Here is a 288,358-nt window from a genome sequence, read left to right as displayed (position 1 = left end):
AAAATCGTACTTATCCAGTCTTTTAAACACACTAATTTTGAGAGACTGACTCGATTACGTCATTCACGATGCTTCATGGGTTTGGGTTGTTTCGGGTGAGCTCTTTCAACCTAATGTAATTTTCTGGCTAGTGAGTCTTTCTCTTCAGGATTCATTCTTCACCTAGACTTTGGCCATTAAATGCAATGTTTTAAAATAATAATTTGAACAGAACTGAAGCATATACAACAATACGCCAATTTAGATTTCATGTTAACAATCCAGTTGAAAAGAATCATTATGTGTTTGCATGTGTTTTCATGTATGTGTGTGCAAATGAATGTATTAGCATGTATGTCTGTGCATGTGTTCTCTCGTGTGCGGGCAGTGTTTGTAATCGAGGCTGATTCAGGTTGGGGAGGGTGGAGCATCCAGCTCTGCTGCTAACAAGGGGATTCAGACTTATTGAGGCCCCACTGATGCCGCGCCATCGCTTTGAAGGGATTATTAACACATTTTGATTACTGTGGTCCAGTTGTCACAGAAAATATAACCTCCATCAGACTATGAAACAGACAGCCTTTCTGCCCTCTTTTTTCATCTCTTACCTACTCTCAGCCCAGCCTGGCCCACTCAAAGCAATTCACTAATTACCACAGCAGCCATCTTAAAACCACACTAATGCTGTATTAGCTTGATGGAGAAGCTAGTTAGCCCCTCTCGTGAAAAAGCCACAGTTATTTTCACACACAGGATCAAATCAATGATATTGTTCACGGACCGCTGCACAAAGAGATGGAAATAATGACTTCACTATTTTCCATTTTTAATAATCTAGAAACTAATCAGGAGTAATGCAGAGACGTTTTTACACATCACATATGTATATAATGACTGCATTATAACTCAACAAGCTTCAAAAGATTCCATCAGAATCAAATCACTTTATAAGATTGCACAAGCATCAGTGAGATTACCCCCTATAAGATGACTCTACCAGCTTCATAATGGCTCCATAAGATGACTCCCTAAAGCAGGGGACACACTTAACGACTAGCTGAAACATTCTAAGACTGAACTGAACACACTTACAGACTTTTCAACGAGTGGAGCAGATTTTAAACACCGACTGAACGCAACTGTCTCTGACTCGGCGCGTTTGAGCATGATCAGTCGTAAGTATCAAATTACATTCATAATCGGCCTTACAGTCATTAAGTGTGTCCCCGGCTTAAGATGACTCCCTAAGATGACTCCACGTGCATAAAATTACTTCACAAAACGACTCAATATAAGATAGCTCACCAAGTTGACTCATTAAAATGACACTCTAATAGATATCCACAAGCTTCAAATGACTCCATAACAAATACAAGATGGCTCATCGAGTTTACTCATCAAAATGACTCCCTAAGATGCCTCCACAAGCTTTAAATTACTCCATATAAGACAACTCACCAAGTTGACTTGAGCTTCATTACTCCATAAGATGACTCCATATTAGTCGACTCAACAAAATGATTCCCTAAGATGACTCCACAAGCTTCACAGGATAAGTTAAAAAATATTCCATATTTTTAAATCCATATATGATTATTTACCTTAATGGCTCACCTAAATGACTCCACAAGCTTCAAATGGCTCAATAAGATGGCTGTATATAAGATGACACCCTTAGATGACTCCCTATAGGATTCCACAAACTCCAGGTTCACAAAGTAACTACAAGGGCTTCAAATTACTCCATAAGAATGTTCTGTGACTTTATATGACATGAAGAAAGGCTACGAGTGCTTAGTAAATTGAGCAATGAGACTCTCTCCATGTAAAGAGAACAGCATGAACTGAACCATTACAAGGCTGATAGGATACATGAGTAATCAACAAAGCAATGTATGATACTTTTCATTTGGATCACTAACAGTTAATGTTAAGACTGAAAGTCTATGGATATTTCCAGATAAAAGACAAATCAGCTGTTTGATACCTTTCACATAATGGAGAAGCAGCAGATTATTTTATTATTCATAACATCCTTTAAAAAATACGCTTTACTATGCAGTTGCAGTTTTTCAAAAGTAAAACAGATGGTATGCTTATGTACCAATGCACCATCTTTTCATGTGACATCCTTTAAAAAACTCTTCCTAATCAAACAATGTTAAAAGAACGCAACACCCTAGACAGTCTCAGTCATAAGAATAATGATAATCAGAGCAACATAAAACAAAATCTAAGTAAAAGTGACTTATCTGAATGCACTGTATTGTGTCTAATATAAGTGAAAAAGAATTGCAAGTGTGACTGTTCACTAAATATCTGTTTGTGAAACATATCCCTGTAAACATAAGAGGATGTGAGAGAAACAGAGTGTGTGAAGTGTGCAGATGATCTGTGGCTGGCTAAGTAGCACAAATCAAAGGGCAGGATGGGCCGGAGTTAAGTAGGACAGGGCAGGAGCGCTGGGAGGGAGGGAGGGAGGAAGTTAAAGGAGGGTGAGCGAGATAGAGACAGACTGGGAGAGTGGGAGAGAGGAAGAGAGATGGACATAAACGTGGTGATCAGGTGTGAGTTCTGAAGAGGTAGCTTCTGTTCACTGTACTCCTCCAGGACAGGCAGGGCCCAGACGGACAGAGCAGTGTTTGGCCCAAATATATCCAGGTGGCCCAGGATGCTAAAGCCACTTCAGATAGATCACATTATCTCTACGTCTCTCTTTCCATCCTCTCATTTTAAGACAGGATTTAGCCAAACATATTGCACTAAAAAGCATTTAGTCTAGTGTGCATTTGAAGAAGTAATAAGAATCTTGGGAATATTTTGAAATGATTTTATGATACAACACATACACGCACTACTTTAATTTATCTGTCATTTTGCAGTCTCAAGACTCTTTCCTGACTATTTTTATCTGAGTCGATCATGAAAAGAAGCTGACAATCTCTGGCAGGCTGAGGACTTGGATTGCGTTTTTTCATGTGTAATCGAAATGAGTATGCAGCAGCAGATGGCACTGGGTGTTTCGTGTGAGATTTTTCAGAAATCACCTCACCATGGTCAATGTGGTTATGCATGGCAACTCAGCCTTATGGGTTTTTGTTGATGAAAAGAAGTTAGCTGAACACTGGGAAAAAATCTATACCATGAAAACAACCTTAAAATGCCTCACAGAATCTCACAACCTAAATAAAAATATAAAAAGAAATGTTTCGAGATCAGTATAAAAAAATAAAGAAACATTTATATATGCATGAAAATAAACTTCTTTATTCAAAAAATATTAATTAATTGGAAATTAAAAAGAAATTAACTCTAGAAATGCATATCTATATCTATATATAATATTTTCATTATAATTGAAATCTTTTCATACACAGTATATATATAACAGTAATAATTATATAATAATATACAATTATAATAAAATACAAAACAATATAATATATTTTCAATCTTTCATTAAGAGTTCATTAAGGAAAGACACTTCAGGCAAATCATTGTTTTGTTTTTTTCATGCACTGGGCAATTTTTTGTTTTTGGGCTCTTTGGCTTTTCATAATGTGTTGTTTCAGACTAGTGGAAAGAAAAAAAATCCAAAATACACATTTAAGTGTTTATTTTATTACACTTTATCTTTTTGTGTCTGAGTTTTTTTCTGAAAAAAATTAAAGAATTGTGAACCTGCTTTGTCTGAAAAATAGTTTTGTAAACGAGTGCATATTTAATTAGATAATGCCTCATTTACATATTTAAACATTCCATTTCAGAAAACTTGTAATACAAAAAAGGTTTGCAATTCTTAATGTAATCAATCAACTGGGTTAAGTATGGTGATATCTAATATCTTTTTCTTTTTTTTTTCTATTCACCTGGGCAGTCTTGCATTAAAAGTGTGTACAAAATCAGCGCATCTCTAGTAGTAGATATTGCACTTGTGCATTATAGATTTATTTTAAAGACTGGAATGGATCTAACTACTAAATAAACCATCAGACCAAAAAAAAATTAAAATTAAAAATTAGGTAAATAACTATGAAGACTCCTGACACGTATAGCAAAGGGTGAAGGAATAATAACAAAGTAAGAAAATTCATCCATCTCTAATTTAAAGATGTAAAGAGTTTCATAAAGATGAAGCAAAAAATATTAGGATGTCATTTTTCAGCTGCTATGAAATACTTTCCTTCAATAATAGACCATACCTACATTTATTAGATCAACTTAAATTCAACATGTATTCATAAGCATTTCAATTAGAATTCAAAGCTTAACAAAGAACTTGAACGAACTATATTAAATGATACTTAAAAATTACTAAAAGATTCCTACACACAAAAAAAAAATATTTCCCTTGATCCTATTTTCAATATGATTATGACTTAGAGTCAAGGCATCAAACCACTTAAGCATTTGCTCACAGGCAAAGACTCAAAGTAAATTAACCTTGACTATGTTGTATCATCCTATTTAAAAGAATTCAGTATCAAATATGGACACAGTGACAAAAAAAAGAGGGTGGAGATATTTACAAACGAATGTGAAACTTTCCAAAGAGTATCAACATCTTGTTAAATTCAAATTGACATCATAGGTGATGTGACAAATCCAGTCGTGTCTTTTTAAGGGGTGAATAATAATAGCTGAAATATCATGCTGCTGATGTTCAGTATCGCCCCTACACACAGATCTGAAAATACTGATGCTCTCAGCAGGGATTCAGCACTGCACACAAACACACTCGTTCTTGCTTGCTCTCTGTCTCAAACACACACACACACACACACACACACACACACACACACACACACACACACACACAAAAACACAAAAACACTGTGCTAAATAAATAAAACTCAAATGAGCTCCTAGAGTTGTGAGCAAAGCTTTTCTTTTCAGGAACTTTCAGCACCAGGAGAAACATCCAAAGACTCGAGCAGAGAGAGCTGAGTGGTGGAGGCCTCTTGTCCCCCAGTGTGGAGACGGTTCTTTCAGCTCGTCCTTTTTACGGTGGCTCAAGGGCGCAGCCTATCTGCCAAACTGTAGACTGCAGCCTACACTCTCCTGCCTTTTATCATATTTATCAAATTCCAGATTCATTTATGTGACAGGCAAACTGCACAAGTCACAGCAACATCAACAAAAAAAGTTTTTAGGTGCAATATTGACCTACATATTTTAAAAAGAAACATAATTGTTATAATACGTACAAAATGAAATAATCAGATGGTGTGTGCAGTAATTAAATACACTGAGCACCCTAGGTGGCAGCGATATTGCCCCTTAAAAAGAGTCTGCTTCAATAAAAGTCTTGCAAACTATTATTAAATATGTCAGGACGATGGCAGCAGGATTTCCTCCACAACGCAAAATGGGGTATGCGGCAGCCCCCCCGTTGTATTTGCCCGGCTCCCTCCCCAGACAAAAGTGAAACTGTCCCACTGACTGACAGATGGAGCCCCCAGCTGACAGATCGGGCGATGCGTTTCATGTTCAGTGGGCGTCCTGAGCCCGCGGCCGCACCGGCCCAGGGCGCGGCCCGCCGAGGAGGAAGCCACTTTGAGGGACGGTGTGACACAAGCAGCCGCAGAGGGACAGACGGACAGCGCTAATGATGGCCTTTTTTATACGCACTGCAAACTGTGAGGTGGTCAGCGTTGAGATGCGCTAAGCGCACATTGAGCACATTGAACCATATTTAATCTGAAAACAAATAAGATTATCTGTGCTGGGTTAACTATCCAAAACAAAGCAGGTCCAGCAGCTGTTCAAACTTATGATAATGAAGCCAGTATTGTTATTAACAGCTATTAAGTTGTTAATAAAAAGTATAGACTGACTGTTTTAAGACTGGCAGAAAAATACACTGTTGCTCAATATGAAAAAGGTGTTTGATCAAAAAGGTTTTTTTTTTCTTTCCACTGCTGAAAAATAAAATAATTCTGACAATAATTATAATAAAATAATACTTTAAAATTAAAATAAAAACATATTTCAACTTTAAGTCAGACTGTTGCTATAAATATTTGATTGCCACAACAGAATGCAGGACTTTTTCTATTGTTTCCACTGCTCAAAAATAAAAGAAACAATAAATTATATTTCAAATTATATTTACATATGAATTATACTTAATCAATTATATTAATATAATAATTACGCTTTTAATAAATACAAATATAAATTATATAAAAATCTAATAAATGAAATAATATTATTATAGTGAAATCAAAATAATTTAGAAATATAATAAACCTAAATTTTGACTTTCAAATCTTAACGCACTTTTTAAAAAATCCATATTGCTCAGTAAAAGCCAACCAGTTTTTTTTTTTTTTAAGTCTCTAATGTGAGTTTTTGACTTCTAAACAAAACTGCATCTAAACAAAACTTTTACATTTTTACCATAATGACTAAAATCCAAATGCTTAGCATAGTTAGAATAATTTATCAGGGTTAGAAGAAATATCCACAAAATTAAAACATGTTTTTAATAAAAAAGCAGTACTCTGAGTAGGTCTGTGAGTAGGACTGTTTCTGGTCCGATGCACTGAGAGACATAAATAAAGCGAGAACAAACAAAACTGGAAGCACAAGTGAAGCCTAAAACGCTGCCCTTATGTACCCACTCTGCCTGTGTTTTCAGAGCTCAGTCTGACTAGTTTCCTCTCTTAATCTCAGCCACCCAACTCTCTGCGACTCCTTAGTGAATTACGCTCGCTTTTCAACTGCCATCAATCTGCTGTCATCAGCGTGTCACTCCCATCACACAATTACCGTTTATGATCCTCATTCCACAGTGACAAGGTACTGCCACTCTCTCTTCCCCCCTCTCCACTTTTCCTTTTACTTCATTTCACTTTTTCTCTCTGCTTTTTGATATTGCGGCGCCTCAGATGTGCCAGCTCTTTAAAGCGGCCGATGAGGAAGCGCCCATGGGGGTCCTGGGTATTCGCTTTTGTCTTCCATTTCCTTCCAAAACAGTTTTATTTAACGCCATCCAGCTCGAGTGCCCTCTTTCACTCTCTCTCCGTCAACCAAAGGTCAATGAAAGACTGTTTGTGTGTGTCTGATATAAATAGACACATATGATCTGAAATTAAAATGTTTTTTTCTCTCTCTCTCTCTCTCGCTTTCTTCCTTTCTGACAAGTTACTTCAAATACATTTTGCGGCATTAATGATACAAAAAAAATAATAATTATGAAACAATAAAAAGAGACATTAATAAAATAAGACGGGTCACATTTTACATCACAGTGCTCAGTCCACTTCAGTAGTGAATAGTAAATACAGCAATGTACTTAATCTGAGAATAATAATAATAATAATAATAATAATGATGATGAGATAAAATAGTTATGACCTGTAATTGCCCCTTTACATTTTTTTTTTTTCCTTTTTACACATTTATACGTGTTTCACTCTTTCATGTGTTTCAATCCAACAAATTAAACTTAAGTTTGAACTCAATCCTGAGGATACTGTGGATTTTGATGCATTTAGCTGGTGGCAAGTGTTGCTGGAGAGTCTTTTTCATAATATGCAAGTGGAAAGCTTGCCTCTCGTTCTGTCACTCAATAGTTTATCTAGATAAACGGATCTGCTCCCCATCACCCAATGGAAAAAACCTCTCAAAACACGTTAGGTGACTCAACAGTCAATGATCGCAACTTAACATGAGCAAATATCATAACACCGATTGGAATATATCAACAAGTCGACACCTGCACTCTCTATCGGCAATCCCGGAGACAGATAGATGCGAACACAAACACACTGGCTATAGTCAAGTTTGTTGGTTCAGCTCTTGCATTAAGAGCCTGGCTTTGCCATTGTGAAAGTTCGGCCCTTTGTCTAGACGTGCTGAAATCAGTGAGTGCACCTCGGCCACCGCAATTCAAGCGTAAACACTTTTGTGTGTCTCCATATAATACTGTTGCTCACAGACCCCAAAATCCTTGGAACAGCTGAGTCTTTCGGTGTCAAAGATAATGGCGATTTATTGCAATGTGAGGCTTTTTTTTTCAGCCCCCCCCAAACAACCCCTCCCTCCTCCCTCGCTCAAACCGATTAAAATTAAGCCGTAAACATGTGAGGACAGAATTAGCACATTTAGCGAGCCTCCTCTCCCACATCCCATTTTCGCTCCGGAGCGGCTGATCCCTGCAGCCGAACGCGGGTGCAATTTTAATGACGGGGACCGTTTTTGAAGTCCAGATGAAAAAAGCGCCGCTTGCCGTTTGTGGCGGCGCTAGATACGGCGAGGCCGGGTCCGGCGTGATTGGGGGGGAGCGACACAAACTTGGACTCTGGGCTCTTCGATAGTATCGGTGTCATTTTCCTCTCCACGATAAGACGCCTCGCTGACAAGGCCCGATTAGGAGAGAAAAAAAAATCATTATTACATCGCCTTTCATCCGCCGGGGGGTTTCGCGATAAACAGCTCACCCGTAGGTAGATTTACAGAGTCGAAAACCTTATATTGCACTCACACACCCCATCACTTATATACATATTTCTTTGAATCAATGTTTAACAAGAGGTTTACATTGTGTATTCATATTTAATAAGCTCTAACATAAGTTCACACTTCTAAAGTACAGGCCTAAGTTGTAGCCCAAAAACCATACATTTTCGATGAGAAAATGCCCTCATTACAACACAAAAACCCACCATTGTCTTTAGAAAACCCACTCTAGCTAAGTTCTCCTTTCTGCATATCTGCAAACTCTGCTATTGAAATATTTAACTCTTGTGGCTCTGCTCCATGAATCAAACAATTATCAAATAACGGCATATTCTTTTTGAAACACAATACGGCATTCAGATTTCAGCAAACTACAAAAACCCAAGTTATTTGGTATGCTATACCTCGAGGAAATCCACTTCACCAAATTGTCCTCATTAAAGAGAGAACAGTAGCAATGTGCTGAAACTTTAAACACGACTATACAATGATGGAAATCAAGTGGAACAGCCACGCTGAGATAAATAATGAAAGGCAATGAAACAATTACTTATAGAGGAAATATTACTTGTACAGCAAATGAAATATAGTTTGATTAAAATCTTATTTGGAATTTACCCAGCATAAAACTGCTCTAAATTAATTTCATTATTATTATTATTATATAACTTTGTATAATATAACTAAATATTCTAAATATATTATTTTATATTAAAAGATTATTCAAAAGATTATTTAACAATAACAGTAACTTTTCAGTACATTACTGAACGCAGTCAATTTCATTTAGACTTTTTTCATTCATTTACCTAAATTTACCCAGCATAAAACAGCTCTAAATGAATTTATTATTGTTATTATTATTATACACATTTATAATACTACATATTCTAAATATATTTTTTTAGATTATTCAACATATTTAACAATAACATAATATTTTCAGTACAATATTAAACACATACAATTTTTCCAGTCATTTGCTATCATTATTATTAAAACATAATTTTGTGTTATATAACTAAATATTATATTATTTTAGAGAATATTTAAAATATTATTTAAAATTAAAACAATTTTTCAGTAAATAACCAAATCCATTCAATTCCATGTTGACATTTTACATTAATTTAGACATTTTAAATGCATTGGTGGAATAGTTATTATTGTTATAGTTATTACTATTATAATTGATACTTAATAACAACTAATTAAAAATGTCTAAATGAAGTGTTTGAGAAGAAAAGGTCATGGCAACACAAAGAAAAAAAGGAAATTCCATTCAAAGTTATCAGTTTCATAAAATGGCAGAAAACAACCAGAAAGTCTGGAGGAGAGGGATGAAGGAAAGAAAATGAAAGAATGACGATAACATGGAGGAGAAAGAAAAAGAGCTAGAGAGAGTGAAACGGAGAGACGGAGACAATCACGCGTGTGTTACTGGGACACTCTAACACCCATGGACTGACACAGCATGTCTTAAAGCCGTGCTCACACTCAAAAGGAGCAGCGTTGCTTCATGTTTACAAAACATATTTATTTATTTCTTCATTCGATCATTTATTTCATTATTTATTTCTATCGGCGGCACGCTCGGCTTCTCCGCAAAGCCTTCGATGACAATGACGACTCTCCCACCTCGTATGCTCTTTTAATACCACTGCAGAAAAAAAAAAAATTATCAAACCGCTCTCAAACAAATTGATGTACTCTTTAATACAGTCGTCACATCATCACAGGGTCTTTGCGTCGTCTGTCTTGGTGACAACTGCAGGGTTGCTTAGCTTAGCCGCCATGGCTACTGCTTTGTTGGTCGCTTCAATGATTTATCACAAAAAAAAAAGAAAAAGAGAGGAAAAAAAGGAAGGAGAGAGAGAAAGAAAAGAAGGGCCTCTCGATTGAGTCATTGGCACCTTTGATTGACAAGGCCTAATCAGCTTATCTGGGTGCTAATAAAGATGATGGCCTGCAGAGACACTCTCTACCTGGCTCTGCGTGAACTTTGGGCCCTGGTGAGGGCCCCAGGGGCCAGGCCCCGACCCACTCTGCTTATCTAAACACTGCTGAAATCAATCCCTAATGAGCTGGTTTCATTTTGCCCCATCGATCCGCCGCCGCAGCGGCTGCTGCGTATTCAAGGGCCACCGCTCTGCTCCTTACGGACACTGTTTCTCTCGGCTTGTTTGTTTATATCGGACACTCTAACTAAAATTCATTATGATTAATTAATAGATTTTGAGGTCATTCCATAAACTGCCTGTGATTAAATTGTTTTCTTAGGGGGGGGAAAATGTGACTAAATATTCTGAAATCCTTTAAACAATCCCAAATGTGAGTGCAAACAACAAAATTACACCCCTAGGTATTTTATTTTCCACCATACAAAAACTCTTTTGCCCACTTCCTTGGCTTTTATAAACAGCCGGGCACTTCTTTGATTAGGGTTTATTTAATGCTCATGGGCTCTGGGACATCTCTGATTTAAATGCCTTTAAATTGGCTGCTTTGCTCCCTCCTACTGTACTCCAGGCTCTCTTCAGGCCGGCGTGCCTCTGGTTCAGGCAGCTTTAAAGTGGGTGCCCTCTCCTAATGAAGACCCATACTTTATTTATGAGACAAACAGTTTGGTAAAAAGCTCTGCATGTCCAGAGAGCACTCTCAATATCTCTCAGAGGGCCTGGAGTGCTCCTGACACGCTGCTGCTGCTGGACTGAACGCATCACACACTAAATCACCCTTAAAAATCACACAAACACAGTCTCCTTACTGACAAGGTCCAAAAAATCTGATTCCAATTACATACAAAAATACACGATGTGGAGGATATGCAGTATTTTACTAAAATCCCAGTAGATTTTTGCAAAAAAAAAAAAAAAAAAAAAAAAATCTAAGAATTCAGTCTACGACAAATTTGACAAATCATCATTGATGAAAAATAAATAATTTGGTTAATACGAAATGCAGGTTTGAAATATATTCTTCTAGTGAAATTTTTAAATATGAATTACAAATGAACAGAAATTACAAATCAAAGATAAAACAATTTAATCTAAGCAATATTTCGTATTATTGGCACAAAGCAGATGGATTAAACTAGTAGTGATAAAATTATTAAAGTAAATTTGACCGTAACTGTAGAGTAAATAATATAGTAATTTGCAATATATATACCATTTGCAAACATACTGATATAATTTTTACTATGCTATTTTATATATACACACGTATGTTCAAATGTATTGTGTGTGTATTAAATATAAATATCTATATCTATCTATATATATATATATATATATATATATATATATATATATATCTCTATCTATCTATCTATCTATCTATATATATATAGTGTAGAAAGTATACACAAAGTATACACAGACAATACATTATAGTAAAAGCACAAAAACATTTTTAACTAAAACAAATCTAAACTAACAATCTAAAATATTTTATAAAATATTTAATTATATTACTATTTTATAAAATAGAAAACCTATAAAAAATACCATTTTATTATTAGCAATTATATAATAATTTATTTTCTATAATATTTAGAATTTTTATTTTGTTTTGTTACAGAATAGCAGATACCCGTAGGCGCTCGATAGCCAGCGCTGTGGCAGGTGTGGTTTGCCGCTCGAGTGAATTTTAACACACGGTTTATAAACTGGCTGATCTGCCTCAGTGTGACACAGGGAGCGAGGGTCACCGCCGCAACCCAAACAAAGCGCATCTATCCCTGTAGCTCCTCAACAGCCACCGAAGCAGGTCTGTGTTTACCGCGACTCCGTGCATTTCCCGCACAGTTGCTGTGCCCAAATCCCAAAAGTATAAGGTTTGTCCTTCTTGGGCCACTTCAGTTTAGGACTACCTGCCGCTACGCTTTTAAGATGCAGGTGTGTGTGTACGCGAGTGTTGGGGTGGTCGGTGGGGTACGGGGGTCAGGGATTAGGATCACAGGAGTGAGAGCACAGGCCGAGTTGCGCTTTAACGCGGTTAGAGAAAGGCTGAGTAAACAGACATTGTTCTGCGCTTGCGGCTCCCACACTGAGCGGTGGGGCATTGTAACGGATCTCAGAGGCAGAAGCCGTCCTTGATGGGGGAAAAACTCCTCTCACAGGGAGTCTGATCCCACCGTTGGAGTGTATGGGCTTCTGCTTTGGTTCCTACTAGAAAGCAGGCAATTGAATTGGGCAGACACTAGTAAAAAAAGTTGTCTGAATAGCAGAAAAACAAAAGGCCTTCAAATCGATGAAATGAAAATATATATAAAAAATTATGCAGGAAAAGAAAATACCAAGCACGGGCTTGAGAGGATCCAAAATAAATGAAACTAAATTTTTCAGCAGAGGATGCAGATTGCATTTATGAATTTGTGAGTTGTTCTTGCGAGACATCAAAAGCCAGTGGTCTGCGCAACCCTTTCTTGATTTGAATTATTAACTGTGTCGACGTGGCGCACGAACCACCCTACCATTATAGTGTAAATTAACAAACTTTTCAAAACTAAGGCAGAAGCCAAAGAAAGCCAGTAGCTTCTTGAAGAACGAGCTTTGATATGTCTCTGAGGAATACACTCTGCTTCAACAACACGTTGACAGTCAGGCTAAAAAAAAAAAAAAAAAAAGATGCCTGCTGATTTAATCTATTTCAGATCTAAATTAGTTCATTTTCTTGTATTTAAAGATGAAAACTATTCTTCAGACAGGTGTGAATCGGGTGACGTTGAGGGTGCTTTATTTAGAAATCAGTTTATTAAAAGATCTGTCTTTATTTAGCTCTAAGAATTGCAGGACGGTGGAGGCAGGTTGTTGTTTATTCTAGTCGACACGCCATCATTTGGTACCCATATTAAAAACTCTCTCTCACACACACACACACACACACACAGGTAGGTGAATGGAAATAAGGCAGTGTGTTTTGTGTGAGTCTAACAGCACTGCGGCTGCTGCTCTACACCTTTCTCTCCCTTGCTTCTCTTTGATGTGCTCCTGAAAATGTCACCAGTCGTCAAGGCGTTTTTTTTTGTTTTTTTTTAGCTCTCTCTCTTTTTAGCACGCATACGAGCGAGACAATTTACTGTCGCTCACCCCCCTACCCAGAATGCCTACCGGTTTCTACTGCTATCTGGTAGCCAGCTTCCAGCCTCCGAGATGACCTTTCCAGCCTCTCTGTGTTGTCCAACAGATGTGCTCTCTGAAAACAAACCACAGACAGAAAGAAAACAATGGGAGTGATTGAGAAGAATAGGACATTATTTACAGAGACATTTTTCAACATAATAATAGGCACACTAAGACAAAAGGGAATAGACTAATATACTAGAATAAATTTAACCTATACATTGATTCAAGAACGTCTAATTACGAGTTGCGTTTTTCATAACAAATTGGACTGATCTTCGTGCAAATTCTAAAGCAAAAAAGGACGGAGCTCCAATCTAACACCTTTCCTTTCTTTTTAATTGAGACTTCCTTTTCGCAGTGGATTTGTTCTGAAGGTGTTGCCAGATCTCATTAGCTCATATTTAGAACCAGGGCAAAGATTAGCATGGGAGGGATGGCTAATTGAGCTGCAATATATTTTCAAATGCTGCTTCAGATTACACAGTATCTGTTAGTCTGATAAGTTCAGGATGCCACCATGAACCTCTTTATACTAAGTTTTTTTATTTGTTATGCATGCTGACGACACTTGATGGTTTCTCTAAAGTGCAGTTTGGATGTTTTAGGGGTCACTCTAAATAATGCAAACCAATGAGGCATGTAAACTTTTTTTAAAGGTTGGTATGCCTTGTGTTGAGTTGCAGATGTAAAGTCAGAAGTCAATAAACGTAAGATGAAAATAGACACCATGGCCAAGAGATAGACGCAATAAATATTGCACAACATAAACAGCATTTATACGTCCTTCGAATGTAGTGGTCTCAGATTTGTTATCTCTTGATAACATAAAATAGCATAGTATTAAAATACAGTAAAATAGTAATAGTGTGAAATACGATTACAGTTTAAAATAAACATTTTCTATTTTATATATAGTAAATATTAAATAAATAATATATTTTTAGGTTTAATTTATTCCTGTGACAGCAAAGCTGAATTTTCAGCATCATTACTCCAGTCTTCATTGTCAAATGATCCTTATCATTCTAATATGCTAATTTCTTAATATTATCACAGTTGAAAACAGTTGTGCTGCTTAATATTTTTTTGTGAAAAGTGTGATACATTTTTTACAGTATTCTTTGATGAATATCAATTTCAAAAGAACAGCATTTATTTGAAATGGAAATCTTTTTAACATTATAAATGCCTTTACCGTCACTTTTGATCAATTTAATGCTCCCTGCTGAATAAAAGTCATAAAAAAATTAAATACTGTCGAAAAACGTAAAAATCTTACTGACCCCAAACTTTGAACTGTAGTATATGCGCGCACCCACACACACACACAATACATCACTAGAAATTCTATTTTATGTAGAAAGAAATCTCATACATATATAAATATACAAGTGCTAAAAATAACCTACAGTGGGGTCCAGAAGTTCACTTGTGAAAATGCTTTTATTTTGCATTTTCCTAACTTAATTTAAGGTTTGTCATTACTAATTCATTTTCAGAATATCTGTTTTTGGTTTGTTCCCTTTTTTCCTAAAACCTGACGATCATGTGATCCAGCATAATTTGAGAATGATCCAAAGTAGGGGTGTGCCATATCATACCGTCCACGATAATATCGGTATAAATTTTTACATGATAAAAAAGTGTCATATCACGATATCACTGATTTAGCGACGCAATGACGTATGGCACATTACGTTCCCTAGCACGCACAACAACAACACCTGTCTGAGCGTGAGAGCAGCAAGTCAGCCTCCAATGACGATCAAATCAATAATTTTAAAACTTTCTCCAAGACGCAATTTTACCAACCACGTGAGTGTTCAGCGGTGCCGCGTCTTCTCTCTCTCGCTCTCAAAATGGGTTGCACAAGTCAAGCGTCGATACCCCAACTCTTGTGTTTAGCAGTCAGGACATGACGGAATTGTCTTTTGTCACTTGCATCGTAACTAAAGTTTATCATTTTCACTTCTTTTTAAGTCTTATCAGTTTAAACATTTGCGAATTTAAACTATTCAGTACTCTCGCGCGCTCTGTTTACTCTGCGTGCATACATACAGTAAAGCCGTCTCACAAACAGCTTGCGAGTAACCAAAGTCCTTTTTCGCGGATTATATCGCTTTAACGGGGGAAAAAACATGCAAAATTGTGTAAAAATTCCGGTCATGGTTAGTATATTCATAAACAGTCGGTTACGTCTGAAATAAGCACTAAACGCGTGTGACAGTGTGACCGACAGTATAATGAAAACAGTAATGGATCCGGGCACTAGCTCTAAAAGTGACAGCAGCCATATGTGTCTGTCATTAATGTTGTCGTCAAAACAACAAAAGATAGCTTTCATTGTAAGGAATCAGAATTAATAGCCTATGTATTTAATTTAGTCAGGACTCAGGACTATCAGTGTTATTTTACATTTGATTACCTTGTTCAGTTTCTGTAGCATTTCTGAATACTAGTGTTAGACCTACCCAAAAACGTTTCTCTTTATTTGTATCTTTATTATTTTGTATATATTTTTTGCTACTTTTTTCAATTTAATTCAAAGATTGAAATCAAGCTTCCTTGTGTTGTGTAAACTCTTAAAAACAAAATTACCCAATTGTAAAAACCCAATGAGTGAGCAAACATTTAGGTGAGATAAATGTAATAAAAAAAATTGTCTACATTTTTTTTTCTATATCGTCATAAATATCATTATCGCAAATATTCTTGAAATATCGTGATATAATTTTGAGGCTATATCGCCCACCCCTAGATCCAAAGAGCATATTGTGCTTCAATAGAAGAACATCAACCATCAGTACAAAGAAGTTCATTGTCACAAATCTATACTTATTTCATTACTGACTTAAAAATTGTTTAGAATTTGCAATATTTCAAATTCATTTCATACCAAATCTTTGTTTAAAAGTTGGCGCATTCAGCTTTCTTAAAACTTTGAAGTCTCAACTCAAACTTTTGAACCCCACTGTAGACAGTGAAAACAGGGCTAAGAATTCCCATTTTCTGATAAGCCATATAATTTATGACTATGAACACTAAATTAGACCACTGCATTTCCATTTTTAAATACATAACAGAGAGAGGTAACTATATTTCAAAAGGATGGTAACCTTTATTCCCATTTACATGCACAGAAAGAATAAAGGCAGAGGGAAAAAAAGAGAGAAACGAGTTTCCAGTTCTAGTTAAGCTGTCAAAATATGTAGCTGCTAATCACTCCAAGGAAATGAAATGAAAAATAGACGACATTCCACTTTTCAAAGTTTGACAATCACAGAGAAGGGAGAAAAAAAAAAAAAAAGAGTCTGAACTTTTTTTTTCTTCACCTCCTCTCAGTTGACAGATGTCATTTAAAATAGCTGAAATACTTTTTAATAGTTTAAGGGAGGGGGTGTTAGTGTGAGATAGAGAGAGAGAGAGAGAGAGAGAGAGAGAGAGAGAGAGAGAGAGAGAGAGAGAGAGAGAAGAGGAGAGAACGGGGGTGGGAGTGCGTATGGGGAAAAGGGAGCCATCTCTGCCTAATGAGCCCCTCTGGATCAGCTGAGATGGAGGGGACGTATTGACATGCACCGCTTAAACTAATACACCTAGACCAGGGATGTGCCTGTGTGCCTGGAAGCACAAGGCAGCCGGGGATACTGACAGAGTAGCTCGCTCCCCCGTCTTCAAAGAGCTCAAGTGATTAGTATGTTATCATTACCATTCGAAACGTGATTTCCTATTCCCTCTCGGCAAAGGTGACACGTCTCGGGGAGACGGCCAGCAGACTCGCGCGCCGGAAAGCCACTTCAAAGCTTTTTCTTGAATTTGTCTCCCTCGCTCATTCTCACTCTCTCAGTCAGTCTATATTTCCGAGGGGTGAGGTGTGGGTGTGGGGGGGTGTTGATGTCTATTGTGCATGAGGGTGACACACACCGGGGTAACAACGAAGGTGGCCACGTAGGTGCAGGGATGACAACAACGTGACAACGACGACTTCCTGAAAAGGTAAATGAATCACCTATCAAAACGAATTACCTCTCTCTGCGAATTTGTTTTGGATAAAGGGTCGACATATGGATCCAAAATGCATCCGCAAGGAGATCTTTATGAGTAACAAAGCACCTTAGACATAGCATATCAGTTCAGATATTTAAAACAAAAAGCCCTGGATGCAGATCACTCACTCTCATAGACCAAACTGACCTGAATAAAAGAAACCCGAAATAATTCATTTATTCACTATTAGAGCAGCATGACTGTCAAAATTGTCTCTCTTATTTGGTCTTATGGAGTTCAACAGAAGCTTCTTTTAAAGAGGGCATGATAAATATTGGTGCGCCAGCGACCGCCTCTGCGCGCGCCCCTTCTCATTTGTGCCAAAGCATGTATGCCTTTTTATCTGACACCTACTTTTTCAACAAAGACGTTCTTAGATACTATAAACGAGGTTTTTTTTTTTGTTGCATTTTTTTAGTTTTTTTTTCTTTCTTCATTTTTTTTTCCCTTTCGTGAAGAACCGCACTTCAGTTGTAAGTTATTAACGTGGAACCCAGGAACAATGCAAATGCGACTCAAAAGAATTGTCTTCCCTTCTCTCTCCCCTTTTTTCAATATCAAACACGAGCGCTTACAATCGCAATTTTCAAAAGTTTTGATGATTCCTTATTATTTCAAATGGGGAGGGGGGGGGGGGGGAGTCAAAGTGAATAATGATGACAGCTATGATTCAGACTGACTATGTGATCTTCTCCACCGTTTGTTTGGGACTTGTAAGAAAAGGAATTACAAGTGTCAAACAGCTGTGAATAAGGGTGCTAAATATTTAAACATGTTTTCCAGCTGAGGAAAAGTACAGTTTTAAAAAGCAGGCTAAGTGTGTATAAGCTACACAGGCTTTGATTTAAATTCAGTAAAATGGGAGAACGAAAAAATGTGATTTAAAAGCTACGCATTTTTGGGTAAAAACAAGGGCGGTTGAACCCACCAAAGGTATCTTCTGACCCAAGGCTGAAAAAATGCTATACTCCCATTTTGTCTGGTCATGTGGGAAAAAACAATAACAAAAAAAAGGAGAAACACACAAGTCAAGGTAGAACTGTGAGGGGCTGTAAATTATAAATGCAGGGTGGTGGTGTGGCTCTACAGATGGGATTATTCAGCAATAGGAAGTGAAGAAATCTAAACAATATACTGATGTTCAGACAAACACAGACACAGGAGTCTATAGAAAGATCCTCCAAACCAGAGGCACTGCTGAATTTCTTCTCTTATGTGAGCTAAGAGGATTTTCTAGCATGACACTGCCTGCTCTGGATTGTTTACTTAAATGTTTCTGGTAAAGCTTCAAGATGGGGAAGAGTAAAGAGAATTATCAGCTACTTTAGATCATTATTCTTGAATTTGTGTTTGGTTTTTTACAGTACATAACAGGATGACACATACTTACAGTAGTAATGAATTAGTAAAATGATGCAAGTGTCATTTTATTTTCGTAAGATGACAGAAGAGAAGATAAGGTTTTTCATTTTTCCCATCCATAAATATTTAATGCATCTTTACAATTTCTTCCAGATAGAAAGGATTAGAAATTTGCATTGTAAACAGCGTTATCTTCAAAGATAAGCAATAATTTACTAAACAACATCTTTACAAAGGCAGGCAGAAGCATGATGCAGTGCTATCCAGTCCTCCACTGAGAGGAGGCTTCCTTTATGAATGAAGATCTTCAGATATTGCAGTCTGTGTGTGTCTGCATGTGTCTATGAATAGGGGAATCCCAAGTCCAAACAACAAAACACACACACACACACACACACACACACAACCCTAGACAGGAGATGAAGATACCAGCAAGCAAATACACACACACACACACACACACACACATCGAGACGACAGCCTTTTTGCCGTAATCCACATACATGCTCACTTCCAAGTCAGATGAATGCTACAAATACAAAAAGACATTACAAATTGTCCCCTTATCTCAAACTAAAAGGCAGGCTATTGTATTCTCATCCGCTGAGTGGGGGAAACGTCTTTGGGCTGCTTCCTAACGTTGCACAAAGAGAACTCCGCAGTTGGCTGTAAATTCACAATTCTGTTATATTTAGAGCCATGTGTGCTAATAACATACCAGCAGAAGCCAAAAAGAAAAAGTGATAAAGACTAAAATATAGGCTAGTTCATTTTATATGTGGTAAATGAAACAATTTAGAAGTTAAAAGAAGAGTTAAACAGGTAAATAAGATTCGGTATGCCTGCTGTATACTACTTAAGTGAACAAATTACTACTTATTTTCAATATTGATACGTTGGTGAATGATTAGTTGACTAATCAGTCTTAAGATGCTCTACAAAACAAAGGTGATCTAAATTTACAAATAAGGATAAATTAGCATATAGTATATCGTTCTAAAGTTTGGGGTCAGTAAGATTTTAATATTTTTTTAAATAAGTATCTTATGCTGAGCAAGACTTCATTTATTTGATCAAAAATAAAGTAGAATTAGTAATATTGTGAATATAGCTGTTTTCTATTTTAAAATGTAATTTATTCCTGCAATGGCAATGCTGAATTTTTTAATTTGCTGAATATTCTTTAGTGTCAAATGATACTTCAGAAACCGTTCATCTTAATTTGGTGCTCAACTAACATTTTTTTATTATTATCAATATTAAAAACTCTTATGCTGCTTAATTTTTGTTTCAGGATTCTTTGGTTAAATCTTATAGCACTTTAAATCACTTTTGATCAATTTAATGCATCCTTGCTGATAAAAGTATAAATTTCTTTAAAAATATATATTTTTAGTGTTTTATTTAAAAAAAAACTTAGAATTTAATATTGGCCACAAGATGCATCTTTGTGTTCAAAAACAGTGCAATGAAACAGTGAAAAATTATACTTTTTAACGTGACATTTAAAATAAATCAGTGTTTATGATATGAGGTGAAACATCAGTAACAGCAAAATAATTATTTTACAAAATATCTCAGCATTCTAATGAAAACGCTGCTACTAAAAATATCAAAGTTTACAAAATAAAATTTAAATTAGTAATCAACTAATGTTGAACTAATAGTTGACCATCACTAAAAGAGAATAAAAGCTTATCCCGGTCTCCCCCTCCCTTTTTATTAAAACAGCATTCTCGTTGCATGTTCATATTAGGTGAATGTTTTGACAAGCTGATAAAATCTTTTAAGGTTTGGTGTGAAACAGCTTTGATTCAGTTCCTTATAGAGCAGCATGTAAAAATGAGCCTCATTTTGAGCTCAATCAAAAGAGACTCAAAAATCTGATTACGCCTTCTTTATTCTGACGAAGCGGGAAAATGAATGGAGGATCCGCTGGAAAAAGAGGGAACCAAAACGGGAAGGAAGAGCAGCACTTACCTCTTCACGTAACTTTATCAGCTGCCACATGAAGGCACAAAATAGAGGGACGGAGAGGGAGGGAGAAAAAGAGTGAGAGAGATAGATAAAAAGCCGAGACATGGCAGGAAGCAGATCAGTCATGCGGCTGGGTACAGAATTAACCTTGACGATTTATCTGTTTGCATGTTTAGCATTTAGAAATCACAGACAAACACATTAAAAGAAGCTAAACACGAGACTCATGCCGACTTATTTGAACAAACAAAGATCAAGTTCTCGTGCTGTCACATTAAACAAAGAGACTGGGAATGGATTTCTCAACTCACGACGTCTAAACTATCATCATCAAGGAAGAGGGGGAAAGAAACAGTCACATCACAGCACTTGATATGGCATAAGGGGGGAAAAACACTAGCGTTTCAGTCGGTACAGTAGGATAATACAGATTGCGTACAGTAAGAATGGAAGCTTTGAGGATTTAGGCTCAACAACAACTCTGCAGGATTCCTTTTTATTATTACAGGATGTGCCTATCACTTCTGACTCGCTATCAATGTCAAGTGCATTATGCATTCGGCCCAGGAGGGATGAATGTATATACATAAACAAAGCCAAGATGTTGCATATCATTTATGGCAACAACCCATTATGGAACAAAAAAAGAAAATCATGGGTAATTTATTTTTGATAAAAGGGAATCTCATATTAAAACTAGTAAAACAGAGAATGCGTGTCTTGCCATGCACTTAGTGGCCCTTGAATTTAAACATAAGTACATTAAGCATTTAAAGCAGCTCTTCATTACAGCCTCTTTATTTAACACAAGCATTCTCTGCAAAAGGTGAGTTGCTTATCAGCCTATATTCAGAAGACGAGGGGAAGGACAAGTTTCTTAATTTGTCAGCCGTTGCAGGTGATTTTTTAATCTCCATTTCTTGCCAGAGATTAAAGGTTAGCAGATCTAAGGGGAAGCTCTGGGCCATTATTAAAGGCCTCTCATCTCTTTTTGTGTGCGCTGGTCATTTTGAATTTCGCAATTTTTAAATCATTCGCTATCATTTCAGAAAAGAGACAGAACTTGGATCATAAATTATAAACCTAATGCCTGACTCAAAAGGCTGAATCTATGGGCGTGATGTTAAACTGTGGTGGTGATGGTGGCCGCTGTAGCTTGCAGCGAAGCTATGCTTGCAGCTCAATGTGAAGAACGTCAGTAAATCTAGGATGAAAGGTTTCTGATATAACAAAGCACCTTTTGCGACAAACAAACATGTGGGGACAATGAGGACTTAACTCAATGTGGTGTGAATAAGAATTTAACTTAATTGTACACCAACTAAAAATAATTCACTTGTATTTTATTGTATGCAATTGTATGTTGTATTGTACAGCACTTTGGTCTGCAAAAGTGCAGTTGTAAAGTGCTTTATAAATAAATGAAAATTAAATTAGGTTAAATATTTGTAAACTGAGGTAATTTTATTTAACTTAAATTAAATTACCTCAGTTTAAAAATAAAAACTGGTATAAACATGTAAGAAATAAAATATAATAACATATTAAAAAATAAAATATATAAATATGAGATACAAAATTATTATATTACAAAATTATTAAATAATTGGGGTTTTGTGCCAAAAGAATAAAAGTTGTATTACAGACATCCTAACAAGACCATTAGCATGCTATATTAAAAATCAAAAGATTAAAAAAAAGAAAATTCTAAGGTGATTAAATAAAAATTGTGAAAGTGATGAATCTACAATATTTAGTCGAAAAAATTTAAGTTCAGAATCACAAAGTATATACAACCAGACACGAAAAATAAGTAGGGCCAAATTGCAGCTCCGAGCTGGTGATTTTCGAGGTAGCTTCCTTACGTCGCCTGCATTATTCAAAAGGCCAAAGTTTGTGAATACACTATAGAAGTGGCTATTTGGGTTTGCTGTGAGCCCACCCGAGCTAAACACAACCCTGCAGACCGTCTCAATGAACACCAAACAAACCTTGTTCTATCATATTTGTGCTGCTTGGACGATTGCGAGCCCTCGCCGAGGATTTACCAAGAGAATCAGGAAGATTTTAAGCTTGCTGTTGTTCTTTCAAGCCACGTTTTTTCCTCTTTAAACCAAACCGGACAACCAGTCTTTTGTTGCTTTACCTGAACTCGCAAGCATTTTTTCGAGGAAACGTCGATGAAAAGCTGAAAGAAATTTTCCGAAATTGTTTAATTATGTTGTGATGAGTTCATTCCTTCGTTTTTTTTTTCATGTGGTTGTTATTCAAAACTGCACTGCTGCAATTTTTCTGTTATGATAATCAGCGGATTTTCAAACAAAGATTTTTTTTTTCCAATACGGAACTCGATACAAGTGGTAATCTGCTTCCTTTGTAGCCTGTAAAATCTGGTCCACGCCGGCTCAAACCTGCCCAATCTCTCGTGGCCATGCCTTCTGCTGTGTCTGAAATCGAAACTATTCCGCAGAGTATTCGTGTGCGAAAAAATGTGTGTGCGCTCTCACAAGTACGTGTGTGGTAAAAATGTGTGCGTTTCGGGTGGAAAGGGTAGGGGGAGGGATGTTGAAGAAAAAAGTGCAACGGTAGACCACCACATTATTAAAAAAAAGAGCGATAGCGCCAATTCGGTCTCTGTCCGCATACAGATAACGAATAAATGCCGAACTCTATTAAACCGTCCTTTAGCTATTATCGCAGGGCCAACACGCTATTTTCAGAACTTATGACGGCTCCCTATTTACTTAGCTATAAATCCTCGCCATGTAACGAACAGATTTGTGACTGGTAATGATCTGCTCAGCCAGGGCTATATGAAATGAGCCTGACCTCTTTTAGATCGTAAGGAATTAAATTGACCGACTCACCCCAGTCCCCCACCCCACATCTCTTCCCCTCCGCTCTATCGGTCCTGTCTCGCTCGATAAAAAAAACCCTGAAGTTCCGACCACTCCACTCACAGCAAGTCTTGTGTTAGGATCCCGAGTTTAATTCAGTATTTTTTTTTTAAATGGAAATTAAGTTCAACACCTGAGGTCTGATCGGAAAGAGAAAACTGGTTCTTCTTCTCCCGTTAAGGAAATGTTTATGCATATTTAAAATGCATGTGTAAAACTGATACAGAACAAAAATGACTATGGAGATCATATTTTCCTATTTCATGGAAAATGGGATAAAACATTTATGCATATTACTCTACTAGAAGTTTTTTTGCAAAATTAGAAAATGGATGTTTTTAAAAATGTGTTATATATATATATATATATATATGTGTGTGTGTGTGTGTGTGTGTGTGTACAACAAATTACAAATGTATTCAAATATTTATATATACATAGTGCATTGCTCATCCTCATGCCCTCTTGTGCTTATTGTTTGTGTCTTTGTGTGAAAAGAGGATTTTGATAGTGTAGGTGACAGAGAGTGGGAAGCTTGAATGTGTCTAAGGCAATAAATATAACAACATCCCAAAGCACTTCATCCATTTACCAGATCAATGGCTGCAATCTAACATAAACGTATCTGTTGTTATTGTCTCTAATGTCTTGTTATTAGGCAAATTATCTTTAAGTGTTTTGAGAATTGCTAATATGAAAAGGAATAAGCAACTTCAGGAACTGAAATATAATCCTTTTAAACTATTGTCCTATTGTTCAAACACCACAAAAGTGAATAAAGTATGAAAGCCCGCATCTTAAAAATCCATATCAAATGAGCTATTGTGCCTTCCATGACAATTCATAATTATTTTTGATAAAAGGAGCTGTCATTGAATGCAGCTTGAAAAACAACTCAAGTAATATGGTTTGTCATAAACTGATTTTACAAAAGCAAGAAGGGAGTCAAAAAAGCAAAAAAAAGCAAACGCGAGTTATAATTTTCTTTCCTTTGGCAAGAATTTGATAAAACCATCAATGTCTAGCTGTGGGTTTGACAGCTCGAGGGACACTTCTACTACTAACTTCGTATGAAGTGTCACACTCATTTTTGTGTCCCACTAATTTGGTGAGAATATGCATATCAATTACCCATCACGGCTAGAGCTACATATGTTTGTAAGATGTGTGGTGCAAAGTTCATCTGTGAAATGCTAATAAGGGGGAAATGACAAAAAAAAAAAAAAAAAACGTTAACAGTTACAGATGATGAATGTCTGTACGCTTGTGGATTGGTGTCTGTGTTGACATGTGGCACATTCGATAAATATAGCAAGAAGATAATTAAATGCAGTAATTATTCAAAGGATCTTATTGTGGGGTCCTATTTTAAAAAAGGTGATAATACTGTATCCTAAATGTTAAATGCTCACTCTAGAGTATACACACAAACAAATAAAACAGGAAGAAAAAAAAAAAACACACATACATATACATATATATACATACATATATATATATATATATATATATATATATATATATATATATATATATATATATATATATATATATATATATATATATATATATACACATATACATAGATACATACATACATATATACATACATACATACATATGTATATATATATATATATATATATATATATATATATATATATATATATATATATATATACATACACATACATACATACATACATATATATATATATATATAAAAAATATTTAACATATATAAATATATATATATTTTTTATATATATATATATTTTAGGGCTGTGAAACGATTAATCGCGATTAATCGCATCCAAAATAAAAGTGTGTGTTCACATAATATATGTGTGTGTACTGTGCATAATTATTTTGTATATATAAATACACACACATGCATGTAAATATTTAAGAAAAATGTGTTATTTATATATAAAATATTTATATTTATTTATAAAACAAATTATATATAATATATATACAGTATATTTAAGCAAATATTTCTTAAATATATACATGCATGTGTGTGTATTTATATATACAAAATAATTATGCACAGTACACACATATATTATGTGAACACAAACTTTTATTTTGGATGCGATTTATCACAATTAATCGTTTCACAGCCCTAATATATATATATATATATATATATATATATATATATATATATATATATATATATATATATATATATATATACACACACACACACACATATATCTCTGATATCTGAGGATAAATATATCCATTTTAACAAATAACTTTTTTATATCCTTACACTTATGTGAAATAATACCAACCATCATTCCTTTTTTTATTATTTACATCGTTTTCCCACAGTGACACCCTCTGTTTAAGCATCTTTTTTTGGGGGTTGGATGGGGGGGGGTTCGTTTTTAGAAGAATAAGTGCTTGTGCGGATGGTGAACAGCTGGGAGCGGGAATTTACCCCAATCTGGTACTGCCCAGACGCTGGTTAGTGCCTGAAGCCCATTCAGCACTGGGCAGCTTTGCATTAAACAGTGTTGCTTCTGCATGACTGGGTGCCAATGCCTGCCTCTCTCTGCCCCTCATGGCCCTGACCCGTCCTCACCCCGAGCAGCCACCCACACTGGAAAAGCACAGCCCCTGATTAACACCCTACCTGACTCTCCGAGGAGCTTGCATCATCCCCCAGGAGCTCGTTCCGCACCTCATCACTGTAGGCAATACGTGACCTTTTCTGCAATGGAAACAGGTTGAGAGAGGAAAAAGAGAGAAAGTGAAGAGACAGAGAAGGAAAAAGAAGTGGGGCAAGGGGAGAAAGACAGAAAAAACAAGCTTTAGTTCATTTGACATGAAAAGAAAAAAAAAATCACACATTTCTAAAGCACGAGAGCCCCCTGTTGGATCAACAAATGAAACAAAAATACAGGTGATATACTGGAGCGAGTGTGTGTGTGTACGCGTGCATGTTGAGGAGAGAGAAGAAGCGAGTGTGTGTGTGTGTGTGTGTGTGTAATCTAGTTTGTGTAGACACTGTATCTGAGGGCTGTGGTTCACTCAAGCCACAATGGCAAAAGCCCCCCTTTCACTTAAATAAATAAAAAGTGTAGAATAGCAGACCATAGTACAAGACAGAGGCAGGGAGCGTATTAGGAAAGTATCAGTTGTCAGAGGGAAATGTGTTCTGGGGGCTGTCACTGCTGTCAGTCCTGTTCTCTGGCTAACCCTGTGATAATACCAAGCCAGGGAGCTAGACAGAGAATAATTCATCACCCAGGTCGACGCGATTGGCGTGCCATCAGATTTGGGCTCGTTCCCCCGTCTCTCCTCCGCTACGCAGTTGGGAGAAAGAACGCCGTGTCCAAAAAAGAAAACACGCACACACACACTCAACACTTCAGAGCGTGCCACCTCCGATTCAGCAAGCGCAGAAGCAGAGTATGGCATGTTTACAAACACACCCGACCTCTTCAAATACCCTCCAAACTAAACACACACTGGTGGTGCGGCGGAGAAAAAAAACACACTGAGATGGCGTTTACCAAGAGCCCTTTGCTTCCCTCTGTTCGCTCTTCCTGCAGGCTGGCACTCTTCGGGAGGATGAGAGCAGGGAAAGGTGCAGGCGATCCACGGGGAAACTAAACAGCAAAATAACTGCTATCCAAGAACTGCTATCATTTTGTGATGCAATGCTGTGTCACAATTTCTTGCAGAGGAAGCGGTCAAATCCTGGAGGATATGACATGAAAATGCATTAAAAAATAAAAAGTGGAGTTTGTTTAGCGAGTTTTTATCAGACTCAACAATTTCTGAACATTTTAACTTTTGAAAATGTTTAGTAATGAATCTGCACCATGCTAAATCTTTTTAAAAACTGAATGCAACATTCGTGATATTTTGATCACTAGACCATAAACAAAAGTAGACAATATAAAGCGTAAATGTAGCAAACTGGGATATCTAGAAAGGAAGCGAGGAAAGTGAAGCTGACAGATCTTTCGGTTCTAAAAGTGGGGTTTGTTTAGTGGGTTTTATCAGTGTCTAAAATTTCTGATCATTTTAAATTCTGAAAATGTATAGTAATGAATGTGCACCATGCTAAATTTTGCACTCGTAATATTTTGATCACAAACAAAAGTAGTTAATATAAAGCAAAAAGGAAGCAAGGGAAAGGAAACTGACAGATCTTTTGGTTTCAAAATAAATACGTGTCGTGTCATATCTCGTGTCACTTCTGATTTAACCGATAAGCAATCGTTTGCATTTGTGTGCACATTATTTCACAAACGAGCACCACAAACAGAGCGCGTCTTCTGACGGAAAAAAAAAAAAAAAAAAAAAAACACCCACATGTTCCATCTTAGTCGAGTTTCATCTTAAAGAACAGCAGAGGAACTTTGGGGAATGTCGGCATGTTCATAATTGAAAACGGAAGCCTTGGAGATGCCTTCATTTGAATGCACACACTATCGTCTTCAAACCCTATTTTTGTTTCATTCTTCTTCTTCTAAATAGCTGTTTGTTGTAGCTGAGAGCATCAACCACTTTCACGATGTAACCTTTGAGTGCTTCTCGCACAAAAAGAATGGCAAATGCAGCCTTAAGTCTTCGAAGGGGAAAACTAGTCATAGAAACAAAGCGAGACGCCTCTCCCAGCCCGTTTACACCATTTTGCAACTCCCCCTGCAGTAAAACAAGCCTCACACTGATTATTCTCCCTTCATCTGCTGCTATAGCACAGCAGCTGGGCAATATTGACTGCTTAACCCTAGGAAATACTTTGATTGGTACTTTGCATTGGATCTGAGCCGAGTTATAGGTTATTAGAATTATTTATTTTCCCACTTATCTCCTACATACTCATCTCCTATATGCCATGTATTAATAAAGTGGAGCTATTTATTTAGATCATTGGGGTATTGCATATTTAATCATGACCCATGATGACCTAAAATGGATTAGAATGATGTGAATGAAAGTTACAAAATAAAATTAAGTTCTTGCTTTTTAGAAAATAAAAAAGAAGAAATAATCAATGGATGTTAATGTTCATACATAGTTCAGCTAGAGCACTCAAATATAAAACCTGCACTAAAACATAAAAACCCAGAGAGAAGGCTTTGTAATCGTAAGAATGAAGATGGCTTATTGCTACTGAAAAAAAAGCTTTCTCTTGTCACTTGTTTTAATCTTGGGTGAGAATTTGCTTCAATTCCCAGAAGCATAGGGAAAAGGTACAAAGATCCGTCTTAACTTTATGCAAAGTGGTCTGACTGCCTTTTAGAACAGACATGTCTCATCAAACCAGAGACGAGGGTTTTAGTGTCCTGTCAAAAATGTGTGTTATAAGATTGTTGACATGATGCACAATGCAAAAAAATATAATTGCATATGCATCATGCATGCTAAATATTTATATCAGCCATGCAAATTATCATATAGTGTCTGTGAAATGAGAATAATATGAACAAAACTACAGCAGATGTCACATAAATTTATTTTATATAAATAGAAAACATCTTATTTAAACCATCCATAAAACTGGTTTCTGTAGTAACATTATGATTAATGTAAAGGGCAGGAAAAAGTAAGAGAATGAAAAATATTTCAAAATGTTAGAAATAATTACCCTAAAATATCTTATTATAAATCAACCACTATCTCTTATTGTTCATCATTAATATTGCATTATTTTTTTTCACCACACTGCACACTGACAGCAAACGGCAACACAAGGACGCAAATAATAATGGAACCTGAACTGCAGCAAAAGTAAACAGTTCATTAGATAGGCATTAAAAGGCATAAAAATACCCAGGGGCAGAGTTTAATGAGAGGCCCTGAAGTGACACTGCCAAAGCTTTTTCCTCCACTTTTCCACTCGGAAACCACACGGCTGGTGGCAAACCGTGAAGAGTAATTAATGATATTTAATTTATAAAGTGTGTTTCATTAAGTATTTCTCACCAGTGGGAAAATGTCTGGCCAGTTATGATTTCGAATTAATGGGACTTTAGTCAAACACAATGTGGCTGCCTCAAATTGCCATTTAACCTTTTTCTTTCTGGAGCTAATAATCTGCTGAAAATGTTTAAGGGGAATTGACGATTGAAGTGTGTGTGTGGGGGGGGGGCTAAGAAAGAAGAAAAATATTCACCTCATACTGGTGATTTGTGTAAAAAAAAAATCACATCTATAAAGCAGATAAGAAAAAGACTATGACTAACAATGAATGGCATTTAATACATAGCAATATTTAATATGATTGTTATTAAGGCATTGTGTGCATGTATCGTGTGTTTTGTGTGGTTAAGCTGTGTTCTGCAACAGCGGTCAAAGCGTCATGTGTTTTTATGAGTGCATCTGGTCTAGAGTAAAGTGCTGTATTGGTTGAAGAAAGCAAGACCTTTTCAAGCAGGCTCCAGTATCACAACAGTCTTAAATAATGCATCTCATCCTAGCAGGGGTCTAACACCATCCGCAAGCAGAAAGAATACTATTCACACATGCACAGGAAGCTACACATCCATCCGCACACACATAATCTTGCTGTTCTCTTTTAACATCTAGAAAATAAATTGTAGGAGGTTGTGCAATTAAGTGAGCACTTTTTTTTGTGCACTTGATATGATATCAGATAAAGGCACAAAGTAATGACGGTCGCAGGAGGGTCTTTATGCCTCTGTGATACATTTTTTAGCCTTTGGTAACATCAAATCAGGCGTACGGCTGATAGATGGACAGATGCGTTTGGTTTTGCGTGCGTCAGTGTGACATTTATGTTAGTCGCTTGTGGTAAAAAAAAAATCGCAGGAGCTGTGCACAACACATGGACTGATATCAGCATGGTGTCTCTCATTAGCACACAGGTTACTGGTGTGTGCCTTTAATTCACTGAGCACTGTGTATGAAATAAAAACAAATAAACCATGAAGGAAAATTCAGGAACAAATGGAGGCCACGGAGATAACAATCACATGAATATGGTATTGTGATATACAAATGTAGAGTGAAATATTGCTCTTTGTACATATTAAAAAAAAAAAAAAAAAAAAAATCTGACTTTTAAATAATATTTATGATTATAATTTATTATTTATAATATAACAATTATAAATATAAAATTAATATTTATATTTATAATGTAAAATTTAACAAAATATTTACAATTACAATCATCACATGAATATGCTATTTTGATATACTAACGCAAAGTGAAATGTTGCTCTGTGCTTATATTTTATAAAAAAGAAAATAATTAGACTTAAATAATATTTATAATTGATAATATTGTAATTATAGATGTTATCAATTATAAAAATGATTTAAGTCTAATTATTTTCTTTTTTATAAAATGTAAGCACAGAGCAACATTTCACTCTGCGTATGTCACAATAGCATATTCATGTGATTGTAATTGTAAATATTTTGTATTTTGTATATTTTGTAAATATTACATTAACATTATTAATTTTATAATTAAAATGAATTAAATGTATAATTAAGTAAATAATATTAACTTATTTTATATATTAACATTATTGTCATTATAAATTTTTATTATTATTGTTATTATTATTATTACTATTATTATTATGTATTATAAATTTAGATTTATAATATTTAGAAAATTTGTAAAATATTATATTACAAATGAGTGTACTTTTTAAAAAAAAATATATAAAATGACAAATTCAAAAAATGATTTAAAAAAAAACGAATTTGTGAGGGAAAATCTCTTATATATAAACATAAGGGAAAAAAGAGAGGCCGATATAATAAAATATAATTTAAAAATATATAAAAAATGGCATGAAAAAGTTTCTACATAATATAAATATGCTGTATCCAATACAGCCTTGGATATTTCTGTCAATGTCATGTTCGAAACACCAAGTGCAGTCAATAAACCTAACGACTCTGCCCACATACAGAGAGCGAGGGAAAAAACGATTGCAAGTGAACTCTCAACAAAAGAGCAAATTCAAGCTGCTTTGATTGAAGAAACGGCATATACTTCTTGAAGGCCGGGGAGTCGCTGCGAATGGTTATTTCTTTAAGGCATAAGCGCCGATTAAACCCAATATTAAAATATGGAAGCAGTTCTAATGAAAAATCAAAGCCCGTTTCTCTGGCAGCCGAGCTTTTTCTCACATTAATGCTGGGTTGGGAGCAGGGCCGGTGCGGGCACTAGCAGAGCAGACCCCGGCTAGGCAAGAGTGGAGAAATCAATAGAGAAGAGCCGGTGGGGAGGGAGACTGCCAGAGCTGGCAGGGCCAGGCCGGCTCCCATCACAGCACTCTCCTCTGGCGTGCAGTGGGGAATGAAACGGGCCTCCCTGGGTCAGCACCAGAGAAAAGGTGAGATTAGAGGAAATGGAGGAGGGATTTCTGAGGCACAGGATACCTGGCGAGCCGGGGACCAATCGCCCATTAGCCTGTGGCTACCTACATATGGTTCACTGAACCCTGCACAGAAAATAACTATTTTTTTTCTTGTCTTTCTTCACCTCCCCCGATCCATCTTTCTCACTCCATCTAACTCTCTCCTTCTGGAAAAAAAAAAAGTGATGTGTTTTTTTTTTTTTTTTATTCTGACCCAAGTTCATGCCATATTTAGCATCTGATGTCTGTTGTGAGCGTTTCTTCTAAGAACACTCCGATGCAACCAGTCATAAAGAAAAAAGCTGAGCTTATATGCTATTATTGTGTGCGAATACACACGGGAATGAATGGCTACACGGTGAATAACGCCTCGCTCGGTCTCTCCCTCTTCTCCTCGCAACGCGACTATTGTCTGGGATGAATGCTCAAATCATTAGCATAAAAATACCCAAACACACAGCAGCTTAACCACATCATTAATTCTATACATGAATGTATATTTGTCACTGCCCTATGTGCACCAAATTCAAATGGAGATTTAAACAAAGGCCTCATCCACAGTCATAATGAAGTGCAGTCCTGTGAAATCAACTGCAACCATTCATTACAATAGAGCTCAAGACGGAAGTTCAAGACAAGATATTTATCCCGTGGCCTCTGCTAATCCTTTCTGTATATATATCTCTGTCGGAAAAGAGATGATCTCTAAACTCAGTTACACATTATTTTTATTGTGTGCGTGTGGTAATTGATAAATATATTTAAATATAATTATATGACTGACTAATTTAACAAAGTAATAATATTATAATTATATAATAGATTGAATTAAATTAAATAGTAAAAATATATCTAGCTGATATAATTGCTTAATGCATTTCAAGTAAATATGTTTTAAAATAGAATCAACTTAACAAAATAACACTGAATAATATTATAATAAAATACGATTTAAACAATAATTTAAAATAAAAGTACAATTAAATAAATAAATTACTCCTACAAATAACTTTAAGAAATAAAAATAAATCTTAGAGCAGAACAAGTTTACCCTGCATTATGTAGGAAGAAATTCATTTCAAATGCGAATATCAAAAATATAAGCTTGGACAAAAATCTAAAATTATTTAATCAAACATTTAAATGCAAGGAAAAAGCAAAGACTTAAAAATGGTTTGCTACCTAGACCTACTCTCTCTTTAAGCTCTATGTTTTAAAAAGTGTGATGGATGTGACGTTATATTTCAGATTTGCCTCATTTTAATCAATCACAAAAAGCTAATTTCTACCACAGGCTTTCACCATAGTTTTCAACCACTATAATTCCAGCCAAAATGCTCCCTTAAAAAAAAAAGAAAAAAAAAAAGAACTCTCTCATCCTCATTACGGAGAAAAACCTAGCAATAATTTACAGATTTCATATATGCACTGTAAATATATCACTCCATTAAAAGGGAGGACGAATTGATGTCTATGGAGTCTGAGATGTCAAAGTTTTCTCTCTCTCTCTTTGGTGCGTGCGTTTAAAAAGGGGGGGGGGGGGGACCAAGGCAATGATTCATAATACATTTCATAAATACTTCATGATTTTTCATACTTAAGCTGGCCTGGCAAATCAAAAAAATGTTGTCACCCCTTTTCGTCCCTCATGTCAGTTCATCATTTTCTGGGGGTGTCACATGTCACTTTCACTTTACAGGAGCGATAGGAACGGGCCGAGAGAGGAGACAGCTCTGCTGTGTCTGATTTTCCAGCCACTCTCATACAGACACACAGACACATGGAGTAGTTTGTCTTGAATTGAAAAACTACCTGATCTGTGTCACGGGTAACTATGAAGACAAATAGATAATCATTAACTCAGTTCAAATAAACAATACACAACCAAAAACCACAAAATCATCAACACATTACACAAATATTCATACTTGTATGAAGATTTGTAGCTAAATTTTATCCCCAAAATGCTGCAATTACCACAAAAAATAAAAGTATTTAAAAAGAAATTTAGAAATTAAATTGTAATACTATTTTTATGTTATCCTGAATGCAGTCATGGGCCTAAATAGTTTTCGTATTATTCTATAATTAAAAGAATATTAATTCATAAATCATCTAAAAATGTCCAAATATAATGCTGTAAAATTAGGCTTTAATATACACTCGGCCAGATCTAGTTTTCTAGCTTGAGAGAAAACCTCCACTTCTTATTAAGAACATGGGCTCTTCATTCCCAGCCATGGAGGCTTGATTTTCTCCCTCGAGTGACACAGTCCTTCACCTCATCACCGTCCCATCACTGCGATTAGAGCACGCGCCACAGCGCTGATCTCTGCAAAGCCACACAATCCCATCTCAGAGTACCAACCAATCCGCAAGACGCCCTGCGTAAAACAACTCCATAATAAAAGACACGTTCAAAAGATTGATTTAGTCCCTTCTTAAATCGGTACCATCTCAGAAAAAGAATCCCATCAATCCGTGAGATTTCCATAATAAACACAGAAGGTTTGTAATCAGGCTGGCTATACTCAAATGACACAACTGTTCTAATCTGCATTACCTTCTTAGTGCCGTGAAACAATCAGACAACAATCAAGAGTTTTTCAGAGTGCATATTCAGCTCTAATTTAAGGCGATTAAAAGTGTCGAACATCCGGGTCAAGTATGTCTGTCATGCTTCTCTTTTGTGGAAGCTGCTGTAATTGATGACTTGGTTGGTTTGACAAGAACTCTAAGAAACAAGTTTTCTGTTTTGATTCGGAGAGATTCAAAAGGCTTATTTGGAAAGCATGTGTGTGTAAAACTTGATATAGCGCACTAAAGGCTGCAACAAGTCTACAGATGAGAAGAGCTTGACGATTAAAAGTTAACTTGGGGAAGTGCAGCAAAGTTTTTTTGAAGTCAGTGGATTTCATCAAGATGATTGACAAACCTGTTTTCAGTTAACTTATCCGACAAACCCCTGAAGGGATTTAACAAACTCCAACAAAGTTTTGCCGAATCTGTGACCTGAACCTTGACCAGTAATTTTGTCATTTAAAATTGCCAGTTGACAAATCGCTAAAAAAGACTTTTCGCTAAATGTCACAAATCATTCAAAGACATCCATTTACCCTTGTGAGACAATTTAAAAAATAAACAAATAACAAAGCTGCCCACAATCTGACATTTTTAACAACTAGGGCAAATTTACCATTGGAAAACTAGATCACATTGTACAATTTCACATGTAAACTTATCAGACTTCTTAAGCTTAATAATGCCTTCAATAAACGTGATTAAACTCACGGTAATGTTCATGTTTTTGAGTTATTGGTCATAGTATAAATCCCTAAACCTTACAAAATACTTTTATGGTCAGCCAAAAAGAGAAAAATTATTAAATAGATAAAATTATGCAGAATTATTAAATACATGAAATGTCGGAGGCTTCAATTTCACTAAAAGATGTTCAATACAATTCACTATTTCATTATTAACCTTAATATTCATTTTATTTCTTTAAGATCATCTGTGCTTTCTTCACAATACAACTATAAAAATAATCTTCGGAACTGATTCAAGGCCAAATCATGATAATCAAACATCTCATAATTATGTCATTACTAATTAATTCCAAAAATTATTTAAAAAAAACATACCATTTATATCGAATCATCCATAGGCTAATAAATCATGGGTTTAACAACCATTGTCCATAAAAATCTGAATGATTTTAGACTCACATTTTCTCTATATCTAGAAAATACAAATGCAAAAAGCATTGTATGAAATAAAGCCTAGCAAAATGTTATGATATACAAATGTAGGCACAACCTTATTACTATTAAACTCAAACATAAAAAATAGCTAAATAGCTAAAAGGAATAATAATCATCATTTGTCATCACATTTTTTTATAAAATATCTAAAATAACAGCACATTCATAAATTATTATGCAAATGTGATGCCAGCTGCTAAAAAAAACTATTAGTCTCAGAAGTCAGTTCATTAAAAGAGCACAGTTCATAAAGATTAAAACACTATAGTATAGTGCTGAGAGCAAAGCAGAACGCTTGAGCTGGAGTCCTGTGAAAGGTGTAGAAAGGTGGAAGAGAACCGTACTCAAGCAAGACCCCATCTTGCCCTTTAAATGAGCAAACAAGTACCCCCCCATCACCCAGGATATTCACAGTGTTTAATCTCAGAGTTCCTCAAAGGAAAGAAGTCAAAAAGAAACCGATGGTCTACCTATATCTAGGAAAACGGCTTTGATTAGCAATTGCCTAAAAGCGGTGATGAGCAACGATCTCTTCCTGATACCTTGAACAATGTCGCCATCTATCTTTCATAGAAGGAAATGAGCCAGAACCAGGAATTGAGCCTGATAATGCAGTTTAGCTAGTTTATCATCTCTTTATTGATCAATGAGACAACTAATTTTTCTATATTAAAATACATCTAGCTTTGTATAAACAGGAATGTTATGTAAGCCCATCACCCATAATTCCTTTATTCAATATTTTCAATATATACAGTGTTGAATAAAAGTGGGGGGAATCAATGTAGATAAGAAATCAATTATTACTTTTTTAAAATAAAATATTTAATACTTATTGTTTGATACAAATAAAACAACAAAAAATAAATGTGGAACTCGTAATGCCTTATATAAGTAAAAGAGAGCAGACTGATATATCAAGCAATAGAAATCAAAATTTTCCACTTGCTTTGAAGAGATTTTTTTTCCTTTATTAATTACACCTCCATTACTTTTTGACCAAACAAAAGCATCGCTAAGAGGCACTGACATTTACTTTTGGCTTTTACGGCCCCTGACTGACTTTCGGCCTAACACAAATAAGCTTTAACTTATTGTTTTGTGAGCATTTAGCACTTTTGCCTTTTTGCTAATATAAGGCCTCTGCGGGGGTTCTCGGCTTTAAGACCCTGCGCCCCCATTATCAAAATGAAGCCATCATGAAGCGAGCATACCTTCGGGATGTCCTTCTGATATCTGCCTACTTTCTCTTAAAAAAAATGGCAGGGTTAAGAGGTCGGCCGGTCCCCGTCTGCCGCCGAACAGGAGGCTTAGTCTGGCGAGTGGGATGGAGCGAAGACTTCAAACCGCGGGGTGAACGGGTGAGTGCGAGCGGGGGTAAAGAGAGAGAAGCTCCAGGGAGGCCAGAAGAGGGGAAGGGCAAGACAAGGCCTTGATTTCCCGTGGAAGCACAACAAAGCCTCTGCTTTTTTAGAGAGAGCAGCGATGGCCCTCTCCCTGACACCTCTTAGAAGTGTGCGTGTGTGCTCACGTTGCGTGGCAGAGAGGATAAGCCATCCACGCTAAAGCATTTGGCACTTCTGAGGAGCCAGCTGAATCTCCCAGCTTTAGGACAAGTTTCTGGGGTTTGCTATCTCCGGCGGCTTCAGGGGGATCTGTTCTTCAAATGCACATAAACTCAAAGAACCAAGGAGAAAATGGCTTTCAATCAGGACAATTATATCATTCATATATAAATAGACTAAACCAGAGGTTTAGGACATACATTACTTACTGTTTTCATTAATATAACATTCTCCATTTCATTACAATTACTATTGAGCCCAATGAATTTTAATTTCTTAAATTATATACAAAAAGTAAAATATTTGATCTTTTAGTTTCCAAATTACTGAGTTTGGAAAGCATAAAACACAAACGACGGCTTAAAATGTTAACAGCAACCAACATCTTGCATATCCATGATTAGTTAGCATAGAAATGTATCTAAAAAAAAAAAAAAAAAAATGAGGTGAAAGGCAAAGGAATGCAACCATGAACGTTGCACTAAACCCTTTCACAGCGGGTGTTAATTGCATGATAATTAAGCACGGCAACAGTCAAGAGGGAGAAGCTAAAGATTAATCATCGGCCAATTAAATGCCCACGGTGAGGAACGTGAGGCCCCTTGGAGACGAGAGATCTCCACTGTGATCTGAGCTATCAGCACAGCGGCACAACATCAGATCACTGGCAAAAGATCCTTTTCAAAACTCTCCTCATTTATGTCAGCCTTTCTGGAATCGTTGTGGATGCCGTAGCCATCTGGTAATTGATATCAAGAGCACCTTGAGTTAGGTGCAGGTGCTGAGTTTGAAAGAAATGATGAAGTGAATTCGCTGCGTGCTGAGACTTCATATGGTGGCATAAGCGAATGGAGTGGATTGCAAAGAGAACAAGGCTAGAGGTACTGAAATGCCATAAAACAGTTTAATACCATTGTGATATTTAAAAAAACATACATACATACATACATACATACATATATATATATATATATATATATACTGTATATATAGTAGCCTATATTTACTTAAATATTTATAAAAAAATATATAGCCTATTATCTTCATGTGGAAGGATAACAATGATTGTGCTAGCATTTTAAAAGAGACGAATAATATATGTATATGTGTCTGTGTGTGTCTGTGTGTGCCTGTGTGTGCCTGTGTGTGTGTGTGTGCGTGTGTGTGTGACCCTGGACCACAAAACCAGGTACTTTTTTTTTTTAAATTGAGATTTATATATCATCTGAAAGCTGAATAAATAAGCCTTCCATTGATGTATGGTTTGTTAGGATAGGAGACAACTATTTGAAAATCTGGAATTGAGGGTGCAAAAAAATCTAAACATTGAGAAAATGGCCTTTAAAGTTGTCCATTTATGTTCGCGATTGTGCTGCATTCACTCACAAAAATAAATGTTTTATATATTTGTGGTAGGAAATTGACAAAATATCTTCATGGAACATGATCTTTACTTAATATCCTCATGATTTTTGGCATAAAAGAAAAATCGATAATTTTGACCCATACAATGTAGGCTATTGTTGGCTATTGCCACAAATATAACCGTGCTACTTATGACTGGTTTTGTGATCCAGGGTCACATATAGTCTCTATTAAAATGTTAGCACAATCATTGTTATCCTTCCACATGAAGATAATATATATTTATAATATAAATATTTATTTTATAAATATTTAAGTAAATATACAAGTATATATAACAATTCAAAATAACTGTTTTCTATTTTTAATATATTTTAAAATGTAATGTATTCCTGTGATGCAAAGCTGAATTTTCAGCATCATTACTCCAGTCTTCAGTGTCACGGTCCTTCAGAAAGCATTCTAATATGCTGATTTGCTGCTCAAGAAACGTTTATTATTAGAGCCCGACCGATATGGATTTTTGGGCGCCGATGCCGATACCGATAAAAAAAAGCCAGATACCGATATATCGGCCGATATTATTTGTGTGTATATTATAATACAGTAGCAATATTATTTATGTGTATTATAGTACAGTAAGTTTGGACACACTTTCCAATTGGTGTGTACAAACTTTTGATGGGTACTGTATATATAGAATACACAGTATAAACAGAATAAATATATAAACGTTTTGCAATGATCACTCAAATGTGGTGATCAAACACTTGTGTGACAAAGATATGCAATGGAGGCAGGGTGAATGATAGAATGAGAATTTGAGCTGTAACCAAACTAGTTTGCATTGCATTTTATATTATATTATATTCTAAATACTCTTCTATTTTTAATCTTAATTTAGTGGAGGAAGAACTCAGATCTTTTTAGTAAAGTAAAATTAATAATATCATAATGAAAACGTTTATAATTACATATGTACAGTAGTTTTATACTATTTTAAATAAGTAGTAAGCAAAATGTACTAAACGTGAAACTAGGCTACAGGGCTGGACCCGAATATTCGTTCGGTGGGTTAGTATTCGATTTGAAAATTTGACATTCGAATATTTGTTGTTGTTTTTTTTTTCACATCTGGGATCCCCCGCGAAACGGTTCTCATTCGCGCTTGAATAAGGCCGGCGACACACTGACTGCGTGGCATGGCCGTTTTTATTTCGGCTCCCATGTTAACAGGTTGGAGTTTGCACACTGCCTGCGTGAGACACGCGTCTCTCAGGCGCGGCTCGAGCCACGCGGAAAACGCGTGCATGCCAGAAATAGAACCGACGCGCAAGTCTTCTCTGGCAAGAGCGCAGAACAGCGGAGTTTGTATGGACCAAAGTGCATGCCTGAGCTTGTGTTTTGGATTAAGCTGTGTTGCTTTGACATTGTGGAAAATAGAATAATAGAAACAAAATGTATTAGACTTTTTACCCGTTATTATCAATCTAAATTAATCTCGTTTTTTAATTTAACTTAATTTCGTTTTTCTTTATTTAAATTTCGTTTAATTTCTTTATTTAAATTTCGTTTAATTTCTTTATTTAAATTTCGTTTTTCTTTATTTTAATTTCGTTTAATTTCTTTATTTAAATTTCGTTTAATTTCTTTATTTAAATTTCGTTTAATTTCTTTATTTAAATTTCGTTTTTCTTTATTTAAATTTCGTTTAATTTATTTAAATTTCGTTTAATTTCTTTATTTAAATTTCGTTTAATTTCTTTATTTAAATTTCATTTTTCTTTATTTAAATTTAGTTTTTCTTTATTTAAATCTACCCTTTACTGTGTCAGTAATTTTGTTAGTCAGAAAAATATTAGACTACCTTAAAAGTATTGCTTAATTTAACAGACATGTGTGTGCGTTTTATATCACTAACAGTGTCCGTTCTCGGACGCGTTCTCTGCCCGCGTGAGGTGCGCGCTTCCTGCTCGCGCTGTTCTGTAGTTTACTAAAAGTGTATTAATTCTGAACGTGTCGCGTCTCCATCTGGCTACTTTTAATGCAAAATGGCCCTATATAAAGTGTTATAATTACATAAATTATTGGAATATTGCTTTATGTTGTAACGTAGCAGAATGAGCTTTAACACTGTGTCTACACCAGACGCGGCCGTTATTTTTTTGCCACTTTTGCCAGTTCTTTGTAACAGCTTTTAGGTGCTTTATTGGCAGCGCCATTCTTACATAAATCACTGCACACTGCATTTTTTTAAATATTAATTTATCGGCCGTTATAAATGCCGATACCGATAGTTAGGAAAATGCCTAATATCGGCCGATAATATCGGCCTGCCGATATATCGGTCGGGCTCTATTTATTATTATTATTATCAATGTTGAAAACAGTTATACAATTTTATTTCAGGATTCTTTGATGAATAGAAAGTTTAAAAAAAAAAAAAAAAAAAAACAGCATTTATCTGAAATAGAAAGCTTTTGTAACATTATGCACTACACAAAAGTTTGAGGTCAGTAAGAATTTTTTTTTGGGGGGGGGATAAAAGAAATCAATACTTTTATTCAGCAAGGATGCATTAAATTGATCAAAAGTTACAGTAAAGACATTTATAATGTTACAAAAGATTCTATTTCAAAACAATGAAAAAAGAAATTGTACACAACTGTTTTCAACATTGATAATAATAATGAATGTTTTTTAGCATCAAATCAGCATATTAGAATGATTTCTGAAGGATCATATGACACTGAAGACTGGAGTAATGATGCTGAAAATTCAGCTTTGCATCACAGGAATAAATTGTATTTTAAAATATATTCAAATAGAAAACAGTTATTTTAAATTGTCATAATATTTACAAATATTACTGGGGTTTTTTTATCAAATAAATGCAGCCTTGGTGAGATTAAGAGACTTCTTTTAAAAACATAAAAAATCTTACTGATCCCAAAATTTTTAAAGGCAGTGTATATATATATATATCATGTAAATATAGGTAATATTTTATGTTAAGGTGACATAGTTACATGCACAATTAAAAGTAACTAAGCCTAATCCAAATCCTAATCTTAACCCTATAGTAAGTGCATGTAGCTAACTAATATTGCATAGTACTTATTTGTGTAATTACACTGTAACAACATCACCTTAAAATAAAATGTAACCTAAATATGTATTTATATTATCACTGAAACTCAAAAAGATTTACCAGAAACAGGGAATGTAGGGAATAATAACTCTTGCAAGAGAAAAAGGCAAGGGCGGCACCTCATATTACAAACATTAAAGGATCAATGTCTGTTTAGTGTGTTCAGTATATCCTCTCCTAACAGTATGAAGTAAATGTGACCACCTCAGAGAAACCAAAAAGAAGTGTTTTTGGATAAGACTATCATAGTATGGGGGTATTTATTTATTTTTAACGCCATGTCAGCAGCAAGGCTATATTCATTGTATGGGGGTAAGAAAGACAAGCATTGTGATGTAAAACAAACAAAGGAAAAATTTGGCTTCAGAGTAAAAGCACCTCACTAAGGTTTGATGTGTGTGGGGAAGATTCTTCATGGTCAGGTAGAGTTATGAATAACTAAACAAGGACATCTGGAGAAAAATACAGCTCTGCTCTCCATGGCTCAAGTGGTAGTTGCAAAAAATACACTTTGAATTAACCACAGTGGAAATGCCGATAACCTTCAGTGGTTTTAAAGTTGAAGGACTAAGCTTCCAACCATGCGTATGTTTGTGTGCTTATGTGAAGAAGAACACGGCCATTGAAAGTATTCACGCAAAAAGCATGATGTTTTTTGTTTTTTGTTTAAAGATGTTTTTAATACTCACAAAATCTTTCTCAAGCTTCTCCATCTCTTGCTTGTAGCTCTTCAGACGGCTGTTGTACATGCCTCGGCTCTGAATCGGGATCTCTCGAACCTCAAGGTCCATCTGCTCGAGCTAGAAACACCAATTCAATTCAGTGTAAACAAGCAAACCATTTCACATATAATTTCGATACTAAAACAATTAAACTGTCTCGCTAGTTTACTGTCAACCAGAGGTAGTGCAGAGGCATCGATTCAGGCACCCGGCAAATCAAGTCATGTTAGGAGGTGCCGCTTCATTAAAACCTCTGGCGCGGTTGAGCTCTGACAACTACGACATGTGTCCGTGTCACATGTGAGCAAACCGGCGTGCACAAAAGGGCCCCGCTGATTTACACTGTCCAATCAACATGACATGATGGGACAATTTACATGTGACACACATCCCTTCTTTCGGCACCTGCCACGGCGCCTTCCCCCAATAATGGCGTGAAATGTGTCGCGCGGTGTCACTTAAAAGAGCATTATGTGGATGTGATCACACCGTTAGCATCGAGCAGCCTTCAGCCAGATGAAGAGTGTCTCATGTCACCGGCGACATTGCAGGTGTTGTTTATGCAGGGGGGAAATTTTTCCAAATTCATTATTTAGAAAACGAGTGAGTGAAAATTACTGATCAAAGACCCACCAACTCTCTGACTTCTTCAAGCTGTTTGTCGACATTTAGAACCAGCTGTGTCTTCTCCTCTGAAAGAGAAAAAGAGGAAAACATATTGATCAGTGGATGGAGGAGCTGTGCTTCATGACAACAGCCCGACTCCCCCGCAACAACAAGAGAGCAAATAAAAACAAGCCTGCATTTGAAGATATATTTACACATTCTCCACGCACAAAGATCCATATTTGATGTGTCTTATTTTTCCATGTGTAAACGCCTTTGTTAGTTTGTGAAGGAGCGCAGAGACGCCTCTTGGCAACTCAAAAGAGGAGAGAGATGTCAGCTCCGCCAAACTCTGCCATTCTGCCACCCACTCAGAATGACTACAATGAGGTTGCATTGGTTTTTATCCACTGGTACGAGCCAGGCCAAAATATAGAGCATGACTGAATTTCCCTTTCGTAATTTGGAAAATGAAATACATACACTGTATCTAACTCTCCACGCTTTTTCTAAAATAAGAGACAATCTTGTGGGTTTTCCGGTGTTATTAGGAAGGAAGGAACCACAGGAAATGTTATCAATGATGACAATATTATAGCCTAAATCTATACTACTTTGTAGTGTAGCGATGCTCCATTTTCATATCGTCCTCTCGTCAGACTGTGAGATCGGCGATACACGATATTATCGTGAGGGGGGCGGGGCTTACTTATTTGATTATTAATTTGCTTATTTACTCATTAATTTGCTTGTTTTATATATGAGAATCTTTTTCTATTTTGCTAGCAAAGGTGGAGTGTTTATTAATAGGCTAAATCAGGTTATTTCCCGGTATAGTGTGGTAAAAAAAGATCCTAATCATTCTTGAATCTGAGTATTTCAACATGTCAGCGGGACCTTTACAGACACACATTATCTTCTCACGCCGTTACAGATGCAGCATTATGACTGTACTTCTGCACGAGATGAGAACACGTTTTAATAATTTCTTGGGTCAAGAATAGGGCTGGGGCGGTTACCGCATTACCGCAATACCGCGGTCACATGATGCCTACCGCGGGTCTGAGCTCGTCACCGTCATCACCGCAAAAAAAAAAGAAAAAAAAGCATTGGCTTGCACATGTGTGCACGTTGTGTCTAATTACATTGATTCTAATGACATTGTGTCTTACATAAGTTTTGTTTAGAAAACCTTGAATCCATCAAAAGATGGAGCACATCCGACCTTTCGCGAGTTGGGGAGCGCAATGTTCCATGACACATAATAACATTCCATTCGTATTGACTATTAGCCCTATATGCGAGAGTACCTACAGACATCCCAAGTCTCCCAGAAGTTCCGGGAGTCTCCCGCATATTAATAGCGGCTCCATGATGCCCGCAAATTAGTTAAAATCTCCCGGAATCTAGAGCGAGCGAGCAAGAGTGCGCATGCGAGACAGAGGCTGTGTTCCAAACCGTGTAGCGCGCGCACGGCAGAGAGGGAGAGGGAGAGGGAGCGGGAGCGAGAGAGAGCATCCTGATTGGCCCGTTTCGGTAAGTCAACCAATCAGTTGTCAGTGTGGGTGGGCTTTTATCTCTTCTTCTCTGACTGCGCGCGCGCCTCCCCAAGTGGACGAGGCGGCATTTTATGCTTGACGCGCTCGCCGTATACTATTCATTAGCCTACTATAATATTGAAGGTAAAAATGAACTGATTTATATACAAACACTTAAAATACACTTTTATTTATTTTTATAATAATAAAGTTATATGAAATTATATAAAAATTTAAATGGTGGCTGTCATAAAAAAAACTTTCCAGATTTATTCAAACATGCATTAAATATTTAAGAACATTAAAAATTATAATGAATATGTAATATGGTGCATATATTTAATAAAATGCTCCTCTCTAGAGTTAATTTTTCTAGCTGACTAATGAGTTTATGGTCACTGGATATGTTTTTTCTGAGGTAAATGTGACGTTACATGACATTGTTTATGTAAAAACACGCCAAAAACACTGATTGAGCGATTCCATGTGACATGATACGGACTTCGATAAGTTGTACTCTATCTTTTAACACACTTTCAGATGCTCATTCATGTTTATTTCGCGCTGTAACTGGTGTTATTAAGGCGGAAGAGAAGGTAATGTCCGCTCCGCGCTGCTGCTTCTCGAGCTGAGCTGAGCCAGAGCGATCTCACGCCACAGCGCCAAAACGGTATTTATGTTTTTGAATTTCGTAAGAAAATGGACGTAATTTGAAATCTGAGACTTTGTTTCATATCAATAATAACAAAGCACAAAGATTATTGCGATTTATTGAATGGGATGTGCGTTACAATGTTCCAGTCATTCATCAACTGAAAACAGAATGACTAATCGATTCTTGGGATTTAAGAATCGATATCGTTTCATAAAAATGAGAATCGATTCAAATCGAGAAATCAATATTTTTTACCCAGCCCTAATATATATATATATGTTTTGTTAATCTGCTATGGAAACAAAATACTGACGAACAACGATGCCGTTTTCATCTTGGATCTAAATGATGCGTCTGTTAAAGAAAGCACTCTTGACAATTTGTGAATGGATCACTTTGCAATTCAATTTTGATGTGGGATGTAGTTTTTTAGTCTTTTAAAAACATTTTCTTAGAGGAGTCCTCATACGCGCGTGTCGGTGATGTCGCAAATGTTAGGCTATGTGGTGATGTCGTTATGAATTTAGGCAAGGCAAATTAATTGTAGTTCCTAATATTAATTTTATAACAATACTAGCTTTATAATAATAATAATATTAATTTAATACATTAATGGTAAAACGATCCAATTATCATACTGATATCGTCAAAGCCATCAGCAATATCTCTGACTATCGTCGATACACGATACTATCGTCTAGCGGCACAACTCTACTACTTTGTTAAAAATACATAAATGAAACACACCAAAACCTATATAAACCACTTTTATGCTACAAGCAATTTTAGGCACCACAACAATGTCCATAATTTAATTGAAAACAATAATAAAAAAATATTTTAAAATATATATAAAAAAAAAAAAACAGTTGACAGTAAACATTTACAATTTTACAATTTCAATTAAACTTTCTATTTATCAAAGAATAGCCTAAAATAAAAGACACCTAATAAAAGACACCAAAATTAAAGAATTAACTGAACCATTTTTGAATAAAAATCACAATTAATATAATCATTATGTGACAAACTTTTGCATAAAAATATAGTCCCTATTAGTACATCATGTTGTTTAGTACAGCTGTCTTGACCAGTTAGAATCCAGAACCAAAACAATCCTTTCATTATATGAATTTTGTAATGACAGAAGCACGCTATAAATAAATAATATCACAACATCTACTGATCAAACAAGACCAGTGAAGCACATCAAACCATGTCAAGCAATAGCACTAATCATGAAGAAAAACATCAAGCGATATCAAAACGAAAATCTGTCAATAAGCTGCAAACTAAAGTGAACTTCTGTTTTGCCCTTTGGCTTTCCAATGTCGTTTGGTGGTCATCAATCCATTTTTAAAATCTGTGTGCAACCTCACAGCCCACACAGTGTAAACAGCCAGGGGCGATTCTCTACAAGGTGAGCAAACACTAGGGCCTGTATTCACCCCTGGCATAGGGCAGGTTGAAATATATCTCACTATTGCAGGTGCATGGGGCAATACCACAAGGTCAGGTGCTCTTTGGGCAAAGCGATGCACTGAGAAAGGTTCGACCTGTAGATGCATCTTTGCATCTTCACTCAATTATTCATTGCGTGATTGACAGCTCATTCTCTTTGTGCAAATCTACCTAAAAAAACAAAACAAAAAAAAACACGCATTTATGTTTAATGGAGCAAGGCCTTGCATTATTTTCAAATTCATGTTTCACAACTACAAGTTTTGCACTGTTCAACAAAACAAAAATTCTTGGGAGATTCTCAAGTGAATAAATGCAGTCGGCTTGAGCAAAACAAAAATGGCCAAGGGCATTATATCCGTCAACTGGTCTTTATCAATGTTTCTACACATGTGATACTGTACAATGAGAACAACAGCATAAGCCACTTTGTTGATGGCTGCCATTGTTGGTCACAAACAAATTTGTGTACCTATAGGAAAGAGAAAAGTGTTTTTTATTGGCATAATTGAGATTTGAATTCAAGAGCCTAACTCCTCTGGCAACAGTGAGGAAGGTTTGGCGATCACTAATGAGCATGCATTGTTTATGGCTTTGTTCATATTCAGTGGACTTATTTAAATATATTTAGCAGCTGGTGGTGGGCCGGTCTGATGACACAGTGTTTGTGTCTGCCAAGCTCTGAAGAAGCAATTTAAGCTTCAACAATTCACCACATTACACATTCTCATTCTCATTCTTTTCAATATGCTTAAATAATGCAAAGAAAAGCCAATTGCGTCTGCAATTGTTTGACAGTGCTCACCGAAAGGAGCGCTGCTGTATGATTCTGAATAAGTGATTAATCCTTCATACCTTTTGTTCACGTACAATAGAAGCACTGAGGGACTGCATCAGGTTATTATGAGACAGACCTCTGAGGTTTAACAGTGACTAAAAGCAATCATTTACATTAAAAGTCACCGGAGGGTATTAAAGTAACCTTTCATTGCACTGACTTTTAGTTTCAATCCAGCAAAGTCAGAACAAGATCTTGTAGAATTAATTTTATTTATGTACTGAAACTGAATGCATTTCTGAAGTTCACAATGTGGGAAAAACAAAAAGTTATATCAACATCAAAAGCATCCTGAGTATTTCCAGAAGATAGACCATATCTAGCAATACCACTCTTTGGCTGCAAAATTTTGTTCAAAATTAACAAAAGTCAATACATCATCAATCCTTCATCCAAAACATGTTTTTATCTTACCCTGATTCACTAATGGTAAGCCTATTGTAAGTGTTTATATTTTAGACCTATAGTGGGATGGCTTTCGCAGGAAATTGAGTACATAACTCGCCTGTGCATGTCTTATTTCCATAAGTTGCTCAGGTTACTTTGATGTGTGTATGTTGTGGGAGTGGCATAGGTTAGTTGTCACAACAAGTGAGAAAGGTTGACATGGAGCAGCAAAATCTTGAGCCTCCGGAGAATCAGCCGTCTTAAAAAACTGCCAAACAGAGGAGAGTCTCCTGGCACAAAAAGAACGTGACAGAGTTCATAATAGACCTTATTCACAGCAGTGCCATCTTTGATTTTTAATGGGAATGAAAGCGAGGCTGTGAGGGACAGACATGCATCTCTTCAATGGGCTGTACGGTTATTAATGTGTTTTTGAATTGTTCTGCTCATGAAACACTGGAAAAATATCTTTCCAAGAAATTTCAACTGACAAAAAACTCTCGACAATATAAGCTGTGGTAAATTGTAAGTAGCCTAATCTAGGAGCTTTATACAGCTTTTTACAGCGGATGCCATTGGAAACACGGCAAGTATATCCCTCACAGCCTCACTTTCAATACCTGTCATGGCGCTGCTATAAATAAGGTCTATGGTGACCTCTAGTCATTTGTAATCATTTTAGAGATTGTCTGTGATCTTAATCCCGTGCGAATCGGCCATGTCTGTAATTTGTAAAGTAAAAATCCCCCCGCAAATGACCTACCATATTTCGGCGAACACAGAGGTCCTGTCATAATATTAGTCCCGTGCGAATCGGCATCTCTGTGATCTGGGGGGGTCGTATATCATCTTTTCAAGGTTTTTGTTTCCTGTGCGCCTTTTAGTCCATCTTTCGCAAAGAATGGAGGCTGCGTTGGAGTGTTTTGATAGTATTTTAGGTGCTGTGTCATATCGCTATAGATCTCAGTTCAATATTTCATCATGTCCCGTAATTATTTCTGAGGTAAAAAAAATTGTGTAAGTAAAGTTACATTATACAATTAATATACATTATCCCTTAAATGTCACCAATAATAGTCTTGTTTGAACCTGTTCGTTCGTCTTGCTACGAACTTTTCTTCGCGGAGGCTTTGCGTTAGTTACAACTTAAATGTAAAATATTTCTACTCAAAACAATATTTTGTGTCCAATTATTTCCCAAACGCATTTTGCTATTGAGGTAACTTAAAGGGTAACGTAATGTAACGTTTACTTGCGTTTGATATACAAGAGGGAGGTGGTCACGAAGATGATTCGAAGTGTTTCCTCTTTTGCAGCGACATGTTCTGCAGACTGGGTGACCATCCTCTGAAAAGTTTCCCTCGGGACTTTTGTAAAAGACTTAATATGACCACACCTCTAGAAGGCTGAAACATCTCCCGAACTCTTTCACTGCCTTCCGCCATTTCTTCTCGAACAAAAAACAACGTTTCATGCGCGCGCCTGTGTCAGACCAGAGCCGTTAACGGCTCTGTGTCAGACTTGCCTGGACATGATGATTTACCGCGAGTTTTCAAAATCACGATAATCAAACTTTAATTAAATTTTAAACGATAATACTAACCGTCAGGATATTTTATATTGGTTTAGCGTGAAAAAGGTAATCGTTTTATCCCTAGCTTATAGTGAAGTAGTTTTATGAGCAGTAGGACAATCTCTCTCTCTTTATAGTTATGAGAAAGAGCCATATTCATCTACACAGTCACGCAGACCCAAACACACAAAAAACAGACAAAAAAAAGACAATGTTACAAAATATGTTACATTTGAATCATGAAAAAAAAACAGACTGGCCTGAAAAAAAGAGGCGGTTTCTTTGTCAACAAATGTTTTAAACAAGCAAGAATGTGTCTCAAGAACAAGGAAACAAGAATAATGAATTTGGAAATATCAAAGAAAGAATATAGCAAAGTCATATTCATGGCAATATTTGTGTTGACTATATGAGAATTAGAGTCCTTTATTTAAGGACTGGGGGGGGGGGGGGGGAGATAAAAAAAAAGAGTATGAAACATTTTCCTTCCCTTATACAGACATGTTTGATGCTATTTTAAGGTTATTTTTAGATCATCTGAGCTTTCTCTCACCTATCCAACATCACATTCATCTCATAGCATTGTTTCCATGGAAACACATTTGTCTGATTTGAGAAATTAAAAGCACAAAGACAGGTAAAGTGGCAGTAGACTTATGACAACTCACAATCCTAAAGGGTCCCAGATAAAGTCAATTTTAACATATATGTGATGAAACAGCCCATGTTTAGTATAGAAAACTTGACATAAACCTAGACCTAGTCTGTGACTTCTAGGGGCTCCATGGTGGTACTGTAGGGGGACCGCCAATTATTGTTTGGTTATAGAACTGAGTTTAAGTTTTTCAAATTAAACAAGTTTGGAATAATTTATATATTTTATATATATATATATGTATTTGAAAGACATCTCAAAATACTCTGCATTAATTGGATTAAAGAAATACTGTAAAAACACACAAAGAACTGGTTTCTATTTTAACATATTTTAAAATGTAATTTATTCCTGTGATGGCAAAGCTGAATTTTCAGCATCATTACTCCAGTCTTCAGTGTCACATGATCTTTCAGAAATCAGTATGATATGCTGATTTGCTGCTCAAGAAACATTTCTTACCAATGTGAAAATGTGTTTTTGCTGCTTAATATTTTTGTGGAAACCATAATACACTACCATTCAAAAGTTTGCGGTCCAGTAAGTGACTGTATAATGGTTGAAAAAAATCTATTTCAAACAAATGCTGTCAATTGAACTTTCTATTAATCAAAAAATCCACAAAAATATAAATAACAAAAACAGTGCCAAAACAGCATATTATAATCATTAAGTTAAGATAAATGTTTAATTGTTCCTCCCACATTAAAATGTATTAAGTACAATTAAAATGTAATGCAAAAGAATATGACTGAATTTACATTTCTAATTAAAGTATATGCAAAATGCAAAAAGTAAATAGGTTTGTAGATTAAATTTGATATTAAAAGGCGTGTGAGAAAGCCAGGATTAAAATCCAACACTCCATCTCTCAATCTTTAGCCTAAAAAAGACTATTGGAAACTAGTGTTTCCAAGTTTTTAGGTCTGACAAAACTTGTTGTTGTTGTTGTGTGACGTTCATCACAGCAGCTCGGGAATAATGGCATTTTTATGTTTAGTCTATTTTACAATACAAAATGATTACCAACCCAACAAAATGAGAGCTGTCTGCCTGTCAGTCTCAATCATAATGCTGTCAACAACACAAACAGGGTGTCAAAGTAGGAACTTCCATCTCTGTCTCACTGTAGACTGTGTACTTCATAATGCAGAAACTAGGATTCTTCACTACTTTAGCCAAAAATGTCAACTCTTTAACTCCAACAAACATGTTCTAAGATCTGTTCTAACATGTTAAGATCCTTGTCACCCAAATCCTGAATCTTTAGGCATCACTGAAGATTCATCTGACACTAGATATCTGACACCATGACCCTCATGAAACCATAGCTCATTGACAATCGATATGGGACGTTTCTAAATAATATACCAACCTGACACAACAGCATCGAGAATTAATCACTGAATGAGTTGTTTATGTCGTTTTGTGACATGAATGTCTTGCTATAGCTAATTTAACAGCCACTTACCACCGGCTAGCTTAGGTATTCGTCCAACTTTGTTAGTTATTTCCGCGGTGAGGGTGCCAAAGTCCTGCTCGTACGCTTCAAAATCCGAAGACATGTTGTATTTTTGTTTTAAAAAGATTAAAAGATGGATGAACTGTGCTGCGCTACACACTGTTGCTTGCGTCTGCTTCTTATTGACGTCTGCGTCACTTCCGGGTGGTGTCACGGGAATTTGTTCACGATCTCTTCCTGTAAATGGTTCCGTTGTGGTGTCAATCGCGCGTGTACCTGTATTATCTTCCTCGCTGAATTATGTTTTAATTATTTTAAAAACGATTCGATCTCTAACACTGTTACAGGCGTTAAATAGCAAGTTCACTGATTCATTTGCAGCGTGAATGCCGGTTTTTCTTGGACAATGATCGCACAAGGAAATGTCGAGGTATGAGTTCACGATTCATTTTTCATTTTCAAAACAATCTGTTCAGTAATCAAAGATTTAAAAATACATATTGTTGCCGTCATAATGAAACATATCACACATCATCTATGTCTCTATTAGTAACCATGGCCTTTTTCAAAGTATATGTCATTGATTAAGGTCTGATATCTGTTTTTGGCAATAAAGCTAATTTCTACATTTAGACGATCTTTTCTAACGTATATATTTGTCTATATTTTACTGCAATATAATGAATTTAATTGAATGGACTCAGATTGACTCAGATCAGAATCAGATTGACTTTTAACGGGATATTAAGTAATCGATCTCCACCGATTCAGTTTACTCAGTCTGACACTCAGTAACTGGATGAAGTTTCTTCTGGTGTTGGGAAGTTAAAATCTTTTTCGGTAATACAGTGTCATTATTACGTTACATGTAGTAACTATAGTAATAACTTTAAATTATGCGTAATTACATGCAACTAACCCTAAACCAAACCCTTATCTAAACCCTATAGCAGGGATAGGCAACTCCGGTCCTGGAGGGCCACTGTCCTGCAGAGTTTAGCTCCAACCCTAATTAAACACACCTGAACAAGGCAATCAGTGTTTTCAGGATTACTAGATAGATACAGGCAGGTGAGTTTTTATCAGGGCTGAATCTAAACTCTGCAGGACAGTGGCCCTCCAGGACCGGAGTTGCCTATCCCTGCCCTATAGTAAGTAACCCTATATGTAGTTAGTTACTCAAGATATGTATATGTATAATTACAGTATAACAAAGATGCCTTAAAATAAAGCATAACCTCTTTTTCTTTTATTTGTTTGCTTGTTTAACCACAATCTATAGTGAAAAGTCAGAGGCCGTAAGTTTAACCTTAATGATGTAATACAGACAGTATTACAGTAGCATAGAAGCAAAGCTTTGGGTGTGACATGGGAAAACAAGGTGTGAAGCCCTTGAAGCACAATAACTGACATGATGTAACATTAACCATTGTATTCTCTTTATAGTCCTGATTTCTTTTTACAAAAGATTTCAGTGACAAAGTAGGCACAGTGTTGTCATTAAAATGTTGTTTAAGTTGTAGAATATCATAAGCATATTTTAAGATCGATAGATAGATAGATAGATAGATAGACTATCAGATAGATAGATAGATAGATAGATAGATAGATAGATAGATAGATAGATAGATAGATAGATTAGGGTGACCATACGTCCTGTTTAACCAGGACATGTTTGGCCAGGATTTCGAGATCGCCCAAAATGCCCGGGATTCGGCTTTTGCTTTCTACAGTCACCATTCATTATGTTTACATTATTACATTATTTGACACTGACACGTACGTGCCAGCTTTGCAGGTCATGCATTCTGCTTCACACGGATCCCGATTGAGACGAAAACACAGGAATTTTCTTAGCAATGCTAAAACGCACATCAACCGATCACTTGTTTAGCGTTCATGTAAACACTACATTCAGATTCACCAATCGGAATTAATTCAGTCCTACTGAATCAAAAGGTGTGCATGTAAACAAAATGAATGGCGACGATAAAGCAAAAGCCGTATCCCGGATATTTTGGCCGATCTCGAAACCCCGGCTGGACATGTCCTGGAATATGGTCAGTCACCCTAAGATAGATAGATAGATAGATAGATAGATAGATAGATAGATAGACAGGTAGGTAGATAGATAGATAGATAGATAGATAGATAGATAGATAGATAGATAGATAGATAGATAATCAGATAGATAGATAGATAGATAGACAATCAGGTAGATAGATAGATAGATAGATAGATAGATAGATAGATAGATAGACAATCAGGTAGATAGATAGATAGATAGATAGATAGATAGATAGATAGATAGATAGATAGATAGATAGATAGATAGATCGACAGACAGATAGAGATAGATAGATAGATAGATAGACTATCAGATAGATAGATAGATAGATAGATAGATAGATAGATAGATAGATAGATAGATAGATAGATTAGGGTGACCATACGTCCTGTTTAACCAGGACATGTTTGGCCAGGATTTCGAGATCGCCCAAAATGCCCGGGATTCGGCTTTTGCTTTCTACAGTCACCATTCATTATGTTTACATTATTACATTATTTGACACTGACACGTACGTGCCAGCTTTGCAGGTCATGCATTCTGCTTCACACGGATCCCGATCGAGACGAAAACACAGGAATTTTCTTAGCAATGCTAAAACGCACATCAACCGATCACTTGTTTAGCGTTCATGAAAACACTACATTCAGATTCACCAATCGGAATTAATTCAGTCCTACTGAATCAAAAGGTGTGCATGTAAACAAAATGAATGGCGACGATAAAGCAAAAGCCGTATCCCGGATATTTTGGCCGATCTCGAAACCCCGGCTGGACATGTCCTGGAATATGGTCACCCTAAGATAGATAGATAGATAGATAGATAGATAGATAGACAATCAGGTAGATAGATAGAGACAGACAGGTAGGTAGATAGATAGATAGATAGATAGATAGATAGATAGATAGATAGATAGATAGATAGATAGATAGACAATCAGGTAGATAGATAGATAGATAGATAGATAGATAGATAGATAGATAGATAGATAGATAGATAGATAGATAGATAGACAATCAGATAGATAGATAGACAATCAGGTAGATAGATAGGTAGGTAGGTAGGTAGATAGATAGATAGATAGATAGATAGATAGATAGATAGATAGATAGATAGATAGATAGATAGATAGATAGATAGATAGATAGATAGACAATCAGGTAGATAGATAGACAATCAGGTAGATAGATAGGTAGGTAGGTAGGTAGATAGATAGATAGATAGATAGATAGATAGATAGATAGATAGATAGATAGATAGATAGATAGATAGATAGATAGATAGATAGATAGATAGATAGATAGATAGATAGATAGATAGATTTAGTGTAAGGTGAGTCTTCCTCTTCCATAATTAATTTCTTCACCTGCCTTCTCTTCAGATGGATGACTTGGCTTTAGCTCAAGGATAGGGTGATCAGGGGATTAGTACGGAAGGATGCCACACGCTGACCGAGTCTGGAACTCTAGGAAACGGCTGGTGACAGGTGACATAGCCGATCAATGGTTGTTTCGGAGGAGACAGAAAAGATGCCCTTTGACCTCTTTAAATCACTGCAGTAAACCAAGACAGCACGCCTGACTACTTCACAGCTGTTAAATTGAGGACCTTAAAGACACTAAAATCCAACAAAAAAATGAATATTCTGTCTGCTATAATTGTGTTTGAGAACCTCCATGAGGTCAAAAGGCTTTTCCACTGGGGTCCGATCATCGCTCTGACGGTCATTGGCATGTGCTCCACCATGGCCATACTAGACTCCATAATCTGGTACTGGCCTCTGGACACCACTGGAGGCAGCATTAACTTCATCATGCTCATTAACTGGACTGTCCTCATTCTGTACAACTACTTTAATGCCATGTTTGTCGGCCCTGGTTACATTCCTCTGGGGTGGAAACCGGTAAGTCTATTTTGGGGTGTTTTCAGAAGATTACATTTTTTTACTGTCTCTTATGCTCACAAATGCATAATCAAATGTATTTGATTAAAAAATACATAAGTAAACAGTAATATTGTGAAATATTATTACAATTTAAAATAAACTGTTCCTATATTAATATATTTTAAAATGTCAAAATAGCTGAATATTTTGCATCATTACTCCAGTCTTCTTCAGTGTCACATAATACTTCAGAAATCAGTATAATAAGCTAATTTTGGTGCTCAAGAACCATTTCTTATTATTATTATCAATGTTAAAAACGGTTGTGCTACTTAATATTTTTTTGGAAAATTGAATGTGTTCTTGATGATCTTTCATCAAGATGGGGTCTCTCTGACCCCAAACTTTTTAAAGGGTTAGTTCACCCAAAAATGAAAATTCTGTCAGTAATTACTCACCCTCATGTTGTTCCAACCCCGTAAGACTTTCATTCATCTTCAGAACACAAATTAAGATATTTTTGATGAAATCTGAGAACTGTCTCACTTCTTCATAGGCTGCTAGGTAAATTTCATTCTGCCGGCCCAGAAAAGTTAGTAAAGACAACGTTAAAATAGTCCAAGTGACTACAGTGGCTCAACCTTAAGTTTATCAAGCGACGAGAATACTTTTTGTGTGCAAAAAAAACAAAAATAACAACTTTATTCAGCTATTCATTTTCTTAAGTGTGGGCGTCTGATGTGAGTTCACGAGAGCGCCACGACGCATGCGCGAGAACTGAGAAGATGACGCAGATGGGTCTCGATGTAGTGTTTAAAATGGTTCTAAAGTGTGCATTTCCTGGATGTCCGAATGGTGAGAAACCAACGAGAAAATGTAAAAGTGCCTTACCAAAGCCGCAAAATGAATGGCTTACCTTTCACACTTTCCCATCAAATGATTGTGAGCATCATCTTCTCAGTTCTCGCGCATGCGTAGTGGCGCTCTCGTGAACTCGCGGCCCACACAGAAGAAAATGAATAATGAATAAAGTCGTTATTTTTATTTTTTTTGCGCACAAAAAATATTCTCGTCGCTTGATAAACTTAAGGTTGAGCCACTGTCACTTGGACTATTTTAACGATGTCTTTACTAACTTTTCTGGGCCAGCAGAATGAAATTACATAGAAGCCTATGGAGGAGTGAGACAGCTCTCAGATTTCATCAAAAAATCTTAAAGGGATACTCCGCTTTTTTTGGAAATAGGCTCATTTTACAACTCCCCCGGAGTTAAACAGTTGAGTTTTACCGTTTTCGAATCCATTCAGCCGATCTCTGGGTCTGGCGGTACCACTTTTAGCATAGCTTAGCATAGATCATTGAATCGGACCATTAGCATCTCTCTCCAAAAAATGACCAAAGAGTTTCAATATTTTTCCTATTTAAAACTTGACTCTTCTGTAGTTACATCGTGTACAAGACCGACGGAAAATGTAAAGTTGCGATTTTCTAGGCTGATATGGCTAGGAACTATACTCTCATTCCTGCGTAATAATCAAGAAACTTTGCTGCAACTTTTCGCCTGAAAATAGGTCTAATAGGTTAGACAAACTTAGTCCCGGTCACGTTGGAAGTTACGGAGCTGGGGACTATTTTCAGGCGCTGCGTTATATCATTACGCCTGCTGGACTCATGGTACGGCAGCAAAGTTTCTTGATTATTACGCAGGAATGAGAGTATAGTTCCTAGCCATATCAGCCTAGAAAATCGTAACTTTACATTTTCCGTCGGTCTTAGTACACGATGTAACTACAGAAGAGTCAAGTTTTAAATAGGAAAAATATCGAAACTCTTTGGTCATTTTTTTGAGAGAGATGCTAATGGTCCTGTCCGATTCAATGATCTATGCTAAGCTATGCTAAAAGTGGTACCGCCAGACCCGGAGATCGGCTGAATGGATTCGAAAACGGTAAAACTCAACTGTGGAGTTGTAAAATTAGCCTATTTCCCAAAAAAGTGGAGTATCCCTTTAATTTGTGTTCCTAAGATGAACGAAAGTCTTACTGGGTTGGAACAACATGAGGGTGAGTAACTACTGACAGAATTTTCATTTTTGGGTGAACTAACCCTTTAACAATAGTGTATGCAAAGATTTTAAAGCATGTGCTTGTATGATATGGTCTTGTTTTCTGAAGGTTTCTGAAATCAGCATGTCTAATATGACTTATGTTGTTGTCTGTGTTTTCTAACAGGAAAATCAACAAGAAATAATGTACTTACAGTTCTGTAAATTGTGCCAAGGCTATAAAGCCCCAAGGTCACATCACTGTCGCAAGTGTAACAGGTAGATTTGTCAAAAAATACTGACTGGTTTCTTTTAATATGGATGTATTTTAAAGTTGAAGTGTGTCATATGTATTATATGTATTTTAAACCAATGGCTCAATCAATGGTGTGAGTTTGTGGCTTGAGGGACTAATAGTTGTCGAGGGGGGTGTATTTGAGAAACATGTTTAAAAACAATTATTGTTTTTTCATTTTCTTTTTTCTGACATAAATTACATACTTCAGCTTTAAAGGGACAGTTCACCTAAAAATGTAAAGTTCTGTCATCATTTACTCACCCTCATGTTGCATGACTTTCTTCTGTTGTTGTTGTTGTTGGTCCATACAATGAAAGTCAATTGTGTCCAATGTTGTTTGGACCCTAACATTCTCGAAAATATTCATACAGGTTTGGAACATCATGAGGCTGAGTAAATGATGACTGTTTATGTGACTGAAATTTCATTTTTGGGTGAACTATCCCTTGAAAGACTCATTTATGTTGTGCATCTTTGACCAAATGAAATTTGTGCTTTATTCAAATTCATATTTAACATAAAAATGGCTCCTTCCCTCAGGTGTGTGATGAAGATGGATCATCATTGTCCCTGGATCAACAACTGCTGTGGTCAATTGAATCATGCGTACTTCACCAGTTTCCTCTTGCTCGCTCCGCTTGGCTGCATGCATGCCGCACTAATATTTATCATGACTACATACACTCAACTTTATGATCGGGTAAGAGTTTTTTCACATTGTTCTTCTTATTTTTGATGTAATTCATTCTATTAAAAATCAATAGCTGTAGCATGGACACAACAGATGTAAATACATTACCTAGGCTAAGCTAAGATGAGCTTCTGCTGAAATGTTCATACATTTTATGACTAAAGGCCCATTCACACTAAGAACGATAGCCATGAAGATAACTATAACGATAAATATATTAGCGTATATTAGCGTCGTCTGTTGCATTAAATGCTCGGGATCTTTAAAGCAGGATGGATTCTGATTGGTTGTCAGTGTTTTTATGCTTAAATGTCTGGAAAAAAGTAATTCTAACAATATTGTTCCTCTGTGCCATTATTGTTATAGTTGTGGTATAGATTCTGCTATTCTTTTATTTTTTGAACTAGGCTATATCTTAAGCTTTATTGTTATAGTTGTCATTCTCAGTGTGAATGGGCCTTAAAGGAATGGTTAACTTAAATTTTTTAATTCTGTCATCATTTACTCACCCTCAAGTTGATATTTTGAAGATATTTTGAAGATTGTCGTTAACCAGACAGTTGATGGACACCATTGACTTCCATAGTAGGAAAAAAAATACTATAGAAGTCAATGGGGTCCATCAACTGTTTGGTTACCGACATTCTTCAAAATATCTTCCTTTGTGTTCAGCAGAAGAAAGAAATTCATACAGGTTTGAAACAAATTGAGAGTGAGTAAATTTTGACAGAATTGTCATTTTCACTATTCCTTTAAAACTCGGACTGAGTATTTTTTTACATGTGATTGTTGTGGCCCATTTTCTTGGATTTAGATCTCATTTGGTTGGAGCTCAGTGAAGATAGACATGAGCGCTGCTCGGCACATCCACCATCCCATCATGCCTTTCAGCATTGCGGCATTTGCAGCCACTCTTTTTGCACTGGGACTGGCGCTGGGTACCACTATTGCTGTTGGGATGTTGTTTTTTATTCAGGTAGGTAACAATTTTTATGGATATATTGAATGGGCTGCACGTCCTTCCCTCACATTCTTATTTTCTTTCCCACCAAATTAACAAAGGTCTATTTAATCCATGGTTTCCTTGTGAGGATGTTTCTCATATAAGTTCAGTTTGATCAACAGTTTTCTCTTTTTCTTTTAGATGAAGGTGATTCTTCGAAACAAAACCTCAATAGAAGCATGGATTGAGGAGAAAGTAAGCTTGAATATAGAATGCTTATCTGCTAAATGAGGTGAACTAATCCAATATCCCTCGTCTAATCCAACACTCTTTCAGTAGTTCTCTTTTAAAGACTTCCCTGAACTATGAGCGCTTGGTGTCATCAACATCTACTCAATGACAAAGAGGTGCTGATAGTCTTTGACCAGAATCTAGACCGCTGGAAAGCAATATACACTTCTGTTCAATATAGACTACTGGTCTGAATTTTTGACAGCCTGTCACATGATCCTTCAGAAATCGAATATGCTGATTTGGTGCTCAAGAAACATTTTTTATTATTATCAATGTTTAAAAAAGTTGTGCTGCTTAATATTTTTGTGGAAACCATGATACATTTTTTTGAGTAAGGTTCAAAGGAACCACATTTGAAATATTTCAAATTCTTGATTTTTTTCATGCATCTTTGCTGAATAAAAGTATATTTCTTTTAAGAAAAAAAAAAAGAAAGAAAATCTTACAGACCACACTTTTGAACGGTAGTGTAGTTTTTTAAATCATTCAGAGATTGTGTTTAAATAATTGTCTATGTAAATTCATGACTTTCTAAAAACATTCAGGTAATAAAATGTTCAAACAAACTCTTTATTAAAAAATCACCGGACTACTTAAAAAGAACTACATAAAAATTCTGAAATGTACTTGAAATGAAAAATATATGCTGTATTTCTTTAGGTTTTGGGAATATATATATTTGATCCTGTAATTTTTACCTTTTCCCGCAATTTTAATCTCCTTTCATCGTTTTTTCAGTTCACTTAAATTGTCCTGCAGTGTGAGAAATTAATTTAAAAATTAAGATTTTAGATTTAAATTCATAAGGTAATAATAATTACAAAATAATAAAATAAAATAGCCTAATGCTAAACATAGTTTTTAGTTGAGTTTAGCATGTAGCACACAAATATTTCATGTTGACTTCTCAAATGCACATGTAGGAACATTCAAACTGTGTATTAATTGGTTGTTTGTGACTATATGATACCTTATGGAGGTATAGGACATAAGATTAGTAAGTCCATAGTGTTACCACCTCTGAATTCAGCAGGTCCTGTGGGTTTATTACATTAAAGCAAGAATATCTGTGTTCCCAGGCCAAAGACAGAATCCAATACTACCAAACAGGTGAAGAATTCATCTTCCCCTATGACCTGGGCAGCCGATGGGAGAACTTCAAGCAGGTGTTCACATGGTCTGGTACCCCAATGGGAGATGGAATCGAATGGCCTGTGCATGAGAAGTGTAACCAGTATACTCTAACCGTATGTGCTCAACATAATAGATAATTCTTTAGGTATTAATACAATCAAATACAGCACTATAGCTCAGTTTGTAATGATAATTCTGTTTCTTCTTTATTCAGATTGAGCAGCTGAAGCAAAAACATGATAAACGTCAGAGGAGCGTGAGTATTGCCGTAATCACTTTCAAACACAAGAGGGCAGCATTTACTAAAGGACTGACTCAATGATGACTCTGATTTGCAGGTTGAGTACAGAGTGGTGGAGGACTACAATGGAGCTTGTTGCCCTTTGGGAAAGGGACTAAACACTTTCTTTAGGACACCTTGTACAGAGGAACCCAGAATCAAACTCATAAAGGGGGAGACCATCTTTGCTACAAGAGGAACCAAGTGAGCCATCATTTATAGTTATTTTAATGGTCCATATCTTCCAGTGGGGACAGTTGAAATATATATGTTAAAGGGATAGTTCACCCAAAAATTGAATTACTCACCCTCATGTCGTTCCAAACCTGTAAGACTTTCATTCATCTTCGGAACACAAAGGAAGATATTTTTGATGAAATCTGAGAGCTTTCTGTCCCTCCCTAGACAACTAAGCAGCTAACACTTTGATACTTCAAAAAGTTCATAAAGAGATCATAAAACTAATCCATATGAATTGAGTGGATAAGTCCAAATTATCTGAACAGACTCGGTTTCTTTATATAATGAACAGATTTAAAGCTCAAGCATATTCGCTTTGACGTGCGAGAACCAATGAGGTTCACTCTCGTGTGTTACGTAGCAACCAATGAGATTTGTTCTCACGCATCAAGCAGGTTAGGTTGATCTTCTGTTTATGTTTGCTGATTGATGTTTATATGTAAATTAAAAACCTAAATTCAATCTGTTCTTCATATGAAGCGATCGTGTCTCTTCAGAAAATTTGGACTAAACCACTCAATTCAAATGGATTAGCTTTATGATGTCTTTATGAACTTTTTGAAGTGTCAAAGTTGTAGTTGCGTAGCTGTCAACGGAGGGACAGAAAGCTTTCCGATTTCCAAAAATATCTTCATTTGTGTTCGGAAGATGAACGAAAGTCTTACAGGTTTGGAATGGTGTAAGTGTGAGTAATCAATGACAGAACTTTCATTTTTGGGTGAACTAACCCTTTAACTGTTTATCACACATACTATTAGACCAGCATGTTATAATATATTTTCTGGCAGTTTTTAATTACATTTTTATAATATAATATAATATTATTCAGCATGGATGCATTTTATTGATCTAAAGTGACAGTAAAGACATTTGTAATGTAAAAAAAGTATATTTCAAATAAATGTTATTTATCAAAAAATCTTGGAAAATCATGGTTTCCACCAAAATATATAGCAGCATGACTGTTTTCAACTTTGATCGTTTTCTAAATGTTTCTTGAGCAGCAAATCAGCATATTAGATTGATTTCTGAAAGATCATGTGACACTGGAGGCTGCTGAAAATTCAGCTTTGCATCACAGGAATAAATAACATTTTACAATATATTTTAAATTGAGAAAAAAATCACAATACTTAAAATTCACAACACTTAACATACATTTGTCGCAGTTTTTATTAATCTTTGTTAACGTAGTTAATAACAATGCAGCTGTTCATTATTAGTTTGTGTAAACTTGGGTCCATTAAATAATATTAACAGATTTGGCATTTGATTTTAATAATTTATTAGTAAATGTTGGGATTAACATGAACTAAAGATTAATAAATGCTTTAGAAGTATTTTTCATTGTTAGTTCATGTTAACTAAAGTAGTTAACAAATGAATCCTTTTTGTAAAGTGTTATTGAGACTTTTTACAAAAACATTCACAAACTGTACAGTATATTGATAGATATGCTGTTTTTAATCAACAGGTGGTGGATGTATGGGGACAAAGTTCTGAATGAGGAACAGGCTAAAGGTAAATTTTCAAAATGTTTCCAAAATTTTGTTACATGATCAGTAATTAAATGTGATTCATAAGTTTCATGTGTGAAATGACATCTCTCCCTGTAGCTGGAGATCGCATTAGAGGGTGGTTTCCGCGCCGATGTGTCGAGAAGTGTCTCTATGACTCGGCGAATAATTTGACAAGTGAAGAAAAGAAAGAGCAATGATACATAATTGTTCATTTCGCTGCTCGCTTTGGACCTAATATTAGGGCCTAAACCCTGCTGAGATGCAAATATCTTTCTGATTCTTTTGTAAAGCTGTTCAATGTCACCAGCGCTAAGTGTTGAAGCAAATTAATACTGAGACCCCAAAGTTTTTAACTCGTGTAACTTAACATTTCATTTCAAAAGAACAGCTGAGAAAGAAATGAGAAAGAAATGAGAGTTGTTTTTTTATGGAATTGGGGCATATGGCAGCATTTTCTTTAAAGGGGGTTATTAAGATGTTTACTTGAGACTTATTTCTTCTTGCCTTTCTCTTTCGCTTGCTCTTGTACGTTGATGCTCGCACTGATTATGCAAAGCCTTTTTTCCAGCTGTAACAAGGTCTCTGTCATGCAAATTATCCAAGTTGTTTATATAGTTAAAATAATTTTATTTTTATTTTTGATGGCTTTTTTTGTATGTCAACCTCGCTGCAGTTTTCAGAAACAAATAAACAACCATGATCTGTACAATAATTTCTTCATTTTATTTCCTTCGTATTTTTAATGGAAAACAACAACAAAATTAGTTTCTACTCCACAAAGCACCTATATGTAAAAATAATTGTTTGTTTGTTTCATTGACATATATTAATGTTTTCACATTTTCTACATTGGTAAAAAATAAATTAACATTCTTTGATATTCATTAAATCTTGTAAAGCTGTTTGTACATTTGTTTTATAATAATATATCCAGACAAAGCATGTATTTCTTTTTGACAGACAATGAAAGTATCACGAGCACATATTATAGAGAAGGTTGATGCAGTGCAATGCTAATAAAATATTTGAATCTTTGAGCAAGTATAAAAACATAACACAAACAGCACTCATAAATATGTGAACCCGAGTTACACCGCAGGATATCCCCAGCTTTTTTTAGTGCATGTTAGCATAAAGACTCTCAATCTGAACTTTGAAGAATTTAATGAGATCTGCCCGTTTGGCTTTCAGTGTTGGAGTGAGAAGACCGTTTTCTATAGTGAACATGTCGGGATGCAGGTACAGGTCTTTTACCTTGAAGAAAAGAGAACAAACCTATATTAGCCATGTGGTTTTCTTTTAATTTAATGGGGAAAAATGCATAAAAAGACATTCCACAGTCTATTTTCTACGATAATTTTATGCTATATCCATGTACTGCATATGGCCTATATACATAAAAGTGTCTTAACATTGATAGTTGCTAATAATAGCCTAATGAATCATAAAAGTGCTTACTTGTTCAAAAGACTTCAGCCCAGCTCCACGTCCCAGCTTGTTGAGGTCAGAGATGATTGCTTTCTTGAGTTCCTATAAAAAGATGAAATGTATTGCTGTATGTACATGTTTAAACATATAATGTAAATATTTTGGAAGTGTTGCACAAGTAAGCTAGCAAAAGGTTTTCATTTTCAAAAGGTAAAGTATGTAACTTCACAAAGCATACCTGGTTTTTACATAGCTCCTCTAGTGAACCTTTCACTCCCAGTTTTTCTGCAAAACCTGGCAATATTTCAGGGTCTGGCACCACTATGGCCACCAAAGAGGACTGGACACATTAAATTAATGATATTAGGCTACATAATACAAAAAAATTAAAGACCAGCCATTTTTATCATCAGAAAAAGCAAGGAATTGATATTAATGTTACCTGTAAACTGTCACCATGCACAAACACTTGGGCGACTGGAGCACTGCGAATGTAAACGTTTTCAATTTTTTCCGGTGCAATGTATTCGCCTTGGGCCAGTTTGAAGATATTCTTCTTCCTGTCAATTATCTTCAGCACTCCACTCTGGTAAGGTGAACACAAAAAAAATAAGTTCCACATTAAAATGACATCTTTTTACTCTTTCTTACAAACACACTACCATTCAAAGGTTAGGAATCAGTAAGATTTCTTAAGGTTTTTGAAAGAAGTCTCTTATTCTCAACAAGCCTGCATTTATTTGATTAAAAAAAAAAAAAAAAGTAATATTGTGAAATATTAATACAATTTAAAATAACTTACTTCAGTATTCAGTCACATTAACCCTTCAGAAATCATTCTAATGTGCTGATTTAGTGCACAAAAACATTTCTTATTATTATCATCAATGTTGAAAACAGTTGTGTTGCTTAATGTTTTGTGGAAACTGTTACATTTTTCATGGATTATTTTATAAGAAGAATGTTTAAACAAACAACATTAATTTGAAATTGAAATCTTTTGTAACATTATGAATTTCTTCACTGTCACTTCTGATCAATTTAATGCATAATTGCTGAATAAAATTGCTTACTTAAGATTAAGACTCTTAAGCCTTTACATATTAGATATGTTAACCTGACTAATGAAGTAGAGGGACTAGTGGTCATAAGGGCTATTTGATAGCATGAAGCTAAAGATTACGTACATATTGTATTCAGCTTTGCATTTTGTGATTTTGGCTACCTGCTGATATCATAACATAATAGGTCTATACATTCCCGTCCTTAAGTTGCATTATTTAAAGGGGTCATGACATGAGAAATCAAATTTGCCTTGATCTTTTAGCACATAAGAGGTCTTTGTACCATTAAAACATTCTGCAAGTTTCATAGCTTAAAATGTCCTCCTCATTATAAACAAAGCATTTAATTGAGCTCTTCAAGGAACATATTAAAATAATTTTAAAAATCCATGTCATGACCCCCTTAAGAAAGAGAATCCTAAAAAGTAACAATATAAAAGATAAATATAGCTGCAAGCAGCAATTATCGGGGCCAAGCAGAATAAGACGACAAGACGTGTCAGACCAACTGCAACAATGAGCAATTAAAAACATTTAAAGAGGATTTTAGTCGAAATGGCTGAAAAATCTGATAAACAGTAATACAAAATATGATTTAATTGTTTATCACTTTCGACCAATAGTTGGCGCAGTTAAAAAACTGATGTGATGTGGTCAGAGTGAAGTGACAATGACATACAAAGTTTGGTGTCAATATGTCAAGGCATTGCAGAGATAAAGCCTAAATAGTGCTTTTGGCATCATGCCTCAACTTTGCTGCTGCGCTATACGAACACAGTTTTGTCTATCGACACGAAATCCACAACTTTTAGTCGGCACGGTCTGGAGATGATACGATTCGATTTTGGTGAAAATCGGACAAACACTCTAGGAGGAGTTCGAAAAAGTAGGTTTTGAATGAAAATCAAGATGGCGGACAGAAAGTTCGGCCAAATAAGGTAAACTTGGTATCTATGTTCTCGGCTTGACCCAAGGAATCTATTAAGACCAGTGGCATTTCAATAGCCAGATTTATTCAAAAGTTATTAGCCTTTTTGGAAACATTGTATAACTTTTGACCACTAGGTGGCGCTGTCTCGAAATATTTTGGGTACCTTCAGGGGATGGTGCTGATGGCACATTCTGAGTTTCATAATATTACACCAATGCATTTGTTAAGTATAGCATTTTATTTCACAAAACTGTATTGAAGTCAATGGGAATTTCATGTTTTGTTCTATTATAGCGCCACCAAGAGGCTCAGTCCGACCATTTTTTTTATGTGTCCTCAGAGTGAGCCCATACATGTGTGTGTCAATTTTGGTGAAAATATCTCAATTTGCTTCAGAGTTATAGACATTTATGTGAAAAAACACGTAAAAAATGACTGACACATGACTTTGATTGGATTTTACTACCCCTTACTATCAATATTTTCGCATTTGGGCAATGATGTTTAACAATCGACCTATGTTTCCAAACTTCTGACGGTGGTTTCGTCTCTATCAGAGTAGCGGTTTCGAAGATATAGCAAAATGTTTTTTAAGCGCTAAATCACAACGCTACACAAACCGTAAGGCGAAACCTAGCATGTTTGGTATCGTAGGATTCGGCAAGGATTCAGGAGTCTAATTAGATGAGTCTCGTGAAAATAAGTCGACCACACCCAAAGTTATAAGCATTTGGGGGGAAAAAATCACCACTAGGTGGCGCTGTTTCGAAACTTCTCACGCTCCTTCAGGACATTGTGCTGATGACCCATACCAAGTTGCGTAACAATCCGTTAATGCGTTCTTAAAATACAGCATTTTAGCACAAAATTCAAAATGGCTTATGATTTTTGGACAAACTGTTCAGAAGTTATAAATGCAGCATGTAGCCTCAGGTCATGCTTGTGATGAGATGTACCAAGATTGGTCTGAATCCGATAAAGCGTTGCGGAGATACAGCCTTACGTCTGTTTTCGCAAGCGCTACGTAAAATTTGTTCGTGGGTTTATCGAAAACGGTTAACCAAATCAAATTTAATTCCATAACTTTTTGTCAGCATGGTCTGTAGATGATCTGGTTAAATTTTCATGCAAATCGGACAAACCGTCTAGGACGAGTTCGAAAAAGTAGGTTTTTATGAAAATTCAAAATAGCTGCCATATTTTTATGACGGAAAATGACGTCATAGGGTGCAATCGAATCACCATGAGATTTTTGTTGATTGGCCTTACGGTTCAAAAGTTCAAAAATATTAGTGGACAGGTGGACAGGTGGTGGCGCTAGAGGGAATGATTTAGACACACCAAAATTGGTGTATTTAATGTTGGGACTGTCCTCTATCAGAATGTCAAACCAAAACAACTTTCCCGCAATGGGTTCTATGGGCTGCCATAGACTCCCAGAGCGGAAACGGAAGAATAATAATAATAAGAACGGGAACAGATACAATAGGTGCCTCCGCACCTTCGGTGCTTGGCCCCTAAATATCATCATATCTCCTTCTAAAAGAGGGATCTCACGGGCAGCCATTTGCCGATATCTCCAGTGTGCAGCCATCCATCGCTGTCCAAAGCCTCTGCTGTCTTTTCTGGGTCATTGAGATATCCGAGGAACACATTCTTCCCTTTGACGCAAACCTGAAACGAAATACCAAAGCTATGAGAGGTTTTAATTACATATTGGTTTATGATTTATAAAATGGTGTTCCATTACCTCTCCTTCACCGTTGGATGTGAAGTAATTCATTTCCTCAACGTCAACCAGTTTGACAATATTACATGGAATAGGAACTCCAACATGCCCTGAAATCAATCGTATGAAATCGAAATCAGTGCTCAAGGATGTTTGATGAAAAAAATAAAATAAATCAGTCACAGGAACCCACCAGTATTCCAATCTCCTGGTACGGTGAAAGAGCAGGCCGCAGTGCATTCAGTCTGGCCGTATGCCTCAAATATCTGGAAGCAGGCCAGGAATAAAGGGGTCAGAACTGGGTCACTGTGACACCAGATCAATACACACATACACCCTTCTTTGACAGTGCCCATGTTTGGTACGTACAAGGTAAAGCACAACTGCATCATATTCTCTTTTATTACCATAGAGAATTCAAGCTAAAACAGAAGTCATATATTCATTTGCTTTTGGTGTCATACTCTCATTTCTTCCTTTCTTACCTGGCACCCGAGGCTTGCCCGAAGAAAAGTGAGAACAGATGGAGAAATGGGAGCGGCCCCCGTCACCATCACCCTCACGCGGCCCCCTAGAGACTCCTGCAGAAAATATGTCAGAGGTTTTCAGAACCATTCCTCACAGGAGCACCACTCTTCCTCAATACATTCAAAAACCCTCCCAACTAGTCTGTGGGGATACCTGCACTTTGTGAAAGATGAGTTTGTCCCATATGCTGTCATTCCTGATAATGCCCTGCTTGACCTCTGCACATTTCCTCTCAATGGCAAAGTTCAGAAGCCATTTCTTAAATGGAGTCTTGGCCTCACTCTGAACCTGAGAAGGCAGCAGAAAGTGAACAATGAAAGACTTTTAGAGAATTTTATTAAAAAGCATATACCCCAAACTTTTAAGTGTTAAACCTTGGTGGGTAACGCATCCAACATGTTTGCGCTACGTAGGTTAATGAAACCTCAAATTGTGTGACAGTAAAAACTATCTCTTTAATATAAGTGTGAGTTTAAGACAATGCAATAAATGATAAGCAACAGAACATTTTGTTGATTGGCTGGTTTATTTTACTGCTGTGTCCACACACTTCTTTTATTAGTCCATAATCTGAGTACTGCAAGGTTTGACCTTAAATTATAATAAATGAGACATCAGCATTTAGTAACACATACATATATTTAGTTAGTTATTCAATACCTTAAATTAGAATAAAAAGAAGTTAATATTGAATAACATTTTAGACTAAATATGCTCAATTACTATTTCAGCACTTTCAACCAAAATACTTTCTTTTTTTTTAAGTCACAGCAGAATCAACCGTCAAGCATCTCAGAGCAACGTATGTAGTGGTGTCTCGTCCCTGAATAAATTATTATTTTTGAATGAATTGGATAAAGAATCTCACTCATAAAGAATATAATAGTTTCATTCCTGGATTAATCAGTGTTTTCAATGATAAAGTTACTTTTCACCATCTACTGGTATAATGTAACCTGCAAAAAGAGCCACTAAAAAAACTCTTGTCTAAGTCTTATCTTCATCATTACATACACACGATTGAGTGTATGGATTGGGGCCCATCTATAAAACATTATACCAGGCCATGTAAATTTGGCAATGTAGCTTTATGTAGCTTCAAACCTTGTCATAAACACGATTCAGAAGACGTGGAACCACTGGGAATACAGTGGGCTGCAGAGCTTTCATGTCGTCTGGTAGAAGTCTGATATCACCTTGGAAAAACCCAACTCTTCCCCCTACACTGTACAGCACTGTCTGATACACATAGACAAGAACAAGCAAGCATAACTTCAGTGTTCTTCTTCTGCAAAAGAAATCCATCTATGTGATTTATAAAAGATTCTAGTACATGACATAGAAAATGTGAAAGTTCTTCAACAATGCTTCATCAAAGATGACTGTCAGAGTCAGATATGAAAGATCGGCTTACCTGTACAACTCTTTCAAACATGTGCGCCAGCGGCAAAAACGAGATGGACACGTCGGATGGAACGGGAACAAAAACGCTCTGAAGAAACATGGGTATGGCATCCAACATTAAAAATCTACACTCCCATAAAGACTAAAAATCATGTAGCCACCACTGTATACAGCACCTCAAAGGTCCTAACCACGCCGGCTGCATCTGATACCACATTTTCATGGGTCAGCATGGCTCCCTTTGGATCCCCTGAAGCAGAGAATGCATAATTAAAGCTCATACACATAGAACTCACCACAATATTTACTAGTGGTGGAACAACACTGACTTCACAGACATAAATGTGGCCTGTTGTGTTTTGTGGTCATGAAGAAGAATAGAAGTGATTGCATCACACTTACCTGTGGTTCCACTGGTAAAGCAAATTATACTTAGGTCTTCTGGCTTTGGTGGCTTGAAAAAAAATTCAAAGCACACTGAGTTTGTCAAATACATTAATAAATACTATTTACTAAGTTCATAATTAACCCATTACTCACAACAGGCCTGCAATGGTTGTTCTTTCCCAAGGCCTAAAAAAGCACAAATGGTTTTAAAAATATATTGTGTTCTGGGACATTGAAAGATAGCAGAGCCTTTAATATTTTGTTTTATTGTTTTATTATTTATACTGATCAGAGAGCGCTGTCAGTGTACCTCTACATCTTTCAGAGACAGGATGTCCACACCACTCTTAGAGCCTCTATCAATCAATGCGGCATCATAGGGGTCCAAGAGGATGATGGTTTTCAAAACATCTGTGAGGTTTTTCTCACAGTTTTCTAGCAGCGTTTCTGCTTTATCCTGCTTATCGCATATCACTGTGGATATCTTTGCTGCAGAGAGAAAGAGATTACTTATCAAGGTCCAATGTAGCACACAATTACTGTGGCATTAAATACAAAACAATACCTGAAATTAAACATGTTAAATGAGGAAGTTATAGGTATAAAGGTAAAGATATTACACTACCGTTCAAAAGTTTGGGTTCAGTAAGTTCAGATGTTGTTAAGAAATTAATACTTTTGTTCAGCAAAGATGGATTTATTTGATCAAAAGTGACAGGAAATTAATCTATAATGTTACAAAAAGATTTGCTCTTCTTTTGTTTTCAACACTGATAATGCTGAAATGTTTCTTGAGCGCAAAATCAGGATATTAGAATGATTTCAGAAGGATCATGTGACACTGAAGGCTGCTGAAAATCTTTGCCATCACAGGAATAAATATATTAAAACAAAAATACATGATATTACTGTCACGTGTGGATGCAATAATCGCATGACAATGAAGTATAAACTAGGGCTGTCAAAAGATTAATCGCGATTAATCACATCCAAAATAAAAGTTTGTGTTTAAATAATATATGTGTGTGTACTGTGTATAATTATTTTGTATATATAAATATACACACATGCATGTATATATTTAAGAAATATTTGCATACATATACTGTATATATTTATATATAATTTATATTATATATAAATATAATTTTTTTATATATAATTAACAATTGTATTTCTAGATACAAATTTAATTATACACAGTACACTCACATATATTATTTAAACACAAACTTTTATTTTGGATGTGATTAATCGCGATTAATCTTTTGACAGCCCTAGTATAAACAAAAGCAGTCTTTGATAAATGCAACTAGGAACACGGAGGAGAATACAAGGTATCAAAATCATAGAAAATACAACCATATAAAAACATAGACGACACTGAACAAAGAGCTCGGAGAATACACAGGTTTAGATAATCAACATAACATGAAACAGGTGCGTAACTTAATCAGTAACCATGGGAACACAGGAAAACAGTAACAGAACAAAACCAAACCAAGGTGTGTACATGACAATGATGTACTGAAAACTGATTTTTTTTCACGTACAGACAACAACGTTGTTAAAACGATCCCCATTCAAACGGATCAGTTGAAATGACTAAAACCGCTGTATTATCCATGCCAGGCCAGTAGTTGGCGACAAATTAGCATTTTTGTTGTTTACACAGAGAAGATAATGGTCTCATTTTCAAAAACTTGCACTTTAAAACCTGTTTTCAAAAGTTCGCGTTTTCAGGCCCCCAAACTGCCGTTGTTGTGTAAATTAATGGCAAAAATGCATAAAAAGTTTTCCATTTTTTGTTGAAAATGGTGTTGTGTAAACGGCCCATAAACACAGATAAACTGAACATAACTAAAATATAATTCTGACAATTACTGATTTTATTGTACTTTTAATCAAATTAATGCAACCTTGGTGAGCATAAGAGACTTCATACCCACCTCAAATTGTGGAACGGTACTGTATTTGTAGCAACACTATAGCAATATTCTTATTTAATGATAAATTTAAGGATAACAATTGTAATTTGCAACTGGCACCAAACAGAACGACAAAGGTTTTCAAGCAGGTTTCCCCCAAACTGTTGACATGTTGATATTGTCACGTTGTCAGATTATTGAAACAAACACAGCAAAGTTATAATCGCTCTGCTCCACAGTGCCACAGAATTTTCAAGAAATCAACCTACAAAACGCTTACATTTGTCTCTGCTTATGAAACTTTCTATTTCATTAGAGAAATAGAAAACAAGTTATATAATTATGTAAAGGTAAACAAAGCAGCTTGAACTCTGGGTAGAAAAAGCAAGGTCACTAAGTTCATTAAAAAAAGTCTTCTTCTGAAAGATTAGAAATCAGCGGTTCAGCAGGTGTGATCCTTAAAGCTGCTTTGACCAACACCTCTAATGAAGCCTGCAAGCAAGCAGGCTTAAGTACCTCTATTAATGATGAACACAAGAGCCTCAGGTCCCAAGGTGTCGTAAAGAGGCACTGCCACCATGGAATAGGTATAGCAGGCCAGCTCTGAGATAATCCACTGAAAAGAAAGAGGGAAGAGAGGTTAGTATATGTACAGTACACTGGGAGTGTCACTAGTGCATTAGCATATACAGTGTATAGCCTTGTTTTACTGACTGTTATTTTGCCACGTTTTATGTTGTTTATTGCATAAATGAAAATAAACAAACCTTATCTTATGCAGTTTTACCTTTTAGTTGAATTTATCTTGTTTTAAGAGGGTTAGATATTTTTTAAGTGAAAATAAGACAATAATACTGATGTCTTGCAGTATGATATATTGCAAATTTTGATTGATATTTAGACTCATTATGTCACCTCTGGCCGGTTCTGGGCGAAGATGCCAATAAATGATTCTTGTGATGGCTTTTGGCCACGGTGGAGAAGTCCAGACCCCAAGAACTCAGCTCTGTCTGAAACCTGAGACAATCAGAGGCAAGGATTGGAACAAAGACCTGAGTTGTCCTCCCTCGTTAATTGTGAGCAAATAGATTCTGTTTGTGGCTGGTACAAATACCTGTTTGTATTTAAGCCACTGATAAGGTTGCCCCTTCTTTCTGTACCCCAAGCATGGTCCATTTCCTACATGGTAAAGATGAAATGTCACACAGGCCATGTTAACAGAACACAGATCATGTTAAAGTGAGTGGATGTCCGATTAGATGCACCAGGGATGTGAACTATAACATGTATAGCTATCTTGAACGTAGCACTTAATTTCATTTCTAAAGAAAGAATATCAATATTCTGTGATGCTGTAAATTTTTACCCTAATGACCTCTTACCTGAGACACGTAGTCCTCTTTGAAAAACCTCATATAGAGTTTTGGCATCCTCATACAAGAACGAGATCAAGTTGTCATCTTTCAAAAGTGCTGTTTTTCTAGCACCATTCTATAAATAAAAATTGGCAGATATCAAACCATTGAAACGCTACTATAAAAGACATATAGGATGTGCTTATACGACAACGATGTACTAAAAACAGACGACAACGTTGTCAAAATGATCCCCCTTCACACTGATCTGTGAAAATGACTAAAAAGGCTGCATTATGCATGCCAGGCCAGTAGTAGGCGATGTCACTTTGTCAAGAAACACCCCGCGAACACATAATACACATACATGAACATGTAATAGGCATGTGCATGACGTCCCTGTTTTCACAAATGCACATTTTTGTTGTTTACATGGAGACAGTAAAGCCGTCATTTCAAAACATTGGACTTTGAAACCGTTTTCAAAAGCTTCCGGTTTCAGGTCGACTGAGTTCCTGGGCTCTGATAGGCCCATCCAGGGTGAGTGTTGCTTATCCTACAGTCCTTAAGAGATAACACTCAAATTTCCAATTCCAAACCCAACAATATTGCTTCAAAACTGCATATTAACGTTCAACTGACAAATGAATGCACTCACCGCTACGCCCACAGTCTGCTGGTTGAGGTCTATAGGTGGCTGCAGTGGTTTCGGCCTGGTGTTGAGATGGACCAGGGCTACAGCTGCGAGGCTGAACAGAAACACCAGTCCTGAAGTGGACAGCGGGGTAAAAAGGAACTCCAACAAGAACTGCATAATGTACTGGGTCTGTTGGAGCAGCTGAAAAAAATACAACAGTTTTGAAAATGATCTATGGAGGAATAATATGGAGGGGCTGTTTCACACATAACACATAATTTACTTCTATGTGATCATATTTACAGTAGTGGAATTTACAGGAAATTCAAGGTCCCTGTTATCACATTAGCATTGTTTTGATGCTGTGCTGATTAGAAGATATTGATGAAGGCAAATCTGTTTGTTCAAAGGTTGAAGAGCACGGTACAGTCCAATTGACAAAACTACTAAAGTGTCTGGCTGTTAAAGAAAATTATGACAAATGCTTTTTTTGAAAAGCAGTGGAATTCCTTCTTAACATCCCCCAGGTGCTGTTTCTCTAGTATTCGACATGGCCTCCAGTATTACACACATGGCTATTATAATAATGCTATTAATGGATTTAGTACATTATCTACCTAGCCATGCATTTATGGAGGCCAAAGTCTAGCAATGGTTATATAATCGTTTCCAGTCTCAAGAGCATCAACTATCCTTTGTAAAAGGTACAAAGAAATTTTATTTTATAGATATATCCACCCTTCTTATTAAGAGTATGCTCTGAGATTGCAACAATCAAAGTCTGGTTTTGGTTTTTGAGCATGGCCCGTAAACTCAAACCTATGTTAAGAGTCATTTTATTCATCAGAACTCTGACTCAAATCACCTCTGCATTTTCCTCTATGGTTACAAAACCTACTTATATGTTAAATATAAAAACATCCCTATTAGTTTTAAACATGCATTACAATAAATGCACATTTATATCAGTACACCAAAAACAAAAACATGTTATAATATGTTTACACGTATTGGTATATGGATATAAAATTCAACAAATAAAGACGGAAGCTCAGGCTTTTTAGAAGCAAGTACCTGGGCAACCTGCAGGAGTCCGGTGTGTCCGTCAGGTGATGGAACTGGAGGAAAAAGTCCTGAGAGACAGTCCCTTGCACAGGTTTGCTAAAGCTACAAGAAGACTGAGGAGAAAGGCATGGTCTCAGGTCCAATAAAACAAGCGCATGTGTGACCTTTGAACCAATTGCTGCTATCTGTTCCCTGATAATAGGCTACAAATGACTGAACAAAAACAGAATCGTGGCTATACAATAAAATCCTGTGAAGAAAATGTGCGTTGCACAAGATTCACAATGTCTGCATGCTGAGAAGCACATGCAAATATGAAACTACACAGTGCTAGAATGAAAGGTGGACTATGACATTTGCCTTTGCTGGTCAGTGTGACATTGAATTGCATGCAGTGGAAAAGGTGCAAACTTCAGGTAGACATATTGTTGCTAAGATCCATTTGCCATTCACCAGATTTTCAGTGGAATAAATATTTGTCTCTGGTAGTTTGCTGTTACATTTTGCTGACTCAACCCATCATTTACAACTTTGCAGGTTAACTTGACCATCAGGGTAAAGTTGCCAATAAATTCACAAATATATAGGCTATTTTATTTTAAGTTGTAGGCTATATACAATTGTAAATTTATGATTTTTTTTATGATTTTTATGAAAAATATCCAATAACTTCACTGTAATTCACTGTATTGTTGCCAAATTCAGTTCACACATCACTGCTGTCCTGATGGTTATACTACTTTGCAGACGGTCCCTTCGGATCGGTCTCTCTGCCGTCTGCGCATAGAGATCTATGTATTTTGTCCACTGCGAGGGAAAGCTCGTTTCGAGGAAAATTACGTTGTAGCTGTTTGTCTACATTACTACGATTAAAAAGAGGTGTTATTTGTGTAGTAAAAACAACGTTTAGCTCACGAGTTATTGACACGGGAAGTTCGAATCTGTGAATTTATTGCTAACTTTACTCAACTCAGGGAGTTCACTTGGACCCTTAAACCCTTGTTAGCAATTGGGTTTACCCATGTCACACTCATTAACACCTTTCAGCCTCAGTAAAGCATGACACAACATGACCTTATGAACACACACTGTTTTCTTACCTCATTTCATTTGCCTCAGCATCATTATCACCGCAGTTTAGGAAGAACGTACCAGCTGAACTTTGACATTCGACTGTAATGACAGATCATGCGAGCACCTTTGGATTTTGTAATCTGTTCTGATAATAGACAATGGAATGAAATAAATAAAAGCCGCCAAGGCCTCTGCGGATTTGAGCCTTGCCGATTGAAGTATAATTTAGGTCAAAGTTGAAGGAAAATTAACAGATCTGTATGCATAGGCTACCTCTCTCCGCTTTCCATATTCAGTATAGGCCTATATGACCTCTTACTCGTCATACGTAAACATTAAGGACTGCATTTTTAAAACCTGTTAAAAAATATTTAATTAGGCTACCTTTTGCTTTAATGGCAGTCATACTAGTGAAAATTGGCTGAGAACTTGCACTATAGGTGATAAGTGCTCTTTCTCCAGAGAAACCCTTGACTAGAATTAATTTCCCCAGGGAAGACAGAGTCCGTTTAAATCTCCCTGTATGTCTGAAAGCCGATCAATTTGACTGAGTTTTACGCAGGTAGGATGTCAGATGTAAGTGGAACCACGCAATGGTGGGCGCTGATTTTTGTTTCTTTTTCAGCTATTACAAACTCTGTTATTTGCAACAAAGCAACCCAGTATAAGCTTACGGTTGGGCTCCAAGCTCCTCGGAACATTTCCTACCCTTTCAGTTTGCTTAGGTTGGGGTCTGCCATGCAGATAGCCATAGACAAGATCAACGCAAATCCCTCTCTCAGTGGAAATTTCACCTTTGACTTCGTATACATGGACACAGACTGTAACGCAAAAATTTCACTTCGGGCTTTCATCGATCAAGTAATGGAACAAAATGTCTCAGCGCTATTTGGCCCACCCTGTCCTGAGGAGGCTGAAGTAAGTGTCTTCATTATTTTGGCATTTGGAAATATTAATTCATTTTATTATTAAAGTGTGATTATTATTATTAGTAGCCTATTAGTAGTAGTAGTATTTTTAGCTATTATTATTATTATTATTATAAAGTTTTTTTTAATCAGGTTTAAGACCCCCCCACACCCTCCAAGTATATTTTTTCATACAAATGTTTGTGTTTTCAAACGTTAGTGCTAAATGTTAGATTAAATTAGTTGGTTTTCACCTATCTCCAAATACGTTCATGAACAGTCACGTTCCCCAGAGAAGGTGATTTCACCAAGTACAACATGTTCCTGGATTAACATCTTCTTTGATCCTGGAATAACATTCCAATCAACCATCAGATTTGAGGGACAAGTTTACAGTTTATGTCAAGTTTAGGCACTTCTACATCAGTCTAATTCAGTGTATCAACATCAGTGTAAATCATTTCCTTCTTATTTAAGAGATAAGTTATGGGTAGGGTTAGTTTTAGGGACTGGTGTTGTGCCCCCTGCCAAATTATAACCCCCCCTCCTTGAAGTCAGTACCTGATTGCCTAATCCTAACCCCACCCCGAATCCTAACCCCTCCCCCACAACTAATCCTAAACCTACCAATGCTAGGGGGGTAATAATTTGGTTGGAACTACATTTTTGAACAAAACTACAGAGCCCATTAGGGGACATGTTAATGGAAAAAATGAGATGAGAGAAAAAAAAAAGATATGCTTTTGCATTCACTAGTTTTGCGTTCTTCAGAAACTATGTAGCCTAAGCTCTCCACCACAGAATAAAAAGTTAAAAAGGTAATTGACTTTTTATCTCACAATTCTGACTTTTTTTCTTGCAATTGCGAGTTTATATCTCACAATTCTGACTTTTTTCTCAGAATTGCAAGATATAAACTCGCAATTGCAGGTTATAGTTAGAATTGCGTGATATAAATTCACAATTGCGTGTCACAAAGTCAGAATTGCGAGGTTTTTTTCTTCTTTATAACACGCAATTGCGACTTTATATCATGCAATTGTGAGGAAAAAAGTCAGAATTGCGAGATAAACATTTTTAAATAAAAACTTTTAAATTGTTTTATTCCATGGCAGAAACAAGCTTCTATACGAAACACTTTACTTTCACTCGAAAAACCTTTGCGTTTGCTCAAAAACTTTTGTGAAGTTGACTTTGTAAAGTTAATGTCCAACACGCAGTTCGTCAAGGTTAAAAAAACAAACATATTTAGCCACAAAAACATATTTCTACATTAAAAGTTTTCTACAATAAATGTCCGTAAAGTTGCTTTGAACCATACACAGATTAATTGATTTGAACCAGACTTTTAAAATTCCTTAAAACAGCAGAAATTCCTAATTGTCCCAATCCCTTAGAATTATACAATATGCATGTAAACATATAAATATATGTAGGCCTTTAAAAAGACAAAATGTTATATTTTTAATGTAAAGGTAGGAAAGGCTAGCAATAGCAGCTTTGAAATCGTAAGATCCCACCCTCTCTTCACAGCGCTTCCCAAAGCCACGCCCCCTCCAAAACACATGAATGCGCATAGCCAGAGCAGAGTCTGCAAAGCATCACGAGAGACGGCATTAAATTACCCCATGGCTCAAATCACATAACATTACAATTATAATGAACGTAAACAACTTACAGAGCTCCGACTTGTACTTGACTACTGCAGATTTATTTCAGCACTAATAGTGTTGCCATATAAACGCGTAAATCCGAGTCTGAGAACCTCCGGGTAGAACGTCACAGGTTGCCATCTTGTTATTACAGTTACGGCATGGCGTGAACGCAGAATAAGCTCGATGTTTTGGTTCAGGATGAACTGTAAAAGGTGTTGTTTGTTTGCGGCGCTCAGTGAATGTCTGACTACAGCTCTGCAAGCCTCATGGAACATGCTGATGACGTGTGATGTCTTCGCGATCAGGTGCGCGGAGGTATGGAAATGCAGGCAGGTTGGACATGAATGCAATGATTGGATGATATTTTTCTGGTCTTGAGACTTCCACAGAAGATATATGTAGTTTTTTAATATTTAGACAATTTATATTATTGATTGCTATCAGGATGTGCAGAGAGTTTCAACCAGTAACAAAAAGTGTTTATGAAAAATATAACCCATACCTTTCATATAACGATTTTGCTTATGTCCTCTAGGTCACTGGGCTCATAGCATCCACATGGAACATTCCCATGTTCGGCTTTGTTGGCCAGACACCAAAAATGGATAACCTTCAGGTGTATGATACCTATATAAAAATTGTACCTCCCCTTAAAAGGATTGGAGAAATCCTGCTTAAAACACTGGAATTTTTTGGATGGAAGCATGTTGGTATGATTGGGGGTTCTGCGGATACAAACACATGGGACAGTGTTGATGCTCTTTGGAAGTCTGTGGAAAAGCAACTCAAGGCCAAAGTAACAGTGACAGCTGGCATCAAGTTTGATACCAGTGACCCAGAACTTTCACAGAGAAACCTGCAAATCATCTCCAAGATTGCAAGAGGTAAGTCAATAGTAATCCTTATCTTTCAGCTCTTACAATATCTGGGTGGAGTTTACACAGTCAACACGTGTAAGATCACAACATATATTGCCCTTATGCCCTCATGGCTTGTTAAAGCTATTAGTTGGCATAAGATGAGTGATATCAACCTGCAGTTTAACTGTTATAATATCAAAGTCCTTGATAAATGTGCATTGTTCTCAAGCCCCATGTCCTATTGTGCAGGATATGTTGGGCATCCCTTTGATTTCAAGATCTGTTGTGTGATTATAATGTACAGCTTCTGCATGTGCATAACGGCACTGAAAGTAAGGCTTTAAGAATAAATAATGTTTCTATGAGGTTACTGTGATTCTGTTCATTCTAGTGGTGGTTGTGCTCGCCAATGCTGAAGACTCCACGTCTCTAATGCTAGAAGCTCAGAAACAAGACCTGATGAATGGAGAGTATGTTTTCCTTCTCGTTCAACAGTTTGAGGTCAGTGGCAAAGTGGTGAGTAATTGGTTATTCGCTGAATAATGTATAATAATGCTTAAATCATGGAAAAAAGGTTGAAGGTAAAAAAAACTTTAGCTAACGTTCTGGCAAGGTTCTCTCAAAGTTATGAACAAACATTCTTCCTGTAACGTTAATAAAACGTTTTTTCAAAGTTATCTTTAATAATGTTCTCAAAACATTAGCACAAAAACATTATCTAAACATCCTTCATGGAAAGTTCTTTTTTTTTTTTTTTTAAACGTACATCTAACTTTTTTTTTTTAAATGTTAGACCTACTCATTGTTTCAGAATGTTCAGAGAACGTTCAAAAGTAACGTTCCCATAACGTTTTTCAAAATGGAATGTCTCCTTAACATTCACATAACCAAGAAAAAATTTATTTAAAAAAAATTGATGTTTTTAACATTCAGAGAACATTAAGAACTAACGTTTTCGTAACTTAGTGGCAACGTTAGCAAAAGTTCTTTTTTTGGCTGGGTCTTTTGGCAGTTCATCACTAAAGGTCAATGAACTGAATATTTATTTCTGGTGTGTTTTGGCCGACAAGGTATGTATTGATACTGAAACTGAATTTCAAAAATGAATATCTTGATAAATATTCACTGGAGTAAAATAAACAAACGATTAGATCTGTACCTGTAGAGAGTATTTTGATGTCACTAAAATGAATAAAATACAGTATGTAATTCAGACATATATATCTAAACACAAAACATTTCTATACCTAAACAGTGTTCATTTGTCCATTTGAAACTTTTTGTTGGTGTTAATTCATATGAAAGTCATAGGGCCCTATTTTAACGATTAAAGCGCACAGTGCAAGTGCACTTAGGGCTTGTCTGAATCCGCTTTTGAGTTTAACGACAGGAAAAATGGTCAGTGCCTGGCGCATGATCTAAAAGGGTTGTCTCTATTCTCTGAGTAATGGGTGTGTTTTGGGCATAACATACTATAAACCAATCAGAGGCTCATATCCCATTCCCTTTAAAAGCCAGTTGCACTCGCATCATGGTGGATTCGCTATTTACATGGCGGAATTTGCAAGCGGAAAAAACGAACGCTTCTCTAGCGAGGAAACGGATCTGCTCGTGTGCGAGGTTAAAGCGCACAAACGTGAAAATGATTACTGCGTCGGGCTGAAACTAGCAAAAATGTGGTGCCACATTGCACCAGATGTATGATAGGGCCCTTAAACTACTGTAAGTCATTTGAATCTGAATCAGATTGTGACAGTTCTCCTAAACCTACCCTCACCTACTCTCACTTTTTCCCCCATTAGGACAACCTGTGGAAGTCTGCCTTTGGTGGCAGAAATAAAACAATGCTGAAGGCTTTTGACATGGTGTTTGTACTCGCTCAGAAATCCTATGAAGGGTATGACTACTATGACTTTTTCGAGCAGGCTTTTGAGAGATTGAAACGGGCTCCTTTTTATAGCAACCTATCCTCAGAAAAAGAGGTGAGAATATTTTATGAAAAAAAAAAAAAATTCACCCATAATTTAATCACATTTTAATTAATTTGTTCTGTATTTCATTTAGGTAAGCTCATATGCTGCCTATTTACATGACGCTGTACTACTTTATGCCATGGGCCTTAAAGAAGCCTTTAAAAGTGGTAAAGATATCCGTCATGGACGAGAGATTCTCCAGAGTCTCAGGGACAAGACCACCATTAGGTTTTATGGTAATTCTGTCACACATGCAAGTTCGTACAGCCTCTTATTTTTCATATATTAATTGTAAATAACCAAAATAACTTTTTTTTTTTTTTTTTTTTTCAACAGGGGCTTCAGGTCTGGTTCATTTTGATGAATTTGGAGAGAGGAACCTTGACTATTCAGTATATGACCTGCAACAAACAGAAAATATCATAAAATTTGTTTCTGTTTTGGACTTTGACAGTCAAACAAAAACGATCAAGTAAGACCAAAATATTCCAAATGATAGCATTACTGATGCTCAACACTGAACATTTGACTCTATGGAAAATGTTTTGCAGACCCACATCAAGGTTTTCTAACATAGTTTGGAAAAATGGAAAACCTCCACCAGATAATCCAGTCTGTGGTTTCAATAATGAGCTCTGTGAATGGTTAGAAAATGGTAAATAGGCATTGCTAGATTTCTATGCACATAAGTAGTCTTTTTATGTATTTGAAATGAAATCATTAATGTTGTCACTCGATTCCAGAGGTATCTCTTCTGATTCTGCTGGTGGCTTTGCCTGTGCTAGGAGTGGCAGCAGTGGCTTTCATCACTTTGTTGACTCTACAGAAGATTCGTCTACAATCCCGCCTGGTAGAGTCCAACTGGTGGCTTATCGACTACAGCGAAATAACTATACTTAGAGAACCCAAAGTAAGCAGACATAACTTGTCATTTCAGTTTATTTATTTTTTTTGGTTCTCTCTTCTTTTTTTTTTTCTTTTTTTACTTTTTACTGCATTTAAGTTTTTATTTTAAAGGTGCAGTAAGCAATTTCTGTGAATTGTGAATCAGACCAATCATCACAACACTCTTGTAGCCAATCAGCAATAGTCATAATCATAAACTCATAATGGCTCATCAGCAATCACGCCACCGGCCTCGCGCTGTTCTCTCACTTTTGGTCATTTCTATTTTATTTTAGTTCGTTTTACAATGAAAATGTTTTTCAGTTTAAAAAGTTTTTTTTATTCTGTTTATTTCAGTTAAGGAAAGTGTTTTAATTTTTTTTTTTTTTTTTTTTACAATAATAGGCTAATATTGCATCCATCTACACTAGCACCAAACCAACTAGCAATTTTAACCATCAATGTAGGTAAAATCTGAATGTGGCATAAACCAGCCTTGACCAGCATACTGGTCTAACCAGCTCTAAGCTGGTGGTTTTTTATTTTTTTATGCCTATCCACATGCAAATATACTGTACAAACAGTAAACTAAATGAATACCATTCATTATTAATGAATGATCATTAACACAATAAAAAGTACTATTGTGGGTTTTACAGGGAATACAATCATTGTCTGTAAATACAACACCAAGCAAATGTGGAAGTGGTGGCTCTCAGTCCATTCACTCTTCATACAGCTATAGTGCTAAAGAAACCATCTACACAACTATTGGACTCTTTCAGGTACAAATTCTGAATCACATATTAAAGCATAATTTAACAGGCCAAATTATTACATCTTACACACTCTCTTTGTTTATGGTGCAGGGAAACGAGGTGGGCATAAAGTATTTGACGAATCAAATCCTTACTGATGTCAAGAAACCATCTGTCATCGCAGAGTTCAATATGGTAAAATATTTTCAGAGATTCCGTTTTATCCCAACAGGTCACAGGCACTTTGCTAATACTCTAATACTTGTGTTTATTCCTGCTGTAGCTGAAAGAAATGAAACACGAGAACCTGGTACAGTTCTTTGGTGTGTGTATTGAGCCACCAAATGTCTGTATCGTCATGCAGTACTGCAAGAAAGGAAGTTTGAAGGTGTGTATACAGTAGGGGTTATTCGTTATTCTTTATTCGGATCCCCATTAGCTTCCACAGAGTGGGAACTGTTCCATTAAAAACAATTATAGGAACCAGTTCTAGCATGTCTATTCCTCTGCCACTGTGGGTGATTGCCCCGCTTGACCAGGGATCCGAAACATTGTACTAAAATACTCAGATCAGATACTTGTTAGTGAATTGAAAACACAACTCTACCAGTTTAAAACAACTCCCGAACAAATCACTCCTATCACTGCACATACTGTGCAATTCCATACAAACAATTCCTACGAGTTGGTTCTTTTTAGTAATTCAAACATATACAGCTTATAGCTAACTGTGAAACTTAATTACTGATTGTTCATACTAATATGCACATTATATTACTACATTTATTGTTTAGTTGCCACGGATGTGTCATGTACTTGAATCCAAAAGGAGATTTGTGACACAGAATGATCAATAAAACAAGGAACTTTAATAAACACAGACCAATCAAACATTACACACACGTCATAACCTTTAATGACAAACACAGAACTGAGGAAACTGAGGGCTTAAATACATTGAGAATGATAATGGAATTAATGGAAACAAGGAACAAGAGTGCACTAATGTGAAACCAAAGTAACAAACAAGGGCTCTGGCAAAGACAGTGACAAAGAAAACAATGAACTAAACTAAATAACACATGAACGAGAAAATAAAACTTGCATTTACAGGTATAAGGGCAGCACGGTGGCTCACTGTTGCCTCACAGCAAGGAGGTCCACGGTTCAAACCCTGGCTGAGCCAGGAGTCCTTTCTGTGTAGAGTTTGCATGTTGTCAGTGTGGGTTTCCCCCACACAGTTCAAAGACATGCAGGTTAGGTGGATTGGATATGTCAAATTGGCCGTAGGAATGTGTGAGGTGCCTCAGTTCTGGGTTGCGTCAGGAAGGGGTCCGGCGTAAAACCTGTGCCATTGTGTGTGCGGATAGTCGCAAATGAGCGGGACTATATATTGTATTGCATTTATGCTGCCTCTAAAATAGAAATATCATTGTTTATCACCAGTTTACATGACTAATTAGAATTAAGTTTGAAACATATATAACATGTCCACATCATCAGACTCTTAGTATATCTGTCATTCTGCTTTTGAAACATCAGGATGTTCTTTGGAACAGTGAAATTGAGTTGGACTGGATGTTCAAATTGTCCTTTGCCTATGACATTGTTAATGTGAGTATGTTGTTTCAATGTAATGTCCTTCATTGCATTATATTATTTAGATTTCTATTTTATTTATAACAACAATATGCATATCCACTAGGAAAGTTGATTTGGAACAAGACTGGTCTGCTTTTCTATTACTGTGAGACCTTTTATTGTTGTATGTTCTCTACAGGGCATGGAGTACATACATAAGAGCAGTCTGAAGTCGCATGGAAATCTGAGGCCCAGTACGTGCTTGGTGGACAGCAGGTTGCAGATTAAACTCTCTGGCTTTGGCCTGTGGGAGTTCAAACATGGCAGCAAACAAAGACTGATCTCACTGGAAAATCCAAAGTATGAAGAGATGTACTGGACTGCTCCTGAGTTTTTGAGAGAAGTCTACTACCCTTTCAACGGCAGCCAGAAAGGAGATGTCTTTAGCTTTGCCATAATCATGCGAGAGCTGATGTACAGTTCAGAGGTGGGCCCATACCATGACGTTCACCTGGAACCAAAAGGTAATGCTTGCGTTGCACAGTATTTCTTATCCCTATAATGTGAAATCTTTAAATCATCATTGTATCGCATTTCGCCCCCACAAAATTAAAACAACAGAGCTATGATCATAAAACTAAGTATTTAAATATCATCTTACTAAGACATATTATTGGGAGATATAGAGTGACATCTGATATTTACAGTAGCCTATATGAATTTTATTGAAGTAGTCTGCTATACTGTTATAAAGATCTCATTGATTTATATTACAAACTGTAAGAATTTCAGCTTACTTTTGGCCATACAAATATCAGCAAATGCATATTTTTGCTCAATTTGAGCCTCTGAATTAAATTTCAGTGTTTTGTCCTTCTCGAGTATGAGCTCCAGTACGGAGAAACTGAGTACCTCCAGTATCATACCATAATTCTTTAGATTTTTAAAAAATATTGTTTTCTAAAGGTTCAGGTCCATTTCAAAATGCTTTGATTTTTCTGATTATTATTTCATATAATTACAGGGCCAACTGAATTAAGTTTGGCTTCTCAGTTTGTGTGTTGTATTACATTCATTAGAGATTATCAAGCAGTTAAGGACCCCTATGAGCGAGGAGCCCCTTCGACCAACCTTGTCTGCTGACATCTGTGATGAACGTCTCATTCCCTTGTTAAAAGCCTGCTGGAGTGAGAACCCAGACCACAGACCCACATTCACCAGTGTCAGGAGACAACTGCGTGAGGCATGTCCTGAAAGGTGAACGTCTTATGTAGCTGTCTGCCCAATGATCCTGACACTCCTAAATGTATTTAGTGTTATTTATTCTAAGCTGTTTTATTAATTTCCAGCCATACCAATATCCTGGACAACATGGTGAGCAAACTCGAGAAATATGCAAATCACCTGGAGGAAGTAGTGGAGGAGAGAACCAATCAGCTCACAGCAGAGAAAAGCAGAGCTGATAAGCTTCTATCTAGCATGCTGCCAAAGTAAACAAACTGTTATAGAATCATTGGGACAGTGACATTTTGCTAATGTGTTTTTCATTACTCTTTCTATCAGCTAGCAAAAATTGCCACCAAAGCAGAGTTACATACTAGATGGTTATATTTTATATGGGTAGACATGAAAACATTTTAAAATGGTATAATTATGTATTCTTAAAATAAAGTATTATTTTTATTCATATAATATAAAATCTTACACTGTTAAAAAAATAGTGTGAAATTACAGTATAGTCCAGGTTAATAATTACATTACTTTCACAGTAATTTCGCAGTACAACTTCTCTTGTATCTAACTGCACTCTTACGTGGTTGCGTTATATTATTACACCTGAGATCTCCTGCGTGTTCCTGTAGAATTTTGTTATTAAAAACTGTTTATTTATTCTCCTTCGTCGTGCGATCATTACAATATGAATCATTTAAATATGAATAAGATCCCAAGCAAATGGAACACTAATCACCTTTAAGTTGATTTCAAAACAATCACAGTTGTAAACAATATTTTTTTTTACAGTGGTGTGGTTAAAGACAGATTTATAATGTGAATTCACAGTAAAGCAAGAACAGTGAATTACTGTGATGTTTGCTGTTGATTCAAAGTAATTTGTAAGAAAATGACCCAGCATGCATTGATTTCACAGTAAATTTCTGACTACAGTCATTTATTGTAAAATAATACTCTTTAATCCTGTAAATTCCTGGTGAGTTTTTAGTTATTTACAGCTATTATTAATTGGGAGACCCTATGAAAGTTTTATACTTTTAAAAAATGATCACACCACAGAACCATTTAAAATGTTCCTCCCATCCCATATTTTTTTTTCCATCACCATGTCCCCTTAAGGGCTCTGTACACTTTCTCCTATACATTCATATACATTTTGACCTCAAATCTCAGTGTTGATAAAAACTCATTGACATGTTATGTGTAATACTTGTATTTTCAATGATGGCAGTCTGTTCTTACAGGTATATTGCTGATCAGCTAATGGCTGGGAAATCAGTGGAGCCTAGAGCTTATGACATGGTGACCATCTTTTTCTCTGACATTGTGGGTTTCACCACCATGTGCTCCATTAGCTCAGCTCTGGAGGTGGTCACCCTCCTCAATGACCTCTACAGTCTTTTTGATGAGATCATCAAGCTTTATGATGTCTACAAGGTAAGTGAAGCAAACTCACCTTGGAATGCAGCAACTGTGCCCGTTCATGCCCTACACAGGCGCTGGTATGGCTGTCAGAATCTTCAGACTGAATGCAGAATTCTGTCAATATTTTGCCCCTCATTATTTATAATTTTCATGAGTTTCAGATGTGCCGTGTAAATAAATATAACCAGATTTACAGTATAATGTGATGTAAATGGATGAAGGACTTAATGAATGCTATTGATTCATGATAAATTAATGAGCAATTGTCTGTTTTTCAATTTCAATTTTCTGGTAGGTGGAGACCATAGGGGATGCATATATGGTGGCCAGTGGGCTGCCTATCAGTAACGGTAATCTTCATGCTGAGGAAATCTCTACTATGGCACTCCACTTCCTCTTTGCCCTGAAAAGGTTCAAAATTAGGCATCTACCTAATGAGAAACTGGCCCTACGAATTGGGATCAATTCTGGTATGCAAGTATACTGTTCTATAAGTGTATTGTGGGCTATACATGTTGTAAGAGATGATAAATGATACTAAAAAAAATCTTCTGTCCCTTGCACATACAGGCCCAGTGGTTGCTGGAGTTGTGGGTAATACAATGCCTCGCTACTGTTTATTTGGAGATACAGTAAACACGGCTTCTAGGATGGAGAGCAACAGTCTTCGTAAGGACTTTTCTTAATATTATTTTTAGCAACTATTGTCGTGGAAAAGTATTCTCTGCTTTGCAAGAAATCACTCGAGTCACAGAGTTCCAGATGCCAAAGCTTAGATTTTATTGGTGGAGACAACAAAGCCGAGATGCCAGCAGAACATCTAACCATCTCACGCAATCTCCTAATCATTGTAGCATTTGGTGATTGGTACAGTCTGCTAGTTGTTTTGCTCAGAGCTACTGAAGTGAGAAACACAGTGCACTCTATAACCTGAGGCCTTTTCTTAGGCCTTCTGAGTGTTGCATTGTGTTTAATAAAAATATGCTTTAAGAAATATACTAAACTCAGTTACCTAGCTAACAAAAATATGGTCCAAAAACATTTAGCTAACATTTATGTTCTAAAAAAATTAGGTTCTCTGGACGTTCAAAACGTACATGTTTTTTGTTCATGCGAACGTTAAATGAACATTCCATTTTATCATTCGCTGAACATTCTGAAACAATTAGTAACCTTAAAAAATGTTAGACGAACATCCAACTAAACGTCTCAGATTAACGTTCACTAAACATTCTATTAATGTTACTGGAAGAACATTTGTTCATAACTTTGAGAGAACCTTACCAGAACATTAGCCAAAGTTCTGAGAATGTTCTCTGTTTACTGGTTATAGACTATATTTAACCTATTTAATTAGTCTGCATTTATATTTTTCTGTAAAACAAATATTTTGAAATACTTTGTTTAATTTAATTATGCAAGGTCAGTTCTTGCTTTTTTCCTTTACAGCACTGAGAATCCACACCTCTCAAAGCACTGCTGATATTCTCCTCAAGAATGGAAGTTTTGAACTGGAGGAGAGGGGCGATATTGAAATAAAGGTTTGTAAAATGCCACTCTTTATACAGTCCAAAAGTCTGAGATCACACTAAAATCTGCTATATTTTTTTCCATTTATACCTGCATGATGTAGGGTTGTGAACAATGCAAAAAAAAAAAAAAAAAAAAAAAGTCACGTTAAGACATAAATTGATATTAATATAAATTCTAATTAAAATATTAAATAAAAAATAGAAACATTTTCACTGGTGGTCTCAGACTTATAAACAGTGTCTACTGTCATGCCATATCTGTGCATGTAATCAAATCTCTGATGTGTTTTCTAGGGAAAGGGAACACAGAAAACCTTCTGGTTGACAGGCAAATCTGGATTCAGGTTTCCAGACGTTGGCCAGGACTATGATGCAAGTCCTAAATCCGGAACAGATGTAAGTATCAAGCCACTTATGGTTATTTTATTTACAGTGTTAGGTGTTTGGTCATGACACAAAGTGAAAGGAAGTGCTATATGGAGACCTGACACACTGTATATGGACAGTCTTGCACTGTCATGTCTAAACAGGAGAAACCCAAAACAACTTCAGCAAATGATGGAGATTTTAAAGACAGAAGAGCAATCCAGCGGACCCCAGCCATGGCTAAAACGACAGAAATGCACACACTTACTGTACCCGATATTTAATTTGACTCTGATTTTGTATTTTCTTGGATATTAGGACATTACAACAAATATTGTTGAAACTTTTAAATTTTTATTTGAAAAGTTTTCTTTTTAAGTTATCAATGTCAAGACAACATCTTTTAAAAGAATTTAATTACTAAAAATATTTGTTCACATATAATGCAGGATAAAAACAAGAATGTTTCAACGTCTGTTACACTAAAGATTACCAACTGATAGTACCTCCTTCAGATATTGTTTTCTTGTTCTATCAATATTCATGTAAGGAAAAAACAAGTAAAAACTGTAAAAAAAACAAAAAACTGCGAGTGAACATTTAAAGGAATGTGTCGATACACTCCCTGAGACACGTATGGTATGTGGGTGCATGCATGTCTATATTTAAGTATTTGTATGTAATTGTATAAGTGCAAAGGCATGTTTCATTGCATTTGAGTGACCCACATTTGGCCTCTTTACAAACTGAAGTATCCTAAAAATTCATTCAGTAGAAATATGGACAGCAGACACAGAATTGGGCCTGTAAAACAGCAAGGTAAGAAAAGGGAGATCTTTAGCGTTATAACGTTAAAAGTGACATGTTTTATAAGATCATTTAAAAATCTGATTTTTTAATGAGTTTAAATGCAGGTGTAAAACTGTGGTGTACCTTAAAACAAAATATGCATATATGAGAATCATTCATGTGTCTGCACTGCACTGATTGACTTACCTGCAAGATGGACAAAACTGGAAGAGTGTTGTGCTGTACACAGAGAGTTATGTGGTTTTAAAACAAATGTTCTTGAATATCAAACTTGAAACGTGCAGAAGAAAAAATGTTAAATACCTCTGACTTGAAACTCCATGGTCAGGATCCCTCCATTTGGATCAGGTTCAAATTCAGTGCTTCTTGATGTACATGGAGTCTTGGATAGTTAAGAAGAATCTTAGTGGAGCTGGTAATCTATTTAAAACTACAATAGCATTAAATTGACACTGATACTCACCGGCTGACAGAACAGCTTCTCTCCGTCACATACTTGGACTTCACAGTGGAGCCACACGGTGGACACTTTCTCTAGCCGCTGGAAGCGGAACGAATTGAACTTGAACATGGACCGACTGTCTTTGGCATTTTCAAATATGGTGACTGTGTTGTCTAAGGAGCAACTGTTAACCAGGAGCATATATATTACCCTGTGAGCAGTATTGAATCACACTGACACACATTCTACCTAATATGTTTGAATTGACAATAAAATCTTACCTGTTCTGAATTAAAGTCCACCTTTTCCTGTCTGTTGAATATGGAGTAGGTGTTGCCCAGCAATTTGTTATTACTACTTTGAATCTATAAACATTAAAGAGAGAATCTTTTTAACTGACTACGTGAATCTGTGTATTTGATCAAATGTAGACTGACTTCTTTTGAGCAACTCGCCTGTTACTCAGTCCTTTTGCTTCAATGCCAATGAACACCTCTGATCCAATCTCGGATGTGTCAATCACATACGGTGCATCTTTTGCATAGAGGAACTTCGAGTTCTACAAACCACAAAATTCACCCAAAGTAAAATCAAAATTATACACAGTTAACATTTGGGAGAAAAAAAAAAATATATATATATATATATTAATGTATTATATATATTATGACTCCACTATATATATTATTATTACTGAAAAATCCATCTTATTTTTTTTTTTATTTTTTTTTTCACTACACAAACAAACCAACAAATTTGACCTTTATACAAAATGTCAAATCAAATGGTGAGGAAATTTCCCATTTGTAGCCTACTTTCTTCATCACTGGACACTTTTGAGAAAAGCTGAAGTACTCACTGTGAAGACGTTCATAGACAACTGAGACTTAAAAGAACCTAAACTCCCGTTGTTGACATAAACTGTTGCCACTCTGGAAGAAGCAGAGGGTTTAGTAAAGACGCTGCAAGTCAAGGGTCAGAATGCACAGGCTCCATGAAATCTACACCTGCTGGACTTGACATCAGTGTAACGGGGTCTACCTTTGGCTAAACACGGCATTGTTGACCAGATAAGCCGCTTTATAAGTGCAACTGAACGTGTAGTTGACAGGCTGGTTCCGGACAGTGAGAGAGGAGTCGTTGGATACAATTGAGTTGTAGAATATGTACCGTGGGTCTTTGCCTCCTACATACTAAAAGGAAGGTAGATCAATTTTAGTGCTATTTTGAATGAAATAACAATTCGAATTTATCAAACCAATCAAACATCTCACCTCAGACAGGGTGCCGCAGTATGAGTGATTCTTAGGAGTGAGGTCTGGGATGGTAAAACGATAGAAGCCCGGAGTGTTAATTCCAGTGTAGCACACGCCGCCCAGGGACAGCTGACTAATCTCCCATCCATATGGACATTCTGGCACATTTGCAATGATGGCATTGGGAAAACATGACACCATCACGTAATCTGAAACAGATGACAAATTGGTCTGCCAGGCTTATCTAGCCGATTAAATCATGCTAACCACAAACACACGGCCCTTTGATCCACACTGAGAGGAAATGTTTAAAATTTGATGGTTATTTTTCATTTACCAGCTTTCTGAGGTGCACAGGCCCACGTCATGGGGAGGAGAATCAAGAGAACACCAACAGCTGCCATTTCCTAACGCTGAACAAAGAGAATTGCACTGTTACATTTACATAAAATATCTTTAGACATGATACAAGTTCACTCATGACCTGAATTGTCTATCTGTACATCATTTTCTGATTATTTTCAAAGCAAAGGCACCATAATATTTGAATTATACTTAATATTTGTACCATACCAATGCAGAGTCCAGAAGAAGTGTTGGCTCAGGTCTCTAGCAGAAGGTTTGCATGGTTCCTGTGTGGTTCTTCTGCAGTTAAATGATGATAAATCCTAAAAGCAGAGTTCATTGAAGACAGCACAAAAGCTGCTTTATAGGTCCACAGGTAGACAGTAACCCCCCTTGCTTCTTTGGTCAGCCAGTCTGGTGAGGCCTTTTGGTGATAGCATTGTGAAGCAAAGCACAAAAGCTCTCTGTCCTGGCCAGACATTGACTTTTAAATGATCAACGTCTCAAGGGGAAGACCATGTTCTCAGCCATCTCCCAGTAATGTTTCAGCCCTTTACATGCATTACTGATATAAACTTGGTGGTCTCATGGTTTCATTCTCACCTGCAACTTTTGGGTTCTACTCAAAAATCTAATAGAAATGGGCATCTTTTTAGGGAGTTTGAAAAGCTTCCAATTTAGACTCCAGGTTATGCAATACTTAGTGGATTGCCATTAGTAGTTATCTAACGCACCCAGTCGTGCCAGACGCCTCTTAATGAAACACAGTGTCATTAAGGTCAGTCTCATTGTGCTAAGCCAAAACAGATCCAAAAGTAATACAGCTGTGCACAATCTTCATGCTCTTTATCTTGAGGGAAAGGACTCACTAAAGGAATCATTAACCCTTAAATGCATGAATGTTTTGGTAATCATTATTACATATTCGGGTCTTTAGCGACCCGGATCTATATCTAACATGGATGGATCTCTACCTGTCGCGATAATATAAAACTCTCCTGATATTAGAGTAATAATTACAGAATAACTTAATTAAACCTTTTTGAGCTTGGAAAGGTTCAGTTTGAGCAGATGTTTTATACCATCATTACTCGTCAGAGATCATTTCCCAATGCATTCTGCATCTGGCTCATATTTGTGATCTTTCTTGAAACTATCATTTTCAACATCTTCAAAATCAATATTTTGATCGCTGACAGCTTTTTCACCAGATCCACCATCAAGTGACAGTGACACTAATATTTGATTGCGTTCAGTACTCGGTCTGCAGTAAATCACTGAGCCGTTTCAAGTTTTGCTGATGATACTTCCTATTCTTTTGTTTTTGGCCTGCGGTGACAATGAGTGAAACGTCACTTCATCATTGTCTATCAGACATTGTCATCTTGTGGAATAAAGGTAAATTGCACTTATTCAGTCATCAAAGATTAAATTATTGTTGTGCAGAAAAAATATACTTACACTGTTACACACCTCGGGTCGTTAACTTGGCGACCCTATACAATTTTTACAAAAAAATGAATGGGAAAACAAGAATTATATATTTATTTATTTTTATTTTTTTCTTGTTATATTTAATGAATTGATTTAGGAATACTAAGAAGGTTGATGTCTAACTTTAAAAAATGAACGAGGAGGGGTAGTGAATGACGTCCCGGGTCACTAAAGACCTGAGGTATGCATTTCAGGGTTAAGATTCCAAGAAAGTTCCAAATGTCAAGAACGGAACATTTTCATTTTGTAGAGTGCAAAATAGAAGCAAAATGTCATAACAACAACGAAACTTTGTAGTATAGACAGCCCCCAACCCTTTTCAGGAAGTTACAATGCAGTCTAGGTCAGGAAACAAGCTTTTTCCGGAACCACATGAGTCAGATGGTGGCTTAGATTCGCGATATACCACCCAAGTTGTCACCTATATGAACTGGTACTGTCACACTCCACGAAAACATCACACTGGGGAACAAGCACACAAAGGGCCTTTAAGATTTCCGTGATCAAACATACGAGAAAGAATGTATGGATGGGGCCCATATAGATCAAGATGGCCTCTGGATAAGGTAAGAAGCCTGAAGGCAAGCACACAAAATCTGATAGTCAAAGGATGTGCCATTCACAGAGATTGTGTTTCAGCCTCTAAGGAAAGCAGGGCACTTAGAGAAGCAGCATTTATCCACAGACAGTGTGTCTCCTTCAATTTTAGGACAGGAGAGTATCCCCGTTTAGCCTTTCTTCATATGTATGAATCACGATTCTCACGGATACAGGGTCAGCCAGTTTAGCTTGGTCGCAGTGATGTCAAAAGGTTTAACACAATTAAAACTTAATCTCTGTGTGGCTGACAGATGTGTTTCAAACCCCATGAGACACAGTGTTTAATTATAAAGAACAAAATTATGGCTCATTGTGCTCTGCTCTCAGTAGTATTTTAATGTTAATAATAGTTGTATTATTTTATAAAATGACCAAAACAATAAAAAAACACACACAAAATAAATCAACATAATGAGTCATAATCAAATCTCTGACTTGTTTTGAACTAAAAATTCTAATTCAAACAACAATTTATATGTATCTGTTAAGCAAAGTAGTAAAAAATATTATGAATTGCTCTGAGAGAATATATTTAGAATATTTGACTTAAGGATGTTTAGAAAAATGTAAACATTCTTATAACAGCACTATGTAAAATAATAAGAATTATATGGAATACTATAGTGAATATATCTTATATTTTTTCTTGCCAACTTATTTATTTATTTTTACTTTTCACTAATTATCTTACATAGTTATTGTTATTAAGGTTATTAATTTCATTTATCTTGTTTTTTTACTGAAAAAGAGCATATTAGCCCATTTTTTTTAATCAATAACTGTTTTTATAAGATCAAAACATACACAGAGACAAAATTAGCAAATTACAACTGCTAATGTAAAACGATCAGATGCAGATAGCAAAGGAACAGATATCCCACATGATAAAATTATAGAACAGGCTACTTTCACTTGTGGTCATTACCATGAGAATGAAAGCGACCATTGGGATACATTAGAGTGCAATGCCTGAGAGGAAACTATGGCAGATGCAAATCAACTCTGAGGCCCAGAGCCCAGGGACAGCTAGCGTTACAGCTGACTATGAAGAGCCTTCCAGGTGTTCAAGCTGTTCAGGTATCCCGAGACTTCATTGTATTACGTAATATCGGGTGAAGCAATGTTAAATATTTGTGCTATCTTTCATTCATTGTGAGGCTTCAAGAGACGATCACCTGCAAGGCACTCATTCTTTATGGCCTTTCATCATGGCCTTTAGAGCAATGCAAATTGCTGTAGCCCCATTTGCAGAGGCACTTTCATCTATTCGCTGTCCCAAGAACTACTTCACTTAAAAATACAAAACATTTTTTTTTACCAGAAACAAAAGTAGTGTTTGCTATTGGTCATAGGGTTAGGGATTCGAATAAACTATTAAACTTTGGTGCTTAATTATTTATATGCTATTATACTCCATATGACTCCATGTAAAAGCCAGAAACTAAGCTTTTTTTTGCACAGGCCTATCTAAAGGGTTAATGGTGCCACCTGGTTATCAACAGTAAAAATGACAAATTTTACCTCTTCCCAACAGGGAAAACCACCAACAATCAAAAATGCATGATTATATGGTGTCATGGCTTTGCAATCATAAAATGTGGTTATAATGGAAGTCAATGGGGCAAAAACAGCCACGAACAGTAAATGAGGGAGAAAAAGTTAAAATCTGATGCTGCACAAAAACTAACAATGCATCAAAACCAATGTTGTTTCTAATATTTGACATGTCCAAGACTGTGATAAAAGGTAAAAAAAAATCCAGTCCACATTCACATTTTATATTGAAAATAAGTCATTTTGTGGGTTTTTTTTCCCCAAATCAGTGACATCATTTATGAATTTGGCAATTAAAGAGTTAAAATCCTGATTTTTAAAAAAAAAACATTTAGTAGTTTTGATCAGGACTGAGGTTGATTAATAGATTTATGCAAAAAAATAGTAAAAAAAATATTTATCTGATACATTTTTACAGCAGTTTAAAGTAGTGGCTGTTTTCAGCCACGAACATAACGAAAGGGTAGTGAATTTGAACAATGCACAAGGGTTAACCAGGAAGCCCACCAGGTGGCATCAGTAAACTATCACGAAGGCTTTAAGATGACTTTAAACAGGCTTTAAGATGACAGTACACCCAAAAAATAAAATTCTTTCATAATTTACTCACCTTCAAATTGTTCCAAACCTGTATGAGTCCTTTGTTATGTCCTTTGTTGAGTGTGGGTAACCAAACAGTTGCTGGTCCCCATTGACTTCCATTAAAATAAATTCTATGGAAGTTAGTGGAGACCGGAAACGGTTACCAACATTCTTCAAAATATCCTTTGTGTTCAACAGAACAAACACTCATACTTGAGGGTGAGTAAATAATGACAGAATGTTTATTTTGGGGTAAACTATCCCTTTAAAATGAAACAAGCATTAAAAAAAAAACTGTAAGGAAGCCTAGTGTGATTTCTAGACCTGGAAAAGTCACGTATAAATAATTATAACTCCATGCATGGGCATTTATATAATACAAATAATAATACAAATATTTGATTGGGTAGGAATTGTGAGTAAAAAATATTTGTAAAAATCCTTTTTTTAAAAAGAAGTGCTTGACAGTACAAAACTCCTGTCCTAGGATTCTTCACTGTCAAAAGTCAAAAGAGGCTAGATAAATATCTATATTCTGGTTGCTAGATATGACTTGGACCTCTTTAAGTCAATGGGATTTTAATTTGATAAAAGTCCTGGGTATTTGTAAGAGAGACTTCCACATGGGATATTTATTGTCCAGTGACAAGAAGTTTATGTCCTTGAAACCCAAACTCTTTTCCAAAGAATAAGTGTTGGTATACACACTAGCATAATTAAAGAGGAACGTGTCCAGAATATATATCCAAATGTTCTTGTTCCTTTGTGAATGCACAATTAAGACCCTGCAGGATGTCTGGACAAGACTTAAAAAGACTACGAGACATCAACACTGAATTCAGATTAGTAAGGTGAATTTCATGCAAATAGTTTTCTTTAGAAGTTCTACCATGGAGCTTAATCGTTATCTAAAGATCAAGTGTAGGCTTAAGGTTTAATTTAATGTGCAGCAATCATCTGCTAGATGTAATAATCCACACTAAAGCATTGTTTTTTAAAGGGGAACTATTATGCCCCTTTTTACAAGTCTCAGGCATCCCAAAAATGTGTCTTTGAAGTTTCAGCTCAACAGATCATTTATTATACCATGTTGTAAATGCACATTTTGAGTGGAAGGAAAAACCTGCCGTTTTCATGCATGCATCTTTGAAGGTGCTCTAAGCGATGTCACACGTTTTTTAGGCCAAAACATTTTTTTGTCACGATCAGCAAACATCTCCTCACTATCTGCTAGCTGCCTGTCCCCTGAACACACTGTAAAAAAACACGGTCTCTGTAGACAGCCCAGCCTTGGCCATGAAACATAACAAACAGTGTTCCAGCCAATAACTGTCAAGAATGATTTGGGGGTGGAGGTTAGTGTGCATGCACATGAAGGGGGGTGTGGGGAGTGGAGGAGAGAGAAGCATGAAGAGGGAAGTTAGCTAGAGGAGAGATGTCCTAACAACGACTAACGTTAAAATTGAATATTCTTGAGAATTTTGATATGGCCGGCACATGACCAAAGAGACGACGTTCCGATGAACAAATAACAAAGAATAGGGAAAAGGAGAAGGAACGCGAAGTCCCGAATTTACAATGGAAAAGCGTTCAAAAGGTAGAGAGAACTCCGCCGCAGTAGGGCTTCCAATCTGACATTCAGGTGGCTCTGTTTTTGCTGGATACGTAACAGACTGGTAAATCCAGTTTGTTTTTTCTAAATGGTTCATGACTGTTTCAAGAAGAACGGAAGGGAGGGGGAGGGGACGGGATGAAAAGGAGGGAGGGTCGAGCTAGCCTCCGTTTTGTTTGACAATACTTCGAACATCAACAAGAAGTGAAGTCACCCAAAATCGCTTAGAGCACCTTTAAATGCAAATGAGCTGCTGCTCCTCACCCCACTTTCCAGAAGAGGGCGGAGCCTGTACAGCTTGTGCCTCCCATACTCTGCCAAAAACTAAAAACATCTGTTTAGTTTTGACTATCATCATCTCTATTGCGATCACGCTCATGTGACTTTCCAGTTCTTCGTCATCATGAAAGTTTATTATCTGCATGTGTTTTAAAGCCATATCAGTCTAAACTTCTGATTGTTTTCTGAGCGCACACATCCGAATCACGCGCACAGAGAGCTGGATGTCAGACGGCGCATCCCATGAGTATTAAACTAAGATCTTATTACGCTTAAACAGTCGTGGGCGGGGCCTAAGCATTTTGTGACGTCACATATGGTAGAATCAAGGCAAACGGCTTGTTCTGAGACACTGCTTGCTTATGATTTATGGGGATTAAAAAAGAGGTGTGGGTGGATTTTTACCATTATAGAGTGGTTGTGTACACCAGTGGCGTAGGTTTGATTTTGAAATTGGTGGGGACGGGGACATCAATATAAATATATTTTAAGTTTTGATCGAAATTATTGCTAAGGATATATCAGTGTCACTGGATATTGGTAGGGACACGTCCCTAGCGTCCCTACTAAATTCTACGCCCCTGGTGTACACACACTGCTGACACACATTCGTTCAAAACACTGATCTACATAATGACTGGATAGCTCATGACATCATAAACAGTGAAGCCACAAGCCGCCATATTGGTATTCCCTAGTGAGCTCATGCGTTCTATTGGCCCTGTCCCAAATCGCACACTTCATATCCGTGAGACCGTAGGGTGTCCCATTTGTCATTTTAGGCCTCAGAAGGGCACTGATGCGGGCTCCGCAGCAGACTACTTCCCGACAGTCAAAGCGGCATGGCGTCACGAAAGTGTGGACTCGTAGGAAGACCACGAGTGCTTAGGGTACCATTTGGGACAGGGCCATTGAATCAATAGGAAATTTTATGATTTGACTGAGAAAACATTGCCTAACGAGACACCGTTTATAAATCTAAAGTCTCCCTGTACATTCTTGCAACACAAACATCCTAAGCATTTAAATGGGTATTTGACATTTTTCCTGCTTATTAAAAATTGCCATTTAACAGTCATTTTCAGTGGTTCAAACACCATGTACAAGTGTATTTTGCAAAATAGGTCACCTTTAAAAAAAATAATGATGTGCACAGATAAATAATTTATAATAAACACCGCAATATTCCATAAAAACATATCCATATCGATTTTGATTTCATGGTGATTTAAAAAAAAAAAATAGTATCACAACCTCGTTAGCTGTGTCTTAACTTTTCAAACATTCTATCTAACTGCGACCCTTAGCGGCTCTATGAAGAATGACACCACTGCCATGACAGTGTAGGGCAGGCGGAATAAACTCAGCTGTCATGATCTCAGTGTAGTGCTGCCTGCCGGTTGGTAGTGGGCAGTTTCAAGGACGACAGCAGGTTCACGGTACGCTTAAGAGGGCAATTTCAACAGTGATGGCGCATCAAAGGCATATTCTTGAGGTACAACTTTCCTCTTTACATACCACGCTTTGTCTTTGGATTTCGCTCAGTTTAATGCTCAATGAATGAGGGTGGGCGCAGGGGTAACGTTAGTTAGCAAGCTAGCATAAGGGAAAGGGGTTGCTCACTGAGTAACGTTAAACCGATGCAGCGAACACCGGCAAAACCACATAACTTTAAATCCAGATGAAAATATATGATGATTTGGTGTTGGTCGCATACGTAACAGAAAGCATTGCGTATCTTGAATAAATTTCACATAAAAAGCCCCAACAACTGCTTTAATTAAAGCACACTGTTAACCGATGCAGTGTTTGGATATGCAGAGTGCACTGCTTTCAGGACGAAACGCCCTGACGGTGCAGCACGCGCTCAAGCGATCAGATTATTGTTGGCAATTTGCTCGAGCTCAATGTGGTTGAGTTGACAAAGACTCTGTCAAAGATGGTCAGGCTAGCATGCAGCTACAGTGGCGCGAGCCTTGACCGCAGGATCGGAGGCGCGCGCATTCCTTTTAAAGGTGCGAATAGGGTTTAAAACAGGCCCTGAAACTCTTACAAATGAATTATTTTTTTAAACATGATAATCGAAAGTCGCTTAACCTTCAGAAGTTGTTATTGGTCAACCTCAGGAGGTCAAACTAAATAATATATTGAGCTGTTTTGTTTATTTATTTTGAATAGGGTTTGCCATTTTATGTTTAAAATTATATGCATTTATATGTCGATAAAATGCATACAACTGAAAAATTAATTAAAAAATAAATAAAATCAAAATGGTAGCAAAGCTTAAATTAAAGTGCTTAGACTAATGAAACCTGAACAAAATGATCTGTAGTTAGTGGGTCAGGTAAAAATCACAATTTAGATTGCTAATAGTATATTAATATTATTATTAGTAGTAATAGTAATATCTAAAAATTATTATTATAATAATATAATAATAATTATTATAATTATTAATAATTATAATTGCTAATAGTATATTCATATTATTATTAGTATTAGTATGAGATTTCACAACATCATGACATTGTCCCTTTTATGTCACCAGACTCCAAGGTCTTGCATATTGACACTGGACCGTTATATTGACATTTGGTCTTCCCAGTCTTTTAATTGATTACTTTTTTATGGGCTGGTACAAGACTATAAATACAGTTTATTTCCTCCATGGAGCATTCATTTGAAATGTGCTGTGTAAAGTCCCTCCCATGAAAGGATTCAGGACACGTATAACTAAAAAAGCTAAATAACAATTTAGTGCCATATTATGTAAGTATGTTTATTGTTTACTAATTTAAATAAATTACATTTATTTAAGTTGTATTATTATGAAGCTTAGCCTATTTTTAAAAATGATGTTATATTTTATTTATTTTGATTTTATTTTATTGTTTTGACTTGAGGGTTAAACTATTGGAGATAATTTTCTTCCTTAAAGGAATAGTTCACAAATTCTGTCATCATTTACTCAACCAGACAGTTGATGGACCCCATTGACTTCCATAGTATATATATTTTTTGCTACTATGGAAGTCAATGGGATACATCAACTGTCTAGTTACCGACATTCTTCATTATCTGCTTTTGTGTTCAGCAGAAGAAAGAAATCCATACAGGTTTGAAACAACTTGTGGGTGAGTAAATGATGACAGAATTTAAATTTTTAAGTGAACTAATCCTTTAAATTGATATATTATTTTGTTTAACTTCAAGACGGCATGAAATAAATTCACCCATTTGTTTTATAAATGCATGATATGGGTCTTATTGTGAACAATCCATGCAAATGCTTAATTTTTTTTTATTATTATTTTTTTACCTCATAATGTTAAATCAGTCATGACTGTTTAAAAGTCATAATCCTCTGGTAAAAACACCAGACTTCTCTCTGTTGACTTACGGAACAATAAGGAAGGTATTCGTTATTCTGTAATAGCTGATCCTTCCTGCTTGTTATTAAATTCTAGTCTTTTTGACTACAGATTGACAGATTAATACTTGGTAAACTTCTGAATTATATAGGTTTTCACGGGGGATGTTGTTATGATTCAAATGATTTCAATACAATGTTTGATTATCATTGCCTCGTTCAGACGAACAGATTGCGAGACAGATTAACCCACTGGCCCGCATTGCTGGTGGATTTACTCATTACTAGATTCGATTATGTTTGAAAGCTAGTGGCAGCTACTCTGGCTTACAGCACCATTGACATGGAGAGTCTGTGTATGTTGACAGTTAGGTGCCCATTTTTTACTCCGGCACCAAACTATAAGAAAATGCTCTAATCCATATGGAAAACAAGCTGCATTGCTCAAATTTGCCACATAGTATTAGTAGACGACCTTAGATGTTGTGAAGCCAGTAAGGACTGCTTTAAAAATTTAGTAGATCATACAGGATTTTTCCAGACAGGGCCCATTCAGCAACTTTTTTAAGTTTCGCAGCCAATCGAGGGCTATTTTTCACTTTGTGTCTCTGAACAGGTCTCCTTTCTGCAAGCTTTGACATCTTGCCAGATTCTCTTAGAAAAACGCGGTCTTCTCTTCTCCTTTCTCATCAGTGTTCTGGTCGCCTATTGGTGTGTGGTTCACATCAGACAATGCAGGCAGGGCTTCCAGGGTTCAATGAACTCTCGTTTAGCAGCTGCGGTGTGGCTCGCTGTGCACCTCTCTCTCGCTCTCTCTCTCTCTCTCTCTCTCTGTCTCTCTCTCTCTCTCTCTTTTCTCCCCAGGCCCGTTCAGCATGTGCTCTGCGTCTTGCTTGGGGTTGTTATTCATTGTGAAAGAGAGATTATCCCATCTTTCCCCCCTTTCTTCTTACCAGCTTGGTTTGCTCCAGTCATTCATTCAAAGACCCACTCATCTGATGACCCACTTCTACCCTAATGAGAGCATGTGATTGAGTGATGTTAATTACATTACAGTCAGTGAAGAACTGGGCAAATGTGATTAATGTATACTATGATTTGCCTTTTTAACACTTACTTAGTTTTAAGCAGTTCGGAACCAATTTTGTGGTTCATTCACATGTTTTAGAGGGGGATATCTTTAAGGGACAGTTATGAGATGAGATGCACAATATATACATTTCATATTGGTTACTGATTGATGTTAAGTTTATTGGTAACAGTCTATATTGGATATTTAATTGTGCATGGCATGTAAATTTGCACCATTTTTACATTCAGATTACTTTGCCGTCATCTAATTCTCACTTAAAATGAATCTTCAAAAACACTAGTAATTTACTAAAGCTGTTAAACGGTATCTTTAGCAAATCTCAAAATGAAAATCAATTTTTCATTTAGTAGACATTACAATGTTGTGATGCCTAAATTCCCTCGTTTCACTTAAAACAATTTATTAATTTTTAGTGTTTTATTTTTAATTTAATATTAACCATTTATAGATTATCAGCTATAACATTAAAATAATTGACATACTGATATCTGTCAGAATTTTTGCTATTGGGATGGGCTCTTTTGATTTGGGCCAAGCAAACATGCAGCTAAAAAAAAAAAACATCTAGAAACAAGCTAAAAACATCTAGAAACCATATGGCAAATACGCATAGGTGCATTGCAACTGCAAGTTTTATGACGTGTAATGAAATGTGAAAATTTTGTTGGAAATTTTATCCAATACCTCATTGAGATCTGCATATATTCATAATGAGCATGCATAGCATTGCTATTGTAGCCATTGCATTACAACAATAATCAAAACAAAACAAATCCTTAATCCCATTCTTTACGCATGACGCACAAGACAATCAAGAAAAACATGCCAGCGCCTCTGTGTGTTCGACCAATGGACTAAACGGTCCCGCTGTGGCTTCTGTAATGCCCTTGTGAGCTGCTGATGGGTGTTTTTGAAGAAGTGCAGTCACAGGGGAAATAAGAAGAGCCCATAATAATAGAGACAACTGTAAACTGTGTGGAGGAAGTGAAACTCAGCACCTTTGAAGATCATGCCATTTTTTGACGATTGATGCACTTCCTCCACATGCCAGTACCAAATGTTAATTACAAAGATTACCATATGAGAGGTTCAAATAGTTTTTAGTCCATTTGTTAGGAGTGAGATGTTTCTTGATGCACTGAACATGTGCAGATATCTCATGTGGTTTTTTAAAGGGTACATTCTGCACCCGCAAGTTGGCACAAGCTTTTTTTTTCCACAGCTCGTCTTCCATAAATAAGCACCGTTCCAGTTTACCTCTGACCTGGACAGCTGCTATATTGTATGCTTCAACAGCCCAATTTTTTATTACCTGTTTTTCCACAGGCGGGAGGCCGTAGCCCTTTAACATGCCACTGGAAAGTGGACTCTCTTATCCACTGGTTAACAAATCAACCGATAAGAACAGATGTATATAGCAGCGGGTCACCCAGGACGTTATGATAGAGATGCAGAGGTAATAAGAGTGGCTGTGTCCTCATCGCACGTGTGCTCTCTGTTTGGCAACCATGAGGTTATTTCAGCTGAGGTGTCTCATGTGCTTTGAGCTGTTGTCAACACTGTCGGTTTTCTTTACCCCTGGGCGGTGAAGCATGAAGGCTGAGCCATGATGAATTTGTCAGCAATCAAACTTTGCTTGTCTTGCTGTTCTTCCTCAAATCTTTGTCAAAATGATCAGCTCACCTGAAACCACCTCAGCAGGTTTGGTGAGCCTTATTTGTTCGCTGTGATTGGGTGGAAAGGATCATTCGACATTCCTGTTATTCAACTGCAGCTTAGCTGGAGGTTCCGTGCAGAATAGATGGCACAATGGTCTCGCATTCTGTCTTTCTGTGGAATATTTTGCCGGCTGCTGGAATCTATTGTGAAAAGCTGTAATCAGAGCTCGTCTGTGCTTTGACCTACAGCACAGAGGGCGGCAATGGACTGCCTCTCATTCTCTGTTTTTCTTTCCCTCCTACAGTTTTGTTGTTGATGTTTGGCTTGAAGAGACGGGATGGATGTCCGCATGGTTCTGGGGGGTCCAGATAACATTCTACTGGCCAATAATCCCGACGCAGGAAGTGGCTGTCTGAAGCATCCCTGTGAGGACCAGGTAAGCATGGAGAAAACTAGCGCATACTAAGGCAAGAATTACTAGCCATGTTTCCATTCAAAAGTTTAAGGGTTGCGAAATCCAAATAGAAAAAGGTGGAAGGGAATATAGCTGTAGTGTTATTTCTTTTATGTATATATTCTTGCAGCGTTTATTAATCTAGCTTTGTTTATATCTGCTTTTATGAATAAATGGTTTTATGTTGTATAAATTAGCATTAGTTAATGTATTATGAACTAACATGAATCAACAATGAACAATGGTATATTTATAAATGAACGTTAATCTATTATAGAGAGAATAAATGCTGTAAAATAATCCTGGTCAGTTCATAATGCTAATGCACCTAATGCATTAACTAATGTAAACAAATTAAACCTTATTGTAAAGCATTACCATTTACTAAGAGTAACTTCTAGTTGTACCACTGATCTTATGTAACATTAACACTGTATTTCTCATGTAGGACAGAAGCTCCAGCCCGTCTTTCCTTCATTCTGTGTCCACCACGTGGAAGGAGGGTCTGCTGAACAGAAAGAGACCATTTGTTGGAAGATGCTGTCACTCGTGCACACCCCAGAGTCAGGTTAGCTTGTTGAAGCTTTTGGCATATTGACCGAATGCACATTTACATTCTGCATGTTGACTTACTACATTTATGTGTTGCAGGAGAGGCTGTTCAATCCCAGCATTCCTTCTCTAGGGCTCCGTAATGTGATTTACATTAATGAAACGCACACAAGGTAAACATCAACCACTGTTTGCCATAGGCCTGATGGCTCTGAATGTTAGAGATGAGTGCATGAGTGCGATTGCAATTTTCTTGGCCGATTCCTATGTACGATTTTTTGTTGTAAGTGTGACCTGCCGATACCGATTTTTGCCAATTCCGATTTTCTTTCAAAGAACTATAATTGACAGCATTTACAAACAAAAAACGACTTTTTGCCAATGCTAAATTTTATTTTCATTGATAACAAGTGACAAGGAAATATTGTTGCGCTCAGATGAAGGCTAGTTGTAAGTCCAGGTGCGTGAAAACCAATAAAATGGAGAAGAGACTGTAGATGGTTCGCACTCTGAAAAACTAGACAAAGTCTTTAACAAAAAGAATCAATTATTTTAATAGAGCAAGAGCAGACGTTTCAGCCATCCAGCTATTCTCAATGCTCAATGATGAGCATTGAGAATAGCTGGATGGCTGAAACGTCTGCTCTTGCTCTATTAAAATAATTGATTCTTTTTGTTAAAGACTTTGTCTAGTTTTTCAGAGTGCGAACCATCTACAGTCTCTTCTCCATTGATAACAAGTAAAAAGACAGTAGTAAAATAAGAACAAATACATTCAAACAACAGCACAAATAAATGCAATAGAATAAAGAGAGATATGAAATAAACACGGCTTTTAAGTTTTTCAGGTGGTGATGGTATATTCAGGTAAGAAATACTACAGAAATTAAAGTAATCAAATGTAAAATAACTCTGGATAGTCTTCATTGTACAAATTAAATACAGATTAATGCTTACAATTAGTTATACAAGTTATTCAGTCAAGAGCAGAGAGTGATTTTGTCTTTTGTTCTTTTATTAACATGACAGAGAGAAGCAGGAATATTAGGCTGCTGTCACTTTAAGAATTTATGCACGGATCCAATACCGTTACACAACTTGCGTTATCTTTCTCAACTAATTAGGTTGCAAAACTGACTGCGCGAAACCTGCAGGAATTAGTCAAACCGGAGTGAATGAGACAAGTGAGTGAAAAGGCGGGTGTGCGTCACTTCGCCGTCTGAATCGGAAAGACCGTGAGACTGACCGGCTGGTCACCGGTCCGGGTCGATCATGCAGAAAATCGTCCAATTCCGGTCCCTGACCGGTCGATCGGTGCATCTCTACTGAATACATGACCACTTCCCTCCTTGATCATTGGAATACACACTGCACATTGCTTAGTTATACACCTATCTGTTTAGTATAATTCATTAACATAGTTTAGTTTATGATGCGTCATTAATACCATAGTTGGTCAGATGTAGTTTTCCAGCAAACAAACCCGCCCTGTGTTTACATTCAAGCGTCAAATGGGAGGTTGTAGGTCTCTGAGGAGTGGAAAGTCAGGAAATAAATTATTAACACTGTTTGTCAGGCGATATTTTGTACCTAGATCACATGACAGGGACCAAACGTGGTCTGAGCTGGTACTGCCAATCAGGGGAGGAAATGGACAGTCCGTAATACTGCAGGAATAATTTAATGTTGTCTATCAGCAGTTATTGAAATTAAATGAATGGTTCTCCCAAACAGCTCAAATATTACACAAAAAAAAATTCAAAAAGAACTGCTAAAAAAGGACTGTATGATTCTTTAAAGGATCTATTTTCATGTTCTACAGAAGGAACGACAATTTTTGTGTGAACTATTCTTTTATTGACCATGTCAATGATGAAGTCTATTAGATTCTTCAAGGCCTTAATACTCTTATCCATAGACTACTATTTTGTATTTGTATAATGCAGGCACAGAGGTTGGCTTGCACGGAGGCTGAGTTATGTGCTGTTTGTCTTGGAGAGAGACGTCCGGAAGGACATGTTTGCTCGCAACGTGGTGGAGAACGTGCTTAACAACAGCAGGTACCAAGTGTTTATTAAAAAGCGAGGAGCAAATGCAATGAAAAGGGCTGTTTCTAAGCAGCCGAAATGCATCTTATCATCCAGATTCACTGTAAGTGTAATTGCTATAGGCTGGAATGTGCTATCGTGGAGGTAGCGTCCGAGGGTGATGTCGATGCAGAGTCTGAAGTGGATCCCAAAGCTGTCAGTAAAGTTAAACGGAAGGCCAGAGGATTCCTGCAGGAAATGGTTGCCAACATCTCACCTGCCTTCATCAGGTGCAGCTTTCACATAATGTTTAATGAGTGATGATGCTAAATGCAAATGTACTGTTTTTTTAAATAACAATTTTATTAATGTTATAATGGAATTTAATATAATGTAATCAAATACCATTCAAAATATTAAATGTTTTTGAAAGAAGTCTCTTATGTCTTATCCAAGGCTACACTTTATTTGATAAAAAATGTAGGAAAAACAGTCACATTGTGAAATATTATTAATATAACTGTTTTCTGTTTTAATATATTTTCCAGTATCCTTCAGAAATCATCCAGATCTTCTCTCTTTCCTCTGTCTCTTTTAGATTAACAGGATGGGTGTTGTTGAAACTGTTTAATGGATTCTTCTGGAGCATTCAGATTCATAAAGGTCAGCTGGAGATGGTGAAGAAAGCATCATCTGAGGTCAGACATCAGCACAAACTTTTCCCGCTCAGCATAGGCATTTCTTCTTATCTGCACTACCACACATACAGTATCAACTCCCAAAACAGCCACAGATAAAACCATCAGTTGACAAATTTGCATATTACATCAAGATATACAGTTCAGTAGCAAAAAGCAAGTCTATCCACCTCCTTTTTATGTATATTTAATATATTATAATGGCTGGACAATTACAAATGGAGATTTATAATAGTTGTCTTGAAGTATAACCAACATTTTACTCTGTGTCTTCTAGTACAACGCTCCCCTGGTCTTCCTCCCCGTTCACAAGTCCCACATCGACTACCTGCTCATCACCTTCATTCTGTTCTGTCACAACATCAAAGCCCCTCACATCGCTGCTGGCAACAACCTCAGCATCCCCATTTTAAGGTACTAAGTCATAATGATCTTCTTTTTCTTTTTCATAAAAGTTTTTCAACAATAGACAGTTAAACTGAAATGTGAATATGACGTGTGTATGGATTGTACTCCCTCAGCACTCTAATACGCAAACTTGGAGGATTCTTTATTCGTCGCAAACTGGATGAAACTTTAGACGGAAAGAAGGATGTGTTATACAGATCACTGTTACATGCAGTAAGTTCTCAGAAACGTCAAATCATCTTATTCGCATGTTGGTGTTAAGACCGTTGTTTCAAAGCAGATTCATAGAAAATTGTCCCTAAATGTCTTAACGCCCACAGGGAAAAGCCATTGCTGGCAATGGAAATCACCGAAGATTTTAGGTAGTGAAGGGGAAAAAACCTTGAGAGATTGTCTCTCAGAGATTTAGAGAAATGCACATACAGTATGTTTAGATTCAGTAAGATATTTTTTTTATTTATTATTTTAAATAAACTCTGTTTAACTCTTTAACTTTTCTATTCATCAAAGAATCCTGAAAAACTTAAATGTATCACGGTTTCCACAAAAATATGACATTGGCTCATATCAGCACCAAATCAGCAAATTAGACTGATTTCTGAAGCATCATGTGACACTGAAGACTGAAGTAATGATGCTGAAAATTAAGCTTTGCCATTAATAAAAATTGCCATTATTAAAATAAGCAAATGGTATAATATTTTACAATAGTACCGTTTTTGTATTTTTTAATCAAATTAATGCAGCCATGGTTCGCATAAGAGACAATTTAAATTGTTACTAACCCTAAAAAAAATAAAAAGCCTAGGGAAAAAGCCTATACTGTATATATCATATATAACCCAGTACTTATTTACTGAATATTAATCTCTGGTACTTTCTAAGAGAAAATTCCTTAGTGTCTCGGTTTGTCTTTTAAAAAAAGCAGTTGTCTGCGTGTGGTTCTTATTTGTAAAAAGCTGTAGGATTTTATCTTGTGAGCGATGGGAAACCGGAGCAGCTGTAAAAAGGTCTGCTCCAGTGCTTAAGTTAAAATGACACAGGGATTGTCATTGCAGTGACTGTGGAGAGGCTTGTGATTTCGAGGTGACTGTCACAGGATGCTGATGGATTACTCATGCATTATTCATGCTGTCTCCTGTTGTGCACCACGTTACCACAATGGACTGCTTTAATTACAGGGAATTTGGAAAGAAAGGGTCATGAATCTTAGAGAGTGTAATAGTCTTTGGAGATATTTAATGCATCAACATTTATTGTTGTGTGGATCATTCTTCTGTTTCCCACTCATTTTCAGTACACTGAGGAATTGTTGCGGCAGCAGCAGTTTCTGGAGGTGTATTTAGAGGGCACGCGCTCTCGCAGCGGGAAGCCGTCTCCAGCACGTGCCGGCATGCTCTCCATCGTGGTTGACACACTCTGTGTCAGCAGCATCCCTGATGTTCTGATTGTGCCTGTTGGTATCTCATATGACCGCATTATTGAGGGAAACTACAACAGCGAGCAGCTGGTAGGGATCACTGTAGTTAAATTCACCTTTTAAGTTAACAAATATTGTGTTTTTTTTGTACCATCAACACCTTCCTCTCTTTGTTTTATAGAATGTATAGAATGTACCAACTACTGTACATTTAAGACTATATGTAAATGTAATTTAAAAAGTAACTTGTGTCGTATTTGAATTATGGCAGAGGCTAAGATTTTCAGTGAATGTTGTCTTTTTATTTAAAAAATCTGTTAGTCTATCCATCTAACAAATGGTTGTTGTTATTAAAATTTGTAAAATACAAAGGGGGGGGAGCATATGTAAAAATATATAATTTTTTTTTTATAATTTCCTATTTTTAGGATTATTTTTAATTTAGTGTTCAAAGTTGAAGCTGCAGTCCGTAATTTTTTTGGGTTAAAAATGATCCAAAATAAATTGAGCAAGTACATAACCAGCCAGTGTTCAAAACTATCTGCTTGCCTTAGCTTGATACAAAATAGTAAGCTTGGAATAATGTTTTTAATTCTAGAGGTACTGGTGGATTTCTGCGGGAAATTCAAGCATGTCTTTGCATCATTATGTCACATCTGTACACATAAAGAAGGAGTCTCGGCTAGTAAAGCTATATTGTGTGTGAGGATGTTGGAGGTGGAGGTTTATAGCCTTTTCTCACAGCACTTGATATAATTAAACTTATCAATTCGATGGCGGATCCAGAAAGGTTCAAACGACAATCACCAGTGACAACTGGAGATTCACCCGTAGTAAAATGCAAAAGACTTCGGACTTCAGAGTGGCTACAGAAAAAAAGAGACTGCAACCGGGCCCATGCGAAAACAAGGATGACTATCGGAAGAGCATTAAATGTAGTCACGCAATGCTGATGTTGTTAACATTAACAATTTAATAACAAAGTGTAATTTGCGTGGTTTGACGTGATATGATAAGGGATCGTTCGATTTAATCAGCGCGATTTACTGCAATGCTTTTTTTTCCCTTAGTTGGTCAGAACAAAAGTGGATGTTACTTCTTCAGTTACATTTTACATTTTCCGGTGAAAATTCTTGTTGGTCATGCTTCCAAAAAGTAGAATCTGTGATTCCGAATGACAGTATCCACACCGGCGCGGTGACTGACAGACGCACATTCTCCTCAAAACATTGCATTCATCTGCGCTGTGCCGTGCCGAGGCACAACCCACGTAAAGTTGATAATTCCACGAATAACTGCAATTGCAGATTTCGAACAGAGATGGCGACAAAGAGGAAAAACTACGGACTGCAGCTTTAAATATTCCAAAACTGTTATAATCTCAATATATTGTGCAACCCTAGTCTACATAATACTACACTAAAATATTTTTTGTACTTAACTCTTTTTTTGAACTACCCTCACTTCAGGGCAAACCTAAGAAGAATGAGAGTCTGTGGGGTGTGGCCTGCGGAGTGTTCAGAATGCTCCGGAAGAACTACGGCTGTGTGCGTGTGGATTTCACTCAGCCCTTCTCACTGAAGGTTAGAGCAGCTCATCTGCTTCTTATTTCTCTGTTTGGCCGAATACATTGCAGATCTCTCCCCTAATGTCTGGATCTTGCTTCTCTGCCGCTTTAGGAGTACCTGGACACGCAGCGCAGTCGGCATCTCCAGGCCTCTCTCACGCTGGAGCAGATCCTTCTCCCCACCATCATCGCTGCACAGTACGGCCTTTACACTGCTAGCCACCAACATAATCATGTGGACTGCTGTTTATTATTGGTATGTAGAAAGATGTGTGTGGCTAATGGGATTGTGTTCAATTATATTTTTCTGTGCAGACCTGATCAGGCTGTTTTTAATGGAGAAGATGAGGATCATCTGAATTCTAGAGACATGTCAGATGAACCCTGGAGGAGGCAGGTCATCAATAACCTGGCCAAGCACGTTCTCTTCAGTAAGGGCAATCTAAAGACCATGATGCATAAACAGTTTCTTGGGCAGGGGGGAATTTTTCAAGCACTGAGGGTGGCGGATTGGGCAAAATTGATGTTTATGTGGGATTTATGTTTATGTCAGCAGATTTATAATGAAAAATAGCAGTACTGCTCATCTATCAATTGCCTGGAAAACCTGCTTCTATATCATGGTCTACAGAATCACTGACATTCAAAATCTGAAAACATGGGCTCATTGTTCAGAACAAGAAGCTACAAAAATCTTTTTCTAATGTAATTGGCAAAGAATACCAACACTATATATAGCTCTGGAAAAAAATTAATAGACCACTGCAAAATTAGAAGTTTCTCTGGATTTATTATTTATATGTATCTGTTTGAGTAATTTTTTTTCCATAGTGTTGGCGCAATGAGCACATCTACCACCTCTATAATTCCCATAGACTTGTTGAGAAAGCCAGTTTGTCTGTGTGGGTTCCTGGTACATAGAACTAACCACCATATCTCTAATATTTCTGCTTCTTTTAAAACAGAAACGAGGTTTAGCAGAAGACAAATGATTAAGATTGGGGTCACATTCCAGGACTCTCCAGTGTCTATTTATGATCTTTTTAACCTGTCTCGAAGCAATAGAGTATTCTGACACAAAAGTAAAAAAAAAAAAAGAATTATTCTAAACCTCATTTCTGTTTTAAAAGAAGCAGAAATACTAGAGATATGGTGGTTAGTTCTATGTACCAGGAACCCACACAGACAAACACAGGCTTTCTCAACAAGTCTATGGGAATTATAGATGTGGTAGATGTGCTCATTGCGCCAACACTATAGACACTAAAACATTCAGTCACCCACATTCCGGACGAAAATATAACATCAAAGAATTTATAAATTGTCTATCGACCCATGTCATTTATGTGCATTTATGTGCCCTTGTGGCCTTATGTATGTTGGGCAAACAAAACGAAACCTTAAGCTGAGAATTGCAGAACATGAGGCTGCTCTCAGAAACAATAACCTTGACTATGCCTTTGCTAAACATTATACAGAGAAGAACCATAGTTCTGCTGCCTCGCTTAGGTTTATTGGTATTGAGAGGGTATTGCCAAACCCTAGAGGAGGTAACATAATTAAACAGCTCTTGAGAAGAGAAGCTTTTTGGATAAATGAACTGTCTTCTGTTGAACCCTATGGTATGAACGAATCACAGGATTTTAGCTGTTTTTTATAAATATGGGTTATAGGGTATTGACTATTAGCTTCATTGCAGTGCATGTATCTGTAACATTGTGGACATATTGATAATGTATATCTGTAATGTGTATATATATTTTTCTACAAAACGTTTTGCTCTTGTTGGGCTTTTGATGACGATAACTATGTATGAAGAGTTCAGATGCAAAAGTGCCATCTGAAATTTTCTTGTAGAATGATCATTTTTATCAAGCTTGTATATTTAAGTTCAGTAATTTCACTTAACTGACATTTAAGTGAAATTACTGAACTTAAATATACAAGTTTGATAAAAAAATGTATTTTTAAATTTCAGATGGCACTTAGAGGCTTTTGCATCTGAACTCTTCGTATATAGTTGATGGTGATTTATTTGAGGAGGTGAACTACATTTTCTTAACTGGGTATTTATGGGAATGTGTTGGATATTGGCATTTAAATACTATGACTTTAAGAACAACTGATCATGTGACTCAAGGTAATTAAGAGACACCTATGATATATGATATACATGATATATTTATATATATTTATATATAAATATAAATATATATATATATATATATATATATATATATATATATATATATATATATATATATATATATATATATATATATGACAAAAATAAGACCAATCTTATATTATTATTATTTATATATATAATTATATTTATTTAGATTTATTATTTAGATTTTTGGGTGAAATATGGCCTGGACACATTGTGAATACAGCACCTGACAGTTTTTGTAGGTTACTGCTGGTCAGTCCTCACCATGGTGGCATGTTGTTCTTGGCCAATCACATTCCTCTGTGTTTTAACGCCCCCTGTTGGTGCTGTGTTTTTTTTTTTTTTGAGGACAGGACACCAGAGTATCGGCACTCTGAGGTGGAATTGCAGCTTGCTTTTGAATGTTTAATATAGACTGTCATGAACCCAGTTTTCTGCTCTAAAGTCCCACTGTTTTTCCCTTGTACAGCATTTCTCAGGGACCTTCAAATTTTTTTCAGCACACGGACAATGTCATGGAGTTTGTAGATCATGCAGTTATGAATTTAAATAGTGTCCCTTCATCAGAGCATTTAAAGGTGAAGTCGAGCGTGTAATTTCTGTGGAAATGACTTGCATGTGGACTGTTTTGCCACAGTGTTTACCGACACTTTTCTGGAATGTTAACCTATGAATAGATATAGTTATGTCTCTACATATTAAGCATGGATTTTAACATTAAACAAAAATGACACTTCACCCTTAAGGGTCAGTCTCTGATTGATCGGCATCTCTTCCAGTTTGTTTCAGTGAAAGCACTTTCACTGTCAATCATTTTGATCGCTGCCTTCTATGTTTCCCACAGCCGCCTGCAAGTCCTCAGCAATCATGTCCACTCACATCGTGGCCTGTCTCCTCCTGTATCGGCACAGACAGGTATGTACCGTCCTCACTTCCTAAACAGCACGCACAATGGCAACCTTTCCTTCTTTGGCTTGGTTTTACTGGTTCATAACCATTGTAACAAACGGTTGCATTGGGCAGGGTGTACTGCTGTCCAAACTGGTGGAGGATTTCTTCAATATGAAGGAAGAGATCTTGTCACGGGACTTCGACCTGGGTTTTTCTGGGAACTCGGAGGACGTGGTCATGCACGCGCTCAGCCTTCTGGGAAACTGTGTGAACGTCACCAGCACCAACAGAAACACAGAGTTCATCATCGCCCCTAACTACACTGTGCCCGCACTCTTTGAGCTCAATTTCTACAGCAACGGCCTCTTCCATGTCTTCATTGCAGATGCCATTATAGGTAAAAGATCTGAGACGCCACATGTCATAATTAATTTGCCACTCTAGGGTCTGTTTTTGATTCTGTCTGCAGATATTGTGAAGTTTTACTGGTATTTGTATCAGCTACTGAGGTTTTGGTATTATGATGACCCTAATACAAATATTGTGCACACACACACTTTGGATGCATACCGAATTTTACAAAGACTGATGATACTTGGCTAAGGATGTCAAAACAGATGTAGCAATGATCAAAACTGTTTGTATGTGTGCTAGCTTGCAGCGCGCTGGCCCTGCTGAGAGAGCAATCTGCAACTTCACTGAATGAGCAGAATTCTTCATCCACGCTGCTCAGTCAGGAGAGACTGATCCGCAGAGCTGCAGGCCTCTCCCACTTTCTGTCCAATGAGGTGGCAGTAGCGCTGGTATGCACTCACATCACTGTTACATAAGTTGCACCACCATCTAGTGGTTGAATATGGATATAGCATCAACATTTTTTTTAAATGCTGACTCGAAACTTTAGACTACATAAATCAATGTTAAAAATGTACAATTTAAGTGAAATTCATTACAAAAAAAATGATTTTATTTTCATGATTTAATGAAAATAATTATTTTCACTATTGACTAAAATAGCTTATTGTACTGTATAGGCTAGTGTATCACACTTTAACAAGGGATTTGCTTGAGTTAAGTTTTTGGTACTTTCAAGTCCTTGATCTGTGCTATGTTATGTTACAGGGATGTTCTTAATTGCGTTGTTCAAATTAAAGGGTTAATTCACCCAAAAAATGAGTCATTAATTACTCACTTTAATGTTGTTCCATCCAAACCCATAAGACCTTCATTCATATTCGTTATTACATTATTTTGATAATTGGCCAAAAAATAAATCTGTTAAATCTGATTCTGTTGCATAGAGCTGAATGAAGAATAATATATTGATATATAAATGAAAATATTGACACTTCAAAAAGTTCATAAAGAGATCGTAAAACTAATCCATATGAATTTAGTGGTTTATTAAAATTTTTTCCAAAAAGACACGATCGCTTTATATGATGAACAGATTTAATTTAGCCTTTTATTCACATATAAACATTGATCCGCGAACTTAAACAGAACCTCAACCGAAACTTCTTGACCCACAAGAACAAACCTTAAGCTCATTGGTTCTTGTGGAAGCTCAAACATGATGTATAACACACGAGAATGAACTTCATGCTTGAGCTTCCGTTTACCATATCTGATGTGTGCGTTGATAAATGTTTGAATGTGAATAAAAGCCTAAATTAAATCTGTTCGTCATATAAAGCGATCGTGTCTTTTTGGAAAATTTGGAATAAACCACTCAATTCATATGGATTAGTTTTACAATCTCTTTATGAATTTTTTTCAGTTTCAGTTGTGTAGCTGTCTATGGAGGCACAGAAAGTTCTCAGAGTTCATCAAAAATACCTTCATTTGTGTTCATAAGATGACCGAAAGTAATGACATGAGCAATTTGACATTTTAATTTTTGGGTGAACCTTTACCAACATTGATAGCTCTGGGACAGCCCCTTAAAAGTGTACACACGTGACCTTGGTTACTAGCCCACATTTTATATATAACTAAGCTGAGAAGAAGTTTGATCTCTAAAGAAAAACAGAGTGGTATTCTTCTACACGGAGAATATCACAAAACCCTTTCGAGAAATGGAAATTTGACCCCAAAACCAAAGGGGAGGGAAAATTAAATTTAAATTTTATTTTGCATAAAGAAAATATAATCCACTAAGACCGCTTCACCTAATGGTTCTATGTATCACTACACAACACCCCAAGCAACCACTATTAGCAACTTAAACATATGTTTGATCTCACTGATATTGTTCATTGAAGCTTATAGAGTAGAGTATTGTGAGAGATCGAGTAAGCGAGTTCACCTGCATTTATAGTAGATATAGCATTTTCCTTCAGGTCAGTCCTATATTCATAAAAAAAGAATCCGTTTGAATGTCTGCTGCGATATCTTGTCTTTTTAACAGTTAATGGGTTTTCCCATGGCCTAGTCATTTGTCAGTTGCGTCTTGCTTTTCATTGTTCACAAGTTTGAGTCCTTTCAATGTAAAAGTCTTCATTACTGACTGACTCACTCATAAAGACTCCCGCTTCACGTCGTGCTCTTCAGCCGTGACTTATTCACGATACAGCACAGCCTGTCGTACCTTATTGCTTATATATTGCTTTTAGATTCTTTCACTAAATTCTAGACGACAGTATCATTGGTTGCAGTTTGTTCACAAATGTATTTTTTCAAACTATCCAGCCGATCTGAAACAATACTTGATTCCATATCAAACCTCTTACAGCCTAAGAGACACTGTCCATCTTTTTTTTTTAGTACCAAATATATCCAAAGAAAGTGGAAGGAGAGCCTTTAAATTTAAAGTCCCTTCTGATTGGAATGGTTTACCTAGGTCTTTTAGATCAATCTCCTCTTTTCACCAGTTTAAAATGTCTCTTTTTAATTATTTGCATACAAGCTACAACTGTTTTCTTCATGCTTGATGTAATTGTCTATATGAATGACCTTAAATGTTTATTGACTAATATCTAATAGTTGGATTTGGGAAGATATGGGTGATTTTGGTGTGATGGAGAGCATTTGTCTTTGTTTTGTTAGTATGTATGTATGTATGTATGTATGTGAAGTATGTTTTCCTGAGGTCCCCTCGAAAACGAGATGTCACATCTCAAGGGGTTTTCCTCTTAACAATAAATTCAATAAAATTCTATATATATATATATATATATATATATATATATATATATATATATATATATGTGTGTATGTATGTTATTAAACATTAAACATATAAATGTTTTACTTGTATTCAGATGTATATAGTTTTTATTCACATTCCAGTAATGTAAATTGTGGGGTTTATATATATATATACACACAATCTTACTTATTCATGTTTAAGAAATACAAATGTTATTCATTGAAGTGTATTTATGTTGTCTTTACTTTCTATAGCCTTGTCAGACTTTGTACCAGGTCTTCCATGATGCAATCACCAGGTTAATTCAGTATGGTGTGCTTACTGTAGCTGAGGTGAGCTTTGTCAACTCCTATTTCTTGTTGCTTATTTATCTTTTCTTTTCTTTTTTTATTTAAAGCTACAGTACTTAATGGGAAAATGCCATCACAGACCATATAATGTTTGAATGATGCTGTGAGATTTCTGTAAATTCCTTGAGTATCCACTTTGATGGACACTCAGGCTTATTTCTAACCTTTTTTTCTGTTTAATTTGAGACTTAATATTTTGCTATTGGCTTATTCTAATTACCAATTCATCATTGACTTTATCAATCAGTGAAAGTACATGTACCAGCTAGGTTTTCTTTTTTGGGAAATACAACACATCCAATAATATTAGTTCATAATATTAATAGTATTTGTGAGTCAATCATTAATTAACAATAATAATTCAATAATTGACTGAAATTCATCTTTGTGTTCAGGAGGACCAGGAGGAGTTGAGCCCGTCTGAGGAGCCTTGGCCCAAGAAGTTTCCAGAGACTCTTTCTTGGCGAAGTGATGAAGAAGATGAAGACAGTGACTTTGGAGATGAACAGAGAGACCGTTACCTAAAGGTAAATATAATACTGCAGGGGCCTAAACATTGTTAGAAATAACATGCGTAACACCCAGAATAAGAAGAGTGAAATGAAAGTTAATTGTTTGGCTAGAGTAACATCACTCACAGAAAACAAAACCATGAAAACCATGATCTGAAGTTTGCTAAAAAAATAAATAAAAAAATCAACTCCTTAATTCCTTTTAAATAAATAAATAATAAAAATCTCACGCAAATCAAGAGATTAGTAGTTTAAGGGGAAATTTCTAACCTGGAAGAGTTGCTTAAAGGCACAGTGTGTAAGTTTCGCCGCTAGAGGTCGCTTATTCAAAACAATAATGAAGGTGTAGCTTGATTACTTAAATTCACATTGGACTGAAACAGCCACAAGTGCTTAATTACTACTTATACAGGTCGCTTTATTTGACAAATTAAAATTGTGGGGTAATGCAGCGCTGTTTTACTTGGCCAAACAATCATAGTAAAAATACATTAGAGTGTGTTGAATGCAAGCGGCAACCTCCCTGTCTCTCTCTTGAAACCAACACGGAAGTGAATTCAACGGCAATTCATCGACTGACCACTTGAGGCTGGATGCAGAAGTGAGTCAAATCTGTATCTCCCCCATGTTAAAATACCCAACTTTACAGCAGAAAAAAACACGTTTACAGCCTGGTGCAAAAAGTGGCTTTGGTCTATATAGCTTATTTTTCCCTTCATGACAACTGTGAGGGGGGTGAATTTTTTTATAACTCATCCGTTTACATTATATTAAGCTCTGCATAATTAATGGTGTCCACGTTTGAGTGACAGGTGGATTCCCGCTGCTGTGGTCATTAGTCATCATTAGCCGTTTGTCTGCTGTCTGTTAGCCGTCACGTTACCTCAGCTAATTGTCTGACTGTAAAAATAACTAAATTCGGGAGTGACGCGCTCCCAAGATGGCGACGGTCGGCCACGCCCACTTTAGGCTTCAAAAACGGTCTTCAGAAACCTACGGGTGACGTCACAGACACTATGTCCATATTTTTTTACAGTCTATGGTTGAAAGTTATGTTATAATGTTACTCTGTGCTTTCGCTCTGTGGCTGGTATGAGACATTTGTTGCAATCTAGATCGAATTAGAATATTATCTTAATAAAAGCTGGATGACTTGTGTTGCTAAATGGCATGTAGTTCATTTTAAAATGTATTGTATGGTGGAGAAAATGCTGTATTACCATTGCTACAAATAAAACTTTTTGATTATGCTTTGCTAGCCAGTTGACAGCATGGTATAAGCATGTTACTCGCGGTAAATCAAGAAAATGAGATTCAAACAATAAGACTAAACGTGTTGGGCTATATAAGAATGATTAGTTTTCTGTCGATAAAGATATCCTAACAGTTGCTCACCTGTCTAATAAAACGCATAATATATTAAAGCGTCTTTAGTGTTAAATTAAACCAGAAATCAGAGTAAGGCGGATATGACATCAGACATGCGCCACTGTGACACGGGTCGTTACACTAGTTAAAACAGCTGATTTCTCTGGATTTAAACATTGTAAACATTTGTGATAATATCAATGCACAAGTCAACAAAATAACACTGTTCTTGTGTTTTTGGGATATTTGAATCCAAAAATCTTGCAAATTGTGCCTTTAAGACAAATAGAACAAAAGCTTTTTGACCTCTTTATTTAGCCTATTGCAGCAAAGAATGAGATCATTCTCCACATTGAAGATACCAAAGTATGACGATTTATGAAAGTGTATATATTTCAGCTATTTAAAAAATTTCCCCTGTAGAACAGTGCACCACTATAAAAAAAAGTTGATGCATGGTTTCGTAACTTTTTTGAAATCCCCTCATTAAACATTTTAGAAGAAATATATGCCATTACATATAATTAAACCCCACTGTGCTGTTTTTTTATTTTATGTTAGGTGAGCCCATCAGCTGAGCACCAGGAATTTTATACTTTTCTGCAGAGGATTCTCACTCCAGTGCTGGAGGCCTACAGTTGTGCAGCTATCTTTGTACACAACCTGAGTTCGCCCATGTCAGAGAGAGAGTACACATATCAGCTTTTCAAGTATCTGCTAACGCGCACAGAGAGAGGAGTGGCTGCATATGGTAAGCCACTTTCAGTTCCAATGTGCTCTACTACGTAAGCTTGTTTCTCCACTTCCACAGTAGAGGAAATTCAAGACCCCCCCTAAATATTTCCGTGCCTTGCCATCAATCATTTTTATAAATGCTATTTTTAAAACATTTTCTCGTCATTCTCTTTTCTTTGATCATGGTTTCAGTCTGATTGTTTAAGCTCTTTGTGCTGGAATCTTGTATGAAGGGTGCTCTATAAAATGAATGTATTAATATTGATGACATTGATGGGAATTTACTTGTTTGTTTGTTTGTATGTTTTCAGGAGAGAGTGCCACACACTGCCTCGTAAAGAACACAGTGAGAACATTTAAAGAGCTGGGGGTGAGAGAGCCGTCCTCTAGCATTTACTGCTTACTCACAGATCTAAACCACCGACATGCAAAATATTAGATCTGGACTCAATGTGCCATGTTGACGCTCTTATTGCATGTCTATTTAATGCATTTGAATGGTAGATTATCAGTGAATAACACAAAGCTATCGTATGACTAGACTATTAACTACTTTTATCATACTTTGTGGTTTTTGAAGAGTAACATGATGCATACATCTTTTGTGTTCCATGGATGAAAAAAATCATGCTATGCAACTAATCATGCTATTTGTGATTCACAGGTGCTTAAAGAAAGACGAGAAGGTGGTGTGTGCAGTCTGGAGCTGAGCAGTTCTTTCTTACCTCAGGCCAACAGGAACAAACTCCTGCAGTACATTCTGGGTTTCAGTCTGCTGTGACATCAACGCAGCTGTGCTGCTCTCCACCCCACTCAAGGGCTTTTTACTGGCTTATCATGACTGTCAAAGGTGCTACTCTAAGGAAAGCTTTACCTGGAAGTGCCTTCACCAAACGCCTCATACTAGACTTATAAGTTTGTCTTCCCTTCACTCTAAAACCACTTATGCAGTCTTCAGTACACTAGTTCTGTCAGCCCTCTCGTTTACTAGAAGCTTCCACACCCACACACACAATACTGTACCAGTTCTGCCAGTGAAAGCCCTTGTTTTTGAGCTAAATCAGGGCTCTTTATAGCTCTGAATGTTAATATGGACTCAGACAGTTTGGTTTTAGTTTTTAACTTTGATCAGTACATGAATGTCACCTTCAGTTTTAGCAAATTTCCATCATCGGGATGACGGCTAGTGTATGGAAATCTTTAAAAAAGGGCATTTAATTTTTCTTTTTAACCACTTGTTCTGTCAGAGCATGTAAAGAAATTGTCATTCTCTGTACTTTATCTTAAGGCAGAGAACAGAAACTGTATGTATATTATCTGTTAATAGCAACCAAAAGGAAATAGTGACTCATTCTGCAAATCGTGCAGCAAACTTCTAAATAGTTACTGAGAAATCTGAGCCATGAAATCGTGTCGGTTAGGTCATGTTTACTCACAATTGGATGTCCATGACAGATAGTTAGTTACAGCTATAATATTGTGTAATACAACAAACAGTAGATTCATGTAATGGTTTTAGCAGGCCTGGAGGATCTTGAGGCCATCGACTAGGCGGGAAACGGTACTGGAAACAGAGCTTGAATGCTTCTACTTGGCTGACCATCACTAGATCTAATTTGTAATATTTGGAGGAGGTTCTGTTGCTGCCAAGAATTTTTATTCCCTCCTCAGTTACTGGTATAGTTTATTTTGGAGTTAAGATCCTCGGCAGCAAGTCTACTGTAGCGTGTGTGCATGTGTGCAATATGTCTGTAGTATGTGAATTAAACTGTATTTATGCCACAGATCTGTCTCAAAGCACAAAATAACCATAATTCAGATAAAGGCATGTTGCCTTAGTAACCACTTACTCAACAGGTGCAATATTTTGTTGGCTGTAGTTTGAATCAAAAGGTAAACGTTGAGGATACCCTGTACGGTCCCAAAACTACAATTGTAATACAGTCTTTATTAGCTGCCGTTTCAAAAACCTTTTCTGCTGATTTATCATTTCCAGCTTAGTTTGTCATGTGTTTTGCATTATCCCGAATATGATCGCATGCTTGTTTTGACAAGAGAACTTCTTTGTGCGTCAGCCTGTAGATGTTGCTACGCAATGGAACTGTTTTTACTGTGAAGGAATGTAGTTGGCAGACATACACGCATTACGTAGGCTACTGGGAGACTTTGAAATAAGATTCGGGGTTCCCATGCTCATGGAAAAATCTGGAAGTGTCAAGGTATTTCAAGGTTGTGAGTTCCAGGCCTAGGAAAATCATAGAATTTTACATCATATAAATTAATTAAATTAAATGTAAACGCTCGATTGTAACATGTAAAAATCCTTATCCAGTAATCCTCAACCACAGGAAAAGTCAGGGAAATTGGTCAAAAGTTGTGAAAATCCTGATAACAGAATAATAGAATATAAAAGCTAATGTGTCACGTGAGAACTGCTCAAAATGCTGAATATATAATGGGTTTGAAGCGATATTGAAAATGTTTTTGAGATAATTGAATAAAAGCTGTGAAGGTTAGTTACATTTTAAAATGAAAAAGCATATTGTTTATTATACACAAGGCATTTTTGGATAAAATAGTTGCTCTGTCTGTCAGTATGGCCTCAAACAATAAGGTTAAAATGGCAATACAACGGCTCTTCTGAATGGAATAATAGCTTACTACTTATTAAATATTGCGCAGTATATATTGGATACTAACTACCTATTAATCATTTGGATTTATTCCACATTTTAAAACTGACCATCAGATTGCATAATAAATGTAAAAAATATTTTCAATTTTTAATCATTGTAAAGGCAGTCTAATCAAATAAATCCAGAAATGTAAAAAAATCACAGCTGATATTATTTACCATTCATTTGAAACGTATTGTAAATGCATTGCATTATGAGATGTAGTGCTCCACGCCATAAGCTCTCCTATATGATGCTCAATAGGTCATCTGGCTATTCTATGCATACTATAGTGCAGCAATAGTAGGCCTAACAGTAGTAGTAGGCCTAACAGTGCTATTCTGAATATAGCCAATGTTTTTGAGACAAGGGAGGCAGAATAGATCAAGTATGTGATTCCTAACTCTTCTCTACAGTGTGTGAATGTGTTCAATTAGCACTGAAGATTGTATTTTTGAAATTGAAATGACTATAAACAGCCACATGCATTAATCTCTCCCAGACAGCAATAAGACATTTATCACAAGTCCCCGTCCATTAACGCTGTTGTCATATTACTCTCAGTCTCAACCCAACTGGATTGTTGGTGATTGCTCAATTTATCAAGAGATCCCATTTGTGCTGTGAACAATATAGATTTGAGGTGTTATTTTAAACCAGTCCCAGTCACATTTAATGTTCTGATATCAAATAATGTGTTTGTTTTCCTCAACATTTTTAAATCAGCTTTGTATATAATTTAGTTTCTATCCCACAGTTGTCTTTTGGGATGGGTGAGTTTACTAAATCAAACTCTGTTTGGTTGTCTTTTGGTTAACCTCTGGCGATTCTTAACAAAACGCTGTAAATCTGCAGACAGAATGCTGTTTATGAATGCCTTTATTCTGTTCAACAGTTTTGTAATTTGGCATGTTTTTTGAGTGATGTGTCATTTAGTGCAAGGTTTCCCAAACGGGGGTTTATGAGTTGTCCAAAAGCTAATGAAATCATATAAATGTAAAAATAATAATAAAAGAAATCATTTAAAAATAAGAACAGAATTTAAAATAAAAAAAATAAAATGTTTGGGAATCACTGTTTTAGTGCATAATGTTGGAGGGGAACAATAACATTGAGGTCATGCTCATTTTTCTGTGAAGCATTTTCATGCACTGTTATGCACTATGAAATAAATGAATGTTAACAAATAGAAAACTTAATTTTCTGTGTCTGAGTAAAGTTACTTTGGATGACTTCACCATAACTAAATGTTGTGATCACACAATACTGTGCGGTGTAGATGCCATTGTTTTTCTTAACATCTGACAGAAATTTCACATCTAAAGACCCGGGTATTCTTCATTTTCAGCGTTCCACTCCGTCTCGCGCACAGTTGAGTGCGCTTCAAAGTATACTCTTTTGTCCGTGAGTGCGGAAAGACGCATTCGGCGCGTGTGCACTGTCTAGTGGATTTTGTTTTCAAGCGCCCAAGTCGCTCGCACATGCGCTGTTCTGACTAGCACATCGTCCTCGCGTACACAAAAAAATGGGCTGCACGCGGACCCAACCTGATAACGAAAATTACATCACGCGGACCAACGTGAAACGCGGATGGCCAAACTATACTTTGGGATTTATTGTCAAATATTATTAGTCCAAAACCACAATATCCATACAATAATACCATTTATAGTCCTCATACTTCAATTATTGTCATTATTTTATCCCAGTCTCGCTAGTTTCTCAATGTCAGTGGTGCGTAATAAAAAGGTTTAATAAATAGGGTTTAATAAATTGATATGCTGGATTTAGTGGTCTCGTTGGCTATCAAGTCTCTGACGAGCTGGTAAACTCCTAAAAACCCTCCAAAGTCCGAGACCAGCAAAGACCTGCAAGCTAATTTAAGATTTTTTTTTCTTCCAGCAATGAAAGATAAACACATGTAACGTTAGGCATCTTTAAGGGAGGGCATTAAGGAGAGATAGACGAGAACTCTCTGCCCCCCATGATGACAACAATTTAAGGAGACCACTAAAGAAGAGGACCTCGTAGAGAGCAATGAAGAACCAAAGCAGAGGTCTGATTGTTATTCTGCCAAATAACACGAACTAAACATGACTGTTGGGATGAGTGTGTGAAAATGCCCAGACTGACAGACTGGTAAACCCCTAAAAAACCCTCTAAAATCAGCAAGGCTAGGAGACCAGCTAAGAAATGCAAGCTAGTTTAAGATTCTTCTTTTTTTCTTTTCCCCAGCAATGAATATAAACATGCAGACTCCTTTATATAAAAGGGAGGGCATTAAGGAGAGATACGAGAACTGCCCACGACGACAACAATTTAAGAGACCATTAATGAAGAGGACCTTGTAGAGAGCACATCCACAATGAAGAACCAAAGCAGACGTCTGAGTGTTATTCTGCCAAATAACACAAAACTAAACATGACTGTTGGGGTGAGTGTGTGAAAATGTTTTTATACTTTATCAAAGAGATATTGAGATGAACATTGAGTGTCGATTTAAGAGTTGCAGCCTTTTGTGTTTGTTAGAAAGTTATATTTTTGCATGTGTCATTTATGTTGGATCTTGTTTAGCTTTTTCCATAAAACTGCACATGTTGTCTTTGTAATGAACATTAATTCAGATTTCAGTTATTCAAGTTACAGGCCTGCTTAAAAAACTTTTTTTGTGGTTAATTTATGCTAGCCTAATTTTTGCTAGCATATAGTATGTCTTATTTTTTAGCATGTCTGTATTACAGCTTAAGGACAGAGGCCAAGACGTGATCAACCAGCTGTCTGAGCTACTCGTGGTCTCAGATCTTCATCTCTTTGGTCTGAGTGTTGTAAAGGGTATGTGGTTTCTTTCTGTTTGTTTGTGTACATGTGAAACTGCCAACTGATCCTTTTTTTGTTTGAATGATTTGACTAAATGCTGAGCTAGACAAAAATCAAGGATGAAGGGAGTGACAGTTCTGTTTGTCTAAACCATATTGGCTCATAATTTTCTTTCCGTTGTACCAGACAATCAACCGCTTTTCCTAGATCTGGAGCAAAAATTGTCCTTATACCTCCCAAAGTCCTGGAGAAAAAATACATCAAAGGTAATCAAGCACAAATAAATACTTTAATGCATTCTTCATTGTCATATGATCCTTCAGAAATAATTTCTTTGAAATTCACCACTGAGTGTTACAACACATGCGGGGTAAATACTGAAATGACTAGGTCTATAATTACAAACCCAAGGAGAGAATGTTCAGCTCGTGAGTGGGTGGGAATTTTCTGGCTTGGGTGACATCACCCAGTGTTGTGTTGTGGCTTGATTTCGCTGTGTTGTGAACTTATGTTTGCTTTTTAAATTTCGTTGCGTTGTGCACTACTGGGCCACCGTACACTAGAGATGTTACATGCATCCTTGTGCAGATTTTTATTCATTCATGTATTTACTTTCATAGGAGGAAGTAGTTCTCTCACTGAAAGTGCAGTACTTTGTAGAAAATGCTCAACTAATTGTGTAAGTACTTTTCTTTTTCTGCCATTGATGTGAGATGTTTGTTTTCCTTATCCATCATTTTGCCCTTCTACTTCTAGGATATTGTTTCCAGTGATATGTAATGTCACCTTACTTTGTGTCACTTTGTGTTAATACATTTCTCAAAACATTAGCCCAAAAATGTTATTTTTTTGTAAACTTTTTTTTTATTTTTCTGAAATGTTTTAGTTGGATGTTTTAAATTGTAGAGATTGTTACAGAATGTTCAAGGAATGTTCAAAAGTAACGTTCCCATATGTTTGCAGAATGATAAAATGGAATTAACTTTAATTTCTTCAATTTCTTTTAACTTTAATGTTTGCATAACCAAGAACAAAAAAGTTTTTAAAGCATTTAAAAAACTGGCCAGTAAGTGTTCATCCTGAAATATTACATAAAAGTTATTCTCATGTTTACCTTATAAAAATAATTAACGATTTTACTGCAAAAAAGCATGTTCCACGACCTGAAGTTTTTTTTTGTTTTTTTTAAATTATAATACTAAAAGGCCGTTTACTTGCTAAAAAAAGTATAAACTATCAATTAGACGACAGAAAACGTGCTAGATTGTGTAAAACAGGTTTTTCAGTTCTGATCATGTTGATAATTAGAAGCCTTAGACATTTGCGTATCAAAAATGATGCAGTAGGCTTTATAGGGTTAATATCCCACTAATTAAGCAGCTACTCGCCAAATAAATGAATAATAATAATAATACATGCATGCATACATAAATACATGTACATGAAGTACTGGTTTCACTTTACAATAAAAAAAATTCTTGGTTAATGTTAATTTCTACATGTACAACGTACATTTTAACTTTTCAAAATGTACAAATTAAAATTTAATTCTTAACATTAACATCAGTTAATGTATTATGAGCAAAGATGAATAAACAATACTATCTCTATCAACCAGCATTAATGCTGTAAATGTTGATTTATGATACCTATGCATTAACCACTGTTTAACTGTGTAAAACTGTTTTAAGTGTCTGTTTTAAACTGCTTGTTTCATTCTCAAAGAAACAATGAAGCCCGTCAGCTGTATTATGCCGAACTTAAAGGGAGGGTTTTGAGATCTGAGTGCTTTGAGCAAGAAGGATTATACTTTCAGCTGGCTGCATACGCCCTGCAAGCTGACCTGGGAGACTACGAAGAGCCAAACTTTGCATACTTCAGCCCACAGGCCTTTTTCCCTTTTTGGGTGAGGGTGTTTAAATTTGCTGGTTTAAATTTGTGGGGCTGAAAAAAACTTGCTCACCCATTCTTTTTGTGCACAAACTGTTGTTAAAACTAATGATGTTTTCATTGTGACACTGACAGATCGTACAGAAGCGTGGGAATGATTATATCCTGAAGCACATCCCAACCCTACATAGGGAGCTGAAGGGAATGGCATCCAGCGAGGCTGCCTTACTTTTCATGCAAGAAGCGTTGACCTTGAGTGATGTGCCCATCACCACCTATAGAATGTTCAAAGTTAGTGACTTTTTTTAACACAAGTCCACTGTTCAAGTCAAGTCACCTTTATTTATATAGCGCTTTTTACAATACAGATTGTATCAAAGCAGCTTCACAGTGATAACTTAAAAATAATACAACAAAAATTGTGTCATTGTCCATCTTAAGTAAGGCAGATCAATAATATTGTTGAATATTAAATGTCCCCAACTAAGCAAGCCAAAAGCCAAGGCAGCAGTGGCAAGGAACCAAAACTCCATCAGGTGACAGAATGGAGAAAAAAACCTTGGGAGAACCCAGGCTCAGTCGGGGCCAGTTCTCCTCTGGCCAGCGAGCGAACAGTGTATGATTATGATCCAGGCAGCATTACAGGTCAGAAGTCAGATTGGTCGTGTCGATGAGGCCTTCACAGGGCTGATGAGGCTGGCACTTCAGGGATGCATCATGGATGGGTCCAGGTGCAGGTCCACCATCTGATCTGGATACGGCCGGGATCCAGCTGACTTTAGTAAACAGGGAGGGACTGGTTGACACTTCAGGATTGCGTTGTCATCATTTCCAGGCGCAGGTCCTTCATCAGATCTGGATACGGCCTGTGTCCGGTGGATTGCGGTAAACATCGGATAAACAGAGAGACTAATATTAGCGTAGACGCCATCCATATTATGATGTAACAAGTATATCAGGATTTATGGGGAGTGTTCCTGGTTCCGGCTGACCTACTGTAAACTATGCAGCCTAACACTGAATTATAAAAGTCTATAATGTGTTATGTGTATGCAAGGTCAAAGAGATGTGTTTGTAGTCTAGATTTGAACTGACAGAGTGTGTCTGCTTCCCGGACAATGTTAGGAAGATTGTTCCAAAGTTTTGGGGCTAAATAGGAAAAGGATCTACCGCCAGCAGTCGATTTTTGATATTCTAGGTATTATCAACTGGCCAGAATTTTGAGATCGCAATAGACGTGAAGGATTTAATGCGTTAAGAGCTCGCTCATGTACTGTGGAGCTAAACCATTCAGTGCTTTGTAAGTGATCAGCAATATTTTAAAATGTATAAAAGTTCAGAAGTGTTGTAATAATCGAGGCCAGACTGGAGTCTTGAGTCCAAGACCACATTTTCAAGTGCACTCGGACTTGACTATTCATAGAAAATATGGTCTTGGAATCAGACTTGACAGTTTTGTCTGAACTTACTGCAACTCTGGTATTCAGTCAAACTAGAGTTGTGCGCCACTCAGAACTGAACTGAAAATGCTTATCAAGTTTGAATGTAATTTCTGAATTGAGGTATGCAAACAGAAAACAGAATTGAAATTAAGGAAATAGTATTAAACTGATTTGATCTGAATTCAAAGGAATTTAAACACAAAATATATTTTATATTATATTTTAAATATATTGAATAATATCATAATATTTAATAAATCAACTTTTACTGACCAAAGTGGACGAACACTTAGTTTGGTCACTCAGATTAGGGTCCAATTATCACTATAACTATTAACTACAACTTTAGCCTCAATAAACTCCTAATTACTGCTTATTAATAGTTAGTAAGGTAGTTGATAAGTTTAAGTATTGGGTAGGATTAAGGGATGTAGAATATGATCATGCAGAATAAGGCATTACTAATAAACAATTCAGAACTGTAGGATTGGATGCTTTTGTTACTACACTAAATGTCACTACAGACATTTTGTGGGCGCAAACGTCATCACACAGATAAACTACTGTTCTCACAAGTCTGCTTTTACAACCTCATTGGGCCTCATTCACCAACCGTTCTTACAAAGAAATGTGTTCTTTAACCCCACTTACGCACTTTTTACGAAGATTCTGACATTCACCTATGTTTTGGATTTGTTCTAAGAACAAAATCTACGCACACTCAAGAGCACTCTTACGCACATTTGAGTGATGACAGTTTGCTCCAAATAATTGGTTACTGCATTTTATTTAATTCTACAGTCGTTTACAATAATAGTATTTTACTGTAATGTATTTCTGATCATTTGTTGGAGAAAAAAAAAAAATCATAGTATGCACACTGCAATTTACATCAGCAATTAAGCTGATTAAATCAAATATTATGCCTCGTTTGGCATTTACCTGTTGCAGTAGAATTTCTATTTCAGAATTACAGAAGTTCTTTTTTCGTTTGGTGATCGGTGACCACCATTCTCCAACTTTTCTTGCACACGACCCTGAAGTGTCATGTCTTTATATGGGAATTTGCAGGGCGTTTTCTTGTGCTAATTAGGAACAACTGGCACGCGCTTTCAATTACGAAGACGTTGGATTCATCAATCCTAAGAACACAGGTGCGAACAATTCTGTTGTTTAAAAACATGTCATGTTTTTAATGAAAAATCCGATGTAGACTTAGGAAGTTTATTAAGTACAAAGTTAAGAAAATTCTTAGGAAGATATTGGTGAATGAGGCCCATTGTGTTTATAATTGTGTTCTTGCTAACTATTTTAACTCAAACTAAATAAAGTCAAAGAGTTGTTGGAAGATAAATGGTGGTGACCTTGAGGTCTACTTCTGGCAATTGTATTCAGGCTTCATAAATTCATAAAAGTTATGTTCGTTTGTGAAGATTATCTTGATAAACAAAGCTTTTGTTGGACACAAAGCTTTTTTTCTGAAATGATCCAAAAGGTAATAGAAAATGTAGGTTGGTCTACAGAAATACTCGCTCTATTGAAAAGCAGCCAATTCTTCCGTTCTGAATTTTACCCAACCCTGATTCAAACATCTGTTTTACCGATGTTTATTTTGTTTCACTGATAAGATCCTCTGTTTCTGTCAGTTTCAGACACACTCTCTCTTTCTTTCCATTTCTGCCCCTTATCTCTGTTCCTACTGTCTCAGGAAAAGAATAAAGCACAAGGTTGTATCCTCATAGGCTTGGCTTCTGGAGGACTGCAGATCTCTGAGGTAAGTCTAAATTCAAGGCCAGTTACATTCAGTGTTGAAGGTATTGCATTACAAGTAACGCAAGTTACATAATCAGATTACTTTTTTCAAGTAACTGTTAAGTAATGCATTATTTTAAATTAAATTAAATTAAATTTTCTATAAAACCAGCACCAACCACTATAAACTGACCTAGAACAGAATAGAAATTCATTCATGTGAGTCTAATCCAGTCTTTTCTGTAGGGTTGATTAACGATTCTTCAAAGCATACATGCACGTCCCCCTTACAGATCTTGTTTTTGCTCTCCAGACACGGAATGGAAAACAACAGTTTCTATATGACATGCCATGGTCAGACATTCATTCCATTACATTTCAGGTGATCATTGCATTGTTACTGTTTACTAATTCAACAATCACTTGTGGCACATTAGACACTTGTGACAACATCCTTCCGAGGAAGCACATTTTATTCACTTGACGTCTTCAGTATGTTCTACACAGTACGTCTGTTTTGCAGTTTAAGAATGAGTTGTGGTCTTGGTTGCACTACAGGGCAGGAAGTTTGTCTTTAGTGCTGATGGCTTACGTGAGCAAAAGATGGTGTTCTATAGTTCTTCTGTCCTTCATGCCATAAACCTGGTCCAGCACATAAGCAACAGTCACCGGCTGCATCTGAACACAAAGCCCTTGGTCACGCGGCTCAAGGAAAAAAACGGTCAGTCCAAAAAAACAACAAAGCTGTGGAAGAGGGTGGTGCAGAGCAAAAAGATTCAGCATCTGTTGTGGTAGACTGTCTACTAAGCTTCCTGTTTTCCCATCTACACATTTAACAAAACAATATTAATAACTGCTGTAAAAGTAATGATGATGATTTGTGCATGTAAATAGTGATAATCTACACAACTATACTGTAAATTGTTAACTTTATTATTATTCCTTTGTTTATTTGAATATTTTACATAATTAGACATATTTTTTCCACACACTGGTTTTGAATGTGAGTCCTGCCTATGTTTAGATAGAGGGACACACAGAGAGATGTACATCACAGATGGAGCTGATCTGGACATGGATGACAGTGAAGATGAGCTTCCTCCATTGAAATTCCTCTTAGACCAGAAGCGAATCACTGGCACCACTGAATGTACAAATGTCAAAGGTAAAGAATGAGACTGATGTAGCTTCCCCATTGATAGCAGAACCACATGGACTTAGAGTTTGTTTGTTTTAGAGGCTGGACAAAACAATATGGAAGTGGTTTGACTGCAGAGCCATTTGTATGTCTGATGTGAGAAGCCAAATTGTGAAACCATAGAATATATCCTAAATATGCTTATTTTGTACAATACATGTTGCATCCATGTATCAATATTAACTTGATATTTCACAAACCATGAAAATTAGTTATTTACATGGGAGCGTAAAATATAATAAGAATCTAGATGTCATCTAACCTCGGAAGGAGCACAGTAACGGTCTACCAGTAACCACTGCTGTATGCCTCTCTCGTAAAAAAACAAACAAAAAAAACGTGAAACTATGGAAAATAATGGCAAATGTTTTTTTAAAAACAAAAACGCTTCTTGAATTGCACAACTTGGAAAAAAAAAATGCATTATTGCATTAACAGTGCTTGCATTTTAATGCTTTGTATTTTTAGGGCCTGCATTTTTATGGACTGAAATTCAACATGGTCGTATATTTAAGCTGTGAATAACAATCCATATTCACCTATTCACTTCCAAAATATTAATTATGTTTAAAAACCATAATATTCGACAGTCAAATTACAGTCCATTTCATTTCGCTTTAAAATATCGCTTCCCATAGATATCATATAATAAAGGCTATTGAATTTCAGCCCATTAAAATGCAAGTATATTTAATGCAATGCATTTTTTCATTTTCTTTTTTTTTTTTTTTTGATTAGTGCAATTCAACAAGCTTTTTTGTTTCAATAACATTTGGCATTATTTTACTTACCTTTTACTTTCACATATGTGAAAGTCAGCTTGAAATCCCCCTTGTCCTGGACTCATAAACACGCCCTCTTCCCACGATTTTTGCCAATTAATTATAGACCTTATCTCACAATGTCACTGTGAAACCACAGTGACCTCTTTATTCAGTCAGCCACAGGTTGCTGTTTTTTTTGCAGGTTTTTCTTAATCCAAAATGAGATTTAAATCTTAAAGTAATGGTAATTAATACAATTAAAGTTCCTCTAGTTTCTAATGCAGTTTTGCTTCTCAAATAATTTATCTTGATATAAGGATGCTTAAAAATGTAGTGGAAAATACGACACAAAAATATATACTAATTAGGACCACTTGACCTTTGAATAACGGTCACTACTGTTTGTGACTTCAAGATGAATGTTTTTTATTAATGTTTTACGATTTATTAATGTCCTTATCTGTGCTATATGTGCAGATAGTGATGTTTCAATGGGCCCTTGTGGCTTAGAGATGAGTGTTGATGAGCCAGAAGAAATGTTTGTAGATGACCCTGAAGACATCCTGCGTTTAGTTGAGCTGGTGGAGGGTGTATCTGTGGATGGTCCTTTACTTCTGCCAATTTCTTACCATGAAGGTGAGACCAGGATGTGGTATTATGACACGTGAATGTAGCTTTTTAAATGTCACATACACTGTTTCAATAGGGTCAGTAATATTTAAAAAAAAAAAAAAAAAAATTAAGTTTTATTCAATAAGGATGCATTAAAATGATATTAAATACATTTATAATGTTACAAAAGATTTAAGAGGATTTTTAAAGGGTAGTCTTTAGTCTTCTGATGCACATGTTTCACAGCTTAGTGAAATAAGTCAAATGTATTTCCTGTCTCCTATCTGCAGGTCACATTTAGGCATTTGCTTATGATCAGTGTACCAGGAAGTGGCCTCAAGAGCAACAAAAAGGCAGACAGCTTTGGAGACTCCATTTGTACATACTATGAATGAATTTCCACTATGCACCATTTAAAAAAAAACCCAAAAAAAAAACCTGCACATTGTTATATGCCTAATTTGTAAAATACACAAACAAATAATTTGCAAAGCATGTTGAAATCATTTTAAATGCAGGCTCAATGCTTATACATTGTGTACCTAGCACATATTGTACAACTTTACCAGTGTGCATATACTAACTATAAGTATTACAAAACATTTGGGGGAAATTACACCTTAAATATATTTTAAAGTGACCTTTTGTTAGGGAATTCCCAAGAATTCCAAATCCCGTGGTGTCACATTTATATTCTGAGTTGTCAGTGGTTGCACTTTGCAAAATCTTTTTTTTATGTAGTTACCACCATCAAAGTGGATCTCAAAGCAAGTTCATTTTAAGGAAGTAAGAGGTTAGGGGGGCGGTTTACTCTCTAAGGTAGGCTGGCTTAATGTGCTTACTAAGTGGGTTTGTCAAACTTTCATTCTTTTCACGATGGCTTCTTGCATACTTGTAGCGGTGAGTGATTGTGCATATCTTATCTTTCTTTGCATGCTCTGTTTATCACTTATTTATTAGCTCCCAAAGGGGTTGAGTTGTCATTTTATAGGCTTAATCTAAGTTTGAATTATAATATTCATGTTGCGATGAAAGCTTTGATTGCATCTTCACACGATGTATGGAAATGATGTGCATATGCTCTTACCCGCAATCTAAGCATTGACTGATGTTGAGTCAGAGTGCATGTGAGGTACATGAGTGATAATCCAAATGCTGTGATTTATGTTTGACTAAATGTGGTGTAATTATGGTTTGTATCTGGCTATTATCTTTTAGTTAGACAATTCAATATAGCCTAGTTTCATGTTTTGGCTATAGAGTCAGTTTAGAAGAAATAGTTGTGGTTTGGATAAGATAAAACGCACATTATCCGGTGTAATCGTGGACCAGAAATTGTGTAGAATGCATTCAGACACTTAACAAATTCTTAGTTTTTCTTCCTAAAACGAATCTGGGTCTTAGCCAAGGATATGAATGTCCTCATTTCCAAACAATTACAGAAGTCCCATGAGTTTCACCTCTTACGGGAAACGGGGGCATCTTTAACTATGCTGCGTGGAGACTTATAAAGTTCACCAAGTGGAATGTTTCTAAAGGGTTAGTCCACCCAAAAATGATCACCCTCATGTTGATCCAAACATGAATCCATTACTTTCTTCTGTTGAACACAAAAGACGAAGATATTTTTAAGAACTTTGGGGTGTAAACCACACTGGACCCCGGTGAAGTTCATTGTATGGACAAAAACTACTGAAACATTCTTCAAAATATCTTTTTGTAGTTTTTGTATTTGGAACGCAATGAGGGTGACTCAGCTATGATTATTTAATCATTTAGTAGAAATCAATGACAGATTGCTGACTGCTGTAGAGACTGCTGTAGAAGTGGGTTTAGCTTAACACCCAGTAGATTTTTGTGTTAACAAAATACAATAGATGTGATGTTTCATCTTCTCATTCTAGCTCATTTTAAATCTAGATGCGCCGTTACTGTGTGTCTAATGGAATGATGTTGATCGTGGTGAGTCTTTGACTGGGTGTTTCGATACCATATTTATCTTTTTATCTTAGATTTGTAGAAATGAATTGTCATTAGACATCTCTTGTCAGCCATGTGGCATGTCCTGACATGCCCACTACCACAGTTCTTATGATGTTAATAATGCTAAACACATTTAGCAATTGTGCTAGCAAGCAAATAATGGATGCTCTACAGTAAAAGCATAAATAAAAGATGAGTAGGAAATTGGAAAACTTGGTATGCTTCATATCTTTCTCCATTCACATTTGTGTCATGTGTTGCACAATACCGTTTACCAAGGAAATTTACATAATGTTCCTTTCACTAACGACACATTCACATTTCCCATTCCATTATGTTTAGAATGTTGTCTTTGTGGTATACTGAGTAATTCGGTAATGTCAGCGGACTTTAAGCCAAAGCAGAACCACCTTTTGGTTATTCTAACCTCCATCTCTTCTTTAAGAATACAATTGTATCAGGAAGCTTTTTTATCATGCCTTCATCATTCATTTGTATGTATATTTTTGTATTGTTTTATCCTTGTCCCAGACAAAGACTTTTAATTGTATATATATTTTTAATTCAAATATAAAATATAATAATTAATCCCAGTGAAATAATCATGTACCATTTTAAATATCTACTTTGTAAATTATTTATATTTATTTTTGAAAAATCATAAAAGGGGCTTCAGTCCCACTACAACCAACACATTTTCCCTATATACCTTTCAAAACCTTGGAGAATGTAAGTTTTTATTTTTGTATGTTTTTGAAAGAAGTCTCTTACTTAAAGTCTTAACTGACACTTTTGATCAATTGAATGCATTTTTGCTGAATAAAACTTTATTTGGTAACACTTTATTTTACAGTGTCCTTATTCCACGTTACATAGTTACTGTAATAACTAGGAATGATGCATAATTACATGCAACTAACCCTAAAACCAAACACTATTCCTGAACATCACCCTATAGTAACTGTTTATTTTGATTCATCAAAAAAATAAATGTATTTCCAAAAGCCTCATTAATTAATTTTCACAGATACAAATTTTCTACATTTTAACAATGTAGATTGTTCCAAAGCGGCTTTACAGTGATAATAGGAAATTAAAGTAACAGAATAGAAAATGATTAAAGTTCACTTATGTCGCAACGATCATTAGTTATTAACTTAGGGGCCGCTAACACGACACCGTTTTAACAGAAAACTCTTTAAGTTCTCTCTACGCAAACTTTAAAAACGAGAACCTGTGAGAACGCTGATGGCAGTCTATAGGTATGCGCGTTTGAATATAAGTGGTCATTGGCCAAATGTGGTGGTTCCAACTTGCAGAAATAATACATTACCACTAATCTGTGGTTAAAGTCAACTGTCAACATGACAATTCTCTAAGGTTGTTAGGCAAGCAGCAGACTGATAACACTGAAGAGTTTAGATTAGTGTCTTTTTTATATATTATGTAATATCACAATGATTCGAGTGGTGTACAGTATTTTAAAGTGTGTTTTATATCTGTTTGCAGATGCTGATTTTTTGCCTTTTTCCTTGCTGGAATGCACTTCAAAACGGTAAATTCATTTTTCATTCTCCTACAAAACCCAGGCCTCCCCCAGATTTTTTCTTCTATGTTTAGTGGTGCTCGCTAAGGCATCTTGCACCATTTGTGCTACGGATAAGAATAATTCCTATTGGGTGTCTATTATATGGTGCTTTGGTGGCAGAAAGCAAAACCTCAAAGCAGTGTGTTGAAACCACTCGTGCGTTCTTCTTCAAAGCAATGTGTTGAAACCACTTGTGCGTTCTTCCACTAAACTCCCACAGTACTCACAGTGTGGAGTTTTCCACCAGCAGCACCTTTCAGTCACACTTTATATTATGTGCCTTTAATAATGTACTTTACATACAGTATCAGGTGTATTTAACTACTATGTACTTGGATTTAAAAAGTTAGGAACAATATACTTATTGTGTTCATGTTGTATTGCAAAACACTTTTGCTGCTATTGAGGTGGGATATAGGGAAAGTTAGGGACAGGTTTGGTGTTGTGTTTAGGTTTAAGGTTGTGTAAGGGAAGGGTCAACAGTGTAATTAAATATTGTTTTACATGTAATTACAGAAATTAATTACATCAATCACATTTATAAAAATACATGTACAATGTAAAAACATATATGTACAGTAAGTGCACTGTATCAAGTGATTCATTTCAATGTTATTACAAGGTACTCAAAGACACTTGATGGGACCCAATTTTCTGACTCTGACATAAGCAAGTTTAACAAGGAGCTGATTGTTTTCCACTTAAAATACATCTCTGCATTACATTATGGTAAATAATGTATTAGTGACTGACATTATTGCCATAATGTAAAGAGACAGAGTGCATTGTGGGTAATAAACATTAAGCAATACAGTGAATTAAGAATTATGAAATGAAATGGCCAACACTTAAAATGGTGTGACTGTCCTACAACTTGTCCTATAACTTGTTGCTTTTAAATTGCACTTTTTAAATTGGATTTTAAAACCTTATTACTGTACTCTCAAAATCTGTTTTGTTTTGTAGAAAATTGCAACTACTCAGTTGTAATAAAGCAGACTGCAGAAAAGTTCACTTGCTTCAGGAAGATGGGGGAAAGTGCCTCAATTTGTACGTCTGATCGACGGACACCTTCATGTCAGATTGAATACAGACAAGGGGTCATGTGCTTAAAATGGCCAGCAGACATTGACCTGACCTGTGTGGGCGATTCTTACAAGAGACTTGATGGTAATAAGTGTCACAAACCTTTTCAGCATTGTAAAATATAAATGTTAAAGGCACACTATGCAATCTTTGTACCTTAATATAACAGCTTTGAAATCATTTCGATGGTAAACGAACTCGTAGTAGGGCGAATCATCCCGATAGCAGCAATGCAGGTTTGAGAGGTGGCACCCCGCCAAATCTCGCGAGAATCACAACTTGTTTTACAGCACGACGTCACATACATCAACAACATATGAAGCAGCCTCTAGACACTAACACGCATTTCAGACATGAATCATGGCAGAGTCGACGAAGAAAACAAAGAAAGCACGGTCGGAGGAGTGCAGAGACGGCTCTGTGTGAGTGGTATTTACGACAGTGACGTTAAATACATGTACTCCACAGCGACTCTAGGGGTCGCTGTTTGAGAAAAACGGAAACTGCATAGTGTGCCTTTAATTTTTTGATTTTCATATCTAAATATCTGTTTCTCTTACACAGACGAAATCAAGTGTGCCCGTGACCAGGAATGTGAGTCAAAAAGCAGGCATTCTTAATTTAGTTATGGTTTACTTTATTGTGAAGCAGGTATTTTTTGGGATGAATTATTTAATTGAACTATTTTGTTTTGTTTTTAGCTATCAGTTGCAGTGGAGAGTACCAATCTGGTAAAGGTTTTCTAAGCACATGTTATTTTTCTATGTTTTCTAAGCTCATGTTATTGTGATAGGAAAACAATTTCATGGCTGCACCCTAAAATTAAATGATTGTTGGTTTTCGTTTTAGAACCCATAGTTTCAGTGTCAACCCTGCCTACTTCCGCCGCCGAAAGATGCTGTAAGTGTGCAAGACTGAACAATTACTAGGCTACTTGATTGCATTCATCATAAAATAATTCCACACATCCATGTAGCCTACCTAAATCGTTGCTCCTTTTGTTTATTTGCAGGCAAACCTTTAACAACAGCATGTGTTGTTATGACCTTCATCCACTGGATGTCACTAAATCCGTTTTTCTAAAGATGGAATGACACATTGCTCATAGTTACAACCATGAGCTGTTATGAAAAAAATAAATGCTATATTTATTTTAACAATAAATATAGAGATTTTTTATAGGTTTGAGAAATGTGTCTGAGAAGAACAGGAAAAATAAATTCTCTATATAGATTTGGGGCTCTATTTTAACGATCTTTGTGTGTGTGTGTGTGTGTGTGTGTGTGTTCACATACCTATTGCCATAAAAGTCACCAAGTTCCGATTAAGCTGTGATTTTTAAAAATTCAAAACAGAAATTTTTCTGGTTTAGAATGACCGAAGAGCACCCGTGTATAATGGTTGTGTGTTGGGATTTACGTGCGTTACACCATAATAGTCTCATTTCCCATTCCCTTTAAATGCCAGTTGAGCTCGCGCCATGGCATAGGCCTATTCACTATCACGGAATTTGATAGTGGAAAGACCGAAGCCGTCTCCAGAGCGCAAACGGAACTGCTCGTGCGCGAGGTAAAAGTGCGCAAGCAAATCATCTACGGGACAAGCCGGATTCCACCATATATTTTTATACACAATAATAATCTTTTACATTGTAATCCTTTTATTTTAAATATTTGGCATGTTTGTGCTGCTGCGCGTCCATGTGTTTTAATAAGCAGAGTGTAGCCTAGGCTACGCGCGTCGTGGACCCGTCTAGGCACACATTACTAACGCGCTCTAAATAACAAATATATATATATATATATATATATATATATATATATATATATATATTTATCTAACTTTAGATATATATATCTAAAGTCAATGGCGCTCTATATATATATATATATATATATATATATATATATATAGCGCCATTGACTTTAGACCAGGTTTCAGTTGGTCAATGGCGCACTCTATTTCTGTTGCCTCAAAAAAGAACACACCTCGTTTTCAGACCAGCACGCCCATGGGCGCACAAATGGGCGCAAATGCATTTGCTATTAAAACAACATGGATGCAGGACGTGAAAATGATAACTGCGTCGGACTGAACTAGCAAAAAACACTAGTATTGCACTTGGCGCTGCATTGCGCGGGTGTAAGATATGCCCTAGGTGTGTATGTGTGACTAATTAAGTAAATTAAGTACAACTGGAACATGAAAATACATTTTAAAACAAAAACAATAGAAAAAAAATGTGTGTAGTATGAATTTAATCTTAATACTTAATTCACCGTGTAAGAAAGCAATAGGTCATCCGATAACTTTTTGCCTACTGTTTTATGAATACTGTGAATTTGGATGTACTACTCTATTCACATACATTTTTTTCACCTATAGAAGGTAGTAGCCTATGCATTTCAGATCTAGCAATAGTAAACACAAAGTCGGCATGAAACGAAAGTTGTGAGCACCCTTTCTTCCCGATTATAATATCTATCTAGTGAAAGCTTCTCTAAAAAGAAAAAAATTAGGACAGGACTTGATTTTGTCCCTCAGTAATTGATTGGATCGCATTTGTTAATTACTGTGATCTCATGAGTGGCAGGTTGCTAGAAGGGCAGGATTATTGTCCCGCCCTCACGGCGATGCACACATCATCAGAGAAGAGATGTCGGGAATACAGCCCAGGCTCATTAGAAAAACGTACCTGTGGCAACAGTTTTGCAAAACGCAAAATACGTTGTATCATGCGCGTTGCACGACAGTTTCAAAGTGAAATGTCAAGTGAGTGTCGCTAAAAGCGTGTTTAATTTTTTCCGGAACAGATGTGAAAATATGGCAATATGAAAAGAATGTAAATATGGCAACGTTTTATTACGTTGTAGCTTGTACCGTACGTATCACTGCAGTTCTGAATTTAAATGTCCGGCGATTGGCACTAAAAGCTTAATGCTCTGTTTTAAAATAGCGTATACTTAGACTAAACCCTAAACCTACCCGATAGGCTAGTGTTAACAAAAGCAAATGTGACATAAAAACGCAATCGTAACCATAACATTTTAGCTTGTTGTTTTTTTTTTTAATCTTGTCTTTGAGCTCATTTATCATGACTCTTTCACGGGATTTGTACCGAATGCTCTCCGCATCACAAGTACAATTCTGTACCAGTAAAGCTACCGAACAAGCTTAGCACATCAGTAAAACCGAACATGTGCAGCTGGTTAAGTGATGCAAACTCTGAAATATATTCGTTTACAAATCATGCACTATGGTAAAAAAAAAGAAATAGAGGTCATAACATAATTGTGCATGGAGCCATGTGAAAACAAGTCTTTATTAATCTATAATCTGCCCCTGTAATCATAAATGTGTGTAAAATGATCAAAAGTGCTTGCTGTTTTACTAGTGTTCATTTTCAAATGTTGCCACAGGTAAGTTTTTTCAGGGGCCGTCCACACGGAGACGCGTTTCGCTGTATACGTATAAATTTTTTATCGTATTGGCGTTTCGTCCACACGGATCCGGCGTTTTCGGAGACTGAAACCGCTATTTTTTGAAACCGGGTCCCAAGGTGGATAAATCTGAAAACGCCGCCCTTGCGTTTTCGTGTGTACGGCCAATCCGTACATTTTGTGAAACGATGATGTCATCACCCCACGTGTCGACTAGTCAGACACCGCACATAACAGCAACAACTGCGGACGATATGCTTGTATAAAAATATACTATAATGCTGCAGAAGAAGCTAGCCTACTGAGCCTATTTTATTATTTTATTTATTTACATATAGCTATTTTTATTTTACTTATTTATTTCCATTTTCTTCATTATATGGTGCTGGTCTGTTGTCTGATTAAGGCTACGTTTACACGTGGATGGCTATTTTCATAAACGGACATTTCACCCCTCTTCGTTTTCAAAAATAACATTGTGCACATGAACCCATGTATGTGCTGTCAAGAGCATGCCAAACCTGTAGGTGGCAGTGTAACGAGAAGCTCAAGCCCACCTTAGCCAATCAGAATCCCGAAAATAGTCACATTCTGTGACGTCGCTGCCTAAAACTCCGTTTTTCTCAGTTTACATGCAAACGGGCAAACGAAGATTTTCAAAATCTCCACTCTGGCCGGAGTTTTTAGAAAGAATCGGTTTCATTGGCGAATCCTCCGTTTGCGTGTAAACGAAGGGCGCAAACGAAGAGAAATGTCTCCGTTTTTCAAAATAACCATGTACGTGTAAACGGGGCCTATTTCATATTTTGTAGGGATGCATTTCAAGCGAAAATAATATTCGACGATCGCTGGGAATTATTCAAAAAACGCACTAACCAGCAAAACATTCCACTCCGACATTAAATTTATCTGTAGGCCTACTTGTAGCCATTAAAGAAAATGTATTTAGTTTCATATTTATGCTTAAGTAATGTTATTTTTTAATTTCATCAATGTTGAAAAGTGAATGAGTAATCATAAGATATATCGGGAGACATACGCCTAATTTTGACCCCATTAAGTTTCGTTTTGTATAAAGCCTTTCTTTAAAGTGAATTTCGTTTTGTATAAATTGTATCTTAATTTTAATCCATGTTTCATCAACGATTTGCCTGGATTTAATCAATAAGAAGCAAATAGCAGACAATCAAGACATGGACGTGCCGGCGCCATATGTCTTGCATTGCTAGTGAACTGGACTCGCTGTATAGATGAACCGAAACTCAGAAATATAAATATATATATATATATATATATATATATATATATAGGCCTATTTAGAAAGCTTGAAATAATTTTTAAACAACATAGAACAAAAATTCAAAATGAAAAGAAAGTTAAGAAACATATAGCTAGGCTAATCCGTATCAAGTGTGCATTTCTCTAAATGTCACGGTCATAATACTGCGAAGGTGGCGAGTCAGCATCGTCAACTTCATCTTTGCAGCCACACAGAAAACACTAGTTTATTAATAAACAATTAAAATATCTCCTTGCTATTTTTGACACATTCATATTTGATTACTTTTGCCGGTTCTTTGTGCAAGCTTTATGCATCCGCTATATGTCATATTGTGTCCGTTCATATTGTTCAATATTTTCAATATAAGTTATAGGTAAAAAAAAGACCTATAAAAGAAAAGAAGCAGCTACTGTGCCTAATATTATTGTATACAGTGCGCATGGTTTATCCATAGGGTTTATGCCATTGAAAGTAGGCTATAAGAAAGATATATGCCTTATGCGCGTGCTTCTTCTCCGCGTTTTTTGCCATCTCTGTGGCAGAATTAAAGCGCCACATACTGGACTGGCATGTATAGTACATCGTTTTGAGTCGGTTTCAGTGGTTTCGTGTGTACGCATTTCTTGAGACGACGCCGTGTTTACGGATTTTTTTTTTTTTTTTGAACGAGGAAAAAAAACATCGGATAGGGAAAGCTCTGGCTTCGTGTGGATGTGGCCTCAGTGAGCCTGTGTTGCGGGAAGATAATGAATTAAAAAAATAATGATGTGCATGCATAAATAATTTCTTATGCTCTATTCCATAAAAAATAAGAATCGCCAGTTTTTGATTTCATGGTGACTTTTAACTTCCCCTTCTTCTTGCAGTGACATCTCTTCTCTGATGACACATTTTTCAGTGTGAGGGCGGGACAACCTGTCACTCACATGAGATTACAGCAGCAAACCACAACCATCCAACAATCCAATCAATTCCCGATGGATAAAATCAAGTCTCACCCTACATTTTTTTCTTGTTCAAAAAGCCGTTTCACTTGGATATACATTACAATAGGGAAGAAAAGCCTATCACAACTTCTGTGTCATGCAGAAATGGCTAGTTTGGCAACAGCAAGGGTAGTCGGTAATGACACAAACACATGGGCAATTGAGTAAACAGCCTGCTTGTTCGGTCAACGCAAAAGGTGTTACATTTCCACCCGTGGTGTTATTGAGTATAAAACCAGTAACAAAGCAACAACAGCAGTACTAACATTCAGGTTATAGTGAGTGTGATGGACAGCAGCTCCTGGGGTTTATAGTAGAGGTGATAGGAGGAGGGCCTCAGGGGGCCAGTTCCACAGCGCTCATTTGAAACCTTTGGTCCCCCATGGTCTGTTTTCCCAGAATGCCCTGTAGAAGCACTAACCTCTCAGGCTCAGAGTGTGTTTACTCTGAGTTAATGAATGAGCTAGTGTTGGAGCGAAAGTGGGAGAGTAAATGCTAATTACATCCCTTTCCCCAAAAATAAAGCCTCCATTTCACCCCTTTCCTGTTTGCTTTTATTCCTCTTTAGTTAAATCATCAGTAATTATGCTTTCAAAAGCTAGTCAGAGACTAACCGCAGGTCATAGCACTGAAAAACACAAGAGGGGGAGGTTTGGTGTGTGAGGAGCGTAAAGCCAAAGTTGAGGTGTCATATGTGATGTCAACTCTCACTTCTCCAACAATGCCAATTGAGTAAACACACACAAATGGTATGAGTGAGGGAATCAGAAGAGAGAGCGAGAGAGAGAAAGGAGGGGCCGTCCTTACTTGCTCTTCTAAGCGGGAGTGAGAGGAGGTCCAGAGGGAGGAGGCAAACGGGGAGAGCAGGATTGAGAAAGAGAGCGAGGAAAAGAAGTGGCGCTCTGTTTGCGGAGCAGTCTGGGACCATGCTGTCAGGCAGCTCTCTGATCTGGATTGGGGCGCTGCTTCTGGGGCTCGAGGCTTCGTTGACCGGGGCGTCTGACTTCCAGCACCATGGATATGAGGAGATGGTGAGAGCTCTTTTTGCTATCCAAAGCGAATGCCCCTACATCACTCGCATCTACAGCATCGGTCGCAGCGTGGAGGGACGGCACCTATATGTCCTGGAGTTCACTGATAATCCTGGCATCCATGAAGCATGTGAGTCTTTTCTTTACTCTTGTACCAAGGCATTAAATTCCTCACATATAGCTCAAGAAAACTCTTGCAAGTTGTTCCTACTGAGGCTGCCAGAGCTGCCAGCCCAAAGTATGCAATCAAACCAAAATTTTTGCTTAATTTGGGTTTGATTGCATAATTTGGGCTGTTTTCTGAGATAAGCACTTAACAGTTGAAATCAAGCTTTGACTGGTCATTCATGAGTTTGTCTGGCCAGCCAATGTTGACCGTCAATTTGATTTATCTTGTTGCTCCTCAAACACTCAGATACAGTAAATTGCATTTAAGAATGGACAGTAATGGGTTTAAGGTGGAGTATGTGCCTGGAGATGTGGCGTGTTAAATGTTGCAGACAGGAGCAAACACCGGTCTTGTTGTTAATCTAAAACAAAAACATTCCCACTGGAATGAAAAATCGGAATGTTTAATAGCTCAGTTGTTTTCCCTAAAAACAGAGAGCAAATGGACACTTCTGCTTCTCAGATGATTCTATTGAGAACAAGAGCTCATTAATCTTGCATGTGTCTCCTCTAGAGTTCCAGAAGAGAACAATATCTTTACCTTAGATTGGCCAAGATACCAAAGTTTAGGAATCCAAAGTCAGAAATCCCAAAATTACTTATCAAAGATGAAAACAAATTATCTAGTTTATGCTTTGTAAGCCAACCACTGTCTCTATTTACAAGGAATTTCAGGAGAAACATCTGATACTTCAAAAGAAGATGATTCAGAACTCCAATCTATGTTTTGAAATATGAAAGAACAGCTGCTGAGCAGTAACATTTCCCTCTTTGTTTCAGTCTGTAGACCTTGTTCCTTTGTTCAGTCAAATTCAAAACACTTTCAGCTCTGCTACTGGAAGTAGTTAAGATCCATCAACAAAAGAAGTGAATAAATTACTACTAGGATATAGGCTGTTACTGTATTCTACATTCCCAATCCTACCCAATTCCTAAACATAACAACTACCTTACTAACTATTAATAAGCAGTAATTAGGAGTTTGTTGAGGCAAAAGTAGAAGTTTATAGTTAGTTAATAGTGAGAATTGGACCCTAATCTAAAGTGTGACCAAGTTTTCCTTTCTGAAAAATCTATCAAAATTAAGTGAGTTCATGCTTAAAACAAGGAAAAATAATCTGCCAGTGAGGTCAGAAAAATAAACTTAATTCAAAGCGAAAACAAAATAATTTTCTGACCCCACTGGCAGATTTTTCTTCTTCTCATTTTAAGCATAAAGTCACTTAATTTTAAGCAATTTTTCAGAAAACAAAACGTAATATTTTAACTAATTTTGCTTTTCAAGTAAATGTATCTTGATTTAAGAATGTTTAGATATTTGTACTAGAAAACAAGACAAAAATGCTGAGTAAGAAAATCCTTTTTTTGCAGTGTAAAAATCTGCTTCTCTTGGCAATACGCGTACAAAGGTAAAACCTCTGAGAGAATTGCAGGATGTATACATGTTCCACACAGAGTACAAAAACAGGAACCGATACAGCAGAGTGGGCAAAGTCCTTGTGACCACCTGACCCTTAAGATTTTTAAACAATGTCCATGCGTTAATGTCAAGGCCACCCATTTTGTGACTCTTTGAGCAGTGGCACAGCACAGTTAATTTAATTATTTGGTGATTAATAGGAAGACTGTGCCTGATGAGTCTGCCTGCACACAGTGGCTAATTAGATTTGCAATCTCGCCATCACTCACTTCTGCATCAAAAAAGAACAAACGGAAATCTGCTGGTACTTGTTAGAGGAGATAATTGTGAATAATGAGCTGACAACTGGCTGTGAGACAGGAATTTCGATGAGAGTGGCCTGCTGTGCTGTTAAACCCTCAAAAAGCTTTTGTAGGAGGAAAATGATGAATTTTAATTCATTCATATTTGATACGAGCATTTACAGTGTCAGCTTACTCAACCGCATGCCACATACACTGATGGAAAAGTGAATTTGTTTCAAAGGGATGGTTAACCTAGAAATGAAACTTCAGTCATCATTTACTCACCCTCATGTCGCTCAATTTTCTGTGACTAAATATGGTGTGTTTTTCATACAAAGATATTATATGTGACCCTGGATCACAAAACCAGTCATAAGTAGCACGGGTATATTTGTGGCAATGGCCAACAATACATTGTATGGGTCAAAATGATCGATTTTTCTTTTATGCCAAAAATCATTAGGATATTAAGTAAAGATAATGTTCCATGAAGATATTTTGTAAATTTCCTACCATAAATATATAAAACATTTATTTTTGTGAGTGAATGCAGCACAATCGCAAACATAAATGGACAACTTTAAAGGCCATTTTCTCAATGTTTAGATTTTTTTGCACCCTCAGATTCCAGATTTTCAAATGGTTGTATCTCGGCCAAATACTGTCCTATCCTAACAAACCATACATCAATGGAAAGCTTATTTATTAATGTATAAATCTCAATTTCAAAAACTTGACCCATGTGACTGGTTTTGTGGTCCAGGGTCACATATGGCTTTAGAAGACTTGGAATGTAATGTATAAGTTGTATGAACTTCTTTTATATGGTGCTTTTTGGATCCATTCCCTTTCATTGTCTTAAAAAATGTACATTTCTCCTATTGTGTTCCACAAAAGAAAGTCATGGATCAACATGAGGGTAAGTAAATGATCGCAAAATATCTAGTAGGCAATCCTTGCAGTACCTTTAGAGCTTCATATTGCATATTATGTCTTAATTCATAAAGTTGCTGCTTCTGAATTGCTACATATGCATGCATAGAGCTTGCTGCTTGTATGCTATTCACGGATGTGACCCTATGACCTCATGACTTCCTGACCGGCGGTCACCTGACCTGTGTTTTTCAGTGGAGCCAGAGTTCAAGTACGTTGGGAACATGCACGGGAACGAAGTGCTCGGCAGGGAGCTGCTCATCTACTTGGCCCAGTTCCTGTGCGAGGAATACCGGGCAGGAAACGAGCGAATCACGCGCCTCATTCACGACACACGGATCCACATCCTTCCTTCCATGAACCCGGATGGATATGAGGTGGCTGCCAGGCAGGTATACAGCCCTTAGTAGCTAATCTACATTGTAAAACAAGTATACTAAAACGCCACAGCTCAAAATCCGTGACCAACAGAGCGTGGTGTGAATGTGAGCATGCATATACACTTATTTCTTCAGTGTGGCAGCTGTGGTGTGGGAAGTCTCTGGTGGCCTCTAGTTTGTTATTTAGGAATCAGTCATATCCCAGAGTGCATTGCTGGCTTTCTTTTGAGACTAATTACACCAGAAGAACTCACAAAATACATAAAGTATTTTTTTCTGGAACAGAGTCCATACACCTACAGCGTTCACACATCTAGAGTGCAAAATTATAGTAATACAGACTCTTTCTTGATCTTTGAGACTAATTATATGTCCAGCAGTAAATGGAGGCTGAATGTAGCCACACACACCCAGTTATCAAGCGTCTCAATGGACCAGACAAGAACAAGCAAAGGAAACTATACCTCAGCATCAGACAGGATCTATTTAACATGCTCTAACTCGCTTACACAACACACATAAGCACAATAAACTACTTGAGGTATACATTTCACACCTGACATACTGAGAATGTTAAAAGGTGATATCCTTCCCAAAATGGTACTTAAAGAATAGGAAATTATGTGCTCTTTATCCGATTTACAGGGTCCAGAATTCAACGGCTACTTAGTGGGACGTGGAAATGCAAAGGAGGTAGACCTGAACCGCAACTTCCCAGACCTGAATGCTCTTATGTACTACTACGAGAAGCACAACGGCCAAAACCACCACCTGCCACTGCCAGACAACTGGGAATTACAGGTGATCATCAATCAGTGTCACATTCACCTCTATAGGAGAGGAGATAATAGCTTCCATCCAAAGTTGCGAATTTAACTTGTGTGCAAAATTCGAATATCGCATAAAACATTTGCGAATAAAGCACAGTTTCCATCCAGTGAGCCGAAGAGGACAAAATCGTCACTTCCTGATAAACTGCTGCTAAAATATCACTAAGAAAAGTAGGAAAAACTACTGTATATAATATTTTTTGTGTATTTCTGATAAACAGATTCTGCTGTTTTGGAACACAGTCGTGTAAGACAGTTCTGGAAGGGAATTATACTGAACCACTTTGACGACAGATTTCTGAATGACCAAAACAGCATTTCAGATGCTTTGCAACAAGATTTTTCCGCTGATATTTCCAGTTATGCCATCCCATCGCGCAAACTCGCATGATTTTTTTGATGCGCATTGTTTGAAGCTTGTGTAGCGGTTTGGAAGTGCTGAAAATTTTTGAGATAAACAAAATAAGATCCTCTTTGATAGGGTAACGATAACACACAAAATATTTGTATATATGCTGCTAACCATTTATGTGCACTTCTGTTAAAAAGTTTGGGGTCAGTAAGATTTTTTTTTTTTTTTAAAGTAATTAATAATTGTATTCAGCAAGGATGTGTTAAATTGATGAAAAATGACAGTAAAAACATTTGTAATGTTACAATAGATTATTATTTCACATATATGCTGTTCTTTTGAACTTTCTGTTCATCAAAGAATCCTGAACAAAAATGCATCACGCTTTCCACAAAAATATTGAGCATCATAACTGTTTTCAACATTGATAATAATAAGAAATGTTACTTGAGCACCAAATCAGCATTAGAATGATTTCTGAAGGATCATGTGAGACTGAAGAAATGATGCTGAAAATTCAGCTTTGACATCACAGGAATAAATTACATTTTAAAATATATTAAAATAGAAAACAGTTATTTTAAATTGCAATAATATTTCACATTTTTTACTGCATCTCTGATCAAATAAATGCAGTCTTGGTAAGCATTAAAGACATAAAAAAAATATCTATTTGAACAGTAGTGTGTATATTTTGAGATTTATTTACCTAAAGCGACTCAGAGTTCATGTTCAGAACCCATTCCATTTTGATAAAATACAAGAACTGAATGAATTTTAGAGATGATACTTTTCAGTCAAAACAAAAGTCAAAAACATAGAGTGCAAGCAGTTCAAAATCTCATGACTCTTATGAGCCTGAGCTTTTTATGAATTGTTTTGAATCTATTTATTATTGAAATCATCTCATCATTTGTCGATGGAATTGCATTTTTTTCTCCCCAAATTTTTATTCCTTAACCCATAAGGAGCTTGAATCATTAAGAGGAACCGGCACTGGTGTTGTTAAATTACCATCATTATATGTGTTCCCTAGGAATCAAACCTATGATTGGACTGATTTTGGAGTAAAATCTATGGAACAAAAGAAACCAAAAAAAATAAAATAAAACATTCATTGCTTATACAAACATGAAACTTGGTGAATGAATCCCAGATTCAGATATCTGTGGATCGTTCTGCTGGCCTGCCCATGACATGGGCGTTGCTAACATTATGTTCTACCAACTGAGCTACAGGATCTGTATATGTTTTCATGGGGTGACCTTTTTAATGCACAAACAATCTTGTATACATAGACATCACATAGATAAATCCCTGTTCCAATCTTAAGTAAAATACAGGATAGTGCCAGTTTCCTGCATTGCAAAGAAAAACGTTTTTGTTTTTACAGTTGGACAGCTCACTTAAGCTCTCCATTAGTCTGTTAGTAACCCACCCAGCTCTCGTTCTGCCGGTCTGCTCTCTATCAATCGCCAACAAGCCCACCTTTCACAAAATAGAGAGCCTTGGCTTGTGTAAATGGACTTTTTTAGCTTGTACTGCTGTTAGTCTTCATCATGAGCTCTGGATATTTTGGTTAGCCTTTCACAACCTGCTGAGTAATATAAAGTAAATCTCATCTGTGTGTATCCATGCCATCCATCATGATTTGAGAATGTTACAAAGAACATATTGTGCTAGATGGAAGCAGGAACATCTGACCTTTAGTACAAAGTAGTTAACTTTTCTAGAAATAGAATATTACACAATTCTTCTTGATTTTATGTAATAAAATGAAAGAATTCCCAGATTTTTTGGAAGAGCTCACTAGAATAATACAAACCATTTAAACAGCTCTTTCCAGGAACATCTTTGTATTTTCCTCACTCTAAAATGAGAACTCCAGCTTTGGAGAAGTATATTCACTGGCAGCCACACGTCCCTCAGGATAACAACAGAAGAACTGCAGTCGGAGGAATATGACAAGTTCCAATCATTTCTCTGTGAGTCAAGAGCTGTCACTCTCACATCAAACTCCACTCGTGACCCTCTGACCCTAGTGTGGGTTTTGCACTACACAGACCTAAGCAGGGTGAAAAACATCTGTGTGAGTTCACAGCATGAAACCTGACTCTTCAATGACAGCTGGGGCCAAAGGGACGCTTGGTTGTTTATATATACAGATCCATGCATAATAAATACACAGTCTCTTCAAAACAGAGCACGAACGGGATCAATAACCCAGCAGCCATCTCTAAGGAGCCAACTGGACTGATTTTATTTAATGCAACAGGGTCAGGTGGAGGTTTATTATCCCTTCACCTCTAGTACCACATGTCAGATCTCTCAGATAGCAGAGTTGAAGGAATATTCCAAAAGAACGTTGCTGGAGCGCCATGGCACAAAAACCTAAAACAAAGGCTGAAATCTGAATGTTTTTCCCTGTATTTTTGGTTCTTGCAGGTTGAGCCGGAGACTTTAGCAGTGATAAAATGGATGCAGAATTATAACTTCGTTCTGTCTGCTAACCTCCACGGTGGAGCTGTAGTTGCCAATTACCCCTTCGATAAGTCTCGCGAGCCCCGGATAAGAGGCAAAACAACATACTCGGCCACCTCTGATGATAAAATATTTCGAAAGGTATGTTGTGTTTTTTTCGTTATTTGTGTGATTTTTCTACTTTAAAAAAAAGTTTAATGTCCACAAGCAATTTGTAAGCTTATATCTCTTTAAAAAAAAGTGTAAACACTGTGTTTCTGTGGCACTATCAAATCATTTTACAAATGGCAGATGGGTGGAGTTTGGAATGTTTTAAATCATTCTTTTTTTTTTTTGCAATTCCGTATGGTGTCACTTCTCTGCGGAAAAAACAACAACACTTAAACCAACCTAAGGTGACTTGCTAGTCTAAGCAGATTTAAGATGGTCTTATCTGCTGTTGTATAAACTGCCTAGACTAGTCATCTAATTTTTTTCTTTAAGACTGGTCAAAACTTATCTTAGTTGCATAAAAAAGTAGATTTGCCTTTACTAACTGCTATTGGTCAGATTAGATCTATACAGAGACTTCCATCCTGGCCAAGAGCACAAAACCCTACTAAAACAAGACAAAAGACCAGCCTGATCAGGCTGGAAGTTAAATTTAGACCAGCAAACCAGCTTAAGCTGGTTTAAGTCTTGTTTTTGTTTTTGTTTTTTTTACTCAAGGCAGAGTAGTTGCACAGAAATCACACACTTCACCTAATGAAGAGCTGACCATTGTTTTTCCCAATTCCCTGGTGAATATTTACAGATTTTTGTGTTTTTGTATTGTGTGTGTGTGTAGTTGGCAAAGACGTACTCCTATGCCCACAGCTGGATGCATAAGGGCTGGAACTGCGGCGATTACTTTGATGAAGGAATCACAAATGGAGCCAGCTGGTACTCTCTATCTAAGGGTGGGTTATATTTTACATACCACAGTTCTCATTCAATTACTTCAACAAGGCTTGTGGTTTTGTCTCATCTAAATGCCTTGTAATTTAGCTGAAATTTGGAAATTACAAGCACTTTTATCTTTAAGGACAAGTGATTGTGTTCTAGTTTAGAGCTTTTCACTAGTGCCAGCACCAGTGTAATTCCACCAGTGAAATTAACTTCTTTAAGGGTCAATTTTCTAATTGATTTTCAAATAAATCTTTAGATTGTCTTTGTTGTTGGTCATATATTTCCCTAAAATTACTTGAAAAAAAATAAAAACAGTAAAGGAAACCAATACACAAGCAGAAAATGGTCATGAATGAGCATGTGAATAGTTTCCCATATACATATACAAAAATTATTCCTCCTTTGTTTTTGTTTTTTTTGTTTTTTTTTGTGCACACGTGGAAGTGTTTCTTATACAGTATGTGTGCATTTTTCCTTGCAAATATAACTTTAGAAGCTCTATATAAAATTAAAAAAACTAACAAAAATGGTTGATTAAAAAAAAAAAGTGAATATTTGGAATATGTGGGGCATCTTTTCCACTTTTGGTGTTTTTTTTGTGCTGTACGTACTACATTTTAATTTGCGATTAAGAAGAATTATTCCTCAATATTTCTGAAGGGATGCAGGACTTCAACTACCTCCACACAAACTGCTTTGAGATCACTCTGGAGCTCAGCTGTGATAAGTTTCCTCCAGCGACAGCTCTCGCCAGCGAGTGGCTAGCCAACAGAGAGGCTCTGGTGTCCTACATGGAGCAGGTGAGGAACTTCCCTTCTCGCATTTGACTGTTTTACTGCTTTAGTTTCAGCTCTGTATGCCTGTAATGAAACAAGTAGAAGTTTAAACTGCAGTCAGAACATGTAGAATTGGAATTGGAGAGCATTGTATTCAAAATCAAACGGGTAAAAAGGGGGCCAGTATTCTAGCAGACACAGGTAAGAAACACAAATTGGTTCACTATGGCACCAGCAGGTAATGAACCTGTCCCCAGATACTTATAATGTGAAATTGATATGAACCTTCAGGGGTCACGTTGTGAGTTCAGGTAACATTACACTGCTTGCTAGCACATTTAAAGTAATGGATGGAATCGGTTTACCACTTTAAGTGCAGTCCCTGACCATAACGAAATCCTTTACCTAATTTGGTGTTCCTAGTCAAAAATGACCAGCCTTTTGAATTGCTTGTTATTCTCTCATTATGCTATTTTTTCACCAAATATTGTATTCAATCTTTTTGTCATCTTGTTTTATTTCAATAAGCACAGGTTTTGAATTTTTTTTGGAAATGATTAATTGTAGGCTTCATTGATCTTAGCATATGCACTTTTTTTTTTCTTTTTTTTCTTTTTTTTAAATGAGCAAATTTCAGGAACATTTCAAGTTGTTATAGCCTGTGTAAGCAAAGTCAGCAAGTTTAGCAAGTTTTAGTCCAGTGCGAAAACGTTTACTAGCACTTTCGGAAAAAAATGACCAACATGACAATACAACAAACATGTTGGACAGACAATACAACATGAGGGTGGGTTGACATTGTGACTCTCTCCTGTCCTCCAGGTGCACCATGGGATAAAAGGCATGGTTTATGATGAGAACAACAACCCAATTAGCAATGCAGTGATCTCGGTGGCAGGCGTAAACCACGATATCACCTGCGGTGAGTGTTGTTCTACATTAAAAGCTGATTTTGTAGTATGTATAAGTTTGAATACTTAATTTAATGTGTCTGATGCTGTCTCAGGGACTGATGGAGACTACTTCCGTCTGCTCTTGCCGGGCACCTACACAGTGACGGCTTCTGCACTAGGTTACCTACCCTTTACCAGCATTGTGACAGTGGGACCGGCTGAAGCTGTACAGGTGATAAACAATACACAGATACACTATTCTTTACTGATTTTTTTTTTTTTTTTTTTTTACAATAACAAACTAATATATCTTATTTGTTCTTCTTCCCAGTTGCATTTCTATTTGAAAGTTCAACCAAAAGGGACAAACTTGAACGTGAAAGCTTATGCCAACAAGAAGGGCACATCGACGGCTAAGATTCCTCCCACCAACCTTGGCCCAAGATAAAGAGGAAGGTCTCTTCTCTCAAAACAGACAAAACACGTCTTTACTTTATAAACTGAAGAACAATAAAGGGAAACATGGACTCTCACTGTGACAAATCTCACCTTCCTATGTCAGGTTCTTTGTTGTTTGTATAGATGCATAAAAGTGTGAGAAATCCATATTTTGCTCTCATGTTCTCGTGGAGCTTAAATATATACAGGTATGTATGTTATATAATGGCTTTGATTAAAAGAACAGGAAGAAGTAGGTAATGTAAACAAAATATATTTCTCTTTTTATGAGAAATTAGTCATAGATTAATGAAGACATTTAGATGGACTGTTACTGGAAATTGTGTCCGAATATGATCAGAAATCAGTTTAAGATTAATTATCTTCTATGTGGATAAAAATAATAAAATAAACATTTTATCATTTAAAATGAACTAAGGTTGTTTATCTTTCTATTCTTTGGGCAGTTATTGTTGTTTTTAAGAATAACGTGTTTAAAATACCATCTTGGTGCATGTGTGAATATTTGTAAAAATGTATTGAAATTTTCATAAAGGTACTGTAAACACTCTTCAACTATTTTATCACATGGACATACCTTTTCTTCTAATGATCTTTACATGTAAATATGTGATGTTTGATTAAACCAGGCATATTTTAGTTCGCATTTGGATGCAAACTACAAATGCAAAGATTTACTGAAAGGATCTGTGGACATTAACTCAAATTTAAAGTGAATATCATATAAAGCAGTTCAAGTCAAGTCACCCTCATTTATATAGCGCTCTTAACAATATGGACTGTTTCAAAGCAGCTTTACAGTGATAGGAAATTAAAGTAACAGAGCTTGTTTTGGTTCAGGTGAAGTTCTTTGCTTAAATTAGAACAGCAGTGCATAAGGTTGTATAGTTGGCCATAAATGCATAAAAGACTTGAGAGCTTTTTCTACAACTATGTAAATCGCTTCATAGGCTGAGAAATTATCTTATGAGTAATGCATACAAGTACATACTGCATATTTTTTTTTGAAATCACAGATGATAGATAGACCCCTAAATGTGAATGTCTTCATTTTTGCTTCTAGTTGCCAAGATATGTTGGAATTCCTTATTTTTTCCCTGAAGCAATCCTGTCTGCATTGCTCAAATCTTTTTCTATCCGGAAATCATCTTCTCAATGCACTGGAATCTTGACATCTGATTATTTATGTCTATTTAAAAAACTACAAGCTGCAAGACACTCCTCTCGATTATGCAAGCTTTTGTTGAGAAGCTTGCATGCAGCATTTTCAAATCAGCAATCATTTGTGTTTATAATTAATACATCCGGTGCATATTTAAGAAAGGATCTTATTCTTATTAAATTCTCCACTCAGTTATAAGTGAAATGTCTAACTTTGGTATAGCTTAGATGGAAGCACACTCATGTTTATCGAACCTAAAGGAACACTAGGTGTCAGTGCTGTAGCGATATGGTCAGACCACTGCTATTTCACTACTGAAAAGTGTTGAATATAATAGAAAGCAATTCTAAAAACATCAGAAAACACAGTAACATTACATATATTAAGTGGGACTTCGATATGTCCAACTCCAACTTCCTTCAATAGGAAATACATCAGCAAAACAAGGAAACTGTGCTTGTCAAACTTTTTCTTAGGCTCTTTAAAACCTGTAGCTTAAAAAAGTACATAAACTATAATTTAGTATTTTAATTCCAGAAAATGTATTAACTATTTCAGGATGGTATTCTTGAATAGTACAAAAACATTAAAAGACAGACTGAATATGTATATATCTGATCATTCCATGTTTTTAATTCCAGAGTGAATGTTCCAATAAAATAATCCATCAACAATACTGTAAACATTTAAAGATTTGCATTCCTGTGTTCTTCCTGGTTATCACACACAAATAGAATAACAATGCCCTCTGAATAACAGGAAAAAGGAAAATGTACTCCAGGAATGTTGCATTGTCCAGAAAAGGATTAGAAGGCTCTGCAGCTGGAAAATATGAGCAATACTTTAAGGGGTGGTTGATTATGAATTCACTTTTCTAACTTTAGTTAGTGTGTAATGTTGCTGTTTGAGCATTAACAACATCTGCAAAGTTATGACGCTCAAAGCAAAGATATAGGGAGATATATTATTTTAAAGAAATTGCTTTTTAAGGACTACAACAAACAGCTGGTTACTACATGACATTCCTCCCGGGTTAGTGACATCACTAACCCTAAAATTTACATAAACCCCGCCCCCGGAACACGATTTATAGATTATCATGACAGAATGTGCTAATCAATGACTAGAAGATAACTACACATAAGCTACATAAATTCATCAACTAACCATTCAGAAATGTTGTCTACATGTTGTCACTTCTTCTTGAGTCTCTCCATCTTTCTAACTCTGGTTTGAGCATAAAAGGCTAAACGTTTTTGAAATTTTCAGTGCATGTCTGTGTGAGGTAAAAGGACACAAGCTGTTGAAGCTCCGCCCTCCGTGCCGGGTGCAGCAGCTCATCTGCATTTAAAGGGTTAGTTCACCCAAAAATGAAAATTCTGTCAGTAATTACTCACCCTCATGTTGTTCCAACTCGAGGCCCAGAGAGAAGGAAATGAATAGTGGAATAAAGTCGTTATTTTTTTTATTTTTTTTTGCGCACAAAAAGTATTCTCGCAGCTTTATAAACTTAAGATTGAGCCACTGTAGTCACTTGGACTATATTAACGATGTCTTTAATGCATTTTCTGGGCCAGCAAGTTATAACGTCTTTAGAAGCCTATGGAGGAGTGAGCCAGCTCTCAGATTTAATCAAAAATATCTTAATTTGTGTTCCGAAGATGAATGAAGGTCTTACAGGGTTGGAACAACATGAGGGTGAGTAATTACTGACATAATTTTCATTTTTGGGTGAACTAACCCTTTAAAGGGACAGACACAAAAACTGTGCGTTTTTGCTCGCCCTCAAAAAGTGACAACTTTAACATGCTATATAAAAATATCTGTGGGGTATTTTGAGCTAAAACTTCACATACACACTCTGGGGACATCAGAGATTTATTTTACATCTTGTGAAAAGGGCATTATACCACCCCTTTAATTTCTCATAACCAAGAATAATAATGTTTGGAGAGCTGTGCCATCAATGAGACTGGAATTAAAGGAAATTTTGTGTAAAACATGTGCCACGAAAAATTATGATTCATACCCACTATTAGGGGTCTGCTTCCAATAAGAGATCAACAATCTTGCATTTACAATCCATGAATAAACTGTCCGAACAGTAGTGAAATGACAGGATTTCATTGTATGAGAATGCTTCAATGACACAAAGATCATGAATAGATCAACAAGAATGAATAGCAACAAAGAGCATCAAGCTCACATGGTCATTCTCAATGAAAATGTCACTGTTGAAGAGGACAACAGATGCTTTTCATGCTTCCAGGATATGACAGATCTGGCATTTTCTCATAGATGCCGTGGGCATGTTGTGTCAGAGCAACTTACAACACAGAGCTGAATGCGACAATGAAACACACACAGCAACTGTCATCTATACACGTGCTCTAGTGGATGCCCACTTGGCTTCAGCTTTCTAACTGAAATAAAAGGGAACCCGAGTCAAGTGATCCAAGTCTAGGTATTGGAGATGACAGGAACATGTAGCTTACAGAATGATGCATGTGTAAAGTAGAGGTCAAGATTTGATGTAACAATTCTGCATACCTTACAAACAAGGGCCTCACAGGCAGCTTCCTTTCATTGTTTCTGAAAATAAGGAAGTCGTGGTAAATGCAGACACAGCAAAACTAGTCTTAGGTTTGAAACTGCGTGTCTTAAAACATTATGTTCCCTTTGTGGCAATAATATTGACACAGACGAGTCTACATAAAGCAATATAGCTCTGTCCTTTCCACTAATATCACAAATGCAGGGTATTCTTATTCTCAGAGTCATGAAAACCAAAATCAGACTGTTGTAACCCTCTATGTCTGAACATTATACAACATGTTTACGTTTATGTCCCACAAAAGGGTTGATTTTATTTTCATAAAACATTTTTCCTTTTGTTACAACAGGTAATTTTAAAAACATTTTATAATGCTTTTTATTTATAATGTTATTGTTGTACCCATAGATATGCAATATTAAAATATTATAATCAGTCATTATAAAATATGAATTATTATGTGTTTAAAATTGAGATAAAGAAGACAAAGAATTAAATATGCATAGTCCATATATGCATTTCAATATTTATTTTTTAAAATTGTTTACATACAACTTTTTCTTTTCCTCAAAAATGTTTATTCCAACATGAGTATTTTTAAAGTTTTTTAAAGTTAATATAGGCCTACTTTAATTTTTAAAGTGTGTCAACTGTAAATTATGCAAAAAGTGTGAAAATATTATTACACTGTGTGTATTTAGGACATAAATAGCTAGTAATTAACTTAAACTTCGCAAGACAATTTCTTTATGTTTATTTAATATAATTATTATTTCAAATGTTTGACAAATGACTAGGGGTGTAACGATACCCTCATGTCACGGTTCGATACATATCACTATACTGAACTCACGATACGATATTATTGCGATACTCAAAGACATATGATAAAAGTTCAAATTTGGTATTACATTGTGGGTGTAAATGAATAGGCTTGGGCTTGGTACTGATAACCTAATGCACAGGACAATGGTGACACCAGAATAAAAATATTCAGGATTCTGAATCTGAAAATACAGAATTATTTTAGACGAATATGCTTTCACTCTGACTAGATATATTTTAAATAATGTAGGCCACTTTTTACTGGTAACATAAGACATTTGGCATTATCAGGACCCAAACATATTCCCCCATTGCATTATTACATTATATTCAACATTATATATCACAGTGTAATGTAGTAGGCTACTGACACTAAAACTCTGTAAACCTGAATTTTTTCCTCACACAGTAATTTTTTATTTTGGGTGAATTATACACAATACATATTGTTACTATCCATGATACATATTGTTGCATTTTTGTATTGCGATATATTGTGACACGTTATATTGTTTTACGTTACACGTTATATGATATATTGTTACACCCCTGACTAATATTCATGGCTTCCAGAAAAGTGACAAAAATGGCGGAATTCTCCTATGATTCTCGTGTGTCAACTTTAGGTTAAAAATATGTTTTAAAAAAGTTTATTACATAAAAGACTACAGGGCCAAACGTGTCCATAGTTGAAGAAACACCCATGATCTATCATTAAAAACATTAGTAAATCAAGTTTAATTTTTTTTTTAATATATATATTATATGACGTTAGAGTCACTGCAAACTAGTGAAATAAAATAACGCTACCCATTTGTTTTAGTTTAGAGATACTAATCTAATTATATATATTTTTTCTCCTTATTATTAAAAAAGCAACCGCCACGTAAAAATTCCTCGTGCTACAGATTTAGTAGGAATTTTCTTCAGGCATGTTGAAGGCAGCCCTGCGCTCGTTAGTGTCAGCAGAGGGTGGTGTGTGTTGATGTTGATGTCAGCATGGAGGGAGTTGAGGATCAGCCTGCTGGGTCTTCTACTGGGATGACAGCTGATCCCGCCGTGGCGTAGATGACCATTGGGATCGGATCAACTGCAGCGTGTGAGCCGAGTAATGACAGGCGGGAGAAACGCCTGTTGGCCTCATCCGATGATTGTTTTAAGCAACTTTTAATGATAACGTTACAACGTTAACGGCAGAAGGGAAACGCACACGAGCATCCACTGGATTTTGGTTGAGACTTTTCAGCAAATCTGTCTAACCGCACTGAGGGTACTTGATATCACACAGGTGAGTGAAATCTTGAATTAAGTCCTCCGTAAGTTTGTAGTATTTTAATGCTAGCGTCGGTTACATCCAGATCCCTAGAACTGAAGAGTGTTTCAGGTATAACAGTGAGTCTTCTGTTTGAATCTTTTAACGCTACACTGGCATTTTTTACATACATTTGCATAGTCTTTAGGGAACTTGGTGACATATATTTGTCCAGCTTCGACTAACATGCAAGTCTGTTTACTTTTTTGTCAGAAAACACGATTAGCCGCTAGTGGTTGGGATTTGGGCTATTTTTAGTGATTTGAATCTTTCGAAATGATTCGTTTTTTGGCTCTTTCATCAGGTTACTCTTTTTGTGCCTGGAGGTGTCAATGAGACTCTTTGTGCCTTTATGAGCGATTCACTGATTGAATCTTCACTCAACTGATTCGTTAAGAGTCGTTCATGACCAAAACAAGTCTGAGTAATTTGTTCCAGAAACATTTTATAGTGGTTGAAAGTCTCTTCACATCCTGATAGCAATCACTAAGTTAAGGGGTCTAAATGTGTGTGTGTGTGTGTGTGTGTGTGTGTGTGTGTGTGTGTGTGTATATATATATCATCTGTGGAAGGCGTAGGTCCGAATGCAATGATATAATGTCTTACTTGCCAGTCAACAAATATTTTCATACCTCCATGCGTCAGCATGCAGATGTCAGTCTCTGAGCACTGCAACCGAAACAGCAGCCACCTTTTACAGTTCCTCCTGAACCAAAACAAATAGCTTATTCTGCGTTCAGGCCATAACTACCTTTAATAGAAGAGATGGAAACCCGTGTCGTTATAGTTGGAGTGGTTCAGGACTCGAATTTATGCGTTTCAATGGCAACACTATCATCGCTGAAATGAGCTGCAGCAGTCAGGGGATACAGGTCAGTGCTCTTTAAGTTATAAATGTTCATTATTATTGTAATGTTATGGGCTTTGAGACATGAGGTAGTTTCATCTCTTGTGATGCTTTTATAGGTGTGGCTTTGGAGACGCTCTGAAGGGAGGGTGGGATCTTATGTTTTCAAAGCTAGCTCGCTATTGCTAGCCTCTCTGAAAATTGCCTACCCTACCTTTAAGCTGTTTTGCTGGTGTAAGATGGTCTCACAGCCTGACCAGCGGGAAGTAAACTGGTTTCTGTTGTGGAAAACCAAGTTTCCTGACCATCTTAAAATTGCTAAAATCAGTGAACAAACAAATCTGATCAGACTGGGAGACCAGCAAACCTGCTTAGGCAAGAATGGCTTTTTATGCAGCGTTAAGCGTGCTTAAATTTGTGGGAGAACATGAATCATTCACCAAATGCGGTGACTCAGTGGCAAGTAACTATGGTAAACCATAAATATCCATTAGCCTATATTATATATCAATCAGGCTGTACATTAACAGTCTATTGTTATAAGTTATAAGTCTATTGCATGTGGGTTTGATTCTGGTCACCTGTCAGATGGCAACTGTTGTCAGTTGTCTCTCTTTCTGAGGGAGCAACAGCATGCCAGGCTTTGGGACACTATTCATTCACCTAAAACAAACTATGTGTGCTACTCATTAGCGCAGAATAAATTTGTAGGTGTTAGCTTGTATAACGGTGCTGTATTTACCCGAAGATTATTAATGGCACTCTCTTGTCTGTTGTGTGATATATAATCAAACGTTGTTTGTCATTCATACCTCACAGATACATTTCCTGTGAAACCAGTTTAGGCCTTCCTTTCTGTGCAGCTCTCAGTATCAGACTCTGACGTTAAAAATGTGGTTTTTGAGTACTGAGACAAAAAAAGACTACAAAACTGATGAAAAAAGTTTATAAAGTAAATATTTTTAATTAATCTAGGTATTCTGCTTCCTCCATTTGTCTCAACTTATTTTTAATGTGGGTCAGCACCATCATATACAGAAATATTGTCAATTATTTATTATTGTGTTGACAAATAAGTATTGAATCATTATCATAGTAAGACAAACTCTTATAGGGTTGGCATAATCATATTTTTTATATTGCGCAAGCATTAATACAGTAGCCATTTTTCAGTTATCGCTAGCTACTAAAATGACAAAAAAAAAAAAAAAACTTTTATATGTATTTTTTTTTTTTTATGTAGGCTAAACTATGATAGAAGTGGAAATGTTAAATATTTTAAATGAACGGTAAAGATGCTGGTCGTGTTTGCTCCCATATTTCAAGAATCAGTGTATGAATAAATCAGTTAAATCCCAGTTAATTGTGAAGCTGCTCTTATAGCAATTATATAGTGTTCTGTTCTTATAGTTATAGTGCTCATTTGAATATATGTTTGGATTGCTGCATCAGCGTGTAGGTCTGGTTGTACAAAGCCAACATGAAACTAAGTTCCTTGTTTCACTTTACAGGAGGGTTTTGAATTATTAATGTAGTATTCCCTGTCCATACTTGTCATTTGAGCCATATTATGTTTATATTATACGAGGTGGCGGCATGATAGCCATGCTTGTATCTACTACAGCTGTCCTGCAAAATGCCACCTGCTTCTCAACATTATATTTGTGATTTTAAACAGGCTGCTATTGACCTGCCTCCATCACCAGATGTCATTTTGATTAGATTTGTTGTAGAGTCCAGGTTATGTTCATAACGTGTAGAAACTTAACTCCACACACCACTGTAGCCCAGTGAAAAGAAAGTTGGGAACATTCCTGGCATTCTTTTCCAGCCACAACTGTAGTTCACACCGCTTTGGAAAAATGGCATCTTAAATCATCTGGGAATAGTGATTTTGCATTGTCTGTGTGAGAGAGCATTGTGGTCTCCTGAGACTCTCTGACTCAACAGTAAGCTTACAATGCATCTCTCAGCCCATGTACTTTCATTGATAACAGATATCAGTTTGTTTTATGTCATGTGCACCAATAAGATTTAGTGGATACCAATCACACAACAACTGATGGCTGACATTTGTTTAGAACACCAGTTGTGTTCTTGGGACATTGTGTTGCACATATTGCACATGGCCTCCTCTCTTTGACTCAAAGAAGGATTGAACTTGTCAGAATTGGTTACAGAAAGGAGGTCATGTTGGAGCCAAGTCATGTGACTCTGCTACAAACGTGCTACTTGCAACACCACAACAGAGGTGATACAAAGCCAAGCACAATTGAAATGAATCTGAGATGGATCATGGATGCAACATTTGGACAGTGTCTGACTGCCCATTGGAAAGTCTTTCAGTCCTTTTCTTTTTCAAGAAGACAATGAGTTGTGGCCTGCAGTGCAGATGACCTTCTTTTGTGTTTAAAATAGCCAGTGTATCGCTCTTCTATCCATAGCCAGCCTCACATGGATCTATGACAACTCTCTCAATGAGTCCGTGCTAACATGTGACTTTGTGTTGTCAAAATTGGCAAAGTAAGTCAAAGCAATATTATGTGTGGTACGGTAAACTACTGTATTTTTGTCTATATGGAGTAGTTTCAGTTTCCCAAATCAAATTAAGGCTAGCATTGGACTGTAGAAGACTGGAACCAGGATGTGAAGACCAAGAACGTTGTCCTGGACACTGTGACAAGGGGGGCCACTAGGGGTGTAACGATTGACTCATATTCTTAAAGGTCCCATGACATGAAATTTTCACTTTTTAACATTAATATGAGTTCCCCTAGCCTGTATATGGTCCCCAAGTTTCTAGAAATTTTAATTGGTGTAAATCAAGCTTTTGCTATCTTTCTCTGCCTTTGAGAAAATGGAAGCTCAAACGGGCTGATCTTGAATCTCCTCCTTATGACGTTATAAGGAGAAATGTTACCTCCCCTTTCTCTGCTTTGCTCACCCAGAGAATATTTCCCGCCCATGAGAAAATGAGCTAGGAAGTAGGAACGCACGCGTGCGATTTTAGTTTGCCCACGAGAGATATCATGGCTTTTGAGCGAGCGAAGCATAATAACTGCTCAATAATTGGATGTACAAATGAACACCGAAGCCTTTTTTTAGTTCCTTCATCCAAGCCCCAGAAGAACCAGTGGATTAATTTCATTTTCTTTGGAAATGCGCCGACTCAACTTCCCAAAGTTTTGCATGTCTGCGGCAAACATTTCACCGACGACTGTTTCCTCAACTTGGGTCAATACAGAGCTGGGCTTGCTGAACATCTGAAACTAAAGTCTGGATCAGTACCAACTCTCTTTGTCTCAGCTACACACCTCGGACAACTAAGTCAACTAATGATATGTAAGTGTGTTGCTTTACTGTTTATGGTTACCTAGCTTGTTACACGTAGAATGTGGCTGTAACATTAGCTATGCAGTTACTTGCGTTAATGTAAAGGTAGACAGCATCAAGTATGTGTGTGAATACACACACTGTAACGCGAGTGTTGTACACTTCTTTGTTATTTGGATAACCGTTTTCCTGTTGGTTATATGGCGCGCGCGATATCCGCATTTCAAGATCGCAGAGCTTGATGTAATTGATTAGATAAATTACAGACGTTACAGATCTCTGTGTACTAGAACATCTAGGCACAAAAAACAGTTTTTCCCCTATGCTATCTCCAGCTTAAACAGCTAACATAATATTTTAAACTAACCATTCGGAAACGTCCTGCTGGAGCCGCTGAGTTGCAACTTTTTCGTCCTGTTGCTTCTCCATCTGGATCAGATTCTGGGTCAAACTGAAATGCTTGAATGACTGCGTGTCTTTGTGCCATAGCAATATATCCAACGTAAACATGCATGGTACCGTTGCCGCAAGATGGTCAAGGCCACACCCACCCTCCACCTTGTGCCGCCTTTCTCCTCCTCATTAGCATTTAAAGCTACAGACACCGAAACGGCCCGTCTGAAGGAAGCTCATTCTGGGACTGGCTTGTAGTGGCTATAATTCTGCACCGAGGCTGAATTTTTGGAAAGAGATTTCAGATACAGTACTAGGGACCACTAAGGCCTATATTAAAGCCTAAAAAAAGTAGCATGTCATGGGACCTTTAATACATCAATTACAAAATCCTGTCGATTCATATGATGCATTAAATAAATGCATCATTGCACTGGTATTTGTTTTTTGGTGGAATCGTGAATAATTTGGTTTGGTGATAGGTTTTAGACTCTAGAAATCAAATTAATCACAAGTAGCATTTAATATTTAAAAATATATGAACATTAAATTAGTTATATGTGCAAATTTGAGTCATTCTTGAATCTAATAAAATAAAAACCATGGGTGAATCGAATCAATTCGCTGTTTACTCAGAGTCACACCCCTAGGGCTCACTTAATGTCTTTTATACTTATGTTTTATTCCTATTAAACGTTGACCCTTGTCACCATATAAAGTAGCCTAATAATAACTTGTTTCAGATCCATATTTCACTAATGCAGACATGTTGCTCTGAATTTTAAAACGTTAACAGGAACCATTGCTGTCAAAACGGGGGTTTCTGGTGGCATTTTTAGGTGTGTCACATCCTCTCAAAAGACTCATTGATAATTGTTTGATAGTTTTGTCTTGGTTTTATTGAATGTTCTGTGGAGAAAAATAAAATAAAATCCCCTTTGCATATCATTGGAGCTACTTTAAGCCTCAGTGGTGGGCCGTAGTCCAGTAGCCTCATTAGATGCTCTGTTGGAAATGGTTTTCTCCATAGAGAAACAGCCTCTCAGGGTTGTGTTTGTGGGGGGAGGTGTGTCTGGGAGAATGTGACATTTCAGAAAGTGCTCTCTCACACAGGCCTGCAAACCTCTTGATCTCCATAGCAACCATGTCCATCTGGGTTGTGCTCCTCAATACTCAATGTTTGTGCAAGGAAAGTTGCATGGTCTCTTGTGAACCCGGATTTCCCCATAAAACTCCACTTGGACCTGCCAAAGACACACCTCCCAGCTCCCACCCTTGTATTTTTGTGAAGTCAGCCTAGAAACATGGCACACAGAGAAAGCAATGGAATGAGGAAGTTAGGGTGCTCTGAAAATTGAAATATAAGAGCCATATAAGAATGTTTAGAGAAAGAGAGAGCTTTAGCTCTGCTGTCTTTATTTATTGAGAAGCAAAGCTGAAGCATTGAGAAAAACAAAGAAATTGGTAGAAAAAGAAAAAGTATCCAGGAGATATATTGATAGTTCTCCCAAAAATGAAGCTTCTGTTATTATTTGTTCACCCTCATGTCATTTCAAGCCTGTATGACTTTCCTCTGTAGAAAATAAAAGTAAAAATTAAGTCTGTCAGTTGCTCTTTCAATGCAGTTACATTGAATGGAAACGTAAGATTTCAAGCTTCAAAAAAGGACTAGCCTATAAATATGGAAATGTAAATATAACTGGAACCGTTTGGCCCGAGGGTGGAAAAGTGGCTATTGAGTCAGTGAACAAATCATTCAGACCAGTTTTGTGAATACTTTCACCTAAGTGAATGAAAAGTTCTGACTCAAGAAATTTTGTTCATTAATTGGACATTTTCTACTACTTTCATGTCAAAAAGATTTTCAATGAGTAATGATTTTTTTCTGTTTCTCACACAAAGCTATTGTAGGAATACATTCATGGTGCTTTTGTGTCCTTTTTGATGCTTGAAAGCTTCAGGTCCTGTTCATTGTAATTGGATGGAAAAGAACAATTTCTCCTAAATGATGTCATTTTTGATGAACTATTAATTTAAATAGCCAAGAAGAAAACAAAACCATGTAGAACTGAGAAGCTGAAACAAAAAAATCTTATATTGTATTTAATAATTAATACCTGTTGAAAGTATGTCAAGCTGAACAAATTGATGAATTTTGTGTAGTCTGCAAAATAGGGGTAGTCCTGCCAAGATTGAATATACTGTAGGTGGGCACCGTTTGATTTCCCCATCACATTGTTTTTTTTTTTTGTTTTTTTTTAAAGTTGCCTTCTTAGTTAGGATGGGAGTAGAAAGGCATCAAGCTTACCTTTTGTTTAATTTTTATCAACTAATGATTCCAGTTCTAATGAGAAAGCTTGGTTAGATTCAATCAAATATTTGCAGGGTTTGAATATTTGCTAATTCACTTGAATTAGTTCTTGATCATTTAATGTTATGTTGTCTTGAAAGCCTTGCAAGCCACCTATTTAAAATTCTAAGTAATTGACTGACTGGCAGTTTCGGCAACAGCCCGCATCCTGTAATTGATATTCTCGTTCACTGTAGTTGAATTAGCCTTATTGCTTCTTGTTGTTATTGAGCGAGATTATTACTACCCAGAACTATGATCCGTTCCAAATCTACCTTTATTTTCTCCCATCCTGAGACAAGAGTGAGCCACATTTGAGCTCATCTAGAATGATCCTCATGCAAGGGCTGTTTTGAAATGAATGCATTTAAATGGAGGGGCGTGCATCTGACGGGCACACACAATGTCAGTGCCGTAAACACCCCAACAGTTATATAAAAAGCAGCAGAATAGTGGCACAATATAGAAGCTTCCAGGCCCTGTATGTGTTTTGCAATAGCAGAGAGGGGCAGGGAGCGACCCACCTCCCGCATACCCCCCCTCCCCCCTCCATTGTTGGCCTGAAATTGGACCCGTTCAATAAATAAAAGCAGACGGTCAGCAGATTGGGTTCCAGAGAGGGAGCACTGCAGGAAAATTTAAAAAGAGGAAAGGGATGGTTAAAGTTTTGAGGGGAGTGTCTGTGATCTGAAAAGGGATGAGGAAGACTGTTGACGTGTAGCCAGGGGAAGGATGTTTACACTTAGACTCCATCCAGAGCTGGATCACAGCTACTTCTGACAGCAAATGATACAGAAAGAGAAAGAACAGAGAGGCGATATTTGTGTTTTATCATTATTTTGGAAAGGGGCGATGGATATGCACACTTAAAATATTTATTCCTGTACGGCAGGGCAAAGATGTGCCAGATGTTTTAAAGTTTTAAAACTGTACCCTGACTTTGCATCACAGGTTTCCACCACATAATTTGGATATTCTGTGTGACAACCATGGCTTGACATTAACTTTTTTACTCACCAGCCATTTTGGCTAGTGGCTTTCCAAATTTACTAGACACTTAGCATTTTGACATCAATACCATGGGGAAAAAACTGCTATATAGGCCTAGATATTTTTTAAATTATCTCATAATTTGACAGCAAGTATATTTGGCTGCTGTCACTTTAAGACCTGAAACACGGATCCATTATACTGTTACTCATGCATTTTCTTTCTCAACTGTTTGCGGTCACTTAAAACATAACTGACTGTGTTTACGTGAATACTTGCAAGACTAGGGATGGCTCTATACCACAATTTTGGCTTCGATAAGGTACCACAAACTAATACTGTAGTATCGATATTAAATCTATACCATATAGGGTCTGATTTTTGGCGTGGATATTGTGCATAATTTTACTCATCCTTGCAGGTTTCACATTTATAAAGGGGGAAATTACAGCAAATGTTTATTAGCATATTATTTTATTAGCAACTAGAGTTGTCAAAAAGTAACAAATTCGGTACCAAGTCGGTACTGAAATGTAAAAAATGTGACGATACCAGCATTTCCCTCTAGCATTTTGAGCGCTAATGAACAGATTCTTAAACACCTCTGATTGGCCATGCGCTCAATATATAGGCTATGTCTGTGATTGGCTACAATGATCAACAATGACATCTTTTACCCCTTTTCCACCAAGGCAGTGCTGGTGCCGGTGCCTACCCGCGAACCAGTTCTTTGTGTTTCGGCAGCCAAAGAACCGGTTCTCGGCCAGGAAAATTGGTTCCAAAGCGGCACCAACTCTTTGCTGGACTAGAACCATTCTTTTACCACGTCATGCTTACGTCGGGGACTGGGGGCTGGGTTATTGTCAAACTTCTCGAACGTAACCTCTGTCTATAGTAATCCAGACGAGCAGCACAAATGTGTTCTAAACGTCTTCTTCTGACCCCAATATAGGATCGCAAAGCCAGGAGAAACATTTGCAGAAAGACGATGTAATTGTTATGCTTGAAGTTGGCGCAAGCGTTTCTGGGAAAGCTAAGACGTATGGCAGCGTACACAGTGACGTAACGACGTCGTTCGCTGGGCTCTCTAGTCAGTGGAAAAACAAACAGGTTCTGAGAAGGTTCGCAAGTTGAACCAACTTTGAACCAGCACCAGTTCCGAACTAGTTCTTTTTTGGTGGAAAAGGGGTATGTGTCATCTTTCTGAGTGCTTACACAGATACACACAGGAGTGTTTAAAAGCAGGCAGCTATGTGCGGATCCCTAATATATCCGCTGATTGAAGGATCCGCTGATAGACGTCACTTTCAAATGCTCGTGTGTATCTGTGTAAGCACTCGATGAAGAGCGTCAAAGACAACATGTTTTTGAAGCATTGATCATTGTAGCCAATCAGAGACATATATGTTGAGCACGTCAACACAGTGGCCAATCAGATGCGTTTAAAAAAAATGGTTGAACAGCGCTCAAAATGCTAGAGAGAAATGCTGGTATCGTCACATTTTTAAATTTCAGTACCGAAGTCGGTATTTTTGACAACTCTAGCTACAACACTTTTGCTTGTGTTTCCAGACAGCTGACAGAAATCACTTTACATCTTTTTACACCTTGCCAATTTGAACATCCAAGCGATTTTATATAATTCAGTAGTAGTGTAGTTGTGATCTCTTTGAGAGATGGTTCTTTGCACTCACACCAACAACGCACACACAAGCCGTGTGTAATTCCAAATTTCACTTCTACTGACCTCTTTATTAATTAGTTTTGGGCATATTGAGTGAGATTGAACTGCTTTATCCATTTTGTTCCTCTTGTTGTCACATTTGCCAGTTTCACGTCAGTTTGGGTGGCACACTGCAACCTAGCGGTGAACTCCAGAACAGCAGCATGAAATTAGCAAAATGATGATATTGTACCATTTGAAATCAACCGATATTTTCCCAGTACTGGTATACCGCCCAACATCAGCCAAGATCGGCATTGTGACATTATTTTGTGTGTATTTGACTGTTTAAGTGCAATAATCAGTGAAATAGAACTCAATTTAGTAAGAGACGGCTTTATGTGCACGCACTTTAGATGTAAGCACAAAATCTGCGGGAATGAGTAAAATTATGTGCAGTATGCAAAATCCCATGCAGAAATTCAAGCCCTTTTACACCAACAATATTCATCCGGAGCAAATGAAACGAGTGAGTGAGGGGAGGTGGGTTTGTATCCCAACTTGCTGTCGGAGAGATAAGAGAGTCGTATGATGCCCTTTTTTGAAGACTAACTGAAAACAAACACAGATATGCAACAGTAGCTACGTTTACATGGACACCTTTTGTTGAATCGGAATTAATTCATTACGATTGATGAATCCGAACGTAGTGTTTACATGAACACTATATAATGTGATCGGGTTGATGTGCGCTATATATGTCACAAGCTTCAAATTGGAATTGATTTTTTTTTTACATGCACTCACTGCATGAATATAGTGTCCTGATGTTTGCACATACTAACCATTCTCATATATTGCTGCTTTTTTTGTTTTAAAGAGCACTTTATATTTCTTAATGGACTTATCTATTTTTTTTATTCCGCTACTAGTCTGATTACAATCCGATTATAACGATTCATAAACGCAGCTAGTGATATTACGTCACATTCGTCCTCAATGCTGAATCTTTCATCTGATGCACAGTTGCTTCTTTGTCTAAATGCCAGCTGTTTGTGTGTGTGTGTGTGTGTGTGTGTGTGTAACCCCTTTGAAAGACTGTAGAGTGAGTGTTTACAAAGCTGTCTGTCGATTTACCACCACTATCACTCCAGTGCCAAGTCTTATTCACACACAAATACAGACAAAAAGAGAAACCCTCTCTCTCTTTCACTAGTTTGCTTTGTTCATTCATCCTTATTTATTAGCTTGAGATTTGCTCATCCAATGACCTTAATATTCAAGTGAACTTTCTCAAGCACCATGTTTCTATCCACCTATTTTTATGCACATTTTGGGATATCGTATAAAAAAACACTATGGAAACAGCAAGATGTGCATAAATGAATATCCATTATTATGCTGTACATTATAATGTTGTGATTCACTTGTAGCATTTAAAAAATGTATTTACATTTTTAATGTTTTATTTTATAAGACAAAATAGTATAGATTTTTAATAAATCAGGCATGAAAGATCTAATCTGAGCAGGGTAGAGAAAGCATGAACTTCATATGATAATTTTTTTTTCTTTCTTTCTGACTGCTCATTATCAATGTTTTAGAAAAAGATGCATTTAAGTGTTCCGCCTGTAGCCAAGATAAACATGCAATCATTGAGTAAGCATTATTGGATTCAGCTGATTTATGTTGGATGTTAGAAACAACAAATGAATTAAAATTGAGAAAAAAGTTTGATGAACCGACTTGTTTCCGGTGTAAGCCTATGTTTTGCACCTGATTTTGAGGTGAGTGCCAGCAGAAACGCTCCTTCCTTCTCCTGCCAGGTCAACGAGTGTTCTTTACAAGAGTACTAATCTGGCTTAGTCACCTGCTCACCTCCCTCTAGGACCATATGTCTGCTTGTTTCTGCTGTATGCTTTTTGTGACAGTGGGACATGAAGGACAGTGTCCTTCAATCTTGGCTTCTGATCACAGGAAAATGGAGTCCAGACATTGTTTAAATCACTACAGATACATCTGTAAAAATAAAAGTTTGTTGTCCTGTGCACAAGGAACTGTAAGTTAAAATATTTCCTAATTAACCAAATTTTACTTTTACTTATAAAAGTTACTCAAATTATTAATGTTAAATGCAAGTTATTAATGTTAAATGCAACATTATTATTAATGTTAAATGCAAATGTTCTCTTAATTAAATGCTTTGTAAGCATAAATGGTAATGTCTTTGTATACATTATTTGCCAGTTGAGCTACAGAATACTTTTGGTAATAATTGTGGGCCCTGTTTCTAATTCCTAAAGATGGGTGGGGTGTCGAAAGTTCTGCCTGGGTAATCACTAGTTATCGCCACATAGGATGTTAAAGAAGTTAGATGTTTAAAAAAAAACAAAACAAACAGGCAATCTCTCTCATTGCTGCCTCTTTTCTTTGGATATTTGGGAATATATTTATATATATTCACACTCTCACAGTGGTACTTAATTCTCAATTCAGTTGGGATTGGCTTCATTAGTGGGCTAGATCAGTCTCTGATTGTTAGTCATGGAGGAGAACTGTCATTACCTAATTTCCCATTCTGGCAGAAACATAAATATGTTCAAATGCTCAGGCAAATTCATATTGTACTTGTATACTTCATACACAAAGAACTTCATGACTCATGATTGTCTAAAACTTTGAAATATTTGGTAGCATTCTGGACTGCATGTTAGTTATGAAAGTGTTGAGCAAGCATATATATATATATATATATATATATTTATATATATATATTATGCTTATATTATGCTTATATATATATTATTTTTTTTTATTTATAAAAATATACAGTAAAAATAGTTTATAATATCTGCAGGAGTGCTGGTAGACTGTAAAGCCCTGCCAGTTTTATGCCTGATGTTCAGACAAAATGACTCGCATGAACTGACTCGTCAGCTGGAAATATCAGCATTCATTGGAATCTTGCACTGGGATCTCCCAGTTTTTTTTCCTCACCAAAAGATCTCAATGAAAAGAGAATTGCTGTTACTCACACGCAACCAGTTTCTGTGGCTTAGCCCTCGTGTCTGAACATGTTCATGTTTGTTCTTCCTTCATCGACAACAACTTATTCAGTCCGCTTATTAAAGTGGTGCACAGAGAAAGTGACGAACGATGACTGGAATCCATTTCTTAGTCAACAAGCCTCTGATTTATTGTTTCAGAGGGTTTCCCATGTGTTGATCAGAACTGCAGCACTTTGAGGGTAAAATGCTAAATTTAGTGTTCTGGTTTTACTTATTTTCCCTTGTGAAAGCAACAAGCACTTGAATCTTCTAGAGGAACAATGCATGTATGTGTGATCCAACAGTTCCTAGGTGTTTTATAATGGGTATTTGAACACCCTCAGTGATGTTTAGGATATTTTATGTTTTTTTCTCTCTCTCTCTCGTGAGGCTTAAAGTTTTGATACTCCATCAAATGCATGAGTTACATCAGCGCATTCTTTCTGTAACTGACACACAAAATCAAAAGCAGCTGCCTCTCTCTTCCCATTCCATCTGTGACTTAACAGGCAGTATTATAGTATGAAGGCACCTTTTAAGGTTTCAGACTGGCTTTCAAAGCACTATAACAATGATCACATTCAATGTGCTTTAGAGAACCAAGAATTTGTTTAATAATTTACCACTTTTATTTAGGGATGATGAAATAAATATCCCTAATATCTTCTGATAACCTTTATGGTACCGATATATCATGGTCAGATGAGGGATTTTTTCTATTTAATGTATAGACCTTATTCAGAACAGCACCATGACAGGTATGAAAGTGAGGCTGTGAGGAATAGACTTTCAAAAACTGACCCTAAAATTTTAAACAGTATATCGTACATTTACAATGATTGAAGATTTTAATTTTTAATTTAATAAAAAATGGTGTAGAATTTTATTAGTATCACAATACTTTAAAATGTTTTAATAACTTAAAATTAGCTTCCGTAAGCCTCAATAGAGGAACTGAGCATGCACAATTAAATGGCCAATATTATGATGGAGATATGATTTATCTCCAATACAAGGTTATTATAGTTTTGCATTTTTAAATTAGTTTTTATTTTAATATCATTTTCAAATTTCCTATAAATTTCAGTTTAGTTTTAGTTAGTTTCATTAATGGTTTTGTTAGTTTTAGTTTAGTTTTTATTTTGTGAACACATTTCTATTTCGTTTTTATATATTTAGTTTCAGTTTTAGTTTTAGTAATTATAGTTTAGCAGAGTCAACAGAATACTTCCAGTTAAAGACATTTGATTTCAGCAAAGTTTAATGTTTGCAGTTTACAGTTAACTCTTGTGAAAACCTCTTAATAATACAAATAAAATAATTGTTTGAGGATGAACAAAGAACCACACAAAGGCAACTAAAAAGTAAAAATTATTCATTCATACTCATTCATATTAAAAAACAGTGTGTTTTCTTTGAAAAACGGAAAAAAGACGCGGGCAAGGTCTCGATACTCGTCTTTTAAAAGTTTAACTTATTTTAACTTGAGTGCCGCATTTTTAGAACATTGTATCATGCATGTGATGCTGCAGAAGATGCGAGACTCGAGAGCAACGGTTATACATTGAAAAATAGTAGCGCAGTGGAATTGAAAAAAAGTGATTTTCTGGTAGGCTAGAGGATGACGGCTTATTAATTACGAAAACGATTATTTATTTTTGTTAATTATTTTGTTTCAGTTAGTTTTTCAGTAACTGTTGTTAGTTTCGTTTAGTTTTAGTTTTTCATTTATGGTGAAATTTCTATTTTATTTCAGTTTACGAAAATGTTTTTTGAGCAATAGTTTTAAAAATCTGTAAGTCTGTAACATCTACTGATAACTGATATGATACTGATATACTATGCATCACTTCTTCCTTCCACTTCTATGACTCAAAACATCATGAATACTGTGTTCCGCCACAGGGGAAGAGGAGTGGTGTGGTTTAACACTAGGCTTTTAATTTTAGATTTTAAGTTTCTTTAAAGTCCCCCTGTGGTGAAAATCCAGCTTTTAATGTTGTTTGTATGTCTATGTGGTGTTTTTAATATGCTTTTAGACAAACCATATGCAAATTCATAAGTCAACACCATTGCTGAGTATTTTCTGCTTAAAACTGCAGTGAACCAAAGACAGTCTCAAAAACACGGTTTGAAATCGCTGGTGTTTCTGACGTCACAAACTGCCTTGTTACCAATCACGTGGATCTCTGAGCTGGTGCGAGTGAGTGGAGGCGGGGCTAATTAGCATATTCATAGAACCGCGTATACTAAATGAGGCAAGGGTGTAGAGTTACATTCAAGCTAGACATGAAGATTTTTTTTCCAAGGAAAAAACATTTAAATATGTAATTTTGGTGATCAAAGATGAGTTTTAAGGGATAAAATTATTGACTACAGGGAGACTTTAAGGCTGTAGTATTTTGTATTTTGTCAAGAGAAGCTCTTCTACTTTCTTGTTACACCAGCCTAACTCGAACACAATCATCTATGTGAAACACAAGGACAAAATGTCACTTTCAGACGCTCTTTCACCTGGCAACTGCATGACTCTTGCTGTGACCCTTGTCACCTCCCAGTCGGGTCACCTGTTACCCCTGATCCCGACACTTGAGAGGTCCCGAGAGAGAGACACACTCTCTCTGACACACAGCAGACAGAGAGCTCTTTGAGCTTCTTAAACATGTGCGTTTCAGCTCTCATTTCCTCTCTTTATCATTCTCTGTCTCTCTCGTATTCACACTCAATTACTTAATTCTCCATTCAGTTGGGATTGGCTTCATTAGTGGGCTAGATCAGTCTCTGTTTGTTAGTCATGAAGGAGGACTGTCACTACCTAGTTTCCCATTCTGGCAGAAACATGCTCCCCTATAAACATGTTCAAATGCTCAGGCAAATTCATATTGTGTACTTGTATACTTCATGCACACAGAACTTCATGACTCATCATTGTCTAAAACTTTGGATTACACAAGGCCTCCACCCCATTGCTCTCATGTGAATGATTTAATGATGTGTTTTAGTGTGCGAATAAACAGATTTGAACTGGTTGTCGTCCAAGAGAGAGGTGAAATCAGTCTCCCTGTTTCTTCAGCATCCAAATATACATTTATTTAGTCAATCTCATCAGGGCTTAACAATGTGAATCGCTCTGTGCCATTGTGAGACAGGTTTGAGCAATTTATCAGAACTATTACTTGTGCTAGATTGTTGCCGTCAGTTCTGTTTGTGCGTGGAGATGCTATTAAACGAGCAGATGTGCAAAAGAGTTAGGGGATGTACACACAGGGCACATTATTCACTATGTACACTTACCTTTCAAACGTTTTGGGATGTTCTCTTTTAATGTTTTTGAAAGAAGTCTCCTCTTTCTCTCATTTAAGGCTGCATTTATTTGATCAAAAATACTGGAAAAACATTGTGAAATATTATTTTTAAAATATACAATTTAAAATATCTGTTTTTTATATTAACATATTTTAAAGTGTAATTTATTCCTTCTGAATTTTCAGCAGCCATTACTCAAGTCTTAGTAATGATCCTTAAAAAAAATCATTCTATTCTAATATGCTGATTTGGTGCTCAGGAAACATTTTATTATCAGTTGAAAACAGTTGTGCTGCTGAATATTTTTGATACAAAGCATGATAATTTTTTTCCAGGATTATAAAAGAACAGCATTTATTTGAAATATATATATTTACAACTCAGTTGAAATGTGATTTTTTTTGCCTTGTTGCTGAAGATTCATCAGCAGTGGAGCTGAGAACACAGATAAAGTCAATGTGAAATGGCTTTCACAACACTTTTTACTTTATTAGAGTTAAACAAGATATTTAATGAGAAATTAAAGAGTGTATGTAACTATTTATTTATAAATCAAATCTTAACGTTTAATAATTGGCCTGACTGGACCAACCGGAAAAAAAAATCCTTATTGCTAAGCCTTGCTCATTTAGGATGCTAATACTACAAAAGCAAATTGATTGTTTGGTATTCCCTAGATGCTCATAATTGAGGATTCTTATTTTCCAAACAGTTGGTCTGACATCATGTTTTGAGCTCATCACTTCAGAATGAGTGCTTTCTCCTCTTAAAAAGGAAAAGGCATCCAACTGACAAATACATTGGGAAACCAACAATGTATTAATATTGTTGTATAGGTGTCATGTTTGATTCTTCTCTCTTTTGTTTGTGACGCTCAGGTGATGAGTGAACATGGAGGCTGGATCGGTGGTGCGTGCTGTGTTTGAGTTCCTCCCCAGCGTCTCTGAGGAACTCCCTCTGTTTACTGGAGAGGTCATTGAAGTGCTCAGTGTTGTTGATGAATTTTGGCTGCTCGGAATCAAAGATGGAGTCACAGGTAAAGTCACAGTAAAGGATTCCAGGGCAATTCCACGCAAAACTGTCACATCCATAACGCCAACTAAATACAATGGCATTGTGCTGGCGTTATGGATGTGACAGTTTTGCGTGGAATTGCCCTCCACAATGCATGTAGTCTTCTGCCTTTCACACCGGTGTTGATATCTTTTCATTCTTTCTGCCCTCAGGCCAGTTTCCCAGCACTTTTGTGGAACCTGTTGTAATCCCAGGCACCAAGACAGGCGAGAATCTGTATGTGTGCATCAATGACTTTAACTCTGTAGAAGCTGGAAACTTACCACTAAAGAGAGGTACATACATTTACTCTTAGTTATTAAACATGTATGAGTTTTAGTATAAGGAATGTGTATACTATATCACTACAAAGGGAAAATGTAAAAAATTATGAATTATGCTGATGTTTAATGCACATTTACTCACCGCACTGCACATTAAGGGCATCATTTACTCACCCTCATGTCATTCCAAACCTGTATGACTTTCTTTATTCACAGAAAAATTCAAAGACATAATGGAGTCCCAATCATGAATCTTTGGACATTTGCAATTTCTGCAATTTTTATTTTGTTAAAAAAAAAAAAAAAATATATATATATATATATATATATATATAGCAATAATATCTTTAAAATCATTCCCTCACAAAAAGCTATCATGTGGTATCAGAAGACTTGTTTTTCACAGAAGAAAGATAATCATACAGGTTTGGAACAGGTTTTTTCTTAATGACTACAGAATTTTCATCTTTGAACCAGTTATTGCTTTAACAAAGAAGTGTAATCCATACATAGGTTGATTACGGTAGAAATACCATAGGTAGCTGACCCTTAAAACCCTTTGTACTTCTATTTTCTCTTTCCTTCAGCATAAGTCCTGCTTACTCAGAGTGGCATAATGTCATATATCAGAGGTACATTTTCTTTTTTATAGTAGACAGTAGAGCCCTAGATTGTACATCACCTCTACTGTAGCCACTGAACACCCTAACTGTTATGAGGGGATTTAGAGGTTTAATTCCTCTGTTTGCTGTTTTAGCTATAGTGAATTAAAAATAGAGGCTCTGATTCATAGATCTGGTTTATTCCTGATTTTATGGTCTATTTTTAAGCTTATATCATCAGAGTTTCCAGATTTAAAGCACTATACATTCAATTTAAAATGCCATTTTTAAGAAGTGATCACAGTTCACCACTAGATGTCACTAGTTGTGTGTTTATATTGTTTAGAGAAAAAATACTCATAACCTCAACAGGTAATACACATTTTTAAAAAATCATATTTCTGTATTACTTATCTGTTATTTCAATTAGTTCCGTAATGTTTTTTTCTTCTTTTCATTGCTTGCTTTGGACAATTTTTTTGTGGTGTTTTGCACTGTTAATGTTTGTAGTAGTCAGTACTGATCTAATGTGGAAACTGTGATTCGTCTAGTGCACACTCCCTTTATTTTGATGTGAAAACACAACTGGATGAATTTAGTTTCCACTATAATGTCTATGGGGATCATATACACTGTTGTAGTTTGAGTTAAACACAATGGGAGGCGGAGACCGTCTGTGTGGAATGTGACCCCTGTGACTCTAATGGACATTCTGGCTCCTGTTGAGGTCTGTGTGTGTGTGTGTGTGTGTGTGTGTGTGTGTGTGTGTGTGTGTGTGTGTGTGTGTGCTTACTAAAACTGACCTCACCAATGACTTTACTGCCATGCAAACTGACTTGAGGTCAGAGGTGAGCTTCACTCAGCTCTAATGCTATTTACAAGGACAGCATAAAGGGAATTAAGTATTTTGGCCAGACTGCGAATATAGTGTAAACACAATTAGACAGCTAAAAGTTACAATTCCATTTACTAATAAGGTACTTAGAAGGGATAGTTCACCCAAAAATGAGAATCCTGCCTTCATTTATTCACCTTCATGTCATTTCAAACCTATGAACTGTCACATTAACAGAATGACTTTTAAAAAAAACATGGTTTAGCATGATACATTTAAGAAGAAAGATGTTTGTTATGTAAATAAGTATTAGCTAATACAAATAAAACTAATGCACATAATACAAAACATAATCCATCTCAGACCTGATATATCTTATATGATTATTTTAAGCTTGACAGAAGGTTCGATTGTTGTTCTGTTGCACATGCAGATGGACATCTTTCGCATCTTGCTATTTTTTTTTTTATCTTAAGAATCTTGTGCCATTCACATTGAATTTAAGACACTGTGTCAAATAAAAAAAAAAATAGTTTAATTTAAAAAAAGATTAACACTGCATTACATATTAAGACTAGTATTCAGAGAATGTAGAGAATGTAAACTAGTATTCTTTAATAAAAGTTTATACTATCTTAATGTACTGGCAGTCCCAATCATGAATCTTTGGACATTCTGCAAAAAAAAAATGTGTTCAAAAATGAAAGGAAAAAAACTAGCAATAATATCTTAAAAATCATTCCCTCACAAAAAGCTATCATGTGGTATCAGAAGACTTGTTTTTCACAGAAGAAAGATAATCATACAGGTTTGGAACAGGTTTTTTCTTAATGATTACAGAATTTTCATCTTTGAACCAGTTATTGCTTTAACAAAGAAGTGTAATCCATACATAGGTTGATTACGGTTGAAATACCATAGGTAGCTGACCCTTAAAACCCTTTGTACTTCTATTTTCTCTTTCCTTCAGCATAAGTCCTGCTTACTCAGAGTGGCATAATGTCATGTATCAGAATGAGGCATTTATATAGAATATCAGAGGTACATTTTCTTTTTTATAGTAGACCGTAGAGCCCTAGATTGTACATCACCTCTACTGTAGCCACTGAACACACTACCTGAGGGGATTTAGGTTTAATTCCTCTGTTTGTGTTTTAGCTATAGTGAATAAAAAAGAAAAAAAGAAAAAGCCTGCCAGGTCAATAAGAAAAAATTCACTTATATTTCAATTCATTAATTACTAAATTATTTATCCTGTTTGTCTATCCTTAGATGTTTTATTCATTTAATTACTTATTTCTTTTAAAATGATTTTACACTGTTCTTGCCTTGAAAACTTTAGATGCTGATATAAAACAAACAAATATGTAATGAAAAATTATAAATAAAATCTTAATAAATATATTCAAGAGACAGTCTATATAGACAATCTCGTTAAATCTCAAAAGTAAATTTGTCTCTTTTTCTTAATTTTTTGATATTTCTACTAAAAAAATAAATGAAACGCTCATTAAGAAGTCATGCAAGAAGGCTGCATTCTGAACAAGATGTAGAGGTTTTATTAAATACAACTGGAATTTTATTTATTACCATTATTCTTGTTCTGGTTATCACTTTGTGATATCTCAATCCTTTTTTATTCCGATGCTTATATCTTGTTCTCTCTCTCTCTCTCCTGCTGTAGGTGATGTAGTTGCTGCTGAATGCAGTGTGGATGCTGTGTGGATAAGAGGGCATAATGCGTGGGGCTCACGTGGGCTCTTCCCTGTGTCTTGCGTTAAAGAGCTGGAGCTTTCTGGTCGTTCCAGGCAGCTGTCAGAGCGCAGTGCAGCCGCCCAGGCCTCTGAGCTCCCCCCACACGCACTGGGCCAGGCCCGTGCCCTCATGAGCCTTCACGCCCAGCTGGACGAGGAGCTAGACTTTCGGGAGGGTGATGTCATCACCATCATAGGCCTGCCAGAACCTGGCTGGTTCCAAGGAGAGCTGGCTGGCAGGACAGGAGTTTTCCCTGAGGGATTTGTGGAGCTGCTCGGACACCTGCGCTCACCTCTGGAGGAGCCTGAACTTCAGACCCTGGAAAAGTATCCGGCTTACAGCATGGAAGAAGAAGAGAAGAGAGAGGAGGAAGAGCGGGATGAGGAAAATCCAGAAATGGAGACTCAACAACAGCAAGAGGAAGAAGAAGAGGAGGAAGAAGAGGGAGCTGTATACGGTATCGCGCTTTATGAATTCCGGGCCCTTGAGCCAGGCGAGCTAGACTTTGATGTCGGTGATAGGATTCGTATCCTCGCTACGCTGGAGGACGGGTGGTTGGAGGGGCAAATACATGGCAGAAGAGGAGTTTTTCCCCATCGATTTGTCAAGATGGAAGGACAGCTGCAAATCGTCCCACAAACTGAGACTTTAATTAGTGAAATTAGTGTACCCGAGAGAGAAGAAGAGTGTTACACTCCTGATTATACCTCAGTTCAGCATGATCGTTCGGTTGCAGAATATGGGCAAGAGTGGACTACCCAGGAAGACAACACGGTGTGGGACCTGGATTACTTTGAGCGCCGGGAGGAGGAAAGAAAGGATGACCATGTGCGCTACATGCACTCCGATCAAAGTTCTCAAGAGAGAGGAATGACTCCAAGTCAATCACAGGTTCAGTCACAAGAAAGAAGTCGAGAAAGACCCCCACCCCCTCAAACGCAGCCCCGCAGAGCGAGTAGCTCAGCCCACAGAGGAGTCCGAAGGACCAGAATGGGCAGCCCCAATCTGGGTAGACCCCAGCTGCCCCCCAGGCCAAGTCTTCATGCTCTCAGCAACAGGCAATACAGCAACGGTTCTCACACCAGCTTACGAGAACCTCCCCCAGCACCCATCACGAGGAACCAGAGTCTTAATCCTCCCTCCAGATCCTCACCTAGTTTCACCTGGACAAGAAACAATGGTAGCTATGCCTATCATGACAGCAGAAACTCCTTCAGCAGTAAAACCTCTGGTGAGAAGAACAGGCAGAAAAAGCTAACTCGACACGCAAGTGTCAATGATGCGGATCTAATATCCGGTGGCCGCAGCGACCAATGGGCATGGTCTCAAGGACAGGGTCCAGATGGGTTACCGACATCTCAGACGATGGGGATTTTGGATCTGTCATCTGGGGAACTTGAAGCCAAGCTTTCTCAGCAACTGATAGAGTTCGAAAGGAGCTTGCCGGGTCATGGCAACGGAGCAACGGAACAGAGCCGATGGGAGGAGGTTAGTGGCGGATGGGGCAACAAAATTTCCCGTCACTTCTCCATTATGGACTACAGCAATGAGAATGACATAATCCGTGGCTCCTCCCACTCTTCGATGGAACATCTGTTGCCCGCCACTTCCTCTCCATCTGGCTCCGCATCCTCCTCTCTGGAGAGACGGAGAATGCTACGCCCACCTCCTCCTCGACCTCGGGTCCTTAGGCCACCAGCACCTACAAACTTGCATTGTCCTCAAACCAATGGTCGTATTGCTCCTCAGCCTTACAGACCCGCACGTCCGGCACCACGCCCACCTCCTCCATGTCCACGCACCAATGCTGTGACGTCCCGCCCCCCTCCATCCACTTCCAATCCATTTTATAACTCTCCAGAAGAGGAAGAGACTGTTGAAGAGGCGGAAGAGGCAGAGGATGCTCTGGAGACAGAGAAAGAGATGGAGAGCGAAAGAGAGATGGAGCAGGAGCAATACAGGTTACTCCTGAGGTTGGAGGAGGTGGAAAGAGACATTGATATGTATTCTCACACAGCCCAGGAGCTGCAGGCCATGCTGGAAGAGGAGCAGGATGAGACTTCGAGACAACAGGCTTTGGAGAATCTGGAATTCTGCACCTACACCATGGAGACACTAACCCTGGAGCAGCAGCAGCTGCAAGGTAGTCTTTAATTCCTCTCTTTATTCTCACATCAGTAGATTGTGTTTTTACTGATACAGATATTATTCTATCTTATATCTATAATAATAACTTATAATAATAACAATAATTAAATGCTGCATGTTTCCTACTTTTTTTAATGAATGAATACTAAATTCATTTATTTAGTATTCATTCATTCTGATTCATTCATTCATTAAAAAAAGTAGGAAATACGCAGCATTTAATTGTTGTTGTAGTTATTATTATAGTGCTGCATGTTTCTCACTAACTAATAATTGTTTTATTATTTGACAGTAATAATAATTGGAACTAAAACAATTATTAGTTAGTGACAAACATGCAGTATATAGTACTATAATAGTCCTTAATCGTAATTTTTTTATTATTATTATTAAAATGCTATATGTTTCTCACTTAATGAATGGCTGTCATGTACATTGTACCTGTGTACATTATTGTTTCCTGTTGAATGCACAATGACACCAAGGAGTTGCATTAATTGCTTGAAAAAAATAGGTGGAACCGATTATTTGTGTTTTATTGGCTATTTCTGTAAAAAACTGAAGTAGCCTATGTAGTAGCATGAAATAAGACCGTATCAATGAGTTCTTCGACTTACTTCCCTGAGACTTAGTGTTTCCACATAAGCCACTCTTGTTTTATGCTGGTCACACTCTCTGACAAAGAGAACAGCAGCTCATAATAGTTCTAGAAAACAACCTGTCAGCTGGCCAATGTGTTCAGCCATGTATTAGTTTGATTTGAATTCGTAGATTTCCTCACAATATTCATCCACTATCTTCTTTTGAGGTCAAATTACATCTTGCATGTTATAGGTGTTCCCGATGAATGATTTCGATAAGCTTTTGAAACCGTCATGCAAGACAAAGTTCACCGTACTGGGTGTGGCGATACACAGAAGTTATGTTAATTCATGTTAAAATTCCCCACACTGTGTGTGTCAACATTTGTTTCCTATGAAGTCCATCTATATCAATATACATTGGCTGTTTTGCCAACATCTTCTCAAAGTTGTTGTCAACTATATTACGATCTGAAAGGGGAATTTATAAGCCTTCGTCCTTCTAACCCTCTCTCAACGCAGTAGTGTTATATTCAGCAGTTTTTCACAGAAGGTCTCTGCGTGACCTTTACACATAACCAAGGAGTAAAACACACCCGGGCATAGGACTGAACCAATGATAGGCGGAACTAATTTTCGTATAGGATAGAAACCACCTTGTTGTTTCTCAGAGTGGATAAAATCAGTAGACAGTGGCACTGGGAATATCATGTCTTTGCACAAGTCTGCACAAGTCTGATGTGATGCATTGTGCACATGATTCACTGTACAGTATAACATTTTGTGAGCTCTATGAGCCAGATCTTCTGTGTAGTTATAATTTAAAAGGCATCACCTTATAATTTCATTAACATTGGTATATTACCTATGTGTGGAATTCTGGTCCTGTTGGCTACATTTTTCCCCACATACATATGAAATACATTCTGAACCTATAGTAAGAGTGGCCTCTTTGCACCACTGTTTGTCTCTCTTTCTCTTGCTGTCTATCTCTACATTTCTGTCTGCATGTCCATTTACCCTCACAATCCATGTCTCGGTTCTGCTCCTGTTTCTTGGTGAAGTAGTGGACGACATATAGTAGTTGGGCCTCTTTGGAGATAATGGGTAGTAGAAGTTTCAGAGCCAGACTCTGGAGTTCTCTGTTGCAGCCTGTGGTGCGTCTCACAGCCATTTTTGGCCATGTTCTTAGAACCAGAACCACACATGCACCAGGTAAGACTTGAGCTGAGAGGGAGGGAGGGGAGGAGGGTGTATATATCTCTTACCATTTGGTGTTATAGAGTTCTAAAAGGAATTTATGTTTCCTTTTCATATGGAGAATGCTTTAGTTAATTAGTCACTATTTCATAGCCAAAGCATTGTATTTTCTTGCTTTATGTGTTTTTGTGTTCACAGCACGTGACACCATTATGTGTGTCGCATACTCCGTTTGCACACAGCTGTGTACACATCTTGCTTGATAAGTATAACCTGCTTGTTAGGCACAGCCATTTATTTTCAAGTGTAAGGGACAAGGAATTCCATTTAAAACTTGGATCGGTGATGGATTTGATGATAGGTCCATTTTGAAGCAAAGGAGCTTTATCAGTGGCTCTCCAGAAGTGATTATCAGGCACAGTGATGCATGCCTTTGGTTTGGAGCGCTGCCAAAGTCTTGGTGAATGCCACTTGTTTTCTGTAACGCCTATATCGTCTTGGAAAAACTGCAGTGGACCTGAGCAACTCTGTTTGTGTGTGTTGTTGAATTTTTCTCTTAAATCTTCTTCTTACCTCTTAGTTTTTTTTTAAAACTAAATTTACAAATTCTGTTCTAACTCATCAAAATAATTGTTTGTGTATTTTTATTGTGTGTTTGTGTGTGTGTGTGTTTACAGTATGCTGTACACAGATAATTAGTTTATCACAATTCCCAGCATAATCATTTTGGTGCATAATGCTTACAAGTATAGCATTGAGTCATTGTGTGTCATAATGGTGTAAGTAACCTGATTTCTTCATGAGTTTCTTACTCCATTTAAGTAGGTGCGTGTGTTGTGTCCACATTTATCATAACAGGGTGTGTTTCTCAGCAGGGAGGGTAGAAACAATGGTTATTTATTGTTAAAGTGCAGGGAGTCACTCAAGAGCCTATCAGCCATGGAGCCGTGCTTGTGAACAGCAGTTTTGTACAGGAGGGAGGAGACTCATATTTTTTATATAGTCATCTCTTCTGGAATGGAACAAACCACAAGACAAAAAATTTGGAGTAAGATATGATTAGTTATTTAAGACTATATTGGATTAGAAAGAAAAAGAAAGAAAGAAAGAAAGAAAGAAAGAGAAAGAAAGAAATAGAAACAAAGAAAGAAAGAAAGAAAGAGAAAGAAAGAGTTGAAGGAAGTTTTGGAGCTGTTTTAAAAACTTTTGTCTTATCAGACCCACAGGTTCTCATATTCTCATGTGCTATTCTCTTTCTGGGAACAGTTCTTTTCATAGTCACATTGTTAAAAGGGAGACAGAGTTGTGATCTGTGAGTGAGTGTCCTAGCTCTTTTTCTCCATCCACAGCCCTTGTTCTAATTGGGATCTGTTTGGGTGCTCATAAAAAGCATCAAGAGCTCATTTGTGTACTGGATCTAATCTCCAGCTCCCAGCTTTTCTGTCCCCGTCTCATGCATGAAAGCCTATTCAGGTTTACAGAAGGCTCTTTAAGGAGCTGCATGACCCCATCGCCTGCTAGAAAGGCTCAGAGATTGGATGGCGGGCTATTATAATAACAGAGATGAAAGGAGTGGCATGTGAGACCTCACCTCCATCACGAGCATCCATCTGAATGCTTCGTTGATGTAATTACTTTTTGGGTCTTGTTGTGTTCTCTGATAGTTTTGAACTAATCAAAATGTATGAAACAAGCACTCAACAATTGAGGGACAGTTTCGAATGCTTTTGATCCACAAGCTTGTCTTTCATACATTTTTTTTCCCCCTGTATCCCAGGACATTAAGAGCCACTAACTACAGAGTGATGTTTCAAACTCCCTAAGGACATCATTTTTTCAGTAACACTTTGTGTCTTCTGATTGACTCTCTTGTTTTAGATATTAACCTACAATATTTAACAGAGTTTGTTTGGCAGATTTTAGATATAAATATATTAAATGTGTTTTTTGAAGCAAGGCACCAGGAGCACCATGTGTGAAAGTAAGTTCAGTGCTGTTTCAAAGGGTTGTACTTGTGTAAACAAAGTAAAACAACTCCATTACACAAGGAATGTCGCTCCTGATGTCCTTGAAGTGAAAGAAAAAAAAACATGCACACAGTTTCGGTCTGCCCCATGAGATCTTAACCACTGATTATCAAAATACCAACGTTAATAAAGAAGAGAGGGCAAGCAAGCAGGCTTGCAAAATCTATTATTCTCACTTTCTTTTCAGTTTTAGCTTGTGCGATTTTTGTGCATTTTAATCCAATAAATACTTGTAGCAAAACACCTTAAGCCACTTTCTTGTTCTCTATTTACCATGTTTTCACATTACTAGGGTTTGTGTTTAGTGGCGGATTCTCAGTTCTGTGTGCAGTATGAAATCAGTACTGTGTACTGTTTTGTCTTTTTTTGTAGAGGGGAGTGATATACTATACTGATGTGAATGAATAGCATTTTTTTCTTCTTCGCATGAAAAGATGCCCTAGCCTGTGAAACCAGGGGCGGCCTTTAACAATGGCTCATTGTGAAGTATGCAGGCACTGCAGTGCACAGTGCTCTCTGAAATAATCGGCCTGTGTCCAACTTTATACTTGTTGAAACATGAAAGTAGAAGATTATGAAATTCATGGGAACCTTGTTCCTCTAAAACACGTATGATGAGCAAGTTAGAACAGATAAAGCTTTGACCCTGCTTTTGACAATATTCAGTGTGTCAGGTTGTTTTTGTAAGCATACACCTGCTAGACTTAAAAACGCAAGCAAAAACTGTAAAATAGTACAGCTTCAATATACCTGTATTAGTTGCACAACAGCCTAAAAGAGTCCTTTAGAGGCAGATTCAGCTTTGCTTGAGTAATGCCAAGTTTAAAAACATCTCAAAGAAGTTTGTGGAATGAAAGAGGATAATGCTCCCTCCTCTTTTGTGAAGTCCAGCCTGTGTTTTCTTGCAAACAGAGACTCCAGCCAATCACAGCCTCCCTGTAATCCATTCATGTGACTACGTTCAATGATTAACCCTAAATGCCTCCCCTTTGCCAAGTCTCTGTTGTTGCCTCTTCCCTCCCCCACCTCCTTCCCTCTCTTTCTCCTATTGGCTGGGTAGGCGGAGAGAGAGAGAGAGAGAGAGAGAGAGAGATTGAGTTTCTTAGGTCTGAACCAGACAGTCCTGTTCAGTCAGCCGTCAGAGAAAGAGAGTTAGAACGAGAACAAGAGTTTGAGCATGCATGACAGGTGGAGTCCTCTACATCTGGACCAGAAATGTGAAATCTGGGGAAGCTAATAGAGCCTACCCTGTTTGCGGACTCTCACAGCCATGAAGGGACAGGTGGCCCTAGGACACCCTATGTCATTTGCCCCAGTGCCCTGGGACTTCAAGAGGCCTCCTCCCAAGAGAGGTAAGAGCGTGGAAGAGTTGGTGAGTGAGGGCTGGGAGAAGGAGAGATGCATGCAAATGCTGCATTTTCAACAGCAGCAACAACTTCAGCAGCAGCCAGTCATGTGCCCACAGGACTTCAGACCTGTACCGGGACACTGGGAGCACCAAGCCTACCTCGGACAAGCCAATGGGTACCGTCAACAATGCTGGGAATACGAGGACTGGGACAAGATTCCTTACCAAGAAGTCCCTCCGCAGCAATTCTTTTATCAGTCACCAGAAGCAGTGTACCAGGAGCCAAGGATGCCACAGGAATATACCGGCAATCACTCTTTCTTTCAACATCGAGAAGAACTGGATTACTCTGAAGACAGAGCCTTTGCACAGAGCCCAAGGAGTAAGGAACATCCTGATCATGTGACCCGGTACCACTCTTGGGAATCAGACGAGTACTTCGAGGATCGAGAACCTTATAGTCGCAGAGATCGGTATGGGTACAGTTTTGACCATGAAAACCGGGACTACTATGATAAGGAGCTAGATAGATACAGAGATGTGGACCGCAGGGGCCAGGATTACTATGACCATAAAGAGCTGGATAAGTATGACCGTTATAACCGCAGAGACAAGCACTATGACAGTAAACATCAAGAACACTACAACAAAAGGAAAAATGACCGGTACAGATATAGAGAAGCAGACCAGAATGACTCCAGAGACAATTACCTGTATGAGCGCTATGATCGTAGAGAGAAAGACCAGAGTGATGACAGAAAAGGGGACCGCTATGACCGTAGTCACTGTGAGGAAGGCCGCAGGAGAGGCGACAGCTACCAGCATAGAGAAAGGGACTCAATTGATCGAAGAGACTATGAACGGTATGTACAAAGAAAAGGAGATTACTGTGACTACAAAGAAAAAGTGAAGATCTGCAGTGACTTTAGGAAAGATGACTACTGTGACACTAGAGAAAGGACAGTCAAAAGAGAACTCTCTGAACTAGATGACAAGGAATTGTACGAACGTAAAAAAGATAACCACTATGACCTCAAACCAAGAGACCGGTATGATTACAGAGAAAATAGCCAGTCTGAACAGAGGGATCGCTATGAACTTAAGGAAAGAGACTCCTATAAATACAGAGAGGGAGATCAGTATGATTGCAGAGAAAAGGAAGTTAGAAACTACTGGAAAGATGAACGTTATGATAGTGGTGTTAAAGACTGCTATGAAGACAGGGGTTGTGAGAGCGATCAGTATGACCAGAAAAGCAGGGAGCGTTACAGAGATCTAAGGTCAAATTCAATTGAACAGAAACCAGACGGTTACAGTTTTGACCACAGCAGTGAAAGACCCTGCAAGGAATGGGAAAAGGATGTTTATCACAAGCAGACACTGAAGGAGAGAAGATCGTATGAGGATCCTGTTAAACTCACTTATGACCAAAAGGACCAATACAGCGATCGCCGGGGTTCAGAAAAACTGGATGTGGAAGGTCATGGCCGCACACGGAAGCCCGTTTACGTGGGTTCACTGGACAGGAACAGCTTCTATAGGAAGACAGCACCCAGCTCTCTCAGGAAGTCAGAGTTTGCCACCAACAGGAAAAAGAAACAAGGTAAAGCACATCAGTACCATGAGCACATTCAGTACCATGACAATAAATCTGTGAGGTCAGAGTAGGGGCAAAACACACCTTGATTGTGGCTGTGGGTGTTCTTTACATAACAAAATGAGTCAACTAACAGTTTTAGAAATGTCCACATGGATATAGCCCATGTTTATAGCTAGCTTTTGACCTTGTCCTAGAGTTCTCCAAATCAATTCAGGAAATGCCAAAAGTGCTGATTGTGTTGTCACCATCTTAATGCATGGGTATGCAAGTCTATGAGACTGCCTATTGAAGCTGTCAGTGTGGAGCAGAATTTCATGTTGGTTTTTTTCACTTAAGAGGTGAGCTTGGAAACTTGCAGGGAGGGGGGAACTTGTCCAACGGGTTTGATTACTTTTCAGAGTTTTTGTTGTCTGTCTCTTCACCCCTTCGTTCTCTGCGTCTTTCTAGCTCTCTCTCCCTCCCTCCCCTCTCCAGACTTCTTTTCCTTTGTTTGACAACCTCTAGTGTTTAATGACACTGTGACTTTAGATATAGATAAAAAAAAGCACCAAAATATTCAAAACCAAAAAGTACTGTTAAGCATCAGATTTTACATTCCCTTTGCCACAAGCTTTACTTTGGCCCCAAAATGTTTTGGGATGTTTAAGCTGATTTAAGCTATTTTTTTTCTAACTTTTCCATCATTATACTTGCAAAAAGATTTTTTTTTTAGTAATCAGCGTTTTTGCTAGTCATATTTAGTTTTGCATGTCCATAGTTTAAAACAAATCACAAAACAAGTGGCATCCACAAACACATGATGCTAAACTTCCTTAACTACTGACTTTTTCTTAGCTAACTAACTAACTAATGGCGCTTTTCCATTACCAGCACCAGCTCGACTCGACTCGACTCGCCTCGGCTCGACTCGGCTTGGCTCGCTTTTCGCTCCGTTTTCCATTGCAGATAGTACCTCCACAATAGTACCTGGTTGTCATAGCGACGCCGCAGGAAACTGCCGTGACTTAATCTTCTACGCGAGACGCGCGAGACACACCCGCTACCCACACACACAGGACAATGGAGGAAATCGAGTGTATGCTGTTTTTGGATGTTTTTGTTTTTGTTTTTGCTGTTTTTTTATTCAGGATACTCCGTCTGGCGCGTGCAATGATGACGCAGTGAATAGTGACGATTCTCTCTGACCAATCAGCAATCTGTCGTGTTTTCACGTCACATTTTAGTATCGCCTCAGCTCGCCTCAGCCCGCTTAGAACCTCGCCGGAGGTGGTACGAAAAAAAGTACCTGGAAGCAGGTACAGGTACAACTTTTACACAGTGGAAAACCAAACAGAGCCGAGTCGAGTCGAGCCGAGGCGAGCTGGTACTGTGTAGTGGAAAAGCGCCATAACTTAACTTTTCTGAGACATTTATTTATTAGTAGTAGTATTAGTGAGATTCATATATCTTCAGTGTGACTGCTTTCCGTTTGTTTGGGGGGGAGGGGGCACTGTATAAGTTTAAATGGTCTATTCCTTCAGGTTTCACTGACAGTCAAGAAGGGATGTTCCTCAGTTATAGCAGCCTCATCAGTATAATTAGATTTTTAGCTTGAGGTGTCATTGTTTGTTATTGTTGTCACTGGTTGGTGATGGGTGCTTGCAGTGGGTGTCTCAGTGGGAGTTTAGTCTGGCTTGTGTCATGTCTGACACAAAGCAGGTGGTCAGTTCAGCCCAGGGTAATCCTCTGTAACCTAGTTCTCCAGTCAGCACCTCAGTGGGGAGGAGGAAGAAAAAAGACTCCAGAGGAAATCTCTGGGACTAGGATCTGCTTGGTACCAGATCCCTCCCCCCAATCCATATAGCCTTCAAAGACCTCTTACTATTGAGTTTGGGATACTGTGAAGAGGAGGCCCAGGCCGACCCAGCCTGACTCATAGTCTGAGGTTATCTTTTTCAAGCTTGACAGAACTGTACTCCTACTCTGTTGTGGATTATATTCACTTTTCTGTCCAATAGTAATTCCTAGAGAGCTGCATTCTTATTAGCAGAGTTTGGGAAGTTACTAAAATGTACAACACTACACTTACTAATTCATTCTCTGAAAACAGTTTATTATTATTATTTTTATATATATATATATATATATATATATATATATATATCATTATCACTGTTATTTATAGGAAAAAAAATCTATCAATGCCTAGATTTAAACAATCAAATTTACTTAGAATTTGAGGTCCTTTGATATAAACGTTTTGCCAGCATAATGATCTTACACACACACACACACACACACACATTATTTGTATATTATCAGAAGTGCATGTTGGTGTGCCTTTATTTATTGAGTCGCCTGTTGCTGGTCTTCGTAATCCCAGTGCAGCTGCCCATGCCAGTGGGCTGGAAGGGGATTAAAAAGAAACCTTCAACCAACCCTCACACAACATTTGTACAACAGTAAGTCAAGGGCCAGCTTGGCAGACAAAAGCCTCAAGTCACAGGCTGAGGAGGGAATTAGCTAGTTAATATAGGTCAGGAGCTCTCACACATTGCCTGAAAAACAAATGCTACATTACTGCTCATTGATACATACGGCTGCTTTTGCCCTTGACTTACTGCAATTTTAAATCAAGATGGAATATTTACATATGTGTTCAGAGTTTTTCCTCCAAGTACTGAAAGTGCTATTCCCTTAGTTTATCAGCAATTAGACACGGACACATCTGTGCTGTTCCAGATATGAAGTGTCTATGACAGTGGGCATGAGCCATGAGGATCTATGATAGTAAAGCTCTTCTTTGTGTAACTAAAGAGGGAAGGCTCTCGGTGGAGCCAGGTATCACGTCTTCATTTTGTGCATAAACGTGCTTTGTCCCAGCGGGCCTCCTGATAAACGACCCTGAGTGTTAGGATGCATGCAATTACGTAATATCTCTGTAATGCTAATCTCATCCTGTTAAAGGGATTCTATACGACTAAATGACTTGGACTACACCAATATGCACATTGAGTCATGAGCATGATCTTATCACATTCTGTGAATCGGGAGTTCTGTGGATAGGAGGTGGTATTGTGAACCTAACATTCAAGCATAGCATCTAGATTAACCATCTTAATGGTGAGATTTTGATAATGCTATAGGTGATGTGAAAGAGAAGACAAAGAGTCACAGTAGCCAAACTAACTCTGATGCCAGCTGCTCGATAAACAGGGTGACCAAATGCTTTCACAAGGTGAAAATATGCCCAGTTTTAGCTGTTAGGCTCACTCAGGGAGTTATAATCATTAACACTCCAGTTCATCTCAATGGCAGTTGTTCGGCCCGCACAAGAACCCCCGGAAGTGTGATTTCAACTCTGCCATCTTTGCTCATGGGTGCTCAGTTCTCAGTTTTTGGGCTTGTCACCAAAGCTGTAAAATTTACGTAATATTTTTTTTTCTTTTAGTGATGCACCAAAAGTTTTTAGCCAAAAACAAATCCGAAAATAAAGTTTATATAATAATTTAATTTAATCAAATGTATTTAATAATCAACACTCAAGTAAAATTTGAGTTGTATACAAGCATTTAAATTGTGCACAAGGCAGTTTTTATAGATATTATATTTATAAAAACTTATAGAACTTTTTAAAGACCCCCTGTGGTGAAAATCAATTCATTTGTTAATGTTGTTTGTATGTCTATGTGGTGTTTTAATATACTTTAAAACAAACCATGTGCAAATTCATAAGTCAACTGCAGTGGACCAAAGACAATCTCTAAAACGCGGTTTGAAATTGCTGTTGTTTCTGACGTCACAAACTACCTTGTAACCAATCACGTCACGAAGGGGGCGGGCTTTAGCATATCATTAACTATGTTGTGAAGCAGGGGAGTCTCAAGAGAAGCCAAGTTATCCCCATATATTTTCTGCTGATATGAAAAATCAGGTACATTTAGCAATATAGCTGGTGAATCCACATAGAATAAAAATGAAGCGATGGTGTAGAGTTACATTCAAGCATTTTAAGGCATGAATAAATATGGACAGTGAATGGCATACCTGAGGTAATAGTAACATTATGTGACATTGTTTACAAGCTGTTTTATTGACACCTTTCAACAGTTGAAACACTAATTAAGCAATTACATTAACATGATACATTTCAGTAAGTTTTACTGTTTCTTTCAACATACCTTCTGATGTTCATTCATGTTTATTTTGTGCTGTAACTAGTAGTAAAGAGGGTGACATGATCCATTCTTGTGCGCGCTGCCACTTCAAATTAGTCTGTCACGAAGCGTTAATCAATCAATGTTTCGATCAATGATTTAGGCCCTTCAAAACTGTTTCGGCAAATCCTAAAATTCATTTTCAGACAAATATTTTGGTAGATCAGTGAAATGTCAGTGTCCGAATATGTAGCTGCTTGTTGTGCAAAACATGGTTTTACTGAACTTGAGTATCGATTTCACTGCAATAATGGATTGCCTCAAAAAGAGTCTAAATTTCTTCAAAAGAGTCCCACTTGATTTTCCTGTTTATTACTTTCTAGATACGTTAGATATGATGTAGACTTGCAAGGCCACAAAATTTAATTTGTTCAAGCTTATTAGCAAACAATACCCGTCTTTATTTACTTTTCCAAGTAAGGTTAGGATGTTTTGAAACAAGCATGAGTCTGAGAGGATATGGAGTGGTTAATGGAATGCTTGCTCACGTTTATTACGGGTGTGTCACATCACATCCCACACAAATCAGACATCCGACTATGGCACAGAGAACTGGAATGTAAACCTGCAGCCTTTTGAACAACAAAACAAAATACAGTTTCAGTGACGCAGATTTCTGTGGTGCAACTCAAATAATTGATAAAGAATGTTTTAAGCCGTGTTTCTGTTCTTATGCAATATATTTGTAAAAATTCTTCAATTTCACATATGCTGAATTTTAACAGTACTTGTAAGCCTTGTAAGGTTTGAAGAAGACATACTTTCATTTTCCAAGCCGTGTTTACTCTGTTCTTAATTCTGACTAGTGCCGAAAATATGTCAAATGGATTGGATATTTGTGGCTTGCAACAACATCCAGCTTTCACTCACATACTATGCGTCTCGTTCCCACACTTACTCTCATAACAGTTGTGAAAGGTGTCCATGGTAACTGGGCGGTCTTATGTGAACTTTGTGTTGAACACACAGTCCTGATAATTCATGTGACCTTAAACTAGAAAGGGACAAAAACAGCTTTGCACAGTCAGACCATAAAATACCCTTCAGTTTCACAAGAATAACAATGTTATCAATTCATTTTCAGAGTCATAAAATAGTTTTCCTTCTTTGTACCACATTTGTATTATATATATAATTTATATTAATATATATATATGACAGGCGACTTTATATGCATTTGTTTGCTGATTTTGACTTTTTCAATATCATCCAATAAATTTGCTCTCCCATTTGGAAGTCTGCACTAACAAATATTATAAATATAATTTGTATGAACATAATATGTATATGGTACATAATTGTATGTATGTATGTATGTATGTATGATTAATTATATACAAATAAGTATATAAATAAGCAAATAAACATCAACTGATCATTTTTGAAATTCAGCTTGATACACATCAAATAAAATGGGTGCCCACCTGCTTCCCTGCTACACCTGAACAAAGACTCCTACTTTAAACAAAAAAAGATTAAGAGAGTTGAAAGGCAAAGAGGCCTTGGCTTTGAGAGATCCTCAAGATCTTGATGGAATTCAGGCTCAATGAGTTAGGGCCATGGCCCAAGTAGCCAGTCACTCCAAAAATGTGGAGTAGACCTCCCTAAATAGAGTTTCAGTGTAGTTTTTTTTAATAGCATCAAAATCCAGCTCCAGGCTTTAGTGTGCGAGTAACTGTCTCTGTGCTCGCTCAGTTGTGTGTAATGGTGCAGGTTCCCATGCATTCAGATGGTAATACGGGGACAGAATGGAGTTTGTGTCTTCCAGAGAGAGTCTTCCCTGTTGATACAGTGGGACAGAGCGATTCCACTCAGCTTTAGAGGAATGCACCGCCTGTGACCTCTGGTGTGTGTTTGTGTGTGGCAGTGAAGACGAGGAGTTTGGGGGCTAACAGGTGGGTGATGTCTTAGAGGCCCCGTCTTTTCTTTGAGTGCTGTCGAGACACCGAAAAGCCTGAAGATAGAAAGTCTTTGCTCCATAGATGAATTTAGATGTTCTGTATGATTGGCAAATCAGTGTTTGGTTCATGGGAAACACAAGGTGTTTGTGTGAGGAAGTGTTGTGTGACTGTGTACACTAGTTTATGCCTCTTGACTGCATTGTTTGATGGTCAATGGTTGTACTAAGGCCTTTTCAGATTCAACACTAGTGGTTTATGGAGCATGAACATTGATAGATTTACAATAACAGTGTGTTCCTGTGCCTTATTTTAACCATTAAATAACTTATTGACGCTTCATATACAGTGAGAGCTAAATATATATATATATATATATATATATATATATATATATATATATATATATATATATATATATATATACATACATACATACATACATACATATATATACATATATATACATATATATACATACATATATATACATACATATATATACATATATACACACACATACACATATATATATGTATATGTATATGTGTGTGTGTGTGTGTGTGTGTGTATATATATGTATATGTATATATGTGTGCATGCAATTTATGTTGGTTCAGAGTTTTAAACAAGCCTCCCCTTTTTTGCCATCCTTGGGTCTGCATTTGTGGGAACTATGTGAGCAACACATGGAGTTCACTGGCTGGAGCACGACCCAAACATAATGTCACAATCAATTATGTTCACAGAAACAGAAAGAGAAGCCATTGTGTATGTGTGTGCTGGGTCGAGATTACCCTCTGCCATTCACCAGACCATGGCACACATACAGAAGTCTATGAGTTCTGGCACACACAGTCTTGAAATTAAACCATAGTTCTAGCGCACCTCATCACAAATGCTGTGCCACACACTGAACTTACTAAAGTGTTTTCCTGCTCTCTGTTTCGTTTTCTCTCCTGCTTTCTATGTTTCACACATTTACAGTCGTTTTCACTTTTGCACTCTCAACATTTGCTTGTAAATCACCTTACTCCCACAGACCTGATTCATTTCGAGTTTTGGTTAAATTTATAGGAAACCATGAACCACGAACATCAAAAGGTTTCTGTATACATGTTATATTATGCTGTATACATTGTTAACATTCATAAAGTGGTTTCTGAGTTTTTAGTTTCAGAACAGTGACGAATATTTTTGTTTCAGAATGACAAAGAGAAAGTAAAATAATAAGGGCCCTATTTTAACGATCTAATCGCATGGTCTAAAGCGCACAGTGCAAGTGCACTTAGGGCTTGTCCGAATCCACTTTTGCTAGTTTAACACCGGGAAAAATGGTCGGCGCACCCGCCGCATGGTCTAAAAGGGTTGTCTCTATTCTCTTAATGAGTAATGGGTGTGTTTTGAGCATAATGTTCTATAAACCAATCAGAGTCTCATCTCCCATTCCCTTTAAAAGCCTAAAACTTACAAAATGTTCTTGCCTGCTCTTGTAGGGTAATAACCATATAACCAATAACCATGCTATAAATCCACAATATTCATAATAGTAGTCTATCAACGTGTTTTTCGATGACTGATTGAGGTTTGAATTTGAAAAATAAGTCCTTGATCCAAATGTTCTCGTTTTAGACTGTCTGAGCTCACATAGTTAAGCCCCATGTATGAGCTGAAACTCTGTCCATCTGAATGAACATATTGTGAGAGAATTTGCTCTTTGAAGATTATTTTGTTCAGAACAATGAAAAAGCCTATTAACTAGATGTGGGTCACAACAGGTTGCATTGTAGCAGTAATATGTGTGTATGTATGTAAAGTAGAACAATTAGTACATGGATGAATGATGCTGTACAGACCAAACATGTTGATGGGCTTTGTACAAAGACTTGGAAAATAACTCTAAATGACCTCATTTATTGTTCATTTAGTTGTACAGTGTTGGAGAGGGATAGAATAGTGCATGCTTGTTGTCAACAAGTTTGGCCATACAGAGGCCTCGTTCTATAGAGAGATATTATTAGTAGTAGTTATTAATAGCTTAGTAGCTTTAAAGCCCCTGCTTGTATTGTGCATGATCCATCTTTATCCTTTCATTATATTAACATTATATAATATTAAGGTAATATTAAATAATAATATATTATTGATAATACATTTTAAAAGTTTTTATTTTATTTTACTAGATATTACTTTGACTTGTCCAGTCAAATTTTGTTGTAAGTGTCATCATAGTTTTGTGGTTTAGCAAAAACAGCAGGTCACATCCAAGGATGCTTGCTAACTAATGTAAATTCTGTATTGTAGGGACCAAATGTAAGAATCAATCATTGAATGTGCATATTTTGTCAACTACTAATCTTAATATTGGGGTGGCATGTTCCCTTTGGTGTCTGTGGTCATCACTGCCCTTTTTCTCAGAATAGAGGCTCTGAAGATTTAATTTATGGACAGTTATTATGATGTGACATTTCAGAGGTCAAATGTGTAGTGGAATTACAAGGCCATTTGGGTTGCGCTCAAATCTCTTATTAGTCTTTCCCGAATCAGCAACATTAAAGATTTATTGTAGCGTGATGTCAGAGTGAGTCACCACATCAGATGGCTAAGAAGTCTTAATCCAGAGACAAACTAAATTAATCTGTCTATTCACGTTTTGACAGAAACTCTCATACACGCGTATCACAAGTATATACACTATCATATGCACCCATATTTTTTATCCATCCATCCATCCTCCTTTTTTTTAATATTTTTTTTTACTTGAAGTCATCGTAGCTGTTACAGTCTTATGCATAGTCCTAGGCCCCACCTCAGATGCTTCCCCCTGGGTCCATGTCTCACTGCGTGCTTTGACAGTCCATTGTACCTCTATAAAGCGCCATCTCAGGCAGCATTGTGGGGAGGCACTGATGCATGAGAGCAGATCTTCCTCCCACACTCTCATGCCCCAGACCCATTTGAGTGCCAGTTCTGACCGAAAAGATCAAAGAGCAGTCAAACCTAACTCCAAGCCATGTCATCCTCTGGACGGCCAATGGCAACACGCAGGGCAAACTGCCTTCCCTTTCCTATTCTTACTGGCAGCTTAATTAATGTGTCCCGTGTTCTTTCCTCATGTTTTATAAATGAGTGTAATCCATTCAGACTGGTGTGAAATCTTTTATAATGTCTGTACTGGCAAAACCAAAGTAAGTCAAATTGTTTTTTCCTCTTATATTGGACAATATATCTGTCTGTCTATCTATCTATTGTTCTATGTATCTGTTGTTCTGTCGAAAAGTCTAGTCGACACATTTTAAAACTGAAAGGCTCATGAATGATTATTATTTGACATCATTTCCGCCTAGTAGTCATAGCTGATTTGCTGAATTTTGATTACAGCAGCCATAAAGTTGTTTTATACATTCTGCTACAATTGTTTTCATACTGTTTTATCAAAACAAAGCTCTTAAAAAATAATAATTAATGACCAGAATTGTTTTGTGGTTGACAAGGACATTCTCTGTCTCTCTCTCATCAGAGATGACCCTGACTGCCTCCCAGCCAAAGTCTCTGGAATCATCCCCGGCATCAGCGGCCACCGCTGAAGACCCCGAACAAAGGATGCTGGAGAAAAGATTAAAGGTCATAGACGAGCTTCTGCAGACAGAACATGACTACATCAAGGATCTGCAGATGTGTGTGAAGGAGATCATTCTTCCTTTGCAGAAGAAACAGGTCCGTAAAGATCAAGCTCTCAAAAGCATGAATGGTGTATTTTATGTAATGAGAACCATTCAATCTTAAATATCCACATATCTTGTAGATCCAGAGTATTGATTTTGATGGTCTCTTTGGAAACATCAACTCTGTTATTGACCTTTCCCGTCGACTCTACAAGAGCCTCCAGGACACTGACTCAACAGGTTAGAGCAAAAAAATCCCTGAACTCACATTATAGATTCAGATCAGTTTCCATATTGCTATTTTACCATATAAATGTTTTGTTCATCCAGGTCAAGTGTTCCTGGACTACAAAGGTGAGTTGGAGGAGGTTTACAAGATCTATTGCCAAAATCATGACGACGCCATCTCTTTACTGGAGACCTATGAGAAGGATGAGAACATCCAGAAGCACGTGTTGGAGTGTCTAGAGAAGCTCAGGTAATTTTCACTGAAGGGACAGTCATTGTTCTTCATGAATCAGATACCTTCAGCTCATTGCATGGTGTGGTTACCACTACCAACGCATGTCCAGATCCGGTTGAGCATGTTAATGCTAGTCAAGATTTTTTAACAGTGTGTAACTGTGTGAGAAATAGTTGTGTAGGACGCTAATTGTGTGTTTAACGTTACACATGATCAGTCAGTTTTAATGGTATCTGGGATTGTCTGTCATGTGGTGTTGACAGAATTGAATAGTAATACAGCATCACGAAAATGCCACAAGGTGTGCTGGCTTACTCGTGTCATCATTGAGATATGTCTCGGTGTCTCAGGATCTTGAGGAACCAGTCCGTTTTTATTCACTACTACTTTGAATGGACTCATTTGATTAGACAGAGGATGACTAAAGGCATCTGTGGAATTTCAGGAAACAGGAAACATCATTGCCCCTCTCATTGTCTGGTTTTGAAGTTTTTTATGACAGATTATGCTATAGCCTGATTAATGTGCCAGATGCCGCATTGAGTACTCGGTGTAAGAGAAATAGGAAGTTCCTTATTTTATATGCAAGTACACTATCGTACAAAAGTTAGGCTCTGTAGGAATTTTTGTTTTTTGTTTTAAAGGGGTCATATAATGGTACATGCACTTTTACAAGTTGATTGTACTGAAATGTGTGTTGGCAGTGCCTGTACACAACCATCATAAAATGATAAAAATCCATCCAGTGTTTTTTTTTAAATCTCCTTATATGTTTGACCCTCTCTGAAATCAAGCCGTTCGATTTTGTGACGTCACAAAATCGACGCCCCTCCCACTATTGTGATTGACAGCAGCATTTCAACACAGACCCGCCCTCGCTCGTGAGCGAGCTGTCTGTCATCATAGTGCATTGATATGCTGGAGAAGAATGGCGTCGTCTAAGCGATTGTGACGTTCTGTTCTTGGGTGTAATAAGGAACACAGCAGTCATTTTGATATTTTTGATGGAATATTCCCAAAGCATTGACGCGGGGATTCCCTCGGGATTCCCCACGATCACAAACCAGGATCAGTATAAAACTGGTTTTGCTAAGAAGCTGCTCCTGAAAAAAGAATCGGTACCAACTATTTGTGTTCGTGCTGCACCTCCAGAAGAACTGAAGTGAGTGTAACGTTTTATTAACCTTTATATTAATCATTATATTACTCTTTGCAAATCGCTTGCTGCACGCTTCACGATGAATGCGGTTGTTTACACTCAGGGTACATTACGGCATGTTTTCTATGTACGACGTTCTCAATATAATTCATAATCCCACGTTTATAATGAACAACGCGTTATGGTTATTGTGTTATTGTGTTACAAACGGTGTACGCACAGAACAGAGGGGCGGGGTGAGCAAAGCTCATTATCATTTAAAGACACATGCACTTAAACGGCGTGCTGAAAACAGAGCTGTTTTTGACCAGGTAAAATGAGTGTTTTCTTACAATACTAATGAGAATTTTTAATTAAAGTATATTACAAACTTTTAATTTAGACCCTAAAGAATCATATTAGCTTGTACAAAAATGGCATTATATGACCTCTTTAAAGAATTTAAATCTGTTATTCAGCAAGGATATAAATCAACCAAAAGTGTCAGTAAAGACTTATGCATTACTACAATATATATCTATTTTAAATAAATTGAGTTTTCTTTTCATCAAAGAATTCGGAATAATATAATTGACCATAAAATATTGAGCAGCACAACTGTTTTCAACACTGATAATAATAAGAAATGTTTCTTGAACAGCAAATCAGCATATAAGAATGATTTCTGAAGGGTCATGTGAGACTGAAGACTTGAATAATGATGCAGAAAATTCAGCTTTGCCATCACAGAAATAAATTACAATTTAATATATTAAAATATATATATTTTTTAATAATATTTCACAATGTTACTGTTTTTACAGTATTTTTAATGCAGGCTTGGTGAGCATAAGAGACTTCTTTTGAAAACATTGAAAAACCTTACTGACCCCACACGATAGTCTATTTGCATTACACAGAAGCTTTATGTCTCTCAGTTTTCAGATCTTTGTTATTGTGGATTAGTAATGCATGGCGGGAGAGGAATGTGCCTCACCTAGTTTCACCGCTTTGTTGGTTTCACTGCGTTTCATCAATCGCTACCAGCCTGTTCTTTTAGCTTATATATTTAAAAGGCTTTATTTGAACTTAAACACAATTTGCCTGCGACAGTGGCATTTCTTGACTAGTTTCTTTTTGTAAACTTACCTGCCACCTACGTCTTTTAAGCTAGGCCACTTCCTGTTAGTACAGAGTTAAGTTTATTCTTGCTATTTGCTGTGTGTTTTACCAGATCAAACAGAGAGTACAAGGAAATATTCACCAGAAGTCCCAGAAATGTTGTAGTAGGGAGTGGGAACATTGTTGTTTGTCCCAAGTATTGAGGCATTTGTGAAATGCGTGTGCACTTTGCCAAGACTTCAGCTTAGCTTTATTCCAAATTACTCTGAATCCACTGGCTAGCATTTTGATTCTCTGGCAGGATGTTACTGTAATGAATCTAGCCATAAAAAAGAGAAATAAATAAAAAGGTCCTGAAGAAAAATGTCTGGAGTCTTTTATAACTTTTATCTTCCACACTTGAGTGCACTAGACTCTGACTGACATTTGATTTTGGCTCTCAGTGGGAGATCAGAATGGGGCCAGTTGAGGCCCCACAGAGGGTTACTGCTCTCCTGAAGAGGGTCACCCATGGCATGAGTTGCCACGGCAACAAGCAGCTTATTAATCGAGCACACAAATAGTTTCTCAGTTTCTTATTTGTCTCTCCCTTTTGCCCGCTGCATTCATGTTCATTGCAGCATAATGGTAAAACCTGACTTTTATTTTAGAAATAAGCTGTGTGAATCAAGAACATTATATATGATAAGTTCATTAGCTTCTTTCGAACAAGAGATAGAGGTGGTTTAAAACACTGTGTTTTGTTCCCTTTCTCTCCTCGTTCTTCCTCTCCCCTGACAGAGGGATATACCGTGAGTGGTAAGTTTAACGCAACTGCATGTGAAGCGCCTGACTGCATGCTGAACATTTATTAACCTGCGTAACCCTTTTCTCCTTGTGCTCTTGTGTGACCAGGGTATGTTTTGTGTGCTGTGTGCTTTGTGGTCATTTCCTTGTCAATTCTGAGTCATATTCTGACTTAAATGTGCACAAATGAGTAGTGCTTGGTAATGAAAAAGATTTTTATCCTTCTCTACGAATTAGACGCAAGTTGTGCAATACAGTGACTTTTTGAGTCAGAATATGACCCCCGTGGAAAAACTGGTTCATATTTTAAACTATTTTCTTCATTTTTTGCTTTTTTTGCAATTGATTTAATGCTTTTTGGTGGCTGAAACAGTTATTAACACAATCTCTGAGCTCATGATGTGATACTATATGTAATAAACCAATATAACTGGTGATATTTGTCAAAGGGGAGGAAAAATTATTGCAGCTCAACTATTTAAAAATACTGTTATTGCTTCATGATGTTAAATCCAAATAATTTTTCCGTAACATCCAAATCATGCTTCATCTGTGGATTTGGATCTCCTGTTTTCATCCCATCAGTTAGAAAGCGTGCTCTCTTTGTTAGAATGTCTTCGTAGCTTACTGTGTCTCCTGCAACCCTTTTTAAAGTGGTTGACAGTGAACCAGTGGATAATTGATGGATGAAAACAATGTGTGTGTTCAGTGACCCCAGTCTTTGTCAGAGGTGGATGAAGAATGTTACGTAGATGAGCATATAAATCTCTTTTTCACTTTATCTCCCTCTCACCCTTTCGCTCTGTCACAGGGGAAAGACAAACTACATTAATCTAGGTTCCTTCCTGATAAAGCCGGTGCAGAGAGTGATGCGTTACCCCCTGCTCCTGATGGAACTGCTCAACGCCACTCCTGAGTCACACCACGACAGGAAGCAGCTCGCAGAGGCAGTGATGTCAATTAAAGAGATCAACGTCAATATCAATGAATACAAAAGGAGAAAGGATCTTGGTATATTTGTCTCTATCTATCTATCTATCTATCTATCTATCTATCTATCTATCTATCTATCTATCTATCTATCTATCTATCTATCTATCTATCTATCTATCTATCTATCTATCTATCTATCTTTCATTCTATCTTTCATTCTATCCGTCTATCTATCTATCTATCTATCTATCTATCTATCTATCTATCTATCTATCTATCTATCTATCTATCTATCTATCTATCTATCTATCTATCTATCTATCTATCTGTCTGTCTGTCTGTCTGTCTGTCTGTCTATGTCTCTGATCTATCTATCTATCTATCTATCTATCTATCTATCTATCTATCTATCTATCTATCTATCTATCTATCTATCTATCTATCTATCTATCTATCTATCTATCTATCTATCTATCTATCTATCTATCTGTCTGTCTGTCTGTCATTCTATCATTTATTCTGTTTATCTGTCTGATGTTTTGTCTATCTATCGTTCTGTCTGTCTGTCATTCTATCATTTATTCTGTCTAACTTTCTCTGTCATTTTATCTATCTATCTGTCTGTCATATTTCTATCGGTTCTATTTGTTTATTGCTCTATCATTCTGTCTATGGGATATGTTGTCTGTTATCTGGCATAACTCAACAGCACCATCTGTTGTCTATAGTGGTAAAGTACCGCAAAGTCGATGAAGACAGGCTCATTGACAAGATCTCAAAGCTGAGTATGCACTCCATCATCAAGAAGTCAAACAGAGTGAGCAGCCATTTAAAGCACCTGACTGGGATCTCACCTCAGGTACAGTACGACTCTATTACTGGACTGAGAGAATCGGTTGACAATTGGTGTTAACCAAACTGCATTTCATTCCTTCTTAGATCAAAGATGAAGCTTTTGATGACGCAGAGAAAAGATTCAGACTTCAGGAGAGACTCATCAAATCCTTCATCAGGAACATCTCCCTCTATCTGCAGCATATAAGGGTATAAACTTAAAGCATCCCATATGTTTCCATTCATTTAGTCAGTTTTTGTTTTGCATGGTGATCAAATTTACTTCACAATTCAGTATATAAAGTAATTTTGCCTGACTTTTTAAAATCCAATAGGAGTCAGCCTCAGTAAAGGTGCTGGCAGCCATCAGTTTCTGTGACATCTACACAGAGCGGCAACCGCAAATGGATCCTGAACGTTTCCAAAGAGCACATCGATGCATCAGCGACAAACAGTTCACAGAGTTTGTGAGTACCAAAATGACTTCACATTACATTTAGTATACTGATAAAGCAGCAGTCATTAATTTTTAACGGTCACTAATACTTACTATTAACTAATGTTACTTAATGTTAGTTTTTTTCAAACACATTTGTAAGCTTCTAGACACAAGATTTACGATCCACGGATAACAAAACTAGCTTAAAAATATTTGTTTCCCCCTATTAGACACTGATTTAAATGAAGCACGTCATGATATTATGATGAACTATATCTTGACTCTTTCTAATCAAGTCTGCATTTGTGTCTGTCTTTGAGCAGAAGGAGAGGACAGAAGACCTAGTCATCACTCCCCTTACCCAGCTGCTCAATATGTTCGCCGGTCCCCACAAACTGATCCAGAAACGTAGAGACAAGCTGCTGGACTACGACAACTGTAAGGAGCGTGCAGAGAGGCTGAAGGACAAGCGTGTGCAGGAGGAGCTACAGGCAGCGAGGAATAACTACGAAGCCTTGAACGCCCAGCTGCTGGATGAGCTGCCCAAGTTTCACCACGCAGCCGAAGATCTGTTCACCAGCTGTGTGAGGGGCTTCGCCCAAGTCCAGAGAGATTTCGTTTCACTCACACTGGGAGAACTCACACCACTGCTGCAGGTGAGGACATTGTTTCATCTTAATCTACATCATTCATAATTGATGATCCTGGGATGATTTCAGCCTTCTTAATTCTTTTAAACTTATTGTTATGGTTTGCATCCCTATAGCTATCTGGCTTGAGTGGAACAGAAGGAAATCTGGTGTCCTTGTTCCAAGAAGAGCACACACGAGTTTTGGATTTACTTCAGAGCTTCAGTTTCTTTCCTGATAATCTTCCCACTACTCTACGCAAGCCTTTTGAGAAGAAGACTCTGGAGAAGCAGAGCTCCAAGAAGCAACAAGGCCCTGTGAGTTTCCCTAATGCAGCCTGATCCAAAACAGACACGGCTTTTAAGTAATGTTATTGTTATCTAAAGTTAAATGACAAATTAACTATTAAAAATCCTTTTTCTGTAATTTAAATAAAGCTAAAATAGAATATTAATATTAGATGAAATACTTAAACTTAACAAAACTTAAATGTAATTTAAACTTGAAATGTTGCCTTGACAACTAACTAAATAGTACTAAATTTACTAAACTGAAATAAAAATAATTTAAAGCTAAATAGAAATTATTTTAAAAACTAATAAAAATGACCAAAGCACAAAAGCAAACAATTACCACAGCTTGAAAGTTGTAAGTATGCGTACAAAATGAGTACAAAATAATTCAAAATGTTAATAAACACTATAATATAATATAAATCATTCTAAAATAACACTGTTTCTTAGCAACAAAGTTAATTAGTTTTAAATGTCTTCCTTTATCTTTCCCTGCCAGTGCTTTTTTGTTTTTGTTTTTTATATACAAAGTTGCCAGCCACTGCAAGCATTTTTAGTAATTCCCCAGGGGAAAGAGTTCATCTTAAATGTTCAAGATTAATAACAGCCTTAACCAAGGTGATTAGCTGATCAGACTTGACAGGTTAGCCCGTTTTTGAGGTGTTTTCGACGCTTTGCAGCGGGTCAGTCTGTTTAAACCTAGCTTAGGCTCGTTTAAACTTATGATTTTCAGCAGCACAGCCAACTGCTATGAAGAAAGACATTAATCTGGCAGTATTCTGTCTATTATTCATACTTCTCTCTTTCTTTTCCTCTTTTCCTGTCTGACATTGCAGCCAAACTATGTGCTACAGACGGATGAGCACCGAGCGGCGCTTCTGGTAAGATACGGACCAGAGCAACTCTACCAGGCTGAAAGGAATTTTAACGCAGCACAGGACCTGGATGTGTCCATACTGGAGGGAGACATAGTGGGTGTCATCAAACAGCAAGACCCCATGGGAAGCCAGAACCGCTGGCTTATAGACAATGGAGGTTTGTATCAAAAGATCTGTGCATGATTCATGTGTCTGCATTTCCTAAAATGCATTTGGCTTGAACACCCCTTTTTCTGTTTTCCTTTAGTTACGAAGGGCTTTGTATATAGCTCATTCTTAAAGCACTACAATCCACGCAGGAGTCAGTCGGATGTTTCCATTGAGAGCCAATCATCAAACGAGTCGGGCTACGGTGGCTCTTCTCCCATGTTCTCACGGCAGAATAGTACCAGCACTCTGACTTTCAACCAGGAGACTTCGACTGTCAGCTTCTCGACGGCGATGCCTCCACACCAATCAAACACTCGCCCTAATCAGGAGACCACCCCAAGGAAAAACAAAGAGGCTTCTTCAATCAACCAGAGGGATTCCCTTGACCCCACCTTCAGAAACTCGCCCAATCACAAAGAGCCGTCAGAGACAGCCTGTCGAAATAACAGGGACCCCTCAGAGCCTTCATACCGAAATCCCACCAATCACAGAGACTATTTAGACTCTGGTCAAAGCACTCCAACCAATCACAGTGACCCCCCAGATTTCCCTGAGATTGATTCTTGTTCCTCCATTAAGAACTCCAGGTATGAATCATCTTCGAGATATCACGACTCGCGTGGCTCACAGCAAAGACAAAATGGAGACTCTTCGGTACAGCAGAGAAGGCCACAGTTCCCTCCTGAGGAGAATGTAGATCCAGAGCCTGAACCTGAGATTGATGGACACCAGGTATGTCATATCATAAACACAAATGAATCACTCCAGAGTTCAGTGATTGCTTACTTTCAAGTAAACATAAAATGACATTTACAACAACCCATAATATAACTTGTTGAACGACAATATACAAGTTGAATAAATAAAATTATGGTAACACTTTAGTTTAGGGTCCATTTGTCACTATTAACCAGTTGTTTATTAGCATCCTTATTACTAGGATATTGGTGGGTTTTTTTGTACTTATAAAGCACATATTAATGCCTTATTCTGCATGACTTTATTCTAAATTCCCAATACTAGCCTAAACTTAACAACTACCTTACTAACTATTAATAAGCAGTAATTAGGAGTTTGAGGCAAAAGTCGTTGCTAGTTAATAGTTAATAGTGAGAATATTAAAACATATTACCTGCATAAACTGTCTTCTTTGATTTTTCATATTAATAATTTAAATTTTATCTTCGTTAAATTGAAAATCTTCACTACGTCATTACACCATTTGATCTTCCAAAATATTGTGTACTAATTGATCATTTTACTTCATAGTAATTAAAAATGTTATATTTTAATAATGATTTTGATTAATAATATAATTAAATGTAAAATTAAACTGCATTTCTTGACATCTATGGTTCCTCATATTAATAGGTTAAATTTTCATTTCATGTTGACTTTAAAACCTTCTTTAGCTCCTTAAACACATTTGATGTTCATCAACAGTTTTGTATATACATTATAAAATAATAATTAATCATAAAATTATTAAAAAAACAAAACATTTAATGTACAATCAAATTATTAAACAACAGGTTTTACATGTATTTGTTTCTACATATTTATTTTCCTACTTGTTTTCCCCCCCAGATATATTACGCTCTTTACTCCTTCAGTGCACGGTGTGCAAATGAGCTCAGCATTTCAGCCAATCAGCGAGTCCGAATCCTTGAGTTCCAGGACATGAATGGCAACCAGGAGTGGTGGCTGGGGGAGGCAGGAGGACGGAGGGGTTACGTCCCATCCAACTACATTCGCAAATCTGAGTACACATGAGCTGCACATTTGTTCAAGGGAAAATCTCCCAGGCCACTACAGGCCAACCCATTATAGGGGAAAACACTACAAAAGGACATTATTGTGCCTTAATCATAGAGGAGATGCACTGACGTGGTGAACTGGTCATTGCTACTGATGGGGAAAAAATACCCTCCATATTGATTTCATTCAATGTAGTCCACAAATGAATGTAACTCCTGAGCGCCTCCTAGTGCTCATAGAGCATGCATGTGGAATTTGAAATAATGGAGTGAATTTTTTTTTCTTCTGAGAAACAGTTTGATGTCGAATTCAATGTCCTGCTGTTCTCAGATATTCCATTTATAGTGTTAGCGCTTACGTGCTCCGTTGAGAGCATAGATCTCATTTGATGTGTAGGAGTGGAGTGGAGGATTTGCATTGGGCATGTATGATTCACACTAGAAGTAGAATGATGGGATTTATATTTCAGAACTGGCATGATAGTGACTGACTGACTGACTTAGTGTGTGTTTGTTTGCCAGTAAAAATGCATTTGTTTGAGTGTGTGGTGTGTTTTGAGAAGTTGCCTCCCATCATCTGACAATCACAGTGCACCTAGAAGAGAAAAAAACGATTCTGTTGGGTATTAATGAATGCAAACAAAACAATTTATGTGAAATGTTTTAATTTACTCCTTGTTGTGGCTCCCAGATGAGAACAATATTACCACTGGTGACCATATCATATTCCTGAAAATATGAATGAAATGCAAGAGACACTTTTTTTTATGGTACAGTGTTTTTTTACTTTTTGATAGCATTTTTAACTTTGCCACTTGCACTTGAATGCATTTACAAGTTAATACTGACATGTTTTGAGCAGTTGTGAGTGAGTTCAAGGCACCAGTGAGCTCATTTGATGTGATGCACCAATGGATGATCTCTGAATATTTATCTCTCATGCTGTATATACTGAGAATGAACTTCTGCACTCCAGTGTCAACTGATCTGTTTCTCCTCTTTTAAATAAAAATCAGTTGAAAAACAATGGTTTGAGTGTCACTTCTAAGTTCTATAGAGTACAAATGCACTGATGGGTTTGGAATGCTTGGAAAATGAAATCTATTTTAGCACAGTGTCAATGAAAATGACTTTAAATGATCACAATTCAGTTGCACCCTTACGAACGTGTTAATATTATGAAACCTTATAAAAACTAGTTTTTATTTAGTTTAACTTAATGTACTAAAATCACTCAAATTAATACTAAAATCAAAATGAATAAAAACTACAGTATATAATAAAATAGTAATAGAATAATAGGCAAAAATAATAAAAAGCAGAAATACTAAAACTAAAATTAAGAAAATGTGTCCGTGTAGGAAAACAGCTTAAATAAATCTTAATAAATTAAATAAAGCTTAATAAATCTAAGTGATGTTTTTTGAAAATGTCAAAAAGTTTATTTATACAGTAATATTTGTACAGTATAAAAATCATTATGTCTATGTAAAATTCCCCATAAAACATGAAAGCCTGAAAGTCATCTAAGCTGTACAAGTATCCAGCATGCTTTACATTTTCCAGATTTCATTCATTTGGGTTTGTATATTCATTGATTAGATTATCAAAAGCTAATTATAGACACTATATTTCTATAACACAATACATTTTAATTCTTCTTTCACTGCAGTCCGTTGTTGTCTAAAACTGCAGCAAAGGCATTTCACGTCAGTCTTATCAAGAGTAAACTCTGCCGGGTAACTGACCTGATGGATTGAAATCAATCTTAAATTCACATGGCATTTAAGGTGACTCTAGACATTTTGCTTGGCAGAATAGAGAAATGGGGAATTCATTAATAAACTGTTAATCAATGTACAAATACTACACACAATATCTTTTCAAAAGCATAACAACTTGTCATATATAGCTTTGGCATCAGTTTGCCATTAGACATTAAATTAAACCAGAATAGTGTTTTATTGCATATCTGTGGTTCACTGACAATAACACAGGAAATCAATGCTGTTAGGTAATGATTGCTAGACAGTATAGGCAGAGTAAGGGTCCAGGGATCATCCACATTCAGGTCAACAAATATACTCCCCTTAAATAAGAGTGACTTTGCGTTAGCGGATTGTGCATCTATTAGTCCTGGAGTCATGTTTCCAGTGATTCTGCTTCTGATAGGCCTGTCTGGCTTCACTTTACCAGTTCAAGCAGCGCCGGTATGTAACCATATGAAAATACTTTGAAATATTTCAACTTGTATGTTTAATGTACAGTAGGTGATATCACACTGCTATCTGACTGAATTTATGCCAACTGTTTCAGGGTCTATTAGATGACTTTTTCACGATAGCTTCCGAACTCGTTGATGGTGAGAAATATTATATTGTCTGGTCTCCATTTCTGTATATCCCAAGGTTGTTAGCATACTCACGTCATTGTTATTTCTCTCGTCTCCTTGACAGAAATATATGATTACTATGCTAATGACACAGAGGAAATATCACTATCTTCAGCTGAACTTAATGACAGCATTGATTGGATTTTTTCCTTATTTGATGAACCAGGCAAGAACACATATAAGTAGACAATGCAAATGTATTAAACGGATTCAGTTTGGTGCTCACAAACATATGAACGCTGATCATGTTCATGTTCTGTAGAAGTGTGTGATCCAAATCCTTGCAAGAACAACGGAGTATGTGAGATCCTAAAGAATGACAGATATAAATGCATCTGTCCAGAGCCTTACATTGGCAAAAATTGTCAGAATGGTGAGCTCTTCATATACTACACCCAAAAATATAATAATAACAATAAACAGTAAGAGTTTGTATCATTTTTGAATCTTTATGTTGGGATCTTCCAGAGAGGAACGTGTGTAAGAAAGTGAAGTGTGGTCATGGTGATTGTGTCAGAACTCAAGAATCCCCGTTTTATGAATGCAGGTGCTGGCCCCCCTATCTGGGCTCTAATTGCAAGAAAGGTGAGCTCTCTGTAAAACAAATTACTTTCAAAGTGTTTCTTTCAGCAGTAAAAATCTGAATTTAGCCATTTTTCTGAATGAATTCACATGTTTTTTATGAAGTCAGATTGTAGTGAATTGCTATTATTTTCTGTCCACCTGAAATTGTAATTCAGTTTGTCTTATTAATTGCTTTTATGCTTATTATGTTTGCAATATTAGCCTCTGCGTGTAACCCAAGTCCATGCCTGAATGGTGGAAGGTGTGTTAAAGGCCGTACGAGAGCCAGTTTTACATGCAAGTGTCCTGAAGATTACAGTGGGACTTTCTGCCAAGTTGGTAATAGACTGTTGCTAAATCTTTTTTTATTTATTATTTTATCCACCTTATTTTTAAAGCAATAGCAGGCGTGGTCATTTGTAACCTGAATGTGTCTGGATTCCACTGTCATTCGCTTCCAGTAATTTTACCTGTGCAAAAACTGTTAACTGCTTTATATTGCAAACTGTTATCATTATTTTAAAGGGGTGGTTGATTATGATTTCACTTTTCGAACTTTAGTTAGTGTGTAATGTTCGCGGTCTGAGCATAAACAAAGTTACAACGCTCAAAGTTCAAAGCAAAGGAAAATATTTGCTTTTAAAGAAATCGTTTTTTAAGGACAATAAACGACTGGTAGGGACTACACGACATTCCTCCCGGGTTAGTGACATCACTAACCCTAAAATTTACATAAACCCTGCACCCGGGAACACGCAGTCCATGAGCACTAACTCCACATCAGCAACATAAATTCATCAACTAACTATTCAGAAACGTCCTGTTGCATTCTACATGTTGTAACTTCTTCTTGAGTCTCTATCACTGTCCGACTCCAGTTTAAACATAAAAGGCAGAACAGTTTCTGGCATTTTAGTGGGTGTCTGCGTGAGGTAATCGGAGCTGCTAACACACAGGAGCCGTTGAAGCTCCGCCCTCTGTGCCAGGAGCAGCAGCTCATTTGCATTTAAAGGAACACACGAAACGACGTGTTTTTACTGACCCTCAAAAAGGGACAATTTTAACATGCTGTAAAAAATTATCTGTGGAGTATTTTGAGCTAAAACTTCACACACACACTCTAGGGGGCATTATACCACCCCTTTAATCTATTATCACAATCATAAACACACTGGTTTGTAGCACAAGTTTTCCGTTTATTGCACTTTGTTGTTCTTAATTATCTATAGCAGCAAATGAATCAGAAGTCTCGCAAAAAATAGCTTACTTCTTAGACTGAAACAGATATACATGTTTGAGAAAATGACAGCAGACTTGCAGTTGAAATCGGAAATTTTTCGACGGAAGTGGGCACTAATTGAAAAATTAGTTTGAAGTAAATATCTTATATATATTAATGTTTGAACTATGCAGACAATGCACTGGTATGTGATGTATTATCTGAAGTGCTGTCAAGGACTTTTGTATTTATTTTAACTTGTTGTTTTTTTTGTTTTTTTTTATGTAAATGAAAAGTTCAATAAAAACACAGTTCAAAAAAAAAAAAAAATAGCTTACTTCTGCATTGAAAAATAAGGTGGATATTTTATGCCAAATCTATTTGTTACGTTACATAACCCTGTCTACTAGGTGTAGTAATGCAGATGTTATATGTCATTTTGTATTCAGGTCCAAATGATTGCTATGAAGGGAATGGGGAATCATACATAGGTTTTGTCAGTGAGTCAGTGGAAGGATTGGAATGTTTACCCTGGAACTACTATCTTATTCCCTTCAAGGACTTTGAAGGCAATGATAGCATTGGAGCCCACACTTACTGCCGGTAAGAATTCAGGGAATTCCTAGTAAATCTCCCAATGAACTTTGATATCACATGTCGTCTTAAGCATTATCTTTGTCACTTAAGAAATCCGGATGGAGACCGGGAACCGTGGTGCTTTGTGAAAGAGAAGGGCAAACTCCGGTGGGATTACTGTAATGTCAAGCCTTGTTCTGAACCAGGCACAGATTTTCTTTCTACGTTCTCTCTCTTATATAATTGCAAACACAGACACATTCTTCTGCCTGCTCAAGCAGTCTGTTAATTGTACCACAATACTTATTTATCAAACTCTTACAGAACCAGTAAAACCCTCCACAACCCCTTCAAAACTGGAATTTTCTGACTGTGGAAAGATTCAGACTAATAGGATATCCCCAAGGATATTTGGTGGGAGGAAGTCCCTACCTGAAGCGCATCCCTGGCAGGTCTCATTTCAGGTCCGGCCCAAGGGCTCTGATGCAACCTTCAGCCACAACTGTGGAGGGACCCTTATCGACTCCTGCTGGGTCCTAACTGCTGCTCACTGTATGTAAGTTGGGCATCTGGGGTTGTTGTTGCATTAGGTCTATGTCCTCATTATGATTTCATGGTGGTGTTGTTAAGTTACTATAGATATGGTAAATGATATTCCTTGAATATTATTGATAGTGGTTGCTAAGGTTCACTTTTCACTTTAGTTTAGCTTTTTAAAGATCATATGCAACAAATATCACTTTGATAAACTATGTTTGCATGATTTTGGCAGTGATGAGAACGAGGAGGTAAGGTTGGAGATGGGTGGTGTGAACCTGGAGAAAAATGACTCTGCAAAACAGTTTCTGGAGGTGGAGAAAATCATTGTTCATGAGAACTATACAGAGACTCTTGAAGCACTTTATAATGATATAGGTCAGTGTTTTCAATCAATTTTCAATCAATTCAATTTCAATCAATCAATTTTCAATCAATTCAATTTCAATCAATTCAATTTCAATCAATCAATCAATCAATCAATCAATCAATCAATCAATCAATCAATCAATCAATCTATCTATCTATCTATCTATCTATCTATCTATCTATCTATCTATCTATCTATCTATCTATCTATCTATCTATCTATCTATCTATCTGTACCTTATGGTAAAAGAAAACCAATCAACTTTCACTTTAGATGCTCAAGCTCTTGAAAGTTGGGTGGATTGTGATTGGCCGTCAATGTTTTATCATTTATCAGCTGAAAATAAATTACACTTTTGAACAGGTCTTAAGATCAATAGCATTTATTTAGAAAATAAATAGGAATTGAGTGAATTTTTATTTCATGCCGACTTTAAATAGTGATGATTTTAAATGCCTTTAAAAAGAAACATGAAACATTGCTTTATCTTGGGGTTTAAAAAGATGACAACCTAGGTTAAGCACATTGTGAAAAGCCTATAGTACAGGGGTTCTCAACTCTGGCCCTCGAGGTCCACTTTCTGCAGAGTTTAGCTCCAACCCTGATCAAACTGACTGTGTCTAAAAGCTTAAAAAGGCTGTCTTCTGAGGCTGCATTCCAAGGTCGGAAGGCATCAAGGCACATCCGAATCCAATGTTAGCTTCACTTCCTGTCTCGTGAGATATCTTCATCTGATCGATATTTGAAGGCAGCATTGATGTATCCTTCGCTGCCTTTGATATCCCACAATCCTGTGCTTTCCATTTTGTGACAGATCAGCTAAAAAATTCAAATTGAATCTGAATGTTGCGGTGTGTAAATGTACGTTTTTGACCAATGTTGTCCACTTTTAATGTAATTTCTAGCGAGAAATTACTAATGTACTTACTGAATATTCACTTCTTTATAACCAAAGCACGCGCTATTTTGCGGTTGATTATTAAACCGTTACTCTGCCTCCGAAGTCTCGTGAGGTACCTTCAATTCCGTGAAGTACTTTCATGCGCAAACGCTGCCTGTAATGTCATTGCCCGATAGGGCAGCAAGGCAACACGTCAGTTTCCGAAGTTTTGGGATACAGTAGTAATCCTGAAGACTTTGATAAGATTGTTCATGTGTGTTTGATTAGGGTTGGAGCAAAAATCTGCAGGAAAGTGGACCTCGAGGGCCAGAGTTGAGAACACTGCTGTAGTAGTATTGACACTTTTTTTAAAACCAATTATGTCCACTTTACAGTGTTTTTGTTTCTCATCTTTACCAGCCCTGCTGAAACTAAAGGCGATAAATGGACGGTGCGCCAATGAGACCAGTTCTGTTAAGGCAGCATGTCTCCCCACTGATTCATTCCCTGATGAAACACTGTGCACCATATCAGGCTATGGAACCACTGAGAAAGGTCTGTCTGGATTAAATTTTCACTCTAGACATTCACAATACCAAGACTACTGAGACTACGGTCTCATCTATTACCATTTTTTTCCAGAGCATGCTGTCTCTCCTCAGCTGCTGGATGCCAAAGTTCTCCTGATCTCTCAGAGACGCTGTATGTCTCGTAATGTCTATGGGAACAGATTGGATGATTCCATGATGTGTGCTGGATATATGCAAGGAAAGATTGACTCTTGTCAGGTGTGTCTCAGTCCCAAATTTGTTTCTGTTAATGAAATGTACACATTAAACACAAAGTCTGATCATTTAAAATGAATGAGCAAACTCATGGCACAGTATGTAGTAACTTTTTCTTTTTCTCTTACTTTTTATAGGGTGATTCTGGTGGACCCCTTGTTTGTCAGAAGGATGAGACTCATTACATCTATGGTGTGGTGAGTTGGGGTGACAGCTGTGGCAAGAAGAACAGGCCAGGTGTCTATGCCCGTGTCACCAAATTCATTGACTGGATCAATGAAAAGATGCGTGCAGCTTAGAATGGATACTGATAGTGATAGTCGTACAATAGCTGAAAGAGGTTTTAGTGGAGAAAACTATTTCAATTCATGAAAAATATATATAAACAGTCCACAGTTGTGTAACGTGCAATATGCAATTAGTTAATTAGTAACCAAAGGCATAACAGCAGCATAGGTTTAATGTAAGTGTTTTAGAACAGGTCGGGTCACAAGTGATCCAAATAAAAATATTTTTTTGGGGTGATTATCCATGCAATAAAGCCACTTTTGTGATTCATGTGCATAATGAGATAAAGTTGATGAAACCTAACAGATTGAAAAAGAAAAATGCAGGCTGGGACTTGAGTCTATGCATCGGTTGTTGATTGGTTTTTAAAATGTGGGCGTTGCACCCAAAATTAGAGGAAGATGAGCGTAATCCAGGCCAGGAGTGGAGTTTAAGCAGGCTAAGGCCTTGTCCCCAAATGGCACACTTGCGGTCTTACGACGTCTGCTGGGTGCACGTGTCCACAAGACTGTAGGCATTAAAACATTGAGTGGTTAAACCATTTAATGATGAAAGATATACAGATGAACTGTTTGCAAAAAATTTTAAGTGGACTTTAAGAAACTTTATTAGCACACTGCTAATTTCATTTGACTGGTTAACTATAAAACATTTTCAAAGACAATAAGCTGACATTTATATGCACACGTCCAAGTAAACATTTCAATGTATTGATATTTACTTTGTGGAATAAAATTTCTGATTTTAAGTTTTGCCAAAAACCATCTGGTCTGAATCCATGAATAATGAGATCACAGGAGTATACCAATACTTTGTATCAGCACAATTTATTTTTTAGTTATGGAGGGTTTCATTTGCTCATTTACACCAAACAGACAAGTAAAGAATAAGCTATGCACAAAAATGCAGTCATGCTCAAAGAAAGAAAACCTTTATTACCATTCACATATGACCAATTGAGCATGTCACAAATTATAGAACTCTTCCGGAGATGTAAAATAAGCTTAGGTATCTGCCTTAATGGGTTTTCACAAAAGGACTTGCACAGGATCTTTCTGCAAAAAGAAAAACGCTGCAGCCAAATTTAAACAAAATCAGTAAAATCAAGGTGTTACAGGAGCAATCAGGAGAATACTGGAAACAGCCAAGCACTCTGCACCGCAACACGCCACCTTAACAGCTAACCAGCAAAACTCAACTGCTACGCAACTGCGCCTAGTGCATAGAAAATACACAAGAGAGAATATTAGAATCATGTTGTGAAATTTCCCATTTAAACCATAACATATGCTTGGTTTGCAAATATGTCATGGTTTTACATAGTACGATTTCTTAAGAGGCCAAATTACAGTCTGTACACAGTCGTTTTGAGTCAAAGAAATATGCACAACATCCAAAATTGTCCATTAATGTTTATTAAGAACAAAAACCTGATTAAAATGAACTTACTTTATTGTCTGGGAGTTTCAATAACGAAGTAAAAAAAAAAAAACTACCAAAACTGAAGAGAAATGATTTCAACTAGTAGCCCCATTTAGGCATAAAGACCATTTAATATCACATGGAATTCAAATGTATGATACAAAACAATTGTGGGCAACAGAAACGAGTCATTTAAAAGATTTAGACCAAATTACAATAACCTTTCGGTCTGATATATGGATAATTTGGGTATCCTCAGACGGACATCTGTTCGATGCGATCCTCGAAGAGTCAACCAGTTGACATCATCTAGAAGAAAAGAATAATAAAGTTAGTTTCAAAGAGCATTAAAGCAGAGGAGGTTCTACAATATCGCCATAAAACGAAGCATTGCATATTACGCAATGCTCGACTTTGGTCAGCTACACAGAACAAACAGGCACTTTCCACACAAATAACTAGCCATAATTACATGAATCTATAGACCTGTTTTTTGTTCTGCAAGAAACCTTGTGTACCTGATATTTGTTCTGCAAGAAACCTGAAGGGAAAGAGATCCAACAAACCTGAGGGTGAAATATGAACTTCTCAAAGCCATTTTAAGTGTTGGCAAGCTGAAGTACATCCCATTTACTGCCAGTTAGAATAGTATTAAATGACCAAATAAGTTAATTAGGCCTCTCAGACACCCAGCAGCCTGACAGCATGAACTGGCTTTGAGAACACACCCGTATCCATCCCACTTTTGCCTATGCCACGATAGACATGAGTTTGTGACAAGGATGATGGAAAGGTCTGTCCATTGTCCTGCAGACGTACCTCAACACCACCTCAACACTCAATGAGACCGACCTGCTCCATAGCAACCGCCAATCAGCAGCAGGCAGCCAATGGTCGGATCACACACTAACTGCTCTCAAACTGCCCCAAACTCCTCTTTTGCAAACTGGAATCAGCAGCTTGGAGGAAAGAATTCCACATTTAGATGAAATCAATGGAATTTGGCTGGTACACGTTTCAAAACAAACACATACTTACGGCATTGTACCCACGACAGCTCCAAATCAAATATCCATGTGAGGTTAAGTGTGCGTATTAAAAATAAACCTTTAAAGTCATGCAGATTCAGAGATACCAGACAGATGCTGTGAATAACAGCATCTAATCAGACTAAACTTGGGTAAATCCGGACACCTCCATTAAGATAATGCATCTACCGTTCTACTGCATTGGCAGATGTCTTGAAGGACTTGATGAAAGAGGAATGTAGAGAGGGGCGAGAAACAGTATATCTTTCTCTTATTTTAAAGCAGCCATTTTAAGTTATTAAAATGCATGCATGCCTTTACTTTCCCCACTTCAGGCATGAGTTATATGGGGGTCTGCTCAAATCAATCAAGTTTAGGACTATTAAGTATCATTTACAAAAAAGTAAGAACTAAGAGATGCACTTGTAATTAGAAATATTGGATGACAGTAAAAATTCCCCTAGTTGCAATAAAACAAGTAATTACTTCTATACAAAGCATTAGACTCACCTACATTTCACGATTCAGCGGGGGCTCCAGCATCCTCTGGAGACTTGGGTCTGCTTCTTGATCGGGATCTTGATTTGGATCCTTTGTTTGATCTCGGAGTAGGACTCCTGGAGCGAGACTTGGATTTAGACCTTGAGCGGGACCTGGAAGCAGATTTGGACTTGCTTCTGCGTGGTGTGCGGGTTTTGGAGCGGGAACGGGACCGAGACCTGGAACGGGAGTAGGACCTTGACCTGGATCGGCTGTAGCGAGATCTGCTACGGGAACGGGAACGGCTCCTGCTCCTGGACTTGCTGTGCCTCCTGCGCCGAGGACTACGGCTAAAAACAAACACCAAATGTATAAGTTAATAAAGATGTATTATTTACACGAAGTTTAATCACTGCAAGAGACCATTAAAATCTCCCCTAGCAACAGATCAGTAGGCCATAAACATTTAAATTGGATTACAAACTAGTATGCAACCAAATATTAAGGTTTAGGTCGTCATTCGAGTACAATTGCCATACAAAAATATTAATACGAGTTCGATTCATTTCCATGAGTCAGTTTTCAAAAAGTTAATTTAAAATAACTTTAAAAGTTGTTTAAATTTTGTACTATCGCGTGGCCCCAGGCATCTTTTTGTCGAGTAGTATTAAAAGACGAGTTTGTTGTAATAAAACCCCTAGAAATGCTTATGCTAACAATAGATTCACTGAAAAGATTCGGCTCACAAGAACCAATCTTTCGCGAATCGGATCGCTCACAAATGAGTTGAGCAATTATTTGCTACTACGCCATAGTTACGATGCAACGATACCGACAGTAAATAAATTGAGAACTAAATCAAACATAACCAGCATGTAAAAAATAAATAAAAAGTTATAAAACAACTAGTACCTATAAGCATTACAAGGATTATAACACGTGTTGTTTTCAATACCTTGAGGCCTAAGGCCTCAAATTTGAACTTCGAACATATGATTTATTTACAGCAAATTAAAATGGGGGTATTAAAATAGGAGATCGAATATTAAGGACATACCTGCGGCTTCTCCGTCCATGTCCACCGCCGTACCTTCTCGGCGCGGCTCCACGGCGGCTGTAGTGCGAATCTGGCGGGCGCCCGTATCGCGCCATTTGCACGCGCAGCTCGCGCCCGTCCAGAAGCGCGCCGTCCATGGCGTCCATTGCGTCCTCAGCGTCCCGTTTATCATGGAAACGAACAAAGGCGAACCCACGGCTTTCTTTCGTGTACCGGTCCCTCGGGATGTAGACGTCACCGACCCGGCCGTACTTCTCGAAAACCCGCCGCAGCGTTTCAGGGGACGTGCGGTAAGTCAGATTGTCGACTTTTAAAGATGTCATGCCCTCGACGTCGGGCGGAGGTCTGCCGTAGCTCATCTTGAATCACTAACTCTACTGCAGTAGGTTATGGGCAAAACAAACGTTTTTTAGCGAGATTCAGAGAAAAAATAACGAACCATTCGGGAGAGTCGAAAGTAACACGCCGTGCGGATAATATCACTCTAAAATGGCGGTAACCGGATTTCCGTGGTTGGTGGAGTTTGGCTTTTATTTCATTTGCAAGGTGAGCAATACTGCCACCTCTGGCATCTGTGGGACACTACACGTTACTTGTTCGGGAGAGCCTCTTGTCTAGAAACAGCAAATTTAGCACGAGTGGGAATAAAACGTAACTAACAAGACCATTGATGCGACATCGCCGTGCATTTACCACATTCAAACCCAATGAAACAAACTGCCAGGTTTTATTAATAAAATAAATAAAATAAATAAATAAATAAATAAAAACCATTAAAAAGTAGTGAGAATAGGCCTTTTTTTCTTTTTCTTTTTCTTTCTGGTCACAATTATAACCTGTGAAAATTGCTTAGCTGGAGGTCTGTAGAAAAGTTTAGAGAAAAACAGTGTAAAAATTGTAAAGATAAATCAATAATAAAATAATTATTAAAATGTAAAAAAATAAATAAATAAACAAATGAATGAATGAATAAATAAATACTAAATATAACAATACAGTAATGTAAAGGAAACTAAAAATGATAAAATCATATTTTAGACATAGCCTATTTGTAATATTAATTATTCACAGTAATTGGGGTCTTTATATAGATGTCTTTTAAATTTTAGGATGGCAGTCCCTATCACGAGGATAATCATGCGTGGGCGTCCTTGACATCTAAAAGATTGAAAGATGATGATAATGATAGAAATTGTTTATTGAATAATAATTGTGTATTTTAAGCACAGATACAAGAAGTGTTGTTATATCAAACTGCTTCACAACAACACCTCATAAAATCTAGAAATTGAGAAATTCCCTTTTATATCTTATTCGTGAATGCAAGTATACCCCAATAATCATGATTAAACAACAAAAGCATCGTCAAGGCAAGGACAATACTAAGTAGGCCTATTGCAAAATATAATAGTAGTCTATATGGTATAAATTATTAAATGACAACTGGTTTAAAATGATTAAATGATGAATAATATAGCCGTATAAAAAACAACAATGTCATATAATTAAAAAAAAAAAAAAATCCAAATATGAGCTAGGCCTAATTGTGGGAAAATGAAATGATGGTTCCTAACCCTTTTTCTTCTTCTTCTTCTTCTTTCCTTTTTACTTTGTTTTATTCAATGCTTTGAAATAACCAGTTACTATTCAAAATGGTGCTTTGTGCTCTGGTCACAAATGTGTTTACACTGACTTGTGTATAGGCTACAGTATTCTAATGTGATCACAAAGCAATCTAATAACAATAACAATTATATTGTTATAAATATTAGGCTATATACTTGTTTCGTTTTGGCACTCTCTTATAATCTGCAATATTTCCTTTCTAATAAAAATACTAATAATATAAAAACAATGCATTTGCTCAGTGACACAAGGTCTACTAATTGAACACCGTTTACCCTATAGTGCCTTTACTGCACTGCAGTGAATCACTTGCAAAATTCGGGGAAGGTCACGTTTGGCGAGGCAGGATGTGTTTGTACTGCGCAAAACCTCAAGTCTGGATTTAAGCCTGACGTCAGGGGAGGCCAATAGCGCTTCGGGGGACAGTAATACAGCACTGATCATTGAGCAGCAAATCTTACTAGCCGATATACGGTTTTCTGTTGAGACAAAACGAGTGCTTCCAGCAGGGGGCGCCTTTCGGCTCCATTCAGCTCCATTCACTTCTCAGGTGTTTTTTTTTTTTACTTGAGGCGTTTGTATACTTAAACATTCGTTTAAATGTATTTTTAAAGATTTGTACATGATATAAATGCAATTCGGTCCAAGCAATCTTTATAAAACAATGTCCAATGTAGTTTTTCCATTAGCGCAAAGAAAAGTAACAGAGAACACGTTACAACGCCTTGCGCTGCTTTAGTAGCAGTCTGTACCATATTTTTTGGATTGACAGAAAATTGGGTGGAAGTGATATAATGTTAAATTATTAATATGTAGGCTGTTTCATATGCATAAAATTAAACTTACGTTATACCATCTATGCTTAATAAAATGCTGTTCATACTGTGAAAGAACATTTATCTTGATATTATGTTTTTATTTGTTAATATTATGCATATAATCAACATCCGGTCCTCTTATCCCCGCCCATTTAGACACTATGCATGCCCAATGCCATTCTACCCTCTTATTTTGTTTCTACATCATTGATACGCATCTGCATCCCATCGCTCAAGCTCTCGGAGAACAGAGGATACAGGGATGATGATGATGATGATGTTAAACACACCGAGAAACTGTGTCATATAGAGAGCATCTCACTCCGCTTTGCATCTTGGCCAAGGATGCCGACCACGGAGACAGAGACAGCCTTATAACAGGGCTTCAGTCTGCAGGACGCAAAAAGCAGCTTGTGTCTGCAGACAAAACAACGAGGGACTCTGTACGGAGCTTACAGGGCATTAAGAGCACCAACTAATCCTGTCCATGGCCAAACATATAAAAGCGAAGAGCAAAATTACGGGCTTTTGCGCGAAGAAGGAGATGTTCGGACTTCAGAAGACGAAGCAGCAATAGGATTGCAATCATTCCGTGTTATTTTCATTTTTGGCTATTTGAAATGGGAGCTTTGACAAGCCGTCAGAATGCAGGAGTGGAGGAGATCGATATACCATCCAGTTCTGTTTACAGATACCCACCCAAATCCGGTGAGAAGATAATACATTTTATATATTAAACAAATATTATATTAGGCTATATTGTATTATATTCATATATCGTATTATTATAATGAAATACTGTTCTTATTACTCTTATATTATATTAGGCTATAATATATATAAATAAATGAACCGTTAAGCCCATTAGAGAACCCCAAGCTTGTTCTGATTGTATAGGCCTACACTTTCATAGGCTAATTATTGGGAAATATTATATATAAAATAAGGCAGTTAAGATAAACTTGGCTTGTAGAATTTAGTTTTTTTTTTTTTCTTGCAATAGAAATGCTTGAGTTAATTTTAACTCCAAGGGCCCATGCAGGGCCACCACCCACTGTTTCCTGGTCAGCAAGTATCTGAGTAGCACAGTGCTTGCCTTTATATTGAGATGGGGCCCATCATTCCCAGTGGTGCTGTGTCTACTGAAATGCACCACAATTAGAGCTAATGTATCAATTATTTCGAACTCAGCATTAAACATGAATCTGAGAATAAGTGTACACAGCACTGTAGGTAAAAGGAATTTATTGTGAGCTATGTGGTTTACATAGCTTCTGCTAACCTAATACATTAACTTACTATGTTCGTTTTCAGATAAGATAATCTTCCTGCATGTTTAGAAAATGCAGCACTCATCAAGCTAGTTTTATAATGATTGTTTTACAAATCTTTAGATTGTTGAGGAGACAGGCAGATGAGAAGATGAATGTCGTGTGTTAACCACTAGTAACCAGATACGCTATACGTGCATCCTGGGACTTGTGCCTGATTCTGGCTTCCTTCTGCTCCAGTTTCAAGCTAGTTCATCTATCTACCCTTGTATCTTCCCATGGCGGTTGCCTATATCCTCTGTCTGCCCTTGAGCTTGTCTTTCTTTAATCTACTGGTTCCCCAGTCTACTATGTCTGTCTTCATTTATAAACCTTTCAGTTGTCTTGTGTCCAGACTTCACTCTGGAGGAATGGAGGTTTCTGCATCTACTTATCATTTTCTGCACCATTTAGTAGTCTACATGTTGCTAAAGAATTAAAATGTGCATCTGTTACCTTAAAGAGCTACTTCTACCTCATCTGAAAGCTAAAGTGTAATACAATGTAGTCAGGTTAAATCAGGTGAAATTGTATCTTTGACCAGTTAATTTGTTACCACACAAATGGTACCGTAAATTATTACAATTTTTATGTTTTGAATAAAATAGTTTGACTGAGTGCTGAGACAGTAGGTTGGTGATGCACACTAAGTTGAAATTAAATGATGAACTCTTTGGAACACTCTACATTTTTGTGTGACAAATGTACATATAAATGTATTCAATCATCAATATCTGTAACATTTGATCTGTTTGTTGTCATGCAGGGAATTATTTTGCTAGCCATTTTATTATGGGAGGAGAGAAGTTTGATTCAACACATCCTGAAGGCTACCTCTTTGGTGAAAACACTGACCTCAACTTCCTAGGCAACAGACCAGTTGTGGTAAGATTACATTTCAGTTCCTGGTAAAATATAGATTATTAGGAGGTCATGAAACCAATGATTCTGTTCCATTCATTGATCTTATCTTGAGTGATCTCATTTCCAAAATTGATCAAAAACAGTATGCCTCATGACTCATTTTATTATATTACATATAAATTACAGATATTTTACAAATGGTATAATTATTTAAAATTATATATAACTTTTATATAATATTTTATATTATTAACATATCTTTATGTTTAATAATATGAATATAATATGAATTCATATAATACATATTCATACATTTACAATATTAAAATATGTATTTTCCTCATAATTCGGACTCATATTTGAGCCGTTATGAGGTCTGCTTAGGACTGTTACTTTAACTGGATATTCACACTAGTTTCATATAAATTACAATATGTTGGTGGAAGCTTCTATAATTCACAGGATTATATGTGTAATGTCAATGTCTCATGTAATTGTTTATTGCTTTACTTCATCCAGAGCTTTAACCTGATATGTACTGCATGTGTGCTTTATGAATGCATACATGTATTTCTGTATGCGGTGGGTCTTTTATTTACACTATGTGCATTAGCTGCGGGGCCCGTCTCTAAGCAGACAGGCTAGTGATGCTGTGGATTTAAGCAACGGCTTACCGCAAGTAGTACAGAGAGCCACATTCAGTCTGAACTCCCGGGAGGGGGAAAGGGGAGGCAACAGGCTCACCCAGTGTTGACCCACACACGTACACACGCGCGGTGCCTCTCTGGCACGTGGGCATGCCTGCGCATTGCGTTTTTCCAGAGGAAACACACACACACATACATCAACAAAACAGCTTGTTTGGAGATCAGTGTATGTCACCTTTATTGAAATGTAGATTTGTTGCCAGATTGTTTTTCATTTTGGTAAGAGATCATGTGTGTATCAGATATATCAGCTGATAAAACAGGGCAAAATGCTTCTCCAACATTATAATAAACAATAACTTCACCCTGACTCCAAAGCGTTTATTGTGTTGTGATTGTGATTGTAGTTCCCGTACAATGCTCCCCCTCCTCCTGAGCCGGTCAAGACCCTCCGCAGTCTCATCAACATCCGAAAAGACACTCTGCGGCTTGTCCGGTGAGATTTTCCTCGCAAATACCTTTATTACACCTGACAGAGCTCACCTGACTCACCTTTTCTTTCCTGTAATTGAAGTATTTGTTAAAACAGGACATTTGGATGGGACATCACATGTTGAAGGGATTGTCCCTTTTTAAAAGTCTTTAGTTATGATTACAGCCATGAACCTTGATTTAAAACCTGCTTTTTTGGTTGATACTTGTATTTTATATCATATTCTATGGATAAAACCCTGATGTTACATTTATTAAATATATTATGTATCTTTCTGCGTATTACTGTTGTGAAACAGTTTTGCTAAAATCTTAACTGGACATTGAAATTTAAATTTTGATTCAGGTGTAGTGAAGACATGAAGCTTCCTGGACAGGAAGTTGGGAAAAGCCACAGCTGCTACAATATTGAGTTTACCTTTGATGCCGACACACAAGTTGCCATCACTATATACTACCAAGCCATTGAAGAGTTTCACAATGGTGTGCCATTGTAAGTTAAGCATTAGACACACACTGAATATTCCTTTTTTTATCATTTATTAATAAAACACTTCAAGCTCAGCCTTTACCAGTGGATCGAAGAGCAGCAAGTTGGGAAATGACATCAAAGCTTGGCTTTTATCGCTCTGTTCATTGTGTGCTGTTGACAGATACTTGCCGCAGGACAGCTCTCTGCAGTCAGAGACGGTGCATTTCAAACGCGGCGTCTGCCAACAGTTCTGTCTGCCCTCTCATTACGTCAACTTATCAGAATGGGCAGATGAGGAGGTAACACATCTGCTAGCTATGTCCTTGTTTTGTGTCTATGTGTTTTTGCATTTTGGGGATTAAAAAAGTTTAAAATAGGTCAGATTGAAACTGAATTAGTCCTAATCTGTCTCATTAAAAAAATCATTGAGCAATTCATGATGCATGTCCTTGGATCACTTTGGTTAAACCTGGTTTATTGTTACACAGCTTTTGTTTGACATGGATAGAGACGTCTACCCCATGGTTGTACAAGCAGTTGTGGATGAGGGAGACGGTGAGTTGGATGTAATTGGATATAATATGTAGAAATGTATTTGGAAATATATATAAATATCTTGGACCATGTTTTTGTTGTTGTGCAGAACACTTGGGACACTCCCATGTTCTTCTTGCATCCTTTGAGAAGGTATGTTTTTTGTGTAAACAAATATTTTTAATATTTTTATACACTACTGTTCAAAAGTTTGGGGTTGTTAAGATTTTTTATGTTTTTGAAAGAAGATCACCAAGGCTGTTTTTATTTGATTAAAAATACAGTAAAAACAGCTATATTGTGAAATATTATTTTAATCAAAAATAACTGCTTTATATTTGAATACATAAACTGTAATTTATTCCTGTGAATTTCTAACAGCCATCATTCCAGTGTTCAGTGCCATGAATACATTTTTCTAGCATTTTTTGATGAATAAAGTTAAAAAGAACAACATTTATATTAAATTATTTATCAATTTTATGCATCCTTGCTGAATAAAAAAGTAGTAATTTAAAAAAGAAAAGAAATGCCCATTCATACTGTGTTCTGCTTATGCAAATAAGGACTGGATTACACAGTTAAAGTGTGCAGTTGTACTATTTCTACCTGATCTAACCCTTAAAATTATCATTCAGGTAATCAGATTGATTTAAATAACCTTTGAGCGTAATTAAAACCAGTTTAGTTTATCTGACAAAAATAAATTTACTGTGACGACTAGTGATTATATAATATTGCTGTCTTTTTCTCCTAGCATATGGATGGAAGTTACTGTGTCAAGCCTCTGAAACAGAAACAAGTGGTAAGGGCCCTCTTACTATTTATGTAAAATGGCTTTTGAAATATACAAATTTTCTTTGGCATTGCTAATTATCAAATTTTCAATAAACCTCTTAAGCCTATCATGATTTTATCTTAGGTTGATGGTGTCAGTTACCTGCTGCAGGAGATCTACGGCATAGAGAACAAATACAATAGTCAAGAATCAAAGGTACATCATCATCCACTTCACAAAAAGAACAGACAACATCTGTCACTTTTAAGCTTTCATTTTAAAACCTCATCAAAATGACACTCTCAAATTTACAGGTGGCTGAAGATGAGATTAGCGACAACAGCGCTGAATGTGTGGTGTGTTTGTCAGACGTGCGGGACACACTTATCCTGCCCTGCAGACACCTGTGCCTGTGCAATGCCTGCGCAGACACACTGCGTTACCAGGCCAACTGTTGCCCCATCTGTCGACTACGTAAGCACCAACCCCTTTACCGGACTCATTCAACACGACTCTCTGATTAAGATTATTATTTTTATGAAAATATAATATTGCTTAGATAATATTTGCATTTATAGTGTCTCATACATTAATGTTTTGGTGTATATTTCAATGAATAAAATAATGGACTGGTTCACACTAAGGACAATAGCTATAAAGATAACTGTAGCGATAATAACTATATTAGCGTCCATACCAATGCACGATAACGTTCTGTTTATTATAAGCATGCACAGCAGTTATGTCCTCTGCCACTTTAAATGCTCGAGCTCTTTAAAGCAGGATGGATTCTGATTGGCTGTCAATGTTTTTATCAGCTGAGAAAAAAAAAAACAGTTTTGAAAAGGATTCCAACGAAATTATTCCTCTGCTGTTAACTGTTATAGTTGTGGTGTGGACTCTGCTATTCTTTTAAATTTAAAATGATTTTTATTTATATGTGAATTGTTAACGTTATAGTTATCATCCTTGGAGTAAACGGGCCTGTATTCATACTAGTTGATGCTATTTTTTAACAAAAGACATTTATTCAAGTTGTTTATCTATGTTTGTATTGTTTCTGATAAAATATTTGACTCATTTAAATGTTAGCGTTTCGTGCCCTCCTTCAAATACGAGCGATGAGGAAAAAACTGAGCCCGCTCACACCTACTGGATTCAACCCTGTCATCACCTCGCAGACCTCAGATTCAGAGGAGCACTCGGTAACACTACATTTGGTTCACAGTGTTCATACATAGCTTTATTCATATATATATTATATATATTTATAGCTAAATAAATGCAGCCAGGCATTTGAATCTGCTTTATTGAGCCTCATTTATTGTCAAAAACTGAAAATAGCTGATCAAGAGTCCAAAATAAATATATTCCTGGAGTTAAACGCGAGTACAGATGGCTGTGGCGAGTACATAAAACTTTGTTAGGAGTATTAATGTAAGTGGTTTAAGTAGTCAGACTCTCTGATGTAAGTTAGGAGCACATTTTAAAGTGGCGCTATTATGCTATATTATAGGTTCCTAATTTTGTTTTGGAGGTCTCCTACAATAGGTTTACATGCATCCAAGGTCAAAAAAACTTTAATTTTCTCATAATATACATTGCACTTCACCTAATTTCTCAAAGAGTCTGAAAACAGTTCGCTTTGTTCGAAGATTCAGTCTCTCTAAACCCCTCCTTGCAGCAAGCCTACTCTGCTCTGATTGGTCAGACGGCCCAGTCGGTTGTGATTGGTCTTACAGCGCGTATCAGAAACTAAACGCCTATTACCATATCTGAATTTCAGCTCCAGAGGCTTCCTCAGTGCTTGATACACAGTGATGTGAACGATGATGTCGGTTTTTCTGTATTAATTCCAGCACGAGTCCTCATCTATTTGAAGTGCACGCAAAGTGGGTTTGCAGCACTGAAAACAGCATCTTCTTGACATGTTGGCAACACAATATTTTCCAGGCCTCAGCTACACTACAGTGTTTGAGGGCGGGTCAAAGTAGATGTCATTCGCGGCGAACCAAAGAAGACCATAGGCTGGCAATATGCAAATTTGTCGATTCTTTCTATTAGGAGACAATAACTTTATTTGTTGTGCACTGTGATCTTTAAAACTTTGCAGACATTTTACATTCACAAACAGCTATATTACACACTGCATAAAAGGGAGCATTCAAAAAAGCATAATGGGGCACTTTAATGCATAAAAATACTGTATGCACCGTCTGTTCATACTAAAGGTGAAAATGTTGTTATGCTTCCAAACTGTACTGCCGTTCACGGCCGCATGTATATTTACTACAGGCATCAGAGCACATCCCACCAGGCTTTGAGGCTGTGTCCCTGTTGGAGGCCTTGAATGGGCCCCTGAACCCGTCGCCATCTGCTCCTCCACTTCAGGGCCTCACCAGGGGCCATGTTTCTGGATCTACGCCCACATATGGCAGCGATAGCCACCACACGCCCGTGCGCTCCCTCTCTCCACTAGAACACTCTGTCAACTCCAGCCAGAATGGGAAACACAAGAAGAGTGGCTCTAAGTGAGTGAGCCCTAACTGAAAGATTGAATAGTGTAGTATTTTGGTATTACTGTAAAATACTTTTAATTAATGTCTACAAAACATTTGCTGGGTGTTATTAAAACAGGCAATTTACAGCTTTTCCTAAAGGTTAAATTATGGGCTGAAGAACAAGGCAGAGAAGTGAGTCCTTGCTAATCATGTATTCTGGGAACTCTCTAGATCCCTCTCCCAGAATTCTTCAGTGCTGCCTGAGGAGGAGGATGAGAAGTCATGCAGTGAGTCTGAAGTGCAAACGTGCAGGAGAAAATTGCATGTAGAACAGCAAGAGGTACAAGCATCTCAAACATTGATAAATGTATTTTATACATATTATTTTATGCATTTTCTGTTTTATTGTTAATTTTTTTTAGTTTTTGAAAGAAGTTTGTTATGCTCACCAAGGCTGGATTTATTTGATCAAAAATACAGTAAAAAACATAAATATTTTCACGATTTCATTTTAAAATGTAATTTTTTTCCTGTGATGGCAAAGCTTAATTTTCAGCATCTTTACTCAGGGCTTCAGGGTCACATGCTCCTTCAGAAATCATTCTAATATGCTGATTTTGTGCTCAAGAAATATTTGTTATTATTATCAATGTCAAAAACAGTTGTGCTCTTTCATTCAAAAATATTTAGATATAACTTTGTTCTCTTTAATTCTAATATAATACAATTGTAGGAAATATTGAAATATATATATAATGTATGTATGAGCCAAATTGACATGTTATGGAATATTTTATAATACTTGCAGTACTAAAGTATTTACCCCCATATTTATAATACAGTGTCATCACATCAATCTGATTATCATCATGTTTGTTTTTCCTGCAGTCTGGAGTGACTCCTGAAAGTGACAACCTCACTCTGTCATCCTCGGGGGCCATAGATCAGTCCTCCTGCAACGGCACCCCTCTCTCCTCCACGATCACCTCCCCAGAGGGTACAGCTTTTCAGTGAACTAAATCTAACTCACTGAAACACACATCAGAGCTCACTCATTTTCATTTGTTTGTCTTTCTCTTCCTGCCCTCATCAGACCCAGTAAGCAGCAGCCTGGCGCAGTCTGTGATGTCAATGGCGTCCTCTCATAGCCAGCACTCTCAGATTAGCACCGACACACTCTCTTCAATGTCCGGATCCTACATGGCTGGGGCAGAGGGAGAGGAGGCCGCTGAGACCCCAGCAGAGAGCCGAGCCCCTTCCCAACATGAGGGTGAGGTAAGTCAGTTAGAAGGCATGGATGCAGGACAATTCATCACTTTTGTTTGTTATCTTTAGATGCTTTAGTTGATGCTGATTTTATAGTTTTTATCACCTGGGCATCAAACAGTAGTTGTAGTCATGTAGCCTAGTGGTTAATATCCAGGTTTCCAGGCTAATGAATAATCTAAATATATCTGATAATTTTAAGATTGAGATTTCCAGGCCTGGAAAAAACATGAAAATGAATAAAATAAAAAATGACAACTCTAGAAAAGAGTGCAACACTCACTCATTTCTTTCAAATTAATGACATTCGAAACATCGTTTTTAAAGAAATAAAGTTACATTTATGTTTGTAGAGTGAGTGTTGCACTCTAGAGTTGGATTTTTTTTTACCTCTATAGTTTGTTTCTGCATTTCAATTTTGGTTTAAAATGAAAAATATAAAGGCATTCAAATTTCTGTTTATTATTTAAAACTTCAATCCCCATTGCACAAAAATGTAGAAATTTATGCCAAGAGATGTTTGTGCAAATAATTTCGTGTGTCTTACAGAGAACCATATTTACATATGTCCGCAGGAAATCCCCAACGAGGCAAAAGGGCATAACTTTGTGGCTGCCATTCTTGAAGAACAGGATTCAGAGGTGAAACATTCAAACAGCCAAACATCTTAAACCCAGCTATTTGTTTTCTATTTATTATTTATTCAACTGTGTATTTTCGTCTTCAGGGAAATGATGTGACTGAGGAAGATTGTGCATCTCCCACCAAAGAACATGGTAATTGTAACCTCAGCTATCGGCTGTAATTATCACGATTCATGACACCGTACACTAGATTAAGGAGAAAAAACACTGCAATGTAGGTGGTACTTCATCCACAAGACAAGAGCTTCTAAATCTGCCCACACACCTGCTTGATGAATAACTTGTGTTTGCAGGCGGGCCAAAGGTCACTCACTACAAATATAAATATCACATGACTCATTTAAGGCGAATGTAGTTCATTTTTTGTTTAATCAGCCCACATACAAGCACACTTGGCATTTTAATTTTACAGGCACATCCTAGCTTTCTACCTGTTATTTTATTTATTTAAATTTTTATAATGAGTGTGCATCTGTACTAATACTATAAATTCTTTCAAACAACTAATTGTTGATTTTAAAAAAAGTTTTTTATAAGGGATTGAGGTTTTGCTTTCTATTGTAACTAATTCCCTTTTTGCATATACATTTTTCATCTGTTTCTTATTTAATGTTGTGAATGCTTACTAAATGAGTGTCAAAGTGTTCGCCAGTTGTGTTCTCGTGCACGCGCCGATCGCATCCGCTCTGCTTTCACATGAGTATGTGTGCATCCATCAACCACAGCCATCACTAAATGGCTGCCGAGTAGCATCCTGCACCCTATTGCCCTGACCCTTCACTGCTGTTCTCCACTCGGCTGCTCTGCCCTGCCTCGGCTGCTCTTGTTTGACCTCTGACCTCGCTTGCAGGTGGGCGCAGGAGGAGCGAGGTGCTTTGTCCAGAGTTTGACAATAACAATCAGGGGCAGTCTGACACCCACTGTATGACAGGCCTGGACAATGAGCAGCCTCCTGACGGCCGATACGCTGGTGAGTGGCAACCTCTCGAACATGGACTTTCTGATTGGAAGGGATTGGGTGAGGCGGTTTCAAGATGTCCCTTTAAAAAAGCAACTGGTTCTAAAACACTATTGGCTTTCTCTGCTCATGCACGCCCTTTCTTTGACCCTGCTGTGATTTTGTGTAGCATTAATTGGTACAGTGGCCATGCCCTTTATCCCCCCACTTTTGTTTGTGTTTATGTGTATGTGTGAGATTATATCATGTATGACTTGTTTCTATCTCTCTGGGTCATACTAATAATAGCTAAGTTCATGTTCAGTGTCTGCCAGCTCAAAGTAGCTTTGCGTCTCCCTTCATTTCTATGTTCATCACTTCATTTTTCTGCTCATCCTCCCTCTTTTGCCAGCAAATACTATAAATCCCGAACTCTTGATTACTGTCATCCAGAGAAAGCATTCTCTCTGGAAGGACACTAATGAAGCTTTTCACATGAGATTTGTGATAGTACAATGTGATTCTTACACACTGTTAATCATCAGCATCATCATCGTCATCACAATTATATTTTTAGTCATTGTGACTACTACAGTTCAAAATATAAAATTGGCCGAAAAGGACTAGGACACGTAAGCCACACTTAAGTGTCTGAATTTGATTGCATTATGATGATGCTCCTTTGCAAAGGACTCCCTTTATAAAACATAGAGGTAGCTGTGTATTTTTGTGTAAAAATAGGCATTTATGTTGTACATAACTTTATCAATATGTGTAAATGTTATCTGGACATTTTTTTTTTATTAAGTTACAGACTTTAAGTTTAATTAAGACAATTTTTTCAATGGAATAAAATAATTGTGATTAATCTCATGATTTACAAATGAATGTAAAGGTCAAATTCAGTAAATTGAAACTTTTATTTATAAATGATCTATTTGTAATATAATATATACATTTATTTAATTATCTTTTTACATGTATTGACCAATTTTTACTGAACTTGTGTGGCCTCTGGGAGTTCCCGCAAGCCAGTTTGGAAACCAATTAAAATTTTTGTGAAATGTTTTGATTGAAAAGTATGTCATGTGGTTTGATATTTTATGTAATGCAATGAAATTGATACATTTTCAAGTGCTAATTAAGTGTCCAATACTGTTTGTGGTCATCAAGTCCTGCTTATAGGATTTATAGAAAATGAAAATCACATACTTGAATAGACACTTGATTGAACCTCCTGTTGATTAAAGTTAAAAGTTTCCAGTGAAAGTGCTTTTTTTTTTCCTCAAAAAGACCCTGGCTACCATCATCTTCTCATTATCTCTAAGCACCGAGCTTCTCCTCTCTCTCAATCCAACTCTCATTTTCTGTGGATGGCTGGTTGATTCTCTTGATGTGCTGTAAATGTGCTGTGTTCTCTCTCTTTTCTGTCTCTGTTTTTCCTTCCATCATCTCCCATCTCTCTTTCTCTCTATCTTCCTGGATGTCTGTGGAATGGACAGACGAGGACTCGTGTCCTGTTCACATTGAGGAATAGGTATGGAGCAAGTTAAAAGGCAATGCACAGAGGTCATGGATTCACAAAGAAGTTTCTGCCTTTCTGCCATTCACTATTATCATCAGTGAGATTCTTTGCCTTTTGACCTCTTTGGGTTAAAAGAGCCTTTTCATCATTTACTCAGGATGCATGGTGAATATTCAATACAGGATATTTCAGTTCACAGAAATCTTGGAGAACAATGGATAAAAGTGTCTTGATTTGCATGATGGACATTTTGACCAACCGACTTATTTTAACATTGATCTCCAAGAGATGCTCCAATTTGGGGGAAAAGGTCTAGTTCTTTTAGTTCTTCTATATTTCAGTTCTTTCTAAATCACTTTTCCACAAACCCATTTTTATTTTACCCTTCACAACTACCTTCATGCCTTCTTTATTTTCAACCTGCTATCATCTGTATCTTCTCACGTGGACTTTCTCTGTCCTGTCTGTCAGGTCTGTTATACCTTGACGTCTATCGTCATGGGCGGGATCCTTTGACTCACCATGCGTCCACCAGCAACATCAACCTGGACGAGCAAGGGGTCACTAATGAGGCAGCAAACTCCAAGAACAAACCTCATCGTGGACCCCTGGCTGTGTGAAATCCTCAATCCACCCATGCACAGACCTACTCCAATCCTGAGAGGGATATTTGCCTCTTTCTTCATCCCACCTCTGCCTAAACTCATGCCCACACCAATTACTCATGGATCAAATCCTAAATGCAAACCAGGGAGGATTGACTGTGGTTTTCCTTCTCATTTGTGATAGATGTTATGTTTTAGCACTCTTTTGGTGTTGATACTTGTGTAAAGCGCCACATTTACACCAACGCTCCACCCCCTCATGTGTAGAGATAAAGCAAATCTCCTGATGAAAGACTGAAAAATGAGGACATGATAAAGACTCCAACCTCTGATCCAAGCAATGTTTTTCTCTTAGAGAGCAGGCAAATTTCATGTCAAGGCTGTGCGACTATACTTTTTAAAACGTGTTGTGACACGTTATAATTGCAGCAAGCACTTTTAACCCCCATGAATTCATAATCAAATCCTGCTGATCTGAATCAACGTCCCTTGGGATTTTCCTCAGTAATGTCACTCAACATTTGTATGAATATTTCAACTTGTACTCCTGGAGATCTGCCCACAATACCCAAGATAGATGTTTCAAAAGAAAATGATGGAAAACAGAGAGATGAATTTTTAAAAATGTACATCAAGTTTCAATCATAAACTCAATCAGTCCGTCACAAGATTTACTTGGAGCAATAACACATATTTGCTCACGTTTCTGCCCTTGTCAGTTTGCTGCAGCTCACTTTGAGCTCCACGTATAGCCCTGCATGTTACAAAGACCCAAAGCTACTGAGCTGCCTAACCTGCGTTACACATGGGAAAACTTGCCTGTGACATCCTCAGATTGCTAAGGTTGATGGTATGTTAAATGTCACAAAGCTACTTTCAAGCTTTTTGTGTGTTGTTTAACAAAATATGTGTTTGTTTCATGTCTAAGGTACAATCTAGCATATGTCTATATGCTACAGTTAGTCAGTTTGACTTGAAGCAAAGCTGAAGTAGCTCTTCAGGTGTGTCGTTGGACTCATATGGATTACTATCGCAGGTACTTTGGTATAGAAGTTCCTTTAAAAGCAATTTTTGTTACGTATTCCTTTTGAAAAGTGTTGCACTTTCCTATAGAGATCATTGAAAGTGTTTACTTAGCAGTCATTATACAGTGAGAATGAAGGTAAGACTTTGAAAAGTCAAAGTCACGCCACTAAAATGAAAAACAATCAACAACTTTCAGTTTTTTTTGACAGTTCTGCCAAACCGAATTCACAGTGTTTAAACTTGCTCTTTGTTGCACCAGTGGTACGTTAGTGGTCATTTTATTTAACGGAAATCTTTGGGCTCTCTTTTCAGATCCTAAAAGGGATAGTTTACCTAAAAATGAAAATTCTGAAAGGACCCTATATTGACTTTCATTTTATGGACAATAAAATAATTTTCAAGTGATCTGTTACGTTCCACAGAAGAAGAAAAAAAGTCACAGATTTGGAACGACATGAGGGTGAGTAAATTAAAATAATTTTATATTTTTAGGTGAACTATCCCTTTACCTACAATTCCTTAATCTAATCTAGTTTTCTTGATTCATTAGCACTTGTCTGGACTATTTTAAAGGATTCACAGTACAATCAAATAGTGATTATATCTCTCTCAAAATGTCTACTGTACTTTGAGAACCAACAATGCTTTTCCTTTGTGTGGAAAATGTTTATTTTTTATTTATTTTTATGTTAGCCTAGTTCTTGTTATCGTTGTAAAAGTCTGTTCAATATGTTGTTTACTGTAGTATATGAACGGTGTGAAATTTCTCCAAATGGGATTGTATAGATTACACATGCACTAGTAGATATTCCCTTGACAGCAGATATGTGGTGCATGTGGTAAGCGCATGGTAGTTGCAGTCAGAAAATAGAAATCTTTTAATTTGCACTATATGTCTAGCCCTTCCACACTGAGCTTACATGTAATGTAAGCAACAGGTACTGAGTCACAAGAGAAGCAATACAGCCGCATAATAGCACGTTGTTGTCTGGAGACAATACAGATAAACGTAGCCATGCATTGAATGTTTTACAGCAGAATGTCACATATACGTGCAGAGAGAAACCACTGTCGTGTAACATGCACTGAGCATGAACGTATTCAAGGGGTTTACTCCAGTTTTGCTATCTGTATTGCTTTAGTGATTCTGTTCTGTCCTCTTTCTGCACCAGGAGGAGTGAGCTAAACCTACACGAAGAATGGGTTGCATCAATTCACTTTTGTAGAATGAAGATTACAAAATGTCGAAAACACAATAAACCTTTTCTTAAAAGCAAGATTTGTTTGGAGCATTGTAAAAGGAAAATTACCCACAGAGCATGATATGCGGGCAAAAATCTATATATATTGTGGCCACAAATTTAGAATTCATTCCCTCATTTTAGTAAATTACAACGTGGCCACCATTTAGTAAAATGAGGGAACAAATTCTTAATTTGTGGCCACTATATATATATATGTATATATAGGTTACACTTTATTTTAATGCGTCACTGTTACAGTGTAATTATACATTTAAGTACAGAGTAATATTAATTAACTTCATGTACTTAGGACACATTAAAATAAAGTGTTACCAAGATTTATAAGGTATAAGGCAAATAAAATCAACTTTGTGCATCAAAACCACTCTGTTCCTGGTACATGAACTTGATTTTCAAAAGTCAACAAATTTGTGACAGCTGAACACAATTCATTTGTCCAAAATCACACAGGTAAGTATCTCCAAGCAGAGATTCTGTTGAATGAACGTGTTTTTGCATAAATGTTGTTCATTGACTATTGTTATCATAGATTATAGAAGATTTTATATTTAAATATATCTGAATATGTACATTGTCATGTAGTGTGTTGTGTTGTCAAGAGGCCTGGGAGAAGTTAGGAAGGCTCAGTACAATGGAGTAGTTTTCCCAATGCCAGTTGTGATTTATTTAACAAGCTGCATTTCACAAGGTATAAAGTACAAAAAAAACCCAAAGAAACAAAACAACAACAAAATATAAACCTGATATAACTCATACTGGTGTTAAAAACGCACACAAAAATATGCTGTGAGCAGCAAACCTGGCACTAAACAATGCCTAGTGGCACATCCTTAAGAATCCTCAATCACCACAGAACATTGCCACCTATATAACCTAAGTACATGTTCAAAAACTCATTTCTGACATGCAATCATAATACAAACAAGCACAACATACAACCACAAAATCAAACATTTAACACATCATAGCACTCATGTCTCTCTCCATTTTGAAAAATGGTATGTTACGGCTATGCGCACTACCAGAGCCCACACCCAAAACACTGGCTCAGACAGATAAGATCTAACATACAGTGCTATAATGTGCAAAATTGCCCAATAAAGAAATAATGCATTCAACAAGCTATTTTTATTTTGTGATCAAAATGGTCAAATAAAAGCACATCTGCAGGATCTTAGCATGTCCATCATCCACTCAGCACAAATTCAATCAAAGATGGCCTCCACCAACAATAACAGCAGAATTAATGTCACATTTGTGAGGGAAAATTGCATTCATTAGCCCATAAAAACGTTTTATGGTGCTCAGGGGAATGGTGTTCTCCATTATGATATATAATATCCCATCCATTTTCATCTTGCACTTTTATATAAATGCAGGCTGTGACTGGGACCAGTTGCCAGTCATCTGCTGAGGGGGTCTTCACTGAAAGTTGGATATGAGTTCTTTCCTTGTCTGTGTTACCTGTCTACTTTTTCTAATAGGTGAGTAAAGCTTCTACCTCTGTAAGCCCGCACTCAATCGGCCCAATGGAGGCATGCAGTCAGCTGGGAAGGTCTGTGCGCGTTACTGTCTTTTCTCGTGGCAAAGTATTTTTGATTAAATGAAACACATTTTCTCATATGTATTTTCTCGTTATTTCATCTGACTCCATAAATGAAAGGTTTTAATGATATCTGTGCATCATTAAATGTGAGCAAATGTTTGACTAATCCTTTTAACTCTTTACTGCAAATAATGAGTCCGTTAGAATAAAATCAAACGTTTACAATTTATTATGTCAGGTAAATGTATCATGCCAATTACATAATCAGTTCAAAGATAATCAATACAAAATATCAAATGCTCTGGAATAAAGAGAAGAGATGCGAACCCGACATTAGGAAATACATGATGCTGAAGTCTTTGAGGTCCTTCAACATCATGGGCTGATCTGAGGTACAGAATCGCCCCGATCCTCTATTGCATTTCATTATATAGACAGAAAATTCTTTCACATGGAAACATCTGCTAACAATGGGAATTTACATTCAGAGTTGACACCTTTTGGGAGTAGGAGACCATTTGCCTAGAGACCCACCTTCCTTTGTGTGCCAGTTAAAAAGCTCTTAAAAAGCTTATTACCTTTCACTTCTTTGGGAATGAGACCTTTGTACCAGTCGCACTGAGATATTTCAAATGATACTAATGTGTATGATAATTATTCACATTAAACCATATAGATTCTTGGGTGAATTTTGGTGATCTTAGCATGAGGGAGGAGGGATGAGGGAAGAGGGGAAGAAATGTAGATTAGGATTGCTTAGGTGAGAGGTGCTAGTTTCACAAGAGAGAGTTCAAATGTTAATTTCTAGAAAGGTCCTTTATCCTCTCAGGGAGTGGTCATTCCTCAAGTAGACTGCCTGGCGTTTATCTAATTTCTCAAGTCTTACACTTCCACCATTTAGTGCACAGACAATGGTCAGTTATTCTAAATATAAGCACCCTCTTTGCAATGGCTAAATTGTATATGGGGCATCTACGTTGGTTCTTTACATCTAAAATATATTTACTGGCTTGCAGATGGAGTGTACCTCAAACAAGTATGCAGTAAGCAAGATGTGCTGGAATACTTAAATCTCACCAGAGGCAATGAGAAATTCACAACTTGCCGTCCTGCACTGGACTGGACACACCCCACCGTAGTGTATGTTGATATTTACCTCTACGGCATCCTTTCTATGGTATGACTGCAAACAGACTACACATGTTCTGTGTAAAACTGCCACGATTTAAATTTTATTTATTCTTTTTTTATTTCAATTATTTTTTGCAGATTGAAAAATCTCAAATCTTTGTACCTCTTTTATGGATGTCTGTGGTAAGTGTTAAACAGAAACCTGCAAATCTTCTAATTCGATTGTATTGCATAATTGAAAAAAGAAGAAATATAAATACTGGTTGAAATCATTTAGCTGCAAAGGATATTCATTATCTCTAGATATGTATTTATTTATGCTTGCTTGCTCACTTAGAGCTGGAACAATGAACGAATCTCTTGGGATCCTAAGGATTTCTGTGGCATTAAAAATGTGACTTTACCAAAAGAGATGCTTTGGAAACCAGACCTCTATGTTCTTGAGACGTGAGTATATACAAATTATATATCTATATATATTTTTTTCTTAATTGATATAATACACACAATATACGTAATTGATGATTTTGGAAAAAGTACCTTGTTTATTAACCGTATACATTGAGAGGAATTATGTTGCATGGAAAATCTAAAATGTAGCCTATGATGTATGTAGATTTGCTTTGACACAAACTCATTTCACCTGCAATGTTTCAGTGTAGAGAAGGAAGATGGACCACTGAGCCCATTTTTGTTTATTACTCATGATGGAAATGTGAAAATGGAGGACGACCAAAAAATTGTCAGCACCTGCACAATGAATGTGCACAAATTTCCTTTTGATATTCAAACCTGCCACATAACAGTGTCTTCAATTAATCACTCAGGTGAGTGCACACTTAAAAAGTAAATATTCATTAAAAATATGGACGCATGATATTAAAATCTGGCCTGTGAGATGATACATATTTTCATGTTGGCAGATAATCGATAATTGAGTAATATTAAAGTCTAAATAATTTTGTTTAAAAAACAACAACAACAACAACTTATTAATCTAAAATTAATTAAAATTAATCATTTTAAATGCTACAAGTTAATTTAGGCATCATTGTAAAGTACAGTATGAAAAATGGATATTCATTTTGAGATTTGCTGAAGATTACATTTAACAGGTTGCAACTATAGCCTAAGTGATTTTAACTTCTAAATCTAAATGGAGAAAAAAATGGGAAATAAGCATGCACCATTAAATAAATATACAGCATCGACCAATATATATTCAGTAGGCTATTGGTCAATACAGATACATTTAAAAATCTTTTGGTACCAATATGTAGCCTATATTGTTCACACAATTGCTCATTGCTAATTGCTCTGACTAATCAAAGGCCATTTACTAGAGGTTCTGAAAAATGTTAATTGCTGCAGTCTATTTAAAATATTTAATTAATGTAAATTTACTTAAAAATCTGTTTGAATGAATGATTCAATGACTCACTCATAAACACTTGTTTCATTACTGGATGAATCAGCGTTTTTGAATGAATCTGTTGAATGAATGATTCAATGACAGAGTCACATGGTGGAGTAACGATGTAATCGATTCAGTCGTAGACATCAGTGTTTATATCCGAACTATAAACTTTTACTGTGATCGTACTTGTTAAAGGTTTAATAGACACAGGCAAATCGTTGTCATTTAGGAATGAGATCGCGTGGTTGTTTGTCTGAATCGAGATCGCGATCTTTTAACGATTAACTGTGCAGCTTTACTTGCCATATAATGTATCACAAATGTTAATTGTATCAGAATGTTGTTCTGAAAATCCCTACAAGTAAGCTATTCATTGTCACTCTGTACCAAGCTGCTTTCCTTTATGTGAAACAGATAAAGAAATAAAGCTGCTTCCTGCCTCCAATTCATCAAAAGCGACACAGGTATCTCGGGAAAGCATATTAACCCAAGGAGAATGGGAATTCTTGAACATATCCGTCTCGATGGTAAAAGATAATTACGAGGGCCAAACATTTGACTGGATAAAGTACACGGTACGAATACTCATACTTCGACAGTTTAGCAGATTTCTTCCTTAATTCCAGAGATGTTTCACCTCTCTATTGTCTCCTTCCTCTTTAGATTTCAGTCAGAAGGATGCCCCTGATGCATTTCATCAATTTCCAGCTACCTATATTGTTTTTCCTCATTTTGGACCTAGCTTCTTTTTTCATACCAGATAGAGGGGAGAAACTGTGCTTCAAAGTGACGGTACTACTGGGGATCTCTGTACTTTTGCTCATCCTAAATGACATCCTGCCATCCAAATCTCACAGATGTCCTCTGATTGGTAAGGGGATTCACGGTTCAAGGAAATGTTCCTTAAAACAGAGAAGTCTTTTCATATATTTAGATTGTCTTTGTAGTTTCATATAAACTCCCTCTTTTGTTCTGTGCAGCTACGTATGTCATTGTCATCTTTTCCTTCATGTTGTTGAGTCTTCTGGAGACAATTTTGGTGATATACTTAATAAATATGGGCTCTGAACAAGACACTAAGTGGGTTCAGAGACCTGAAGATCTCAACTGTGAAACAGGTATGTATGCACATCTTTCACAGCAAAAAGGAAACTGAACTGACTTTACTCTCATATGACTGTGTTTTTCTTTCAGATAAATGCAAACGAGACAGCAGTGATCACATCTGTTATTCTGTAGTGGAGGCTCCTCTAGAGACTCTGATGTTGAAGGAAATATACAGCAAGGAAAAAATGAATGACATGCACTTATTGCAGATGATCCTGGAAGAGCTTCAGACTATAAAACAGAGTCTTCCTCCCCATACTTTAAAAGCCCGAACTGGTCAGAAGTACTGGTTAGGAATCGTCAAATGCATTAACAGGGTTTTCTTTGCGGTTTATCTCATCTCAATCTCTCTCTTTCTTGGTTTCATATTTCGAGAGTGGAAAGCTGAGTAATTTCAGACTCACTAACTGAACGCTCAAATTAGTGCATATAATGTTACATACATTTTGTCTTCCTGCATACTGTTATTCTAGAAAGAGCTGCAGCATATACTTCAAATGATCTTGTGGTACTTTTTATCCATGGTACCTCGCAATATGTTTGGCTTTGTAAACTATACTGTGTTTATTATGTGAAATAAAGCATGCTTTACGAGATCCCCAGAATATTGTGACAAAACCTGACACAAAATGAATGCATTCTCTCTGACAGGGAACCAAAATTATGTTTAACATGGTAAATGTCTGTAATGGAGTGCATTAATGGAAACAGCATTCATGTAAAAAGGGGATGTGGTTACATTATGATATCACTTGATGCCAAGACCTCTGAAAATTGACTTTTTTTTTTTTTTGATTTGACATGAGAAAAATGTACACAGCTTTACAGTTCTCCAGAGCTTAACCACGCAATAGACAAAAATAAATAAATAAAATGTTGACATTTTTAACATTCGAAACGTAGATTGAGACACTTTTAAACAATTCCTTCTTGGCTCATGAACATTAATTACGTGGCAAGACGCTCAAGAAAGCTTTGCAAGCAATCCTAGCATGTCCTGTTTAATATTCATAATAAGCTCTCATAAATAGCACATTTCCGAGTGGCAAATAAGCTGGTACAATTTAACATACAATTGAGAATCGTATATAGGCCTACCATCAAATGTTTGGAATAATTAAGAGTTTTTTAAATGTTTTTGAAAGAAGTCTCTTATATGAAAGAGAACATACTAAACTGTTTTCTGTTTAATACTCTACTAATTTATTCCTGTGATTCAGGAATGTCATTACTCCAGTCTTCATTCTAATGCTGATTATCATCAATGTTGAAAACAGATGTGCTGCTAAATATTTCTGTGAAAAAATGTCAAATACAACCACTCCAAAGTTTAGGGTAAAACAATATTAGTAAAAAAGTAAAAAAAAGTTAAATAAATAAAATTAGGCTACTTTTATATTTAGCAAGGGTGCATTTAATTTAACAAAAGAGACGAAGACATTATGTTACAAAATATTTTACTCGAATAAATGCTGTTCTTTTGAACTTGTAATTCATAAAAAGAATTATCAATAAAATAAAATACGTATCACGGTTTCCACAAAAATATTAAGCAGCAAAAACAGTTATTTTAAATTGTAATTATATTTCACAATATTACTGATTTTACTGTATTTTTGATTAAATGAGCGCAGCCTTGGTGAGAGAGCATAAAATACTTATTTAAAAAACATTACAACATTACCTGTTTTCCGAAGTTTTGACCGCTAGTGTTGCCCCTATCCCCGTTCTCCAAAAATCCAAGCAGGCCTAGTAGTGGCCTACAAACAAGCGCGAGTTGCAATGACCTCCAGACGCTAGGTGGCGCTCACAGCGGGCGCTCATCCAGAGACGAGACACGCAGTCACTCAGCTGCGCCTCCTGGCACACGCGAGCAATGACGTGGATTTTCACCCATTGCAAGTGCGAGATATTTGTGAACTCACTGCATTCAACTACACCACTGCATTGGGTCTGGACTGTTTATTTCCGTGTGTAACAAGGTAACGTTAATAACTTTCATTCATTACAAATAGACATAATATCATAAAGCTGCTGTTTTACGTCAACTTTAACATTGAAAACTCTCTTATTTTGCCCTTACCATCTAGCTGTCAAAACTTGCTCCCACGTGAATGCGTTAGTGGCATTGATTGCTGATCATACTTCTATTTTTATTCATTGTCCAGTGAGGAGCAGCACATCAACATGATTAAAGGCAAAGTTGAAAACATTAAAGACAAAATTGATGGCAATGAGCTTGATTTGAGTCTCAGTAACCTTACAGAAGTGCCAGTCAAGGAGCTGGTAAGTAAGTTAGTTTAACTTTCCAATAATGTCATGTGTACCTTGAATTTTTTTATTTTATCTTTATTTTATTTATTTAATCCTTCCTTCTCTTTAGCTTAATTGTATTCATTCAGCATGTACGTGGGCAAAGTGTGTGAAAAACATTGAAAACTAAAATAATTGTTTTCTGTGCAGGCTGCCTTTCCGAAGGCAACGTTTTTGGATCTGTCCTGTAATAATCTAACGACCCTGACTGTAAGTAACAACTGTAAATAAATAATAATAAAAAAATTAAAAATGAAAAAAAACAGCTGAATTTTCTGTAAGTTGTGCTTTCTTTAATGATTTGTGCTGTTTTTGTTACCTCACCAGCCTGAATTCTGTAGCTTGACTCACCTTATCAAAATTGACCTGAGCAAAAACCAGCTCGTCTGCTTACCAGAAGAAATCGGACAGCTCATTAATCTCCAGCACCTGGATTTATACAACAATAAACTGAAACAGCTTCCCGTCGGCTTCTCACAACTCAAGGTGCATTCGGAATGTCATGGCCTCAAACGTCCTCTGTAATATTAGATCATGCCATTTGCTGTCTTATGTTGTACTTATGAGTATCATTTGGTAATGGAGGGAATTTGTTTGTTGTAGAGTCTGAAATGGCTGGATCTGAAGGATAACCCATTGGAGTCAACACTGGCCAAGGCTGCAGGCGATTGCTTGGATGAGAAGCAATGCAAACAGTGTGCATCCAGGGTGAGTAAAGTGCTCAGATGCAAAAATGTTAGAGATCAGTATTTTACAGTATAAAACAAGCTTATTTACCACATAGTCAAAGTTTTGCAACAATTCCAAATGAAGAAATTCACAAATTATTACGCATTACTTCTATATTCGCAAATGATTTGGTTTTGTCTACGTCCAGGTTCTCCAGCACATGAAGGTACTGCAGGAAGAAGCAGATAAGGAACGAGAACGTCGATTGTTAAAAGAGAGAGGTAGGGAGTCCAATTCATCTACAGCTTTAAATGTATTTTGTAGTCTATTTTCTTTCTCGGTTTTAATATTTTCCCTCATTACAAATTATATTATGAGCATTCTAATTTGAGCACAACATTAAAGTCACCATGAAATCAAAATTGACCGTTCTTTTTTTTAATGGAATATTACAGCATTTATTATAAATGAGTTATCTTTTTTTTTAAATTTCATGTGCTCTCATAATCTTTAATCAAAATAGCAGCAAGTAGCGACCTCTTTTCATCTCTTCTCTAATGACGTGTTTACTGGTGCGAGGGCGGGACAACCTGTCACTCACATGAGATCACAGCAATAGCAAACCACAACCATCCAATCAATTCCCAATGGACGAAATCAAGTCCAGCACTAATTTTTTTTCTTGTTTGAGAAGCCGTTTCACTCGGATATACATCACAATAGGGAAGAAAAGACTATCACAACTTCCATTTCATGGCGAATTTAGTTTCAAATTTTCTCTCCCTATTTGCCTTTCGTAGACATAATTTACTATCTAAATATTTATTCCACATTTTACATAACTGTTCTTTGTTTTTAAAACATTTTATTTGTATATATTTTTTTAAAATTAATGATGAAAATGATGTATTAAGTTTATAATTAGTTTTATTTCCTTACAGAACAAGAAATGAAAAAAGAAGCTAAGCAGAGGGAAAAGGAGGCCAGGGAAAGAGAAGCACAGAAAAAGAAAAAGGCAGAAGAGAAAGAGAGGAAGAGAAAGGAGTATCAAGCTCAGATGGCTGCTCTTGCTGCACAAGAACAACAGAAAAAGAAGAGGGAAGAGAAGAAAAAGAAAGCTGCTCAAAATCAAGGTACAATTTATCTTGAATGGCATGAGACTCCATCACTTTACACCATATACTCACTACTTGATGTTCAGAAAATGCTGAAGCATTTTAATCTAAAAGCATTTTTATCTACTGTTCAAAAGTTTGGGGTCAGTAAGATTTTTGAAACAATTCTCTTATGCTCACCAAGGCTGCTAAAAAATACAGTAAAACAGTAATATTGTGAAATATTATTATGTAATTTATTCATGTGATGGCAAAGCTGAATTTTCAGCATCATTACTTCAGTCTTCAGTGTCACATGATCCTTCAGAAATAATTTTAATATGATGATTTGGTGCTCAGGAAACATTGCTCATTATTAATCATGTTTAACAGTTTTTGTGGAAACCATGATACATTTGTCAGGATTTATTTTAAAGTCTCCCTGCTAGTCAATAATTGTATCCCTTAAAACAAATGTTTGATCACCAAAACAACATATTAAAAAAAAAAAAATCCTGTGAAAAATAATATTCATATCTTCATATTATTCATGTATTTATATTAAGCTTCAATATAACTACACCCTTGCATCATTTAGTATATGCAGATCCATGAATATGCCAATGAGCCCCGCCTCCACTCACTCATACAGGCTCATCTACAAGTCGATTTATCAGAGTGGTAGTGTGTTTTATGTATCGCTCTCTACTACGTTGGACACGTAACTGTAATTAATATATTTCAAACTGTGTTTTTGAGACTTTTTTTTTTTTACTGTATCATACTAACCCCAAACATTTGAACGGTAGTATTTGTACAGTAATGTTAATATAATGTTTGTTTGATGCTTTGATTGTACGCTCTACATTACAGGTAAAAAGACAGCGTCAGAGTCTGTGCCCAAAGCCAAGCGCTCCATCTGCTCCCTGTTCTTCTCTCTGCTCATAAAACTCCTCCTCCTGCTAATTGTGGGAGTATCAAGCGTATTAGCCGTTTGTCAGTTGACTGAACTGAGGAAGGAGGCGTTCTGTGTTCCACTCAACATTCACTTTGAGGAGACCGTGAGGTGGGCACAGGGTCTGGAGGTCGTGCAGCAGGTCATTCAGAAGATGTCTGACTTCAGAACATAAGACTGTCTCTGATGATGATCCATCTTGCTGCGGATCTGAGCCTTTCAGGCAACACAATGGGACCAAGTCACAGACCTGTCTGCAGAAATTCCTATGGAATTGTTTTTTTGTTTTTTTCCATTACTGCATCTTTTTAAAAACTATAATAATCCATGTGATAACTATGGACCAGTCTGTGAATGGAAATCCTGCTTGTATGTCTTTAACTGCCAAAACAGCAAAGGAAAATTAAGTTAATGACTTCAAGAAACAGTTGATGAATAATAATATGTGCAACCTTTGGAGTCTTGTAATATTATTTCACAACATATTATAATAAAAGATTTGAACGATTTTGATTAGCTCACACGTTTACTGTGCCACAGGTAGTAAAAGCAAAATCGAACCCAGCTCTCTATATTTAGGTAAGTGTTTTATCAGGACATTAGAATCATTTTGGAATCAGCTTTTTAAAGAAACATATCACTGAGGTCATAAAACCAGTATCATTATTTATTATATGCATTAATGGACCACAAACTTGTTTTCAAGACTACTTTTGTTGCAGGGATGATAAATGTCATAAATTGACTACTACACAAATAACTGACATAAGATACAAACTGTTTCATAAGTATCTTGTATATACTCACAAAGACCTACAATAATATTATAAGCAACAAAAATCTTTTTTTAGACATCAATTATTTTTAAAACAACATGCGGTATGCAAATAATATGCTGATTAAAAGGTTTAGATTTGAGTTTACAGTATGCTTTTTTGATTTCCATGCCTTAAGAGATTAAAATCACAATACAATAATAACAATTACAATGATACAGTATTGAATGTTTGGTTGTGTTGACTTGAGTCATCACATTTAATTCTGAATTTAAAAAAATTCAGAAATATTTTGCCACACATACAGTATAAGAATGCGATAAACATTAAAAGATGTCAGCTACTAAAGGTACTTCAGCTTTCTCTGACACAATGAATGATTAATATTTCATATTGAGATGCACCTTACTAGGGCTTTTTTCTTTACATAGAGCCTTCTACAAATCTTTAACCATATTTCTATTTCAAGGTTGTATATTCACAGAGATAATGGTGTGAACGTTGCCTGTCTACTGTCCCGGGCCTTCCCATACTCCCTCTGCAGCATGAAGTCCATGTTTCCAAACACATGCTTCTGTAAAGCCTCGTTCACAGTGACCCCAAGAGTGACCTCCTGAAAGACTTCACTGACGGAGAGCTGCAGAGACAAAAAAATAAATGCAATATCAGAATTAGTTAAGGTACAAAAATCCTAAACAGTTCAAATTAACTATATATATGTATAATATATATAATTCAAAATGTAATTTATTCATGTGATGGGAGTTGAATAATTCCTAAATTTAGTCCATTCATTCTCACCTCTCGGAAGTGGAATTTCTTGAACATGGCGATGCTTATTTTGTTATCCAAACCAATCTTGACTTCAAACTTTCGAATTCCAAGTTTATGGATACCTGTTGAGGCAAATCACCAAAAAAACAAAAACTACATATATAGAGCAGTTACTACTACTACTACTAATAATAATAGATTTGTATCAGCTTCATCCTACCGTAGCACATCATCATGCGTGTTACTTCTTTCCCAAGTCCCTTTCCTCTGTAGCAGGGCACTAAAAAATGACTTAATGTTACTTAAAAGATCACAGTCAATCTGAATGTATTAAAAGCACTGCAACCTTTCTAACCCGCAATCATAATCTCCAGTTCAGCCAGGGAAGGATCGCTGGGGTCAGTGAGGAAAATGTTGACATCTCCCACCATGCACTCTTGCTCCGGTATACTCGGATCTGCCCATTTCTGCTTATCCAAAATGATGAAGGTGCACTCTGTGAGAAAAAAAAAAAGCATTTGAATGAAAATAGAAACATATAAGGGGTAATTCTGACAATCTGCTTGAATGTCAACAGGACACTAACAGGAAAAATGTGCATGTGTAAGGTGGAAGCTCACTGTCATCATCTTCTCTCCAGTCTCTTTGCATGTCATACTCCTGCTCCAGTGTCAGAGGCTCTGATGCAGTCAGCTTCTGCAGTTCAGGAGAGCACATCCACTGATGATACCTGAAAATACGGGGAAGATTAGGTTAAAATGAACTGACACTACAACCACCAGACACGAGATCACATACTGGATCCACTAATAAATACCTGGGAACATGATCTGCATTGTAAGGTACCAATACAACCTTTCCCCCCTCCAGTAATGTATCTTCATTTATCCTCATTATAAGCAGCCTGTAACATAAAGTGTTTTAAGGCACATAACTTAGTATTCTATATAGCAGTTTAGCATTTTTGTTATCGTCATACCTCGGATTCAAACTCGAATACAGAATGGTCGCTCAAATAATGTCCATCAGTTTAATTTACGTACACATTCAACGAGCCATAATACACTAAAAAGATCGTATCACAACATTACGAGTTTCAATGATTCAACTCACATAAACAGCGGCGCATATGAACTACGTCATCAGCATGCGTTGAAACCACAGACTGTAAAAAAAAAAAAAAAAAAAAATCTGTTAAAATTCTTAAAGTCACGTTTTTATTCTGAAACACGAGAGGGCGCACGAGTACAGCTTTTCGCTTAAGTTTACGTGCTATCGGATTTATCATACATACTAGTTTCCTAGTTAAAAAATTGCACATGAACGCCCTTTCAAATCAAAATTTGATTGCGACAACACTGTAAAAACGAACAAGCTCATTCAACTTAAAATAATTTGTAACCTGGCTGCCTTAAAATGTTGTGTTAAGTAAGCTAAGAAACTTCATTTGTCTGTACAGATATTGGAGTTCCTTAAACCTAGAATTAATCGTTGGGGTAACAAAGGTGAAGCTGACAAAATAGTCGGATCAACTTTAATTTAAGTTTAATCAATTAGTTTTTTAGTTACTCCAACAAGACATTAAAAGGTGTGTAAACCTAAATCCCAGTTGAGACAACATAAAATTAGTGACACCAACAAACCTTTCTGCTATCTTGAGTTGTTTACACCTAAGCATCTTGTTGAGTCAATTTATAATTATTAGTTGTGCAAACAATATAAAAATTGGCTAAACTATTCATTTTATTTAATTTCAAAACAGACAAAATCCTTCTTAGTATTAATGTACTTAATGTTAAAACACTTTACCATTAAAACACATAGCTAAACGTTAACATTTCATATTAGCTCGTAATCACGACTTCAGAAGTGGGAAGTAGGAAATTTCTGATAGTACATGAAGGCAGCACAATGTATTGTATGTGGTACTTTTATGGCAGCTCAAAAAAAGATCACTGTATAGTGGAATAGTGATAGGTTTCACACTCTCCTGGTGTTCAGGTTACATCTAATCAGACTTGATATTTACCCTCGTCCTCGATCACAATTTTTTTTATTCTGCTCAGGCCTATATATCATATTTCCGTCGGGATCTTTTTATGGTACTCATATAAGGCACGGGGCGAGCAGTGTTGGAGGCTAACTTCATTTTGAAAGGGCAGTTTGTCATGTATCTGAGTGAGCAGGGCAGCTCTATTCTTAAAGAGACCAACTCATATGTATTTCCCTTCACCCCTGTCTGAAGTGACACTTTTTATGGACAAATGGCTCATTCGCCACTGTGTTTCTGTCATCGCCCTCATGCCAGTCATCCATGGCGTTGACGGTGAAGAGCCATCACTCAGTGCTAATGAAAGGGATTCATTCAGCTCACCCACTACCTTTCCTCTTCTCTTAAATTAGTCTAATAGAGTCCCCTCAGTCTGCCTTCCTCTGCGGTAATGAATTAAGTGACAGTGAAGAGGCCATAAGTACGTGGGGTCCTGCGGGATCCGCCTGTGAGATAGACGCTCAAGAGGACAAGACGATCCGTCTCTCTCTCGTCGCTCTCCATCCTGTTGATGTGCCTGTAGACACAAATAAACACAGAGCAAGTTGACAGGTAGACAGTCGGGTTTAGTAGGGGGAGCTAAGGGAAAGATTTATTTTATTGACACACTTTTTTCCTCAAAAAAACTAGCATGAGGTGATTGTTCTTGGCGGCCTAATTAATATTTCCCAACTTAATGATCCTTCCCGATATGCCCTGTTGTTTCGCTGCAGGAAATACACAGGAGAAATCAACAGAATTACAACAGAGTGTCATGATTGATGAATGTCTTCTCTTGTAATTTCAGAAATCTGCTGACGGCGTGTCATTTATTGTGACGGCTTTATAAGCAGTAATGCATGGAGTATCTGTGATATAGGCCATCTTGTGTCTAACAGCAGGCAAAAGATGGTTTTATTCAAATTAAACATGTCATTTTTCACAGACTCTATCATTACCTGCTAAGTGTGTGTTATGTCAACTAAATTGGGTGAAACATGCTTACATTGTATTATTGTGACATAGAAACAGGTATTAAGAGTACAGGGCTTGTTGTCACACATGAAATGGCCAGATCTTAGTAAAAGTCTGTTTTTTAGCAATGTGTATATTGGTTTCAAACACCTCATTCAACCCCCTCTTAAATTAGGGACTATTAAAATTGCAATATTATATTTCTGCTATCAGGAACACATTCCGGCAAGAGTTTAAAAGTTTGGAATAAAGAATTTTTTTTAATGTTTTTGAAAGAAATCTTATGTTCTTACCACTACTGCATTTATTTGATCAAATAAAAACACTAATATTGTGAAATAAAAGAACTGCTTTCTAATTTAATATATTTTAAAATGTAATCTCCTATAATCTCCGGTCTTCAGTATCACATGATCCTTCAGAAATCATTTTAATATTCTGATTTTGGTGCTCAAGAAACATTATAAATTACATCATTTAACATTAGGAATGGGAATGTCTTTACTGTCACTCTTTGCTCAATAAAAATATTAATTTCCTAAAAAAAAAATCTTACTGATTGCAAGATTTTAAACAGTGTAGATTTTAACCAAAACCATATTCGCAGACCAAGGGTATTTTATTTTTTTATAAAACATTTTGTTTAAACAATTTGATGTGACACATTGCTTTTTACATTCTCTCTTAATTGGCTTTCTATTTAATTTTAACTGACAAACCTACAAAAGGTTGTCTAAATGGCACCTTCTGTTGTGACAACTTACCCCACACTGTTCTCCATAGTGTTACAAACTTGAATGTGTGTTGTGTTTTTTCATAGGTAAAATGTTCAATAACTTTGCTTTTTTTTTTGGTAGTCAAGACTCTAAGGAACACCCTTGTCTGGAAATTGAATTTCAGAAATAAAGCTACCCTGAGAAATATGAATTAAAAAGTCTGACATAGCCTCAGAGAACTTCAAGACACATTTCTTACCCATATAAGAAAATAAGAACTACACTGAATAATACGACAATTACTATTTATCGCATCCTTCGTAAGCCCTTCATAAGCCGCATCTATCTTTCATAAATTGCTGGGACACTGCCATATGCAAAATCTTGACTTGAAATATCCCCTCAGTTTATTTCATCAGGAGATGAATGCAAATGTTAACATACTCAGACTCTGATGTGAATTGTAATTTTCTCATTTCTTGTTGTTTCTATTTTGCATCATGCAAAAAAAAAATGAATTGCTCATTCTTTGCCCTGAAACCATATAAAGGAATAAATGTAAGGTAAATTGGTGTGAAATGTGGTTTCGGAAGTTATTATGTTTATGAAAAGCTGCTGTTGTAATTTCTGGATTTTTTTCTGCAATTCTGATGCATATATTAAACACGTCCTGCTACAGCATGGTTGATTTTCAGACGTGCACCACTGTTCCGTTGGCTGCTTTGAAATTTAGATGTCTAAATCCTGTCCAAAGGTGGAAGCAAACCCATTGCAAGGACTAGAAACAGTTCAGAGACATCTATCATCTATTCCCACTTCTATGTGGGAAATACTGTATGACAGTGGAGCTTCATGCACTATAACTTTACAGGCATGATTTACAAGTGAAATATAATGCTATATTGATTTCTCTCCTGATATGTTCCCTTATTATGTTTCATTTAAGCTGGAAAATTTTATGTTACACCACAACATTCATTTAAAAGCCAAATGAAACTTTGTGAAATATTTAATTATTTTTTTTTCCGCACTGTTGATACAAATGCAAATGAATCCATTAAAGTTTAATAGCCTAAAACTATTGCAAACCTTCTCAGAGAACAACTGAGCATAATTACACTTGTGTTTTATTATTGCATATCTGATGTTTGTCGCAATAATTTCCATAACTCCGATGGCATGAGTTTGGTTTTTTGCATTAGAGTATTTGTCATATGTGTTATAAGTTTTCTAGGCTTTGAATGTTCCAAAAAACATATTTGTTCCACATTCAGCTGTTTGGCATCAAAAATAAAATAACGTGCAATAATTTCAGAACATCAAAGTTTTATGTTTTTTTGGTGTCATTAACAAAGCCGTTAAGTCTTAAACTTCTGTCAGATTTTATTAACAGTGTTAAGCTCTTAATATGCAGTAGCTATTATGAATTTAATTTCATTTCTGGGGAAGGGATGTTCATCGGAAATAGATAATACATTTGGAGATAAATTAAGAACACTTTACAATATGTTAATAATCTTAATTACACATGAACCTGCTATTACAGCTAACATCCGGTGACAGGGAGTGGTTCAGGTTTAGAAGAATTTTAGTTTATTTAATAAACAGTACAGTACAAAAAGTTTTGAGCCATGTAATGTGGTCACATGGCTTTGAACCTACGTATGACCTCGGATATCGTCAGCAGGATATGATGTCACGCTGATCCACCTTCACAAGTTTATGCTCTGATATTTATCATATTGTCATTTATGTAATCTCTAATGAGATACATGTTTTAGCATGGCCGAGTTTCCTGCATGATAGTTTTTTGAGGTATTGAGGCATTGTGATGGCGTAGTGGGAATGCAGCAGGATGACGTGGCAGATGGTTTATTAGAGATGATCTCAGCTGGAAGGCCTGAATTACTGAGGGGACGGTGACACTCTCACAGCCTGTTGCGAGACACACACGCACACACACTTCGTGGACACAACTTGGCCACTCACTGATCCCATAGAGCGTTTCCAGATCACACAGTGATCTCAATGACCACATATGCTGGATACATATTCATCATGCGCATACATGATAACCACTGTCCATTCACGAAAAGTTATGTACAATTCTGAGTTTTTTGGGGGTTTTTTGCAAAGGCGAATATAGTTAATAAAAATAGTTCAAGTTTGTACTCTTTTCATCTCCAAATATTCACTATGCTTCACTATATACACTAGCATTCAACAGTTTGGGGTCAGGAATTTTTTTTTTTAATGTTTTGAAGAAGTCTCTTATAAGGCTGCATTTATTTGATCAAAAACAGTAAAGCAGCAAAATTGTGAAATATTATTATAATGTACAATATATTTTCTATTTAATATATTTTAAAATGTAATTTATTTCTGTGGCGGCAAAGCTGAATTTTCAGCATCATTACTCCAGTCTTCAGTGTCACATGATCCTTCAGAAATCATTCTAATATGCTGATTTGCTGCTCAAGAAACATTTCTTATTATCATCAATGCTGCAAACAGTTGTAATGCTTAATATTTGTTTGCAAATCATGATACATTTTTTTCAGGATGCTTTTGAAGGTTCAAAAGAACAGCATTTATTTCAGATAGAAATCTTTTTATTTTAATGTCACTTTAGATCAATTTAATGCATGTTTTCTTAATAAAATTATACATTTTTATTGCCTAAAACTTTTACATGGTAAATATAAGTAAACCAAATGTAGGTTGATTTCCCTGAAAAGTGTAAACATTGTGGCTCAGTTTGTTTGGAACATTGGCTTGACCAGTGGCGTGAGTTTGGGGCGGGGCAATTTGTTTGTTCAACCAATGGCAGATGAGGGGAATGTTAAGGAAACCTGTTTGAATGATTATTTTTGCAGTTTCTTTAGTGAACTATTGGCACGGAAATTAGTCACTTCAGCTTTAAGTCTATAACCATAAGGATTAGCCACTGATTGCGTTATACACTGGTCTCCAATGCCAACCACTTACAGTGACTGTGACTGGGTGACCTCTGAGGGAAAGGACAGATGGTGGTGAGGGAGAGGGGTCTTAGTGATCACACTGTTCACCCAGGATCATCATATCAATGGTGGGCCATAGCCTCTTTCAGTATGATGGCAGGCGTAGTTTGTCTTTGGGTTGTCTGATGTGTCTTTTGGAGGACACACTCCACAAACACTGCTAATTAGAGGTAATAAAGACTCACACATCATGGAGAAAAACACACTTGTGAAAATGGCCCCACGCTGTGTACAATATTGCCGTGCATGTGAAAAAGCTGTCTCTGTTACACAAGGGCAGGTGGAGCGGACAATCTGATCACAACTGTTCATTCATATATTCTTGCTGTAGCTGTAGTTTAATGCCACGTAAAAAAGCAATCTAGTTAATCGCACATCATACCTGTGCAGTGGAAATACTTGTTATTTGAATTAATAACATTATTATTTGTTTTATGAATTAATTTGTTTTAACTTCAACATAACCCAGCTCTGTCCTTGGGATCCATATTCACTGGTATATTTACTTTGTGAAATCAACTTGTAGCACCACTTTCAATTTAATTAATGATGAAGAAAACTGAACTGAAAGTTCTACTCCAAAAACTCAAGCAGAACGACAGACATTTTTGTGACAAGTTAAATGGATAGAAACATGTTTTTATGCGATAATGATGAAAACATAATTTTTCTTTCTTGTTATGATATGCCATTTCACTCACAAAGCCAAAAGCATACGATATTGACACACTAAAGAAAAAACTTTTTGTGAACTGAATGTTTGATTGTTCATTGTGAATTATTCATGCATGGCTCATCATTAGGGATTGTCAATAGAGGACTAATCTATAACTGAGGCTTAGTTCTGGGGAAATGAGGTCCATTTAATGAGATATGTAAAAGATAATTATGATTATGACCCCGAGATGCAGAATTCTCTGCATAATTGAAGATAAAATTGCAGGAGGAGACATTGTAGCCCGGAGGCTAGACAACAAAAGACCAATGAGGAAAAAAGCTTATTAGATGGGTGGTTACAGAACAGTGACTCTGCATTTTTCAGGGATTAAACTCCCCAAAGTTCAGTTTTTGTCACAGTTAATGCTGTTGAATTATTTACAACAATTATGCTCAGTGGATTATAGGGAAACACTGGTTAAATCAAATTTATTGTTCGGGGAAAGAGTATAATTGTTTATGATGCAAGGCTGACAGGTGCCAACGCATATACTTTTAAAGGCTTCAAAATAGCAAACTAGCAAATAATCACCAAACATATAGTCCCCATTAACTAGTGAAACACAGCAAAGATTTAGAAATAGGCATGGATGCATGTGAACATATTTTGAAAAAGAATTTGTGAATGAATTGTTCTTTTAAAGAAATATGTTTATGATTAAGAACCAGTAAATTGAACTTGATAACTGAATCAGTTTCATGATTTCATTTATTGTAATTAACTGAGTTTGAACAAGTTTTTCTTTTGAGTCAGATCTTTTCAGTGAATCAGAATTTATATAAACTGGTCGAATGATCCATCCGTGAAACAGATCAGGTTCTTAAGTTATCCTTATATCTTGAGATATCCTTTTCAGTTCCGTGGAAGAGAGACAATCATATATGCTTTAAACTGCATGAGGGTGAGATAGTAATGATGGAATTTTAATTTTTGGTGAACTATCCCTTTAATTAAGCCACTTTTTCCCATGCGAGATGAAAGAAAGTAACTGTAAGCCCTTTTCCTGTTTCTGCCAGGAACCTGAGCAGTACTGACAGAACTGACAGTACATGTCTTGGACAACAATTACCTACAACCTGACAAGGACCAGCTTCTGAATATGAGGTGCAACCTTTTCTCCTGATGAGTGCCATCTGATGGACATCAAAGGGGTGGATGAGGACAGTGCATGCAGGCCATTTACGGTCACAGGATGTAAGGCTGATGCTCTTTGACAATGCCAATCCTTTTTTCCCCTTATTTATATTACATTGGACTGACTGAATAATTTATTTATGCAGTATATATAAGTGTGAATGTGTTTCTTTGTTCCTTAAGCTACACTCTTAAAAATAAAGGTTCTGTATTGGCATCGATGGTTCCATGAAGAACCTTTAACATCCATGGAACCTTTCCATTCCACAAAAGGCTCTTTGGTGGAAAAATGTTCTTTAGATTTCTAAAATGAGTTCTTTTAAGACCTGTTGACTTGAAAATGGTTTTTTTTAATGGCACTGCTGCGAAAAACCCATTTTCAAATCTTTATTTTTAAGAGTGCAGTGTGCTGCTTGTCAGAGGCATATTAAGTGTAAAGTATCCACTGGAGGCAAGTTGTAAATGAGAACCCAAGTGCAGTTTATTATAAACAAAACCAAATATGAAACAAAAACATGGCGTGGCATGAAAACTCAAAACAAGACATGAACATGAACATGAACAAGGTAAGAAAAATGTTGATTATAAATAAACTTGTATTTTATATAGTATATAAGTCCTGTAAATCCTTGAAAAAATAATAAATGGTTTTTAATTATTTTTATTAACAATTAAAATATATACATGAACAGCACAAAACATTCATAAATATTATTTTCAAATATTTTATATAATAATAATATTTATTTCTAAAAATATTTTAGTATATTAAAAAATGGTTTAATATGTGTGTGCCATATGTTTTAATGCTTATTGCCATATTTCTGTTAGCTTGGAATCAAGTCTTCTGTCTTCATGGATTTTATGCACACAGTTGCTACATATGTAAAGTGTTACAAACTAGTTATTCATGTGGTTCCATAGGATGCTTTCTTAGAAGGAAGCTACCTATTTAAGCAGCTCAGGAACAGAGTTTTTGTGTCGGCTCTAAAAGAGGACTCAGGATTCAGAGTGTAAAAAGGTTTACCTGTTTCATGATTTAATAAGATACTGCTCTGTATATCCTTACTTGACTTGATGAGATTATAGTTCCAACCATATCTGCCACTCCGCCAAGTGTTCAAGCACCATGATGGCCTCATAAACAGATTCATTAAAACCAGGTCAGAGGCAAATATAGTCATGAAGTTTAACGACTCTCATTCCTTCATTAATGGCGGCACGATTTTAAAACGGAAGCGGAAAAGCAATATTTTGCACTTGTGCATCAATTTCTGCTCTAATTAATTTAGCTTCTTAATTATACTGGTTTGATTGTAATGTATTCAGTTGATTAATGATGCAACAGGAAAGTTTCACTCTCATCTGGAGAGCAATTATCAGTGCACCTGTCAAGCTCTAAACTGAACTCTCTTATACGGTCTTCTTCTGTCAGATTGCTTTTGGAAGAGACCAAATGGTTTTGGCTCAGGTGCACAAACAGTATTTTTAGGACTTACTAATGATGATCTATTATTTTGCAGAAGATAGAGATGGGGTACAACTTGACTTTCTTTCAGCCAAGTCTTTATTGATTGAATGAAACCTAATTAAATGTAGACTATAAATATGTTTAACTAATAATGATTTACTTGGTTTGCTCAGTCCCCAGCAGTGAATGTTATCCTCTCTTGAGCATTTATTTTGCTTTCACGGTCAGTTTGAAACCCGGTAGAAATAAAAATCAAAGGTGCAACCATCAAGACCTGCTCCTTGTCCTCCCTAAAGAGTAGGCAGGTGTCTGCTAAACACCAAGGAGGAGGCTACAATCCATGTAGAGTGAGCTCTAACTCTGAATGTGCACTACATGCCTTGAGTTTGGTATGCCAAGGCAATGGCATCCACTATCCAGTGGGCCAACCTCTGTTTGGAGACAGCCTTTTCCTCCCGCTGACCTCCAAAGGAGACAAAGAGCTGTTCTGAGCTCCTAAAGCTCTATGTGCGGTCCACATAAATGCGCAGGGGGTGAACGGGGCACGGCAATGCAAGGGCTAGGTCTGCCTCCTCCAGGGGCAGCGATTGCAAGTTCACCACCTGGTCCTGAAAAGGAGTGGTTGGAACTTTGGGCACATATCCAGGCCGGGGTCTCAGGATTACGTGAGAGTCAGCCGACCCAAATTCCAGGCATATTTCGCTGACCAAAAATGCCTGCAGGTCCTCCACCCTCTTGATGGACGTGAGTGCAGTCAGGAGCTCTGTCTTAAGGGACAGGATCTCTAGCTCGACTGGCTGTAGCAGCTCAAAGGGCGCTCTCTGCAGAGCTTTAAGCACTACCAAGAGGTCCTAAGAGGGGATGAGGCATGGCTGAGAAGGATTTAGTCTCCTGGTGCCTCTCAGGAACCTGATGACCAGATCGTGCTTTCCCAAAGACCTTCCGTTCACTGCATCGTGATATGCTGCAATAGCTCCAAACTCTCCTGCAGGAAGGAAAGCACAGATCTGATCAGGCATTTACAGGGGTCCTCCTGATGAGAAGAATACCAACCAACGAATAGACTCTACTTCAAGGCATAAAGTTGCCTAGTAGAGTTGCTCTGGCTTGAGTGATAGGCAGTCTGCCACATCCCGTCCAGAAGCCACACATGGAGGTTCAAGAGATCTGGATGTGGGTACCATATGGTGCCCCTTTCCTGAGAAAGAAGGTCTTTCCTCAGGGCAATCCACCAGTGAGGGACTGTCATGAGGAGCATCAGGTATGAGAACCAGGTCTGGGTGGGCCAGTAAGGCGCAACCATCAACACCTCCCTCGTCCTCCCTGAACTTGCACAGTGTCTGTGCTCACTGGGGGAAATGCGTTAGCATAAACCACCCTGTTGTCCATCCGGACCAATACGTGCTTGTCCTTTAGCAATGGTTGAAACCGGCGCAGGGCTAGCAGTACTGCTAGCAACTTGAGACAGTTTATATGCCAGTGCAGTCGAGGTCCTGTCCAGGAGCCCGAAGCTGCATGCCTGTTGCATACAGCGCCCAGCCCAATCTGGAGGCATCTGTTGTGACAACAGTAGAAATGCAAGGTCCGACCATGGGCTGAAAGTGCAGTGACAGATCGGTGTGATGATCACCCGATGTGTGGCGGAGCGCCATGCCCATCTCGAGACTTGACCGTGTAGCCAGTGTACAATCCGAGAGGCATGACTGCGGCTGCGGGTTCCATATGCCCCAGGAGCATTTGAAACTGTTTCAGTGGAATCGCTTTTCTGCCCCTGAAGGAGTTCAGGTAGTTCAGCACCAACTGAGCGCGCTCGTTCGTGAGACGTGCCATCATGTTGACCGAATCCAACTCCATTCCGAGAAAAGAAATGCTCTGCACGAGGGAGAGCATGCTCTTTTCCCATTTGACCCGGGGCCCCAAATAGCTGAGGTGCTTACACAACAAATCTCGAGAGTGAGCCAGAATGAGCTAGTCATTAAGATAGTTGAGAATACGAATGCCCACTTACCTTAACGGTTCAAGGGCACCCACTGCAACCTTCATAAAGACGAATGAAGACATGAAGGCAAAATCAAAACATGGAAGTACTTTCTGTGTCAACATCTTGAATGGGAGCTTGTGAAAGCCCACCAAGGTGGGCATCGTCTGACCGAGGGCCCGTTCCGTGACTTTCATCGCCCTGAGGGCGAGATCAGACGGCGTGCGCAGTTCCTGCATCAACCCTGGCTCAGAACTACCCTTGTGCAGCTCTTTTAGTGCTTTGGCCTGATGGACTTGCAGGAGTTCCATAGCATGCAGGGCGGAGGCAGCCTGTCCAGTGGCACTGTAAGTCTTAGCTGCAAGTGCGGCCGAGAACTCACAGGTTAACTTATATACCCATATGTCCTGGGGAGTGGCTTGGCATGCAAATCTCACTCGCCAATCTTCATTGGCCTGTTTTCTTACTATCCAAAGATGATTGGGCTCCAAAGTGAGACCCCATACATCAGTATTGAGGGTATGTATGAGGACAAGTTTTGGAACAGTTTGTGGTCACTATATGTGACCCTGGACCACAAAACCAGTCACATGTCGCACAAGTATATTTGTGGCAATAGCAAAAAATACATTGTATGGGTCAAAATGTAAAAATTTTCTTTTATGCCAAAAATCTTTTGAATATTAAGTAAAGATCAATTTCCATGAAGATATTTTGTAAATTTCCTGCCGTAAATATATATAAAAAATATTTTTGTGAGTGGATGCAGCAAAACCGCGAACATATATGGACAACTTTTAAAGGCGATTTTCTCAATGTTTAGATTTTTTTGTACCCCCAGATTCCAGATTCTCGGCCAAATATTGTCCTATCCTAACAAACCATACATCAATGGAAAGCTTATTTATTCAACTCTCAGATGATGTATAAATCTCAATTTCTGAAAATTGACCCTTGTGACTGGTTTTGTGATCCAGGGTCACATATGAACTGTCGTTTTATGAACAAAAAAAATCGATGTGAAAATTATTTATTTTGTGTGTGTGGAATGAATAAATAAATAAGTTCATTATGATAAATAAATAATGAAAAATAAATTTTGGTTTTCAATGTCATCACATTGTTTCTCTAAAAATGACATTATATCGGTGTTGCAACAGGGTTAAGAAACTGTGTTACGTGAATCATGTGCATGTATGCATGATGGGCAGTGTGTAACTCTGCAGGCTCTCTCTTTCCATGTGGCGTGCAGATGTAATCAGGGCGTCTCTCTGCAGGGGCGTGATGAGCTCATTAAGATGGATCAATCTGAGGAAGCAGCGCCTGCTTAACTGATAACGCCACATCCATGTCTGATACCTGTTCCTGCCATCCTGGCTCCCCATCGACCAGACATCAGGGCACGCTGACATCCAGTGCTTTTCAGCTTTACAGCTCCCCTGGAGGGATTGCAGGAGTCTTTCATCTGAGAAGTGATGTCAGTTGAACAGGTCTTTGATCAGTGTTATTATTTAGATGATTTGTCATTTTGATGTGTGGTTTACCTATGTTCCTCTCAAACATGTTGGTAGATTTCCTCAGGGTAAATACTCCCTCGGAGGAAACTGCGAAGTCCGATCAGGATATCCGAGATCAATGGTAACTGTTCAATCCATATTTTTACATCAGCTCCATAGATTTGGATAGTTTGCAAATTGTAAGTGACACGAGCAAATGTCAGACGCATGTATGCTATTCGTAGGTGAAAATATGGACTCAGAAGGAGGGAGAAAAAAAGAAATAACATGTTAGCAGATGTATTAATTCCTCCACAGCTGTGGCTATTTTTGAGCCACATTTAAACGTTTCATCCTACACATTGTGACAGATCGATGTGAAAATATATAAATAAATGGGATAGACATAGCCAACGAAACCTATCTGTGGGTATTGGTGTCTGTTGTGAGTTAATAGGATGTCAGTGAAGATTGATGGCCATGCCGTTGGGGGAAAGGAGGCTTGGAGCTGTGTGCATTTATGAAAATGGGCCGAAAGGACGAGAGGTGGCCATTATTCTCAAACGTCAGAGTGTTGGATATGATTTGGATACTTGGAGCTTCATTTATTCATGCTAACTAAAGTTTGTATTTGCACTTTTGCAAGGTGGACGCTGGACCTGGGGGCAAAGAATACATTTTCAGAAGTTTATTCAAAATTTGCAAAGGTGTAGCTCAAAATCCAAAAGAGTAAAGGTCAATATTTAAACAGTCAGTAACCAAATTTAAATTAATTGGCAAAAGGGTACAAACAGGCAAGAAGTACATTGTAATTATCATGGCAGTTTGGAAATTAAATGTCTGGTGAGTGGCACTAAATGGTTAATGGTCTATTTCATTTGTGTGGTCTATTTCATAATGACATACCCCCTTCACTAAAGCCAGGGCCGCCCTAACCAATAGCAGCAACCATGCCAGTTTAGCAAGTCTTTGAGCTGTTTATATGCAAGTGCAATACTGTAGCAGGTGAGCTATGAGCAAGCTTACTACATCAGAAAAGCCATACTTTATGGAATACAAACAACAAAAGGTGTTAGTTATCTAATCGTGCACCATATGGTAAAATCATGTTGTGCAAGGAAATATACAAATATAAATCTTTATTAATCATTAATCTACCCTGTAATCATAATTTGTGTCAAAAGAAATGCACGTTGTTAGTGTTTTACTGCTACGAGTGTTGATTGGGATGCTTTTGCAAAAAATGGATGCAGAATTTTTGTAGATTTTTCCAATAAGCCAATGTTGTGTTTTTCAGTAAATAACAACTTGCATTTCATGCTGTTCCTCACACAAAGCTATCATATGGCTAAAGAAGACTTGAAATATAGCTCAAGGGTCCACTTTTATTTGTCCTTTTAGGAGCTTTTAGTACATGCAAATGAACTGCATAAAAATTCTTCAACCACAGAAAATATAACAGCATATTGGTTTGGAGTGACATGAGGGTGAGTAAGTAATATAATTATTTTGGAGGAATTATTCCTTTCAGATGGGTGCTAAAGGTTCTACATTGCAGTTGAAAGTTGACTACGTGTAGCTGTGTGATCCATAGCACAGTCTCAAATTTAACAGCATAAAATACATTTAATGTTGACTTTGTGCTGGAAACAGGGGTGTTTGATTACTTTTAGTGATTCAAACAATCTCTATAGTGCTCTGAAGCACTGTTTACCTTAGACTGACTGGGCCACAGACTGTTGAAGGTGACCCTTAGGTGAGGTGTAGCAGGAGTTTTTCTCCGTAAACCTGACATCTTATCTCCAGGGCTTCCACACCATCTCAGTTTTCTTAGATTAGCTTCTCTCCCAGGATCTGTCAACTATTGAGATCAAACCTAATTTTTCTTACACTGGTAGGGCAGTCTCTATCTCTCTCTTTCCAATGAATTTTCCTTTTTCCTTGTCCTTGTGGTTTTGCTTAAAAAAAAAAAAACCCACAGAGACTCTCTGTCGTTCTGAATCTCGCATCCATCAGTCAGCCACTCGAGCAGAGTGTTGTGAGCGTGGGTATGGATGAGATGAGTACTGTGTGTGTGTGTGTGTGTGTTGTTGTTGATACCTCAGACTGCGGTCCCTGGGCAGTCTCATACACATCAGAAAAGGAGCCATCTGCTCTCTTCTGAGGATTTGCTTCAGGTCAAGCTCAAACCCGAATGTATGAGATGCCTCTGGAAAGCACAATGAACCTGGTTTAATTCCACTATAAAACAAACAGATCTTGTCGCCGTGGGTGTTTCGATAGACGTCTGCTGTATCAAAGGCTTCAGAGAGGAGCGTTTTTGCAGATTGGAGGTTGTTAGGCACCTCTGAAGACACAGACGCTTGTGTTTCATATATCTAACCTGGCTTTCACTCATTTAATCAGTCAGTCACATCAGTCACATGTCTGACTTGATCTCCCATCCCAATCTCCCCTCATCCTTCAGCCTGACAGCCATGACAGCCAATCCCATTCTTGATTGGGCTGACACTCAAAAGGAAACAGACAAATGGAGACCATCACCCTCTCTAGGGCTGAGACACTCTATCTGTAAATCAAGACACCCATTCCACCTTCAAAACCTGCTGGACAGACAGAGAGACACATATCCGCAACAAAAAGTCAAAGCAACATCAAACGAAAGATTTAAAGTCTTGCACAACTGCTTCCCCCGTCCCGGTGAAGACTATGTGCACTTAAACCTTCAAATGTGCTGTGATTTATTCAGGATGTTCACAAGAACAATCCTCTTCTTTATAATAGTTATGTAAGAAGAAACATATTTATCTCACAGAGGCTCTGAAACTTTTTAAAATTGAAGATTTTCAGTAATAGGCTACAATATAAAATAAAATAATGAAATTTATATATACATTTATTAATACATTTTAAATTCTAATTATGTATATAGTTTATGTCAAATATTATGATAAACACCACGAAATCAGGATTTTTTTTAAATATAATTCTCGATCTGGAAAGCAAACCCTATCCTGGATATCAAAAGTGTATAAACTCTAAGATGTTCTGCTTTTGGGATTTTGATGAATGTGATTCTGGGCTGAAAATAGAAAATTGTTCAGTGTTGGGGCCAAAAGCCCCCCGAACTGGTCGGCGTCCAGCGCGGTCAACATGGCTGTGTGCAAAGATACCAGATGTCACCTTGCTGCCTCTGCTGTTAGCTGGAGAGTAGCGCAACGAAAAGTAAACTCTTTCTGTGTATTTGTTTGATGGCGTGACAATGATTTTGGCTGCTTTGATCGGAAGGTAAAAAAACAGATGAAGGTTAAATGATCATTATTGTTACAAAGAGACCTTTGAACTGGAATATGCTGCTATCACTTCGGTCTCTCAAACTTTAGCATCTGCTATGCATCTGTGCCATTTTAAATTGGAATTAAATTGCATTTGCTTGTAATCATTTGTTGTTCTTATGATGCTAATGTTCAACAGACCATTTTAGCCAGTGATATGAAATTGATAGCAAGAAGAAATGGCAAATCAATTATCAAATCAGCTTCCGAAACGGGCCAGAGTAGTGTCATAACACAGATTGTTAATGATGCACATCTTCTGGAGCCCAGTAGTGAGTCAACAGCCGTAATTATGATCCCACTGTGAGCTTTGCTGTTGACTATAAAAAGTGTAGAAATTTACTGTGTCCCTAGATAGATGATGAGAGAAAGTCTAATTAAACACAGCAACTGGGGGGATTAAAGGACCTCGACGGGTTACCTGTGGCACAGTGACTGAATATCAGTAGAACTAATGACAAGCTCAGCGTGAACTATGTTTTGGTTTAGTAGTTCATTCATGAACTTGTGCATCAGTTATATAGAAGATATCCTATAAAGAAAACCACAATGTATGACTGATAGCGTATGCATATGTTGTCCATAAAAAGGTTTGGGTCTCCTGAGAAATTGGTTTACAAGCAGGATGTGACCTTTAATCTCAGATGTGTGAGGATCACAGACCAAGGTACAAATGTGAAGACAGATTATCTCTGGATTAATCCCTGATTAAATCATCAGGTCCAGCTGATACCTGTCGTCGCTTGCCAGGTCAGTGGATTTCTAGGATGGGCTGGGATGATATTTCTCCAAAGCAAGTCTGCCTGCTTTCAGCACCCTCCAGAACAGATTTTTGAGGACATTACTCACAATTATAGCTGCAGCTATAGCTATACACAGTGGGGTCCAAATGACCACAAGTATATGTCTATTTGGTATTTTTCAAATTTAATACAGCATATTTCATTACAAATTAAATGATCAGCTTTACAGTTTGGATGAAAAGTTGAATTGAAAAAATGAAAATGCATTTTAAAACGTCTTAGTATTTGGTTTGTCCAAATGTTTTATGGGGACTTTCCATAGACATAATGATTTGTATACTGTACAAACTTTATATTCTATCCCCTTATACTAAACCTACACCTAAACCTACCCATCACAGAAAACTTTCTGCATTTTTACATTTCCCCCCCAAAAAACATCACTTTATTCAGTTTTCCTCATGGGGACCAAAAATTGTCCCCATAATGTATAGGGTTTACCAACCCTGTGTATATAGTAGTACATTCTGAACCTTCAACATATGCATATACATGCATAACATCTGTTTCAAATGAAATAAATAATGTGCCAGTTTTGTCAAAGCATTTACATTATGTAGCTCTGTTATACTTGTGAGTTCACTTTGTCCATTTGTGACACAGTGAGTGTTGCTGTGATTGGAGGTGATGGGTACCTGAGTGCCAGCCTGTCATCCTCAGCTGCGTGTGATTCAAACAAAAGTATATCCTTAGTGTCTCTTAATCATCAGAGACAAGAGAAAACTCCTTTTGACAAATATGCCCTGTCACATCTTTTCCCCTAACAGAAGTACAGCTTCCATTCCAGAGTTTGACGTAGATGCTGGTAATACTGCGGAGTGCCCTCTGGATAAAAGCATATTTGTGATGCTTGCGAGGTACCTCACTTACAATGCTTTAGGGCTATTTTCTGATTTATGTCCATGAACTGATTTAAAAATGAATCTGTGAATTAATTTAAAATGCTAATAAGGTCCATTTAGAAATCTGTGAATTCACAGCTGCCAAAAGGAAGCCTGTAGGAAGATTTCAGTGAAATAAAATGCCTTGGAGGTTGCAATGACAATTTGAGAAAAAATGACAAGTGGCATACGGCAAATCTTCAGGGCTCCCATGAGGCGGGGCTCTGCACACAAATGATGACGTCATACATGAGCATTTGTAATTTAGCCCTCTTTTGAATACTTTTAAATTTAAGAATGATCCAAAGAGCATATTTTTGCTTCAATGGAAGAACAAGTTTAGAGAGTCAAATATTGCCAATGTCTCACTCACACACACACACGCACGCACACACACACACACACACACACAAAAGCTTTGCTGATTTTGTAATCAAAAAACATTTTGTTATTATTATCGATGTAGAAAGTTTCAGGATTTTTTGATGAAAAGAATGAACAGCATTTTTTTGGTAACAGCTAAAGCCTTTACTGTCACATTTGATTCATTTAATGCATCCTTGCTGAATAAAAATATAAATTTCTTAAAAAATTGGTACAGGGGCCCTTTTTTTGTTGTATTTTGCCTTTTTTGTAGTGATCATGACTCTGTCGTCTTTGTCTGGAGGTAACAAAAGGCATTTCTAAAAGCAATGCATGTACTGCTGCATCATGGATGAGCGAATTCGTTTTTATTTTGATCAGGGACTCGCTCAAGCTGAAATGACTCCATGTCTGTCAGTGACAGACCACTTCCAACTCCAAACGTCCAAACTACCCATTTGTGTGAAAAGTCAAGATGACGAGAAAACGCACTTTTACTTTGTTGAAATCGTGATAAAACAATACAGAAAAATAATACTTGGCCTCTTCCAGAATGAAACTTCTTTCGAATGTTGCTTTTTGTGCAGAATAAAATCGCTCTAGACATGCAAATTTAATCATAATATAATATAGCACGGCTCATAATGCTGTAAGGTGGCCCCTGCATAGTGTCGGAGCCTGCGGGGGTGTCGCATGCGCCAGTCGTAATGACCTTTGTTAACCAAACGCACTTTCAACAAGATCATCTTTGAACAATTGAAACCTCCATATGAACCTGTAATACTAATGTGTGTAGGAATCCATGAACATTCAGCGCCATTTGGCTTCATATCATGAGGTCTAAAGCATCATACGAGCAATCATGAGGCCGCGGTGGGGAGAAGTGTTGCCTTTGCTTATAGGAGCGGATGAGCGATGTGTGAAATGGATTTTTGTGCTCTGCTGTGCTCCTTTCACACTCTGGGCTATCATAAGCTCTGCTAATTCAGCTGCATTGCCTCAGCCCACGTTAATTATAGACTCATTGACAACAGCTCTTACTTCGGAGCAATCTACCCACCGTGCCGGCTTATTGAGGGTCGACTGAAATGAGATGGAGTTTTATGAAAGGCCCCAGAAACTGCAGTGATGGCCTAAAGCAATGCTGATGATAATTAGATCCTGTGGCAGAGCTGGAAAAAGAAGTTAATGCTTTACTTGAACCCTGTAGTCATGAGACATGCCAAGGATGTCAACTTTCTCTTGTCACAACATCGTAATATAAATGTCTGCTATAAGACAGAGCAGCTTCAGTCACCATGTGGAATGACTAGTGACAGGCCTTATAAATGCTGTTTTACATCACAAATGGCAAGCATATTTAAACAAAGGTAAACTAAGGCACACTGGAGTTTTACTGAGGGTAGAAAGGAATATATTATTTCTGTTTTCTATTTCTGTAACAGGCAAATTCTGTTACATTTGCATAGAATGTTTTATCACCTTTTTAATTTAATTTTAAGTTAAAGAGTTAATATTTTCACTTATTTTTAAGTTATTGATAGGTATGTTTTTGCATAAACAACATGGGCAACATGTTGTGACAGGTTAAACACATTAATTTAAAGGTGCACTTAGTTTTTTTTTCTCTCCTTAAAACATTTTAAAATTGTATTTTTGAAAAGGATTAGAACCATGTACACTCACATGAGATCACATAACCTGATAAATATTTCTCATTTTGTCTTGGTAGGGCCCTGTTATTAGATACTTTTGCTTGCGGATAAAAAATATATATATATCATGCCTGACTGTGAAAAATAACTATAATCACTAACTGTATTGGGGTCGGACTCAGTAAGATTCAGCAATGCTTAATTTATTTGATAAAAGAAATACAGCAAAAACAGTAATGTTGTGAAATAAACAGTTAACTTAATATTTTTGTAAAATTTGTAGGATTCTTTGATGAATAGGAAGTTTAAAAAACACCATTTATTTGAAATCATTTTTTTCTTTTGAAACAATGTAAAAGTATTTTACAATTTAATGCATCCTTTCTGAATAAAAGTACTAATTTCATTTTCAAATAATCTTACTGACCCCAATCTTTTTAATGGTTTATAGCAAATAGCATACATTTGCAATTGCAAGAAATAAAAGGTCATTGTGAGATAAAGTCAAATTGTTTGATGCAAAATCACAATTATGAGAAAAAAGTGGCAGTTATGCAGTTACATTATGATATGATAAACAGACTTTCAGCTTTTCGAAAATAAACTCATGTAGCCTATATGCTTTAGTGTAAAGAAATAAGCAGCCATTTCTTTTACTCACAACAGTCTGTCAGAACATAAGCTGTGTGTTTTCTTTGTGTGTGAGAATCACATTAAAACACTGGGGAGTGTGAGTGAAATGTAGCACTCTGATACAATATCAATCATTTCATGTCGGCCTTTGGGATCAAAGTAAAGGTGTCCAATATTTGAGAGGCAATGTATTACACTTATCTTTTGGCATATTGATTCTTAGCTGGAAAGCCAAAGTCATGTTTCCTGAGGTATGTTTTGCTTCAGTCATATTTGTCTTCATCCATGTCAGAGCTGACCAAATGAGACCATAGCAAGCACACATATCTGCCAGATTTCTTTTCTAAAGGAATTTGCCTTAGTTTTCAAAAGTCTGTGACTTATTTATGTATTTTTGAAGATTGAAATAAGGAATAAACAGGCCCGTTATGGAGCTGCTATATGGCCTCAAAATCACTTAGGCAAATTAACAGGAGAAGTTTAGTTTTTTTTTATAGCCTTAAGTTCCTTAATCTTGCTTTGGTGGGCAATAGTGAATGTCCACAGAGAAGTTCCAGTCTGCTGTTTTAAAGTCTTTTCTTCCAACGATGAGTTGATCCAACAGCTCTGCGATTAAAGTCCTTGGTGTGTCCGTCATGGTTGATGAGCAGCCTCTGGCTTATGAAGGAACATCCAGTGAGGTCTCTCTTTAATTAACTCAATGACCAAGACCAGAGGAGCAGATATCCTCATCAGAATCCTTTAAAAAATAACCGAGGAATGACAAAACAGCTGCATAGATAATTATGTTTTGACAATCAGCCCACATAGGGGTTATAAGCACAGAAGGGTCCTTCTGTAATATAGAGATACTTGGTCAGAATTCTGAAATGTTTTGTATTTCCGTCTCTTTCTGAAATGGGAAGATAGCGGTTAAGTGTCATTTTGTTCTTGTTCTCTTTTTTGTAGCAAATAGCTTGATGTCTGAGGATGCTTCACTTTCTCCCTGGATTTAAGGTTGAGCTTGTCTAAACCTAGTGACATACTTTTTTTGTCTGGTGGCAAACTTTAAAGATTTATAACTTCAAAACAATGCTGTTGTCTTTTTTGCAGCTAAATCTATATAATGCATCTGCAGCATACTGTAACATATTATCATACATCAATGTTGTATGTTTAAGATCAGACATACTGTTCATATTAATATGTCACATTAGAAACAGCATAAAATAAAATAAAAATAGCCATTTTCACATTCATGGTCTTATTGCGAACAATTAGAATTATTCCAAAGAAAAAAAAATATTTGTAATCCTTTATTACTGCCTTTGAAATTACTTTTATTTTGGCTGATGTCATCAAGCCCTCTTATTTTTTAACTCTTGATACAAGAAGAGTTTAATAAACGATGCTACTATTGAATAACTTACATATTAGATATAACATTGCAAGTTATCTTTGGTCTGCCAACAAATCTGGTTCCAAACTAATTCAAAGCAGAATCAACTGTTGCGTCTCCAAACAACACATAGTAGTGATGTTCCTGAATGAATCAGCATCTTTTAATGAATTGGTTGAGTAAATGATTCAATGACTCACTCATAAGTGAGTCACTTGTTTCATTCCTGAATGAATCAGTGGTTTTGAACGGCTCAGTCATAAAGCTATTCACTTGTCATCAGCTAGTGCAACTATGGCAACATTCACCTCGTCAGTCCAAATCCGATTATTTGTTTATCCGATTGGAATCTGATCTAAATTATTGACTGCCCGCACTGTGTAGGCTATCGCAATTGTCCAGATCAAATGTGTGTGTCCTGTGGCGCTCTTTTTTTTAACAGAAAATCTGCATTGGTTTATATGTCAATGACGTTGCGTTGGTAGGCATACGCCAAAAAACAACAACAGCAACATGGAGGGGTTTGCAATACGTTGTCTTATTTACAACATGACAGTGTAGCCGCTGCGCTGGACTACTGCATCTTCTGAAGCAGCAGCAGAAACGTAGGAGGCTGGTTTGCACAGCTTTATTCCGTGCTGTCGTCTCCGCAGGTCTCAAAACATGTCTCCATTGTAGTGTAATTCTCTGCTCAACCGGCTCAACAAAAAAAACTTGTTTCTGCAGCGACTTTCAGTATGTTTCCTATTACAAGGTCTGACATGTTTACGTTTTACATGGTGTGAGAAAGTGACATAAACCATGCAAAACCGGTCAGACTGAAATGGATTTCCAGAAATATAAGCACTATAGGCTACAAAAGCACCAACTGCGCATACGCTGGCTAAACAACATGGACGTCGAATTTGAAGAGAGGCTGTGTGAAGAAGTCCGTCACTACCCGCACCTCTACAATCCGCCGTTAAAAACAACATAAAGACAGCCAGATGTGCAATAAATAAGTATTACATGAAAAACTTAAATGAAAATGCTCTGGCAACTAACTGAAATAAGGTAGCTGAACTAAAAAGGCTAAAAATAAAACTGAAAGAAAATCCATTAAAGCTAAATAGAAATGTAAAAAAAAGAGAAAGTGACTAAACCTTACACTAAAATTAAGTTACCATTTAAAAATAAAAGCTAATTAAAAATAAAAATATACTATAAAAGTTTATTCTAAAATGACACTGTTCTATACACAGGATGTACTGTAACGTGGAGGCTGGATATGGGTATATGGGTCAAACATGTGTCCTTCTCTGACAGTGTGGCTGCTATATTCTCTCTAGCCAGGACAGTATAGCAATGCCATGTACCTTAGAAACTCTATGTGGGACCACAGAGAGAATTTGAGCAATAAGACAGACTGCTTATTTCAAATCCTAGGGTCTTATGTTTATCAGCATAAAATGCACTCCATTGTCAGCCAGTGGCTTAGGCGTGATATCGACCGGCACAGTGTGACTTTGGTGTAATGCTTAAACTTTTATCTCCTCTGCTTTTTTGGATGAGCTGAAGGCTCAATCTCACCTATGTGTGAGAGTAGAGGATGAGACACAGAGAAAGGAGTAGTCTGCTCTTTATCCCTCTCTCATCAGTGAGTATCTGTTCTTCAGTGCAGTACTTCACTTTTGTGGTGTTAGAACTGGCTTTTTGGTCTAACTCATTCTAGACATGCACACTCTGTCTGGCTGGCTGTTTCTTATGCCAGACATACAATATGTTTTGGCTGTCTGGATCTCTGCCCAATCAGTTTTCTGTAGCTAACTTTTTCATTTTTAACATTGTGGTGAAAAGGAGCAATGGCCTGGACATTTGGTGTCCAGAAAATGAGGTCTGCTAAAATCCATGGATCCCTGAATAACCCTCTGTCCCGAAAGTGACCCTGTCTGTGAATATACATACAGTATTAGCAGGGCATGTCCTCCAGTGGCCCACGGGACAAATCCGGCCAGTTAATGATTGTTTTACTGCCCTCCAACTGACAAAATCGACACACTGTCTGATACAATGTTCAAATGTACTCTGATCTAATTATTTTCAACTGGTTTTGCTTTAAGACACAGATTTTATATTGGACATGCATTTGCAACCCAATGCTGCACCAAATTTGTATGTCATACAAAAGTAAAATTTATATTTTAATTCAAAAAAAAGTTTATGTTTACAGTTTATGAAAAAAAATATTTTCTATGAAGTCATGCTTGTTATACAGCCTGATCTTAATCATTTATTTCAAATAATTTATGGCCAGGAAACTTTTAAATAAGAATAAGAATAATAACATGTTATTTATATTGCGCTTTTCTTGATACCCAAAGTGCTACAACGAGTACAGTACAAAAGTAAGTCCATAAAAAAATTAATAAAATAAAAAACAACAGTAGAATACAATATACATCCAGTGTCTCCAATTAAGACACAAACACTATCTTAAAAATATGGGTTTTTAACTGTTTCTTAAAACTACTTAATGTTGGGGCATTCCTAACAGTTAAAGGAAGTGCATTTTATATATAAATTATATATATATATATATATAGTGCTCTAAATCTGAATGTCTTTCTTTCTCCTGTGGAACACAAAAGAAGATATTTTGAAGAATGTTGGTAGCCAAAGGGTTTTGGTTCCCGTTCACCTCCATTGTATGGACAAATTACAATGGATGTCAATGGGAACCGAAACTGTTGGGCAACATGAGTAAATGATGACAGAAATTAAATTTTTGGATGGACTTTCCCTTTAATAGCGCTCTACCACATGAGTACTGTCAGGATGGAAAAATGACTTCAATACTTCTAAGATATTAAAAATAATTATCAATAGGCTACTGATCAAATATTATGAGAATAATGTATAAGGTGCATCACTGAAAAAAGCTCTAACCAAATTGTATTATGCTGCCTCATTTCTCCATAACTTTAGTGTGCATCCCCAACCTGTGGAAGTTGCCTCATTACGCTGTAATGTTACTTTAATTGGTCTTTAATTTGGTTCTGAGGCATAGCCAGCAGACGTGGCTAGCTTGGGGCAGTGCGGCCCTCTCACAGTTTCTCAGGTGGCAGTGTTTATTGCGCCCACCTATTTGCTTTCAATCTGTCAGCAGCAGGGCAGAGCGCAAAAGAGAGGAGCGGCATTTGGCAAGCCATCTTTCACATGACACCAAAACAGTGTGTCCCATCTGCTAGACAGGCGTCCAGGCCGGGACCAGCATTTGGCAGAGTCCTGTCTGAGACGCAGTTCCCAACCCCCCACCCCCCACTTCCCATCTCTCTTTCTTTCCCCTTTGAGGAATGATTATATTTTCCTTTTTTTGGGAGACTTTGGAGAGATGAGGTCGTGTGCTTGTTGCACGGCTGAATGAACCTCTGGGTTTTATCTATTTTCAGCTCCGCTGAACTCCCAGGGTTTGCTTTCCTTTCCAGAGAAGGACACTTCTTTCTTTTTAAACAGTGTGAGTGGTGTTAAATGGTATAGTTCAGTGATTCAGATTTATCTTTTCATTTGGGGAAGAAAAGAAAAGAGCAAACACAAAATTACCCCGAAGCGACAAGAGGATCTCTGTAAAATAAACTTCAAGGTTTAATCTAACCAGGAGGGCTGAAGGGGACTCAATTAGTTATCATTTTCGCCTGTCACAACGCTAAACACAGCCATGCCTGGGCCCCCGCAGGCTAGTGGATGGAACCGTCCTAATTGGAGGGTGATTATCAGGTTGTCACCTGTCCTTATTAGAGGTGCGAGAGGCCTGCCTATACCAACCACAGCTTTCCTGACTCACCCGCAGTCAGTGGGCCTTTCTGCCTGGAGCAGGATTATTTTCAACTGTCTGCACCTCAGGCTGCATTTCACATCTTTCCTTTGAACAACCTCATTTGTGATGTGATTAGGCAGACAGGTATTTTTCTATGGGTAGCTTGCGTTTTTAGGTATATGTGGTGACACATATTCACACGTGACACAAAGTTTGTCAAACTCATTCCTACATGGCTGCATCTTTAAATGGTAAATTGCATTATTAATGTCAGCAGTTCCTATGTACCGCTTGGGGAAGTTAAACACTTTATTTTTTATTTTTTAAATGGAAAGAACAAGAAAAAAGTGCACATTCATACCATATACTTGGTTTTTAAAACAGGTGGCCTTCAGGCCAAGGACCCTTAGATAGAGAGAAGAAGCATATTGTATCAAATGAAGTGTTGTATTTTACACCTATTCTATAAAAATCTGTTTGTTTGTTTGTTTTTTTCAATGAATTTTACATTTTTATAATTTAATTTTTTCCCCTCAGGAATTACTTCTATGTATAACAATAATTTGCGTACCTCCTGCAGTACCGCCTCTGACCTCCTGCTCGAGCAGATAACAATAACTCCCTGAAATTGATTTTCTTATTTAATTGTAAACATTACCAGTTTTAAACAGTTTTTCCAGTCATGCAGCTCTTCTGTTTAATGCACATCTTCCTTTACACTCTCCAGGGCTTTCACTCTCTCTTTCTCTCCTCAGAGTCACTCTGCTCTTCCCATCTCCTCCTTCATTTCCATTTTCTTAAAATAGGACATTCTTTTTGGCCTTTTCTTCCTTTTTATAATCAAATACTTTCTCTATCCCTCTTTTTTACTACGCCCCTTTACAGAAAGAACCTGAAAATCTCAATCAGGGATGAGAGGTCCAACAGACCAATGCCTGGCTCTCCTTTCTGGATGTACACTGAACCACTTTCACAGTAATACATAATCCTCTAGGCTTCTTAGTTCTCACAAATAAAGCAGATACCTATATGGTAATATTCAGTGTATTTGAGAGACTATCCATCCATCCATCCTTCAAAGGGTACAATCCTAACACTGTCATTTAACATAAAGAAAATGCACCTTGAGGCACTATAAGAGACACTGTACAATAATAACCTTCTTCCTGGTGAAGATTTGCACCTGCCCATCCATTACAGTCTGTTCTCTGTTCACTGGTCTGATGCGAAGGGACTCTATAAGCAAAACAATCCGGAGCTACTCATAAAATATGGATGTCTGGTATCATGTGAAGACCACTAAATCAAGACATCAACCTGTCTAATAAATGAAAGGGGCATTAGACATATAGGGAATAATTTAGTCAGTATATCCCCTCTCACCAGTCCAAATTGATAGTAATGTCCCTGATATCACAGACGTGAGCTTCATCATAGATTGCATATGACATGTATTGCATTCGTTGTTTTTTGAATATTCTGCATTTATGCAATGGGGAAAAAGAGTTATGTCTTATGCATATCCGTAAACATGGCTAGTTTTGCACCTGCGGCCGCTCTGTAAGTGGCCCTATATCGGACATGAAAAACAGGATATGTAGTTTGGGTTATGCTGTAATCTACTTATCATCGCACTTCTTCATAAGCTCTTTAATTCAGTTTGCTAGCAGGTTCCCTGTGGACTGCTCATCTGTTTTAATGACACATCATAAAATGTCCAAGGAACAAAGTTGGGCGAATTAGGGGATGTGTTTTTGGACTGTCTCCCCCTTGGGCTCCCATCTGGCGAAGCTCCAGAGTGAGTTGTTCGATGTGGTAGAGCAGAATTAGCTGAGAGTCTTTAGATGGATCGGGGGAATCATGGGGGGTCGGACAGCTCATGGCACTGTGGAGCTTTTGCCACTCGTGTTCTGAATACAGAGTGCCACTTGACTTGATGACATTAAATGACAGGGATGGCATATGAGTGATGGAGACAGATACAATGAGTGGGTATGAATGGGTTTCTTGGGGAATATTAAGCTTTATGGGTTGTTGATGAATTTGAATTCCTCATTTAAATAATATGTGCTGCTCATATGCTTCACATTATGTTGACAAATACGTAATGGGATAGTTCACTCAAAAATGAAAATGTGAACATTATTTACTCTCCCTGTTGTTACATACAATGAGAGTGAAAAAGGAACTTAAAAAACCATTAAGGATTCCTGAAAAAAGTATCCTGGTTTCCACAAAAATATTAATGAGCAAAACTATTTTCAGCATTGATGATAATAAGAAATGTGTCTTGAGCAGCAGATCAGCATATTAGAATGATTGTGACACTGAAGGCTGGAGTAATGATGCTGAAAATTCAGCTTTGCCATCACAGGAATAAATAACATTAAAATTTATATTCAATGCACTGTATTTTGATCAAATAAATTCAGTCTAGGTGAGCATAAGAGACTTCTTTCAATTCTTTTTAAAAAAATTACCGACCCCAAACTTTTAGCCTATGGTACTGTATTTGTTTTGTTTTTTTTAAACGTGTATTTACTTGTTGTTCTAATGTCCATGTTCTTGTATGCTTCACAAAAAAATCATGTTCCAGTTGCATATACTGCTCAGAACATCAACCACTGTGACATGTGATGCAGTTGAACTTGTCACCATATGACAAGGCTGTTCATTGAGAGAGAGATTCATTGATTTCTCATGTCCCACATATGACAAGCCTTCTTTTCTCTCATTGGTGCACCGGGCACTTGGCTGATGTCACACTCATTGATCTGTGCAGTCTCAATCACAGCACTGACAGAGACAGCAGGTCTATTTTTTGCCTGTGCTTTAGGGACTCATACTGTCTGCATATACGCTGGCACTTCATATGTCAAAACCGCCTGGATGATCTCAGCTCAGTGGACAAAACCTTCTGAAATGGGCAGTCTTGTGCATCTGCCCTTACAATAGACTCTTTTATATTGATAGTTCACCAAAAAAAAAAAAAAGAAAGAAAATAAATTTCTTGCATCATTTACTCACCCTTATATCATTCCAAATGTTTTTCAAGTTTAGTCTGAGCTATGCAATGAAAGTGCTATCAAGTTTCAAAAAGCACAATAAAAGCTTAATAAAAGTAGTCCGTAAGTTTGTTGTGCAAATGATGGAAAAAATGAGGGTTAAAAGCTTTGAAAAATTTCACTCAATGAATATTTAAATGGATTATATTTATTTTACTCTTTGTTCAAATTATAATTTTAAAAAACATATACAATTCATATTTGAAATATATTTGCAATAATAAACAATTTTTTTTATAAAAGAATAAAATGTTTTAAAGTGGCAATCATATAACAAAAAGATAAATGAATCCTGAGACATAAAACACCTAGTTATTTTAATAAATATTTTTCAAAGTTGTGTTTCCTGCCTGTGTTTCCATACTTTAATAAATTAAATTATGAATGAAGCAAAGATAATTAAAGTATGTTTTGCAAGAAAATACTATTTTACTCTTTTAGTTTTTATACTTCAAAATGTCATGTTTAATTCAATAACACATTGCCATTTTTTTAAAACAATATTTTTTTTTGTAAATTTCGCAAATAATTACAAAGTAAATCCTGCACCAAATATTTTCCAGTGCATGACTTGTACACTGCACACACTTTGAAGTGATATGAAAGTTTTGGGTGAGGAAACTTTCATTTGGAAAAGAGAAGCTTTGACAATAAATATAAATAACTCCTTTTGTGTTCCATGGAGGACGGAAAAGTCATATGGGATTTGAAGGACACGAGTGAGTGAATCATTTGTGAGCGAACCATTCCTTTAAGATCAATGCGCCTCAGAGGGGCATTCATTCACAGAGTTACATCTACACTGATGTGGCATCATTTACTTTAATCTCTTCCACTGCAGTCTCCTTCAGGTTAGGCTAGAGGTTGCAGTCTACTGGACTCTTAGTTCTTGTCCGTCTCCGTCATTCACAGTGCTTCCGCCGTCTTGTTCTCTGTCCTCTCGTGTCAAATTCGAAAATTGATTGCCAACTGATGTTTTCACATTTAATTAGTTCCTGTGTGACACAACCATGTCCACCACACATTACCCTCCGTGCAACGATGGCAAAGGAGGGACACAAAGCTGCCGCAGGAAGGGCACCTCAAATTCTTCATAAATATTATAATAGCCCCCTACATCTACAGTCTGCTGTCTGTCTGTCAGGTGACACAGTCATTTCAGCCTATTTAGACAGTCTGTGTGTGACTGGCATCACAGTTCAGAGGTCCAGTACAAACAACACAGTTCATTTCCACCTTCTGAGTAACTGGGTTAGAGGAGTGTTAAGCTGCTAAAACAAATGTTGTCTTTCATCCTGAAACGGCCAATGCTTGTGGTGTAACTCACCATCCCAATTGTTTTTGTTTTTGTAGTTCATTTTGGCTCTGTGGAGCTGGATTCATTAAAATAACTTACGTTACGTTACGTTAGATACCTTTCAAATGTCTTTTATATATTCATTTTATTGACTTTTAATCTTAAAATATTTCAGTTTAAATAGGCCTATATTAATTATTTACAAATATTGTTGACTATTGTAAATATATTCCAAAATGTATGTATTTTTAAAATTGTTCATTTAAGCAAATAGTGAAATAAATATAAGCCAATGCAGAGTGAAATTGATATATACATTTTTCAGAAATTATGATATTTTTTCCCACAAAATTGCCAATAATAAAGTTTTTTAATGTTTATGTACATGGTTACCAAGAAGACAACAGTGTCAGCAAAGAGCTTGAGATGAAACACAAGATGTGAACTGTGAATAATATGGAGAAAGAAAAATCAAGGTAACTATCACTTTTGAACAAAATAGGGTCTCATTTGTTAACATCAGTACATGCATGAACTAACATGAACTAACAGTGAGCAATACAGAATTTGTTAATCTTTGTTAATGTTATAAAAATATTCATGTTCATGTTAGTTCACAGTGCATTAACTAATTTCAACAAAATAAGATATTTTGAAGAATGTCGGTTGAACTAAACTTTGACTTACATAGTTTTTTTTTTTTCATATTATGGAAGTCAATGGGACCGACATTCTTCAAAATATCTTCTTTTGTGTTCAGCAGAAGAAAGAAATTCATAAAGGTTTTGAAGAACTTGAGGGTGAGTAAATGATGACATAATTTTCATTTTTTGGTGAACTATCCCTTTAAGTGAGTTTAAGTGAGTCCACAAGATCAAAAGTGCCCATGCTTGAAGAAACACCCAGCTATTGTTCTTAATGGTCACGGTTTCAATCTCAGCATTTCTGCCCTTTTGACAGTACAGATCTAATACATTTATTGTTACCTCATTAGCACTCACTATGTGGCTATCTCCCTTGGTGGCTGAGAAAAGTCTCAGCATGATTTGTCTTGATGTTCAAAGACTCTGAATAAAGCAAGCTCCTTCTGAAAAGAGAGATGGCAGAGGGCAAAGCCAAAAATGCTAAATGAGCTCAGTCAGAATCCAGCCTTCCAAGCTAAAAAAAAAAACTATTTTATTTGCCGAAGGCTTTAGAACATGTCGTTTCACCCACCATCGCTTGGGTAAAACACTAATTTATTGCAGTCTAATCTTGTCTTGTCTGTCAGGGTAAGAGCATTCAAGATTTTCACATCAACAAAAACTGGTACTTTGCATTACATTGCATTAATTGAAAGCCCACACTAATCCTCCGGTCTCAGTTACAAGTAATAAATCTATTCTGTTCATAATGTAATGGCTCATTATTTTTGCAAGTAACTGAATAAATGAATATCAAGCAAGACGCTCTTGGTCCTTCAGCACAATTAGAAATAATACCCTATCCATTTATAAGAGGACGATTGACTTCTCCTTAGTTAATTCTAGTGGCTATTTACTAAACTGCATATATCAGTCATGCTTCACTATTTCAGACTACAAAGTGCATAAAGCTGTCAGAAAAGACTGATCAGAGGTGGACAGTAACAAAGTACATTTACTTGAGTACTGTACTTAAGTACACTTTTTGAGTATCTACTTTACTTGAGTATTATTTTTTTCAGGAAACTTTTTACTTTAACTTCATACATTTGAAAGACAAATATCTCCACTATTTTTACTCCACTACAATTCTGTTAAGGTCCTTGAGTAGAAAGTAGTAACGCCAGTCAGGGGATGATTTTGGTTGCGTTTTGGTTGGAAAAAAAATAAAAAAAATAAAGAACCCAATGTCGGTTTGACGTCATTTCATTTTCAACGTTGGGTTTGGTCTTCTAAATGTGAATTTTGTCATTGTTCTGGAGTACACTAGCTTATAGATAACAGTAAGGCTAACATATTCATACTAAAACCCAAAAAACTTGAAATAAGGCACTATTTGAGGGAACAGCCATTTGGGTGTCCGAAACCATAGAAAATGTACTTGTAATTTAAAAGCTGTACTTTGTTCGAAATCGCCCCCTATACCCTCATCCACTATTCTCTACATTAGTCCACTAATGGTCCACTTGAGGGAGTGAATTCGGACACTGAGTGTGCCGGAAGAGTTGCAGCTTTTGCATAGATTGTGCTTTCTGTTTAACAATCATTTGAAACTTAGCAAACTGGCAACTCCAGTAGTAAGATGAAAATATTTATCTTGAACTCTGTCATGGACACTACACATATAAACCTTAATTAAACAATTTAATAATCAATTAAAAGGAAATGTATACCTGTATGATATTACGGTGTATCCAAATTGGACCAGCGGTTTGGAAAATGGATAGATGGATGATTCAGCTGCGGTCGCCCTTCTTCTGGTCAGATGCGGGAATTCATTCGATACACGACTCTCACAGTGCATTATGGGTATTCTCTAGCTGTTGAGCGTCCATTGTGGGACTGAATGAGTGCACTCGATAACGTCCACCATGGTTTCAGACACCACTACAAATGGCTGTCCCTTCAAATAGTGCCCTATTTAAGGGTATGGGGGAAATTTCGGACACAACCCTGGTGTAACAGTGTTAAAGTAAGGTCGCCCAGTAGTGCACAACACAGAGTTAAAACAACACAGCGGAAACAAGCCACAACACAATGAAATCGCCTCGGCATAACTGAGTGAAATCGGCACAACACAACAGAAATAAGCCACAACACAATAGAAAGGGTCCTATGCTCGCACACAAACAGGGCCTAGATATACACAGTATATGCAGTGCAAATTGTGTTACAACATAAACATTTTCACTAAGTGGGCGTGGCTGCACTGTTTGCATAATTCATTTAGTGAATTGGGTGTAATTCCTTTAGACAGCGTGTGCAAATAAACAACAGCAGCAGTGGGCATGATTTCCCTCACCATTCTCACTATACCATACACACTATATTCCTTTGCCTTGTATCTTTGTATATTTCGTCCAGTCTCACCTGACCACCTTGCTCTATTGGGGGACAGTACTGCTGATTGGACCCCCAGATATACATTACCCAGGTCCTCTTTGGGAATGCCTCCTTGCCACAAAATGCAATCTAATATTGTGTTGGGGGTGCTGCAATTTTCCCTGGGATATATATCCGTATGGCAGAAGTGAATGGATCTTAAGCTGCACAGTCTATTACATAGTGTATTAGGCCTGGCAAGAGCTCAGACCATCAGAGCCTTGTGCACTTTATCACGATAATGAAAAGTTTGCTGAGAGGCTTTGGACTGCACCTTGCTTTTTGCACATCTCCTGAATTTCCCAGAATGGAATAGCACATGGTCCATCCAGGATGCAGAGCCAGGTGCATGAGTGTGCAGTAAAACATTCTTAAAGTAATATGTAGGAATAAGACATTGAACTTGATTCGGCATGTCCTGGAAATCACATTTCAGATGTTTTTGTATCAATTCAATTTTGTTTTAGTCTATTCTATTAATAACAACAACATCGATTTATTATTATTATGAATAATAAATAAATAAGTAAATAAATAACAATAATGATGATGATGATGATGATAATAATAAGGGTAACACTTTACAATAAGGTCGTAATGTTTGTTAATGCATTAACTAACATTAACAAAATGAGCAATACATTAGTTTGCCTATACAGTATTTATTAATCTTTGTTAATGTTAATAACAATACGACTGTACATTGTTAGGTCATGTTAGCTCAGGTCCATTAAATAATGTTAACAGATACAACTTTTGATTTTAATGTGTTGACGTGAAAATGATCTATGATTAATAAATGGTTTAGAAGTATTTTTTCATTATTAGTTTAATGTAGTTAACTAATATTAACAAATGGAACCTTTTTGTAAAATGTATAGGTTAAAATAAAATTATTGTTATTATTTTGATGTTGTTGTTAATAACAATAGTATAGCCTATGCTAATGTCTTCTATTATGTCTTTGATAGGCTTAAAGTCCCCCTGGTGAAAATCAAGCTTTTATTGTTTATGTCTATTTGGTGTTTTTAATATGTTTTTAATAAGACAAACCATGTGCAAATTCATAAGTCAACACCATTGCTGAGTATTTTTTCCTTAAAACTGCAGTGAGTGAACCAAAGACAGCCTCAAAAACCCGGTTTGAAATCGCTGGTGTTTTACAACTACCTTGTAACCAATCATACTAACCTGTGATCGTCAAGAGTGGATCTCTGAGCTGGTGTGAGTGAGTGGAGGTGGGTGGGGCTAATTTGCATATTCATAGCCCCACGTATACTAAATGAAACAAGAGTTACTGTACATTCAAGCTATTTTAAGCAAGGCATGAATACATTTTTTTTTTCAAGGAAAAAAAGTTTAAATATATGATTTTGGTGATCAAAGATGAGTTTTAAGGGATATTACTGACTACAGGGGGGCTGCATTTGTTGACTGAAGCCTCCGTTTCTCTTTGCAAAAACAGAGACAAGGTATTTGCATCAATTAACCAAGATTTGTTGAGCTTGCTGAGATATTGCAGCTCATGTTCCTTCCAAAATACTTGCAAGTATTTGCTTAAGGAGAATAAAAATTCCATTAATGCACATATCTTTAAAAACTTGGGAGACAAGTGTTAATAGCCCTTTGTGCCTTTTAAGAGCGCTGAAATGAATTTAAACACTATTAAATGGTCCTGCCTCAGGCTGCCAGTGTGCAAACTTATATTCAGGACAGGGCTTCAGAGTCAAGCTGTTCTTGCATTAACGATACAGTAGGAAGCAGTGCTCTAATGAATATGAAACATAAAACAAGTTATGATACCACACGGACACTATTCTTTAAAATATCCAGAGAAAGGGAATATTACAATTGCATGCTCTTTATACTACTATGGTGTGTGCTCATGTATAGCTCAACAAGAGTATGATGCTAGTAATGCCACAGTCATGGATTTGATTATCAGGGAATGCATGGACTGATTAAAATGCATTGATAAAAGTTCTTTATCTTTAGATAAAATGCATAAATGGACATTAGGATGTAACTTTTTGATGGTTACAATTTAGATCATTTCAACTAAATACACTATGTGTGCAGTTGTTAAATAACTGTTCCCAAATTTGCTTTACGAACTCCAAACTATCACTGACATGTTTGTATTGTATTAGCCTACTTTAATCCACCTATTCCTGCATGCATTTCTGTCAGTGATCAGATGGATTTTTTTCTCTCTCACGACCTGGGATTGTTCATCTACATTTAGTTCCACAGGGTTTCACAGCGCCGGAAAATGGGTCAGATTTGTGGAGCATGACTGGATCAAAATTGTTCCTGGACTCTAAATTATCATTTATGACTATGTTGCAGGTTGGGCTGTCTCTGAATCCGCTGTGGCCATATACGTAATTGTTCACTGTTCAGTCCATTCAGGAAAACAGTGTACATATGTGTTATTAAGGCACTGAGAGGGACAGACTTCTGTGCATTTGCTAGTCCACCTGGACTGGATGTTTTATTGGCAAAGAAAATATCATGCTGAAATGGCCTTTTTCATTTCAGACAGAATTCCACTGTTGCAGTGGAAAAAGTGATTTAATTAGAGAGAATTACACAGCATTCATTTCATCTCTATAATTGCTCTTTTTAAAAATTGAATGAGAAGAAGAGCAGTTGTGGAATCACAAAATAAATCAAAGTCATTGATAACATCATAATTAATGTAACTATTGTAAAAAACGAAAAAGTCACACTGACTCATACAGAAACACAAACAATGGCACAATAGCGAGAGTAATGGAACAGTTCTTAAACTACATTAATAGAGTTGAATTGTCTGTTTGCACAGACTGATTTTACAAAACTGAAGAAGAGAAATGGGACATTAAAAGAGAGAGAGAGAGAGAGAGAATGATTAATTGAGCAGATATGAAAAAGAAACAGAGTGAAATAGTGAATGAAATTGGGTGAGTGAGAAAGAGAGTTGCTCTGAAAAACGGCTGCTCTGTGTGTATTTTCTGTTCGCCTCCACCTCCCCTTTCCATATCTCAGCTGAACGCTAATCAAAGGAAGTCTATCAATAGCCAAGATGAATGGAAGCCTCTATAGTCTACGTCAACACAAAGAGCAAGTGAATGGGTAATAATTAAAACAGAAACAGATCGAGACAACTTGAGACACATGGGAGGGTGCTACAGGACAAATCTTTTCATTAACCTTACAGAAATACATTAACCCTGATGTACTACAGCGTGAAGATGAAACACGATTTGCACCATCCAAAATAAGTTGACTTAAGAGTTGATATTGGGTTTCTCAGTACCTGAGGGGCCGTTAACACGACTCAATCATTTACACTACAACAGCATTTCGGGGGCCTAAAAAAGCTAACTTTTCAAAACGGTCAAGTTTCTGAAAATGATACCGTTCATTCAATTTTAGTTATTTTTTATTTAATTGTTCACTCAGTTTTTATGCTGATATTTGTAATGAAAAACATTTATATAAATGCAACAGAAGCATTTTCCTAGTAAATTACACACTCCATACCAAACACGCAAATTAT

The 288,358-nt window shown here is 36.9% G+C and overlaps 15 protein-coding genes across 49 annotated transcripts in view; 10 read left to right on the top strand and 5 right to left on the bottom strand.

Moving 5' to 3' along the window:
• The window catches only part of vti1a (vesicle transport through interaction with t-SNAREs 1A), a 139,482-nt gene extending 87,305 nt beyond the window's left edge, over positions 1-52,177 (bottom strand). For 2 of the 6 annotated variants that reach the window (XR_014609068.1, XM_084135898.1), the window contains exons 1-5: positions 51,978-52,175; positions 43,427-43,485; positions 42,761-42,871; positions 26,502-26,579; positions 13,560-13,644 (exon numbers count right to left, since the gene is read on the bottom strand). Coding sequence is in view for 4 of the 6 variants with exons in the window: in XM_084135898.1 (XP_083992024.1) it covers positions 13,560-13,644; positions 26,502-26,579; positions 42,761-42,871; positions 43,427-43,485; positions 51,978-52,071 (427 nt within the window). In the remaining 2 variants the exon portion in view is untranslated. Of the gene's footprint in view, positions 1-13,559; positions 13,645-20,960; positions 20,982-26,501; positions 26,580-42,760; positions 42,872-43,426; positions 43,486-51,977 lie in introns of all 6 variants that reach the window. The other 4 variants (XR_014609067.1, XM_084135897.1, XM_084135895.1 and 1 more) reach the window with 4 other exon arrangements.
• On the top strand, positions 52,175-64,078 carry zdhhc6 (zDHHC palmitoyltransferase 6). Its single transcript, XM_084135894.1, has 11 exons — positions 52,175-52,398; positions 55,419-55,940; positions 58,154-58,245; positions 58,805-58,964; positions 59,770-59,931; positions 60,100-60,153; positions 61,272-61,439; positions 61,541-61,582; positions 61,665-61,810; positions 63,321-63,367; positions 63,463-64,078. The coding sequence occupies exons 2-11, from the start codon at positions 55,674-55,676 to the stop codon at positions 63,561-63,563; spliced, it is 1,239 nt and encodes a 412-aa protein (XP_083992020.1). The 5' UTR covers positions 52,175-52,398; positions 55,419-55,673; the 3' UTR covers positions 63,564-64,078.
• Positions 63,784-75,882, bottom strand: acsl5 (acyl-CoA synthetase long chain family member 5). Its single transcript, XM_084135893.1, has 21 exons — positions 75,832-75,882; positions 74,779-74,958; positions 74,148-74,256; positions 73,880-73,944; positions 73,681-73,782; positions 73,282-73,381; positions 71,148-71,326; positions 70,991-71,023; positions 70,853-70,904; positions 70,627-70,700; positions 70,461-70,538; positions 70,151-70,285; positions 69,200-69,334; positions 69,004-69,099; positions 68,712-68,784; positions 68,540-68,628; positions 68,347-68,463; positions 65,237-65,380; positions 65,033-65,134; positions 64,825-64,896; positions 63,784-64,620 (listed from the first exon to the last, which is right to left on the bottom strand). The coding sequence occupies exons 2-21, from the start codon at positions 74,932-74,934 to the stop codon at positions 64,483-64,485; spliced, it is 2,049 nt and encodes a 682-aa protein (XP_083992019.1). The 5' UTR covers positions 74,935-74,958; positions 75,832-75,882; the 3' UTR covers positions 63,784-64,482.
• Positions 75,883-77,463: 1,581 nt separating this feature from the next.
• Positions 77,464-90,357, top strand: gucy2g (guanylate cyclase 2g; the record flags this gene model as incomplete). Its single annotated transcript, XM_084135367.1, has 21 exons — positions 77,464-77,814; positions 79,995-80,343; positions 80,711-80,835; positions 82,122-82,301; positions 82,384-82,528; positions 82,629-82,764; positions 82,844-82,947; positions 83,036-83,202; positions 83,837-83,962; positions 84,047-84,130; positions 84,219-84,323; positions 85,478-85,549; positions 85,716-86,040; positions 86,596-86,773; positions 86,866-87,006; positions 87,994-88,186; positions 88,470-88,644; positions 88,745-88,843; positions 89,624-89,715; positions 90,001-90,102; positions 90,213-90,357. 21 exons carry the CDS (start codon positions 77,464-77,466, stop codon positions 90,354-90,356), a joined length of 3,393 nt encoding a protein of 1,130 aa, XP_083991493.1. The 3' UTR covers position 90,357.
• A 47-nt stretch (positions 90,358-90,404) lies between these two features.
• On the bottom strand, positions 90,405-93,422 carry tectb (tectorin beta). The gene is made up of 11 exons (XM_084135448.1): positions 93,154-93,422; positions 92,918-92,993; positions 92,599-92,789; positions 92,366-92,517; positions 92,184-92,256; positions 91,780-91,883; positions 91,606-91,689; positions 91,346-91,508; positions 91,186-91,264; positions 91,069-91,101; positions 90,405-90,876 (listed from the first exon to the last, which is right to left on the bottom strand). The coding sequence occupies exons 2-11, from the start codon at positions 92,982-92,984 to the stop codon at positions 90,812-90,814; spliced, it is 1,011 nt and encodes a 336-aa protein (XP_083991574.1). The 5' UTR covers positions 92,985-92,993; positions 93,154-93,422; the 3' UTR covers positions 90,405-90,811.
• Positions 93,423-94,847: 1,425 nt separating this feature from the next.
• On the top strand, positions 94,848-125,348 carry gpam (glycerol-3-phosphate acyltransferase, mitochondrial). 4 transcript variants are annotated; one of them, XM_084134962.1, is made up of 22 exons: positions 101,721-101,815; positions 102,141-102,180; positions 105,473-105,604; positions 106,071-106,190; positions 106,274-106,347; positions 108,121-108,234; positions 108,345-108,491; positions 108,800-108,899; positions 109,177-109,313; positions 109,421-109,520; positions 110,605-110,817; positions 112,197-112,310; positions 112,407-112,492; positions 112,610-112,725; positions 115,312-115,382; positions 115,491-115,755; positions 116,013-116,161; positions 118,764-118,841; positions 119,255-119,386; positions 121,301-121,490; positions 121,786-121,844; positions 122,139-125,348. In XM_084134962.1, exons 3-22 carry the CDS (start codon positions 105,506-105,508, stop codon positions 122,253-122,255), a joined length of 2,481 nt encoding a protein of 826 aa, XP_083991088.1. In that variant the 5' UTR covers positions 101,721-101,815; positions 102,141-102,180; positions 105,473-105,505; the 3' UTR covers positions 122,256-125,348. The 4 variants fall into 4 exon arrangements, with proteins under 4 accessions (XP_083991086.1, XP_083991085.1, XP_083991088.1 ...); XM_084134960.1 differs by lacking the exons at positions 101,721-101,815; positions 102,141-102,180 and adding an exon at positions 94,848-94,985; XM_084134959.1 differs by lacking the exons at positions 101,721-101,815; positions 102,141-102,180 and adding an exon at positions 100,406-100,541.
• A 1,071-nt stretch (positions 125,349-126,419) lies between these two features.
• On the top strand, positions 126,420-140,535 carry LOC311095602 (FERM domain-containing protein 6). Of its 4 annotated transcripts, XM_084134160.1 has the most exons (17): positions 126,420-126,583; positions 126,891-126,981; positions 127,153-127,232; positions 127,587-127,645; positions 128,692-128,872; positions 128,992-129,147; positions 132,007-132,072; positions 132,364-132,432; positions 132,609-132,771; positions 133,075-133,215; positions 134,490-134,648; positions 138,117-138,162; positions 139,162-139,365; positions 139,846-139,875; positions 139,983-140,012; positions 140,131-140,181; positions 140,294-140,535. In XM_084134160.1, exons 1-13 carry the CDS (start codon positions 126,515-126,517, stop codon positions 139,253-139,255), a joined length of 1,374 nt encoding a protein of 457 aa, XP_083990286.1. In that variant the 5' UTR covers positions 126,420-126,514; the 3' UTR covers positions 139,256-139,365; positions 139,846-139,875; positions 139,983-140,012; positions 140,131-140,181; positions 140,294-140,535. The 4 variants fall into 4 exon arrangements, with proteins under 4 accessions (XP_083990286.1, XP_083990289.1, XP_083990287.1 ...); XM_084134163.1 differs by lacking the exon at positions 134,490-134,648; XM_084134161.1 differs by lacking the exons at positions 139,846-139,875; positions 139,983-140,012; positions 140,131-140,181; positions 140,294-140,535 and adding an exon at positions 134,915-135,524 and having other exon boundaries at positions 139,162-139,253.
• Positions 140,536-145,826: 5,291 nt separating this feature from the next.
• On the top strand, positions 145,827-156,336 carry cpn1 (carboxypeptidase N, polypeptide 1). The gene is made up of 9 exons (XM_084134354.1): positions 145,827-146,150; positions 149,021-149,217; positions 149,851-150,006; positions 152,833-153,009; positions 153,695-153,806; positions 154,456-154,595; positions 155,394-155,493; positions 155,578-155,696; positions 155,796-156,336. Exons 1-9 carry the CDS (start codon positions 145,916-145,918, stop codon positions 155,910-155,912), a joined length of 1,353 nt encoding a protein of 450 aa, XP_083990480.1. The 5' UTR covers positions 145,827-145,915; the 3' UTR covers positions 155,913-156,336.
• A 5,095-nt stretch (positions 156,337-161,431) lies between these two features.
• On the top strand, positions 161,432-211,346 carry dnmbp (dynamin binding protein). 4 transcript variants are annotated; one of them, XM_084134196.1, is made up of 17 exons: positions 161,432-161,752; positions 178,584-178,741; positions 178,932-179,054; positions 182,164-184,377; positions 200,753-200,949; positions 201,038-201,137; positions 201,228-201,375; positions 204,401-204,418; positions 205,218-205,417; positions 206,068-206,198; positions 206,279-206,383; positions 206,509-206,640; positions 206,936-207,268; positions 207,379-207,558; positions 208,371-208,569; positions 208,660-209,294; positions 210,150-211,346. In XM_084134196.1, exons 2-17 carry the CDS (start codon positions 178,597-178,599, stop codon positions 210,333-210,335), a joined length of 5,046 nt encoding a protein of 1,681 aa, XP_083990322.1. In that variant the 5' UTR covers positions 161,432-161,752; positions 178,584-178,596; the 3' UTR covers positions 210,336-211,346. The 4 variants fall into 4 exon arrangements, with proteins under 4 accessions (XP_083990322.1, XP_083990323.1, XP_083990324.1 ...); XM_084134197.1 differs by lacking the exon at positions 204,401-204,418; XM_084134198.1 differs by lacking the exons at positions 161,432-161,752; positions 178,584-178,741; positions 178,932-179,054; positions 182,164-184,377 and adding an exon at positions 189,313-191,141.
• A 985-nt stretch (positions 211,347-212,331) lies between these two features.
• Positions 212,332-218,678, top strand: habp2 (hyaluronan binding protein 2). Its single transcript, XM_084135442.1, has 13 exons — positions 212,332-212,529; positions 212,636-212,681; positions 212,776-212,877; positions 212,974-213,084; positions 213,180-213,296; positions 213,498-213,614; positions 214,944-215,097; positions 215,182-215,276; positions 215,395-215,626; positions 215,843-215,985; positions 217,278-217,412; positions 217,500-217,645; positions 217,780-218,678. The coding sequence occupies exons 1-13, from the start codon at positions 212,464-212,466 to the stop codon at positions 217,939-217,941; spliced, it is 1,626 nt and encodes a 541-aa protein (XP_083991568.1). The 5' UTR covers positions 212,332-212,463; the 3' UTR covers positions 217,942-218,678.
• Positions 218,679-218,738: 60 nt separating this feature from the next.
• srsf2a (serine and arginine rich splicing factor 2a) lies at positions 218,739-222,423 on the bottom strand. Of its 14 annotated transcripts, none has more exons than XR_014609009.1 (5): positions 221,918-222,423; positions 220,891-221,210; positions 220,172-220,311; positions 219,574-219,661; positions 218,739-219,145 (listed from the first exon to the last, which is right to left on the bottom strand). XR_014609009.1 is itself a non-coding variant. In XM_084135444.1 (3 exons), the coding sequence occupies exons 1-2, from the start codon at positions 222,274-222,276 to the stop codon at positions 220,898-220,900; spliced, it is 672 nt and encodes a 223-aa protein (XP_083991570.1). In that variant the 5' UTR covers positions 222,277-222,423; the 3' UTR covers positions 218,739-220,311; positions 220,891-220,897. The 14 variants fall into 14 exon arrangements, 5 of the variants coding, with proteins under 5 accessions (XP_083991570.1, XP_083991572.1, XP_083991571.1 ...); XR_014609013.1 differs by having other exon boundaries at positions 220,895-221,210; XR_014609007.1 differs by having other exon boundaries at positions 219,574-220,311.
• Positions 222,424-224,567: 2,144 nt separating this feature from the next.
• On the top strand, positions 224,568-239,239 carry rnf157 (ring finger protein 157). Of its 6 annotated transcripts, XM_084135270.1 has the most exons (20): positions 224,592-225,069; positions 226,438-226,556; positions 227,590-227,678; positions 228,021-228,167; positions 228,328-228,445; positions 228,635-228,701; positions 228,790-228,833; positions 229,438-229,485; positions 229,603-229,674; positions 229,773-229,932; positions 230,551-230,663; positions 231,754-231,989; positions 232,191-232,299; positions 232,848-232,956; positions 233,053-233,234; positions 233,801-233,866; positions 233,953-234,001; positions 234,720-234,839; positions 236,309-236,343; positions 236,803-239,239. In XM_084135270.1, exons 1-19 carry the CDS (start codon positions 224,982-224,984, stop codon positions 236,341-236,343), a joined length of 1,971 nt encoding a protein of 656 aa, XP_083991396.1. In that variant the 5' UTR covers positions 224,592-224,981; the 3' UTR covers positions 236,803-239,239. The 6 variants fall into 6 exon arrangements, 4 of the variants coding, with proteins under 4 accessions (XP_083991398.1, XP_083991396.1, XP_083991395.1 ...); XM_084135272.1 differs by lacking the exon at positions 234,720-234,839 and having other exon boundaries at positions 224,568-225,069; positions 236,803-237,972; XM_084135269.1 differs by lacking the exon at positions 236,309-236,343.
• A 1,328-nt stretch (positions 239,240-240,567) lies between these two features.
• On the top strand, positions 240,568-245,024 carry LOC311096607 (5-hydroxytryptamine receptor 3A). The gene is made up of 9 exons (XM_084135863.1): positions 240,568-240,711; positions 241,790-241,950; positions 242,043-242,087; positions 242,242-242,351; positions 242,562-242,731; positions 243,736-243,896; positions 243,985-244,192; positions 244,302-244,439; positions 244,516-245,024. Exons 1-9 carry the CDS (start codon positions 240,666-240,668, stop codon positions 244,818-244,820), a joined length of 1,344 nt encoding a protein of 447 aa, XP_083991989.1. The 5' UTR covers positions 240,568-240,665; the 3' UTR covers positions 244,821-245,024.
• Positions 245,025-246,254: 1,230 nt separating this feature from the next.
• On the top strand, positions 246,255-249,967 carry lrrc59 (leucine rich repeat containing 59). Of its 2 annotated transcripts, none has more exons than XM_084134802.1 (8): positions 246,255-246,410; positions 246,519-246,714; positions 246,892-246,951; positions 247,069-247,227; positions 247,345-247,449; positions 247,619-247,691; positions 248,352-248,543; positions 249,378-249,967. In XM_084134802.1, the coding sequence occupies exons 2-8, from the start codon at positions 246,616-246,618 to the stop codon at positions 249,632-249,634; spliced, it is 945 nt and encodes a 314-aa protein (XP_083990928.1). In that variant the 5' UTR covers positions 246,255-246,410; positions 246,519-246,615; the 3' UTR covers positions 249,635-249,967. The 2 variants fall into 2 exon arrangements, with proteins under 2 accessions (XP_083990928.1, XP_083990929.1); XM_084134803.1 differs by having other exon boundaries at positions 246,273-246,410; positions 246,597-246,714.
• Positions 249,968-250,105: 138 nt separating this feature from the next.
• Positions 250,106-252,178, bottom strand: nat9 (N-acetyltransferase 9). Of its 2 annotated transcripts, none has more exons than XM_084134804.1 (7): positions 252,123-252,178; positions 251,827-251,913; positions 251,630-251,739; positions 251,365-251,505; positions 251,230-251,289; positions 251,037-251,131; positions 250,106-250,872 (listed from the first exon to the last, which is right to left on the bottom strand). In XM_084134804.1, coding segments are annotated over exons 1-7 (654 nt in total). In that variant the 5' UTR covers positions 252,125-252,178; the 3' UTR covers positions 250,106-250,713. The 2 variants fall into 2 exon arrangements, with proteins under 2 accessions (XP_083990930.1, XP_083990931.1); XM_084134805.1 differs by having other exon boundaries at positions 251,989-252,153.
• Between the last annotated feature and the right edge of the window lie 36,180 nt (positions 252,179-288,358).

Source organism: Abramis brama (genome assembly GCF_963993115.1).
Source record: "Abramis brama genome assembly, chromosome: 14".
Taxonomy (NCBI): Eukaryota; Metazoa; Chordata; class Actinopteri; order Cypriniformes; family Leuciscidae; genus Abramis; species Abramis brama.
The sequence above is the reverse complement of the archived record's forward strand: the minus strand, read 5'-3'. Positions and strand labels throughout refer to the sequence as shown.

What these genes read in the sequence shown, in the direction of transcription:
- zdhhc6 (XM_084135894.1), top strand. Translation starts at nt 55,674, where the DNA reads ATGAATATTCTGTCTGCTATAATTGTGTTTGAGAACCTCCATGAGGTC. An exon ending in TTCCTCTGGGGTGGAAACCG is followed by an intron (nt 55,941 to 58,153) that starts GTAAGTCTATTT and finishes GTTTTCTAACAG; the next exon opens with GAAAATCAACAAGAAATAAT. An exon ending in TTTGCTACAAGAGGAACCAA is followed by an intron (nt 61,811 to 63,320) that starts GTGAGCCATCAT and finishes TTTAATCAACAG; the next exon opens with GTGGTGGATGTATGGGGACA.
- acsl5 (XM_084135893.1), bottom strand. Translation starts at nt 74,934, where the DNA reads ATGCAGTTCTTGTTGGAGTTCCTTTTTACCCCGCTGTCCACTTCAGGA. An exon ending in TGTCTCTGAAAGATGTAGAG is followed by an intron (nt 71,024 to 71,147) that starts GTACACTGACAG and finishes GTGCTTTTTTAG; the next exon opens with GCCTTGGGAAAGAACAACCA. An exon ending in TGCATGGTGACAGTTTACAG is followed by an intron (nt 65,135 to 65,236) that starts GTAACATTAATA and finishes TAATGTGTCCAG; the next exon opens with TCCTCTTTGGTGGCCATAGT.
- tectb (XM_084135448.1), bottom strand. Translation starts at nt 92,984, where the DNA reads ATGGCAGCTGTTGGTGTTCTCTTGATTCTCCTCCCCATGACGTGGGCC. An exon ending in GCAAAAGGACTGAGTAACAG is followed by an intron (nt 91,690 to 91,779) that starts GCGAGTTGCTCA and finishes TAATGTTTATAG; the next exon opens with ATTCAAAGTAGTAATAACAA. An exon ending in CAGTTTTGTCCATCTTGCAG is followed by an intron (nt 90,877 to 91,068) that starts GTAAGTCAATCA and finishes GCTGTTTTACAG; the next exon opens with GCCCAATTCTGTGTCTGCTG.
- gpam (XM_084134960.1), top strand. Translation starts at nt 105,506, where the DNA reads ATGGATGTCCGCATGGTTCTGGGGGGTCCAGATAACATTCTACTGGCC. An exon ending in TGAAGAAAGCATCATCTGAG is followed by an intron (nt 108,900 to 109,176) that starts GTCAGACATCAG and finishes TGTGTCTTCTAG; the next exon opens with TACAACGCTCCCCTGGTCTT. An exon ending in CTCAGCATCCCCATTTTAAG is followed by an intron (nt 109,314 to 109,420) that starts GTACTAAGTCAT and finishes GTACTCCCTCAG; the next exon opens with CACTCTAATACGCAAACTTG.
- LOC311095602 (XM_084134160.1), top strand. Translation starts at nt 126,515, where the DNA reads ATGAAGAACCAAAGCAGACGTCTGAGTGTTATTCTGCCAAATAACACA. An exon ending in GCGGCTCAAGGAAAAAAACG is followed by an intron (nt 132,772 to 133,074) that starts GTCAGTCCAAAA and finishes GCCTATGTTTAG; the next exon opens with ATAGAGGGACACACAGAGAG. An exon ending in TGAATGTACAAATGTCAAAG is followed by an intron (nt 133,216 to 134,489) that starts GTAAAGAATGAG and finishes CTATATGTGCAG; the next exon opens with ATAGTGATGTTTCAATGGGC.
- cpn1 (XM_084134354.1), top strand. Translation starts at nt 145,916, where the DNA reads ATGCTGTCAGGCAGCTCTCTGATCTGGATTGGGGCGCTGCTTCTGGGG. An exon ending in CAGACAACTGGGAATTACAG is followed by an intron (nt 150,007 to 152,832) that starts GTGATCATCAAT and finishes TGGTTCTTGCAG; the next exon opens with GTTGAGCCGGAGACTTTAGC. An exon ending in AAACCACGATATCACCTGCG is followed by an intron (nt 155,494 to 155,577) that starts GTGAGTGTTGTT and finishes ATGCTGTCTCAG; the next exon opens with GGACTGATGGAGACTACTTC.
- dnmbp (XM_084134196.1), top strand. Translation starts at nt 178,597, where the DNA reads ATGGAGGCTGGATCGGTGGTGCGTGCTGTGTTTGAGTTCCTCCCCAGC. An exon ending in TGACTGGGATCTCACCTCAG is followed by an intron (nt 206,199 to 206,278) that starts GTACAGTACGAC and finishes ATTCCTTCTTAG; the next exon opens with ATCAAAGATGAAGCTTTTGA. An exon ending in CCAAGAAGCAACAAGGCCCT is followed by an intron (nt 207,559 to 208,370) that starts GTGAGTTTCCCT and finishes CTGACATTGCAG; the next exon opens with CCAAACTATGTGCTACAGAC.
- habp2 (XM_084135442.1), top strand. Translation starts at nt 212,464, where the DNA reads ATGTTTCCAGTGATTCTGCTTCTGATAGGCCTGTCTGGCTTCACTTTA. An exon ending in TTCCTTATTTGATGAACCAG is followed by an intron (nt 212,878 to 212,973) that starts GCAAGAACACAT and finishes CATGTTCTGTAG; the next exon opens with AAGTGTGTGATCCAAATCCT. An exon ending in GGGCTCTAATTGCAAGAAAG is followed by an intron (nt 213,297 to 213,497) that starts GTGAGCTCTCTG and finishes TTGCAATATTAG; the next exon opens with CCTCTGCGTGTAACCCAAGT.
- srsf2a (XM_084135443.1), bottom strand. Translation starts at nt 222,276, where the DNA reads ATGAGCTACGGCAGACCTCCGCCCGACGTCGAGGGCATGACATCTTTA. An exon ending in CATGGACGGAGAAGCCGCAG is followed by an intron (nt 221,211 to 221,917) that starts GTATGTCCTTAA and finishes GTTTGTTTTTAG; the next exon opens with CCGTAGTCCTCGGCGCAGGA.
- rnf157 (XM_084135269.1), top strand. Translation starts at nt 224,982, where the DNA reads ATGGGAGCTTTGACAAGCCGTCAGAATGCAGGAGTGGAGGAGATCGAT. An exon ending in CAGATTCAGAGGAGCACTCG is followed by an intron (nt 230,664 to 231,753) that starts GTAACACTACAT and finishes TATTTACTACAG; the next exon opens with GCATCAGAGCACATCCCACC. An exon ending in ATCTCCCACCAAAGAACATG is followed by an intron (nt 234,002 to 234,719) that starts GTAATTGTAACC and finishes CCTCGCTTGCAG; the next exon opens with GTGGGCGCAGGAGGAGCGAG.
- LOC311096607 (XM_084135863.1), top strand. Translation starts at nt 240,666, where the DNA reads ATGAGTTCTTTCCTTGTCTGTGTTACCTGTCTACTTTTTCTAATAG. An exon ending in CTGTCTACTTTTTCTAATAG is followed by an intron (nt 240,712 to 241,789) that starts GTGAGTAAAGCT and finishes ACTGGCTTGCAG; the next exon opens with ATGGAGTGTACCTCAAACAA. An exon ending in TCTACGGCATCCTTTCTATG is followed by an intron (nt 241,951 to 242,042) that starts GTATGACTGCAA and finishes TATTTTTTGCAG; the next exon opens with ATTGAAAAATCTCAAATCTT.
- lrrc59 (XM_084134802.1), top strand. Translation starts at nt 246,616, where the DNA reads ATGATTAAAGGCAAAGTTGAAAACATTAAAGACAAAATTGATGGCAAT. An exon ending in TCGGCTTCTCACAACTCAAG is followed by an intron (nt 247,228 to 247,344) that starts GTGCATTCGGAA and finishes TGTTTGTTGTAG; the next exon opens with AGTCTGAAATGGCTGGATCT. An exon ending in GCAAACAGTGTGCATCCAGG is followed by an intron (nt 247,450 to 247,618) that starts GTGAGTAAAGTG and finishes GTCTACGTCCAG; the next exon opens with GTTCTCCAGCACATGAAGGT.
- nat9 (XM_084134804.1), bottom strand. An exon ending in CTGGAGAGAAGATGATGACA is followed by an intron (nt 251,506 to 251,629) that starts GTGAGCTTCCAC and finishes TTTTTCTCACAG; the next exon opens with AGTGCACCTTCATCATTTTG. An exon ending in AGAAATTCCACTTCCGAGAG is followed by an intron (nt 250,873 to 251,036) that starts GTGAGAATGAAT and finishes TTGTCTCTGCAG; the next exon opens with CTCTCCGTCAGTGAAGTCTT.